General features: G+C 46.3%; 1 protein-coding gene across 10 annotated transcripts; it reads left to right on the top strand.

The window, feature by feature from the left end:
• The first annotated feature begins 60,796 nt into the window (after positions 1-60,796).
• Positions 60,797-163,538, top strand: FGFR2 (fibroblast growth factor receptor 2). Of its 10 annotated transcripts, none has more exons than XM_068548675.1 (18): positions 60,797-61,210; positions 65,046-65,340; positions 87,650-87,916; positions 88,793-88,870; positions 99,611-99,780; positions 110,778-110,901; positions 126,663-126,853; positions 129,352-129,496; positions 131,560-131,756; positions 140,413-140,564; positions 143,444-143,565; positions 145,908-146,018; positions 147,911-148,101; positions 154,475-154,597; positions 155,162-155,232; positions 156,910-157,047; positions 158,736-158,841; positions 161,871-163,538. In XM_068548675.1, the coding sequence occupies exons 2-18, from the start codon at positions 65,175-65,177 to the stop codon at positions 162,033-162,035; spliced, it is 2,517 nt and encodes an 838-aa protein (XP_068404776.1). In that variant the 5' UTR covers positions 60,797-61,210; positions 65,046-65,174; the 3' UTR covers positions 162,036-163,538. The 10 variants fall into 10 exon arrangements, with proteins under 10 accessions (XP_068404776.1, XP_068404775.1, XP_068404778.1 ...); XM_068548674.1 differs by lacking the exon at positions 129,352-129,496 and adding an exon at positions 127,952-128,099; XM_068548677.1 differs by having other exon boundaries at positions 161,779-161,994.
• Positions 163,539-288,358: the final 124,820 nt, after the last annotated feature.

The following is a 288,358-nucleotide window of genomic DNA, read 5'->3' as shown; positions in this document are numbered from 1 at the left end:
CTGAAGGACGGGGCAGGAACAGGCCCGCTGCCTGGCTCTGTCTTTGATTTCCCCTCATCTCCCTGGCTTCTAGGGAAATTGAGGGAGAGAGGGAGGGACCATTGTCTCCACCTACCCTAGGAGGCTTTTGTCAGGAAAGGATGGCAGAGGGCAGATGAGAGTTTTCAGAACAACCATGGCGCTGGTACCATCAACTTGAGTGTCAAATCATTTTTCGGAGCAGCGCTGAAATTCCTGGTAATACAGTATTTGAGAGCCACTTCAAGAGGTGACTACAATACCATTGTTTTAGATCTGAATCAGGGCTGGGGGTTGTCCCCGTGCTGGTTTCCTGGTTTGGATGTTGTACTTTAGTGATGCAAGATGTTATCATGGGGGAAGTGAGGTGAAGGATACTTGGGCCCTCTCTGCGCTGTTTTTGCAACTTCCTGTGTGTCTATAATTATTTCAAAATACAAAGGTTTTTTAAATGCCATTGTTTAAGAAGCCAGGGAACTGTAGCTACTTCTCCAGCCGCACTGTGTGTTTCCCTGTGCCCTGAGCTCATAACCAGCTGACCTCTATGATGGACTTGTCAGTCTCAGGGCAGAGCTCACCTCTTTCAGAGGCTGGCACCCGTCCCCCTTTTCCCTAGACAGGGGTTCTCCTCTCTGCACTGGAGCCAGGACGTTGGAAAACGGCTTCCTCGGGCGCCGCCAGGAGGCTGCAGCACCTTCCCCTAAATCTCAGGCACATTCAGCCCTGAGACCGCCCCCCTCCCCTGCCCCACGCAGAGCCTGCTGCCCCTCCCACCCCCAGGTTCTTGCGAATCTGCCCTACAGTCCCCTGTGGGGCAGCCGACATATGCTGTTTCATTCATTTCTCTCAGCCCCAAGGAAGGAGTTTGGGAAGTGTGGGTGTCTGTGGGAGTCCCAGGAGGTGGGACCGTGGGGACTGGAGTGAAACAGATCTTCTACAGACCAGCACAGGGAATTCTCTCCCGGGGGCCACTGCAGTCGGACCGTCATGCGCAGGGTGGTGTTACAGTAAGTGTTCTGGGGCCGGAGTCGCGAGCCTCACAGTAAATATGGAAACAAAATTCTCAGGCAGCAGTAAAACCGCCTGCCGTCCTTCTCCGTGCTCCAAGCACAAGGGGCTGTCATCTTCTGCGGGTTCTGAGAATCCTGTGAAATATTCCTAGTTCTGGGGCCAGGCTGCAGGAGGTGTATTTACAGACCTCGCCTTACAAACTTTAACTACCCAAGACTCTGGATCCTAACTTATTTCTCTCCCCAAAGCCTGGCATTTGGAGGTGGACCTCTTCAGGGGCAGCAAAACACAAGGGCACATTATGACACCAATAATGAAATCCCTAAACCTGCAGCGTGGAGATTGCACGTGGATTAGATCTGGCTAGAGCGCCTGGGAATTAGAGGCGATTTGTCACAGGCCTTTCTGGATTAGGCCCCCAGGGGTCGAGAAGATGAGCCTAGGAATTCCAAAGCGGGGCTGTGGGTGTTGGGGGCTGTGGAGGGTTGGGTGGGCAGGGATCGGGAGGTGCTGTGTCACCTCCCGGGGTCCCTTCTCTCCATCGCACTTCAGCGTTTAGGGTCTGCTATTGCTTCGGAAAACCTGACACCCCAAATTCCCGAGGCTTCGTCCCCTGTTGTCCTGAGGGGCCAGGATGACTTTCTCCCCAAAGGAACACTGGGGTCCCTCCCAGCAGCCCCACCTTCTACCCTGGAGCCCGTTTCCCTGTCTTTGTCTTCTCTCTGTCCTTTGATCAGCTGATGACGAGAATCCTCCCTCCAGCCCAGCCTATAGTCTGTGTGATTCCTTCCCCACAGATGGCCAGGCAGCTTTCACAGGCTGTGGTTCTGAATTTTGGCCTCCAGTTTGAGCTTTGTTCTCATGTAGTGTGGCTGCCTTAGGGACTAAGATGGGTGCTGTAATTTTCCCCCTGAGAGGCTCCTGTCTTAGACCATAAGCTCCCTGAGCACAGAGAGGGCAGAACCTACCGATAGGAGCTAAGACACACCCTCTCTGGGTCTTGATGGAGTGGGGTGACCCCACGCTTCATTAGGGAGCGGCAGCACGACCCTGGTCCGGAGCTTGTCCTGGGTGCTCCCGAGCCCTTGCCTTTTATTTTTGAGGGTCCATCATGTGCCAGACAGTATGCTAAACCTGTTAAATGCCTTCTTTCCTTTGACCCACTTAATATACTACCGGGCCAGAACTATTGCTCCTGTTTTACACGTAAGGAAATCAAGGCACAGAGAGGTGAAGTAAGTAGTCTGGGGTCACACAGCAACTGTCAGTATTTACCCAGGCTGTAACTTTCATGCTGAACAGCCTCCCACATGGGTAGGCAAATGCATCTCAGGCTGGTGAGCATGTGAGTAGCCTTGATGCTGGAATACGGGCATTTGAAGAACCCAGCCAGGAAGAACATCCTGACTTCTCCATGGTTAAGGTCATCCTTGCCAGTGATGTTCTTCAAGGAACAGTTTCGTCTTGCTCAGTGACTGCAAAGCCTATCACATTAATGATGGTGAGAAGCCCCTTTGCTAGGGGCTCAGATCTGCCTCCACTCCCTTAGATCTGTTTTTGCAGCAGCAGGCTGTTCTATAAAAGTCAAAGCAATACCCATAAAGGGAGGGTTGTTTTCCTTTTCTGCCCCTCTGGCGCCCTGGTGTCCTTCCAAAGCAGCGCCTGAGTTCCTAGCTGCTCGGAACAGCCAGCTTGGGAAGGGAAGCTCCCCGGCCCCTCCCTGGAGGAGCCTGACTCACAACATCTGGGGGGTGGGGGGGCGGATGGGGAGAGGAGGGAGCCCTCTGCACCTGCCTCTGCCTTTGGCCGCATCCTGGGAAAATTTCCGACCCCACCCAAGTTGCTTGACGACTCAAGGCTATACTCAGCCCAGCTAGGGGCATGGACCAGGGGCTGTTTCCGCTGTGGGCTCCAGGCACCATGGGACAACCTAGGAGCCTGAGGACAGGTGGCCTCAAGTGTGTGCCTCTAGCTCAGATCTGTCTGTTTCCGGCATCAATCCTCTGCTTTTCCAGTGGGTGTCCTACCTCACCAGCTCACCTCAGGCTGGGGTCCGCCTCAGGGAGATTGCCAGGAGCTTTCATCTCGCTCCCTCCTGATGCACCCACCTGGCTCTGGCCCACCCCTGAGCTGGGATGGGGAAACGGCGTCAGGAGTCTGTCCCCCACTGATGTGGGCAGTGCCCCATTCCTGCCCTCCCCCGCCGCTGTGTTATGTGTCTATCTTAACTTCCAATAATTCCTGCCATAAATTACTGCTGAGGGCTCAGCTCCAAGTAAGCTGGCAGGAGTGGGCAGTCGGTCTGCATGGAGGCCAGTAAAGTCATCTTCTGCACTCAGAGTCATCAAAAGTGCACACGTGTATGTGTGTGTGTGTGTGTGTGTGTGTGTGTGGAGAGAGAGAGACGGGGGAAGGGTGGAGTGTAATAAACTCCATAGAGACCATTCGCATGGAATATTCCCTCTCTTTCTCCCAAATATGCACCTTCAGGACTTTTACAGAGAACAAGAGCAGGTTGTCCCCTACCCAGGATGCACAGGGAAGAGCTAAGAGACTGAACAAGTTGTCAGGCTCAGTCCTGTGGCAGAAGGTGGTTCTTTGGCGAACAGTGGAATCAGAATTCAGGTTGTGCTGGCCCTGGAAGTGCCCAGGTGGGCATCTCTCTACTGGTGAATTAGGCTACAGAAGGGCCAGGGCCTTCCTGGTTTGTCCTGACCTTCTATCTCACTACCCTGTGCTGGAACCATATCGAAACCTTCACCAGGTCCTCTCCCTGACCCTTTCTTTCCCACCTCCGTGCCTTTGCTCATGCTGTTCCCTCCACCAGATGTCCTTCCTTTCCGATGTTTCCTCCTTATCCTTGCCTCACGTCCCAGCCACAGGCCACCTCCTCCTCCAGGCAGGCTCCCACATTGCTCAGGGAATGAGCAGATGTAAATGGGAAACAGACAGGGGACCAATCAGACACCACAGACCTGGAGAGCCGTGGTGCACACGGACAATTGTCTGTTGTTTTGTCTAGGGAAGTAATGAACCCAGCAGAAAAAACTACAGCCCCAGGCTCCCCTGCAGCTGGGGAAGCCGCGTGTCCCACTTCTCACCAGTAAGATGGAGACAAAAGCTTGGGTGGGGCTTTGGGGGAAACTGTTTAAATGGGAACAGAATCACGGTGTGCAACCCTAATGATCATAGTCATATACTAGGGATGGATGGGGAAGAGCTGGACGGAGCCTGGGCCCCTGAGGGCTCTGTGAAGCAGCCCTGCCCATCCTGGACTCGTTTTGTGGGACAGATCCACGTTTTACGAGGCCTGAGGGTTTTGCAGTGTAGGAGACCTTCTCTGAGAAAAGGAATACAAAATAAAATGGCTGGAACTTGGGAGAGGTCTGGAGGTTTAACTGTTCCTCTGCAGGATTCCTGTCTCTGCACTTCTTTAACATGGAAAAGCCCATGTTAAGCCCAGGACCCAGAGTCCTGTTACTCGGAGCTGAACATGATTCCGAGCCAACACCCCACTGCCTTGTCAGGAGTGTCCCCCAAGTGCCCACTATCCTGTCAGCTTCGATCCAAGTCCTAAACCTGCTGCAGGTGACCAGCACCTGAGAAGCGTTTACAGCCCTGTTGTGGGTTGAATCGTGTCCCCCCCCTAAAATTCACGTATTGAAGTCCTAACCCCAGTACCTCGGAATATGACCTGTTTGGAGTCAAAAGTCTTTAGAAAGGTAATCAGTTTAAAGTGAGGTCCTGAGGCTGTCCAAACTCAGTACAACCGGTGTCCTTATAAAAGGGGGAAATGTGGACAGAGAGGTTGGCATAGAGGGAAGATAATGTGAAGAGCCACAGAGAGAAGATGGTCATCTATGAAGGCTTCAGGGAAAACCAACCCTGCCAGCACCTTGATCTCGGACTTCCAGTCTCCAGAATTGTGAGAAAATAAATTTCTGTTGTTTAAGCCACGCAGTTTGTGGCATTTTGTTACCACAGCCCTGACAGACTAATACAGCCCTGAGACCCAGGTCCCACCCAGAGTCTGACTAAGCGGTCTGGGGGGAGCTCAGATCTGAGAGTGTTGTAAAAGCCCCTGAGGTGATCTAATGTGTGACTTAGAGGATTTAAGAAAGATTCAGAGGGTAGGTTAAGTTCAAATGGGCCTTGACGAATGAATAGGAGTCTAGTGGACAAAGAAGCAGGGAAGGTGTTCAGGCGGGGTAACCAGCCCAAATGTGATGGAGTTAAAGTGCAAGACCGGGTCGAGGGCACTAGGCAGGAGACCGGAGGAGAGGGCAAAAGCGTGGTCTGCACGGGGTTAGTAGGGTCTCACGGAGCACACGGGGAGATTTTCAGGGCAGCAGGGAGTAGTGAAGTCTGCAGACCGAGGCCTGCTGCCATCAGAGCTGCTCTTAGAAAGGCAACGCTCACTGCTTTCCCTCTGGAGTCCGAGTTATCAGGTGTGTGCTGCGTCCGCTCCGGTGTGGCACTGACCTTCAGCGGGTCTGGTCCTGAGCTTGGTGACAGTGGCATCCACAAGCTGGGCACCTTGGAAGGTGACACCAGTGAATAATCGCGAGCTGGAATCAGCTGCCTTTCCTTGAATGAATCTAGTGGACTTTCTCTTGCTTTCCTCTTGCTGAATGCCCTTCCCCCCTTGCCCTGAGGGCAAACTCCTACAGCACCCTCACCACCCAGCTCCCATCACCTCCTCTGGACAGCTACCTGTCTTCCCTTGGAGGCTGCCGCTATCACATCACCCGCTCTGGCACTTTCCATGCTGCATTACTATGGTTTGTTTATACGCCCCTCCTCACTGGTCTGCGGATCCCTGCAGATTAATGACTCTTCTCTCGCATTCATTCAAAAATGTTTATTGAGCAGCTATTGTCTGCCAGACACTGCATCCTGTAGCAGTGAGCATAATTGATGCTCTCAGATACTGACTGAACTGATGGAGCAGGAAAAAAGACATGTGAGGGAACTGAAACTAAAGGAACAATTTTGCATCATGTCAGCTTGCAAGTATGTGTGGATTTGGATGGCCAGGGGTCTGTCTGTATTGCGGGAATTCAGTTAACCACTTAAAACTCTCCAAGCTAGTTCCCCATTTATAAAGTGAGAACAGGAATCAGCTGTGTATGTAAATCTCTTCAAGGAAAATCCACTAAATTAACTATATTCTATCAGCATTTAAATTCCTTCCCTGGGGCAAGTGGGACAGGAATCTGGCACTTGATTGGTCATTTATCTTGTTGTATCTTGGGCCCTGGGACAGCCTGGCTGGCTCCTTCTACCTCTAGGTTTCTGGCGCTGGTAGAATGTGGACACGTGGAATCTCAGATCACACCTGCCCTTGTAACTGACCATCCCAGCCTTCCCCACTGATGCCTTTACTCTTTCCCACGACTTAGTGGGTTAAAGTTCAATTTCTCCCCTGCAGCCCTGATACGTTGGCTACAGCAGCCAGTGCATTAAAAGGATAGAGAAGAAGAAAGAAAAGCCAGAGGCCTGGCTGGCAGAGACCAAGAGAGGCAAGTAGTCTTAGCGTCCTCAGCAAGGAATCCATTCTTTAGGGCGCGTCTTATTAACGTCCCCCAGGACTTAAGTCCTGAGCTGGTTTCTGCTCAGGTCCTGGAGACCCGGGGATGCAGATGACAGCTTTGCAGAGGGACCAGCGTGGGAGGGAAAGCCTCAGCCTTCTTCTGAAAGAAAACCAGGTGTTCTCAGAGGAATCCTGCCGTTCAAGAAATGATAAATGCCTCCTTGGCATAAAGCCTGTTGCAAAGGGGAGTGGTTGCTTTAGCGAAAAATTCACAATTAATAGATATTTCTTTGAACCCAGCCCTTCAGTTACAGCAACAAGCTTTCATTAAAGATCATGTTGACCCTAATATTTGGCATTTGCTTACTCGGGCCAGCCCAGAGCCAGCAGGCTGCGGGACACTGAGGCAGCCCAAGCAGCCCACTCTCTTATCTGTAATGGTCCTCTCCCCAAGGTGCAGAGACAGCAACGCTTAGAGACCCATTAGATGCAATTCTAAGTATTTCCACAACTTGAAGCAGAGAGGTGCCTTCAGCTGCTTCATGCCTCGACTACCTAAAAGTCACGCACAAAAGACTCTAATGGGCTATTTTTGTGGCAGCATGTGCTATCGTTACACGTCAGTAAGCAAGGACTCACAAAGTTGGGAGAGGGAGTTGGGGGAGAGGGTGGGGTGACCGGGCCCAGGCCTGCCGCCTGTGGGGACCAGCAGGGAATCCTTGGAAAATGGAAACTTAGGTGCTCCAGCCCGGCTGAATGCAGCAAGTGGGGACCACCGTGTGGAGGGCAAGGGGGCCATTGTAAGGCCTGCTCTGCAGACCCACCTGAACCCTTCACTGACCCCTGCAGATCCCTGTGTGGAAGCCCCAGTGTCTTCAAGGGCTGCTTCCTGGAGGGAGAAGGTGGAGAACTGGGGCACACTGAAGGGCAGCCCGTACCTTCCTCGCTCCTCCTGGCGGCCAGGTTGGGGCAGACTATTAGCAGGCTTGGAAACTCTGGCCAAACGCTTGCTGTGGACCTGTTTAGACCTGGGCCCGGGCAGGGCCACCCACAAGGGGTGGCCGTCTAGTTGGAGAGCCAGGCCGGCCGAGCCTCGGCAGGTGCAGCAGAGGAGCAGAGGTCGGTTGTGGCCCTTCCATCCCTCTCCTCTTCCCGCCAAATATGTTGCTTAAATCGCGGTTTAAGCCCGTGACTCGCCCACCTGGAGCCTGTCCTGGGCTCCCCGCTCCTGAATCCTGGGCCTCTCCAACTTGCATCCTCACCTCCTCCCAGAGCTCCTGACGGCCCGGCAATTCTCCACCCTTCCCGCTCTTCTCCCGTCCTTGGGTCCTCGACCGCCCTGGCATTTGGCCGCGGCACCTCGTCCGCCTGAAAACCCGCCCACGCCCTCGGTCCACCTCAACCGTCGAGCCCCCAAGTCAAGGTCACCTCTCCGTGTCCCGCTCCGCCCCGACTCTGCAGCTGTGTCCTCCACTCCTCCCCCCCCCCTCCCCGGCCCTGGTGTGTCCTGCACTGACTAATTATCCCAGACAGCTTCCCGCAATAGCGCTTCAGATCCCTCTGTCCCACTTAATATTGATGCCCAAAGAGCAGTGGCCATATAAAATAAGCCCCTGGTTCTCAATCTGACTGCACATTGGAGCCCCCAGGGGGCTTTAAAAGAACACTGATGCCTGGGGTCCCATGCCCAGAGATTCTGACATAATTGGTTTCCGTGCAGCCAAGGGGGGGCAGTTGTTTTAAACTTCATTTTTTTTAATTGAAGTACAGCTGAGGTACCATATTATATAAGTTACAGGTGTACAATATAGTGATTCAAAATTTTGAAAGGTTGTACTCCATTTATAGTTATTATAAAATACTGGCTGTATTCCCCGTGTTGGACAACATATCCTTGTAGCTTATTTATTTTATATGTAGTAGTCTGTACCTTTTACTCCCCTACCCCTGTATTGCCCCTCCCCCCCTTCCTTCTCCCCACCGGTAACCACTAGTTTGTTCCCTGTATCTGTGAGTCTGCTTCTTTTTTGTTTTATTCACTAGTTCCTTGTATTTTTAGATTCCGCATATAAGTGATATCATACAGGGTTTGTCTTTTTCTGTCTGAATAATTTCACTCAGCATAATGCCAAGAGGGGGGATTTTAAGAGCTTGACAGGTGATTCTAAATGCAGGCACGTTCTGAGAACATCTTTTTATTCTCGGTGGTATCCTGCACCTCAGGTATTTATTGAGTTGAACAGAATCATTGAAACTTGGGGATAGAGGTGGTGAACAGGCTATAGACCAGTACAGACCAGTGGAAATATATGAGCCACATATGTAATTTCCAATTTTTAGTAACCATGTATAAGAAAGTAAAAAGAAACAACGAAATTAATGTTTATATCTTTTATTTAATCCATACATGCAAATTGTATCATTTTAATATATAATCAATACAAAATTATTAATGAGGTATTGTACTTTTTTTTATATTAGCTCTTCAGAGTCTGGTGTGTATTTCTCACTTACGGTTCACCTCCGTTTGGATGAGCCACATTTCAGGGGCTCAGTAGCCACGTGCTGCTGTATTGGACGGGGCAGTTATAGGCCAGAGGCCAATCGAATCATGATGTTCTGAGCGGAGCTGGCCTGGAGAGCACATGCACGCCGTCCTGGAAGAAGGAAAGGTGGCTTCTGTAGCTGCGAGGAGAGAGATCTAACACTTTTAGCCCCAAACACCCCCTCCCTCCCTCCCTTTCCAGTTAAATCACAGCACCTTCTTATCTTGCCTCACTCCCCGCTCCTCCCACCACCACCACCCCCCATCTGGGTCCCAGATCCAAAACAAGTTTCCTCCCACCCTCAGCCTCCTGTGGGCCAGCTTTCCAACACCCAGCTGTGGACCTGCTGTGTTTCCTGTCCTGGTTGCTCTGTGGAGAGCTGGCTGCCAGCCCCTGCAGGAGGTGAGGTGTGGGAGTGCACCTGGCCCAGAGATGGGGGAGAGATCCGGGAGAGTGTGGAGTGCCTTCGCTTTCTCTCTCACTCTCCTTTGCTTTCTCTTGCTCTCTCTCCAGGTCAAACGCTAAGCCCCTGGCCACCCCTCCCCGCCAGGCCCTACGGCCCTCCCCCAACCCTTAAGAAACTCCATAAACTGAGCGGCTCTCCAGGTGACAGTCACCTGGCTATTTGCCCACCTCCCCGGGGGCAACCCGTAGTGGGCACATGTTGATGTTAAAATGTGCAGAGCTCGCAAGAACAAGACTATTATGAGGCCTTCCCCCACCACCCCAGTCACCAGCCACATGACTTGGCCCTTTGATGTCACATTGGGGGCTTCGGCCCAGCTCTCTGTGACAGCTAGTATGGTATTTCTGCAAATGCTTTCCCACTGGCACGTACTATCATTGTGCTCTCAGTGATTATCTTTTATTTCCAAAGGCAATTAATCTCCTTTGCCATCTTTTTTTTTTTTTTTTCCTTGCATGTGGCCAGTTCCCAGACTTTGTTGCTGTTTCGAATCTGTGAATTGTTTGGGAGCATGTGGTACATTGGCTTTTATGCTCTAAGTTTCTGCTGAAAGCTGAGATGGCGGGGATGGCTAATGAGAAATAAACTTTTTTTAAAAGTGCTGTAATTCTTAGGCATGTAGCAGGCGGTTTCACATGAAAACTTGGAGAGATTAACTGTAGATGACCCAATTTCATGGCATTGTAAAGTGCTTCAACATGACTGGTTCTGCAGCTCAATCATCAAAGATTTACTGAGGGGCAGCTCTGCCCAGGGCACGAGATCAGTTCCTGGGAGGTGCTACAGGGACCGACAACACAGCCCCTCCCTGTTTAATCGAGGATATAAGACATAGGGTGCAGGTAGGTAGAGGGAATAAAGGTGACAAGGTCGCATGTGTTAAGTGGAAGTTCAGAAAGGCAATGCGACACACCTAAATGCTGCTATGGGTGTCCAGGAAGGGGTGGGGTGATCAGAAATGATCCCAGAGGAAGTGGGTGCTTGGGCTGAACAAGAGGGCTACGCTTGTCATAGTACGGCAGTCAGGGGGGACATCCAGTAACTCTGGCAAGAGGCTCTGTACAAGTCCAGAGGGAGCGGCAGGCTTTCTCCATCTCATGGCAAAGGTGGTGATTCTAGGAGTCAAGACCATTAGGTTCTCTTTCCAGCTCTGCTGCTGACATCCTCCGATGACTCTGGCCAGTCCCATAACCACCTCAGGACTCCTCCTAGGATCGACAGTACTTGTCGCATTGATGTGCTGTTCAAGAAAGATCAGAGATTGACCGTTCATCCGTCATCCATCCATCCAAACATCCATCCATCCACCCGTCTGCGCATCCGTCTGTCCATAAATACATACAGCCGTTCATTCAGACACCTATCCATCCACTCATACCCATCCACCCACCCATCCACCCACCCATCCACCTGTGAAATCATCCACTTATCTGTAAACCAACCGATCCATCCATCTATCCATCCATCCACCCCCACCCGTCCACCCATCCATTTACCCATCCCTCCAGCAAAGCAGCCGTGCACTTGTTCACACATCCAGTCCTCGTTTTCTAAGGACCTACTCTGTGACAGCCATTGTACTAAGTGCTGAGAAATGCAGAGGGAAAAAAGCATGGTTCTTGCCATCCGGACAAGCCAAGGTTGGCAATGATACGTACACAAGCATTTAAACTCAAATGACAAAGTTGCTGCCGTAAGACAGCGGCAAGTAAAGGCTGCCAGGTTAGAGGGAAAAGAGAGCCCTGAGCAAGTGGTAACAGTGTGGACTCACCTCCACCTGAGCGCCGGCCGTACGGGATCATGATAATCCGTGTATCTTCTCCGTTAGACTCAAAGCTCTTGAACAGAGACCGTATTTTCAGTAACACCCTTAAACCCAGGCAAGAGGGGTCCCCGTTCCAGGGCCCTGCTCTGACCCTCCCTCCTTCAACCATGCCCCTCTCCACAGAGGGGAGGAGTCTCTGGGGCCAAGGGGACAAGCCCACCTGGAGCCCATGCCTCCTCCCGCTCTTTTAGGTCATGCCTCAGGTAGCCAGACCCAAATGGACATGAGGAGGCCTCTTCCCTGTGTGGACCCTCCCGAGAGGGGATCGTGTCACTGATGTGTGCATCCCTGAGCCCGTGGTCCAATGGCAGCGTTTGTGGGGTATGGATGGAACTTGGATGTGCAGGCTGGGCTGACCTCCCGTGTGCCCGCAAGGCTCTTAATAGTGTGGGATAGAGTCAGGATGGCGCAGGCTACAGACCAGAGACAGGAGTCTGCTCTCCCCAAGTCATCAATTCCAGCACAGAGCCCCAAGGTGTCTGAGAATTCTACACGGGAACACGGACCTCCCAGTTGCTCTGAAGGTATATTTGTCAAGGAAGGAAGAGAGAACATATTTTAGTTACCAATTTTTATAAGAATAACATTTAGGGACTTCCCTGGAGGTCCAGTGGTTAAGACTCCGTGCTTCCACTGCACGGGGCATAGGTCTGATCCCTGGTCAGGGAACTAAGATCCCGCATGCCGAGCCAGCACGGCCAAAAAGAAAAAAAAAAGAATAACTTTTAAATATTTAGACCTATGGGATGTGGGTCTCCTTCAGTGTCTTGCCCAGGTCCTGTAAATGTTAGGGATAGGACCCCACGCCCTGCTTGTGGCTGCATTGTAAGTTCCTAAGCACACATGACAACTAAATGTAGTGCATGATTCTGGACTGGATTCTGAGCTAGAGGAAGAAGTGCTGTAAGAGACATAATTGGAACACTGGACAAAATTAGACTATGGACGGTAGATTAGATAAAAGTATGATATCAGTGCTAAATTCCTGAATTTGAGAACAGTGCTGTGGTCGCCTAAGAGAATATCCTTGTTCTTAGAAAGTACAAGTGGCAGTACGAGGGGTAGAGGGACTGATGCCTGCGACCTTTCTCAAGTTGTTCAGAGAAAACAAAAAGACACTGATAACAAATTGTGGCCAAAATGTTAAAAACCGATGAAGGTGGGTAAAGGGTATATGGAGGCTCTCTGTATTCTTGTAACTTTCTATCAGTTGTAAGCTTGAAATCATTTCAAAATTAAAAGTTGAAAAACAAAATGGCACAATGGCTTGGGCAGAGTAGGGATTTAGTAAGTGTTGGCTGGAGTGACATTTTGAGGCCAAAGAGAAGAGTTCTGTGACTTTCTAGAGGGTGTGGATTAGAAAGCCCCTCCCCCATTCCCCTGCTGAGCTTGGCTCTGTGGGGCTTCCCAGAACCAAGACGCTGCCCACGTGGGTGGCCGTGTGTCCCATGAGTTTGGATTGCCTCTGCCTTACACAGAAAGACCTCAACTAGCACGGCCTTCAGAGGAGAGGAGAGTTTTAATGTTACCTGTTACTGAAAAAAGTCACTTCTCATTTGAATTGGACCAGCAGGTGTAGCATTTTGTACAATAAAACCACTTTTCCCTTGAAAGTAAGTTTTCCCCTGGAGAGCTAGTGATTCGTACCCGTGCTCCCTGATGTACAGCAGGACCGCAAGTGCTGAAGAGATGGCGCTGTTCTCAGGAAGGGGAGCTGGAGCCCCCATCTCTCCGCCCGCACGAGCCGTACTGCGCGTGGGCCCAGCGGATGTGGGTTTTCCCTCCCCCCTCCGGAGCCCAGCGCTCCCTTCCTGCTATCACTTCCACCAGTGTTGTCGCTGACCTGAGGCCAGGCGCCCCCGGCCAAGTGTTGATTCCGATACTCCTCTGGGTCACGCTGTCAGTGTTGCCCCTGGCACCGTGCTCCCTGGCTGCCCGAACAGTTGGAGGAGACACTTGGAGGGCTGCTTCCACACTTGGCTCTCCCCACGGAAGCTCCCGGCTGCTTCGTACCACCAAGCAGGCTGGCTGCCCGCCGGGTCTCCCCGCACAGCACCTTCTTGCCCAGGGCGCCCTCCGTTTTGGGAACTGATCCTTCACCTTTGCTTTCTCCGAGGCTGCGGTGCCGGTGGGCATCCGACCTCTCCTCCTCCAGGCCTGTAAGTCGAGTCTAAGGGCAGGAACCATCCAGAGAGTCGATGTGACCAGCTCCTGGAGACCCACCTGGCCACGCTCAGCTTGTGAAAAGCCAAGGCCAGGATAACCAAACAGACCTTTTAGAGCCTTGGACAGGATTCTGTTTATAAAGACTGGGGACTTTTTCCAGCCTCCACCAAGACCTTCTGGACACTGACCTCCACGGTGCCCGTATCCCTCACCACTCTGCCCAAGAGCCTCCCCTCGGATCCTGCACACACGGCACCCACACGCAGTAGGCACCCGATAAATAGCTGTTGAGGACATGCCTCCCCTCCAGCTGGGATGGATGCTTTCTACTCCTCCAAACCCCAAGGCTCCTTCAAAGTCCAGGTCCAGCCCTCCTCCCACGTGATAATTTCTTGAAGTTCTTCCCCCAGGAACTTCTCCCTGTTTTGACACCTAGAAGCAGATGTCTGAACCCCTGGTCTGCAGCACATACTTTTTCCTCGTTCATTATTTTCAGCAAACATGTGGTTGGCTCGTAATTACCAGAGCAACAAAGTGCAAATTTTCCTGGTTCCTGCTCTCAGAGAAGTCCCCACAACATGATTAGAGTGACACTTCTTAATGTAATGTGTTAATTTGGTTGGGCCACAGTGCCCAGATATGTGGTCAGACGTTATTCTAGATGTTTCTATGAGACTGATTTTTTTTTTTTACGAGATTTACATTTAAATTGATGGACTTTGTGTAAAGCAGATTGCCCTCCACAACATAAGTCGGTCTCAGCCAATCAGCTGAAGGCCTGAATAGAACAATGATTGACCTCCCCAGTGCAAGAGGGATTCTGCCAGCAGAGGCCTTCAGATTTGAATTGCAGTGTTGCCTCATCCTGGGTCTCCAGGCTGAGGGCCCACTGTGCAGATTTTAGACTTGCCAGTTTCTATAGTTGTGTGAGCCAATTCCTTAAAATAAAACTCTCTCTCTCTCTCTCCACACACACACACACACGGACACACACATCTTATTGTTTCTCTGGAGAACCCTAATAGGGTGAGGGAGCCAGGTCAACCAACAGAAATGCTACAATGTGAAAAGTAGGGGAAGTACAAAGTGCCTTCAGAGCAGAGGACCCTCTAACCAAGCTGGGGGTCAAGGACAGCTTCACAGAGGAGGGACCCCAAGCCAAGTCCAGAAGGACACCTTGCCATCTTGCCTAGGTACGAGCTGCTTCCAGGAAGAGAGTTTCTTTGCTCCCCTGAGGGCCCTGCATGGAGCCCCGTAATGCTGGAGGCCCATGGTCATATTTATTGACAGTTGATCACTTCTCTAGCCAAGTTATTTAGCCCATGTTATTTCCTACTCTGCTCTAGACAGACATGGAAGGCAGCCAGCCTGCCTGTGGTCGTCATTTAAATCTACTTAGTGAGGCTTCTCCTTACTGTGCAAGGGGAATCAGGAATGGCTTTGCAAGCCTTCGTGGGCTTCCTCACCGGCACCCTCAGTGAGAGGCCAAGGAACATCAAGAAGACCATTCATCCAAATGTGTCATTCTTCTCTCCTTCCCAAGCACGGCTCCGAGTCTAGGTCTCTCCTCAAGACTGCTTTGCCTCTCTCTGACCTGAATCAGGCCCGAACAAATGGGCTCAAGTGACGTCATGAAGTCAAGATCCGCTCGTTCTCCTAACTTAAATCTCCAGAGCTGACCTGGTTCTGGTCTTTTCCAAGATATGAATCTTCAGTCTTTCCTTCAGTTCTGTTAGCAACTCCATCCTTGCAGATAATCCCTTAAATCAACTGGAGCTGGTTTCTGTTGCTTGCAACCAAGGAGTTTTATCAACTTTTCTTTGTGGACAGGGACACAGAGGTGGTGAGGATGGGATGACACGGGGACAGGGGAACCCCTTGTGTACTGAATGTTCCTCCAGGCCAGGAAATGTGGCAACGCCTTGTATTCCATGGATTTGAATGTGCACATTCCCCCAACACATGCACATTTTAACCTGAAAAAAATCGGCATGATTCGATCCCGGCTGTCAGTCACGGAGTCAGCTGAAGGTGCGTGAATATCACTCCTTGCAGGGTCAGCGGCTTAGACAGAAATCCCAGAGCGAATGAGGAGCAGTCTTTTAAGAAAAGCTGCCTTCTACCAGAATGAGGACGTTAAGAAACGCTGTGTCCCCAACAGGCACAGAGGATAATGCTGTGTGGAAAAACATGGATGGACAACTCTTGATTAAAAAGATAACTGAGAAGAATAGGACCCTGAATGAGGAGGGTCAGGACTTTTCTGGCCAATTCAACTCTCTTAAATGTCTCATTTCATCAAGAACGCAATAGAGTGGTATACGATTTAAAAAATTCTCTGTCCATATAAGTCTAAGAGAGTTCTCTTAATAAGTATAAAATAAATAGTCTAAGCCAGGGATTGGCAACATTTTTCGGTAAAGGGCCAGACAGTAAATATTTTAGGCTTTGTGGGCCAGTCTCTGTCACAACTATTCTGCCATTGTAGCACAAAAGCTGCCACAGACGACGTGTAAACGAATGGGCAAACTGTGTTCCTACATAGGTATCAATATCCTATAATATTTATTTATGGATACTGAAATCTGGATTTCAAAAAACTGTTGTGTTCTTTTAGAACCATTTACAAATATAAGAGCCATTCTTAGCTCACGGGCCATACAAACATAGATGGCAGGTTGAGAGTTTGCCAGCCCCTGTCCTAAGTGATGAGAAAGCATTGTGTCATGGTCTAAATGACAGTGCTTTTCCTTAGTTCACTGATGGTTCAATAATGATGTACCTTAGAATCAACAATATAAACTTTACAGCAATCCTATGAAGTAGGTGACATTCCCGGATGGTGACAACAAGCCATAGAGAGGTTTCATTGCTCAAGATCAAGCAGAGAGTAGGTGGCTGAGTTGAGGTTCAACCCTAGGTCTGGTTAACTAAAAAAAAAAAAAAAAAAAAAAAAAAAGATGCCTCTTTAAGGATGACAAGTCAGATGTTATAACTGACACGATGTCTACAGGTAAAATCTGGAATGGATCTAGTGACTCTAGCTGCCTTTCATTCGAATCTGCTTCACCCATACAGAAGATTATAGGAATTTGGGTCTAGATTTTGGGTGACTGTGGCATGAATGGCCAGGTGATTCATTTTTCTAACTGGAAGCTGATGGTGTGGGTCCCATGACTGACACCTATTTTGGAGGGCTAAAATGTTCCTAAGACTTATCAGGCTCACTGTTCTCTCCACCTCTTGATATTAAGAAATGCATTTTTCTGCCGAGAAAAAAGTGCAGGTAAAAAGAATGGAATTAAGACTAGCTTATACTGTGTGTAATTGGCCTCAGCCGCCTCCCTGGTCTGATCACACACTCCTCTTTCTGTAACCCTGGCAGGGAGTCCGCTGCCCCACTTAGGTCCCCCGGAGGCCTGGAGGAGCGGAGGTGTGGACCGAGCAAGCCCCGTGGTGGATGGAGCAGGGGCTGGCACAGCCCGATGGCCCCAGAGCCCCAGAAGACATTAGCAAGCATTCTGCTTCATTCTTCCAGGCGCCGCGCTCCTGGACCAGCCGTCAAATGAATTCTGCAAATGGGCTTCCAAAATCAATAGTCTGCAAAAATCTATCCGGCCTGCAAACTCTTCCTTGGTCTCCTTCACATTCATCAGTGCCTCTCTCTCTCCGCATGCGCACTTCCATCCACTCCACCCCAGCCCCCAGCGCTGCTCGGCGGGCAGGACAGGCCTGGGGGGCTGGCAGGTCACTTCACAGCTGCGAACATGGGGACCTGCGAAATGATTCCAGAAGCGAGCGGCAAAAAAGACTGACCTGGTGCCTCTCGTTGGGAATAGCTCCAGGTATGCTTATTGCCTTGGCTGCCCTAATGGAGACCCTGCCTTCCCCTCTTCGGATGGGGCCCTGGAGTGTTGAACGTCTACCAATGACTGTCTGGGTCTTGCTTCATATTATTAATAGCTACCATTTACTGAGCAACTTCATGGGTCTCAGAATGCCAGCACCGTTTCTTCCTCTCCCTTTTCCTCATACCAGCCCTCAAAGTATTATCTCTTCACAAATGAGGAAACGGAGGATCAGGGAGGTAATGAACGTGCCCAAGTCAAAAAGTGGCTTCCTGCCTTAGCTGGGATTCGAAATGGATTCCATCTTCCCTGGAAGCCTGTGCTGATTTCACTTTACAGAAGCAGAGAGTTTGAAAGCCAATCAGAACTGCCGTGTTAAGTCAGAAACTTGGCCTCTGTCATGTTCCTGGGATCATTTCTCATTAGAATAGCCCTCCCCCTCTGTCAAAGACAAATTCAAATCACCAGGTGACAGCACCCCTCAGCTTACCACGATTGTGGAGCTGCTGTGACATTATCCCATCCTTCATCCTTGATTTGCATGCTGAATTTGTGTGTGCAAACTCCAAGCTTGGTGGACACTTGGGATGGAAGAGAGTTTTTATTATATAAACGGAATGTATTTTTGAACTTACAGGTTCTCTTGAAGGTATTCTAATTCTTAGGGTTGTACGTTACCCTGAAAATAGTAGTGGGTTGTTGAGAGCAAGTTGCACATGTCTAATCCGGCTGGCGACTGGAAATATCCATGCAGAGAATGCAAAGCATGTTGCATTGTTTATGGGAAACTGAGACACGCTTGTGATTACACACTGCTACACGGACCTAACTGCTGGCTGGTGTGCTGCGGTTGAGTAGAAGAAATGAAACCAACAGCTCTAGAGACGCGGAGACCCATCCATCCCGCTCCTTACCTCGAGGGAGCTGTAGACGTGCAAACGTGGCTTTAGAAGGAAACTCCCCTATTTTGTCTTGTCAATGTGACCTGAAAACGAGTTAAGAAATTCCAACCAACTTTATGTTGGTTTGGCATCCATCTGTGCTACGAGGGGACCTCAGTGGTAAGTTTTCTGATGAAAATGGCTCTGGAACATCCTTAAAAGAATTCCAGAAATTCACAGATACTTTAAAATGTCACATTTCGTAATAATTCAATTAGTCGTTTTTAACTAACTGTTCAAGTTATTAAATCTCAAGCAAAGATTTCAAAACCAATGGCTCCAGCTGTTGGCAGACCCAAGGACACTCAGAGATTAAATGTGGACACATCGAGACTAGCCCGGGAATGCTTTCTGAGAGCACCTCGTGGGGGAACCAGGACAGGGAGAGTCCGCCGCCCTGCCCCCCACTCAAGCACTGACACCACTTGGAGAGAGGATGGAAGAAACGTGACCAGCGAAGCAGGCAGGACCCGCCCAGTGGCAAACAAGGGGACCTAGAGTGTGCAGGGTTTCAGAGGAGTGAGGGGTTGCTGGGATCTGGGTCTTCACGTGGGAGCTGGAAGACTGGGGAAGTCAGGACGAGAGTGGAGGGGGACACAGGGAGCGCTTGCAAGGGGTACAGCAAGCAGACAGATTTGGCTGCGGCAGAGTATTTGCCTTAAGAGCAGATCAGGATGAGGATGGGCTTGTAGGTTGGGCTCAGGATGTGGGGAATTTAAAGCGAAGTAACAGGATTTGGGTTTTTATTCCGGGTGCACTCAGGAGCACGGCTCCAGGGACCCACCCTGCCCCCACTTGCTTCTCTCCCTGGCTTCTCTGTCTTGGTACTGTCATCCATCCAGTTGCTAAGGCCCCAAACCTGGAAGTAGCCTAAATTCCTCTCCTTCAGCCCTCTCCACCCTGCTCAACCTCCTACAGTCCATCAAAAGTCCTGTCGTCTCTGTTTTCAAAATATATTCCAAATCCAGCCACTTTTCATCCCCTCTCTGGCTCTCATGCTGGTCCAAGGCTTCATTGTGTCTTGGCTGCACAAATACAGTGGCTCCTTCACTGGCCCTGACTTCCATCTCCCTGGCTCCTTACCCAGCTTGCAGAGTCCTGTGGGACTGGCTCAGCGAACCCCCTTTCTCCACGTCTATCCCCCCCACCCCTGGCCTCCTCCAGCCAGACAGCAACATAGCCCTCTCAGACCTACCTCAGGACCTTTGCATTTGCTGTTACCTCTGCCTGGATCATTCTTCCCCCAGCTCTTTGTACCGTTCACATTTTCATTCAGGTCTCTGTTCAAATATCCTGCCCCGCAAGAGCCCTTCCTGATCGCACCACCAAGAGTCCCTCCTCCCCCAAGAAGTTATTTTCTTCACAGTAGTTGTCACGATGTGAAATTATATTATTTATTCATTTGTGATCATTCTGTCTCGCTCCCTGGAGTGTGGTTCTGTGGCAGGTTCATTTGGTCTTGTTCATTGTCAGAGACCCACATCCTAGAGGTGGGCTGACCCCAGGGAGTTCAGGGCTCCTCGGGCCATCTGGTGACCTTCTCAGAACAATGTTTTTAAAAGCATAAAATAAAACACGTAAGGGACTTCCCTGGTGGCACAGTGGATAAGAATCTGCCTGGCAATGCAGGGGACATGGGTTCGAGCCCTGGTCTGGGAAGATCTCACATGCTGCGGAGCAACTAAGCCCATGCACCACAACTACTGAGCCCAAGTGCCTAGAGCCCGGGCTCCACAACAAGAGAAGCCACTGCAATGAGAAACCCGCGCGTCGCAACGAAGAGTAGCCCCTGCTCGCCGCAACTAGAGAAAGCCCGTGCGCAGCAACGAAGACCCAACACAGCCAAAAATAAATAAAATTAAATCTTTAAAAACAAAATAAATAAAACACGTAAGATTACAAAGAAAACCAAGAATATTGGAAGTTCCCTGGCGGTTCAGTGGTTAGGACTCCCGCTTTCACTGCAGTGGCCCTGGTTCAATCCCTGGTCGGGGAGCTAAGATCCCGCAAGCTGCGTGGCCAAACAAACAAACAAACAACCAAGAATAAGAATATTAAAATATAATTGAAATAGTTATTACAATATTAAAAATGTATAGTATAATAACATATATGCTTCTTTATTAATATACTAGATAATGAAATTCTGTATGGGTGTAATAACTACTGTAATAACTGCATTTCAAGGAGATGATGAAGGTAAATGCTATTTTACAATGTCTGCAACAATTATAATCTGATATGAAACTATCTGAGCTTTCTATTGGTGACAAACGTCTAATACTACTATGTTTTACCATTCATCGTTGATGAAAATACTGAATATTACCTATAGGTTAGTAAAATTAAAGATTTCAGTTTTTTCTAGTCTAAGTTCAGACTCCCTGAATTCAGGGACCCCAGGAGTAGACACTCCGTAGTAGGTGCTAAATAATAATTTGTTGGGAAACAAATGGATGAGAGGATAAAGGTTTTGGAGCGGATGAGGCATGATGTCTACATGTAATACACAGCAGAAAAGATTTATATCGCTTTGGAGAGCCAGACTCTGTGCTAGGTACTGGGTATAACGAGATGGGAAAGACACAGCCCATGACGAGTTTCCAGTCCAGTTGGACAAAACAATTGTACACAAACAGAGAATTTCAATACAGCGTGGCACATCCTATGTCCTGTACCAAGGTACTGAGTCCACACAGGGACTGCAGAGACAGCAATCCCTGGACCTGAATGCTGGAGAATAAATTACACTTGTCCAGACAAAGGAGGGGTTGGAAGTGTGTTGTAAACCCAGGGAACAGCATGGGTGGAGCTCAGAGTTTTAAGGGGGTGCGGAGAGCAAAATGCAAGGGGAAGATTCCTTCCTTCCTTCCACAAATATTTATTGAGCACCTGGTAAGTGCCAGGCCCTGTTCCAGGGACTGGAAATTCTGTGCTGAATGAGATAAATTCTCCGTTTCCAATGAGGTTGCATTTCAGTAGAGTCAGAAAACAAACAAGTGTATACTGTAGTGTCCAACAGTGATAAGTTCTGAGGAAAACAGAACAGGGGGTAAAGCTGAGGTGCCCATAAGTGCTGTGGTGTGGGGAAAACTCTGTAGGCCATGCTTAGAAACTTTGGGAGGTGATGGGAGACACTGGTGATGCAGAGAGATGTTGTTATGACTGAACTGTCTCCCCAAAATCCCTATGTTGAAGCCCTTACCCTCAGTGTGACTGTATTTAAAGATGGTCCCTTTAGAAAGGTAATTACGATTAAATGAGGCCATAAGGAGGGGACCCTAATCCAACAGGACTGGTGTCCTCATAAGAAGAGGAAGGGACACCAAGGATAAGCTCAGGGGACACCGAGAGAAGGTGCCATCTGCAGCGCAGGAGAGACCAAACCTGCCGATGCTGTGACCTTGGACTTCAGCCTCCAGACAGTGAGTCAATTCACGTCTGTTGTTTAAGCCCAGGTCTGTGGGGCTTGTCCGGGCAGCCCTGCCTGACTGATGCTCACGTGCATTGTTAGAAAGACACCCCCCCACCTCCTTCCCCGTGGCCGCAGGTGGAGGAAGATGGGGGACTGAAGGAGGGAGAGGGACCACAATGCACGGTTGGGGGGTCGAGGAAGAGTCCAGACGGGGGATGAAGCAGGTTCAGCCAGGACCGCAGACGGGGACGTGGAGATGAGGGGACTGTTGAGGGGTCCGTTGGCGGGGCTAGGAAATGGGACAGATGCGGGGTAAGGAGGTGGGCGGGCAGGAAGGTTTCAGAGGAGGTGACCATGTGCGTGCAGTAAGAGCCTGGCCCCCCCGGGTCACTGAGCCACTGAGACCTCACAGCACTAGATCGCTTCCACCTCCACATTTCCACGCAGACTAGGAAATGGGGGAAGGGAGGTCATTGTCCGGAGACTTCCTCTCTGGTCTCTGGGGCTCTTGGGGACTCCATTGTTCCCACACAAAGGGGCAGTGATAAGTCAGTTGTTTGCAATTTCTGGTGCCAGTGGGAGAGGCTCCCTCTTCACCCTGCGTCCTGATGACTGGGGTACCAGATGATGCGAGGCCTCTGAGCTCCCCAGTGGCAGCAGAGGAGGGGCTGGGGCTTGTATCTGAATCACAGACGAGGCATTGATGGGCTGTGGGGCGGGCGGGGGGAGGCTGAGGACAGAGCTGGATAGCACTGGGCTGGCACAGGCTGCTCCTGGGTCCGTGGGCAGCATATCTGCTTCTCTGTGCTTCTGTCCCATCGTCCTTCAGTCCTTTCTCCCTCCCTCCCTCATCCCTCTCTCTTTCTCTCCTGCCATCTTCTCCCGCTTCCCTTCCACTCCTGTTATTTGCACCCTTCCAGCCTGTGCAGAGGTGTCTACTGCCCCCCATCCCCCATGCCTTCCCCCCAAGAGCCCTGAGCCCTCACGCTAGCTCCTCTCTGGCTGGTGCTCCCAGCCTAGCACCCTGCACCCCTTGTCTTCAGGTTAGTCCCTGTCTTGTCTTCTTTTCCTCTCTCCCCTTGTCAAAATGTACCTGTCCTGTGTCCCAAGGCCCTCAGAACCCTGCTAAGTAGATGGATGGCTTGGTGCTTGGCCCAAGGACTTGTTTACCGAACCAGTTATCTGGTTGATCTGAGCTCATTTGGGCTGATGCAGCCACTGGGGACCGTGACTTAATGTCTTCTCCCTCTCCTGTCACGCTGGCATCATCAAGGCTCTTCCTTGCCATGATCCTGCGGCTGCAGGAAGACGCCCCGTGGCTTTGTGCGCCCCACTCCTCTCCAGGCTGAGCGTCCTGGCTTTCCTAGGGACCCAGCAGGTGTTCTGCCCCTTTGAGCCCAGGACAGGGATGGAGATTATCCTCTGGCCCACACACCCCGCGATCTGGGCTCCCGCTCTTCTGCGTACCTCGTATGTACCTGCTTCTTACCTACCAGCACCTTTCTGCTTTCCTGGGTTAATCAATAGTCTGATAGACTAGTTCACACCAAGGCCACGGCTCCTAGTTTCATGAGCCTCTGCATTTTCAGTGACATAACCTGAGGGACACTGCTGGTCTCAAAAGAGTGGCATTTCAGCGAGGTGGGCAGGTGGATTGGGTGACTCCGCCTAAATGCCCTGTGCTCCTCCCGGCAGAGCCCTGCCTTCTTTAATTAGCATAGAGTGGTTTCTCCTGCATGTTTGCCAGTGAAGGTGCGGGTGGGAGAGTGCAAAGTGATGAAGCCACCTGTTCATACCTATCGACTGCTCATCCCTGGGATCAGAAGGTATGTTCCACGAGGGAAGATATTTCTGTCCATTGTGTTCTGTTTCTGCAGCACCTACAAGAGTGCATGGCCCAGAACTGGCACCCCAGATGCTTTCTGAACAAGTGAATGCATCAGAGTCCCATAGCCTGGCGTGGCTGTTCTTCCCAAGAGGCTGGGGGCTGGACCAAACGGCTTCTTGGCGTCCACTAGGGCTGGGGATCCACTTTGTGTAGGTTTTCTTCTACAGTCCTTAAAAGGGTTGCCGCTAGTTCTTTGCTTTACGGCAAACCTACTGTCATAATTTCATAGAGTGTTTGGATGCCTTTCACAGTCTCTGTTCCATTTGATCCTTATGACCACCTACGAAGGAGATGGAACCAACTCTATTACCCCCATTCTATAGGTGGGGAAACCGAGGCTCGGGGACATGAGGTCACACCCAGAAGCCCAGCCTGTGGCCTTTCTTCCACCCTTCCCACCTCAGGGGCGTCTGAGCATAAGGTCATAACTTACTAAGGAGGGTCTCGAGAGGCTCTTACGAGCCACAGCCAGGAAGACCTTTCCATCCAAAGAAGACAGACACCCTCTTCAATTTCTGCACATGGCCTCTAGGGCCTTTTTTTCTTTTCATTTTCTTTTTTTACCGATGAAATTCACATAACATAAAAATAACCGTTTAAAAATGTACGTTTCAATGGCATTCAATACGTTCACAATGTCGTGCTATATTAGTTCCAAAATATTTTTGTCATCCCAAAAGAAAACTCCATGCCCATGAGTGGTCTGTCCCTACTCCCCCTCCCCTGGCCCCAGACAACGGGTAATCTGCTTTCCACCTGTGTGGATTTACCTGTTCTGGGTGTGTTGTATTAATAGGGTCATTTAATTTGTGGTCTTTTGTGTCTGGCTTCTTTCACTTAGTATAACGTTTCCAAGGCTCACTGGTGTAGCAGGTGTCAGTACTTCATTCCTTTCTATGACTGAATAATGTTCCTTTGTGTGGATCACCACATTCTGATTATCCTATCTAGTGGCATTTTAAAGAGGTTGTGTGAAGAAGTTTCACTTTCGTGGGACCTCACGTTCCATGCAGATGCCTTTGGACCAGGTGCCCTGAGAGATGGCTCTTCGCCTCGGCCTGGTTAAAGCTCACTTCCGTCTGAAGGAGTGTCCGTTTGAAGGACACTGAGAAGTCCCCGAGGAGGCAAAGTGAGGGTCAGGAGTGGGGGAAGATCCCATTTTACCACGTGCCACCCAGTGAACCCAAACGAAACTGGACCTGAGAGGCCAGTGCGGGGACGACACCAGCGATGGAGCCAGGAGGCAGCTCTCCGCCCAGCCCGGCTGCACAGTCACCGGCAACTTGGGGGAGACCTTTCCTCTCTGGGCTTTGCTCCCCTCCCTGTGCAGAGGAAGTGAGGCCTGGGCCCCGAGCCCCTCCTGCCTTTCACATTTGAGGTTCTAAGCTGTTCATTCCCCTGTTCCACGGTTAGTGTCCAGCTTTGGCTCCCAGGTTGTTTTTCCCTCCTCCTGCCATGTGGAACTCTTCAATGTTCACTAGAACCTTCCTCAGGTTCTATTCACTGGACCATCTTGGGGTCATGGGTTCATGAACAAGAGTTCCTGGGGCAATTCCATGAGTTAACTGCATAAAGTTTCTGGCTCATGGTAAGTGTTCACTGACTGTAGCTGTGAATACTATAATAATAATAGCGATAATTATTAATATTATAATTTAGTGCATTGGAAAAAGCAGTACAAAAATGTGACCGGCTTGTCTCGTCTGCTGGGTAAATTTCCCAGTTTCCCTGCGTTGGTGTGAAATGGGAACCGCGCACCTGTCTTGTACGGAGTTAAGCATCACCGCCTGCGGCTGCTTGGACGTGAACCACAGCGTTCGCACCTCCTTGTCAGCCCCGGAAACGAAGGGGAGCTGGCTCTGCGTGCCAGTTTGGGGTCCATGTTTAACAAGATTCAAACCAGAGACAGCTTCCTCTGCAGCGTATCCCACCCCACATCCTACTCCCAAGTGGCTTTGAGGATGATGCCAGCTTCTCAAACGATATCATACCAGGAGCTGACTGCAACCTCGGATGGTTTGGCTGAAACCCAACAAGTGTCGTAAACTGGTGTTATTTTGAACTTTAACGCATTTACAAACCAACCTAGTCAAGATGTAGAGGTCAATTCGGCAAATCTGGGGTGGAGCCTGGGACCCTGCATTTCTAACAAGCTCCCAGGTAAAGGGGGGCTGCTGGTCCTCGGACCACTCCTGGGGTGCAAGGCCCTACATGTTTAATCCCTTGCTTAGTCTGTGTGTGTGCTGGCTAGGCCTTCACGGGAGCTTCTAGAAAATTCCTGACAGGGTTTCTCCACTGTTCTTTTGGTACGAAAGCCTCATTCCTTGATGACATTTGGAGAGGGAGTCCTGGCATCAGAGACCAGCCTGGCTGACAAGAGAAAGGGCTGTGGCCTTGCTGTGCTAATGACCAGTGACCCGGCCCAGAAGGTGCCCTTGTGGTCTGTTCAATCTGCTGGTCTGAGCCTGAGGCCAACTCTCTTGCCCACGGGCCCAGCCAGGCTGCTGGGGGCACTCAGCCCATCAGCGAGGGGTCAAGCGCAGAACTCCAGGGGATGTCCTGGGACCGTGGGAGTTTGGGCCTGTCTTACCCTGCCTTGGTCTCTGCTCTCAGTCATTTGTCAACTGTTTGTGTGACCTTGGGTGTCGTATTACTGCCACGTGGGCTGCACCGTGCTGCAGGGGGCAGGGACAGGGACCAGCTCCCCCTCCTCGGGCCACCCAGGCCAGATCCCACACCATCTGGTCCCCCAGCTGGCGCTCTAGTGTCTACTGGAGGGTGGACACGTTGCTGAGACTATGAGTGCACTGAGGCCTCTGGAATATTCTAAAAACAGAAGAGAATGCGCACCCCATCCTGAGAGAAGGTGGGACGAGAGCGCGCCACTTCCCCGCCCAGCAGTGCTGGCACCCGTTCCCTGTCACCCCACCCTTGGTACCACCAGGCCTTGGGCCTCAGTGTCTTCTCGTAATTTATGAGACAACAGTTTCCTCTAGGATACGGGCTGGAGAACCAGAAATCATATGTTTCGTTCTTTCCCTTTCTTTCAAAGGGAATGAGAACGTTCTTGGCAAAGGAGTCAAATGCGTGTCCCCATTTGGGGTTCACAAGTTTCAGGCACATCTCGTAGGGTGAGGTGTGACTGGGCCTGCACTGGAAATTTTAAAGTGTGAGTCGGGGGCTAGTGGTCCGTGGTGAGAAGACCCGCTTTGAAGCGTCTTTCAAAGCTCCTGTTCTTCAGGCTCAGGGCAGACGCGCCAGGACCAGGGGCTGCCGGGCCGTCGGAAGCGTGCTTGGATGCAGGGAGATGGCCGAGCAGAGGCGCTGCGGGGAGATGCTGGCCCTGAAGGTGCCTCCTTGGTCGGTGGGAAATAGAAAAGGAGGCACCAGAGTGAAGGCCGATGGGGGGCGCAATGAGGGGTTTCTTCTCAGAGCAAGAGAGGAAGGTGGGGAAAGGCTGAGGAGCGGAAGAAATCACCCCTGAGAAGGAACTAGCTGTCACCAAGAATCTTCCCGGGAGTGAGTGCTTTATAGGCCTGTCGACTCACTTAATCCTCAAAGGATCTCGTCGGGTATGCCCGTTTGACAGTTGCAAAAACGGAGGCTCCTTTAACGGACGCAGTCATTTAAAGCCTCGGTGTCGCCACCAGAAGATAGAGCCTCAGGACTGTGTCAGCAGTCTGTCGTGTACCAAGGCCTCCAGCTGCCTCTGGGGCACATTTAGTTAGAGCCACGTGTCTGGGGTTGTGTGGTGGTGACCGTTCTCTAGAAAGGACCATTTTGACTTTAAAAACTGAGACGTCGCAGCTATGAAAGCTCAATAGAGAAAAATAGCACGAGATGATCTTCTAGAAGCATTCTGTGGATTCTGCAGCCACCTAATTTCTGAGCATGGAGTAAGGACCAGAAGAGTTTTACAACTACTTGGAATTAGCATGTGGAGATGGTGCTTATTATCTTCTTGTTGACAGTGGGTGGTGAGTTAAAGTCCCTCTGCTTTCAAGCAGAATCAGGACAAGCTGATAGTTGCTGTATATTTGCTAATGTTCCCATAAAGACCTTTGTCTTTAAAAGATTTTATTGACTCAGGGCTTTTATTTTATTGCCTTTTCTTAGTCTGTTGCTGTGCAGGACCTGAGCTAATACATAAATATTGAATCAATGGTGGATGTTTATTGAGTGCCGACTATGTGCCAGATATTTTTGAATATACGTTACATGTTTTGCCTCCTGAATCCTCACAGCAAGCCTATGAGGCAAGTACTGTCATTATTGTTATTTTATAAATGGGGACATTGAGGCCCAGAGAGGTTCAGTAACTTTCCCTTGCTCACCCAGCCAGGGAGTGTTGGAGTCAAGATACGAGCCCAGACAGGTATATTTGTTTACTTGTTTTTTTAAAGTTTTTATTTCAGAAAATTTCAAACACATACAAAAGTAGAGAGAATTGCACAATGAATATCTCTGTGTTCCTCATCCACTTCAACAATGGTCAACATTCTGCCACCTTGTTTTATCTTTCTTCCCTGCATTTGTTGTTGTTTTCTGGAATATTTCATTCCTGGGTATCATATCATTCCACTTGTAAATACTTTAGTGAGTTTATGTAATAGATGAGGACTTCTTTTCCTTTTTATATGACTGTAGTACTATAACCCCCCCAAAATATTCCTTTATATCATCCAATACTTGACCCAAGTTCAGTTTTCCCTGATTACCTCCAAAATGCCCTTTGGCAGTTAGTATGTTTGAATCAGGGTGCGACCACCAAACATTGCATTTGGTTGATGTTTTTTGTCTTCTAACCTATAACTGTGGCCCACTTTTCCCCCCATGTCATTTACTGGTAAAATATTCTGGATTTTGCTGTTTATATCTTGGTGGTATCATTTAACATGTTCCTCTGTCCCTTATATTTCCTTTAAACTGGGAGTGAGGAGTGGGATTCCATTCAGGTTTAATTTTCTGGAAAGAATCTTTCATGGGTACCACTCCTCCTCTCTATTACACGGGCTGTCTGGCGATTCAGTTTGTAATGATGTGGAGATTGTTCTGTGGGTTCAGGTGATGTCAGCCTGGTCCCTTCACGACCCCGCTCCCGTCCCTCTTTCATCTGTCTTAGCGGCCTTCGACGAATGCTGTTAAGGTCCATTGTATCATAGGGGATGGCAACACATTGACTTCTAATCCTGTCTTTCTGATCTGTATTCATTCGCTGAGCTGCTTCTCTGAAGAGTTTTCCCACATCAACTACACGCTAACCCAGGCAGTTTGACTTAAGAGTTTGTACTCAATCTGTGCTGCTCAAACTTTCATGTTTGCACGGGTCACCTGAGGGTCTTGTTAAAATGCAGATTCTGACTCAGTAGATCTGGGGTGGGGCCTGGGATTCTGCATTTTTAATAAGCTGCCAGGTGATACAGATGCTCCTGGTCTGCAGACCACACTTTGAGTAGCAAGGCTGACGGATCAGCTGTTTTGCCTCTGACTGGTTCTTTCCTCTACAGAAGTGTTGGCTCATCTTCACATGGGCAAGCTACTCTGAAGCTAAATGGTGGTTTTGCATTTTCCCTTATAAAGACAAGGTTAGTGGGTTTTAAACTTATCTCTCCCTTCAGAGTCGCTTCCTGCTTTAACCTAAGCTGCAGAGTGTGTTATTCAGGCGATAAAATTTTATTAAAGCTTAGAATTTTCTGAGAAAAGTTGACCCATCGCATAATATCATACCAAGAGTGCAGTTTTATTGGTGTGTGTGTGCGTGTGTGTGATTTCATGAAAAGTCACATGTGTTTCTAAGGGAAAATGGCCTGCTGGTGTTGCACCAGGAGAACCATCATCTTCTGCTACTAAGTTTATAAACAGCCGAGGATTCTGCCTGCCCTGCCATCCAGGTGCCCTTCTTTTGTTAGCAGAAACTTGGTGTTGCTTTGGAGAACTACCTTCCCAGGTGCTCTTCTCTTGCTTAGTCAAGTGATGGACCCAGCAGACTCTCTCTCCGTGACCTTAAGTCTTGAGTAGAGTGACCCTGGGAATGGTTGGTGCTGATTTATTTCAACAGCAACGCTGAGAAGGGACCATCCTCTGCATCCTCCCTCTCAGGTTCCTGGAGCTGCCTTGGTCCTCTTTTCTGGGTCTGGGTACTCAGTCTTTCTTAGAATATGTGGGGTACCCCATAATTCTATGTGAATTCTTTTTCTGCTTAAGTTACCAGAGTTGTTCTGTGTTGCCCACAACCAAGAAACCTTAACTGGTAGAGCCTCCATCCTAGAATCGCAAAATGCTGAGACTTACCTGTTTGTGCTTCGGCAGGAAAGCTGACCGGGTGGTGCTTTGGTCATGTGACTTAGATCAGCAGCACTGATCATTCCTCGATAGCAGTAACTCATCAAAGGACCTGAAAGCAAGAGTGAAGACGATGGGAAAACCTCTTGGAATGAGGTTTCTTCCTCTTGACTTTTTCAATGAATTTGGTTTTACGGGAAGTACACTTTTTCCCGCTGGTCAGAGGGGCATGTGGCTTTATAGGCTAATCTCACCTTTCTGAGACAGAGGAAAAGGAACGAGAAACTACCAGTATCAGGGATTGGGTCCTGTCATAGGATTCTCACTCCTCTACCTCCCATTAACCCCTGGAGTTGCAGACACATCTAAGGAACATTCCCGATTTTGATCTCAGTGAAGTCCCTAATCATCAAAAAGCTTATGTTCAATATACAATATTTTGCTTAAGAAGGTAGGGAGGGACTTCTAGCTGAAGAAGGTAGAAGGATATACATCTTTCCCAATTCCTAATGAAATAAACAAATTAGTAAACACACAAAAATTAAAAAAGCAAAACAACAGCAAATAAAGGTAAATAGTAACCAAACAAGGAATTACCTTTGTGTCTAGAAAAGTCATGACTGTGTAAAGAACCAGAAAATTCTAATGTAGTGCAGCTCCTGAGTCCCAAACTCTCTCTCCAAGAAAAGAAAGAGGTTGGATAAAATTCAGCGTTTTTACTAATACTCTTCAATTTAGAGAGAAACAGCATCTCTAGCAGAGAAGACACGAGTAGGTAGCACTGTGAAAAGATCCCTTGAGTTTGGAAGGCCCTACATGTCACCTTCAAACCTTGGGGGAGATTAGGAGTTGCCAAGGATTGCAACTGTGCAGGAAGCCAAGAACCACAGAAGTGTGATACAGCCTTGGCTGGATGGAGTGGACCTTAATTTATGATGTGTAGTGGCATCCCAGAAGAGGGAGCAGAGCCCTGACTTCCAAGAGAAAGCTACTGGCCATGCTCCCTGCCGATGACTGGCCCCTTCCCCATCTCTGTATCCCCAGACCATAGGCGAGTGGAGAGTTTAGTAAAATCCGTCACTACACTGTAGCCTACAGGACAGTGAGACCCAGATAACATGAAAAGGGTGTAAAGGAAAATTCCCCTGGTATTCAGAGTAAACAGATGCACACAGAGCTGCAGTCATTAAACTTGAACAGTGCAGCCATCATGCAAACTCATGAGAGCAAACAACAACAACAAATGAAAGAAAGGGAACATAGTAGGAAAAAAAAAATAGATGAAGGGCCTTTCCTGGATGAAAACATATTCCAGGAACTACCTATGAACATTTTGGATAATAGAACTTAATAAGACTATTAATTCAGTAAGACAAAAACCTCAAAAGTGGGATGATGTGAAATAATAGAACGAGGTTTTAAAAGATTTCAGAGCAAAGGAAACACACTAAGTTTAAAAAACAATTTTGATGACTTAATACATTAGAAGTAAGGAATAATAAAGGCACCACTGAAAAATCAAATTACTGACAAGGAAGAATTACTGAAATTATTCATGATAAATACACAGGAAAAAGGCAAAGAGTAAAACAGGTTAGAGGAGATATAGCAATAAAGGACAAAGATGATCCAATAAAATAATTGATGTCTCTGAATTAGAGACTCAACAGATGAAATAGGGAACACACCACTCAGAGAGAGAAATCATCAGAAATAAAATACAAACGTGTAGATCAAAAGGGCACAGAAGAAAAATATGTAAGTGCTGACATTAAGCTGTATCCTGGTTAAGATATTGAACTTGGAGGATAAACAAAGACTTCTCAGACATTCAGGCAGAAGAAGCCTACAAGGGGAAAAAAGCCAGGTGTCCCAGACTCATTAAGAGAAGACAATGGAGCGATGTCTAGCGTGTTCCGGAGGAAAGAAAGCAAAATCCAAAAATATTAAACCAACACGAGCAAAAGAGCAGCAGGCAGGCACTGGAAAGAGTCTTTGCTGCAAATATTTTTTTCCCAGTCTTGTTTATATATGTTTTTATATGTGTGTATATGTTTTTATATGTGTGTATATGTTTTTATATGTGTGTATATGTTTTTATCATCAAAATAATCTTTTTTCTTTATAAAAATACATGATTATTGCAGAAAAATCAGATAATATAAACGGAGAAAAAGAAAAAAATCAGACAATTCCACCTGTTCAAAAACAACCTCCATTAACACCTTGGAGTGCACTTTTCCAGATGATTTTCTATATAGTTACAAGTTGGGATTTTTTTTTTTTTAACATAAATGTCACAATGCCACACTGTTTTGCAATATGCTTTTCTTCACTGGATTTACTGTGAACATTTTCTCATGTCACTAAATTTTTTCCTAAAGTTTAATGATTATGTACTATTGTATGATTTGGCTCTTTATTTTTAGTTAATTCACTCTTGGCCCTTTAGATGGTTTCCTGTCTTTCACTATTATAAGCCATGATGCAGTGAATGTGCTTTATAAATAAATTTTTGTACACACCCATATGTCTTTCCATGTAAAGTTGCTGGGACAAAAGCAAAAGATATTTTAAAAAGATGTTTGACATATATCAAAGGCTGCCATCTAGGAAGCTTGACCAAATTTCAGTCCCACCAGAAGTATATGGCTTTTTTTCCCCTACAACTTGCTAAAAAGCCATCCCATTGGTTTCTTAAACCTTCTGATAGGTGAAAAATTGTGTCTGAAAGTTGCTTTAATATTTTCACATTCTTTGATTACTAGGGAGGTTGAATTTTTTTTTTTTTTTTTACTATGTATGAGTCATTTCTATTTCTTCTATAAGAATTTCACCTTCATGTGTTTTGCCATTAAAAAAAATTGGGCATCTGTTTCTTCTTGTGTCGTAAAGATTGTACCCTCTATTATATATCTTATAAAACGCTTTCCTGATTTGACATTTAATTTTGATTATGATCTCTATACAGAAGTTTTATTTTTTTCTGCCACCAAATTTGTCAAAATTCTCCTTAAAAACATCAGGGAAGTATACAGTATAATATACAAAAGTTTCTGTTTAATCACAATGGAAATGGAAAAGCTCAAGCACTTGACCTCGCAAATTTGACCCTCCAGCCCTGCTCTTTCTGTTGAGGTTCCAGATCATCTGGTTCCACTGCAGTTTGCTTTCATCTCTCCCAGTGCCAGGTTGTTGATGACCTGCTATGATCCATTTCTCTTTTCTGGGGCACCTGCGGCTCACCAGGCCCTGTGGATGGAGAGATCAGAGATGAGGCCTGTGCTTTGGGTACCAGGGCTGTACGCCAGGCTGGTGGAGCTTCCAGCAGGCACCAACACGAGTCCTGCAGGGGCAGCCGTTTCTTATGGGGTGCCTGTTGACACTCCCGCACATGGAGGTGTAGGCTTGGGTCCCCGGGGATTGTGGTTCTGGATCTGGACTCCACCCCTGGGACACCCGACGGGCGGGCAAGGTGACACTCTCATCGGAGAACTTGGGGGATCAGCTGAGAGCCCTGGGCCAAGGGAATGAGCTGGGGCCCTGCAGGGACAGCAAGGTGTGAGGAAGCCTGGTCATGAGGAACAAAGCAACACCCTAGGTCCAGAAACCAGAGGTGGTCAGAGTACAGTGACTGCCAGAAAAGGGATCTGAAGACACCTGCAGGCTTTAAACTGTCTTGACTTACTCCTCCTCAGGCTTGAGGCCATATCCCCTTCCCTGAGCCCCCAGAGCACTTGACCCGCCGCTCTCCAGTACACTTGGCATTGTGTTAGGGTTATCAGTGTGCGAGCATTATCTCCCCTTGTGGATTGCAGCCCCTCTGCAGGGTAATCTCATCTTTGGATCCCATTGAGCGACCATCGCAGTGGTTGGCTTGCACAGGCGTTCCTGCAGAGTGAACGCCTTCCAGGACTGTGTGACCATGTTCATTTTATAGCTGCCAAATTAGCAGCCACTGTGCTGCTTCCCCTTCTTCTCTTCATTATGGTAATGACGGCTTCATTGATCATGTAGTTCATCCAATTTGGAAGTTGCAGTGAACTAGAATTACTGAAGAAAGAGTTCTCCCAGCCATTCGTTTTTGTCCCAAAGGTGAAGTTTGTTGTAAATAAGGATTCTTGGTTGGTTACAAATTACAAAAAACGGATCCAAAATTATATTTATCTGTAGGCTTTCCCAAGGCTCAAGCTCCAGGTAGGAGCTTCCAATAGTACTTCCTTATCAGTTTCCATAGCACCAGCCAGGCCTGTCAATCAAAAGTGATGCAATAGTTAAATGAAAATGGAAAGCTCGTGTTCTGCTTGAGCGGAGGCCTGGGGGACAGTTTGCTCCAGGGATTCACTTTATGATGTCACAGAGGGAAGGTTGCTCCGAAACCACGGAGGCCGAGCCAAGACCCCGGGAACAAGCACCCTCCAGTGAGAGATCTGCTATCTCGACACCTGGGGCGGGCAGCTGTGAAAAGGAATGAGTGAGACCACTTGGAAGACACAGCGAAAGATAGTCATGCCTCTGCCCCTGCCCTGGGGTCTCTGTTTCCAGATTTCGAAAGGCAGCTGCTGAAAATGAACCTGAACTATTTATTTTCCTGCACATAAGCTCTGCCTGCCCTTCTCACCGGCACTGACCTAGAAGTACAGGCTGTCGGACTACATTCACAGCCCAACTCAAGCAATCAGCGTGCTCTGGTCACTGCGCAGGCGTGGGTGAGGCCGACCTCCACCCTCCCACAGGGTCCCGCCAACAGGGGCTGCCTGAAGGAAAGCCCACATGTGCGAGTTCTGGCTGACTGGGGGGAAGAAAGCCAGGAGAAGGCTGGGTTTGCTGAGAACCTGGTGTTGTAAACCCCAGATCTCCTGGGCCACTAGAAAGGAACAGAGGAACATTTGTTATTCTTCAAAATGTGTCTTTTAAGCATGTGGCAAGTCACCGTATATAAAAGTAATGCATGTTCCAGTGAAAGGAGGGTTTGAGTGAATAAAGCTGACTATTCACTGTCTGGCCCAGTGTGTCTGACTTGAATGACAGTCGGAAGGATGAGTGGGTACTTGACATTTCTTCTCAAACAGAGTGTCTAATGCGTTGCCAGCCCACCTCCAGGGTGGGCGGCTGGGAAGGACCTCCTCTGTGTGTTCCCCAGCAACGATGTAACTGCTACCGAATCACTCAGCATGGAACCACTTTGGGGGGAAAGAACTCAGGGATCCGAACTTTACTTCTTTGTTCCAGTACCAAACTGGGGGTGTGGATTCCCAGCTTCCGATTTGAATCTGGCCACTTTGTAGCTGTGTTGCCACAGGCAGGTCGCTTGGACTCTCTGTGCCTTAGTTTAGGAATTGGTAAAGAGCAGACGGTCAGACTTGTGTTTGTGAAAACCTTCTTTAGATCAGGGGTTGGCAGACTGTGGCCCACGGGTCACATCTAGCTTTTGTATAGCTGGTGAGGTAAGAAAGGGTTTACATTTTTCAATCATTGAAAAAGTCCAAAGAAGAATAATATTATGTGACATGCAAAAGTTGTATGAAATTCACATTACGCTCAGTGAAATAAGCCAGACACAAAGGGATAAACGTTGTGTGATTCCACTTACATGGGGTACCTGCAGTAGTCAAACTCATAGGGACGGAGAGTAGCAGTGTCATTGCCAGGGGCTGGGGAGGGGGCGGGGCAAGTTATTGTTTAGTTGGCATGGAGTTTCAGTTGGGGTTGATGAAAAAGTTCTGGAGGTGGATGGTGGTGATGGTGGTACACAATGTGAATGTACTTAATGCCCCTGAACTGTGCCCTTAAAAATGGTCAATTTATGTTATGTCTATTTTACCACAATAAAAGTTATGTGAAATTCAAATTTCAGTGTCCATAAATCCAAGTTTTATCGGAACACAGCCACGCCCATTCACTTCAGGATCGTCTGTGGCTCCTTGTGCTACAACTGCAGGGTTGAAAAGTGGCAGCAGAGATATGGCCCACGAAGCCTAAAGTATTTCTACCTGGCCTTTTGCAGAAGAAGTTTGCTGAGCCCTGGTTTAGAGACATAAAACCTGCTGCTTTTTTCGAGGTGGGCACAACTCTATATCAGAACATTAATTCACAACCTGTATCCCCCCATATTCAGGCATCTCTGAATTCAAAGTGTCGTTTTTGGGGCAGGATGCTGAGACAGAAAGAGATGGTGACAATGGGGGTCTAGCTCCGCCACAGACGGTCTGGGTGACTTTGGACAAGTCCTTTCCTTCTCAGGGCCACAGTCTACTGAGAGTTGAGAGGGTGTGTGTGGCCCTGTGTTTGTCCCTAGTCAGAGCCACTTAGGAGCTGTGCGACATTGGACTAGTTACTGCACCACTCTCCGCCGCAGTTTCCCCATCTGTAATGGGGGATAAGGATTTAAAGAGTAGTTGTGTGTTGTTAAGGATAATGAATGAGTTCTGAAGATAGGTGATGCTTGCTCACCATTGTGAATGAACTTAACACCGAAGAGCTGTCCACTTAAAAAGGTCTAATATGATAAATTTCATGTTGTGTACATTTTACGACAATTAAAAAAAAACAGTGGATATGCATACAGTGCTTAGACTTGCACCTGGTATGCAGCAAGCACTCAACAAATGCAAGCCATCTATGTAGTGAAGTGTTGAAACAGGATGATGGTGAAAAATTACGGTAACACTTGTGATACGAATGAGTGTGTTCACTTTGGGTCCCAAATTTATCACGCACAATGAATCCCTGAAAGCAGAATCTCTCTGCCCGTGCATCCTCACAGATAGCAAGGGAAATCGGGTAGCTGTTGGGACCTTCCTCCCCATTGAAGGAAACCAACCATCGAAGGCATGTGCTTGAATTCTTTCTATCATATGACACCCAGGTGGCCCAAATATGGCTTCCATCTCCCATAGTCCCGCTCAGCGCATCCCCGGTAAGACTCAGGAAACAGCCAGGCCGAAATGACCCTGCATAATGAGCTTAGAATGCGGAGCTAAGGCAAAGTCCTTGCTTGGTTTCCTCCAGTACTGTGAGCAAATAGTATCCTTTAGAGATGGTTAAGAACATTACTGCTGCTGCGTAATTAATTGTCTTAAAACCAGCTCTTGAAACGCACTGACTTACTATTTTTAGTAAGCTTTTCCAGTCTCTTCATTTTGTTTCCAAAATAATTGAGTTACAGAGAAGTTAATAAGGAGTGATTGGTTTATCGCTTTAAGAGGCTTGCATCGTCTTATGGAAACAGGCAGGGCCCCAAACCGTCATTTCTAACAGAGTCAGAACAGCAGGGAGGACAGTGGAGTTACATAAAGACTTCTCTTCAAGGTCATCTTTATCTCTGGTTTTTAAAACCACCATAAAGAAATGTTTGTGGAGAAAGGCAGTTGAAGCCCAGCCTTGATGTTTCGTTACGCGGAGAGCCCTGGTGCTTGGAAACTGACCAAAATGCAAGGTCGTGCTGAGATGCGGGGTGGGCGATTGGAGCAGGCTTGCTAGAAATCACGGCGCGCGCTGCAGAACGGCAGCTCAGATTTCAGCCTCAGAGGTTTGCCACAGTCTGTGACCATGCGTTGAAACAGTCAGGTCGTAACTTAATTCTGTAAATCAGCGTTCCGCAGAAGGAGAGGTTTTCAGCTGCGGGGCTCTGCCCGTCCTTTCCTCGGCAGCCTCGCTTGGAAGTGGTGTGTGCCTGTCACCCTCATCAGATGCTTAAAGACGGAATTGAGAGCTGGGAAACTTTAGCCTGTTTAAAAGAAACTCAGTCCATATGTGGACCCCTGACAAGACCCAGGGCGCGCTGGAGATTACAAAATGTGATGATCAGACTTGGTGTGGGACGTGGGAGGGGGGAGTGGAGGGGAACTGGATAATTTTTTTAGCAAGTAAAGGCCTGTGTCGGGCCTGGATCTGAAAGAGATTCTATAAACACAGTTTGACAAGCAGCATGCCAAACAGACCCATCTGATTCTGTTCTAGATGATACTCGTATCTTCTGTAACCGTGGTATGTTGACTGCCCATAGTTACCAGGGAAGGGCAGAGGAATTGAGAGAGCTGGTAGAAATTTGGGAGGACTGAGTTGATAAAATGTGACGTGAGCAATCAGGCGGGGTTTGGTGCCACATACGCAGTGGTGAGCTGTAAACATTAAACCACTGGTTCTCCGAGAAAAAGAAATAAAAAAGAAGAAGAAGAAGCCCTGATTTATAGCATCTGCTGATTTCTGTGGTGCAAGTACTCCCACCATGGCCAAGTTCAAGCCATCCACGTGAACTCCCTATACACGGCCTTGGCAACAGTAGCACAAAGTTGGCTCCCGTGAGCCAGGCCGAGCCGGCTCCCTCACATGTATGAGATAGATGGTGATTCTCCCGGATTTAAAAGAGAAATGCAAATGTCCACGAGGAACAAAGACCTGGATGAGGAAACCGACGAGGTGTCAACTAGGCTCAGTGATTCAGGAGGAACTCTCACCCATCACTTTGCCCTGGAGGTAGGTCATCGCAGCAGGGATGCATGGGGCCCTTTCTGAGAATTTTCAGGTGTTGAAAATTGGGAAAGTTGGATCGCTGGTAGTTCCTGTTGGATCGTCAGCCATGTGACAGATGCTGAGAACAATGACATTCCGCACACTTCTGTGTGAGAGGTAGCGTAGTACCACTGCAGCAGCAGCCCTCTCTACAGAGTGCAGCCTTTAGAAACAGACACGGGGAACGGGTAATTATACGATGATAGAGACGTGTGTGGGAGCGAGGTGAAGGAGCAGCGAATTGTGACTGGGATGTCCGTGTCACGCACCAATAATCAGGTTGAATTGGTGAGCTCTGAAACACACCGAAAGAAGATGGGTGAACTCAAAGTACATCACTGGTACCACAGCCAACACCAGCTTGCTAACCACCACTCGTGCTGGTACAGACCATGCAGCGATGGCTTACACTTCAGTGGACGAGAGTCTGGGAGATGTCTGCAGTCCCATCACCTGCACATACTGCTGTGTAGCCTTGGGCAAGTTTCTTAACTTCTCTGAGGTTCACCGTCGTCCTTTGCAAAATGGGGTCTTGCAGAAACGCAGTGACAGTTAGAGACCAGCACCTTACAGCGTCTCTCAGCAGTGCTCGTGTTCTTGAGGGCAAGGAACTTAGCATCTGCCGTGTGACCCTGAACCTGGGGTTTGCTAGGAGGCAGTGTCACTTCAGGTCACTCTTAACCTCCCCAGGGCTCACCAGCTCACTAGCTTCACGTGTCAAAGAAGTAGGTTGGATTTGATGATCTCTAAGGATCTGCTGTATCAGACAGGAGCAGCCAGGGTGACCAGATGCCCTCGCTTGCCTGGACAGTCCTGGTTGATGCCTGCTGTTCTGGTGTAATTATGATAGCTCCCTATTCGCTGCTAAAAGTGTCCCTGTTTGGGCAATAGCGTATACGGTCACCTTTAAAAGCTAACATTTTTCAAGTACTTACTATTTGCCAGATAATGTGCTTTATAAATGTGATTTCATTTAATATTGTACTTTCATCAAATCACCTAAGTTTATGAAGACACAAGTGTAGAGAACTTAAAGTCACACCCATAATGAACGACAAACAGAACTGAGACCCAGACCCAGATCCTAGGTCTGTCTGAAGCCAGAGTCTCAATCCCTCTTAGCCACCACGCTTGACGGCCTCCATGTTGTCCGTCACTCAACAAATCTTTACAGAGTGCCTGTTATTCTCTTCTAGTCCTGTGGTTCAGAAGACAGTTCCAGAAACCAGTTCAAAAAGCCCTGCATGTGAAGTTGGTTATTGCTAATAAGTAAAAGCATCATTAATTAGGCCGTGCCCATGGCACATACTGGAGGCTTTTGTGCATGTGTGGTGCTTACAAGGCCCATCCATGCCTCAAGGAGTCTTGCAGTAAACGAGCTTTGCCTTTTCTACTTGATGCTTTGGGGAGGCCAAAATAATGTGAAATGTTAGCTTAAGTAAAGCATCAGTTAAGTAGGTGTGTTTGGTGCAGGGCATGTTCCAGGTTGATAATTGTTCTTTATCACACCCAGATGTGGGTCAGATTCCCAGAGATGCCCAACCCTGATGCCAAAGAAAATCAGGGAGACCTACCAGGGGCTTAAAGAGGCAGCACAGCTTTTCAGATACAACTGGATGGCTCAACCAGGAACACGGGGACTTTGAGACAAAGGAAAAAAATAAGGGATCCTGTAGGATCCGTAGGAGGATGAAGGTGAGAGGTGGGGAGATGTTGGTTCTCTGCTCATACACGGTCATTGAAGTAGAGCCCCATGTGTGTGTGTCAGGCACTGTTCTAGACACCCATTTTGCGTGATGTTCATACAAAGCTTCTCTATGACTCCCGATTGCTGTCTTTCTCTCTAACTGCTGCAGATTTGTTTACGCTGCACCAAGTTCCCTAGAACTACAAGCCACAGCTGAATCTCAACCACCTTCATTCAAATCCCCAACTAAGGATTCTGGTCTATTTCAAGTCTGGGTAAACCCTTCCAGGCTTCTAGCTCTGACTGCTCGTTATGTTAACGATGTCTGTTTCCTCTGATGGGAAAGCAGGGCAGGTGATGTTGGCCCCTGCACAGATGGGCCACCAGGGCCAGGAGGTTGGATGCTCATCAGTGATGTAGCCGAGACTTGAGTGCCATCGAGTCCAAACTAGTGCTCTCTGCACAGCACCCTGGGGGACCCGGGGACTGAGTACAGCTCTCCGAGTCTCAGGAATGAAAAGAGGCAGATCGAAGGAGAGTAAAATGGCTGAGGCAGAGATGTGTCTCATGGCTTCCGTCCACACAAAGCAGCCCATCACAAATCCACCTTCCATGGTTCAGCTGTCCATCCACGCCACACACCCAGCTGGAACAGAATATTTTTTCAGGCAAAGGTAAATTTAATTAAGTTTACTGATGGTCCTGGCACCTGGCGGAGACCCCTCTGAGCTCTCCCACAGCCCCTGTGTGACGGGGGGCTGCTAAGGACCAGCCGCTTGGTCAGGGTTGCAGGGAGTACTCAGTGTTCTGTGGCCCCTGGAAGCCGGGCAGACATGCAGCATCTCAGGCCCCAGCCCAGAACAACCAAATCGATTCTGCATTTTTACAAGCAGTCTCCACGTGCACACCGAAGTTTCAGAGGCTCTGCTGGGTGAGTGGAGACCCACTCCAGTGGTGACTGCCCGCCCAGAAGGCTGGGGCTTGGAGGCTGACAAGGACGAGGCCCCTCAGGTACTCTTGACTTTCATCACTTTGTTTTGTTTCCCCACCTTGTTCCAATCTGTAATTGCTGTGTTTATTTATTTACTTGCTTATTGCTTTGTCTCCTCCAGAACGTAAATTTTAGGGGGCAGCAAAGATACTGTCTTATTCGATACTGGATCCTTCGTGCCCTTAGGCAGAGCCCTGCACAAGGCAGGTGCACAAAAATTATTAGTGGGTTGGCTAGTTGGTTGGATGAATGAATGAATGAATGAATGAATATGGAGAGAGGGCACTAAGGAAGGAAAGAGGAGGTGGATTGGCTGATGTTTCCTAAAGCAGGTCTTGTCAGCCACTCTCACCTGTGAACTATTTGTCACTATTTGTCGCAAAGTTCCATTGATAGAAATGTGTGGCATTCACAGGTTAACTGTAAGGGGTGTAGACTCATCAGAAGGATCCTTCAGTCGCCCAGCGCCATGCTTGTCACATTTGTTATAGCAGGGAAACTTTGTAAATGAAGTCTGATGTGGAAACCCAACCTAGATGACACACGTAATCCGGTGTTCATTGCCCTGGGGTTCCAGATCAGGGGACGCTGACACACCAAGTCCAGGGCCCCCCACCAGGTGTCCTGCATGGGGGCAGGGTGTTCCTCCTCAGCCTCTGCTGGGGCCTGGCCTGGGCACACTCTCACCTCGAGCCTTCTTGTTCTGACCCTCGCCTTCTTTAGAACACAGCCCAAAGCTCTCCTGCTCCTCCCCTTTCATGATGGGGCTCCATGGTCAGGGCGCAGAGTGATGCAGGCAGAGCAACCTGCCCCAGCCACATAGGGTGAGGTTTTTGTCCTACTAAACAGGTAACAACAGCAGAATGGTCCCTAGGACAACAGTGTGGCTGGGGGATCAGGACCTGCTCCCCAGGGGAAAGCTCCCCTGCCTGCAGCTGCCTCCTTGTTGCTTTGAAGAACTGCTCAGTGAGAGAATGTGGTCCACCAGTCCTTCCCCCACCCAATTTGCAGATGAGAAAACTGCAGCCAGAGAAGGGCAGTGACCTGCCTTTGGCCCCCAGTGGCTGAGCTGGGACAGCTCTGCCTCTACCTCCCCAGGCTGGCCCTGTCTGTTAGCAAAAGAAAAATACGAAGCATTGGTGAGAGCTGTAGACTGAAGGTTTGTGTCCCCCCACCCCGAATTCATATGTTGAAACTTAATCCCTAAGTGATATTAGGAGGTGGAGCCTTTGGGAGGTGATTAGGTCATGAGGGTGGAGCCCTGGTGAATGAGATTAGTGCCCTTATAAAAGAGAACCCAGGGAGCTCCCTCTCTTCTTTCCCCGTGTGAGGACACAGCGGGAAGATGGCTGTCTATGAAACAGGAAGAGAGTCCTCACCAGACACCGAATCTGCTGGTGACTTGATCTTGGACTTCCAGCCTCCAGAAATAAGTGTTGTTTAAGTCACCCAGTTGGTGGTATTTTTGTTACAGCAGCCTGAGTGGACTGAGATGGGGTCATTGGAATGATGGGCTCTAGGGGTGGGTCATGGAGAGGTGGCTTGTTTTTCTCTGTGGTCAACTGTCCACTTACTGGTGTGAAATTCCAAATCTTTGTATGATATTTGGTAGCTGGGGGTCATTTCATCACGTGTGGAACTGTGTCAATCAAAACGCAGCAGCAGACAGCATTAGTTCTGGAATTATTTGTTCATAATGTATTACTTGCTCAGATAGGACTTTGGTTTATAGCTGCAGAATCAAAATTGCTGTGATTTTTAATGATACACAGGATGGATAACATGATTCAATTTTGCAGTAAGGAGCTGTTCTCAACGTGGCCCTGGGCCTTCCTTTTCTGTGGCCCTCTTCCCACTCCTAATGACTTAGTGATCACCTGCATTCCCACCTGACCACAAGCTCTGAGATGATAGGGATATCGTGCTCGTGTTTACCGCTGTCCCTAGCTCTGGCATCCCAGGTGCTGGATAAATGTTGATTGAATGACTGAATACACACAGCTACAAGTCAGTGGAACTTGTCTGCAGTTTCTTGGTTATTTACTGCATGTTGGTCCACATGGTGCCTTTTTATCAAATGCTCCAATTACCTCCCAGATATGCCTTGATGTGGAGACTGACCATCTTTTTTGTTTCATTTGGTTTGATTTGAAATTTGCTTTGGGATAACCTTGTGAAAGGAAGCAGAAGAATACGCTGAGACAGCGGATTGGCTTACCACTTGGCAATGTGGAGGGTGGAGACGTAGAGCAGGGTGGCTGTCCAGCCCCGCTGGGCCGTGGTCTACAGCTCTGCCGTCACATGCTCTGGAATTGCCTTGGGGATGAGGACGCTCTTTCTGGAAATCTGGTGTGGTTTTCACACTACTAGTTTGGGGAGCATTTCAAGCTATTTCTGACACCCATACCTATCCCCCCTGCTTTTCTAAGGAATTGATTGGACTGGCCTTCTGGGTGTGCAGGGGGCTCCTTAGGGGCTCAGCTCAGAGATCCCTGCTGGGCTGAAGGTGCCTTGCCTGCAGTCTGTGCATGTGAAATCAGGTGGAAATGGGCAAAATGAATTAAAAAACAAAAGCAAGTGTGTGGCTCTCTCTTTCCTGCGGTGTTCTCTATCTATGTAGATTTAAATTTACTACAGGTGAATTAAACCCTAGGCTTAAGCTCCACTTTCTTTAGATCCAGTGCTGTCACAGAGAAAACAGGTGTTGGAAATGTGTTTGGAGCTTGGGATTGAAAAGTGCAGAGAGGAAGGGTATTTCCTAGTCTCATCTCACCAGCAGACCTAAAGTAGGCATCCGTGTTCAACGAGGGCTTCCTGTTTGCATCAGGAACGTTCAGACTCAAAAGGAGAAAAGAAAAAGATGGCCAGGCCAATGGGCTTCAAAGCCAAGCCACGCTCCCCTTGCCATTTCTCACCCATTGAGGGAAAGATGGAGATGTTCCTCCATTTCCATGACTTTGTGCCTCCAGCCTTTGGTCTCCCTGCCAGTTCCATGTCAATCCAGGACAGGCATGTAACTGATCCTTCTTCCCAGGCTGTTGTGAGTCCGAAGGCCACACACTGGTGTCTTTTGCACCATAACGACAGGGCCAAAGTGGAGTGTCATTCTCCATCCCCATGGATTAAAGATGGGCTGAGAATTCTTTGCCACTCCTCCCATCGAGAGGTGAAGACGCCCTACACTCCCCTTGAACCTGGACTGGTCTGACTTGCTTTGACGGATAGGATGTGATGGAAGTGATGCCGTGGAACCTGCAAGCTGGGTCTTCACGGATTTGCAGCTTCTGCTTTCACTCACAGAGCCTCTGCTTGGAGCACCGTGCTGTGCTGTGAGACGCTCCAGGCCTGTGGAGCAGACACAAGCATGGGGGTGGGGGGGCGGGGAACCCAGGTGCTTCTGTGGGCAGCTCACCTGAGCACCCAATCAATGGCCAGCACAGATGGCCGGCCACATGCGCGAATGACAGCGTGGTCGTTCCAGCCCAGTTAAGCTTCCAGATGAGTGCAGCCCCTGGTGACACCAGCGCAGAGCAGACGAACCCCCCCGCTGAGCCCAGCCAGCCCACACAACGGCCAGTACATTTTGGGATGGGCTGTGATGTGACAGTGGATAACTGAGCGACCCGAAGATGGGCTTGCTGACTTCTGGAGACTTCTGAAGGCTGGGAATGTGTTTTCCCCATTTCTTATAAAGCGCAGTGTTTAGCCAAGATGTGAATTTCTAATGAAGACTCCTCTGGTTGGCGAATTCTTCAGTGTCAGAGACCAGAACAGTGTAGACCCTGTCAGCCACCTTTTACTACACGGGCAGTGATACTCCTGGTCCCAGTGTCACCTGGCAATCCCGGTCCTCACTTCGGCATCCAGAAGCCTTTCTTTCCCTCGGCCAATTTCTCAAGCGATTTTTGTAATATGGATTACCTGGTGTTTACATACCTTCCCCGCCTCGACCTCCAACCAGCCAGATGCTTCTTTAAGTCAAAACTTGGTACCTGTGGCCACAAAGTGCCAAAGGTCTTCTTTATTTGTGTTTGGCGTGAGGGAAGATCTGGCGGGGCTGGGACACCCGGAGCCTCCGTGCCGCTCCGCGCTGTCTCATGTCTGCAGGCCCATCTTAGCGACACTCCAGATGTCTTTGCCAGTCCTAGGGATGCCAGCTCAGAGCTAAATGGACTAAGAGTTTATCCACTTTTATGTCAAGTACGCCTGCATTATCGGGGCAGGAAAGGAGGCACGGAGGGAAGAATAGAAGCCTCTCGGAAGGGGAAAAGTAGGCTAGGAATCTCGCCTTCCTTCTTGCCCCCGGGAAAGCCTGGCTGTGACATCTGTGACTGCTGTCAACTAAAAAAAAAAAAAAAGCGCAACGTGAGAGTGGCGGGTGAAGTTTTATTTGGGGCCAAATGAGGACTACAGCCCGGGAGACAGCCTCTCAGAGAGCTCTGAGGAACTGCTCCGAAGAGGCGGGGGGCAAGGTCAGTGTTACATATGATGTCAGTGAAGGGGGTGCGTGCAGCCAAGCACACGTCTCAGCAGGAGGCTGCTGCTAGTCACGAGGAGCACGTGTCTCCGTTCATGATTTTAGTGCTTTTCTAGATATGAGGAGATGCAAGACATGGGGCCCGTAAAACCTCCTCCTGAAAAACGTCTCACTCTCTGAAGCCCTGTTCTGCCAGTTTTTCCCCGAGCACAGAGTGCCTCATTCCTGACCTCCGCCCTGAACTCCTTTCAGGGCGTGTTGAAGGTCGGCGACTGCAGTGGCTAGTGACCTTGTAGAGGCAGATGGCGAGTGACAATTTTCAGTTGGCACTGCCAAACCAAAATTCAACTTTTGCTATGATCTTAGGTCGGATTCCCGTGAAGCAGACTCTGAGGCACACAGGGAGCTTACTGGACGTGTCCCTGGGACCCACACCTGTGGAGGAGCGACAGAGGTGGGACGGGGCCAAAGTGAACCCCGACGCGGCCACAGCAAAGGCCTCAGCCAGCCCTTCAGGAGCCTCTGGGGCCAGGGTGGCCCTTCAGAGCCGTCTCTTGCTGGTCGAGGGGCCAGGCCTTTGGTGCCCGCCCCGTGCGACAACTATGGTGACCAACTCTCGTGGGACTGAGGGGCTCCTGGCACGTGGCCTTTCAGCCCCAAAGTTAATGGGTCACCCTTCTAATGCCCAGTCACTGGACGTGGGCTGCCTCTGGAGGTGGCATGACCTCGGGAAGGGGAGGGCGTCTGCAGTGGAGGCCAGCTCCCCACGGGGGCCCGGCTGAGAGCCATGGCTGCCGAGGCCCACGGTCCCGAGGGGGCACGAGCGCTCCCCCAGGCCCACTGCAGCCTTGCGTTTCCTCGAGGTGCTCCTGGCTGTGTGACAGGAGCCGGGGGAATGACAGGAGAGGTAGCAGGCCCAGGCATCCTTCCGGGAGCTGGAGCCTGGTGGCCTCTGCTGCCTGGGTGCGTGGATCCGGAGGGGTCAGGGTCCAAAGTTAGTGGCGAAGGTGACAGTGCAGGTGAAAGACCCTCGGAGATCCCTGGAGAAGGGCTGGAGACTGCGCCGTTTCTGTCAGTCCTCCCCCACCAGGCTGTCCCCAGGGCTGGAGCTGGTCTCTACTGCCTTGGGCACCAGAGAGTTTGCTTTTTGGAGCCACATGGTCAGGAGAAGGAGAAGGAGAAGGAGAAGGAGAAGGAGGGGGGGTTCACCTCAGGAGTGAGAGGCGCCGGCACTGTGGCGGGTGCTCAGGATCATGACGGAGGGAACGCTGTGACCTGTCTGTCACCTCAGGCCTCACGTGGTGGGGAGTGTGGCCTGAGCCATTTAACCTGTCTCCCCCTCTGCTCTTTCCCCTCTCCTCTCTTTTTCTCTCTGTTTTCTGGCCCTGTTCCCCCTCTCGACCGACTCCCCTTTCCTAACACAAAACCCTGAACTCTAAGGTAATGTGTGGATAGGATGCAACTCCACTGAATGGTAGGAAGACCCTCCATCGGGGAATCGGACCCAGACTCTGGGTCTCTTTCCGTCACCTACTAGGTGAGACCTTGGCCCAATTCCCTGACACCTCTGGGTTTCCAGTTCCTGAAACCTGGCCCCTGGGTCCTCTGGACTGTATGCCCCTCGAAGGCTCCTGTCTTGCTCAGCATTGTGTGATGGGCACCAGGACCAGTCCTGAGCAGGTTGCCAGTCACCTGATGCACCGGTGAGTGAGTGAATGAATGAAAGAACGGCCACCTTGTGGGCCTCCCGGGGGCTGCGGTGGGAACAGGCTTTGGGGACCGGCACCCTAAGAACAAACGTGCCGTCTCTGTGACGGCTCAGAGCAAGGGAGGCGGCGAGGACATCTCCAGGTGCCTTCTAGCCTGAGATGGAGAAGGAGTGAAGCCCGGAACCGAACCTTCTCCCCCCTTCTCCTGTCTGCGTGTCCCATGAAGGGATGGAGGCAGGCAGACGCCTGTCTGAGGTGCCTCAGAGTCACAATAAAGCGGGGGGCAGGGGGTCCCGGCTTAAAAGGCTTGGGTGGCTTCTCACCTTGCTTACCTGACCCCCCCTGTGTTAGGCTGAGCTGAGGCTGGCAGCAGCGATGCTGGGGGCCACCTCCTGGGCTCTGTGAAGGGTCACCTGGCTTGTGCCGTGGGCCTGCCTGGAGATGTACTAGGAGGACCTGCTACTCACACTCTCCCTCCCGCACGTCCTAACAGGGAGCATTTCCTCCGAGCAGAACTTTTACGCACAGGCCCATAGGAAGGATCCATAAACTAGGTTTATTAAGCAGCTGAAAGGCGAGTAGCTTGGGACCCAGGGCCCTGATGCTAGGAAGATTCAAACATCACCACGTCTGTTTATTTTTTTTAAGTTTCTGAGCGAATGTATATTTCTGCATGTTTAGAGATTGGCAGCCCTGGAAAATGAAGTTTATTTATCTACCAGATACACATCATATAAACAGCTGCAAACGGTTCCCTGCCCCCCGGCCGCCCCACGGGGCTGTGGCACTCGGCTCTGACCTGCGGGCCTGCAGCTGAAAGGTGGCTGTATTTCTTGCCTGCTGTGCTCTGGGCCAGGCCAGGTGATGCCCATGGGAGGTGGAGGCCTGCATCCTGGGACTCAGGTGGGCCTGAGACCCATTCTGGACTGCAAGCAGGGGCAGCTTCCAGAATCTTCTCTGGCTGCCTCGAATCCCAGGTCTTCAATTTATTTGTTTCTTCAGCCAACCCATAGTGATCTTGCCCAGGCCCCGTGCTAGATCCTCGCGATGCAAAGGTGATCCGCCTGGCCCTTGGGAGCCCCTCACCCCGCAGGTGAGAGCCTTGGGGGGCCATGTCTTGAGGGGTATGGTGACTTCCCTCTGGAGCATTTTTCAGCCCTAAGAAGACTGCCTGTCTCTTCCGTTCCTCCGGCAGCGACAGCTGTCCCTCGTCCGCCCAGCTCCGTTCCCATCTGTGCTGGGGGAAGTGAGCTTAAGGATGTTTCCGGAAACGAGGAGAGGTCAGGACGCTCAAGTGTTTGGAAGTCGTTCTAGAGAGTGAGCGCTGAGGCCTGCACTCTCCACACACTCTGCCGTGGCTGGGGACTGCTTTGCATTTGCACGTGTTCTAACTGATTAAACATGGAGGTACAAAAAAAAGAGTGAGATTCCTGCACTGCCGATGGAATCTATCAAACCTTTCCTCCTTTGCATTTTAAGTCAGGCCAACGTAATATTAACAAATGTGCAAGGGTGGTAATCAGCCAGTACGCAGTGTCTTGTATGTAGTGCAGACCCCCAAAGAATTATGGCCCTGGAACGCTAAATTGGCCAGGGTGTTTGGACGTTAATTGTTCTTCTTTCTAGGAAGAGCAGTTCGCGCTTACAAGATGGATTATTATCAGACCAGGATAGGCAGAGGGTGCAATTTCTTGCCTGAAAATTACTCTTCTTCTGACCCTTTCTGCCACTGAGTCAGCATCTTGCTTTATCTTTGTTTCTCCCTTGAGTTTTTGACCTGCATTGCCTGATAGGAAGGCTCTTCTTCCAGCCAGCTGAGCAGCGGAATTTCCGGGGTGGAATAGCCTTTCCAGTTTCCATCTTCAATTGGCCCAACCTGCCAATAGGTACAGCCACCTGGGGGGTGGCCTTCCAGAACAGGTGGGGCTTGAAGAGCGGCCAGGATGTGGATCTGGACAGGCCGGGAGAAGGGAGGGGGGCATCACCGGCGAGGGGCAGCCTGAGTAAAGGGCTGGGGGGAGGGGGTGAAGGTGAGCACAAGATTGGAAAGGAACGGTCAGGAAGGCAGGACAGAAGGAAGTGTGATCTCTAGGCTCCTGCCACACACGCACCAGCTGGCCCCGTCCATGGCCATGGTCACCCAGTGTGTCTGAGACTTCGCTTGTGCATGCCAACTGCTGCTATTGATTAAGCACCGGCCAGCGGTCAGGCCCCATGCCTGGTGTCTTTCTGGCATTACTTTGTGTTTGGGTTGAATTGCATCCCCCCAAAACAGTTGTTGAAGTCCTAGCACCGGTATCTGTGAATGTGACCTAATTTCGAAATAAGATCTTAGCAGATGGAATCAGGTTAAGACGAGGTCGTTAGGGTAGACCCTCATTCAGGATGACTAGTGTCTTTATAAGAAGAGTGAAATTTGGACACAGACATACAGGGAGAAGGCCACGTGACGAGAGAGGCAGCGATTGGAGCGACGAGCTGCAGCGCAGCGAGGAACGCCAAGGATTTCCAGCCACCGCTAGAAGCTAGGACAGAAGAGAAGGGATTCTCCTCTATGGTTTCAGAGGGAGCACGGCTCGCTGACACCTCGATTTGGGACTTCTAGACACCAGAACTGTGAGACGATAGATTCCTGTTGTTTTAAGCCATCTAGTTTGTGGCGCGTTGTCACAGCAGCCCTAGGAAACGAATGCACCTTGTTTTACCCTACAACATCACTACCCTGTCTGCGGTAGGCAGAATAATGCCTCCCCCCTCCCCTGCCCCAAAGACATCCATCCTCTAATCCCCAGAATCTGGTAAAAGGACTTTGCAGATGGAATTAAAGTTATGGACATTAAAATAAGGAGATTAACTGGGGGGACCCAATCTAATCACGTAAGCCCTTAAGAGCAGAGAACTTTCTCTGGCTTGAGCAGAAGAGATGCCGTAGGGGAAGAAGACAGAGGGATTCCCAGTGTGAATATGGGAGGGACTTGGTGTGTTGTTGCTGACTTTGCCAATGGAAGAGGGGAGTGGAGAGGGGCTCCTGGCAGCCAGGAAACAGGACCTGCAGCCATGAGGAGCCGAATTCTGCCAACAACCTGGATGAACCTGGAAGCAGGTTCTTCCCTCTGAGTCTCCAGAAAGAAACACAGCTCTGCCAACACCTTGAGTTCAACTGAGCCCACCCAGACGTCTGAACCACAGACCTGTGGCTTAGCTAAATTTGTGTCGTTTCAAGCCACTAAGTTTGTGGTAATTTGTTACAGCAGCAGTAGGAAACTAGTATGCCATCTAGAAAACAGATGTAGCAACGGACACACAGAGAACTTGTCCAAGTTCAGAGAGTGGTCCAGTGGAGGAGCTGGCCTGGGAACCCAGGTCTGACTGAAACCAACATCCATGGCTTACCTGTTGGAAGCTGAAGGCATTGGTGACAGAGGCAGATGACGGGTAAAGTGAGCCCTGATGCATGACGTGACATGACAGGGGCTGGCAGAGGGGATGGGAGGGATGGGCAGTGGAATCCATGATCTCTGGGGCTGGTGTTGGGGTGATACCCACAGCAGATGGCTGACACTGGTGGGGTCATGAGACAGTATTGGGAATTCAGCAGGCTTGAGCAGAAAATTGGCTCTGAGAAATGGAGTCAGGTAGAGTAGCAAGGGCTGGCACTGGACAGCAGCCAGAAAAATGGCCCAGGTGTGTGGGGACATATTTGTAGCAGAGGGCCTGTCTGCTGCCATCTTGGACCAAAGTTGTGTTTTGCCCATCAACTAACTCCCCGTAGGATGGCAGAGATCAGGTGAGGAAGCACAGTGGCTGAGAGGCCCGTCATCACAGGCTTTGTGACCAGCCCACTGTGGCAAGCTGCAGTGCCCAGGGACTGTCTCATACACTTGATGGCAAAACATCATGTCTTCTCCAATAGCGCAGTCAATACCGTAGTTACTACTTCATTCAAGAGGAAGCATGGTTTTACAATAGATTATTATCTTTATCTCCAAATATTCAAATAGCACTCTCAATACATAAATTAATCAGGTCCAGGATGGAAGGAGAAGGCAGTTGGTTCCCAATGACCTCTGGAAAGAATGCCCAACTCTCTTGGACTTGCCCCAATCAGGCAACTTGTGGGAGTGCCTTCTACCCAGTGTAGGGTTGCCATATAAAATATAGAACATTCACCACAATCTGAATTTCAGATAAACAATGAATACTTTTTTAATAGAAGTATGTTCCATGCAATATTTGTTCATGCAATATTAGGGAATACTTATACAAAAAAAGTATTCGTTGTTTATCTGAAATCCCAATTTAACTGAGTGTCCTGTATTTTTATTAAATAGCTAAATTTGGCACCGCTAACCCAGTGGTGTTCTGAAGTGGTGTCTTGTCTTATTTGGAGGAGGCTAACAAACGTCTTGATTCCTGTTTTGAAGCACACGGAGGATTTTTACAAAGAAGTGAATGGGTTCTTCCCTTGTTCCCAGAGCATGGGACTAAATGATGCCTCAGTTGGATAAAACGAAGAATCTGCTGTTGGTCATGATGAGCCAACACTGGAATGATTGTCTGTGTGATATTGAGAAGCCCCTTAGAAGAAAGTGAGCAATAATTTGCCCTAGACAGCTTGAGCTGCTTCTGGAATCAAGGCTATTCGGGGTGAAACTTGAACATGGTGACATCCAATACTCACCACCTATAAATAAGGACACAAGAGGCTCAGAAAGCCCAAGTAACTTGCCCATGGTAACACAGCAAAGAGAAGTAGCAGGAAACAAAGCCAGGGTTAGGACAGAGCTACAGAGAAGGAGGCCTGAATGCCTCTTCATTCAGACTGGAAATAATAACACCAGCTAACATGTATTGATCATTTGCCATGAACCAAGCACTTCACCTGAAGCCCCCCATTCAATCTGCACAAAACCTCTTTTAAGCAGGTATTAGTGTTACTTCACTTTACAGAGGAGGATGTGGAAAGAAGGTACAGATGTGAGGCCCACGGCAGGCAGAGCTAGACTTCAGGGCCCATGCTCCCAGCCACTCCAGGACAGCAGAGGGTGCAACCTGCAGGCCTACAGGCCAACTGAAAGAGGGGCCAGTCCAAAAATTGACACAACTGTCATAATCTGAATGGGATGGCCAAGCTCTCTGGAAGGATCAGAAGAATCGGCCCCACTGGCCTCCATTTCCACCCACCAGCTGAGGCTGCCCCCCACCCTGGACCTGATGTGGCCCCCACCGCCTGCTCAGGGAATCCTGGCAGCGTAAGGGGCAAGCATCTGCTCCAAAACCAGGCTCCTACCTCATGACTGTATGACTTCGGCAAACTCTCCATGTTTCCACTGCTTGATCTGTAAAACGGGGGTCAGAGTGGTACCTACCTCACAGGATCCTTGTAATCAATAGGGGGTAACCCATAAGGCCATGATCACATTTGCTTGGACCAGAGCAAGCGCCTAATAAATGTCAGCCACCAAGCACCCGCTCTGTGATGAGAGAGCAGGGTCATGGTTCTAGCAAATGGGTGAGCCGCCAAGCCTCTGAGTGATGGAAGAGCAGGGCTGTGGTCGCCACCTCCGGGTAGAGTGGGTGGCGGAGAGCAGAGGCTAGAGAGAGACGCTGCCCCAGAATCCTAAGGGACTGGGGAGGCAGGGCAGCTGCAGTGATGCTAGGAAAAAACAAACCCGAAAGGGGGGCGGGGTGTGCGTGGTTTTCAAAAGACAGCCCGGATCTGGGCTCGGCCTGGCTTCGGTGGGAGGGGAGCTGGAAATCCCCACGCTGGAGGGTGGCAGTCCCGGGGGGCCCTGGGGCCGGAAGCCCAAACAGGGGGCCGGAGGTCGAAGCTGGTGTAAGGATGAGGGTGCAGAGGTGGTTCTCAGGCTTGATCCAGGTGGAGAGATGTGGCCACAAACTGGAAATGTCGGGGAGAGGCCACGCTGTGGACAGAGGAAGCCGGAGGTAAGGACAGGCCAGGCCAGGCCCGGTGGAGGCCGCCCCGCTCGCTCCCCTTGCAGGATCCCGAACCCCAGACATCGGGGCAAAACGTTCCGTCCCAGCAGGACTCCTGCTGCAGACACGCCGCGACGTTAATCGCTCATCACCTGCCCGAACGACTTCCGGGAGAGGCCGGGCGCAGGCGGGATCGCAGGCTGCCCCCCCCCCCCCCCCCCGTTCATCCGGCCCCGCGGTGCCGGGGCGCCGCCAGCCCACCCATCCACCCTGTGCGCGCACGGGACGCGCGCGGCCACACGGGGGCGCTGGCGCCCGCCGCCTGCCTCAGCCCAGAGTCCGGAGAACAAAGGGAGCCCTGGGGACCTCGGCCTCCGTCACCTGGAGCCACCTGCTCTTGGGGCCGCGGGCCGAGCGCCACGCCGGCATCCGGCTCCCGCGAAGGAGTTAATTTTTGTTCAGCGCCGCTCTTAGAAATCTGTTAAAGAAATCGCTCCCCCCTTGATGGTCTTTCTCCCCAGCCTGGGGACAAAATACACGAGCTCTGGGACTCTAAAAGTGTTGCTGGGCTTGTGGTTTTACGATTTCTGCTCTGTGTTCTCCGTCTCCTTCCCCGACTTTACCAGGATCCTGGCCGCATCATTCTTCTCCCCTTCGGTTTATTAAAGTGAACTTCTTTTCCCGTTTGGACGAAGTAGACACACACCCTCGGGGAAATAGCGAAACCAACCAAACGCAGAAATCAAGAGAAAAGGGGGAGGAAGGCACCGTGGAAATCGGGTCTTGCGAAGAAAGGTAACTTCCACTGCACAGCTAGGTGGGCCTTGCCCTAAAACGGCTTTTATTCTCTAACTTCTAAATATACTTCAAGGACTAGGTGCAAAACCCTATGTAAATGTTCCCAGACGCCTTAATTAGGAAGCCCCAAAAGAGGCTAAGTTCAATCACCATCAATCACCAAGTACCTGTTGAGGGCCTGTAGGCACAAAGGCAGCTCATGAACTGCCCACAACCAGCCAGGCAGTGTGCCAGGCCCTGGACCGCGAGATGGGAGAGGCAGGCTGGGCTTTTCTGGGTGTTATGATTTAGTGGTCCCCAATTAACCCTTTTATCCCCAAATTGTTGTCCAAGGTCAAATTCGACCGGGCTTTCTCCCAGGGCATTGCCGTCTTGGTTCAGCCGGCCTTTCTCCCTCTGACTCACGGCCCTGGAATCAGAAGGTGACGCTACAGGCACCTCGTCACTTTCATTCAGCCAACGGTGATACTGTATTTGTCCACCAAAGAGTACCCTGGGTCTCTCTGGCACTCTTCCCATTCTGAAGAGTAGAATTCCTATCCCTAAACCCTGCTGGTAGGGACTTCCCTGGTGGTCCAGTGGTTAAGAATCCGCCTTCCAGTGCAGGGGACGCGGGTTCGATTCCTGGTCCGGGAACTAAGATCCCACATGCCGCAGGGCAACTAAGCCCACGCGCGGGAACTACTGAGCCCACCCGCCGCAACCAGAGAGAAGCCCGTGCGCCACAGTGAAAGATCCCGCTTCCTGCAACTAAGACCTGATGCAGCCAAAAATAAAATAAATAGAAATTATAAATAAATAAATAAACCCTGCTGGTAGCACAAGACGATGGAGAGCGAGTGGGAGTTGGGGGGAGAAAGGCAGGAGCAGACCCTGGGGACTCCCCTGGCTAAGGAGATCCTCTTGGAGGAGGAGGGGGAAGGCAGGGAGCCTCTCCAGGGAAGTCCATCCGATACAGCGTTCTGCCGTGATGACAATTTCCTCTAACGTCTTCACTGTCCAATGTGGTGGCCCTAGCCACATGTGGCTTTCGAGTACTTGTAATGGGGTTAGTGTTAACAGAGACCTGAACTTGAAGTCTTATTTAACTTTAATCAATTTCACTTAATCACATTGGCTGGTGGCTGCCGTATCGGACAGCACAGCTCCAGGCAGCGACAGTGGGCACGGATGGGGAGGGGGCAGAAGGGGGCAGAAGGGGGCAATAGGACACCATGGTTGATCTCGTTCTAATTTGTCCTACACCAGCTGAAACCACCTGCATGTTTTCTCTCCAGTCCGCTTGGAGGCGTTGTGGTAGAAGTGGTGGTTGAGGGCGGGGTGGGAGTGGAAGGAGAGCACGGAGTCTTGCAGCCAAGCAATGACATGCCGTAAATTGCTCTTAAGCAGCAATGGGCCGGGGATTAGAGGACTTTTCCGGGAGATACCGTTACTAGCAGACAGGGGTCAACAGCAGGGTTCCTGGACTACGGTTTCAAAATACTTTAAAGTGGACGTTGACTTCCTGTAACCAGTTCGCTCTTCAGTGATGGGTAAATGACAACCTCTCTGTTTCTCTAGAGGCAAGGAATGCTCTGAGTTGGGAGGGGCTGGAGATCATAGACAAATTTATCTTTGCAGCTAGAAGGGGAGACCTCAATTATGCAAAAGTGGGTGATGCCAAGGGTGGTGGGGCGGGCGCATTCAATGACTTTTCGGGAATCAGTTAGTCCCTGACAACGTTGGGATGAAAACCCAGGTCTTGGGTGCCCTGGCCTCGTGTTGTTTTTGCCGCTCAAGGTTGCCTGTCAAATGCCCTGTGACTCTGGGCTTCATAGAAATCACATCTGGCTGGTTTGGCCAACCAGTGAATCGATCAATCGAATTTCCTTCACGTGTTCAGGTTGGCAGACGCCAGGTAGGAACTTGCAGCTTATGGGGGTGGCACTAGGGGACAGTGTTGAGACCAGAGTAAAATTTCCCCAGTCATTCCCTCTCCCACTATCTTTTACAGCGATTTTTGCTTTTCTTGAACCAGAACACAGTCAAGGTTCCTGAATTGCCCCTCAGTTTCATTTTGAGTAACAGACCCGGTTACCCAGATGCAAATAGCAAACGTGGGGTGGATTTGTAAGCCTTCATTTTTCAAACGCAAGCCTCAGCAATTCTTCAGAATCTTCCATTTCCATTTGTTTTTATATCACTGATAAGAATCATTTTACGAACCAAAAATGTTGGCCTTTAATTCTTCCCGTTTTGAAGGCTATGCAAATTCAGCTGATGAAACTGTAAGTGTGCAAAAGAGATGTCAGACAATCTCATGCACCTGAACTTGAAGGTTCTTTGAAACATAACATAACAGCAATGATAAGCCTTACACAGATTCTTCTTGGAACACTTGAAGAAGGAGAAATGGGCTGGACCCATGGGGAGTGGGTAATTTCTCTGGAAATATTAACATTTTGGGAGGCAGTGAATTCTACTCAAAATATCTCAGTTCTATACTGAGCTGAATCGCCTGGCATAAACAGATGAAAGTGGCTGACTTGCTCTCTTGGCCACTGAAAAGAATCCCAGCCTGATCGGGAGAACGGATTTCTGGGTTTCCCTGCCATCAGCCAGCCTGGTGGCCTTGAGCCCGTCACTTCCCCTTTCTGCACCCTGATTTCCTCCCCTGTAAAATTCGGGAGTCAACAGGATGGTTTAATACACACTTCCTCACCTTCGGGCCCAGTCTCCCTAGGAAGACCTACCCATGTCGCTGAAGCCATTTGGAAATCCAGCAAACCATCAGAGCAGGACATAGTGGCAATTTTTATTCAGATGCTCCTCACGTTTTCAAAGAAGCTCTTTCTTAAGCTGTTCACCGGTGTTAAAAGTGCCTTCTGCCCAGCACCACCCCCTCTATCTTCCTCGCCACTCCCTGGGACCGCTTCTGGGCAGTGGGTACCAATGAGCGTTGTAATGCTTTCCAGTTGGATGGCCATTTGTATGAGTTGGCTGCCTTCCAGCCATTTCATCTTAGGGGGGGGTCTTGGGTAGGCACCTCCAGGCCTTTCAGCTGGGGCAGAGGAGGATTGGGGAATGCAGCAGCGTTCGCTCCAGACTCTCTTAAAACCAGGTTCAAAATAATATCCACGTGGTGCTAGTGGGTTCTCGGCTCTTCACTGAATCGCTTTAATTTTTCCAGTAGTCCCAGGAGGTGGGAATAATAATAACAGCTAATAATAATCATAGCAAACACATTGCATTTCCCATGTGCCTAAGAGTTGCTCTAGAACCATGGGGTATCTGGATAAAAAGGTCTAAATGCTTGTCACACCTTAATTCATTTAATTCTTTGAGTGACTCTATTAAATTACAGCAAATCCCCTACATACGAACGAGTTCCATTCCGAGAGTGCGTTCGTTAAGCCCGATTTGTTTGTTAAGTCCAACAAAGCTAGCCTAGGTACCCAACTAACACAATCAGCTATATAGTACTGTACTGCAATAGGTTCATAATACGTTTGCATTGTTGAAACTTCGCAACTTGAAGGTTCGGACGTAGGGGACTTACTGTACTACAAGATAGGTACCACTGTTTTCCTAATTTTGTAGCTGAGAACATGGAAGACTCAGATAACTTAAGTTTTTCTCCAGGGAAGCCTTGGCTTGGAGATTCAGGCCATGTTCTAAGTTTAGAATCATTGATGGTGATCAGTCCTGGGATTCATGATTTTGCTTCAGCTGAAATGTCACAAGCTCCCTGAAGATGGGCCCAAGCTCTCCGCTCCCCCGCCTCCACCAGCCCATCCTAGGATTAATGACTCTTACCACAGTCCTTGGACTATTGTAGATTTCTCCTTTCGAATGCTTCTTTTATGCTACGGACATTCTTGAGATGTAGCTTAAAGAATGAAATTCATAGTTTTGCAGGGCGCTCAGAACCACGTTAAAAGGGCTCATTAGCACTTAAATGTCAGTAGCCTTTTTATTCCTCTAACTTTTCTATCGGGTGAAGGCACAGCCACCCATTAAAAAACAAATTATTAAAAGAGAAATTCTAAATCTTTAAAGGAGAGAGGCCCATGGCAGCTAGGGTTCCCACCCCCTCCCCCTTTCTCTTCGCAGAACCAATGGGCGAGCAGCAGTTTGTTCCTTGAAGCTTATGGGGCATTGGAGTTCTGGTGTCCTCATTTTCCTTCCTTCCACTGATGTATCATTACTGCAGTGAAAAAAACAGAAGGGCGTCTCGAGGGCTTTTGAAAAAAAATGGGTGACTACTCAAGACATTTTGTAAAGGGGGGGAAATTGCGAGGAAAAGGGGCCTCAGTGGGGGGCGGAGGGGCTGTGAATGGGGCCTTGTCTGGCGGTTCTTCCAGCTGAAACCTGGTGCTGGCGTTCGTGGTTCAGTTCAAACTGTCACCTTTAGTTCTTTCTGGCTTTTCTGCCCTCGGCCCTGAACCTCAACAGATTGGGGCTTATTTACCTATTCACACTCGGCTGTGGAAGCTCATTAATAGGCTTATTAGCTACACCATTCACGGGAGGCCATTGACAAAAGGGGTTCCAGCCACTTGAAGAGGGAAGAGAAAAAAACTGTAAAGAGATTATTTTCTCATTCAGAAGCCTCGCTGGTGTGAAAGCTTTCCTAGACCCTCTGAGGTCACTTGAAGCCTAAATATGATGACAGGATTGGTTTTTTTTGTTTTTTGTTTTTTAAATTCCAAACATGCTTTTGCTTTTCTCAAAACCAAACGGTTGGCTGTTGTGGGCTTGCGGGCTTTACTCACTTAAAAACGGACGCTCTTAAGGGAATAAGGGGCTTTTGATGGATTGGTGTCTTTTCATCCCTATAAAGAATAAATTCTGCAAACTGCATCTGGACGTTGAAGTAGGTGTTCTTATTTGTCATTTTCAGCGGAAGGCTTCCTTTTTATTTGACGAACATAGAGCCATTGATGAATGGGGGATAGGGACGGCAGCTTCCTGCACCACTAATTTATGTGAGAATGTGTTAACAGCATTTTCAATGGCTGATGGATTCCTTGCAGGATGGGAAAGGAATCTGTCCTGAGACACTTGAGTTCCCCATTGGCGGGGAATATAAAGATGTAAGTGCCAGCCTCTGAGCAGGCAGACGCTCAGCCACGTCTCTCTCCGTGACCCCTGGTCTGAGATGTTGAAAAGGTACCGATGTGGTCACAACAACTCAGGTGTGGTGGATGGCTGAGGGTCACCTGGCTGAGGTGTCCATGAATTAAAAGGTTCTGGGACTGATCCGGGTTTGAAGACTTGACCAAAACGCATAGCCCTCCCCCAATCATATACATGAACTGATTGTTTTGCTTGAGAGTCAGACTCTTACTTTTGCTGTCACATTTCCAAAATAGAATTTCATAGCCATTTGCCTGAAGCATTGCAATGGATCTGTTACTCCTGGCTTTTAGGGAATTTTACATCAAAGTTCTCTGAGATGTATTGTGAAGAAAAATGATTTTCTAATGATGTGGCACCTTGAAAAAATATTTCCGTAAATGTTATGAAGTGTGCAGTGTCAATGACCCATGAGCAACTGCATTTCTAAATTCAGGAAAAGTCGATTTCCCAGGTCACTCTGGTAGTACTGCTCAATCCATCTTCAGGACTCAAAAGCACTTCTGGGTTTCATGATCTTTTCTAAGGAAGAAGAATGAAGGTTTTTATCTATAGTGTCTTGGACTTAAGGCACCACTGCCTAGGAGCTGGATGAGTGAGGAAGGAGAGAAAGCATATTAAAGAATAAATTATCGGGTAGATACAGCCTAGTGGAAAAGGTAAATGGAAGATACGAACTGTAACCAGTTACAGCTTGGCATTTAGCTGAAGAATCTGAAGATTCAGGGAGAGGAATTGATTTGCTCGAGGTCATACAGCTATTTACAGCAGAGCTGAGTCTTTAGAACCCTCCGAATTTATTGATTCAAATATATATTACCAAACAACACTTTTTTTTTTTCTCCAGTTTTCAACTTTTTCTAAGAGATCCCGATTCAAAGTCAGGCTCAGCTGCTGCCAGTAACCAGCTGTTTAACCCTGGACAAATAACCTCTCTCATCCTCAGTTTCCTTACCAGAAACTGGGACTATTACTCTGCAAGGTGGCGGTGTCGATTAAAAAGAAGACTCTATTCCGTGTGTCCCGCCCATAGCAGGGCCTCCATAAATATTCGTTTCTTTTCTCACTGCTCTCGTTTTGAAGGACAGAGCAGCGTAGCGTCCAGCAACCATTCCCAAGTTGCTTCCTCCCCTCTCGAAGTTTCAGTTGCATTACATTTCTCCCGCCAATACCACGCAGACGCATTTTAAAGTCTCTTTCGGGGGGTAGAGCAGGCATTCTGTCATTTGTTTTGACTTGAAATAAGACAACGTAACGCAACCGCCCGGCAAACCGTCGGTCAGGCCAACTCCCGAAGGAAGGGGGCGGGGGCGGGGGCGCGGGACCCGGCCTTATTCACCGAGGAGGCTGCTGTCTCTCTCCGTCCCGGTGCTGGCCGGGCCCCTCGCCTTCCCGGCCGGGGTCTTGGGGCCGCTCGCAGGCGTCGGGAGCCGCGCGGAGCAGGGGCGGTCGGGGCGCGCGGCGCTGATTGGCAGAGCGGGCGCCGCCGTCCAGGAAACGGCTCGGGTTTCAGCGGGGGCGTGACCCGCCGGGAGGGGGCGGCGGCGGCGGCGGCGGCGGCGGCGGCGCGGGCGGCGGCGGCGGCAGTGGAGAGCGCCGCGGAGAGCCGAGCGGGCGGGCGGGCGAGCGAGCGAGCGAGCGCGGCCGCCACAAAGCTCGGGCGCCGCGGGGTCTGCGCGCGGCGTAGCTGGCCCCGCGCGGCGACTCCTTTCCATGCTGGCTGGGCCCGGCCGCGAGCCCCGGGCGCCCCGAGGCCGCGGCTTTCCTGCGCGCTCCGAGCGTTCGCAAGTTGCGAGCAAAGTTTGCTGGAGGAAACGCCAAGCCTGAGTCCTTTCTTCCTCTCGCTCCCCAAATCCAAGCGCAGCCTGCGGGCGTCATGCCCGCGCGCCTCCGCAGCCTGGGGTGCGCGTGAAGCCTCGGAGCCTTGGCGCCGGCGAGGACCCAAGGACCACTTTTTTGGGGGAGCTCGTCGTTTGCTCCGTCCCGACCCACGCCGGGCGCGGGGACAGAGCCGATCGCCGGGGATCGTTGCCACTGAAGGTAACCGCCGTGGTGGGCCCCTCGGGGAGCCTCGCGGGACGGGAGAGTGGGCGCCGTGAAAGCCCGGGCCCCCGGGTGCACGGTCCCCCGAGCGGAGGGCTGGCACTGTGGAGGCTGCTCCCTGTCCTCCCTCTTTGGCTGCATAGGTGATGGGGGAGCTGGGTGCGTGCTGACGGCTGGCGTTAGGGAAGTTGTGCCTTTATCACCCCCATCCAGATGCTGACATCTGCCTCTGGCGCTCACACCCGCCCCCCTGTCAAACTCCGGCCGGCGCACTCCCGCCAGCCCGGCGAGATCCTCCGACCCCAGAGCTTGCGGGCGAGCGGCGGGGCTGCCTCGCTGGTGGCACAGCCGCACAGGTCCGGAGCTCGGAGGGGCATCTGCGGGGTGCCTCGTTCCGGGGCCCGGGGAGCACCCGTCCCGTCCCATCCAGGCCCCGACGGGGGTGCCCTTCCCCGGGAGGGAGCCGCTGGGGTGGGGCCGGCGACACCTCTGTAGGGTAGGAGATGCTCGGGGGTGGCACATTTGGGGAGGGGGCTGCCCCGGTTCCCCGACTGCAGTGCCGGGCGCCCCTGGCCCGCAGCCGCCGTCGGCGCTGGAGGGAGCCCGGCGCGCCTGGGGCTAGGGGGCGAACTGGACCGACTTTTTCTAGTTCGCTGCCTGCTCCGCCAGCAGCAGCTCGGAGATGTCGAAAGCGCAGGCGAGTTCTAACTTGCGCGCTCATTCTTTCGGCGGCCGGACCGCGCCGGGGAATCAGCCGGGGGCCGGGCCAGGAGCTGGCTCCGACCCTCGCGGCCAGAGGGCCAGGCGCAGAGGTCCGGCCTGGGGGCGATGAGTCTCCGCCGCTCCCCTCGCCGTCCGCTCCCTTGCAGACTTTTCTCGCGACCTTCCTTCCTCTCGCCCAATTCAATAAAACCTACCCTTAAAGGCAAACCTGCTTTCGCCCATTATGTGTTTGGTGTGAAACGCTATCAACATTTAAAACCCCATTGTCCCCTTGATCCCAAATCCCTGTAAATCTTCCACTGGCCTCGACTCATTTTCATCTGAAAAGCCTGTTTAGTTTGAATAGAAAAGCAATCGGGAGCCCCCCCCCCCTCTCTCTCTCCGTGGAATGTCAATTAAAATGCAGATTTCTCTGAGCTCTTTAGTGCCCCGAGAAGGGGGAGAAAATCAGATATTCCAAGCAAACAAATGAAAGAAGTGCCACAATGAAGCCGGGTTGGTGGTGTTCGGTTCTCCTGAAGCGGCGGCAAGTCCTCATTGGCTTGCCAGCGTTAACAGGGAAGAGAAGGTGGTCCCAGGTCAGCCTGTATTTCGTATTTTTTGAGATTTCAGTATGTTGAGGAATCCCCACACCCACCGCATTTGACCCCTCGAGAGGCCCCTGCCCTGTTAGCTGTGGGGAGAAGGGGAGTTAGGGAGGCTCTGAGCCAGGACGTGGATCTGCCCCCTGGGGGACCTGGGCGCCCCCCACCTTGCCTGGCTCTCTTGACTGTTGTGAAATATACTGGGAACAAAACACCCAAGTGCTGGTCATGGGCGGGCAGGCAGACAGACAACCTCTTAGGGGTAGAAACTCAGGTAAGGCGGGCGCTGTATGGGCTGTCTTCTTGGAGGGTTGGGGGGTGGGGTTTGGGAATGTTCTGGTAAACCGAGGAGCCCAGCATCGACCTGGCATAGGGACCACTCCCCAGCCAAGCCCTCTCGCTTGTCACTTTGCCTGTCTTTGGGGGCAGGCTTGTGCCGAGGTGAAAATGGACCAGGGGGACGGGTGGCCATGAAGAGCCATCCATCACTGGGAGGGTGACAACTCCTCCCGCGCCCAGGCGGAGAAGAGAGTTCCCTTTCAAGGGGAAAAATAAACACGCTGGGGCTTTCACTGAGGCTCAGACTCCAGGAGGGATTATGGTATTGAAGGCAGGAAGCCGGGATTGTGGCCGCCAGCGGCATGCTGGGCCTGTGTTCCCAACACCGAGCCTGGGGACCTCATTATCCTGCCTAGGAGGTCCCTCCATACTTTTGTCCAGCCTGGTGAGGAGTTGTGCAGACCTGCCGCCCTAGGCCTCCACCTTCCAGAGATTTGGGAAGGGGGTGGCCGCGGGGCCTGGACCTGGACCTGGAAATGGCTAAAAGTCAGCTTCTGGTGCGAGCTGATGGGATGAATGAATGGTTTGGGATTCAGCTGAGGTCACTCACTGTTCACCTTGCCCTGCCTAGAGCAAAGGAAGCTCCTCTAGTCTGGGACAGGTGGGCAAGGGGGCTGGGGAAGCAGCCTGGGGCCCACTCTCCTGCTAGGATTTAAGATTGTTCCTGTGAGGCAGAAAATTCCCATGCATTCTGGAAATGCTTAGTAAATCAGTGAGAATGTTTGTGTGTTTTCCTCCCACGTGTATGTAGAAATAGATATGGAATTATCTTTTGAGGCTCTTAGCTTGAAGAGGAAAGAAAAGTTGGCCCAAAAATCCTTCAAGCCCTCTGAAAACAGGGTGGGCGCACATGCTTTTCTTGCTTGTGCTGTGAATCACACCATTTCACATGTGCTTTCTTTGAAGCAGAGATTTTCTTTATTCCTCCTCTGCAAGTCGTGCAGCATCCTCTTTTCCCTCACCCACTTTAATCCTTAGTTAAGGCTAAAAGTTTTTTCTGACGTAGCTTTGGGGAGGCTCCAGCAGTATTGAAATCGTATGTCATAATTCGAAATATCAAGTCATGCAAAAAGCGTGGGGTTCAGAAAGTTCTCACCCCTACCCTCAATCCTATAAAATGTGGTTCGTTCATATGTAGTTCACAGAATCTCTGACTGTGTCGATCAAATTCTCTAAAGTTTGTGCATTTCGGTTCTATACTTAGTAATTGATACCGAACAAATTTAAAGTTATTTGGAATATCTTAAGCGTGGAAAATTTACTTTGCCTTTGGATCAAATGAGTGAACAGAATAGCAGGTTGGGCACCGCCTTGTGACTTCTGGTCTGAAATTTTAGCCAGTACGTTAGCATACTGAAAGTTATTGGCCCAATCACATACCTTGATAATAATTTAACATGTCATCAGAAGTCAGCATCATTAATAAATGCCTGTGATATTCATCAGAATTTGCATTTGCTCCATTTCTTAACCCACTCTGTCTGAAGACATTCTCCAGGCCTGGGTTGCCATTAGTCATAGTGGAACGGGATTCAGCCTTCGAATCTCTTTTTGGATCAGCTGCTTTGAATGTATTGCAGTTCCGTTCATTCTTTGTAAGTGGCTGCTTGGCGAAAGATTGAAATACATCTCTGCGTTTGAAAATGAATCTCGACAAGTGTAAACTGGTGGGAATTTTTGGTCGCCTTCCTGGGGTTCTTTTTACTTCGCTGGTCTCCCTTCTTCCTGAGGGCTCCAGTGAGGGTGGAGCAAACCACTTCGCTCCAGCCCCCAGAAGCAGATGCCTCTGAAGCCCAGTTGGCCTGAGAGAAGTTAATGAGAGGCTGGGTATGCCAGCCCGAGCATCATTAACTTGCTTTTGTAGTTGCCCTTGAAACCAAGGTCACGTTGCTTCTGCTTTTTGAGGGCGGTAGAGGTGACAGTGGGTAGGAGAAGAGAGTACACTTTGCCTAACTGAAGTGGCTGCACGTATCTGTGTCCTGTAGCTACTCTTTTTTTTTAATCTCTGTTTCTTAAGAGTAGGCTTTCTAAACGATCAGCCTAACACCTTTTGCGGACCGGTCTGGTGGAAACCCCTGGGAATCACGTGCGGAAGGAAGGCATTTGCAGATAATGAAAAGGAACTGGGTTGAAATGAATTGGCGTTGGGGAAGATTTCACTGACTTGCCGACTCTCTCTCCTCTAGAGGCTACAGCAGCAGCAGAAGTGGCTGCAGGGCCAGCAGAGGCTGTCACAGCACCTTGGTTCCCGAGCCCACCGCCGCCGGCTGAAGGCATTGCTGCGGGCAGCCCATGCTCATAGAGGAAGTGTGCAGATGGGATTAACGTCCACATGGAGATATGGAAGAGGACGGGGGATTGGCACCGTAACCATGGTCAGCTGGGGGCGCTTCGTCGGCCTGGTTGTGGTCACCATGGCAACCTTGTCCCTGGCCCGGCCCTCCTTCAATTTAGTTGAGGATACCACGGTGGAGCCGGAAGGTAAGTTGTTTAATTTCACTTTCAGGGTACCAAGTTTGTTTTGGGATTTGTCCGGGGAAGTGGCACTTAGGTCAAGGCCTGTTTGAGAATCAGCTACCCCTTGCGTTGTAAATGAGTCTTCCAAGAGCAAGGGAGAGTGGGCTGTCTGCTCCCCGCAAGCCAGAGATTACGAGAGAAGGTTCCCAGCTGTCACACTGCAGGCAGAGTGGTGTAGTTTGGTGGTTTCTTGGCATGTGCGTTTCTCTGAGCTGGGTGAGGGAGACGGCGGGCAGTGTATCCAGTGCCCAGGAGAGCCGTGGAAGGGGAGCTTGCAGCTGAATGTCATCTAGGGCTTCCTGCAGGAGCATTCTTACCGGAGAGAGTCTTGTTCACGATGTAAAGAATTGCTGTTTTCTGACAAAAGGAGTCACTAAGGGAAATTGCCAACATCTGAAATGCTGACATTTTATTTTCATTGTCTAAGGAGAAAAAGCAGCCTCTGAAGTTCAGCACAGAGATGCTTGACACATTACATTCTTTTGAGCCATTGTAATTCATAGTACTTAAGCAGTGCATCACAAAGCGGCAGATTCTATTTTAGGTCAATTTGAAGTGTACCTGGGCCTTTCCTGAATCTCTGAGAACTTCCAGATCTAACAGGGTGTGCATTGGTGTTTCAGCTTTGGAAATTACATGAAGGCAACACATTATGCATTTTGGAAAGTACAGAAAGGCATGAGGCCAGTTGTGAGCACCAAACAGGGCTGAATTATCCCGCCGGGCAGATTTGGAACCTCCTCCCCAGGTCCTTCTGAGACGTCGGTAGCCAAGCCTTGACTTGGTGCAGCACTGAAATCTGTCATCAGTAGGGAATATTGATAGCTGAGCTATTTTTCAAGTGGTAATCTGAGAATAAAACGGCAGATCCTAGCACTCATCGCCACTTAATGAACCTGTTTGCTGAGAGCCCACCTGGTGCCTGCTGAGCTCGGGGGCCTGAGTGGGCTGGGGTCAGCTCAGCTGTTCTGGAAAGGCACCCAGCACAGAAGAGGACCGCAAGCCCGTCCAGGACCACGCGGGAGGGAGGGCTGTGTCCCCATCCGAGGGGCGCTCCCGCTGAGACCCTGAGTCAGGAAGCGTAAAGGTATATCTTTTTCTAAGACGGAGGGACTTCTTCCCAGAAGCAGTCCAGCAGTCGTGAGATGAGGCTTGCGCCCTTTTTCTTACACAGAGGTACGGACGGAGGCTTTATAATGAACAGGTGCGGTGACATCGCCGAGGCTTCCAGATCTCCGGGAAGGGAATCTGGTAGGAGCTTGTGTCTGTGACTGCCTCCTTGTGACATAAGCATGGCTGTAATGTGCAGTGGTGATGCATTTTTGAAGGGCTTAACTTGAGGGAAAAGGGTCCTGGTTTCTGAAAGTCATGCCTGTACTTCTTTAATTTTGCTAATAATTAAAATGGATGTTTCTCTAATTGCCGGTTTTCCCCCGAGTGCGTGGCTCAGCCCACACCGAGGCAGCTGAGCTGGGATTTCCCAGGAATGGCCCAGGTTAGGAAGAAAATGTCATTTTTCATTTAGACTTTCAGGGCAGCATTATTGGGAGTTTATTTCAACATAAAGTGTAAAATGGTCCTGGAGGACTTCTTTTTATCATATTTAATTATTGAAGAGAGTTTAAAATATGTGTGCACATACCGGAAGAAGGAGGTGAGGCAGAGAGGGGGAAAAGCAGTGGACAGGGATGAAGTCCCCACGGTGGTTCTCTGTTAAAAATGTGCATCCAACAATGTGAGTATTGTTGGAAGCAGGTCTTCCCAACTTGGCATCTGTGGATGCACTTGCGGGTTGAGGGGAGGTGCCTGAATTCCCTGAAATGGTAGGTCATGTTTTGCAGATGTCCTTCTGTGCATATTTCGGGGTTCATAGCTCCTATGAGGTTTGCTTCCAGAGTTGTGAGAGGTTAAAAAAAAAAAAAAAAAGATTTAGTGGAAGCGGCGAAACCCTGCCAAGAGGTGACTTTGGAAAAGCACACAAACCCCTGGACCTCAGTTTCCTTCCCTTTCTGTCATCTGAGGGTTGGATAAGACGGTCTTCAGGGTCTCTTCATTCGTGCTCAATGAATATTTACATCCTCAGAAGCCTTCTGATGACCTGCCTCGAAAGCTTGCTGGGAGATTTAGGTGGGCCTGGCTGTAAAGTGCAGTTAGCACAAGCCTGGCGTCTAATGCGCACCCGGGACGTGTTGTCATAATTGTTCCCAGTGAGCTGGGCACATGCATCTTCCCAGTCCCGTGGGCTGGCTGTGTCAGTTGCCACAGTGTCAGAAAACATCTAGGCTTTTGGAGACAGCTGAGAAGAAAGTTGCTCTCTAATGGAGGAGGCCCTTCGTGTTTCCAGGCAGCTGTGTTTGCTTTCTGTAGGGTCTGTACTTCCCCTTTCAACTGATTTGAGCCCTAAGATGAGCTCTTCCAATGCCGGAGTTTTGCTTTGGTGTCAGAGGTTGTTAGGAAGGTAATCTAAATATAGATGAGGAAGAGGAGATTTTAGCAACTGGAGGCAGACTAAGTAGGGCAGCTCCAGTTTAGGCCGTGGTACCAGCGAATTGGAGGGAGACAGACAGAGAGTCCCCCATCCATGTGTGTGCATCAGTCCCTGTCTGTCCTCCATGGTGAGTTTAACTGTAGCTTTGGTTAAAATAAGTTCAACCTTGACCTTCTAGTGCACAAGGCCTTATCTTATTTTTGGTTTGCTAATTGGGAAGCTCAGTTTAGATAATGTGTATTGGGCTGGACCAGAGGAAAATTTGTCCAGAGAAAAAGGTGACTAAGTTCCAGGAAGGAGCCTGAGCCCTAATGCTAGAGGGTCCTTTTCCAATTGTCCCAGCTCTGTACGGTATCATGTCATCTATCATCACCCTATCCCATCCATCATCATATCATATATCCCATCATCTGTTATATATCATTTGTCTCTGGACACATTCTGAAGTGGTAGCAGTAGGTTTGGGTCTACTCAACTGACTTAAGAAAATAATCTCTAGAAGATTTTAGTTGTTAATATTCCAGACTAAAAATGAACATTTTCAACTGGTCATTCCTTTTTGTAGGTGACCAGCTGCGAAGGGTTTAAACTCAGTTGACTCAAAGGGGCCAGTCCTCAATGCCAAGTACTGTTCTGTTGATTAAGATTCTAATTATTTAAAGTATAGTCAAGCTTGATTACCCTGGGGTGGAGGCGACTCTTACTTTCAAGTTCTTCCTGACATTGTCACCTACTCTGGTTAATTAAGTCGTTGTTGACATTAATGACATCTTTGTTTACATCAGCCCAGTAGGAGCTAAAATAAAAGGGCTTTTCCAACCCAAAACCCTTAATTACTTTCCCACCCTCCACAAAGTGTCATTCTGAAAAGCAACAACCTGGGAAGAAAGTAGTATGCCTTTTTTTTCTTTTTTTTTCTCTTTTTTTTTTTTATCAATTTTTTGGCAACCTTCTGAGGTGGTGCTGACTGATGTTGAGTTGGTCCAAAGTTCAGTAGCAGAGAGATCGAGCAGGGGGTCCACACGGAGACCTCCCTACCTCAGATTTTTCCAGTATGGTTTAAGTCCTTTGTTAGACGTACTGTAAATGCCATGATATCAGCCATACGCATTTAATTGCAAGTTAAAAGAAAAGAAAAAAAGAATATATCCGCATACCAAGAATGAATGATTTAAAATAATCTTCTGTTTTGTATTATCTGCATCTTTGTTCCTCAACATGAGTGTTAATATTTAAGAGTTGACTGTAACTTGATAGTTAGCTTAGGAACAAGGACTTATTCTTGGTAAATTAAACCAAACGTAGGCTTATGCACTTAAATACACAATGAAGTACACATTCTTTATTAGTGTATAAAGTATTTCACAATTCACAGACAAAGAGCTGTGTTTAATATTACTTCTAGAGCAAAAATTTGGCAAGCCCAGAGAATTGGTATTTGTATACTTTCTATACTGGCTCGCTCTCATCCAAATTCCAAGTGTGTGTGTGTGTGTGTGTGTGTGTGTGTGTGTGTGTGTGTGTGTGTTTGCCTTTTTATTTTAACCAGTTAAAACACTGAGTACCTACTAGGTGACTAGTCCTTGCTAGGCCATAACTGAAGACTTGTTGCTCTCAAGTGTTTCCCACTCAGTTGAGGGTGAGAATTCAAATAACTAGAGCAATCCAATATGAGATGTCTCCAATATCAGACTTAATGAATAATTACATGGTTATGAAATAACTGGGGTAGTGTTTAAACAGGAAGAGTTTTGTTTAATGTTTGTATTCTCAATAAAATGTGTCCAGGAGCCCTCCCATTTGCAGTCTCTTGTTTGGGTATTTACTTATCCAGGGTAATTGTTAAAAGGCTACCCCGCTCTTTGATCAGAGTCTGGCTTAATTTTACATTTCCATTAAAAATGCTGTCTAATTTTAGTCTTTAAAGGAAAATGTGGGAAATGGATTTTTGGGTGCTGGCATCTTAGGCTCGGTAGGAAATACAGCTTGTGTGCTACTTTCCGCTGTGTTGATTTGATTCTTAGCAGGGTGCTTGCCTTGGTAAGCAATTCAGAAGTGATTGTTTAGAAGTTTTTCAGGCTGTCGCACAAATGATTCTGATCCAGTGGGTTTTATGAGGCTGTGCAAAAAGGCCCGTGGTCTTTATTATTATTTTGTTTTCCTGGAGGGATGACTTTAACCTTAGGTTTTGCATCCTTTTTATGCTTTTGCTATATCCAAGTGCGATTTAGAGATGGCTCTGCTTTTCCTGCTTCCCTGGCATTGCAATGCCTGATGCCACACCCCCACCCCACGTCCTTCTCTCTGCCTTGCCATCTTAGCAGTAATTTCTTTTAATTGATGGTGACAGTGCTGAAGGCCATAAGTGGCTGAATCGTGAACCTAATGTAAGGGCTGAACGTTTGGCCTTAAACCAAAGAGGTGGATTTCTGATCATTATATCCAAGATGAACAAACCCCGAAGAATTCAGCTTTGACTTCTTAGAGGCTTAGAGGCTCTTGAACTTGAGTTTTTAAAGCTATGCACAACTCGTGTTCCATTTAGCGGACAGTGTTTATCTTCATGGGAAGCCTTAAGGCTTTCTGGCAGCCCGAGAGTCTGCACAAACTGACCACTTCCTCCTGCTTACCCAGATAGACCTGGAGTGACCCAGCCAGGTTCAGGTCTGGCTTTCCTGGATCAGGGAATGTGAGGAGGTGGGGAAGGGAGCTGAGACGGAGTTCTGTAAAGAAGTCTGGTTGAACGAGCTGCTGGCCTTTTCACTATTATGGTCCCCCATGTCTTGGAGATGTTTCCTTTTGAAATTAACAAAGGCCACACTTTTCCCAAGTTTTTTTTCCCCCGTGCTCTGATTGTTACTTCCCCATTTTTGGGCATGACAGGAAATCCAAAATGGTAGCCACATCAGTGGTAGATGGTGGTTGCAGTCTTTCACTGGCCTCTGTTTGTATAACTTCAGGCTTTTACCATTTATATAATCATGCAAAAGGATATTTTTAATTATCAGGCTAGACCACTGTTGTCCATGAAGAGTGCAAATCAAGTAAAATAGGCATGCGTTAGAGTTTCAGTAATTTTGGTTTTAGGAAACTTGTACCATGATGGAGTTTTAAGATGTTGGGTGTGAGCTGTTGACATTTATTCCACTTTGGAATACCATAAGTAGTAACGTCCCATTCTGGACTTCTGCCATTTCATGTGAATATTAAAAATTTCAACTTCTTTTTGACTGTACTGAGTCAGGGAGCTAAGGTGTGGCCTACTCTTTGGTTTAACCCCTGTCCAACTAAAGCATGGTAAATTCCGAGTCGTGTCTGAATGGAATGCACATATATAGAATGTCGGGTCGTGGTGAACATGTTTTATGGGGAGGTCAAAAAAATAGCTTATAAGGAAAATACTGACAGATTCAGAATTGAGGTCAAGGGACATATATATTTTATGATTTATATACAACACTTTACTTGAAAGAAAGAACCCAGTTCTGAGCTCTGACATTAATACAGTAAACTCTGTATATATTGTCATGATTATTTTCTAACACTAGAACTCCTTCTGAGTTACTATGTGTGACCTCTTTTTAAAGGCCAGTTTACTGTTAAGTTTTGCCATACATAACCAGCTTTAATGTTTTAAAAATATCAAGACATCGAAAAGGCCAACTTTGTGTGTTGCAGGGGGCAAGGGGGTAGGAGGTGGGGAGGTGCTATAAAATGAATAGAAAGATCTTTGCAGTGGTGAGTTTAGGGTTTAAACTCTTTGAAAACCCTTACACTTCAGATTGTGAGTAGGCAGTGAGTTTGCCCCAAAGGAGTATGGCTGCCTTCAAGGCACCTCCTTCCTTTGGGAATTCCATGGTGGTCCAGTGGTTAGGACTCTGCGCTTTCATTGCCGAGGGCCCGGGTTCAGTCCCTGGTCGGGGAACTAAGATCCCCGAAAGCTAGCTGCACAGGTGGTGGCCGCCCTTAGCCCCCGCCCCAAAAAAAGGCACCTCCTTCCCATCCCGCTAAGCCTCCTGGATCTTGACCAAAACTTGTTGCCTTTTTAGCTGACCCAGGTAGGTGCACAATTAACTATACATCCTAGGGTTCAAACAGAAAATCACTCAGATCTTTAAAAGACCAGGAATCCTCTATGTAATTAGCCTAAATTCTGCATCTGACTTTTTTTTTTTTTTCCATAGAAATGAATAAAATCATTTAAAATGGTATGTAATGTGCTTTCTGGGGACAGAAGGAAGTTGGCCTTGGGAGCTAGACAAAGCAGATTTGAATCTTTCCATTATCTACTGGTGCTGTGACCTTGCATAAGTTAGATAACCTCTCTGAGCCTCTCTTTCTTTATCTAAAAATGGGTCTGATAACATCTATCTTGAAAGGGGGACCAGGAAGATCAAATGCAAGTGTATGTAAAGCCCGTACAGTAGTTCCTGGCAGATAGTAGGTGCTCAGTAAGTGCTAGTTTCCTCCCTGCCCCACCTCACTTCCTTGTAGAGGTAAAAACCTGAGATAGGATGTCAAACCAATATTTCTGGGATGTTTACCCTACGATATACAATGACAGATCTTCTGATGAGAGGCGTTTACTTTAATTAAAGTAGAAAGGGAGCCTCTCCAACCCTTTTTATTATCTTGGGCGTTTACAGGTCTGGACCTTAGAAGTGGGATTCTCTTGCTGCTTGCAGTCCAAATGGTTCAGGGTTGACATTTTTTTCCCCTGTCGAAAGAAGTCAGTTGCAGCTGTGTAATAACGGCAAGATATGCGCTTCATAAGGAGCAATATATTTTGGCAAGGAGTTCTATGCTTGGGGCTTCCAAACAAAGGATTGTCAAGAGGCCCTGTGAAGAAGGATGCAGAGGGACTTCCCTGGCGTCCAATGGTTAGGACACTGCGCTTCCACTGTAGGTAGCACGGGTTTGATCCCTGGTCGGGGAACTAAGATCCTGGATGCCAGGCGGCACGGCCAAAAAAAAAAAAAAAAAAAGAGAAGGATGGAGAGAGGTTTATGGGATTGGTTGGTGGGGAAGGGGGGTGTCACACGCTCTGCTTTTGTCCTGGCCCGTGAGGGGAGCTCCATAGCATGTTATGATAGGCTCTGCCAGGTTGGCCTGTAGTGACTTCCCCCCGGGCAGCCTGCTGGGCCTTCCTTAGTTGCATAGGTGGCTGGGCTTCCAGTCTTCGTGGAAGGGAGCTCAAGGAGATTGTTACGGTACCCATGGTACTGGGGGTGTGAGTGGGGGTGGGCAGTGTGGATGGGGTCGCATTCTATTAGCCCATTCCTTGAGAGGATGAGGATGCAGGTGATGGTAACAGTAATTCTTATTACCATTTATTAAGTGCCTGCTGTGTGTTGGACATTGTGCTAGGTACCTTGACATATTATCTCTAATCTCTTTTCCCCAGTTTTATTGAGATATAATAGACAGCGCTGTTTAAGATGTATGGCATAACCATTTGAGTTACATATATTGTGAAATGATTACCACAATGAGTTTAGCTATCATCCATCATCTCATACAGACACGAAAAAGAAAAAGAAAAAAATATTTTGGGATTAACTCTCTTAATGACATTCACATATACCAACCATAGAGCAGTGTTAACTCTAGTCATCACGCTGTACATTATATCCCTGGTACTTATTTCCCTTCTAACTGGAATTTTGTACCTTCTGAACCACCTTCCTCCAATACCTCCTCCCGCCACCATCTCTAATCTTAGTAATGCAGCTGACCCCAGCTGTTCACATTCCCATCTCATGGCTGAGACTCTTGACTGAGACTCTTGGAGATGAAATGATTCCTCCAAGGCCCCATAGTTAGTGAGTGTGTGTCCAGGCCTTGGGGTAAATTTATTGGTGCAACAAAGATTTCCCAGTGGACTCCTCTTTCCTGAGCCGGTGAGTCTTCTGTGGAATACTGTGGGGACCTCCTCATTCTTAAATCTGTCGTTTGACTCTTAAACATGTAAGGACACTGCTGGTTGATGCTGTTTCTTCTCATCTGTCCACATCTATTCCCCTAAAGCTATTTGAAGAAAAGTCGTAGGCAGTAAAACCATTCCAATAACTACCACTTTGTGATTCTTCTGGAACAGCCTCTGGTGGTATGTCGCTTATTGGTAAGGAGCTAACCCTCTCTGCTGCGCAGGAGACCAGAGGGAGACTGCGCTGAGTCCGGGTTAGTGTCATGCGGCAGGAGTCAGGACAGGAAGGGCTGCCCACAAGGCAGCAGCACGAGGCCATCCCGTTTTCCTTGTCCCAGGTGCTTCAGGCGGTCTGCCCTGGGACCTGCTCAGTGTTTTGGTTGTTTTGGTTGTCAGTTTGACATTGTGTCAAGCTTTTCTTCAGCGTTTCTGGTTTGAGATTGGGTCAAGGCCTACCTCTGCAGACTGGTATACCTGGGGCTCCTGCAACCTGTGGTCATGGACAGATACTGAGCCTTCTAATGTCAGAGGCTAGGAAAGCAAAAATAAATAAATAAAAGGGGGGGTGGGGGAAAGGGAAAAAAATTCCAAGAACGAAAGGGCAGAGGCAGCAGCACCTATATACTTCCTGTAGCCTCGGCCAGGAAGGGTGTCCCGAGGGAAAGAAGAGGCCGGGGAGCAGAGCCCATTTTCAAAGCAAACAAAGTTCAGTTTGGTGGTTTTAAAAAAAAGAAAGTGAACTCTGAGCGGTTCCAGCCCGACGTGGAAGTGAATCAAGCCTGGTTGAGTCAGTTGCACTCTGCGCCAGCCACGTGCTCGGTGACGCAGAAGACGCAGGCATTCAGAAGGGGGGCTCCGTGGGGGTGAGAGGTTGTAGGATGCTTCGCTGGAAGGTGGCACTGCCCGTTCCCTCTGAACCTCTCAGCCCTGGTGCAGCCGCAGCTTCCAGAGCCAAGGTCATTACTACGGCACACCTTTCAGATTGCAGCGTAATTGCTGTGGCTCCTTTGAGTTTGTCCCCCAATTATGTTGAGACCCTACTACGTCCTACTGTGTGCCGGGCTCTGTGGGGATAGAATGACAAGCAGAGAAGTCTCAAGTCCTGTTGAGTGGGGGGCGGGAACTGGGACTGGCATTTGTCAAATACTTGCAAAAAATGAGGGGGCACTTCCAATCTGAGGTGAAGGTAATCGGAAGTAAAAGCATGGTGTGTCTCAGAGGGATTCGGGGAACCCTGAGGAGGCCAGGCCAGGCGGGGCTGGAGGCAGCCTACGTGCCACGTTAAGGATTTTTCTGGGTCTTCCAACCGTGCACCTTCCTGAGGCTGGTCTTGAAGGCAGTGGGTGCCGCCTTGATTTGCTGGCAAGATCACCACGTTGGCCCTAGTCAGCCCCGGCCAGATCTGCCGGCTAGGTTGCTCTGTGCCCACTTTGGGAATTGTCCTGACCTCTCTGCTGTCCGGTGAGAGGTACCTACCCTTAAAGGTATGGCGAGTGAGGAGGTCACGGGCAGCCCTCAGCCGGCACTTGGGTGGGTCATTTCCTCCTGCTCCTTGACAGTCTGGAGCTGCAGTTCCTTACCAGACCTACGTGGAGGCAGGGAGACGGCCCCGGGGAGCCAGGGAGACCTAGTGAACGCGATTCTGGTCCCCTCTTGGGGGCCTCACCTGGGGACTCAGAGATTCAGACAAGGCTCCTCCTCTTCCCATGGAGAGGGGTGACACTCTAAGCTTAAGAAAGGACCTGGTACGCCCTGTCCACGTCTTGGGAAGCCAAGATGCTGGGAGCCCTGCACAGCCTTTCCAAGAGCAAATGCTCCCGAGGGTTTTGAAAGGGGCTCTATTAGGAGGTAAGGGCTCTTCAGAGTTTGTTTCCTTGAAGTTTTTACCTCTATGCAAATAGGCGGCTTAGGGTTGGGGAGAAAGGTTAACCACCACGGTGGCGCCTATCTTAATTTGGAATTTCCTGAATGAATGTGGTTTCAGTCCTCAGGCACAGGATTCCCCTAGGGAGACTTTTTCTCTTCTCTGCATATCACGGGAGAAAAGTGATCCCTGTGGCTTGTCCCGCCTTGCTGTGGGTCCTGCCGGGCCCAGCCGGCTGGGAATGGGCCCAGCCCACCCCAGAGGCTCCCCGCCCCCTCTGACTTCAGGGAGACCTCTCCCAGGGGCCATTCTGATCGAGCTGCTCGCTAAAGACCCCTCGGGCTAGGAATCTGTGCCTTCGCCTGAACAGGATTTCAGCGCTGGCCGGGCCTGAACTTGCTGAGGCCCCGGGCTGCCAGATCAAACCCATTCAAATGAGGAGGCCCATCTGTTTCCCAGTATACAGCTGCTGTCCCTTCATTTGCAAATGGCTGGGATGCTGCTGGAGGGGGGACCAGTCTGGGGACACATCTGCAGGCTCCGAACCGGTGTTGGAACTGGGGTCCTGCTGAGAGTAGAAAGGCCGAGCCCTTTAAGTAAACTTGCTGAGCAATACCCCCAAAAGGTCCTGAGTGGCAGAACCCGAGGCAGCCTTGCCCTCAAGAAGTAACTCTTCACCTCCCTCTCCTCGTCCCGCTTCCCGTGTTTTTCCTCTTTCGTTTGCCGCTGGGGCCGCTTTAAAAGTATTCATGTATTCAGAACGTACTCACTGAGGGAGGGGCTGGGGAAAATGTGCAATAGGATTTGGACATTGATCTAGGATTTGGGCATTGATCTAGGATTTGGGCATTGATCTGACCTTTACGGGACTTAGAGGGCAAATGTATCCACTGGAGTTGGCACCATTTATGTCAGTAACGGGGCCATGTGAGCCACAGGTAACACTAAGGTGGAAAGGCGACCGCCCCTGAAAACTTGCTTCTGAATGTAGTCAGACTGCTGGCTTTGGAGCATGCTCTCTGGAACGCAGGCCAACCACCCCACTCACTGGAGCCCAGGTCCTCAAGCTAGTGGCCTCTGGGTCTGGCGTTCAGGGGTTTTCATGGCCTGCTGTCGGGTTGCGGTGAGTCATCCCTGAGCCCAGCTGGGATCCTCTTTTCTAGGGGGTTCTTCGGGGGTTACCGTGCCCCCCATACAAATACCAGTTATCTCAAATTTGTTGGATGGACGAATAGTAAATGGTATTTTAATAAGTCACAGGCTACTTCCCTTACAAAAGTAATCGAACAGGTGTTGTACATGGCTGTTGATGACGACGACTCTCACAAGATCCTTGGATGTTTAGTTCCATTTGGGAACATTCCAGAAATCCCCACTTTGGTAACTTACATGTATATGATGTGGCAGATTTGTTCATTTGAAAGAAAACCCCTTTTTAAAATCAGACAAATTCAAATTGAGGTTCCCATGTGACTGGAAAAATGTAATCTGCTGATCAGTTAATATATTACTCAGCCATAAAAAGGAACAAAATTGGGTCATTTGTGGAGACGTGGACGGATCTAGAGACTGTCATACAGAGTGAAGTAAGTCAGGAAGAGAAAAACAGATACCGTATATTAACGCATACATGTGGAACCTAGAAAAATGGTACAGATGAACCGGTTTGCAGGGCAGAAATAGAGACACAGATGTAGAGAACAAACGTATGGACACCAAGGGGGAAAAGCCGCGGGGGGGTGGTGGTGGTGGTGGTGTGATGAATTGGGTGATTGGGATTGACATGTGTACACTGATGTATGTAAAACTGATGACTAATAAGGACCTGCTGTATAAAAAAATAAATAAAATAAAATTCAGAAATTCAAAAAAAAAAAAGTATCAAGCTACAGCCCACAGGCGGGGTAGGCAGGCAGGGCACCCCTGCTGGGGTGGAGGCTTCTCTTAGGTGTGCCCCCCACTTTACAAAAGCCTTCCCAGGCAGCCTCTGGTTTTGTCCCCATGGTGGCCTTGACCTAGCCTGGAGGTAGCCTATTCTACAGACCAGGACTCTGAGGCTCAGGGAGGAGAAGGGGCCGCCCAGGTTGACAGGGTTCATCACTGCCGCAGCAGGTCTCAAGCTTGTCCTTAGACACTGGAGCTGAACTTCTCACAAGGCGGCCCTTGGGCCAGCAGCATCAGCATTCCCCGGGAACTTGTGGGAAATCCAGAATCTCAGACCCCACCTCAGGCCTCCTGACCTAGGAACTTTGGAAGGGGGGCCCTGGAAGCTGTGTCTGGGTGATCTTTATGCAAAGTAAAGGCTGAGAAGCAGAGCCCCCCCCACCCCAGCTCTCAATTGGAGTGGGTGGGTGGAGGCAGACTGTATTCTGCTGGGAATATACTAGTTGGATAAACAAAGACCTGACGAATTGGAGATGGGAGCCATGCAGTCTGTCTTAATGGGAATCAGAGGAGTTTTCACAGAGGAGATGATATTTGAGCTGGGCTTTGAAGGCTGAATAGGAGTTTGCCACACAGAGTATCGGGACAGGGGATGCAGGTAGAGGGAACAGTGCCCATGTGAACAGACAAGCCTAGGGTGTGAGAGAGAGGGTAGAGCGGGATCTGGGGCCAGGAGCAACCAAGGCCTTAGTGTGGGTGATGTTCTTTGGGTTTTACCCTGTCAAAGTGTGGAGTGGTCTCTGCCTTTTTTTTTTTTTTTTTTTTTTTAAAGTAGTGGTAAGATTTGCTTTTCAGAAGATTGCTCTAGTGGCTCATGAAGGACACAGGGGGCGGCCCACGGGTGATGGGTTGGGGGCTGTTGCAGAGGTCTTTCGGAGAGATGGTAGAGGCCTGGAGTAGTGGGCCCGTGGGACCAAAAGCCGCCCTTGCTTTCTTTCCAGAGCTGTTGCAGAGACAGAGCGAATAGGGGAGGAGATGTGGGGACTGACGAGATGAGAGGCGAGAGGGAGCAGAGGTGCTTTAGGGTGGGTTTGGAGCTTGAGTTGATGTCACGTGGTGACTCCATTCAGCAAGAGGCCAGAGGAGGAAGATGAGGCTGAAGGTCATCTGCCTGTTTTAGATACAACCTCTGTAGACATCCAGGTAATGTGTTCCCTCGGGCAGGTGGAAATGTGAACCTGCAAGCAGGGACTTGAGTGGCATTGCCATGTAGGGGTGGGAAAAGCTGCAGAGATGGAGGAGATCAGAATGCAGGGAGAAGGACCAGAGGAGCCGGGGGTGGAATTCAGAGCGTATCCACAGGTATGCGGGGCGGGGAGGGGATTCCCAGAAGGGCAGGAAGGTCTCCATGCACGTTCCTGTTCTTGAGAACACATGTGCACACGCGTGCACGCACACACACACACACACACGCCAGCAGAAAACAGCATGCTGCTGTAGGTAAATAGGCACTAAACTGTGTGTTAGGGGCTCTCCCATTTCTATCATCCCCAGCCTTCCACGTTGAGAAGACCTGCAGGGGCGTTTCCTCCTGTCACGGTTAGCCAACTGCAGCCCCGGAATAAGGCTTTCAGCCACAAGTTCTTCCCCACGGCTGGTACTTTTGAGTGCTCGCTGAGTGCCGGGCATTGTGCTTGGTGCTTTCCGTGCACTGTCTCAGTTATGGTTGTTCCTGGTTTGCAGGGGAAGAACGATGAAATGATTAGAAAGCCGAGGGCCCTGTCCTGGGTCACACAATTTCTAAGTGGCAGAGTTGAGACTCAGGCCTGTTCTAAATCTGGTCTTTTAACATCCCCAGCCTGTCCTTGCCTTTTCTGAAGAGTCACCAGGGAGGGGACAGAAGTGAGGCTTAACGCTAAGGTACCACAGGGAACAGCTCCAGGAATTGAAGGAGCGTCGGATGAGGAAGGTGGCCTCCCGCTCTGTACGGTGAGGAGGGCTGCCTGGGGTCAAGGGCTGCCACGAGGACTTGGGGACAAAACTGTTTTGGGGGGCAGAGGATTCATTTTTCAGGACCGGAGATGATGACGTGTGTTCATTTCACAGGCGATGCCTCTGCAAGCCCACTCGACCTTAAAGAGGGTGCTGATAAAGCTCAGGCAGATCCCGTTCGTTCCTTCATTCCTTTACCTCCTCGTGACGCCCCCATCCCTGTTCCCCCCTTTTCCCTTCCTGGTTGTGGTGATACAGGGAGCGCAAAACCTTCTGCTGAGAAAAAGAGACAGATTTTCCAGTGGTCTCAGTCAGTCGGCAGGGCCAGCTTTTTGATGATGTGGTTTTCCCTAGAGCAGCATGCCCTAGGAAGCCTAGATTTCGAGAAGGGCCAGCCCCCTCCGCTGTGTCTAGCAAGCGTGTTTCCGGAAGGCAGGCTCAGGGCCTGGATGACCAGGTGACTGAGCACATAGGCTCACTGTATATCCGACCTGGGGCAGGGGAGCTACTGTGACACAACTCTTAGTGCCAGTTTCTGCTTCCTGGGCACTAGATACCCTGATGGCTTATCTCTCTGGGAAATGATTTTTGAACAAAGGGCTCAATTTTGAAGTTCTTGCTCAAGCAAAGCTGCCAATATCTAGGGATTTTTTGCAGATGGTTCTGTTCGATACCCTCATCCTGGTGGTCCAGTGGGAATTTTGCTCTCCCGAGCGTGAGTTCGATGCACGCGTTGTGACCAGGAGAAAACCTCTTTTGTGTCCCTCTTGCTCCCTTTTGGAGGACACTATAATTAATAGCCTAAAACCTTAGATCAAAAGAAGATGGGATGTTGACAAAATACGGGGTGAATATTTCTGCGTTTTGGGTCCGAATATTGGGCGATAATTGTGACTCACTCTTAGATGGGTACTTTCTTGGGCACTTTACTATTTCCACATTTTTATTTTCTCTTAGGTAGCAACATCATTTCTTTTCAAACTTGGAGAGCTGTTCACCATGTTTCTCAAAGACAGACCTAAATTATATGAGGGGTGTGCCTAAATATATAATTTTTAATGGTTACCATATTGGAAGCATTAGCCATTATCCCATCTGATCACAAGGAATGTGAGCCAGGCTAGAGTTTCTGGAACAGTCAAGCTACTGTGGCAGAGACAGCTATTAGTGGTTGTTCTGGCCCCCGTGATACCGCCAAGGAGAGTTTTAAGTCCTGACGTGAGTCTGCAAGACACCCCGACAAAGGGTTGGAAGAGAAAACTGCAGCCTGTTTACTTATCTGTGTTCCAGTGCTTTGAATTCTTTGAGGCCCCCATTTTTATGTTGGCAGTATTTCTTGAGGTAGAGAACTTTCATCTTTATATTGTGCAGAGTATTTGTCTCTCCCTTCCCCCCTTAAGGAACAAGTAGTACCCAGGCCTTATAAGGCCTCTGTTTGAGGTCCGGATTTTGTCTTCTGCAAGCCCGTTCTCGTAAAGGAGAAGCTTCGAGCCTGTCTGAGCTGAAAACAGCCAGCTCTGCTGCTGCCATCTGGGTGTCTGCGGAGCCCCCGTGCTAGGGCACGCGAGGGTGGTCATTTCTGACTTGATTGCAGGGACACCAGGACCTTTCAATCTTTCTACGGCTAAGTTTTGATGCCACCTAGATGGAAACTGTGCCATAGAAAAGTGTGGGCTTCGCTCTTCCAAAGCCCCTGTGCTCTAAGACATCATGGATTATGGAAAAGTAATGCGATATAGATGTCTATCTGTCCAGACTCCCTCCGTTCCGGCTGGTAGAAAGTACTTTGGCAGTGCTGTGTACATGAGGGATTCTGTATTCTGTTCCTATGGACAGGAAATGGGGGATTGGCCAGTTGAAACTTCTTACCAGGACCGGAGTGTGGCCGCTACGGGCCATCGTGAAGACCAGGAGGGCGAGTCTGAAACAGACACTTACCTGCTCTGTGCCCTGTGACATTGCGGTGACATGTGCAGCTGCCTCCTGTGTATTTCTTCTGTCAAGACAGTGGCAGCCCCACAGCAGTGATATTTATTCCTCTCGTGCAAGGTGGCAGAATGTCGGGAGGTCACCAGGAAACTAAGGCTGTTTTACTACTCTTGCCCCACATGCTGGTGTTGTAGTTCCCGGGGAGGCCTGCCACCCATACCCCCTAGCAGGATGCCCCTTTCCCTTTCTCTTCCTTCCCTCCTCTCTTGCTGAGGGGTCTGTTTAGGGATTTCTGTCTCCATTTCTTCCCCTTCCTGGAGGAATGTCTTTAGGGCTTGGATGCCCCTGACTTTCTCAGGCGGAGAGACCTCAGGGGGGATGCATCCCAGGGGTGACCCCCCTGCATCCTTGAAGCTGGGGTTCCCATTTCTTAGCTGTGATCATCTTGACCTTTGAAAAGACACTGGTCCCTAGGAAACCCCAGAAAAGGCTGAATTTGTGTAGTTAGTTGTCCCCTTGGCATATGCGGCTTTTTTCTTCCTTAACAGTTTAAATCTGTCATCGATTCTCCACGAAATGATTGGACAGGGCAAGACGTGGGTTTCCCATCTGTTCTCTGTTTGCGTTTGGGCGCCATTTCAAAAACCACACGGGAAAAGTTTATAGGCAAACGTTATAAAAAGTGACAGTCTGAAGTGCTGCTATGGCTGGTACGGCAGCATCAAGTGTTACCTGAAATAGCTCCCTGTTCCAAATTCTCTCCTGCTTCAGTTGTCTCAAGACGGCCTCCCGATGACACCAGGGAAGAATTCAGCTGGTCGTGTACAGCGAAGTCCCAGAAACCGCAGCCTTTTCTGACTTTTACAAGACTTCCCCCTCCCTGGGCTCTGCTCACCCCCAGCAAGGATTGGTTTCCCTGTGTTGATTTCCTGTGAAGTAAAGCTGGTGACATCAGCGTGATGTCACACCTCTGCCCTGATCCACTGCGGGACTTGGGGTGTCAGGCAGCCCTCGCCTCAATCTTCTCTTCCCAGTTGGAGGCCCCTCAGTTCTACATTCCAGTAGCTCCCAAGGCATCCCGGCTTCAGAGTTTCTTAGGGGTGGGAAGGAGTTGCAGCTCCGGGCAGGAATCCCGCACCAACCGTATGCAGTGGCGGCTGTTAGTCACACCATTCACTTTTTGATGAGTTGTAGAGATGCCCGTCTCTCATTTTTTAATATCAGATGAGTCCATTTATTGGAAAGCAGCTGTGTGATAAGATGCCACTGGTGCTTCTCAAGTGTTTGAAACTTGGGGGGAGAAAGTTCAGATTGATGCAACCAGAGATCTGCACAGCCGAGCTGTACCCGCCGGTCGTGTGGCCTCAGCAAGTAGAAACACGTGCCTTTTCGTCCTCCCAGAAAGTAAACTCAGCGCCTTGTTTGTTTAACACTTTTAGGTACAGAGACGAAGAATGTCCAGCACTGGTGTGTGCGCTCCAGGCTTCTTGCTTCTTTGTGGATTGTAATTTATATTATGAAAGATACGAGGCAACATTTTCTGTCCGTGGAAGCCTCTGAAAGCGCAGTTGGTGCGTAGCAAAGTGGCTTCTGGAGCCTTCTCCTCATTGTGTTTTGGTGAGAACAGATGGGGGAAGTGTTGGGCTGTGTGCTCTGCGTGGATTTCTCCACTCCTGTCTGTAAGAAAGAGTAAAAAGTATGCTGCAGTACCAGAAAAAATAAACGCAGGAAATATTAATATTGCTATAAAAGGTATCGTTTAAATCTCTCAGGGAATACTTTGCCCCATGTCAACCATCATGTTTTATAGAGCAGGCCGTGCAGCTTGGTGGACTCAAGGGGAGGCACTGACCTGTGCCATCGGGAGGTGATCACATCACGGTTAGAGGGGTGGGTAGGGTACCGCAGATGCAGCATCAGCCATGTCAGAGGGAACCGGCCCGTTGTCTCCACGGAGCAAAGTGAGGTCAGTACCACTGTGGAGGTGTCCGCAGAGCACTGGGGAGCACGTGGCAGGGAGTCACCTGGAGGATAGCAGCGCAGGAGAGAAACCAAGCCCCAGTGGCCGCGTGGGAGGGGCAGGGACAGAGCTGTCTCCACTGAGCCAGTGGTTTGGGTCTCGGGCTAAGCGTCCGTGTCCTGGGATGTCTTTGATGCAGGAACCTGCGAGCTGGGCCACGGGAGCCGCTGGGTGGCCTGGGATGGGCGTGTCGTTCTGCCCCTCACCCCCACCATGTGCCCCACTGGTCTTCCCTGACTTTTTATCCCCAACCTCTTCTCCCTTCTTCCCCCCTTTCTATTCACTCTCCCATCCTCCCTAAGTTGCGCTTGAAGTCCTAGATTACGCAGGAGTATTGCTGGGTTCTGCTGGGGTTCCCCGAAGACTCCACAGACCCCCATATGAGCCTGTTGTGAAATAATCAGCTGGGGAGGGAAGCAGCACACACTTTCAGAATTTCCCACCAGTAGTAGTTACTGGTTTCAGACCTTGAAGGTGGATGGCTTAATGTTATGAATGAACACTGTTATCTTATTGATGCATTTTGGGGAATTATTTTACAATCCTTGAAGCTTATCATCTAATTGGAAAACTGGGTGACAGTTTTGACCTGGTTTTCCTGGAAATTAAAACCACTCTTAGTACCTCAAGTCACCTTACCAGTCCTTTTGACCTGGGAGCCCATCATTAGTAACATCATTCTGTATCCATGGCGATACAAATCCAAGGAGTCTCTCTGATGATCCTCTGAAAAGAGTGGTGCTCGAGATCGTGGTAGTGTCTTCAGCCTTGAAGAACGACGGAGATAGTGACCGTCATGGGCCCAACAAGGTATAGTTGGACGGTCAGGTTCATATTGAATGGCTTGTTGGATTCTCAAGATAATATGCTGTTTTGGGGGCATTCTTGCTTCTCAGTAGATGAGGAAGCTGAGGCCGAGAGGTTAAGCAGGAGCAGAGTGGACTTGGAACTCAGGACTTCATCCTTTTCCCATGCAGGCAGCACGCATTGAACCAGCATCTCCTGTGTGTCCAGCCTGAACAGGACGTGGTCCTTACCGCCCCGTGTTACCTCCTTCTACAGCAGCAGGTGGTGGTGTCTTTTTGGTGATGTTGGTCCAGCATCTCAGATACACCTGGTTTCAGTAAGACTTTGTGGTTTACCCATTTCAGATGAAGGAAAGGCTTCTCAGTCAAAATGCTTTCCTTTAAAAATGGAGAAATCATAATTCCACCTTTGTCCAGAGAGAAATTTTTCTGCATCATGATTGCAAGTGTCTTGCTTTTTTTTTTTTTAAAAAAAAAACAGTATTAGAGCTTTCCAATGCCTCCATGAAATAGGGACAATGCTTCCCCTTATCCGAGGGCCAGGACAGAACAGGTTGGCCATACGGGTCCTGGGCTCTCCTTTAAGGGAGGAAAGTGTTGCTGCTTCTGACCAGCTGCTTCCTCGCTCAGTCATCTCTTGTTGACCAGTTCTGGCTCAGAGGAAAGCAAATTCCACAACATTCTTGGTAACTTGCTGATCATACAATGCGGTTGTAATAAATATCGATTATTTTATGACCCAGGCTAAGCCACTGTCAATTCATTCTAACATTGTGGGTGCTGTTTCTGTAATCAGTTGTTGGAGACCCAGGATCCAAATGACATCTGATCCTGGCCTTGACTAGCTGTGAAAGGGGTGGACCAGGTGGCCTTTGGGGGCCCGTCATTTCAGATATTGACTGGCCCTGACTCTAGGAGGTGGGAGGTGGGAGATGCTCTGAGATTACGGGCCAAACTGATTTCTTTGTTCTTCTCCATTTCCCCTCTTACCCGCATTGCTGCTCAGGATCCAGAGTTCAAAACATTGTTATCAGTCCCTGAATTCAGCAGCATTATGACTTAGCCTTGGGAGGCCTCATCTGAGGACCTTCCAACTAAGTTCCCAGCAACATCTTTTAAGCATTGCTTTGCCCTTCACTTCTCTCTAGAGAAGACTTCTCTGACCATCCTATACAGCAGGGGTTGGTGAACTTGCTGTAAAGGGCGAGACTGTAAATATTTTAGGTTCTGCAGGCCATTAGATCTCTGTTTCGACTACTCAGCTCTGCCAGTGTCACATCACAGCAGCCCCAGACAACATGTAAGCATGGCTGTGCGCCTATAAAACTTTGTTTACAAAAACAGACGATGGCTGGGTTTGGCCCGGGAGCTGTGGTTTGCCAGCTCCTGCTTTGGAGCCCAGAGCCTCCATCTCTGGGTGTGCCACTAACCTGCTGAATTCTTCTCCTTGACACTTAGGACCACCCTACATACTTTATAGTTTTGTAGATGTTGTATTTATTGTCTATCACCCCACTGTAATTAATATCCCATAAGTGCAAGGACTGTTTTTGTTTCCTGTTGCTTCTTGAGCATCCAGAATAAAAAAGAGCATGGCCCATAGTAGGTGTTCAATAAATAATTGTTGAATGAGAAAAACAAACTTTTGAAATGTAACCTGCTTGTCAGTTGGGGCTTTCTGCCCTTGTTTTGGGGTGTGTTTTTCCATGTTAAATATGACTTTTATTTTCTTCTCTTGGTTGTGGTTACCTCTTTATGTTCCCATCCTGTTCAACGTCTGGGCCCTTCTTGGCGTGGATGCCTCGGTGGGGTTAGGGCTGCCCCTTTGGGGGGCCCTGGCCCTCCATGTTGGCTGGCGGTGGTGTTGGGGAGAAGGATTTCTAGAACCAGATGCGTGCAGCTCCTGGGATACAGGGACTGAAACGTGAAGTAACTTTCTTTCAATCTCATGTGGGAGATTCGTCCAGACCACATTCAAAAGGACAAAACAATTGCCTTGTGACGCTGCCCAGCTTTGGAACCGTCCCAGAGCTGGGAAGCTTTGTGTTTTGCTGGGCCTGGGACTCCGGGTACCATTCATAGTTCTCACTGTGAAGGATGAAAGCCGATTCATGGACCCTCGTGGGTCCTGGCTGGCAGCTCTGGCTGTTCTTAAAGACGCATGGCTCCTTGCCGCTCCTTTCGCGGAGGCTGGGTCCTGCCAGGTCCCGTCTTGCCCTGCATGTCTGGGGACTGTGACCCTGTCGGAAGTGGTCACCTTCCATGTGTCTGCCTGGGGCAGGGGAGGGGCTCACAAAGAGCCACGAGACCTCGGCCCTCGCTTCAGGAGCTTGTCATCTCCTCTGGGGACAGGACAAGTCCATCAGGAATGTGGTCCATCCCCAGGAGCTGGTGAAGAGGGGAGACCCGCTTCAGTCTGGGCCAGGGTGGCTGGTGGCACACTCTCACCCGGGAGGGCACGAGGGATTTGGGCCTTGAAGGACAGGTTGGTGTTCGTGTGGAGGCAAGGGAGGAAGGAACAGCCCTAAAGGAGACAAAGGCAGAGGGCTGAGGAGGCTGAAACCCAGGGTGTGCGGCGGGGGCTCGTGGGCAGGGAGCGGTCCAGCTTTTCGAATGGAGCAACTGTCCTGCAGCCTTCAGCAGCTTCATTTCAGGATCCATTTAAGTGTAATGGGGACCGCCTCTTGGCTCCCTGGGGGCATTTTTCTCTTTTCTGTTTTGCCGTTAACGCCTCCAGGCTATTATCATTTTAAGAGAAAGCAGTGTGTCCCAGCTCACCCAGCACAGAATTAAGTCTCCAGACCAGCCGTGTTCTGATCTGAGCTGGAGAGTCTGAGGCACCTCTTTTTAAGAAGCTCAGATTTGTGACAACAGGCAGAGTCAGCACAAATAAACGGGGGTGTGTGTGTGTGTGCGTGCGTGTGTGTGTACACAGCCGTGCAGTCATGTGGAATGAAACCATTGGTAAAGCACACGTTCTCACAGATTAAAAACGCCACAATGATAGACTTTCCGGGGGGTTACAGTGTAAGCAGGCTTTGGATTGATAATCGACTTAAGAGTTTTCTTGGATAGTGTCTTTCCAAGTTGGGTTTGGGGTTTGTGTTTAACGCTCTACAGTTTGTGGAAACCCAGTGGGGCAGCTTTTGCCGGGTGCTTCCTCTGGTTGGTTTTGGATGCTCCTCTTCTCCTTGGCGAGGGCGGCTTCTGGGGGTGCGAGAAGAAGCAGACACCCCTGGGGCCATTTGCAAGGCATGAACTGCCTCTCCCGGGCGTCAAGGGGCCTCCACTGACCTTTGTTGGACGTTCTCGCCTTTCCCTCTTTCCCATCTGTCTCCGTCTTCTCTCTCCCACCTTTCTGCAGAGCCATCAACCAAATACCAAATCTCCCAACCAGAAGTTTACGTGGCTGCGCCCCGGGAATCGCTAGAGTTGCGCTGCCTGTTGCGAGATGCCGCCATGATCAGTTGGACTAAGGATGGGGTACACTTGGGGCCCAACAATAGGACAGTGCTAATTGGGGAGTACTTGCAGATAAAAGGTGCCACGCCTAGAGACTCCGGCCTCTATGCTTGTACTGCTGCTAGGAATGTAGACAGTGAGACTGTCTACTTCATGGTCAATGTCACAGGTGAGTTGGCCTGCCAGCCGCTGCTCTCTCTCTTCTCTGTAGCCATTTTTCTGGGTAAAGTGTTATTGGACAAGTGAAATCATAGTGGGATCTGCTAATTGGATGCCAGGCACAGAACTTCATGGTTTGTGATTGATCTGTTTTTGAAGTTCTTCTACGGGAACTGGTATATCAGAGAGGCTGGTCGTTAAAAATGACAGGATTCTCATGTGCACAGTAACATTTTTCTTTTAAGACAGCACACTTTCCTATAAGTAAAAGCACATCTTTTTTTTTACCCCCATACCACCGGCATCCTTGGCATTTAGAACATAGAATTGAAATTTGGATGCTGAAGATTTCTGCTTCCTTTAGTTAAAATTTAAGTTTCTCTCCTTGACTTTTCTTCCACGTGGTGAGGAGGGACTGCACAGGACCCCTTTTGCAGCCAAGTTTAAAGTTCCGCTTTCAGAATATTAGTAAACGGTCAGAAGGCCACACGGGGGCTAAGTTTTTCTAGCGACTAATTCCTTTCTTGAAGGAGACCCCGAGTGCTGAAAGGTTGTGTTGGAAAGAATCTTTGGATATTACACAATCAGTAAGTTCTTTGGGGACTCGAGTACCATTTGAAGCTTAAAATCCAGTTTCAGTATATCCAATTTTATAGCATGTTTAAATAATGTGAAAGCAAAAAACGTTGAGAATCATAATATAGACGAACCATCATCATGGAGTGAAAATTTAAGCCATTAAAACCATCTTAACTAAACATGGTCTCAGACTTCTTGCCTGGGTTCCTGGGTTGTTGAATCCCCTTTCCAGAGAGACTAAGCTGTAGATGATTGCAACCTTTGGCTTTGCAAAAACACAACCATGGATATGTTCTTTTGAATACAGATGCCATCTCATCTGGAGATGATGAGGACGACACAGATGGCTCGGAGGATTTTGTCAGTGAGAACGGTAACAGCAAGAGTAAGTAATTGCTGTCTCCGAAGGTCCCCGAGAGAGGAGAGCTCAGTGGGAAGTCCTGACTCTAAGCTGTCTCCCTGTCGACTCTTCGGGATGCTTGTTGCCTGCCGTCCCCACCTCTCTCCGCTGTGTCTACTCTCTTGACTTTCAAATCTGAGAATAAACCAGTGTTACTGTACACCCTTCTCTACTGTTTGTTCTTTCTTATTGTGTCAGTAGCCACTTTCTTTTGAAAGCAGTTATGACTTTTCTTGCCTTGGTTTTCCTTTTTCCTCTGGCTTCTCACTATTTGGAGATGTAAAGCCAGTAGAGCCATGTAACATCCTGGTCTTCTTCATAACCGTCGACGGTGCTTGGCTTGTCCCAGTGGTTCTCCACGGGGGGTGATTCTCCTCCTTCCCCCTCCCCAGGGGGACACTGGGCAATGTTTGGTTGTCTCAGCACAGGAAGGGGGGGATGCTAGTGCCTTTGAAGAGGCCAGGGATGCTGCTAATAAACATCTTTACAATGTACAGGGCAGCCCCGTAACAAAGAATTATCTGGTCCAAAATGTTGCTAGTGCCAAGGTTGAGAAACCATGACCTTGTGAAACATCATTGCTTGCCGAGCAGAAATAAGGGAAGTGTGTCTTACGTTGCATATAGAAAAGGGGGGCAACAAACGCTGTTTGCGTATTTAAAGGCAGTTAAAGCACTGCCATAACTGACACTAGGAGGCCTTTACATGGTGAGTGAGAATGTGGCCTCTCAGAGCTGGGCAGCCTCGGTTCAAATGCTGCTCCACCACTGCTGAGTTGGGTAACCTTGGGCAAGTAATTTAACTTTTGTGCCTCAGTTTCTTTATCTGTAAAATGGGAATAATCACAGTATCTTTTGGGGTTATGAGGATTAGTGAGTTCATATTTGTACATTGCTCAGAAGAATATTTGTGAGTGTTTATTCAATAAAGAAGATCACATATAGCAAGTTGTATTTTCCAATGACATGGTTGGAATATTTCCAAAGTGATTTTGCACTGGTCACTGGCATTCCTTGCTTAGATGTTGTAGTCTACGTTTTCTCAAAAGGATATTACTTTAATAACTTTAAACAAGGCCTAAATAATAAGATAATTCGTTATTAAAATAGACCCAGGGATTTTTCAAGGAAGAAGAGAAAATCCACGTTGTCCGGCACCTGGGATAATGTTTAGCTTTAGTGGGGAACTGCATTTGTCTCTTGAGTCTCCTGGCAGCTTAGGCAAAAAGGGAGGTATCTGGGCTTATATAGTTTTCACTCTTTGGCAAGAGAAAGCTTGCGGCCTGGACCACTCGCGTCAGCGTCACTGAAGAACTTACTAGGAATGAAAATTCTCGGGGCCCGCCCCAGACCCGCTGAATTAGAAACTTTGGGAGTGATTCTGATGCACAGTAAGCGTGAGCACCACTGGCTTAGGGACTCGCACACGCACATCTGCTTCCAGAAGGAGTTTATTGTTAGCGATCTCGTTGGTAGAACAGTGGGTAATAAGGCGAGTGAAAGTGTCTTCCGCTGTGATTTGTACCAGCCTTCTAATGAGGTTGTTATTATCATTGCGATTTAGTAATAAAACACTGGTACGTTACAACATGCCACTCACTTCTTATTAGTTCTTTGGCTCTGGCAGGAGAGGCAGTGACCCTGACAGTGATGAAAAGGGTCTGCTCTGGGCCGACTCTGGGCTGGCTGCTGGTTCGTTCAGTCAGTGCCCCCAGCGACCAGATAAGGTGGAGAAAGGAGTTGTTTGTTTGTGTTTTATTCATTGGGAATGTGTGATTCAGTGAGCCAAAAGCAGCGCTGCAGTTCAGTCAGAGGCCTGTGGCATGTCTAATCCCAGCGCCCCTCTGCCAGTACTCAGGGTGATGACGGGGGTGAAGGGAAGATGCTCGCACAGCTGTTTACAGCTCTAAAGTGGTACCCACGGGTGGGAGCCATTGCTGTTGACTGGGACACCAGATTCAGCGCTGTTCTGTGGGCATGCCTGGGAACTGCGTTGTTCTGGTGATCAGTCCCCTGCCTAATTGCATGTTACCCGGAATATGCAGGAAGTTATGAAATGTAACAGCAGGGTAGGCTAAATGAACTGAATCTCTCTCTGATGACTCTCTTTTCATCCTGAATACTAGTCCTGACTGCTCAGTGCCCAGGTAGGGCCAGGTAGTAGAGTGTTGCATTTAAGAAACGCCAGCCCACGTTGAGTGAATTGCCGTGCCTTCACCTTGCAACCTGGGTTCTTTGTAATTAGCTCTCGAATGACACCAACTCTGCCCCGAAGTGGGTGCTCTGCAGTGATTAAGGGCTGGCGTTAGCTGTACCAGGCAGATACTGCTGTCGGGAATTGCCTCTGTTTGGTGCCTGTGAAACATTAGATGCGATTTAAAGTGATAGCAGTTCTTAGCTGGCTGCTTGGCCTCTGCCATCTGTTAGTGTGATTAGGCCGGTCTGATTCACAGGTGCAGCCTGGGGCGTCTGAGATTAAGCAGCTGTGGCCTGTGTGGACAGAGGAATGCCGTGGCCGGGGTAATTGGCAAGGCGGGGAAGGGGATGTTGCCATTAAGACAATTTTTTGCCACCTCGAGTGTCAAATGCCTGACCTGATTAATAGGGAAAATTGTAGAAGCACCGAATTCTTTACATTTTCAGCCACCTGGAAACCACTCGTGTGTCCAAATTGATTCCTTCGGTGCCTTCGGATTGCCTGGAGATGCCACCGGGGTGTGCTTGGAAGTTCCCCTTCAGTGAAGTTAACAAATGATGCTTCAGCAACCCTGTGATATTTCTGAGCTTCTCTGAGAAGGTTTTTCTCTTTTAGGATTGGTCTATGTTACTTCTCCATCAAGTGACTCCAAAAATAGATGGTAGGTTACTCTCATTGCTGGTATTCTTGTTTATCTAATTTTGTCAGTTAACTCTCAGAAGGCAAGCTTATCTGCCTGGTAGAGTTCTTCTTAGGTTCTGTACAGAGCACAGGAAGTATGGTAGTCAAATATAATGGCAAAAAGAACAGTCAAAAATTGAGGCAGGATTGTTGCATTCCGGCCGTGAAACTGGTATCCGTTAACCTCCAGGTCCGATTTGATTTTTATAGGAATGTAACTGCAGTGTTCAGGTTGATCTGAACCCTTACCTCATCCTGCGAGACCCAGCTCAAAAGTGGGCTCCTCTGTAGAGGATTTCCTTGTTTACACTGGGCTATTGAGTGGCTTTGACTGTTGTTCACGGGTTCTGTCGTATCACAGGTAGTGTACATTGTATCACGTGTAGTGTCACGTAGTATCTCAGACCCGCCTTTTCCGGTAGGTTGCTTCTGGAGGGCAAGGACTGTCCTGGACGTTGAATGAATATTTTGTGGAACTACCGTCCTCACGTGTATCTTTTACAGATCCCATTAAAAAACAGAGCAGCGTTCAGGTTTGGTTTGTACGTTAAGAGAATAAGCCGGTGTTTCTCAAAGAGTATCCCTTGGAACCCTAGTTCAGCATAATTCTCTGCCAAAAATGAGTTGTATTTTGAAATGAATTTGGAAAATACCTCATACTGTGACCTTTCTTGAAGACTTACAGTGTCTATCAGCCTATTACAAGCTCTGAGAAGTTCTGTAGTAAAACATCTGTTTCTTTTTGTCCTTTCCCAGGGTTTTCCAAACTTATTGACCATAAGACCCTTTCTAAAATGTAGCATCTATTAACATCCTGCTGCACGTGCTTTGAAAATCCCTGCAATGGGCTGATTTGATTGATCTGACTCCCCCTCCCCCCCTTTAAGTCAAGTTCTTCCATCACAGATGTGAAGGGCATTCTCCGGTCATATTTTAGCAGCTGACTAGCTGACGACCTCACACTTGACCAGTGCTAGACGTTTCCCTGAGTGGAACGATCTCGTGATGTCACTACAAGCCTGGCTGCCAGAAAATAATGCTGCTACGTATGCCCTTTGGTGAAAGAGACTTTCTCCGGACAGAAAGTTGTGATTTCAAATGCTAATTTTTGAAATGCATCCAGGTTGAGGATTTTGAAAAGGTTCAAGCTTTGTGCTTTAGCTTGAAAAAGCATAACTTAACTAGTCCTTGCCTTCCCTAGGTACTAGGTATCTTAATGGGTCAGCTGGCAGCAAATAAATAGCCACGTCTGTCCGTTTTTTTCGAGGTACTTTTTATCACCTCTGGCTTGTGTTTAAGTGATTACTGTCTCTGGAGAACTTGAGACTGACTTCTTGGGAAGGGCATGAGTGACAGAAGGTTCAGGCTGGCTGCTTAACTAGAGGGAACTGATAGTAAGACAGCTGTATCAGGTGGAGTGGTTCTTTCTATTGAGTGAAGAGAGAGAAGGTAATTTTCTATTTTGGCTTTATTTTCGTTCAGACCTGCAGCTGCCCGTCCTCCATATTAGGGAGAAAGGCAATTTTTTTTTTGTTTTTTTTGTAAGCAACTGGGGAAGATGAAGGTTCTTGGCCTGAGATTCTGAACTTTCATCGATAGACCTGCCGATAGTAACAGTTCGCCGTCACCTTGGCTCTAATTGGGATTTTCCTTGGAAGAGAGCGTATCTAAGTTGGTAAATGCTGGTTTCTTAGTTGTGTTGAAGTTTCCAGGAACTGAAGAAAACAAATATTTAGAAAATGCACAAGCTGCCTAAAGGTTTTGAAACACCTTTGCGGTGAAAACCTCATTACAAGTTGGTTTGGGTGTTTTATCACAAAGGCCAGTGATGATGTCGCATCCATTCGGCCAGATTGAGTGTCTTGTCTTCCTCGGCCTCCCCTCTGGTCCAGCGGCATCATGGGCCACTAGCGGGTTCTCTTTTGAAGGCAGAGCCTGGGAACTCCCCCAAGCAACTGGTCTCCCAGTGGACTTAGGCGTGTCACACGTGGGTCACTTGCCTGGTTTGTTTTAGTGTATTTCTTATTGAATGCCTCGTTGGTCAGCAAGCTGTTGTTTTAATGAGTATTTCTCAAATAAAGCCCCCCTGAGCCCCACAGTCACACCTTCACTGACATCTCCATATTTCGTTAGATTTGTTTTCTCTTTCTCTGTGCAAAACTGAAGACAGATGAACTGCAGTCTACTGCAAGGATGGGGTAGAGCTCTCAGAGATGTGCCTCCTTCCCTCATCAGGGGTCAAAGCATTGAAATGTCCTGATTAGTGATATTTTTAAAGGCACTAATTATAGACTTAAGACAGAGGCCTTAGTGAGGCTTTAGAGAGTTTGTGAGACTTAATCTAAGAGCTGAAACAGGCTGTTGTTTTTTTTTTTTTTACATCAATAAAAATACAGTTGGCAGTCGTCAGCGGCCACAGCTCACATAAATCTTGAACTTTTGACTTAATTACCATGGGAGAGTTCAAAGGGCAGCATGGAGTGGTTGAAAGAGCACTGCTCAGGGAGCTGGAGACTTGGGTCTAGGCTCAGCCCAGCCTCTGGCCATGTGACCTTGATCAAATCACTTAACCTTTCTGGATGACATTGATCACACCAGCCGTTGGGCCAGATGGTCACTGAGGTCCCTTTTGGTACAGTGGTAATTTGAGTCCGTGTTTTTCCTTTAAACCACGAGGCCGTATTCTATTTGGTTAGAGGGAGAGAGAGAAAAGACCATAAACCTTAGATGTCAGGGTGGGGATACGTAAGAGTTTTTGTGGGAGCTGGCTCAGCAGCCCATGTTTTCTCCTTAGGTTTAGGTTGCAGGGTCAAAATAAATCCTCTAATCCTCTGATTTGTCGACAGAATCAATATCTGTGTAGAATATAGATAGATACCTGGAAAGAATGTTAGAACTGGGAGGGGCCTTATCAGAACATTCAGTTCAGCTCCCTCATTTTATAGCTCAGGCTTTTAACAGTTGTCCATCTGGTCTGTCCATCCATCCATCCATCTGTTCAATAAACACTTGAGTGCCTGCTTCATAGTCTGAAGATGGCTCCAGCTGTATGCTCCAGGTGATCTACTCTTATTGGTCGGCAGACATCGAGAGGAATATATTTCAGTCTAGAAACACCCTGGGCATGGAAACAGACATAAGTAACCGAGAAAATGGTGGACCAGAGAAGGAATGATGAATCTTTATTGTGGGATGAAGGGGGGTTAAGAAAAGCTGTGTTGAGGGAACGTTGAGGGAAGTTTCTGTGGGGTTATAAATCTGCTTAACCAGCCACAAGTTAAGAGACTTCTGTTGTATTAAATTAAAATTCTACTTACTTGGTATTATTACTAATATACAGTATCTGTTTCAGTGTAGAAAATGATAATGAGTAAATACGCTAAACCTTGATGATGGGCTTGTATTTATTTATTTATTTTGGCTAGGTCTTACTGTTCCCTTAACTTTCTCGTTATGAGTATTTAATGACTAAGAAAATGTCGTTCTTTTGCTACATACTACAGCAGAAGATTTGAGAGTGTCAGAGCAGAAGGGGCCATACCTATCATCTAGGTCAACTTATTTACTCCTGATTTAAGTATAATTCATGTTTTATGCCATCAGGGGTTTATACCACAATTCCATCTCTATTAAATATATCCCTAAGATTATGTCAGGGAAGGTATACAAAGTGGATGCCGTACACCTCTTTCAAGCAACATGATGTGGCCTTGGCCATCCGTATTGAGCATCTACTGTGTGCTAGAGTCTTCTCTGCTTTTGTAGATCATTAATTTGTTAAGTGAGTTCCTCCTCCAAATGAAAGTTGTTAATGCTGTTCACAGCCTTGGGATAGAAGAGGCCTCATTAGGTAGAGGAGCTTTTTGGGAGCCTGGTCCCTGTTTCTCTCCAGCTGCATTGTAGTTTTTGGGGTGGGGACCCTGGCATTTCCATGTGTCCAGACTGCAAACATAGCAGGAAATACTGAAGACAGGAAGAGTTCGCAGAGGACATAGGCCATTGATGATGGAAACACAGCAGGGCTATTCCTACAGTGTAATTATTTTTCTGGACCTTCCAGATTCTTCAGGTTTTCCATAAAACTAGTTTATTTCAGAAAGAGCCGTTGTAAAGTAATAAAATAACTCCTCCCCTCCAGCATTATGTTCTTAAAAAAATTCGTGAGCTTGACATCTTAAAGGAAGGCCTCATCATGATAGTACATCGTGCCTGTGTGATGTTAGCACCCAGAGTGGTGTTGGACACGGGGTTGGTGGTGACCCATCACTGCCACTCAGGGAACCTTGAAAACTTGGCCCGACAGCCCTTTTTGTTGAGCCAAGCTTTACCGTTATTCAGAGAAAGCGAATGTTGTGAATTCGGGTTTCCAGTGACAGTCATGTAGGTGATTGGCTTCTACTTTGTTGATTAGATTTCATGGCGCCTCACCCACCTGCGATCTCTGAGCCTTTAGATGAGAAACATGGTGCCCACAGACTTTATTTTTTTAAAATTTTTTTCTGGTTTCTTTTTTTTTTTTTAGCATCTTTATTGGAGTATAATTGCTTTACAATGTTGTGTTAGTTTCTACTGTATAACAAAGTGAATCAGCTATAAGTATTCATATATCCCCATATCCCCTCCCTCCTGCGTCTCCCTCCCACCCTCCCTATCCCACCCCTCTAGGTGGTCACAAAGCACCGAGCTGATCTCCCCGTGCGATGCAGCTGCTTCCCACTAGCTATCTGTTTTACATTTGGTAGTGTATATATGTCAATGCTACTCTCTCACTTCATCCCAGCCTAACCTTCCCCCTTCATTGTGTCCTCAGGTCCATTCTCTACATCTGAGTCTTTATTCCTGTCCTGCTCCTAGGTTCATCAGAACATTTTTTTTTTTTTTTTTTAGATTCCATATATATGTGTTAGCCTACGGTATTTGTTTTTCTCTTTCTGACTTACTTCACTCTGTATGACAGACTCTGGGTCCATACACCTGACTACAAATAACTCAATTTCATTTCTTTTCATGGCTGAGTAATATTCCATTGTATATATGTGCCACATCTTCTTTATCCGTTCATCTGTCGATGGACACTTAAGTTGCTTCTATGTCCTGGCTATTGTAAATAGTGCTGCAATGAACATTGTGGTACGTGACTCTTTTTGAATTAGCCCACAGACTTTAGATGAGAAGCATGGCTGTGTGTCTGTTTTGCACAAGCAGATTTTATAGGTGCAGTTCTGATGATTGAAATTTCACCCCAAGGAAGTGGCTACCTACCAGAAATTCCAACAAAATTCTTTCACCCTTGCCCTTAAATAATTCCTCAGGCTCCAAGAAAAAGGTGCTGGTTGCCAGTGTGCTACTGCCACAGGCCATGACCGTACAGGCCCATGTGGTCTGGGGATCCCCATGTGGGTTGCAGGCTCACCAGCAGCTTAGCCCAGCGAGGGAGAAGCAGCGCAACGTTCCTAGTTGCTAACGCTCAGTCCTGCTTTTCAACGTAGGGAACATGGAAATCATGCCTGTTGGTACGTAAGCACGTGTCTGTTGATTTCTTTGTATATAAAAATGAAAAGACATTCCACAGGATCAGGGCAGCTGTAATTGACGGTATCTGAAAGAGCTACTACATTAATATTTAGCTAATTCGTATGAATAGGCTATTGTGTTTACTTAAACAGATAACATGAATGCAGACACCTGACAGCATGAGGTATGCTTTTCATTTAGGTCAGATTTGTAAAAGTCTTTGTGTAGCGACAAAGCTCATTATTTATTTTGTGCTCGCAATGCTGTCTTTTTTAGTGGCTGTGGATGGATTTTTCTAAGTAGAAGCTTTTAAAATGAAAGATGATTGAAATTGTTTCAGTATATGCCAGGCCCTGGGAGACTTGTGATAAATAGGAATCGAGTACTCTCTGGGGAACCCTCAAAAGAATAGGTGTGTTTATGGGCATTTGACACCCCAAGTCAAGTGGCTACCAAGTTGCCTACTCATTACACATGCAACTGGATTCAGAGGAAAGAAGGGCAGCTCTATTTTCTCCCCCGGCTCCCCTCCCGCCCTCCCCCTGGGCTTTCTCTCTCTGGTGCACATGACCGACAAGTTTTGCCTCACTTTGCTCTGCCTTGGCATCATGTCGATACCACCTATACCCCCACCACCTTGACACTTAGATAAGCAGAAGGATAAAGAAGATACAACATGTCCCTGTTAAGAAATCCCTGTTTCACCTTTATGGCAGGTTTCAGGAGCAAGGGTGAGTCAAAGAAGGGTAGGTGTTTTGGATGCAGTTTTTCCACTTTCTGATTCCACCATGACGGCCTGGCTGTTAAGTGAAGGGCATTGTTACCTCGCCAGGAACGAGCTGTGTCATCCACAGAGCAGAGGAGGAAACTTCTAAATCTGCATCGTAGACAAAGCCCCTTCCTACGCCCATTTTTGCTTCTGCTTTGTGGAGGGTGTGTGTTGTTGCTCAGTCTAACCCTTGTTAGAAATAAGCACTTATGGATCAGTCCTCAAGAATTTTAGTGTTCTAGAATGTTCTAGGATGTTCAGGGCCCTGCTGATGGACGCTTTAGTGGGGGATACAGGGATTTTGGTTACCTGTTTGCTAAGACAGAATCACGCATGTGAAAAGTTAAATTGCTGTATAAGATTTCATTGGAAATCCTGGGCAGTAATAACGGAGGCAGTGTGCCTTCAGCCGAGGCTGTCTGTTCTGGACGCCAGTCCTGCACATCAGAGAGGTTAAAGGTATGGATTCCAATGCTTTGGAGAGTAGGTAGGGGAGACAGACAGTGGGCTCTGGAATCAAACTGCCTTGGCTCAAATCCTGCTTGCTCTTCTTCCTAGTTTTGTGGCTGTGGGCAGATTACTTCTCTGTGACTCAGTTTCCCCATCCCTAAACAGGGATTATAATTGAATTGTGTCAGGATTAATACAGTAAACACGTGAGAGCTTCTGGGGCTTTGTCTGCGAATAAGAAGCACCCAGTCAATAGTGGTCATGAGCCATTATTAGCAGGCTTGAAGAATTTATGGCAGTATTCCCAATTGATGCTGTGACTTTAATTTAGAAAAAATGTCCTTCCTGTGGTAATTGAAAAAGGTGTCTCCTCCTTTGAGTTTAAAAAATCACTAGTGTCCCTGTCTTTGAGGGCTACTTAGAGGGCACAACTTTAATGTTTAATTGGCAGCTTCCTATTAAGTTACCTGCTTAGACATGCTGGTAGAATTATGGCATTCACAACCACCATTGGAGAGGAAGGAAACCTTTGTTTTTTTTTTTTTCATTTTAAAACTTAAAACATATTTTGTAACATGGCTTGTTGACTTGTCATATAAAGTGCTGGGAAATTAATGATGCCTCCCTGAATTATTTTACCCTACTGAGATAAGTTATACTATTGATTACCCTTTGAAGCGCCAATGGATAAATTGATGTGGCTTTTGGGCACAACTTGTTTATGTGTATATGTGGTCCTTTCATAGGTGTGGTGATCTAAAATGATATATTTGAGGGGGACTCAGCTGTTGTTACGGTGTGTGCTGTCACTGTGTGTCTAAAGTAGCATTTTAAAACATGATTCATAAATTTATATTCTGGCACTAAGAACAGGGAGAGAAGGTTCCCTGTTAATAGACATAAACTATAAACTATCAAGCAGCCTACCTCCAGGGACCTTCTGGGAGGCCAGCTGGATCAGACTTCAGAAAATTCCCTAATGTAAATATTACCCAAAGATTTTGAAAGCGTCGGATCGTTCACATACAAAAGAAAATGATCTTACCTGTTAGGAGTTTAATGATGGAGATGAAGCTATCCATCTATGTACATTATAATGTCATTTTCCAAAACAGGAGCACCGTATTGGACCAACACAGAAAAGATGGAAAAACGGCTGCACGCCGTCCCAGCAGCCAACACTGTCAAGTTCCGCTGTCCAGCTGGGGGGAATCCAGCACCAACGATGAGGTGGCTGAAAAACGGGAAGGAATTTAAGCAGGAACATCGCATTGGCGGCTATAAGGTAGAATGAAGCTTTCAAAACATTCTATTTCTTAAATTTTTATTTCTTTATTTTTTTAAGTAGTCAAAAGTTAGCAGGAACTAGAAGAAATATTCTTTTTAAAAAAATCAGTAATTATCATAATTGATCGTTTCCATGTTTGATATTTTAAAAAAATTACCCTGGACTTGCATGTAATTTTAAAGTACAGTCCCCATTTGTGTTGTTCTTTATATGAAGAGAGTTTAGTCGTAGAAGGGTCGAAAGTTGAGAGTCTGTTTTCTATATGTTTTATGGTCTGTAAAACTAAAACTGGAGCAGAATTTGAGAAGTGTAAGTACAGTTGCCCTATCTGAGCAGGATTGTATGAATAGTGGATGGACTTGGATGAGAGACTGGGGTGTGAAATACTACTTATTAAGAGAGAACACTTCCCGGGACTTCCCTGGTGGCGCAGTGGTTAAGAGTCCGCCTGCCAATGCAGGGGACACTGGTTCGAACCCTGGTCCGGGAAGATCCCACATGCCGCGGAGCAACTAAGCCCGTGTGCCACAACTACTGAGCCTGCGCTCTAGAGCCCACGAGCCACAACTACCGAGCCTGCGTGCCACAACTACCGAGGCTGCGTGCCACAACTACTGAAGCCTGTGCACCTAGAGCCCGTGCTCCGCAATGAGAGAAGCCACTGCAATGAGAAGCACGTGCACCACGACGAAGAGTAGCCCCTGCTCGCCGCAACTCGAGAGAGTCCGTGCACAGCAATGAAGACCCAATGCAGCCAAAAAAATAAATAAATAAAATTAAAAAAAAAAAAAGAGAGAACACTTCCAAGATGACAGAGACAATCTCCCTGTCCTCCATCCTCAAGGATTCTGAAGAGCCCGTTACAGAATGTGGTGAAATATGGTCTCGTCACCCACTGGGGAGGTTGAAATTGACAGCCGTTTCCCTGAAGGTGCCTCTTGAGGCATTTGTTCATCCATTGAGCAAATGTCGATCGAGTGCCCTCGTAGCAGGCACCGTCCTAGGCTCTGGGCAAAGCACGGCCCTAGCTTATCGGGGCTCCTCGTCCAGCAGGAAGGCAGACAAAAGAGCTGGCAATCAAGACACTGATATGGGTGAAGTTAGAAGAGTATGTTGTGCTGTGGATGTGCAGAGAGAGGTGATGTTGGCTCCTTGGGAGACTAAGGTAAAGGAGATCAGGAAAGGATTCTAGGCTGAGTTTGAAGGAAGGCTGTCTCAGAAGAGTGATATGGAACCTCCAGATCATTTAGTGTGGAAGGGGAGAACTTTACGGATTTAGTGTATGAGGACGACTTAAGGAACCTTACTGTGAAATTCTTTGGTGCATTTGGAACATGAATGGGTGTATCAGTTACCCATTGCCTTGTAACAAATTACCCCAAGACCTGGTAGCTCTAATAACAGCATTTATTCTCTCACAGTTTCCATGGGTCAGGAATCCAGGTGTGGCTTAGGTGGCCTTCTGTCTCAGGGCCTCTCACAGGACGGTAATCATGGTTTCAGTTAAGGCTGGGGTCTCATCTGAAGGGTCAGTGGGGAAGAATCTGCTTCCAGACTCACTCATGTGGTTGTTGTCAGGATTCACTTCCTTGCAGGCTGTTGGACTGGGGGCCTCAGTTCCTCACTGGCCGTTGGCTGGAGGCCACCCTTTTGCCACATGGGCCTCTCCATAGGGCAGCTGACAGCATGGCAGCTGGCTTCCTGAGGGGGAACAGACAAGACAGAGGAGAGTATGAGGAAGACAGATGTCACAGCCTTTGTAACCTAATCACAGAAGTGCCATCCCACCACTTTTGCTGTTTTCTACCATTAAGTAAGTCACCAAGGGAGGTGATTATTGAGGGCACGAATATCAGGAGACATGGGGATCACTGGAGCATCGGAGAAACCTGCACAGTGGATGAAACAGAATATGCATCAACTCAGGCCCCAGGTCCTTAAGAACCATGTGGGAGAGGATTTCTTGGTGGCAGCAGTGTGATACCCAGGAGGACTTTCCTTGATGTACCGCTTACCTGTGTTAACACAGCAACATCACTTTAGATGGCAGGTGAGTCCCTGTCCCATCCCTGCTGCGCTCAAATGGGGCTTCCCTCCACACAAAGTGCCCTGGAGCCCTTTCCCGAAACACTCTACACAGTTACTCATCTTGAAAGGGTTAGTATTTTCGTCTGTAAGAATTTTTGACTTTTGTTTTAACATTGAAAAATTACTTTCTTGAAGCCAAAACCCAGAGGATAATTGGGAAAGCCTACGAGTAAATTTCTAAGCGCACGTGTGGGCAGTTTATGTGTGAAACAGATGTGAAACACATCTGCTGGAAGGTGGATGCCTTTGAAGCTGTGGAGTAGAAATACTTGGGTTGTCTTCTGCGACTCCTGCTCATTGGGGGAAGCAGTAGCAGGAGAACGATTTGTCTCTTTGTTCAGTCCTTAGACTGGTACAATGAGATTGGTGGTTGGCTTTTTTTTTTTTTTAAAGAATGAATAGACAGAGATTTCATTAGGTGATGCTGGTTGTAAAGGAAGAGTTAAACCATTAAAATCGGGGCCCCTGGGATTGTTCTAAGCACCAAACGTTCTCTGAAATCATAACTGATGCAGTTCCAATGATTTATTTAAATACAACTTAAGTATAAGAAGGGTGGTCAAAATCTTGGTGGTTAACTCATTTCCTTCCTTAAGACAGTCTGGGAAATGAGTGCAAAGGGTCAGTGAGCCTCCAGAAACTCCTGGTCTCAAAATAAATAGGACCAACATCATTATTATGGGTAAGGAGCTTTTTGCAAATCTGAATTAGTGATTACAAATACGCTGGAAGACTAAGGGTGCCGAATGAGGAAACGCTGCTTGATTTTTAACAGGTGCAGTTCGGTTTTGATTATTGATGACAACATTCCACTAAATGAAGAGCAGCTATGTCCTAAAAGCGAAACTAGGAACCTCTAGCCCCTTCCCGAGGAGGCACAGATGACCAAAGTATTTTTGTTGTTTGATGTTGGAGTCATTTCTGGAGTGAAAGAGGAATGGAATTCGAGTGTGTGGGGAGAAAAACCTAAACTCTGTTCTGCTTTTCAATGAAAAGGGCAAACAAAAGGGAGAGTATTACACCTTTGGAGCAGGGGTGGGGAGTGCCGGCCGGCAGGGATGAGGGTGCATCTCTTGCCCAGCTGGCCTTTCTCTCTGGAGAAAGAGGCTGGGACGGTGGGCCTGACTGGCCTGGGGGCTTGCCGCATCATTGCAAGGGTAGTCAACCTGGGTTCACAACAGTTGTGGCATTGGTCACTCGTTTTGGGAATACGGGACACCCTTAGAAATTCCATTGAGCCCAACGGGCTTCTGGGACTTGAAAGGAAAAGACAGAGATCTCTTCTCTCCTGGGAAAATATAGTTACCTAAAGCCTAAGTCTAGCTAATGACGTGTTAGACCCACCCCAGGTCCCCGGGTTCCTAGGCCATGAAGTCACTAAAGGTCACAGAGGTGGACTTCCACCTGAGGGCCACCCCCGCTGGGCTGGGCTCCGGGGCAGAGTGGGGAGCATGGTCATAATGGGGGCTTTTCCCTCTGATGTTTTCTTTGTTACCTACATATGCTTGTAAAGAACTGTGTCTCTGAACATTTGACCTGAGGGATCCGTATTGTACGGTTTGTAGTTTCCATTCCTCGGCACTTCCCCCCAAAGCCGAGACCTAATAGTTCACGTGGAGGGCCCGACTGATGTTCAAATGACCCCTCCTCTCATTCCCGTCCCTTTGCTCTTTTATTTAATGAAGAAGCAAAGTGTCAAGTTTTCCAAGATGTATTTTTGCAGAAAGCAAGACCTGAGATTTTCCACAAACAAAATTGTGATTTTTTGGTGTGCATTTCTGTGATTTTTTTTTTTTTTTCTCCTTCATAAATCTCATTCCATAAACCATGGCTGTGCTCTGGTGGCTCAGCTGTCTGTCTAGCTGTTTCTATCTGTTTATGGGCTGGGTACTTTGGCCCTGGTCTACTGTATTATGCATATGTGGCCATTGAAGGGAGAAGGAACACAAAAAACCAAAACAAAGTCAAAGAGAATTATGAAACAGGACAGAAAGCTCATTTTAATTAAAATGGCCCATAGAGCTCTTTGGTATTCTGTGTTTCAGTCTTATTTATCAAAGAACTCATGCTGAGCCATTCTTAGGTTATTAAGGGTCAAATTACTGTTTTTCTTAGTATGTGGGCAAAGGCTGGTTGGATGTTATATAATGACAAAGCATGACTTGAAGCAAAACCATATCTCCCAAATTGTGCTGATGCCTGGGCTTTTTACCATCAGTTAAAAAGTTGGCTAAGCTCTCTGGGCTTCACATCACCCATCCTTAAGATGAGAAGATGGGATAGGAAATCTCTAACGTCTGTTCCTTTCCAGCACTAAAACCTGTGTAGCATAACCATAATGCGGCATCAGCCATTTTTCATCTTAAACAACAGCACAGATTTTTTTTTTTATAAGGAGGTTGCCTTTAAGGCTAGATATTTAGTAGGGCTCTGAGCAGTGATTACAATTAAATGTAGAAAAGCAAGAAGATGACTGAGAGAATTAATAGACCACCTCAATTACTAGCTCATTCCTAGGTAATGATTTAGGCATAGAGGAGAAGAACATTCTTAAAAACCGTCTTTCAAGCCACGTACTGACTGCATAAGACCCAAGAGAGATCATGGGATAAAGCTCTCCCTCAACATGGCCATAGAACTGGCACAAGAGCCCGCGGCGTCCAAGAGGTTAGAATTCCCACGGAGCCGCCTGGCAGAGGAAAGGAAGCATTGTAGAGTATGGACGATTAGTTTCCAAGTACATTTCAGGTCCAAGAAAAGACAACTGAAAAAAAATTATTTTCTTACCACAGCTGAACTGGTTGTTTTGATGGTTAGGTTAGATTTACATTTTCTAGGTTATTAAGTGTAATGCTTAACCCCAAAGTATGTTTATTTGGAAAAATCACTACTAATGTGCTTTTTAATAAATTTCTATTGGTTGAGCGTTTTTTCAACCAAGACACTTCCGCTTTAATGTCAGATCAAGCAGACTGTGATGAGAAGCAGGTGTGCGTTGGTATCTGCTGGCGTGTGTTGTCTGCTCACCTGTGTGCTGACTGTTCCAGGTGCCTCCTTTATACATGGCACCCTGTCCCCCGCACAGCCCAGAGAGGTGGGCACTGTTCTTTTGTCCCTTTTACAGATGGGGCTCCTAGGTGGTGGAGCTGTTATTTGGACCCAGGCAATTTTTGCTCCAAAGTTCATGCTCTTATTAAACTGCTTTCTTTCAAATATGGTTCCATGTTTTGTTAAAAAAAAACCCAGAACACGGTTATGATAAATGAAAGACACGTAGATAGTAATGGCTTCCCAAGAGCATATAATTATCAGTTGATGCAAGGTATACTGTTGAGAGTAAAGTTGGCGGGGAGGGGTATCATGCTGTTCTTCTAGCTTCCATGACCTGTATGAGATTTTTTTTCTGGTGTGTGGTAAAAGTATAACATAAAACTTGTCATTGATTTCTAAAACTTTTTCATCATCCAAAATAGAAACTCTGTATCCATTAAACATTAATTCCCTATTCCTCCTTTCCCCAGGCCCTGGTAACTTGTAATCTACTTTCTATCTCTGAATTTGCCTGTCTAGGTATCTCATATAAGTGGAATCATAGGAAATTTGTCCTTTTGTATCTGGCTATTTCACTTAATACGTTCAAGGTTCATCCGTGTTGTAGCATGTATCAGAACTTCCTTCTTTTAAAAGAATGGCTGAATAGTATTCCATTATATGGCTATATCACACTTTGTTTATCCATTCATCTGTTGATGGGCACTTGGGTTGTCTCCACTTTTTGGCTCCTGTGGATGTTGCAGCTATGAACATTGGTGTACTAGTATCTGTTTGAGTCCTTGCTTTCAGTTCCTTTGGGTGTATACCTAGGAATGGAATTGCTGGATCATATGGTGATTCTGTGTTTAGCTTTTTAAAGAAGGCCATGACATTTTTAAAGAGTTAAGTTCAAAAGGCAGTGGATGCCCTTTTGGCAGTCTGTCCCCAGAGCACCTTTCTGGGCACCGTCAGAGAACAGGCATAGAAGAGAACAGCCTTGCATTTTATAATTCACTTCCCACCTCCTCTGGAGAGATCCATTGTTTACTGAGTAGAGGGAAGAGTTTCTGCCACTGGTCCTCAAAGATCAGAGCTCACCCAGCCCTGTTCTCAGCCCAAAAAGCAAACTTCTTGGCGTTTAAGCATTAAACAGGTGTTTGTCTCCAGGTCTGCGTGGTGATAGGAAGCAGCATGTACCACAGCCCTTGGCACATGTAAGCTCAGTTTGTATATACACATCCCAGAGGGATGGTTTGGAGTCCCCCAGGAACCAGCTGAAAATGGGGATCTGGCATGGGCTAGTAAGATTTTATGCATCCTCATGACACCTGGTCTATGTTGAATTGTAGTTCATGGGGCACGTTATGAAGGCCAGGGTTAAAAGGGAGTGCTGTCCTTCTCCATAATTTGAGCCCTGATACTGGTGGAAGGAAGTCTTGGGGGTATTTACCATCATGTGGACACATCATTCCTCGATTTGGCACAGAGCAAAACTTTCCATCCAGCTTCTGGCTGTTTATTCTGCTTGTTATCGAACACCTGGGTGTTTGGAAATGTTCAGAGTTTTTTGCAATGTGGAAAGCAAACATCCAGGTGACAGCTGGGTCTTTGACCTTTCACCTTTCACCTAGGTGTTTTGGTGTCCTACCAACTCAATCGACATTCCCAGTTGTCAGCTGAAGGCTAGGGCTTTTACATGCAACGTGGAGGCTTTAGGTAACTGAGGAATTCCGAGAAAACCTGTCTGGGCCACCTTTTGTCTTTGCAATGACAGGGTGTAGAATGTTTGTGGATCCAGTTTTTGGATTACAAGTAAGAAGAGAGTTTAGGCCATTAGCTTCATTCAGTCTGTTTGGTTTCAGTATTGAAATGTTATTTTTAGAAGTCTTTAGTGAACATAGTTTTGAAACCCCATGCTCTCTCATTTTGTTCCTTGGCAGATGAAAAATACTGATGAATTCCACAAAGATTTAGCCACAGGGAGGAATGAAAAGAAGGGATTGTGCATGTGTTGGTTAACGCAGGATTTCTCTTCTCCCTGGCTTTCGTGGTCTGTCTGCCGGAGAGTTACACATGCAGTGGTTCTGCCACAAAACAACTACTACCCTAGGGTTTATTTCACTTTTTTTGTTGTGTGTGTGTGTGTGAGATTTATGTTTAAATTTGAAAAGTGAAAATGAGAAAAGAGTAAACATTTTTAATCCTACTAGTTAATTATATAAAGTATATCACTAACAATTTAGTACATTTTCTTTCTGATTTTACCTTGTATACAAGTCATGCTTACAGATTCAGGCCTATATGCACCTAGAAGGTTGTGTGTGTGTGTCATGTGTGTGTCTTGTGTGTGTGTGTGTATTTTTTACAAAGTGGAATCATGAATATACATATTTGCATTCAGGCTACTTGTTTTCATTCATCAGTAACTATTAATGATATTTTACCAGGACTGAACATAAGAATACCTCATTCTTTTTAATGACTGTATGCTATTCTTTTGGAATAAACTGTTCATTATGAATGAGTCTCCTGTTGGTGGATTCCAGTTGTTTTCTGTTACAAACTGTGCTTGAAGCAACAATTTTATTATGTGCTTTGAAGTAATCCTGCTCTTCTCTGCGTAGGCAAGATTTCTAGAAGTGGAATTAACTGGGTCCAAAAAAAAAAAAAATGTGTGTTGCTAATTTTAATGGGTATGAGCAAATTATTTTACAGAAAGATTTTTCTCAACTTATGTTATCAATTTGAGTTTCTATTTCCCTCCACCCTCACCTAGTACTCAATGACATTGATCTTTCTAATTTTTGTTAATCAACTGGTGAATAACAGTGTCTCATCATTGTTTTAATTTGCATTTCCCTGCTCCTTAATGAGGTTAAGCATCTTTTCATATGTTTATTGAGTATTTACATTCCCTCTTCTGTGCAACCAAAGATGGTTTATGTTCATTTGACCTAAGTGGCAGAAACAATGGAGCATTAAAAAGCTGAGGAATTGAGAAAAACGTGTTGAAGATGACATCTTACATTTTTGTAGTTTCTTTAGGTTTACCCGGAATGTCGGTATGGAAATGGTGTGTTTAAAAAAGCACAGAAATCTTTGTGCCTCTGTTCCCCATCTTTGTAGAGTTACTGTTTGTAGTCTCTTAGCTTGTCATTAAGCAACCAGTAATTAATGGTAGGATGTCCCCTACAAAAGTGTCAAATAGTCTCCCTGTTGGAGACTTCCAAGGGCATCCATTGGAAAATGCCACAGCTCATAAAATTTGGGATTGGTGGTATGTCAAGGAATCAAATACTGGAGCCACGGTATAAGAAAATAAATATTAACAGCACTGTATGGGGCAATATTGATTGAGTACCAAGGTCTCTGGAGGGGCAGAAACACCCTGTTTGGTAAATGTGTTTCTCATTGTGAAAGCATTTTATAAATGTTAACTTATTAACATTATTGTCGTGCATCTCTAGGAAGTAAATATCCAGGGAGCACATGCCCTTGTAGATCTTACGTGGAATGCCATAGCCCCGGCGAAAGACTGGAGCTGACCATATGCCCTAGGGTTAAAAAAAGACAGTGGCATGCGGGGCTGTATATGCCAAGATTTAATGTCTTGGGCAGAGGCAGACCGTGCCCTGCCTTCACAATTCAGGTTCAGCTCCATTTGGAATCCACTCTGTGCCAAATCTGGATCCAGGCCCAAGAAAGACACTGACAGTTTGGATGGGGTCCAGAGACAGGCACTAGCCATGATTAAGGGCTTATGGGCATGACATTTGAGCAGGGGCTCAAAGAACTGAATATTTACAGCAGGGCTAAATGCTGGATTACGTGGCTTGGTGACATCAGGGCCCGAGTTACCCTCCACGTGACTGGTTCCTCAGAGGCCAAGAGGGTCCCATTCCTGATACTCCTGAGCGCTTATGGAGAGGGAGGGTCTCATTGTGGGTTCATCTGCCTCGAGTTAAATCAAGGAGCTAGCACCTGCCTTTTCCATGCTCTGAGCCTACAGCTCCAGGGTGGCCCCCAGGGGGGCAGGATTTCATTAGAGAATTCTTAAACTGGAGGTTTTAGCATGCACATTTTCTCCTCTTTCTGAACATCCCTTTTATACATTCTGCAAAGAAGGTGCTTATCCCAAGAGGAGACACAGCCTCTTGTTTTGGTTCTCCTAAAAGTCTGTGGCCCAGCCAAGAGCAGAAAGTGAGTCTTCTCCAATGTAGAGAATAGACTCTCTCCATTGTAAGTCTGATGACTTCAAGTTCATTTACTGGCAGACATCTCACCTGGGACAGTGAGACGAACACCCCATCACCAGCTCTAGGACCTTAGACTGAAACAACCTCCATGGTTTACAGGGGGAGTCGTTTTCAGGCAGCAGCTGAAGCAAAGTGACTGCTCGGAACTCAGTCTTAATTCGGGGCTTGTAGTCTGTTAAGAAGAAGAATCCAGCCTTCACCCCCATGATGCTTCCTAAGACTGTTAGTGATGACCAGCAATCTTGTTTTTGGACTCAGCGTCCGTAACTGCACTCTGCAGTGATGGCTTGTGCTGAACTGAACGGCTGACATGAAAAGAGTTGTACTATAGCGTGTTCTTCTAACCTGTTACCTCTTTTGGCTCTGCTTTTCAAAGTGGACAGCTGCTCTGCCCTCCCCTTTTTATAATGGAGCGTTCACGAGACCATCTTCTTTATTCTCTAATTTAGTTCCTTGAATCACTCATGTGCTTGCACAGGCTCTGCTGGCATTATCAGTTTTTTATGTGATTAAGGCAGAAAACACTTGCAGTGCTCAGGGAATCATTCAGAAGGTCAGTTGGAGTTCCTGAAATAAGATGAGTAGGCCCTGGCTTTTTATTTTTTCTTTCCATTTCTCCAGAATGCCTTGTCCAAAATGCCTTTAAAGAGTGATACGGATTTGGAGAGAAATATTAAAGCCATGAACCTGAAAGATGAAATCTGCATTTTGGCCTTGATAAGGAAAAATCATGCTTGCTTGAAAGCCTGAGTCTATTGAAATACTTTGAAAGCAAGGTGGAAACCTTAGAATCTAGTCTGTTTGCATGTTGACAGAACTAGGGTAAGAAGCACAATAACTTATTTTCTCATGTGCTGCTTATCTTTGAAAAGTCTCAAGGAGTTTGTAAACAGATGGATACACAACTTAAGTTTCCTGAGGATTCATTGCTCCCGTGTTTGAAATTCCGAGTGTATCTCAGGAACATGTAGCATCTATTCAGCCAGAGATGGGAGGGGCAGACCTATGTTTCCAGCTGAAACTTCTTGAGATGTCCTGACGGCATCTAAGCGCTGTGGGGAAGGATCTAAGAGGACTTCAAACCAGAAGCTTCCAGGAACAATAACAGCACCTACCTTGTGGGCTCCTTGGGAGAGTTAAGGTTATATTAGCTGAGGTGGAAAGGAGCGCTCAGGAAAGTGCCTGGTTCACAGTACGTGCTCACTGGCATTAGCTCTGCGTAGTTCCTTGGTGCCGTAGGGGTTGAGGGCTCCCCGTGGTTGAGCAGTCTGAGGCTCGCCTGCCCTGGGGCACTGATACCCTGGGTTAGTATTAGGTTCCCCGGCCACTTGGCAGCTCCTGGAGGACCCCTCAAACCCATGACAGTGACAGACCTACTGCATACACTCTTTTGTATCTTAACATCACGATGTCAGCTTGCCAGATGTTCACCATGATGATAATTATTGTTTTCCTTTGTCACCAGTCTGAGTATTTATTATGAGGAAAATTTAGAATTTAGGTGATTCTTCTCTACCTTCCTTGTCTCCCTCAACTTCTTTTTAAATCAAGAAAGCAAAGCGCCTGGTGTTCTGTACTAAGATTGTTCAATAACCACCTTTACTCTCATCTTTGCAGGTACGAAACCAGCATTGGAGCCTTATCATGGAAAGCGTGGTCCCATCCGACAAAGGAAATTATACCTGCGTGGTGGAGAACGATTACGGGTCCATCAATCACACGTACCACCTCGATGTTGTTGGTGAGTTTGCTCCTCCCCCAGTGGCAGCCACGTGCCAGCCTGCTGCAGCTTGACTCATTTGAAATTGTGAAAGTGAGTCTTGTTTCTCCCCGTGCTTTCAGGAGACTTGGTTTGTTTTCATTCTTTCTAAATACACGCTATCATTTGGGAAGGACTCTTCTGTCACTTGACAATGTTCTGTTTCCTGATTGGCTGAGTTTTGTGTGTTTTGCGTGGTCCCCTCGGCTCCCAAGCATCATGTTGTGTAATGTGGATATGGTGTGAGATGTGCTGATGTTCTGGAAGCTGAGATTTCTCTGCAAAATGTTAGCGTGTGCAGGGAAAGGTACAGTTAGGCTGTGGGAGAATGTTGTTTCTGAAAGAAGGGCAACTGTATAATGCTGGCTGAAGAGTAAAGGAAAAGGTATTATAATGACTGAGCTTATAGCTGGTTGGACGAAGGTTAACGTCAAGGGACCCTTCAGTCCCATCAGAAGAAAGTCATTAGACACTACAAGTTCAATGTCTATTCCTAGAAGCTATTTCTTCCGTGAAAAGGGAACTGGTTTTTTTTTTGTTTGTTTTTTTTTTTTTTTTTAAATTTTTTATTTATTTATTTATGGCTGTGTTGGGTCTTCGTTTCTGTGCGAGGGCTTTCTCCAGTTGTGGCAAGTGGGGGCCACTCTTCATCGCGGTGCGCGAGCCTCTCATTATCGCGGCCTCTCTTGTTGCGGAGCACAGGCTCCAGACGCGCAGGCTCAGTAATTGTGGCTCACGGGCCTAGCCGCTCCGCGGCATGTGGGATCCTCCCAGACCAGGGCTCGAACCCGTGTGCCCCACACCGGCAGGCAGACTCCCAACCACTGCGCCACCAGGGAAGCCCAAGGGAACTGTTTTAATGGGCTTATGAGTACTTTTTTTTATCAAAGTGCTTAAATAAGCTATTTTAATGATATATCTTAAGACAACATAGCTTGTTGTCCTGGAAACTCAAATTTCTTCCTAAGTCTGGTCTATTATGATGAGTTTTGTTGTAACTGATGAAGAAAGGCTGTTTCTCTGTCTTGTTGGAGGATTGATAAACTTACACCTAGGAGGTATCTCGTTTCGGGATGGTGGGCTGAGATCTTTTCTTTGTAGAAGCCACCTTTTGTCTTTGCCATCTACCCTGACTCTCAATGTGGCCACCTGTCCTTGAGTCCTTGCTGTGGGTTACCTAATCGGTTTGCACATCTCCACATGCAGGTTGCTGACTCCTGCTAAAGCCTCAGTCTCGCCTTGATTCATTTTGCCTTAGTGTGACCCTCTGTAACCCGACAAACTCATGCCCACCCACTGTGCATCCACAAACAAAGGCCTTCCCACCATCATTTCCTGTGCATGTGCCCTTAGTATTATTTCACATGTGGGCATTTCTTCTCCTTCAATAAAATATAAACTCTTTGAGGAGAGAGACCCCATAGGTATTTGAATTGCCCAAAGAGCCATTAAAGAAACTTTGCAAAAGCTTGATTAACCAAATTGCATAGACGTGGTTAATTGAAGTTTTAGGTTAACTGAAAATTAAATAGAAAACCATTTTAATTTTCTATCAGGTTAAATTAAATCCATAAGAAACTCTGCCTTAGAAAGCATGATACAGTCTTTATCTCCATTTGTAAGTGTTCAGTAAAAAAAGCAACGTTTTGTTATTCAGAAGCCTTAATGTGAAATTTGAAAGGATTTTGTATAATACAGATTCTATAGAGAGTCATAAAAGCCTGAGTTTTAAGAGCCTTCTTCTCTCACAGAGATATTTGTGGAATGTTTCTTAGTGGGAATCACTATGAACAGATATTTTACCAAACAAACACAAAGAGAAGTAACACTCAAACATGAGAAGAAAATGGTTAACATTTATTTTGGCATTGATGTGTCATAAGTCTACTGATCAAAGAGCACACGACTTGGACTTCCCTGGCGGTCCAGCAGTTAAGACTCCACGCTTCCAATGCAGGGGGCATGGGTTCAATCCCTGATTGGGGAACTACGATCCCATGTGCCGCGTGGCGCGGCCCCAAAAAATTAATTAATTAAAAAAAAAAAAAAAACCAAGAGGAGCACACCACTTGGATTTCACTTTGGGCCTCGCATATCCTGAGTTTGACATGAAAGTGTTCCTATTAAAGGAAAGAAAGTTTTGGGGCTAGAAGTTCTAAATCCTTAATTTTGAACAAAAGTCATTTATTGTGGGAATAAAATCATTGTGCTACAGCAGACTTTGGGGATCCTGGCTTTGCAGAGATCTACAAATCATTCATTAAGATTGGTTGGGGCCATTCCAGGAATCAGGAGTCATATCTCGGCCACTTCAGCCGCGGGCTCTTGCTTATAGCAGGTTTTAGGTTGAGTTGTTGTGTAAAATGTTCAAAAGCCCCTCACCCCACCTCCCCTTTCAGCTTTCTGGCAGCTCATCTCTGTGAAGCCCTGAAATCTCTCTTAGAGTTTAGGGTTGGATTTGAATTGGGCTGCTGAATAATGGAATTGTGCTGTCTAATGTTAATCCCCTGGCAATCAGTCTTGTTGAAAAGAGCGTATGATTCAGTGGTGTAATGTGGAGGGAGCGTAGTGTATGGAGTAATGCAGAGAAAGGCCTGATTATGTCACAAATTTGGGAGATCGCCCAGCTAAACGTGGGCCAATAATGACACAATGCTGGTTGGGAATATCCATTAAAGCTCAACCCCAATAATTTCCCAAGTCTTGAACCTTCGTTATAAATAGAAGCCAAAAGTCAGTGGAGTATAAGACATTTTCAGGAAAGATGGAGGTGTGAAATACTCTCCTCTTTGCTCAAAACCCTAGTAATTGCTTTGAGAAGTGGTAATAAAATAAGAATTGAGTCAGCTGAAGAGTCTCAGGCAGACTTACAGGGCTGGCAGACAGTCATCCTGAACATCTCGGCAAGTGGAAACAAAAGGGATTCAGGCTTGATCAGTGAATTTCTGGTGGCTTGTAGGTCCAAGTTTAATACATGGCTGCGTGATAGCAGCCTCTCAGCTACATCTCTGTTTGACAGAATATCACAGACTCTTTCCCAGAGAAAGTGAAGTCCTGTCCTAGTTCCCATTCTCCGAGGTTTTATTTTTGTTGCTATGATACATAGGCTTGTAGTTTGGATATGACGACGCATCAAACTGGGTGAGACCTTTTTATTGAAATTCTTCCTTGGAAAGGCATTCCCATAAGCACTTTAATGTAAAAGCTGTGTAATTTAAGTGACATTCTTGTGTTCTGGAATTAAATAGCAAGCCATTGTTGTGTGTGAGGGAAATGCTTTGGTTTATGGGAGCCCTTTTAGGAGCCTTGCTTGATCCTCATTAAAATTGACACCATTACTTTTCAGCCATTTACTTGCAAGGGAAAATTAGCGTGAAGCTCCACATCTCGGTAATTGTGGTGATAATAAAACGGGCTCTCCTTAAAATAGCGAGCTCTGGGAGGTGGTGGCAAGTGTTCACCCGTAGTTCATCAGTGAGCGAGGCTGAAGCACAGGATGCTGCCTGGGGCCCTGCCACCAAGAAGCAGCAGCCTGGCAGAGGTCGTTGTTTCGCTCTCCTCGTGTCTGAAAAGGAAGGTGCTGAGACTCACTAATGTCAGATAAAGGCAGCCTGGTGTGGTGAGCATAGCGGGTCTGTCGGCCCACACACACTGGGGACCAAGCGAACTGGGACAAGTGACAGCTCCTCTGAGCCTCTCTCAGATATGATGCTTACCTCGTTTCTGTGATGGCTGTATCAGTTTCCTAGGGGCTGCTGTAACACATCATCACAGGCTGGATGGCTTAAAACAATAGGAAATTATTCTCTTGTCAGTTCTGGAAGCCAGAAGTCTGAAGTCAGGCTGTCTGCAGGGTTGGATCCTTTTGGAGATTCCGAGGGCGAATCCGTTCATGCCTCTGTCCCAGCTTCTGGTGGCTGTCAGCAGTTCTTGGCTTGTGGACCTATCACTACGTCTCCAGCTCTGTCTTCCCGTGGCCTTCCTCTCCGTGTTGTCTCAAATCTCCCTCTGTCTTTCTCTCGTGAGGACACCTGTCATCGGATTTGGGGCCCACCTTCAATCCAGGATGACCTCATCTTGAGATCCTTAACTTAACCACAAAGACCTTATTTCCAAATAGGGTCACGTTCACAGGTGCCAGGGGTTAGGACATGGACTTATCTTTTCTGGGGCCACAGTTCAACCCACTATAGTGGTTATGAGAAATCGGTTGGGTAAACAGGTGAAAACACCCAACTGGTACCTAGGTGGCTAGAAACAAATGCTACTTTCCTCCTTTCCAAACTTGGAAACTCCTTTGAGGGTTAGAAGACATCTTAAATGGCCTTCATTGACTCAACCAGAAGTTTTATTGAACAACCTGGATGCCGTGTTGGGGCCGACAGAACCGGCCAGTGGCTGACGGTCACTTGTCCTGCTGAGGTTTCCATCTTTGGTTAATGCTGTCGTCAGGGCTTTCCCAGGACTGAGATAGTTGCTTGAACTCGCAGAAGAGGGTTGTAGAGTTTGAGAGCTTCAAGTTCATCGAGTTGGTCTCGTTACCTCCACCTCCACCTCTCACCCCATTTTACAACTGGGGACCTCCAGGTTCCGGGCGGGTAAGTGATTTTCGCCAAGGTCTCGAAGGAACTCCAGAGCTGGGTCTTCTCGAATCCTAGATTCATGCTGCGCGCACCACACACTGCTGTCAGGATTGCTGTGGAGTCAGCAGCGGCTGCAGCCAGACTCAAAGGTGAACCCCATGTGCAACTCTTTGTTGCCAAAAAGCCCCAAAAAGTGAGAGAGAGAGTGATGGAAGTATTCAGAAGACCAGTTGCTCCTTCTGACTCATAATAGACCCTTTCTTTGGCTTTGAATTATGAACTCTGTCTCCTTTTGATGTCCAGTTCTGCATTCCCAGAGACCATCAGATAACTTATGAGCTTTTCACCTGGCATCGGGTATTTTGGGGGGTAAAGGGCAGCAGAGGCGGATACGGGTCCTTTGGATTTGCAGAGGCCAGCCTTGCCTACTCCTCTACAGTCTACTTTCCAGAAATTTGTCCTCCCAGGGCAAGAGCTATAAGCAGTGCACAGTGTCTCGGTGGATGGTTGGGAACTGGTCAGGGCCAGGAGTCCCTTCTGGCTGTGAGGGGATCACCCAGGCCCCTCCGCCAGCCCTGACTTGCTCAGCGGCAGACAGGGGCGGCGCTGTCCACTGGCCCTTGACATCAATCCGCTGTAACTCGGCTTCAGACGTGATGGGACTCAGCCCGAAAGCAAGAAGGAATCCGTCCCGGTGCTGACTGCCACCCCCCAGGTGTGTGTCAGGGAGGAGTGAAGGCTGTGTTGCGGGCACTGACCCATAGGCCTGACTAAGGGGCTGACGCCTGGCGTTGAGCGCTCCGCAGCCCGTCCCGTGGGAGAGGTGGTGTCAATCGTTTATTGCTTGGGGCATCCCGTCCTGGGAAGACAAAGGACCCAGTGTGATCCCTGAGCCCTAGGAAGGGGACTGAGGCAAGTCAGAGCCCCCGAAACCACACTTCTGCAGTGCAGTGGACCTTTCTTTTTGGTGGGAGGTGTCAGGTTGGAACGAAGTGGTGTTTCAGTAAATGAAGAAATGGGGGTCTAGTTCATTAATTAACTGGTTGGTTTATTAGTGAGGATCTCAAAATTAGGACCATTCCCAGCCACTTGCTCCTTACGGAAGACCCTCCTCTGTCCTAGTTTCTGTCACGTCATGGCTCCCGGGCACTGCTTTTGTTTCTCTGAGTGAAGAGGGTGGCTATAGTGCAAGTAGCATGGAACTACACAATACCGTGTGTCTGGAGATGTGAAGGCATTGAACGCCTGACTCTCACCTTCCAACTTGTAGCTCTTGTGCATTTCCCTGGCACTCGCCAGGCCTCAGCTCCACAGAGCCCCTTGGGATTCTCAACTTGAAGCATCTTGACCTAGAAGCTTCCTGGCCAGACCTCATTTGACTTTCCATATTCATGATTTTGCTGCCAATGAATTCTTTTCTATTTCTTGCTCTGAGTTCAAGACTTGGTGTTTATCCTGATACTGGTTCTGCGTGCCAGCTTGACGTTGTGAAATCTAGCTGGAGGAAGGCAGAAAGCCCCTCAACTGAGAATGGATGGATGGAGGTGCCATGCCAGGCATAGGTCACGGCGGTGCCTTCCTCAGTGGGCTTGTTAAAGTGGACATGGAATGGTGGGGCTGTAGCGGGGGTTGTGTAGGAGGCCAAGTCCTGCTGCTTTTGTGTCTCCAGCAGCCAATACCTCCTCCTCGTCCTAACCGTTGCTGCAGCATCAACCCTCGGGGGGCACCTGAGCACCTCTGGAGGTCCTGGTGGGAATTACGTGGGTGAGTGTTTCATATTCTGTTTCCATCCTTTGCTAGCTTTGTGGCCTGGGAAGTCATGGAACTTGTGAACCTCAGTTTTCTCATCTGTAAAATGGGGGATGACATGCTTTGGTAGGAGGGCGGTGCTTTTAAATAATGGGACCCACGTGATCTCTAGTCCTGTCATTAGGGGGTCCCACACCTCCTTTCATAGCTCTAAGCCGAGACATGTTCACTCAGCTCAGCCCTGGCTAAAGGAGTGGTTGGTCCTCTCCTTTCCTTCAGGATGCAGATTTCAAAACTTCCTTTGGTAGCTACTGTTTAACGAGCTTTTTGGTTGCTACAGAGTGGCTTTTCATACCTATTTCACAACAGGTATTCTAGGGGCAAAAGCTGGCCAGTGGGTGGCTACATCAGCCCCAAATGTACTGACCAGCAGAAAGTGCTTTCCTGCAGGACTGATGCCAGCTCAAAGTAACTCCTTCTGGGCACTGAGGGCAGGTGATGCCTGTGGGTGCCAGCTCCTGGGGTTGGAGCAGGCACATGCTGGCCTGGATGGGACCATGTTAGAACTGCCGTATCAGCATATTTGCCATGTTCTCTGCAAGCCATCAGTTGCCCTCTGCTCCATACTTGAGGAAGGAAGCCTTATTGATTGTTCTAGATTCTGGCAGCGGGCCTGACTGAGGTGGCCGGGGTGAGGGCTAATATTTGATCTCTTGTCTGATCTTTGGCGTTGAGTCTATGGTGTGGGCAAAGAGGATGTAGAAGTGTTACAGACAAGTGAATGACTTACAGCATTTTGTAAGAGGGTCTCTTCCTCGTAGCTGGAAATAATTCAGGTGGGCGCAGAGGGCGGAGAGAAAGCTTGTTGCTAGTAGACTCTGGGCACGTAAGCTTGGCGTGAAGATGTAAATTCATCCATGGCAGTCAGAGCTCCCAGTCATTTGAGCTAGAACTTAGCAAGATTTTGATCAGTATGTGCTGAATTGAAATAATAGAAAAACAGCCTGAGTTACTTATATTTGGGGGCATGTGGTTCTTAACATATTGCAAATTCTAATGCAAGGAATCTTCCGAGTTCCTCTCTAAACTTACATATACAGCTTCAATTACCGGTCACCTTTCTTCACAAAAGACCCCAGTTGAGACGTATTATGCCGACTCTCATTAAGATGAGTGTAGAAATGCCAACAAATTCTTCCCCTTTTAAATAATACTTCCACCAGAGTGCTTTTGATGGATTCTCCCTCCCTTAGAACACCCTGCTGTTACATTCAGGTCTTGTGTTTGGTTGATTTTCACAGTCAGGAGAAGGTAGGGCAGAAACGACCTCTCGTAACAGGGATGTGCTCCCAAGTTCAAGAGCAGGTTTGAGTTGGAAAGGCAGCATTCAGAGTTTCACCATAGTGAGGTCAGAGGTCAGGTTGGAAGTGGGGAAGAGATGGCTGAGGGGAGGATGTTAGGGTCTGTCTGGGAAAGTTTTTCTGTTTCTCCTTCTGAGAAGAGAGAGGTGAGGAGATGAGGACATCAGTGCCTTGGTTTAGAGGGAAAAGCGAGAGCAGAGCATTCTACAGGGATTGTCTTTATTGATTGTACTGTAATGATTAATCCTCTACCTATGGGGCATCCTGTGCTTGGCCTAGAGGGTGTTTGGGACAATTGGTTGAAGGAAACACGTGCTTTGGCCTCTTGGGGTTCTCAGCTCACAGTGCAAAAGACCCCAAACTGCCACAGTGAGAAGATGATAAATAGGGATGGAGATTCCTGGATCTTGATGGAACTTCTCCTTTTACTTTCTTTCTCCTGGAGCCTCCCCCTTAGAGAATTCTCTCAAACAAGGCCTGTAGGAATTCTGTCCATCCCAAATAAATGTGCAAGTCACAGGTCAGGTGGTGCCCCAGACATATTCTGTATCATCTCAGCATGAAAGTGGTCTTTTTAAGATAAGCATTGCGTATTATTTGGGAGGAATCTTTTGGAAGTTGTGCTTTTTTTTGAAAAAGGAATTCCTCATTTTATTTGGTTCCGTATACACTCTGGACTGAGACTGAAAAATGAAGGATTTAGTCCTTTAAATTTTACATTTTGGCCAAAAGAAACAAAACCATCTTGTGTGTGAACCGTCACTGAGTGATCAGTGGGCAGTGGGCAGGGTTGCAGGCTGGCCTGAGGCCTCCCATTTGCCTTGGATGCTGAGAAGAGACGTAGAATTCATATCGGAGCCTTTTGTGATCTGGGTGATTATTTTGAAACTTCTCTTTAGATGATGCTTATAGCAAGGAATTATCTAGAATCACTTTTATTTTCAGGGTCTGCGTTTGCCTCTAAGAAAACAAATGAGGTTTTATTGTTCCACTTCTCCTATGGTTCGTTACCAAAGGGAGGCATTTCTTGTTTGCTCAGATGGGCTAAAAGCTTTTGCTTCTGCTTGACACGCCCCAGGAGCAAAGTAAGGCATCTGAGACATTAGCATGGTAGATTTTTCTGGACTTCCTCGAGAAGTAAGGTTTTTTTAATGGTGAAAGTTGATGAAACTGTCAACGTTATTACCGTGGACATCTTTCCACGTCTGTACATATCTCTTTGCTTCATTCTTCCCAGTGGCCTGTATGCTGTCTGTTGTGAACAGAGTATAATTTATTGAATCATCCCCCTTTTGCTAGGTATTTAACTTGTGTTCATCTTTTAGTTTCCAGTTACCAGAGAGGCTCCATTGACAAGCTTTGCATACACCTATTTGTTGGGCACCTGGGTGAATATTTTTCTAGGACCTATTTCTGGATCTTTTTTGATATCAACATTTTCATCCTAAACAGCTTCATTCTGATCGCTGCTGTCTTTGGGACTCCTCTATGGTTTGGTGTTTAGCTTCTTTGCAAATCATTTGAGAAAAGATATTCTAAATCAGAGTTCTGCCTGTGTAACAAGAGGGTATGTTTAATTCCTGGACCTTTTTTTTTTTTTTTCCTCTTCTTTTTTTATTGTTTCTAACATACTCTTCCCATGTAGGGAAGCCAGCTCTGCAGACACCAGCTGATAATCTTGCATTCCTGAAAGATGTTGCACCCGCTATGGCAAGTGGCGGCGTGCTGAGGCTCTGTGATGGAGCTCCCCAGCGTGACTGCTCTCAGCTGTGTTTACCCCAGCTCCTCAGGAGGGAACCTGGGGAGACTGATGTCTGAGTTTCGCATCAGCGTGAAAACCAAGCACAATACCGGGAGGGGGGGACCTTGTGCAGAGTCTTTGTGTCAGAAGAGAGAAAAGCCTTCATGTAGTCAATGGGACAAGATAAACATGCTTAACTAATTGAGAAGGCAGCTTTTCCGTGATCCTAGGACTATATCTTACTCTATGATATTGCCACCTTTGCCATGTCTCTCTCTCTCTCTCTTTTTTTTTCAATCGTGGTAAAATACACATAACATAAAATGTACCATTTTAACCACGTGTAAGTGCGCAGTTCAGGGGCATCAAGTACAGTTGTTGTGTAACCATCACCGCTCTCGCTCCCAGAACTTCTTCATCATCCCAAAGCTATGTCTCCTTTTAACAAAAAGAAGGGCATTTTTGAACCTAAAATTGGCATACCTTTGTGGCTGCCAAAGAGTCTTCAGTTCCAGTTTAACTCTTCGAAGGCACGGAGATCAGGGTATCGTAAACATTTGGGGTGTAAATAACACACGGCCCTGCTCCTGTAATTTGCCCAAGAAGACCTAAATTGACACCCAGCTGGTGGAAGCCACTCAACTCCCAGCCAAATAATACCGTCTATGGCATTAATTAAGGAAGGCACTGTGCCTCCGCCTGCTTTGGGCTCCCCTGGCCGTCCAGCCTCAGCCAGCACTTCACCCTGCGTCTCCACCTCATCGAGCAAGCACAAAGGAATTAGTGGTGTTTTGCTTCTAGCATTTCACATGGTGCAGCCTCCATAAGTCACTGAGGAACCTCAGTGCTGGAGGGAAAACACTTTGGCTTTTCCCAAACCAGCTTTTGCTCCCCAGACTTTGCTCTCTCTGCCGAGAAACATGTATGTTTTAGAGGAAGATGGATCCCCAGCCCAGTTCCTCAAGACCTTCCAGAGTCAGATGTCCAAGCCGGAGGAAGGTGAGGCTACGTGCAGGATGGAGAGAGAGCAGCAAACCAGTCACCTTCTACCAAAATGCATTCCCCGCCCGCCCCCCTTTGTTTTTTTAAAGTAATTCCAGGTACCCAGCATCCCTAGTCTGTTCTAGAAGGTGACAAGCAAAATACTGGTTACGGATACTTTGATTCTTTCTGAGAAAGAAAGAAACGTGGTACTCCTTCTGTGGTACTCCTTCGCATCCTATATCCTAACTGTCCCCTTTCCTCCAGATCACTTTTGGTTCTGACCTTTTGTGCCAGTCTCTAGAGGCTGGAGGAAGCTTAGGGAAAACAAAACTCAGAACCCAGCTAGATGTAGCCTGTCTGGTTTGAGGGCATTTGGCACAGTCTTCACAAGACAATGAACTCATTCTACTAATTGTAATTAGCATGAGGTCTTTAGCAGGTTCTTGGGCTCCTCAAACTTCAGAGGCCTTTGATCGGCTCCCCTAATAACCATGCCTCATGCTAACTGGTTTAGTGCGTTTTTTTATGCAACAAAAGCCACCCCCGCCTCCTCTTGAGAAAAAGGGGAGGCTGGGCTTTAGAAACAAGAATTCTCAGTTGTTCTCACTTGTTCTCTAAATCGCAGAATGTTCTTTCCTTATTCAGCCCCTTGGAGTTGCTAAGAAACTGCCGTTTTAGAGGAAAGGTAATTAAATTTTGATTTTAATTTAAAGACAAGGAAGGCAGGGTTCTTCACATTCCTTAAATGAATGGGTGCCCCGAGAGCAGACTTGCTGTTTCCAGATCAGTCCTGGGCAGGCGGTGTGATTGGAGTCTCTTGGGGTTTTGCTGCCAGAGAGCGGGGTTTTGAAATGGTTCTTTGCTGCAAGCGCTGCTGAACTTTGGGGAGAAATACTTAGAAGACCAGTGTGTGCTGGGAAACCAGTGACTCTGGGCTTGATTAATTTATAGGTGTAATTTAAGAAGCTGGTTCTCCATCTGATGACCGGGATGCGTGTTTACTGAGTCCGTACAGGAGGCCTCTCTGCCCGGTGGACATTTTTTATGGCCTTTGCTATGTCAGAGCAAAAGTTGTAGATCTCTTATGAGCAAACGTATTATTATGTCCAGGAGAGGATGGGCATGATATAAAGTTTCAAATGGTCAATTAACAAAGATTTATTCTTTGTCACTCAGGTATTTTCTCTCTCTCTCTTTCTCAATAATTAGCCCTTGGAATGAAGCAGGCTGTGTTCTTCCTGCTTTCCTGGTCCTAGCTTCAGAGCAGGATTTTGAGACAGGCCGTCTGATGTTTAGACTCTTAGCAGCTGGGCCTTCTGGTTCGGTAAAGTGGACTCATTTGGAGCACTTGACAAAAGGGAGTGAGAGAGAGAATGCGGGGGAGAGAATGTGTTTTTTAAAGCACTCCGGGCTGTGTTTACTACACATTTATTTGGTAGAACCTCATTCCAGCAGGGCAGCCAACTGTCCATTGGCTGCAGCCACGCCCTTTGGACTGCCTTCCATTCTGTCTTAATTTGGAGCTCACGCAGGGACCTTAGAATCTCTATTGTAAAGAGTTCTCATCCTCTTTCGGGCCCACGAACTGGCCCCTGCAACCTGCTGAACCCAGAATATGTATTTTTAAACATTTCAGTAAAAACACAGAGGTGAGGTGCTCGTCAGCTTTTCTGTATATGTATTTCACTCCCCCGGTAAAGAGAAAAATCTGTTTGCTCTAATATCTGAGAGTCGAACATGCTGTAAGAGACCCTTGCCTAAAACGAAATCCTTCCTGGCGGAGAAGATGTGACTTTTGTTATCGCAGAAGAACAAGAGATGGGCCAGCTCTGGGTTTTATTCTCTCATCCAGAGATAATTCACTGACTAATTCTTCTTTTTATATCAGCTTGCTGCCCAAAAGAGTTGCAGACCCAAGGGCTTTGGTGTGGCCCAGGGCCGAGGAGAACACGTTCGCTGTTGGAGGGTCTTCGTGCCCACCGTCACTGCCCTGTCTCCACGGTGCTTCCCAAGTGCCCGCTGGGCCGGGCCTCGGAGGGGCTGCCCGCTTCCTGGGGGCTGCCACCCAGCCTGTTCTCCTAGCTGCCATCTGCACCCTGCTTTCACCCCAGCTTTTCAGAAGTTAGAACGGGAGTCCAATCGCTGTCATCCCCTCACTAACGATGCCTGTTCTTAAGGGTCTGATGGACACAAGGAAGAGTGATCACTGAAGGATCTGAGAAAGGGGAGCGCCGTGCTCGGCAGATGCTGGCATCCAGGGACCTTTTCCAAGATGTTTCAGGCCTCGTTCTCCGACTTGTTTAAGGGCAGAGAATAAGGTTGCAAAGGAAATCAAAGCCTGATGTGGAGAAACGAAACATGAGGCCTACTGACTTTTTAAAAACATTTTAAATAACATTCTCTAAGGTTTCGTTTTATACTGAAGGCAGCTGTAATAAGTTTTGGAAGGCGGTGTAAGGTTTCGATTACAGAGCGATCCAGCTTGCAGTTTTTGTACCCAAAGTGAGAAAGGGCCGAGGGGGAGTTGGGGTGGCTAAGAGGTTATTTTGTATAAGGTGAGAAAACTTGAAAGGATGAATTCAAGACTGTAAGCGGTAACATTTGGTACGCTGTAATTTGCAAATGCAATAACATGAAACCATTGCAAAGGTGGTGGGTTTTTTTTTTTTTTTTTGGTGAACATAGTCCGGATAGCAATGGAATAACTTAATAACTAGAGCGCAGCAGCACGCTGACCACAAGTAAAACGAGACCGCAGCTCCGTCGTGGGCCCTGCCAGTGTTGCCCCAGTGACGAAGTTCTCTGCTGAAGGCTGGCGCAGGCTGGAGCTGTCGTGCCGTATGAAAGACCTCATTGTTCATGGGCATCGTTATTTGGTATTACACGCACAGTGTTTGCTTTTGAAACGATTTATGAGAAACAAGCGTGTTTAAGAAAGAGGACTTGGTTTGAAATTCAGTTGATCTGGCTTATGACATTTAAGATTTTATAGTACCTTTGTTTCTGAGAATAAATATTTAAGTCCACTGTAAATATTTATCTTTGAACATGCAAACACATGCACGCAAAACTGGAAAACTGAGCCAGAGAATGAACTGATACCTGACATTCACTTCTCTGTGGAAAGGCGTAAACTACCTCAATATTTGATAGGTGCAAAGGCGCCTATTTTGTGAGCTTGGCTGGCCGTGTCCAGCCTGGAGGGCAGTGCTCCTTGGGCTTAAGTCTCTTGGGAGGAGGCCTGGTGGGGAGAGTGTGTGTGGACTTAATTCTGTTCTTCTCACGTGGACGGGGCGAGCCGGGGTTGAACCAGAGCTCTGTCCCTGCCAGCTGCTGGCAGGTCCCTGTAGCATCCAGCTGGCCGCCAGGCTGGACCAGGAGGCTCACAGTGGCCCATCGCTGGGATGGTGTCTCAGCCAAGCAGTGAGTGTTTCTAGTGATGCTTGAAAAGATCCCAGCTTTGAGATTTTCTGCCCACAAAAACTAGGAGCCTCGACTTCTGGGCTCTTTGCTCAGCCTGTGCGGGTGATACTGTGAAAAATGAATGACTTCTTTGGGGATCTGAAATCTTTATCTTTTTAATGTAAAAATATAGGTGTCTGTGAAGTGATGGGAGATTCTGGAATGAAATGTGCTCAGAGTAATTGCCAGCACTTTTTCTTTTTTCTATTTTCCCTCCCTCCCTCCCTTCCTTCCTTCCTCCCTCCCTCCCTCCCTCCCTTCCTTCTTCCCTTCCTCCCTTCCTCCCTCCCTCCCTCCCTTCCTCCCTTCCTCCCTTCCTTCCTCCCTTCCTCCCTCCCTCCCTTCCTCCCTTCTTCCCTCCCTCCCTTCCTTCCTTCCTTCCTTCCTTCCTCCCTCCCTCCCTCGCTTCCTCCCTTCCTCCTTCCCTCCCTCCCTTCCTCCCTTTTTTTTTTTTTAAAGTTTTTACAACCAGCAACAGGCTTATTGCAGTAAAATCAATTTGCACATGGTCTGGCTCTTGTCCAACACGTTCCACTAAATGACATTTTAATCTGAAAGCCCAGATATAGAAAGGCTTAGGTAGCCATCATGCTGATTGGCTGTTTCCCGCCCCGTGCGCGGGGATACCTAGGCGCAGCACGGAGACATCCTTGCTGTGTTGGGCCTGTTGGCCTGTCCTCATCTTCCTTGGTGGTGTTCTAGGCTGGAGGGTAAAGGCAGTGGTACCCACGGTGCGGAGAGGGAAACGGGCGGTGGCCCGTGCGTACAGGTAGGTGGGGACGGGGTGATGTTTGTGAATGGACGGATGACTGGGTGTGTGACTCTTGACCGAGCTGCTGTGTAGGCAGGTTCCACTCCCGTTGTGATTACGGTGCCTTTGTAGACAGGATCACACAACAGGCTGGTCTGTTACTTGATTCTTGAGGAACCTCGTGTGTGTTTGCTCCTGCACCTTGACGTGGTTGCCTCTACAGGGTTTCTGCAGAGACCACCTCTGAACCGGAGAGTTTCCCTAGAGACTGAGGCAGGTGAGGGAGGGTGGGAAGTAACTGCTGGCTTCTTCTCTATGGGGCCTCCTTTAAGACAGCCTGAGACGTGGCCAGGGTTTGGGAACCGATGTCGCTTTTTGTTCTGTCGGTGCCACATCTGAATAAGCTGAGGAATGTCTGTCTGTGCATCTAGCATGAGATGCGCAGTGACGCTCACTGCTTATCGAGGAGGTGAATGGGGGCGTGGGACAAAGAGTGACCGAATGGACTGAATTCCACAGCAAAGAGATGAGACCATTTGTTCGTAACTTCGGGCCTTAGTTTTTAGTTTATTTTCTTTTTGAAACAATGGATGGAAGAAGTCTTCTCAGAGCATCTTAGAAATGCACGGGGAGACACTGCCTATAGGCACCATTTTGGAATTCAGGGCGACCTTAAAGTTAGTGTTGTCGCTTCCCTGGGATTGTTAAGCTGGCGACCAAGGTGAGCTCTTGATAGTGTCCCCCGTGGAACGAGAGAAGAGGCACTCTTTTCCCCGCCATTTGTCTTTTAGAGTGTCAGAATAAAATCTTATCCCTTGTTCGTCAGGTGGCCACGGACGTCCAGTGACTCATGATGTAGTAAGTTCTTCTCTCAGTTTTCTAAATAAGTACTCCTTTCACACGGGTTGCGCTCCAGCCGTCTCCTTTGAAGTCGTTTTTGTTCTGCGTCAGGCTGTGGTGTTATTTCAAAGGAGTCAGCCAGCAGGCTCGAGGCCTTTTTGGCTTGAGTTCACGGTCAGCCTTCTGGACAACACAACTTATTTGTTCGTCTCTCGCCCCCCCCCCCCGCCCCGTCCTGTCCCTGCTCCCCCTTCCACCCCTCTCTCCCCCAGAGCGATCGCCACACCGGCCCATCCTCCAGGCCGGACTCCCGGCAAACGCCTCCGCTGTGGTCGGAGGCGACGTGGAGTTTGTCTGCAAAGTGTACAGCGACGCCCAGCCCCACATCCAGTGGATCAAACACGTGGAGAAGAATGGCAGTAAATACGGGCCCGACGGGCTGCCCTACCTCAAGGTTCTGAAGGTGAGCACGTTGTGAACCCAAAGACGCCTACGGCCGGGGTCTCCCTGATGGGTTCGGCCGCAGGTTCTGTGGCTTCCCGTTGGCTTTGAGACAAGACAACTGTCTTACGCGTTCAGCACAGGGTGTGTTTAAGAATTAGCAGATCGTTAGGCTTGCTGATAACGCCTCAGAAGGGAGCCATGGGGGTAGCGGGAGGACTGCCAAAGCTGGAGTCAGAATAGTTGAGCTATTTATCGGCCCTGAGGTCTTAGATGGGACATTTAGGCTTAGCTGCACGTCTATAAAAGTGGTAATATCTCCCCTACAGGGCGTTACGCGGAGTAAATGGGATGAAGTAGTGGAAAGAGCTTTGTAAACTCTAGGCGTTGTACCAACGTTTATTGTTACACTGATGTTGTTTTCTCTTCATATGACGTTAGGATCACATTTTAGTAGCCACCTTTTAGAAACAATTTAGATTTTCCTTTTAAGAGAGACCCCTTAACCTTTGAAATTCATTCACACGTGGTTTAGGTGATAAGCTTGAGAAGGTATTCCTGCACTCATGTAATGTTGAACAAGGAAACTTTCTTTCCCCTTGTAGTTCTTATTTGGTTCCTTGCAAGACCTTGTTTTAATAGCACCAGCCTCTTTATTTTTTAGATCTGTCTTGCTCTTCAAGGTGGTGATAGCAAGCAACAGTTAAGTCTGTACAAATGCTTCTGAGTGCATTGCCTGCCACGTCTCCCACGTTGAGCTGCTCATAGAACAGTCTTCCAGTAGGACCATAGGAAGCTCAACTCAGAACATTAAACCAGTGAAGTGTTCTCTCCAGCTGAGAACACCAAGGATCCAAAAAGCTGGAAAGAGATGACCAGCCTGGGGAACTGTGGACCCGTTCTGCAAGGGGGTTGATCACACCCTTCCTCCCCTCTCCACTGGGTCACTTCTGCCGTCCACTAGTTGACTTGTTTTCTTCCTTCTAAACCCACAGCCCTTTGATGTTGCTGTTTAGATGAGATGGAGGTTGTTTTTCTGTGGTGTGTTGGTGGTGGGACCCTAGGTAGTGTGAAGTCCTTCCTGGTTGGCCATTATATTGTTCTCCTATGTCTGTTCCAGCACTCGGGGATAAATAGTTCCAATGCAGAAGTGCTGGCTCTGTTCAATGTGACTGAGGCGGACGCTGGGGAGTATATTTGTAAGGTCTCCAATTATATAGGGCAGGCCAACCAGTCTGCCTGGCTCACTGTCCTGCCAAAACAGCAAGGTAACAACGTTTTTGTTTTGTTTTTGTTTTTGTTTTTGTTTTTTGTTTTAAAGAAGGCTGGATATAGAAGCTGAAAAGACTTGGTGCTTTGGGAGACTGCAGGCAGCTTATAGGATAACTCTGTGGCCTTGGTATATTCATCATAATCTTTCTTTGGTGATGCAGCTGGTATGATGCCAGCAGCCATGGAAAAATGCCCACAATATTCAAAGTGCTTGCTCTAATTTCTTCTAAAGATTACCTTCCACCCCCACCCAGTTTTTAAGTTGTTCCTTCTGGTTTATCTCGTTCAGGCTGCACATCTCCCATCATTACTGCACGTCGGCACCATTGTAAACACACACCGGCATGCCTGTTGAACTTGTGGCATTTGCATAGCAGCAGAATTCATACCTCCTCTGCCCCACATTTTGAAAGAAATATCGGCACGATATAATTGGTTCAACAGAGCATCATTTTCTTGGTTGCGTAACTGATACTTATGGAATACTGTCCTTGACTTTGTTATCCCAAATTCAAGGCTATTCCATCTCAGAGAATAAATGTACGGCTGGCTGCTGTTGAAGACAGCAGGTTGCCTTTCTCGATTTGTCATGACTCACTTTCAAATGTTTGTATTAAGAAAAGAAAAAAAAGAGTCCAGTTTCTTTGCTACCAAGATCATGCCTTCTTCCCTTTTCTTTCAATGCAGTGTATGTCAAGATGGTTACGCCAGGAGTAAAAATAACCAGAGCCTGGTAACCAACACAAACTCCCACCCACCCTGGTGGTTCCCACAGGCCTGGAAGGCAGTGCCAGGTGTCCCCTTGGGCTTATCTGCGGTGTGCTGTCTTACGACACGACAGTTTAGACAGAACCATCCTTTTTTCGAGGTGGGAGTCTGCAGCCAACAGGACCAGAACCCAACTTGGACTTTTGGGTGCCATGTTTTTGGAAAATCACCCCTATATCCAAAGCAAAGCAAAGCAAAGGCCAAGAGACTGGATCTCTGTGGGCTGATTTTTCCATGCCTTTGATCGCATGCATGTATGTCTAGGTGGTGAAGCCAGTGTGGTGACGGGCCTGTGGAGGTGAGCTGCTCCGTGTCGCTCAGTCTCTCTCGGTTGTGGGCTTTGTGGATGGGCTGCAATCGGAATCTTCCGGTGGCCGGTACCCTCCGGAGCCCCCGGTGCGACGCCTCATGGTTCCATGGCCCCCTCCACAATCATTCCTGTGTCGTCTAGCCTTTTCTCTTGCTTTCCTTGTTTTCTAGGCCGCCGGTGTTAATACCACGGACAAAGAAATTGAGGTTCTCTATATTCGGAATGTAACTTTTGAGGATGCTGGGGAATATACGTGCTTGGCGGGTAATTCTATTGGGATATCCTTTCACTCTGCATGGTTGACAGTTCTGCCAGGTATATACTGCTCTTTCTCGCCATGGTTTTTTTCCTCTTCTTGGTTGATTGCTATAAAATTAACACAGCTTCTGTTCTCAGAAATGGCCCCTTTTCCCCTTGCATAAAGAGTTTTTTAAATGTTTAAAAATTATCCCCCAGGGATAAGAAAGTTGTCTTGGAAATTCACTCACAGTGAGATCCCACCCTCACATTTATGATCAAGTGAAATTTCACCCTTCAAACCCGAAGGGGTCTTATACTTTTAGTGAGTCATTGGGTCAATGTATAGATTTACCCATCCCCCTTTCTTTTAAGGACGAAGTTGAAATTACTTTGTAAAATCCAAAGTAATTTTTTCTCATGTCAAATTCCATTTTGCTAAAATCCCATAAGTACTTTTATTACTTTTGTTCTGCTTTCTATTTTTAACAAGATGTAAATAGATGGGTGTATGTTGAGGTGCCCGGGGAGAAGCACCCCCGTGTGTAGGGTGTACAGAAGCAGTGTGTTACCTACCTTGGGGATCGGTGGCTTGCTGCATGATGGAATGGAACGGACTCTCAATTTGCTTTTACTGCAAAGCATGCTCTTGCCATCTTGGGCTTGATGTTATTTCTACCCTACACAGAAATCAACATCACTGCAGCCCTGTTGCCTAAACATTGCTGCTGTCTGAATCTTTAACCGACATCTCTATCCTAGTCAAGCTTTCTTGATAATTACTATCTCCTTTAATGCATCTGTCTCTTCGTCATTTCCTTTGCGAAACTGCATAGACTATGGTTTGCTAGCTCATAATGTTCCACTCCAGTTATTAATTCCTTATTTTTAAAGTGCGGTGCCTACCTGCATGCTTATTTTATATCTAGTAAAAATAAATTGAGCATTTCGTTTTGTGCTGTGCTGCTGAGAGTTTTGACTATCTTGCAAATAGTTTTCTGTTTCAAATGTATAAGCTTTAAATAATGCCATTGCATTCGTTTTGCCTTTTGTTGTGAATCTGCTCTGTGAATATTTGCTCTGAGACAACGAGGCGCCCCTTGTATTGAGCTTGCTTTTACTTGCAGTACTGCATTCTGCAAGTGCCTGGCTGGCGCTTCTTAACCAATTTGCCTGACAGTACAAGCACATTAACTAAGAATGCAGTTTGAGAAAAATACTACTTGGAAATACACTGCTTGTCGATTAACCATTAAGCACTAAGGAGGGAGCAGACATTATTGGAAGTTGGTATAAGAATGTGCTAACTTAAGTAATTATATGTATCCTCACATGCGACATTATCTCTATTTTTCCTTTAAGAGACAAGTTGCAGTGACATCAGTTTAACGAGACACACAAAAATTTAAATGGTTATTGACGAAGGAATGTTACAAGCTTTTTATCGTATGGACGTAATGATTCTATATTATAAGCAATTCAGTCTTTATATTAAATGTATTTGTATTTTTAGTTGAATAATCTACTGGACTATATTAAGAAATTTGAACCTTTTTCAGTCTGGCCTGCTAGATGAATGTTTATCTCATGTCCTATGGAACTGTGTTCATCTGGGTCAATGACTTTGTTGCATCTTCCTTTGGAAGAGCTTACCCAAATAAGACTGAGGCACCGTTCCTTTAGAAATAAAAGTGGGCATCGTTCATATTTAAGAATTTTTAAATGGTTTGCCTCAGAGACCATCAAGGAAGAAGACTGTCCTTTTGTTGAGGTTGTGGTTGGCTGCCTTACTCTGCCCAAATGTCTAACAGAATGTGACCTCGTAACCTGCCCCTCGTAACTTGGTGGCAGCCAATCCACCACGATCACAAGATTGCAGAGGCCCGTTGAGGATAGAGATAGGGACCACCTGGGCCCCGGTGGTAAAGTGAGGAGCCCTTGGTTATTCACCTTCGTTTGGAAGAGGTGCACGGCCGGCCCAGAGCCCATGCCCTCCTGCAGCACTGAGTTATCGGGAAGCCCGTCTTGCCTTGGGAATGGTCGTCGCCTTTTGATTCCTGTAGTTCTGCCAGGATGCATCAGTCCAGTGTCCTAACTCTGTGGCCTGCTTATCTGTTCCTCTCCTGTGATCTGCAATCTAGCTCCAGTAAGAGAAAAGGAGATCACAGCTTCCCCAGAGTATCTGGAGATAGCCATTTACTGCATAGGGGTCTTCTTGATCGCCTGTATGGTGGTGGGGGTCATCGTGTGCCGGATGAAGAACACAACCAAGAAGCCGGACTTCAGCAGCCAGCCGGCTGTGCACAAGCTGACCAAGCGCATCCCTCTGAGGAGACAGGTAACAGAAAGTAGATAAAGAGTTTGAAGAACTTTACCCCTCCCCCATGCCCAGCCAGCTCTTCGGTCTCTTCCTCTGCCTCCGTGCCATCTTCTCCTTCTGGGAGTGTCCCTGTGCCAGTGGTTCCCATGGGCCTCTTCGTGGCCATCTGATCAGTGTCTGTAGCTTGGAGGGTCAAGTCTTGGTGCATCAGTGGGGTCGACCGAGTCTAGTTCCAAGGGCGAGAAAGCCCAATGGTGCAAGACTCTGAGCTCCTCCACATGACTGGAAATAACCCAGGAGGCAGTGCCCTGGTGCGTTTGGTGGGACTCGAGTGCAGTGGTCTCTTCAGGGCATAAGCCCCTTTTGTTCCTGTGATCTAACGCTTTTTTTGGAGACAGGCTCATGCCACTAGTTGGAAAGCAAGGGACTCTCGTTCTCTTAGACTTATTTTTTTTTTAAGTCAAGGTCAGAAGTCTGTCCCTGGAGGTGACTGAACTACTGCCCCATGAGGTCTGTCTTAACTGAATTTTGGCTCCACCTCTTTGATTCTTAAAATAGAATCGTATGCCTGTAGTATGTTGTTTGCACTAACACTGTGACTGTGGATTCGGTGGCAGAATGATTTTTATAACGAATAGGGAACAGATTGTTGTTAACCCCGCACTTGGTCTTTGGTGGTTACGTTTTCCTTGTGCGTTCCTCCCGATTGGTTTACTTTTGCTTTGGGCAGACAGGGCAAGATGCAGCCTACACCTCTGCTTTAAGCCAAAACCCTGCAGAGCTGACAGAGCAGGCAGTGCTCTGATTCTGTCTCGTGCTCACGAAGATGGAAAGGGGAAACAGGTGGGAAGGCAGTGTTTCCAGAAGTACTTGGAACTTGGTTCTGATAAAGCCATGTTTTTTGAAACAGCAAGGAAGATGGCTACCTCATGGGCCCTAACTCAGTGTGTACTTCAGTTGAATTTACAGGGCGCTTGTTAAAATTGAAGACTCCTTAGTCTCAGCCCCCGAGATTCTGGTTGAGTAGGTCTTGGATAGGACCAGGAACCTGCATTTTAAGCAAGTCCTCCAGTGATTCTGAAATGCACTCCGAGCAACTCTGGGATAATCCCAGCCCTGTCCCTCCTGGGACTTCAGGTGGTGATGACATTTTCTGGACAAGGCCCTAGCAAGGATTAGGGACCATTCGGTCAGCAGCGGTTTTAGCACAGATCCGGCTGTTCTCAGCCCACCTCCGAACTCCGGGCTGAACGGGTCCTTGCTGACTTCTTTGAAGCCACGTTTCAAGCAGGTCTTTCTAAATGGAAGCTGAGGGTAGCATTTGGAGTATGTGTCACGTGCAGGCAAGTGCTCAAATGGTGTTAAGAGTTGGGGGGGAGAAGGGTGCCCATTGGTCCCCCTGCCTCCAAGAATGCTGTTGTTCTTAAAATGGTACCACTATCATTCTTGGGGCCAGGGCAGCGATGATGAGGCCACTTGCCTGATTCTGGGAGAGTCCAGCCCTAAGGTGACTCTTACAAGATGGTACCTTTGGTGACCTTCAGGTGATGTGGCCACCCCTCCCCAACCCTTGCTCCTTACCAGTTACCTCTGGGCCATACTTACTGCCACCATCTTGAGAGCCTGGCTCTAGGGAGCTGAAAGAGGGAGTGGTGTTCCCATCTCTATTATTATTTTTTTTCTAATAGGGAAAAATGCTACCTTCTGGAGGAAACCTGTAATTTGGTGTAGCTAGACCATTGTCCTGTAATTATTTCATCATCTTTTTTTCCTGCAGCTGTTACAATGCTCTTCTCTTTATTTAATATAAAAGAGGCAGATGCCTTTAAAATCCCCTCGACTCAACTCTGTTCATTGTGTTTTTATTTCTCTCTGGCTGACTGGCCTTTCTTCATTGTCATCTGCACCTAAGTTGGCCATTTCTCCTCTACTCCCCTGTGTAACTAAAGGGAACATTCGAGCTCTTCCTCCTTTTTTATCCCTCCCTCCTTCCTTCCTTCCTTCATAATTTTCTGAGTGCTTAGTCTAACCCAGGTTCCATATAAGACATGGCCCGTCGCCTTCGCCAGTGGCTCCAAGGTCATTTGGGGGCTTTCATTTGAGATGCAATTGCCTTGTGTTTCAGTAAGGTCGAGTACTGTAAGAGAAGCAGAACAAAGTGGGCAAATACCAGTTCCCTGGAAAAATAAATCTCTGGGAGTTTATTTGGGGAAATGTTGACACATCTCAGCTGCTCATATGGGATGCACTGATTCTTCACAAAGAGCGATTCGTCCATAATAAGCACAGCCCCTTTGGTGGAGGAGACGCTTGTCAGGTAGCTGGATAAGAGGGGGTTATTGGACTGTAGCTGGAATGAAAAGCCCCAGAAAGGCCGGCAGATATGTTGATGATGGAGAGCATACCACAGGGATGCCAAGCATGCCTTTACCTGGCGACAGGTGAGCCTGTAATCAGATGTCTTAGGGATGGGTTTTTCCTAGGCATTTGCTAGGCGCTTGTCACGCTGCACGTGCCCGGCCTTCTTTATCACACGGTAGCATTTTGCGTCTTTGTGGTGAGTCTGAATTTCATCTTCTTGGCCCTGACCCTCGCCCCTCCCCGGAGGTGCACAAACCGCATCTCACTCAATCAATCATTGCTCCCTTTTTAGAACAAGAGAAGGTTAAAAAAATTTTTTTATACTACTGTGAATTTTTTTTTTAATTGACATTTACTAATCTGTACTGGACTTACCAGTGTAAGACAGACATTTGAGTTTGTTTTTGAGACAACAATACTTTTTCTCCAGTACCTAAGAAGAAATTCCTTGTGAGCATTTCCCAGTAACCATGAATTTTTTTGAGACTCTTTATGCCTTTTGATATTTGGGGAAAGAGAAACAACTTTTAGGTCGGGGGGAGGCGGGTAGCACGGGGCATCTCCTGGTTCCCCTTGACGGGGGTCCTCCCACATTCTGAGCTGGGGCTCAGGCAAGGGGACCAGCAAGAGCCAGTCCAGAGAGGGGCATCTGCGTGAGCCTGTTGGCTCTTGTACAGGTTTCCAGGGCTGCTGGTGGATGGCTTGGCCGTTGTGAAGCCTTCCTTGCACATCCGTGAATTACAGGGAGGGCTACCCTTCCCACATTTTGCACAGATTGGTTGGGTGGGGGGCAGGGAGGGGTGTGGAGGGAATTGAGGACGTCTGTTCAGGAGGCGAGCAGCCTCGCTGCGTTTGTTAAATTGGTTTTTCAGGGAGCACATCAGCCTCTTTCTCTGGAACCAGACACTTCCATAGGGCATGATGGAGATTCAAGTGTCTCCATAAACAGATAAACACAGCTCCTGGGTGGGGACATGCACATGGGCATAGCTCATGCTGTCTCACCACCACCAGCATCTCAGAAGCGGCTGCAGGTTTGTTTGTTGTTTTTTTTTTTCCAGACTTCAGTTTCACCCTCTTGGCTGCCGATACAGATAGGTTGAAAGCCAGAGAAAAATCAAGGGCTGTCAAGGTCATGTTTTATAACAATGTCTTTGAGGCAGATGGCACATTCCCAGGGGCGTCATGAACAGGACAAAGATGGCATGTGTGATTCAGGAGCCAGTTCTCGGGGCTGGGTATGAATGGTATGAAACATACCGAACTCCGTGAAGGGCAGTCCCACTTCTAGAAGCTCATTTACTACCTAGCAGCTAAACAGCGTGATCTCGGAACATTCTCTGTATTTTGGTCAATCAAGTGGTCTAATGAAACCTCGCCAGTTCCAGAAAGCATGTGGGTAATTAGATGGTCATGGATGGTTTAACTGGAATTTGCCCTTTTGTGTGGGCGCCTGGCCCTCCCAGCCCCCATTTGGCCATTCTCTCCTCTCCGCTTCCAGAAGACACAACAGTTTGGCTAAGCTCGGACCTGGGTGCGATCTTCTAGGAAGACCAGCCGGTCGGGGTCTGATAGGTTTACTCTGGAGAGTCCTGGGGGGAGGTTTGGGGAGACGGAGACTTGCTAAGGGAGAAAAGTGCGTGCCAGATCAAATACCCTGCCTCTTTACCTAAAATTTGTTATGGAAGGAAAAAAATCCCGTCCCCACACCCCTTGGACCTTTATTTCAGCTTGAGGTGGTGAAGGCATTTTGCCTGCCGTTGGGGAGTGATGGGCAGGGCTTATAGCAAACCTGTGTTAACTCCAGGACCTTGTGCTTTGGTCTGGGAATGCGGATCCGTGGACTGAGAGTCAGAGGGTTTCTCTGGCTGGTTGTGGCCCGTTTGTGAGTCCTCAGAATACGCAAGCGCACAAATATTCATCCCTCTTCCCTGTGGCATCTGTGCCTCTGTCTGCTCTGTTCTCTGTGGGCCCCCCTCTCATTGTTGAATTGAATCTAGTATTAAAAGATAACATAGTTTCTTGGTGGCCCTTTAAAAAGAAAAGAAAAAAAACCCCGCTTCCTTGCTTAATCTCCTTTATGTACCATGGAAATAGACAAAAAGCACATTTAGTTAAAGGCTTGATTTATGGCATGAGGAATTTATGGTAAAGAGATTCTGGAAAGTGAGGAAGCTGAATTGAGACTGTGAAAAAACATGCTAAAAAAGTGCCTGCCAGGATTTGGGAGTGGGGAAAAAAGAGCTTGTTTTAGACTGTTAACGTTTATTGTTGTACATAACTAAATGATCTCTATCGATGGACTATTTTAAAATTAGATAAAAAGGAAACCCAGAATTGAAGAAGCATATCTGATAGGGAAGATTATGATTTTGTGCCAAAAAAAAAAGTGATCATCTAACATTGCTGCAGAAGTAGGATTCAGAGGTGGACAGTGGATTTCCTTAAGGAGTGTGGTCCAAAGAAGAGAAGCTCCAGAAACACGGTGTTCCACGGAGGAATTCCCTGCAAGGGGTCGTGCCAGCCCTGCAAACACGTTAGCACGCGGAGTAAAACGGAGTGAAGAGAAAGCCAGTCGCATTTTACAGTCTCAGAGGGGATTTTAAAAGCATAGTAAAAATGCATGGAGGTAAAATTAAGATATACGTCCACAGACAGAGTGATTGAATTCTGTCGTTTCTTACACTTGGGGCATTTTCTTACCTTTTTTCTCTTTGTGTGTTTTACAAAAGTATTTCACAGATCTGTACGTGGAATCTAAACCTCTACACTTAATGTGAGCAAAATTTCCATAACTTTAATCATAGTGACAGCAACTAAGTTTGGAAAGCTTTTCCATTTTCAAAGCTCTCACCTTAAAACCTTGTTGGAGACAATCTGTTTAGGGGGGAAGATGTATATGGGTGTGAACTTTTGTCACGGTCTGTGGGCGAAGATTCCTTTGGGGTCACAGGTTAGCTGCAGAGCATGAACTTCCGACTGGACGTTTCGTTTTTCTTTCTGAAGCAGCCTCTAAGCCCTGTTTGTCATGAGACTTTCTTGCTCTCCAGCTTTCCTCTTGCCCTGGGACCGTCCCCTGACTCCTGGGTCCTTAATTTCTGGGGTTTGCTTTTTTGCTCGCTGGAGCCCCGGCGCATCCTGGCTGTGAGCAGAGGATCTAGTCTTTCAAACCATTAAGGCAAGTCCTGCCCTTAACGCCGGCGGGGTTTCTCTCTCCCCCATTGCACACCATGTCACAGGACCTCACACACGGAGCAGCCTTGGGCTCCAAGTCCTCGGGCTTCCCCAGGGGGAGGGGAAGCTCCCTTGGATCTGAGCAGCAAAGGACTCTAAAAAGATGCTAAGAGAAACCATTGTGGGGTTGGTAGCGAAAGTTAACTGAGTTCTCAGCAAGCGCCAGGCTCAGCACTAAATGCTTTATGGGTGTGACCTCATTTTACCGTCACGGTAATTCTGTGATGTGGGAATTGTTCCAGTCACCCTTTAACAGGTGAGGAAACTTGAGCTGAGGAACGTCAAGTGACTTGCTGAAGCTCTCACAGTCACCCCACAGCCCGCGGTGGTGCACTTGGTCAAGATGCCGCCACCGGCTCACAGTCCCACATTATAAACAGTTCGCAGGGGCAGGGCACCAGCTAGGGTTGGCTGCTTGGCTAGGGGAGGTCACTGGGTACCCACACGGAAGGACGCAGAGACGCCCCAACACCCAGCCTGTAGCCCAGGGAAGAGGCGACAGCAGTGATCTCGTCATTTTAACTCATTTTAGAAGTCAGTGTATTTTAAGCATATGCCCTGTTTTCCGCCCCCCAGTGCCATGCCTCAGTCCAGATCCTCTGTATTCTTAACAATATTTTTGTCATTAAAGAAAAGTGCTTTGTTTTCGTAGAACGTAAAAGAGATACATATGCATGGGAATGAAATTCAGATGGTTTAGGAAGTTCTGAAATAAGACATAGTACACCCCGTCCCTCAACGTCCTATAATCTCTCTCCCCAAAGGTGACCACGGCTAAGGCTCTTATATATCCTTCCTGAGGCTTGTTTTCAGTGCCTGTGTCCTCACACCTTGCCATGGGAAGGCTACTCCCTTACGTTGTGTCCTGAAGCCTCAACCATGTGTCATTTGCGAGGACATGGCAGGGAAGGCCAGACGGGCCTCTTCACCCAGAGCTGCTCCCCCCATCACCGCCCCAGGGGTTTCTCCCTCACCACGATCCCAGCACGCCATGCACAGGAGTTCTGGCCACCCTGCGGTCCAGCAAGGAGGGCTGCGCTGCTGGCCTTGGAGGGGGTGTTCGTCTGTGAAATCTGCCAGCCCTCGTCCGGTTGGGGCCTGTAACTGTCTCATTGCCAGGCTGACTTTGACTGCTGTGGCGAATCTTCTTGCCTGTCATCTTCAAGCCCGGTTCCCACTGCAATGAGTGGTGATTTTTGCTTCTTCGTGTGGGAGACCTTTTTGTCTCTGAGAACACCAGTCTTCTTTTGCATCCATAGCTCAAAACCGACGCAGGGCGTTAGGATTTGGGGAATTATTTTTAGCCCAACCTATTCCTTGAATCTTTCTGAACCCTTCTCTGCAGATGGAGCTCAAGACATATACATGTGGTCAGTGAAGGTTGTGGAGGTCTTGAGGGTGTTACTGGCGGGCCCTGCAGCTGAGGTCAGCGCACTGCGGAGGTCGTTTCCACGGGCTTTTCGTCTTTTTCTTTTCGCTTCTGCCGTTTTGCCTCTGTGGCCCAGACACTTGGGTGTGAAGCCTCAGTCTCTTAGAACCATATCTATTCATGAGGCCCCTCTCAGCTCCAAAATTAATGATTGTTCAGTTCCTTAAAAAAAAAATTATTTACCATGCTCACAGTGAATAAACATTGATCATACTGTCTGCGTAATAAAATTTAGGAATAACAACCTTTGACAAAAGACTGCTCAAAAGGCTCAGAAATGTTTTCATGTACATTTAAAAAGATAATAGAAATTCTGTGTTAACAATTGCCTACTTCTTGATATTAATACTAAAACCAACTTCCTATTCCTAAAATGATTCCCTCCGAATCCATTCTTGGACATCTTCTCAGGTTTCCTACCTGCTTTTTAAGGGCAGTCTGGGTTTAAAAAGGAGAGAATCAACGTTTTTAAGTAGGACGTTCCCAGGAAAGTACAGTCTTCTGGTTCCCTGTGGGAATGGGGAATGGTCCAGGCTCCACCTTGAAAGTTCATCCCCATTAAATATGTTCATCTTTACTTGGTCCTTGCCACCTTGATTTAAAAAGTGTTTGTAAGCACAGCTGGGAAGAAGGGTTGATGTGGGCAGTCATGCAGGGGACAGAACCACGTTTGAGGGGTCACGTCAAACCCCAGATTCCAGCTCTCTCGGGCCAGAGTCTTGTTCATGGTTTGGAATAAGGTGATGGTCAGGCAGCCCGCGATGGTGTTTTCCTTTACAGAAACCAGCACAGGGAAGATGATATATTTAAGGAGTAACCATTTTATCAAATGCAGACTATAATGGATTAGAGTAAATGAGAAAACTCAGTGAAGCCCTGCAGGCTTCCCCGGGGGGGAAAGGAGCTTTCCCACGAGATTGTGAATAAAGAGGTATTTTTCTTTCCCTTGACTCTTCGTCCACTAGTTTCTGAAACTGAAGTTGACAAGAGGCAGTTGATTTTCTCCGAATGGCCTGGGCATCAACCAGTTCCCAGAAGGACTAGGGAGAAGCAGATAGTGGTCCCCAGTGCCTGGGTCTCTGGTTACCTTGAAAAAAGGCACGTGGAGCTACTGGAATGCTTTTCACATTCAAATTCCAGAGCTAGTTCCTTGAAGTATTCTGCTTACATTTCAAAAGATAGAGCTGATTGAAGAGGCGATTATCCAGAAGTTTTTATGGAATCTCATAAGCACAGCATTGATTCACCATCCCTGCTGGTCTACGGGCAGGAGATTGATAATCTGGGGCTCCAGTACAGGCACAGGGAAAAAGGCAAGAATGAAGCCCATGGGGTCTGTCTCTATGTCCTCAAGTGATTATCTTGAGGAATTAGGACAGAAAGAAGACATTTTTTTATCAGGCACTCTCTAAACCATTGTTTGGAAACCTGGCCTTAGGACCATATTATTTGGATGAAATCTAGCACATACTGCATGGATGGGAAGACAGAGGCGTTGGAATTCCGGGTTTTGGTCCTAAATTCACGACTTTGGCCAACCCTCACCTTCCCACCTTTCTAAGAGCTGACTGGCTGGCTGGGCTCTGGCCGGCTTCCAGCCTTCTCAGGTGGAGCCAGGATTACATCTGTGTCTTTGTATTTTGTATCCAGGTTTCTGCTGAGTCCAGCTCCTCCATGAACTCCAATACCCCACTGGTGAGGATTACAACTCGCCTCTCCTCAACAGCAGACACCCCCATGCTGGCGGGGGTCTCCGAGTACGAGCTGCCAGAAGATCCAAAATGGGAGTTTCCAAGAGATAAGTGAGTACTTCTGTGGGGCACATCCCTGAATGGGGACTTAAGTGTAAAATGGGGATACTGGGCTGACATTTTCTTTTTATTACCCTTAACTGCCAAGGTCTTGCTGTGATGATGTCAGCAGGAGTGGGTAAGATTGTATCTAAATAACCAACTCTAGGGAAAACAAAGAACTAATCCTCTCTCTCTCTCTCTCTTTTTTAATAGTTCTTTTAAAACAGAGCTACTAAGCCATGGCTGATCCCCAAACAAAATGGTACCTTGTTAGCATGGTTTTTTTTTTAACTCTCTAGATAATTCAAACCCAGTCAAATGGAATAAAAGTGGGATTATCCCATTTATAAAACAGAGTTGACATTCCAACTTCTGGTTCCTAGAACATGTCTGTTCTGCAGTTCATTTCTTTAGAGAAATTAGGTCTAGCATATAAATTGCCTTAAGAATCTTCACCCAGTGTTGCTGTTTTTAATAGTTATTAATATAATATTGGGCTGGAAATCTTCAAATACGGTACCTGACATCGAATTTCTTGTGGTCCCTAGTATTTTCCTTATTGGATGATATTGATGTGTTCCCATCAGATGTTCAGTCAAAGTGTGGCCACCTAGGCTCTGCTGAAGGCACTGTTGGGAGCTGTGTGTCTCTTGGTCTGGCTTCAAGTTCAGGGACTTTGGATTCTGTTGGGCTGGATTGGAATCCTGGCTCTGCCAGCCAGTGGCTGGGCAACCTTGTGTGAGCTCCCTGATTCTCTGTGAACTTCATTTCTATGAAATGAAGGTCATGGTACAGACCTCCCAGGACTGAGCACAGTTCTTGGCTCATGGGAATTTCCCTTCCTTCCATTTCCCTTCATAACCTGAGAGATCTGAACTGCAAATCTCAGCAAGATGGCAGAGCTGGGCATCGAGTCAGTGGACAGATCTTGGACTACCCGCCCTCCATCTTCTAGCCAGGGACCAGACCCCAGACTCGCCTTCTGAAATGAATGTGATGGTCACTGAAGGGCTGTCTGCTCATTTCCAGGGTCTCTCTTGTAGTAATTAGAGTCCAAACAGCTTGAGAATAATGGAAGGTAGAAATCGCTGACTATACATCTGCATCAAATCAGCTGGAATAAGCTTTTGACTTGCTCATATATAGCAACCCTATTGGTCTTGACATTTGCACTATCTCCCTGAGATTATGTCGGAGAACTGTCTAATTACTAGAGAAGGAACTCATACACAAATTTGGAAATACAAAGATAAGCTTTTCCAGAGGCTGGGTATCATGCGCTCTCTTTGGAAGGAGAGATAGCTTACATAGCACTTGTAATTTTGATTCACACAGCTCCAACCAGCTTTGTTTTCTAATGGCTTGTTACTTTAAATAATAAACAGCTCATTTATTAATGTGCAGCATACGTTAGAACCAAATTATTGTACCGGTATCATTCTGTTAGAGTGTTGATGGAAGTGATTTCCGGTTTATTTGTGTGCTATTCATTCATTCAGCACTTGTTTACTGAACACTTACCAGTGAGGTACCAGAAAAAAACAAAGAATGATTTCTTTACCTGTAGAATGTGGAAAGGGGGTGTTTCTCGTGAGCCCTCCCAGCTCCCTGGCTTGATTGAACAAGTAGGAGGGTTAATGTGCACATTCCTATGGATATAGGACTGAGTTTGGGAGCTGTGATCATATTTTAAGAAATTGCAGCTCTCAGGTTCAATCTGTAGTTTTTGCCACCTGTGACACCACTGGCAACAGTGGAAGTCTGTCTGTTAGCTCCCACCCGGGGTACCCAGAGTGTGGAAAATCTGAGTGCAAAGCATTTCAAAATAGTGTTTAGCACAACCATAGGAGGAGCAGATTTCCAATGAATGAAGGCTATTTAGAAGCAGTTTATTAGATCGGAGGCAGACGTTATACAAAGAAAGGATTGTTATGCTTGTAGCAGCAGGGCAATAGGACATAAATTAGCCATTTTCCCAATGCAAATGTTTATTTTCTGCCAAGATATTAAATTTAATTTTAGCTCAGGATAGAAAGGGAATGACCTCAGCATAGCACACACTGCCCTCGGTCTTTGCTGTGACTTTTGCAAACCATTGCGTACTTACCAAAAATACTGCTTACTCGTGGCAGCTTGGTACTTTGCTGTGTTATGCTTAAATGAAAAAACCACATTCATAAGTATTCCAAAGTCTCTTCCATTCTGTTGGTTTCTGGAACGCCCAAGGAGTCTATATGGCTATTAGTATGATGTATGTAGAGCTTCTGAGCTTAGAAATTTAGTTTATTGTGTTCACTTTGGATTTTCTTCATTATTAATTTTGGGTAGTCATAAGGATTTCTAAACTATTATGTCAAAAAAAAAACTCCCCCTATTTCTAGCATTTCCTTTTTCCTTTAATGAAAAACTAGAGATTCCTTGAAATGGTTTAAGATTCATATCTTGTAACTTGGCCCAGAATGTGACCATAAAATCCATTGGTATTCGAATAATAGCGATTTTTAAAGACATCACAGAGACAAAAAATAACAGCTTTAATGGTTTTCTTTGAGATATTCTAAATTATGAATATTTGATAGGCTCAAGATCAAAAGCTGCTCGTTTTTAGCACTTAGGAAGGCTGACCACCTCACTTGCAAGGATACCTTCCATAAAGAAAATAAATCGAGAATACAAATGTGAAATTCAATAGCTGTTCCAGCAGTAATTGACATTCTCTAAAACGTCACTAAGAAAATACTCAAGCGCATGTGTACCCCAAGTCTCATTAGTTCCATATGATAAATGCTCCGTGCTTTTGTAAGCCGCTGAAAGATTTTTATATTGAGTTCTGGAATTTCCCTCGCTACACCAGATGCTGTTTGCTAATCCTCTCTTTACACATTTAGGCTGACGCTGGGCAAACCCCTGGGAGAAGGTTGCTTTGGGCAAGTGGTCATGGCTGAAGCAGTGGGAATTGACAAAGAAAAGCCCAAGGAAGCAGTCACTGTGGCCGTGAAGATGTTGAAAGGTGAGTGGGGCGGAGGTGGGGAGGGTGGGGGAAGGGAGGGGTGAGGGCACCTTATCAAGAATGTTCCTTTTGTGGCATGTGAACTCTATCATGGCAGGGGGTTAGAGAGCACATAGTTGACCTAGGGGTTGAGAAGTTTTCAGTATAAATCAGCATCGTGGACAGACTATTTATCTTGAGCTGTGTGCACTTATAAAAAAGAAAAGCCAGTTGTATTGGAAAGTGGCAGCCTCATTCCCTTTATATGTGTAGGTGCTTAGAAAGTATCGACTCACGTAGAATTGATTAATTTATATGAGTGTTGGTATGTCAGATTCAGGACCCAAACCTTAATTTACAAATGAAGGAAAATTGGCCTTTTTAGAGGGAGAAAGGAGGCTCAGGGAGAGGAGGACACACTTACTCCTTTGCAGGAGGAACAAAGCAGGAATGACGTTGTCTGTGGGAGTCGCTTGGGAAGCTGAAAGGGGGGGACTCACTGGACTGGTGCTGGTCCAGAGCCTTCTGGGACTTGTGAGCAGTTACCCGGGGATGTAAACGTCGAGTGGCGTTCATGGGAGCCTGAATGTCTCCGCATTAACCTTCCAACCCTGCTTCATGCCTGCGTCCAAAGAGCTTAAAGAACTTTGAACCACTAACTTCATCCTCCCACAGTGTTCTTTTGTGAGAGGAGTTGTAGGGAATGGTTGCATTGTAAATCCCATTGTAGGCATCTCAGAAAGGACACCCCAAGCTGAGTTTTTCCCACGTGTCCCGGAGGAGAGAGGTCTGTTCTCGGGACATGGGGGGGCCTCATGCACTGTGGACGCCCCGGGGGCTAGGCTCTTTCTTTCTTTCATGGGTTTTTGTGGGATAGTCACCACGTCTCTCCCTGAGGGGAGGGAGCAAGGTGGAAATAGTCAAAAAGGTGTTGGGTGTTTTTTTTCTTTTTGTTTTTTTAGCTGTGGATCTGAATGGCTCCCAAGGCACACTAGGGTGTTGTGAGCCGCTCCCCACTTTGGGGTGTGAAGCCCGGGAGGACAATATTCTCCCACCCTGCACGTCTCGGCTCCACCAACAGAGGCAGCCAGCCCTCTGCCTGCATCCTGCACGGCCTGGGCCTGCCTCCTGTGCCCTTGCCTTGCTGAGTGGCAGGTGCAGTGAGCTGTGGGCTCCCACCAGCCACCCCGACAGCCCCTGGCCATGTACCAGGGCCGAGTATGCGGAAGGCCCAGGCTCCCGGTGTCTGTGGACAGAGCTTCTGATTCGGTTTACGGAGCTCAGGGGAAGGAGGTCTGGGAGTTCTCTTTCTCTGGCTATTTCAAGGCTGGCCTTCCCTTAGGAGGGAGAAGGACGTGAGCCACAGAGCCCTTGTGACATGGCCGTTTTTACAGCCAGTGGGTGGCTCAGAGCTTAGAGGAGACCCCACAGTGTCACCGCAGTGGAGCCTCTGCATCCGAGGGGCAGGCGCTCAGTCCTCCACGTGAGGCTGCGTGGATTTGGCACTCCAGGCAATTGTGTTGCTCTTCCTTTTGTGAAGCTAAAAAGCTTTATGCAGCATGGCTTCTATCCATGCCCTTACCTCATTTTTTTTAGTAAGCCCAGATTTCCCCATATTGAATTAGCTCACAGGGGGATACCTGGAGAAGAATCTTGCCACTTTTTGGAAGCTAACTGTGAGCCTGTGTATGCAGAACCTAAGCCATTCTTGCTTGAAATTATGGAGCAGAGGTTTTTAAAACCTTAATTTTTTTAGCAGGGGAATCCCAGCCCCTTTGGAAGCCCGTAGAAGGCATGGACCTTTGCCCCCTCAAGATGCACGTGCACACATGCACTTTTGTCCTCAGTCCGGGGTGTCCTCTGAATCCATCTGTGAACGCTCTGTGGGCTACGAGGGCTCAGCTTAGCAGCACGTGGTGCAGAGAAAGTCTGAAGTGATGTGAAATGCTCCCAAACTCCTCTTCCTCCTCCTCCCCGGAAGTCCTCACGGTTGCTTTCAGGCCCCATGAAGTTTGATGTGATTTTCTCAGGTACCTTAGGTCTGCCAGAGGGTGGAATTATTTCACGATAGGGAAAAATGCCCCCACGTTTGTGAGGTTTGCTGGAAAAGATTTGGCCTTAGCATCCAAGGCCTATATATTTGTTCTGACTTTTGACCCTATTGACCCCAAATTAGCTACTCGACACAGAGCAGGGCAGTGCTGGGCCCTTCCCGCTTCACCAGTAAGATGAAGGAGATGATTTGGAAAGTTTTTCTGGTTCTGAAATTGACTTTCATGCTGTTTCAACCAAATTTTCATCAACTAACAGTAGCAACCAACGGGTTAGAGGAGACTGATCTGTAATTTACCTAATGTTCCTAGATGATGCCACAGAGAAGGACCTTTCTGATCTGGTGTCAGAGATGGAGATGATGAAGATGATTGGGAAACACAAAAATATCATAAATCTCCTCGGAGCCTGTACTCAGGATGGTGAGTAAGAGGAAAAAGAGCTTTCATCCACATAACCCAGGGTTCAATGTCAGCATCGTTTTATAAATGGATGGACTCTTAGATCTTGCTCCTAGGGCCTCTCAAGTGCATGTTTAAAGTTTTCCTTAAAACCCCCACAGGGGGAATTCCCTGGCGGTCCAGTGGTTAAGACTCTGAGCTCTCACTGCCAAGGGCCTGGGTTCAATCCCTGGTCGGGGAACTAAGATGCCACAAGCTGGGACTTCCCTGCTGGCACAGTGGTTAAGAATCCGCCTGCCAATGCAGGGGACACGGGTTCAAGCCCTGGTCCAGGAAGATCCCACATGCCGCGCGGAACAACTAAGCCCGCATGCCACAACTACTGACCCCACGCGCCAGAACTCCTGAAGCCCTCATGCCTAGAGCCCCTGCTCTGCAACAAGAGAAGCTACCGCGAGGAGAAGCCCGCGCACCGCATTGAAGAGTAGCTCCCGCTCACCACAACTAGATAAAGCCCACACAGCAACGAAGACCCAACACAGACAAAAATAAATAAATAAAAGTAAATAAGTAGAAAAATAAGTAAGATCCCACAAGCCACGTGGTGTGGCCAAAAAAACCCCAAAACCCGTCTGGAAGTGTTCCCGGCCACAAACACAAAGAAGACGTTATGAGTGTGCCTGGGTTCTGGGGGCGGGAAGGTGGGCATTGGGCGACTCTGGATGGGAAGGCCTATAGCGTCCTCCTGTTTTTAGGGCATAACCTGGAGGGTTTTCGGAAAAGGCAGCCTCCTTATGTTTTTGTTTTGTAAGTGCTAAGAGAGATTTCTCCAAAGAAGATCCTACGTTTTGGCGGACAAGTTCTTCCCTTCAAGTGGGGATTGAGGAACCCATGTCTTGCTACGGGTACCAGGTGGCTGAGCTCCCACGAGTGGCCTGAAAGAGGGGAGACAGATAGGAAGGGGCACGTGATCTTCCTCAGGGGAGCGAGACCCCCGGCTTCTCTCATGGATGGTCTATGGCACTTTGCGAATCAGTTTGATGATAATTAATAAACCTGAAAATGCCTGTCTTTGCCTCAGCAGTTTCCCTTTGAGGTCTATACCAGGAGTCAGGAGACTTTTTCTGTAAAGGGTGATTGTAAATATTCTCGGATTTGTGGCAACTCCCCATCTGTGCCGCCGCAGTGAGGAAGCTGCCATAGACAATACAGAAATGAATGGGCCACGTTGCGTGCCAGTAACATTTACACACAAAAACAGGCTGGTCTATACCGTGGGGAAGTTATTGCACACATATATACAGAGACGTGCACAGCAGTGTTCACTGCACGCTGTTTGCAATGGCCCAAACCCGGAAACAACCCATAGGGGGATGGAGAAATACAATGTGGTGTATTTATATGATAGAATCTATGTAACTGTTAAAAGGAATGATCTAGATCTATTTTTATCAGCCCGACTGGCTTCCAGAAAGATAATATGTGGGGGCGGGGGGAAAGGGTGCAAAGCTATGTCTTTATTACTCATTGATGTGATTAAAAATAATACATTGTTTATGGATACATAGGTGTCTGTAAAATAGTTAAAATGCACTACAAGGACCAAATTTATGGTAGCCGTTGCTTTCCAAGAGGGCGCAGGTGAGAGGCTGGGCGAGACAGGGAAAGGACACTCACTGTAGTACCGCTGTTTTGTTTCTTAAAGACTGTTGAGTCTGTCTCGACCGAGCGTCGGTTGTCATTTGGGGGAGATTAGAATGCAGGTGTTCTATTTTTGTGTGTGCTTTTCTGTATGTTTAAATTTTAAAAAATATGATAAAGCACTGGGTTGTAGTAAGTAAAACTCCTTTGCTGAGCTGCCCCAGGGCAGATCTGGGCTTCCCTGCCTCTCCAACTTGTGTTCTCGTCCACAGGGCCGCTCTATGTCATAGTCGAATACGCCTCAAAGGGCAACCTCCGGGAATACCTGCGTGCCCGGAGGCCGCCCGGGATGGAGTACTCGTATGACATCAACCGCGTTCCCGAGGAGCAGATGACCTTCAAGGACTTGGTGTCATGCACCTACCAGCTGGCCCGGGGCATGGAGTACTTGGCTTCCCAAAAGGTGAGTCCTTCCCATTCTCCTTGGTTGGGTGGATTCCAGTGAAAAATGTCTTTGAAGAAAACAGACCCATTGGGACGTGCTCATTTGCTGCATCAAGCCCTTGCCTGTCTTGTACAACCTGGAGACTATGTCTTGCATTATTCACATTGGGGTTTAATGAACTCTTTAAAAGCCAAAACAGCCTCATAAACCAGTAGTGACACCACAGAGACGAGCAGAAAAGATGTCTCTTTTCGCAGGCACGGCTGGCTGTGATCTGCCGGGGAGTTGGCTCTCCAGGTGGACAGCAGTTGGGTTAGGGGGCGCTGCCTTTAATTCTGATGATTTTTTGGCTTTATTTGTTTTGTGGTTATTGAGTCTTTGGACATGGACTTCGGGTGTTGTCTTCATGGTTTTGAGTTTGAAATGACGTTAAATAGTCTAAGAACAAAGATCAGATGAAGGGATATTTTGGTAACATCGAGTGCTGGGTATCCGCTGGATTTATTTTGTCTCGTTTGGCAGGGTGACCCTCTGCGGTTAGAAGTTGGCCAGGTCCCCTGAGGTGAATCGCCTGCATTCCGAGCATGCCACATGCAGTGGACTTGAAAACATCTGAGTTATTGTGAAAGCAGTTAAGACAGGTGCCCAGATATCCCCTGGGGCATTTTGGACGGCCCAAGACACCCTTCCCTGGCCCACGCTTGGGGGGAAGTACAGAGCTACCTTCTTGGGCAGTGGTGGGTCAGTTCCTAACTGCGCTGGAGCTTAATACAGCATCAGGGATTCCTCTGGTCCCCAAAGAAGTAAGAGCCTCTGGTGGGCATGGACCGTCTGTCCCCTTGTGGCCTGGGCTGGGTCCTGGCCATGCCGGTCACATGAGTGAGCGAGGCAGCCCCTGTCACATCACGCCGAGTAGGGATTTGGGGACCAGTGGCTGCACCTCAGCCCCTGCTGTCTGTAGCCACGTGGGAACACGGCCAGAGCCACCACATGTTCTGTTTTTTGTTTTTTTATTTTCAAGAGAGTCCAGAGTTGAAGATTTTTCAGAGCTTTTTTTTTTCCTGTAAGATGTCCCAAAGTATAGATTTTAGGAAACCGAAACAGGGTTGTGCGATTGTGTACACATGCGTGTGCACAGCGGACTTTGCCAGCTGACAAGTCTTTGGCAGGAAGAAACAATCAGATCTAGCATGTGGGACACATGACAAGACATTGCTTCAAAATGTCAGTGTCACAAAAGACAAAAAATGCTGGGGAGATGGTTCCAGATTAAAGGAGGCTTAAGAGACGTGACAACTGAATGTGCATGTGTGATCCCGGAAGGGATCCTGTTCTGGATGGGAGGTGGGCTGCCGCTTTTATAAAGGACATTTATGAACAATTGAAATGTGAAATTGATTGGATAGTAGATAATGTGACTGTTTCAATGTTAAATTTGGGGGTGGTGATGGAGGTCTTGTGTAAGGTGGGAGGTATGTGCTACTGAGGTCTGCAGCTCACTTTTAAGTGGTTCAGCCATAAAACGGGTGTGTGTGTGTGTGTGTGTGTACAGGGAGGCTGGGTATAGAGAGAAAGAGAGAGCAAGGAAGCACAACAAGTGACTCTGGCAAACCTGGATAGCTGCTGTTCTCTTTCGCCTTTTCTGTAGCTTGGAACTATTGCTAAATAAAACCCTGGGGAGGCGGCCAGTCCGCAGGCTGCCTGTCCTGAGCCTCTGGTCCTGGTCGCCCTCTGTCCTCCTGGTGTGGGAGAGGGAGGAAGGATTTTTTGGACTCAGCAGGGCGCTGCTACTAATCCAAAGTGGTGGGAGACTGGCCTGGTCATTTTATTAATCCTTCAACGAATATTCCTGAGCGTTCCTGATTCGGATGCCTGGTATCCTGGGTCAGGTGACCGGGATGGACACAGTTCTTGGCCTCTTGGAGCAGGAACTATGGGGGGCAGCAGGTGAAATCAACAATAAATGTGGGCATAAAATAAGTGTGCGAAAGGCTGAGAACCGTGCTGTGGAGGAAACCGACGGTGTGGGGTCAGGAACAGGGGGGACTCAGGAGGTTGCAGGGGGAGGTGAAGGGCGAGCCCTCCCGCAGAGGGACGGGCTGTGTGGAGCCTCTAGGGCCTCAGGGCCTGACAGCCCCAGGTAAGGACTCTGCCCTGTGCTCTGGGCTCTGGGGAAGCCACCGAGGGGGAGTGATTTTGATCAGGTTTGTGCTGTAAAGCTGGCTCCTGTGACCGTGGTTTGGGCTGAGGTTTATTGACCCCGATAGACACGAGGGAAGTAGGTTGCTTTGGGATATATTTTGCTATCAGGACAGTTAATGGATTGCGTAGCTATAGGAGGGAGAAGATGAGGGATCAAGGCTGACTCCTGGATTTCCAGCTTGAGAAACCAGATGGTGGTGCAGCTTACTCAGGATGAGGAAGATGGGGGCATGGGGCGGTGGCAGGAATAGACTCTGATGGGAAATCCAAGGTACGTTTTGAACATGTCTGAGGGTCATTCAAGGGCAGATGTCGACCAGGAAGCTGCGGGCTGAAGCTCAGCTCTGAAGGCTGGGCTAGACCCCGGAGCCAGCGAAGGAAGTGTAGTTTCAAGCCATGGGAATGGATGGGTTCTCCTTGGGTGGGGAGGTTGGGAAGAAACAGAGAAGAGGGGGAACAGAAGCCTGGAGTCAAACCCTGAGGAAACTCTCAAATCTAGAGATAGGCTGAAAGCACAGGAAAAGACGGAGGAGACATGGTCAGAGAGGGTCAGAGAGGGAGGAGGGAACCCAGAATGTGGTTCACAGAGGCCCCGGGAGGAGTCTCAGGAAGGTGGAATAGGAGAAAGGAGCTGGTGGAGTCTGGCTTGTGGAGCAGTGGTGGGTCGCCCCCCACCGCCTACCGCCGAGGACGAGATCCTTCCTGCTTTGGAGCTGCTTGGTGTGGTGGAGACAGAACTAAGAATCAGGTGAACTTGGCAAAGTGGGGAAAAGGATACATTTTAGAATGACAAACTGAAAATGCCCTTATTAGTAGTATTGTAATAATAATAATTATCATTATTACTAATCACTACCACTTTGTGAGAGCTTGGGTTCCTCCCCCCGCCGCTACCGCCGAGGACGAGATCCTTCCTGCTTTGGAGCTGCCTGGTGTGGTGGAGAGAGAACTAAGGATCAGGTGAACTTGGCAAAATGGGGAAAAGGATACATTTTAGAATGACAAACTGAAAATGCCCTTAGTAGTAGTATTGTAATAATAATAATAATCATTATTACTAATCACTGCCACTTTGTGAGAGCTTAATGTCTGCCAGGCATGGAGCAAGCATTTTACGTACAGTATCGTCCATAACCGCAGGACAACACAGAAACAGGTGTGTTTAGATCCCCATCTTATGGATGAGGACGCAGGGGAGTGTCTGGAAGTGCCAGGAAAGCTTCGAGCCCAGGTACGAGTGAGTCACTCTCCTCACTTCTGAGTTGGGCACTCGTCAGCCTGGAGAGTAAAGCGGCTGGTCCCAGACCTGACCTTTTTGTTCTCTACCCACCTGTCCTGCTCTCAGGTATTCCCTGCCTCCCTGGACCGAGAAGAGGACCATTGAGATGCCCTGGGTTGGGGCTTTGTTTGCTAACCCAGGGTGAGGTAGAGGGGACAGAGTCCTGTTTCCTAAGGCTTTGTAGTTATGTTTCCAAAGCTCTTTGCTGAAGGCCACCTGCAATTAAGGACCTAGAACAGGTTTGAAGCAGGTTCTAGACCAAGATCTTAAGAATGGTCCCCGCTTCCAAAAATGGAGGGCTTATTCCTGACCGTGGAAAATGAAGAAGCAGGGGACATGTCAGCCCCGTCACACCCATTCCCTCCTGGTGGATGGCGATAAGTTTGTTAGAGATCCGCCTGAGGAACTGTTGGGTGAGACATCTGGTTCATTGGTGATGGAGTGTAGTTAGGAATTCAGCTCAACGGACGTTTACTGGGTCAGGTTCTGTGCTGGGAATGTAGAGATGAACCTGCAGTCCTGCCCTTGACCTGGGGATGCTGGGGGTGGCCAAGTTAAGAAACTCCATGATGTGTACAGTAATACAATTAGGTGATGTGGGATTTGAGCCTTCTACCAGTTATGGAAGCCTTTCTATTTTCAGTGCAAAGTACACTAATTTTTCTTTTTTACAAAATCCTTAGGCCAGTTAAACCTCCAAGGTGTTAAACTTGAGCAGCTGTTTTTGCTTTTTGTTTGTTTGGCTTTTCTTTTTTTAGCAAGCTCTAACTTCCCCATCTGTAAAATGGCTATAATAATACCCATCTCATAGGTTGCTATGGGAATTTAATGTGATCAGCTGTACAGAGGCACCCAGCACGCTGTCAGAGTCATTGAGGTGTTAGTCTTCCTTCCCTTAGCGACCCGTTGACCTTTGTTTATTGAAGAAATGGAATACCAAACAGTCCGAGAGCCCTAGTTCTGTAAAATGGTCAGCTCTTTGCACTGGAGAATAACCCAGATTTCTGCAGATGATGGGAATTTGGCTTGACTTTGGTTATTTTCTTTTTCTTGGGTATTGGTTCCAAGTCTCTTCTTGTTCAGCCCAGAGGGTGGGCTTTGGTGTTTCCTAGCACCCTGGGATGCAGGAGGTTGGTGCTGAGTTCTGGCTCTCTTGGAGAAAATGGGGGTCGCCGTCGTAGTGACTCTGAGTTGAGCCCTTATGTGTGGTCAGAGCCCCACGCACAGGGAGGCAGATTCTTCTGACCACACAGCTTGCCAAACTCACAGAGTTGTGTCGGCAGGGAGCACACCACTGGGAGAGTTTGGCCCAGGGCTTGGAAGTTCAATTTGAAGAGGCCTCCAAAACCAGGAACACAGCTCCCGCCCCAGCTGGATCCCCGGGCGGCTTCTGGGAGCTCTCACATTTCCTGCTTCCATTCTGGCTGGGCACAGGCATGCCTGTGGGGCTCTCCTGCCTTCCCTTCAATGATCTTAGCCCATCCAGGGGGCCACAGAAGCGGATTAAAAACAAGGAATAGTTGGAGGGTGGGCAGAAAAAAATTATCCCTCATTTATTCTTCAGAGAGAGTTTGGTCTGCTCCTTTTTCAATGGGCCATGTCGTGGAGTATCAATCTGAAATCAGCCCCATTTCACCCACGTCAAATCGGTTGATAAGACTCTCTCCTTCATATAATAGTTAGCCTTTGCCTAGAACCTGTGTAAAAATGTTTGTTAGGGATGTTTGTTCACTTCTTTATACCTAAACTAGGAGGTGATGATTTGGGACCCTAATTACCATGTATCCTGGTAAAATCTTGGTATATTAAAGTACAGCTAAAACACTTGTAACAGCTTACAAAAACATATCATTTGTAGAAAGGAGACATAGAAGTTATAATGACTAGAGCTTTCGGAGACCAAAGAGTTAGTATCGGAACCATAAATCAGCTGCCCTGCAGCGAGCATCTCAGCATCTGGCCCCCGTGTATGTGGCAGACATAGGTTGGGCCCCGTGTGGGGACCAGGTGTTGGGTGAGAACTGGACAGAGAATAGACAGGCATTGGCCTTGATATAAGCCCGGAACAGATGTGATCAGCTCCTTCAGAAACATAATCTGAGGGAAGCAGAGAAGATGCGGTAGTGCTGAGTTTGAAGCACGGAGACCTGTTGGACGTGATGAGACCCTGGACTAAGGGCTTAGCAATGGCAACGGAGTCGGGTGGACAAATCGGAGAGGCATTTCGGAGTTGAAATCAAAAGAACTTGGGAGGCGTGTGTAAAGAATTCTGGTGTATGTATCTCAGGTGGATACGAAAAAGACCAAGAAAATAAGAATAGAGTAGAGACCTTGAATTTAAAGGTGCCAAAGGGATGTCAATGTGGAAATGTCCTGTTGAAAATGAGAATCTGGATCCCAGGAGAGAGGTCAGGTTAGAGATAGGAATTTGCAGATCTTCTGTATGTATCTAAGAATGGAAGCCATGTGGATATGTGGAAATATACAAAAGTAATGGGACAGGTCCTCTATTTTGAGGGAGAGAGAAGCTAAAGCCAAGGAATCTGAGGGATCGGGGAGAGAGAAGGAGAGTGAGCCAAGAGAAGGGACGGGTTTAGAACTCAGCGGGGGGACGGTTTCAAAAATGAGCAAGAAAGCAACAGTGTCCGGAACTGCAGAGGGGGAATAATTGTGGCGTTAAAAGAGGTCATTTGGGTGTTCATAATACGAAGGATGCCAGTCAACTGCAGATAAAAGGGCATGTGTTTTCTTATCTACCTTTGCTCTTTGAAATAGTTGGTCTTTTATTTTAATTAGAAAAGAAATACCAAGTTTTGACGTAAGATGTATTTTCTCTCTGCATTATAAGAAGTACGTACGTTACCTTTTTATTCTTGTAGCATTTTGAGATGAGTTCTTTCTCTATTTCAGTGCATTCATCGAGATTTAGCTGCCAGAAATGTTTTGGTAACAGAAAACAATGTGATGAAAATAGCTGACTTTGGACTGGCCAGAGATATCAACAATATAGACTACTACAAAAAGACCACAAATGTAAGTTGTGGCAGTGATGAAGTGGGAAGGGGTGGAGAGGTGGCACGGAATGTTCCAGGTGAAGGATGGTGCTCAGAGCTAGAAGGACCAATGCCTTTTTATTCCTGTTCTTTTGCCTTACTCTTTACAAACTTCTCAATAAGCAAATTTAGACTACATTTAAGATACTCTTGGTAAATGTGAACCAGTCTTATGTACAGAATAATCAGCAGCAAGAATCTTCGTAAGGCTCCTTGTCAAGAACTTTCCTAGCAAAGGTTAGAGCCTGGGAGTTTCTGGGTTAATTTTCACCTAGGAGTTGGTCAGGGTGTGCCTGCCTGCTAGGGAGATAGATGATAATGAGAATCCAAGGAAACGACATTTTACATTTTATTAACGTGTCCAAATCTGTGCATCTTCCACGCTCTGTGTAGTCCCAGTTGGAGCTTATTTCTGCGCTAATGACTGTCCAGCAAAAACCATTTGAGTGTCAGCTCTTAAAATAAACAGGGCACAGCCCGGTTGAACCTGCTAAAATAAATCGGTTTTAATATATTGGTTTTTACATTTCTTCTACACTTGCAGGGCCGACTTCCAGTCAAGTGGATGGCTCCCGAAGCCCTTTTCGATAGAGTGTACACCCATCAGAGTGATGTGTAAGTAATTCCCTTGTCTCTGCCTTTTCCCTCGGGCTGAGTTGTAAAAATCTCGTACATTCTTTGCCTTCCTTCATTCTTTGGTCCCTGCTGCATTTCACACATGCAGAGAAGGTGCAGGAGCTGGCCTTAGAAAGGATGGATTTTATGGTAGGCTGGTAACCAATGCTCTGTTACTAATCTGCCCGGCTTCAAAGCGCACAGGAGGTGGAACCGCTAACCTGCTCCTGCCAGAGCGGAAGTTCCCCCCCTTGAACTAATTCACGGATGTGCAAGTACAAAGCTGCTATCTAATTTGCCAAGCTGTTGGCATGTTCTTCGCGCCCCTAAACTTTTCCTACTTGAGAGTAGTTTGTCATGTTTTCCCCGTCCTAGGTTTGTCCTCATAGGGGAAAGCTGGTTGGGACACGGTCCACTAGGATGATCTTGACAGGGCCTGCTCCCTGTTTATCCTTTGAAAAAATTCTGATCTTGTCTTAGCATCCTTGATAATGTTACAGAAATAGAGTGAAAACTATACAATATTTCTATTGTGATACACTTAAAAATATTATTAGGGCCAGGCTCCAACTGGTATTTTAGAATTCCAGCTTTGGAAATGTGGTCGAAAGATGTTACCATTGTGAGAAACTGGGTGAAAGGTACAGAGGATCTCTCTCTGTTCTATTTTTGCAAGTTCCTATGAATCTATAATTATTCCAAAATTTTAAAAATCAGTTGAGCTACTCTTGTTTGTGTGGGTGGGAAGATTTCTGGGGCAGGCGTGGATCCCGTGCTATAGCCACTGGTCCTCTTCAGCAGTCCTAGAAGGAAAGGGTTATGATTCCCAGTTCTGCAGGGAGCACACTGCCTGGATTGTGCTGCGATTCTCGCTCTGCACGAAACCAAAGGCAGTTTCATTTCTGAAACTCAACAGAATCAGTGAGGGTGTATTTCCAGTGACATAGGTAAATGCGGGATTCTCAGCCTGATTAGCTCAGGAATTGTGAGTCTCTTGAACAAGGCTCCGGATCCAACTGTGGGTCTCTGCACGGTCAGGTATAAATTGTGCCCTGTGAGACGTTTTCACTTTCTGTCGTATGAAGTTTGTCTGGGGCACAGGGCTCCTCCATCCTAATCCCAGCCCGGCGCTAACTCCCTTCATGACCTTAGTAAGTCGGAAAACTTTTGTGCCCTCGGATGGTCCACTGGCCACCATGGGCAGCTGTTACGTCTCAGAATCAGCATGCTGGCCTTATTCTGTCAACTGCTCATGCTGTAGGTCACAGCCCTGGGGTCAGGCACATAGGCCGGTGGCAGAGCTGGACAGGAGCATAAAAAGCCTTGCAGTTTAGAAGTTCATGTTTATAACACTGCATTAAGACAGAGAGTTTTATTTGAGAGTGATGGAAGGAGGAAAAAAAACCCCAAATCTCCACCCTCCCCTCTGCCCCCCAAAAGAGTGATGGTTTACCATCACTTGTCTGTTGATGGAAAATTCCATCGGAATGGCCTCTCGCTGTCATCTGGGGATGCTCTTTGGGGGCAGGAAGGGGCAAGTTGGATGAACTGTAGGAGGGCCCCGGTCAGGTGTCTTTGAATGTAAGAAGTAAGTGGGCGTTTATTTTCTTAGCTGGGCGTGTTGAGGTTTCTGTGATTCAGATGGATTGCTGATGCTGTCTTCTCCCTTCTTTGCAGCTGGTCCTTCGGGGTGTTGATGTGGGAGATCTTCACTTTAGGGGGCTCGCCCTACCCAGGGATTCCCGTGGAGGAACTTTTTAAGCTGCTTAAGGAAGGACACAGAATGGATAAGCCGGCAAACTGCACCAATGAGCTGTAAGGGCCGTCGCCCCTCCCGGTGCCCCAGGAGCCCCTGCCCCCAGTGGCGCTTCTCCTGGATAGTTTGGTTTTCTAAGGCCCCTGGTTTTTTAAACCTGTCCTAAGAAGAAGAATTGCTGAAACTTTCTGGGCCCAATCCTGGAACCGAGATAGAAAGCTCCATGGACAGCCCTGACTGTCCAAAAGAAAGAACATCCTTCTGAGGTTTATGGAGCGAGCTTTAAACCACAGAGGGTGTCGGGCTGCCCGGCCGAGGGCTCCTGACTTCACACCAGCGAGCCCGGTGATCTTCCTGGGCCACTGTACTGTGCCTTGCTGTTGTCAAAGTGACAGGAAGGTACATCAGGCTTCCCACATACACAAGCTCAAAAGCCCTGGGGCTGCCCCCTTTCCTCATGGGTTGTGCCTGGCCCCTGCACAGCGAGTGGAGAATGGGTGCTTCTGCAGCCTCTTTGCGACCATTGAAAATTGCTCTTATAGACGGACCTCAACCACATTCCTCAGGGCGAATGAACTAGTGTCTGGTTACCTATATTTTACCCATATTTTAGTGCAGAGAATTAAAAACTTGTCCAGGTGCCATCCTTAGAGTACCCGATCTGACTCTAAAACCATGAGCTGGTTTCTAGCAAAACCTACCCCGCACTTTAAGTGGAATTACATTGTGTTGGTGACATGGGTCTTGTGCAGTAAAGTCAGTGCTTTGGAAAGGAGTCTCTCCTCCCAACCCCCAGAATTGACTAAGAAGAGGGATTGTCCCAGAGACCGCGGTCTCTTGGGTATCGTTTCACGGGATTTTGTTATCAGTAATCCCATGAGTGCTTTTCGGTGTACAGTGGACATCTGATGAATGACCACATTTTATAGTATGTTATATAAAGGCATTTATTTATTTATTTATTTATTTTAACGTCTTTATTGTATAATTGCTTTACAATGGTGTGTTAGTTTCTGCTGTATAACAAAGTGAATCAGCTATACATACACATATGTCCCCATATCTCTTCCCTCTTGCGTTTTATTGTGTTCCTCGTCATTCCTGGTGCTTTTGCTGCCTTAGAGGGTCTGTCGGAACCCATCATCAAGATAAGGCCTGGGAACCTAGGCCTTTCCAAGAGTTAATCAGGAAGTGAAGGTACAGCCCAGTGGCAGCAGATTAATTCATAAGAACCTTGCCTTAAAGTTGCAGTTTTCGAACTTCAGTTTTTTAAAACCGAGGAACCTTTGTTCAGAGTGTCAGGCAGATAACAGTAGAGCTGCTTTGGTCCAGGCAGGAGCGTGTGAGGAGGGAAGACCGGATTCCCGCCTGCTCCTATGGGGCTCTTCCCACAGTGTCCAAAAGTGCCGTGGAAATGTGATACCCTGTTATAAGTCACTGCCACAGGGATACCAGAAGTCAGCCGTGAAAACACATGGAAGTGTCTTTTTTGATGGCGTATATACCTTCCTAAAACATTTTTGTTAACGTGATGTCTTTGTAAATCAAAGTGCCTTTCAGAGGAACCAAGCAGTGCCTCTTTTGGCAAAGTGGATCACCACGCCCTAATTTAGGGAAGTTGCTAGGGAAGTTCTGATACGTTTTCATAATTGAGGACATCTCTCCATACTGACTATTAAAACTGGCTTATAGCCATGCCCCCTAGTACTTAGGGAATTAATTCACCGAGGAAACCCATCTCTTCCAGGTATATGATGATGAGAGACTGTTGGCATGCGGTGCCCTCACAGAGACCCACCTTCAAGCAGTTGGTAGAAGACTTGGATCGAATTCTCACACTCACAACCAATGAGGTAAGAACCTCCTTCCAGAAGCCCAGGGTCCTTGCTTGGGAGACCAGCACAGTTTTTGAAATGCACCCTCCCCTGTTGGACTCTGGGGTATAGTTTATCCTTGTTCTACAGGGGTCAGACAGAGTGAACCTATGTGTTCCTCCCAAATCCTGACTTTTCTCAGAACTACATCTTGAGAGTTCTGACTCATAAAACCAGAGACAGAGGACCCCACCCGAGGCTGCCCCTCACTGTGGCATGTGGATGGTGGGTCCAGGGTGCGTATGTATAGGAGGATGGGGAGAGGAAAGAAATGTCCGACTGCAGTGTTCGGGTTTGCGTGGGAAGGAGCTGGGGTTTCTGTGCTGGTTGGATTCCTTGCCCTGGTCATTAGGGTGAGGGCTGCTGGTCATTACTGTGAGGGCTGCTGATGGTCCGTTACTGATGAGCTTGATGGGATGCATTGAAGTTGTGCCATTCCAGCTTCTATATAACACGTTCCAGCTTCTATATAATGATGTGACCGTGCCTGGTCACAGCGTAAATGTACACAGAGTTTCCTTTAATGAGTGACTTAACAGGATCTTTAAGTGAAAATTCATACCTTTTGTTAAAATATTTATTTTCTAGAAAATATTTATAATCTATACCAACAAAAGAAACCCTCTTTTGTCACTCATTGTCCAAACTCGGCCACGTCAGTGGCTACTTCACCATGCAGAGAGAGTCATCTCTGGTTGTGGAAAGAAAGTGGTCTGAGCAGGAAAGATGATAAACCCATAAAGGCCAGAAAAACCCCACAGTAGGGAGAACTTGTTAGTGAATGAATTAGAGATATTTAATGAGGATGTAGAATAGTGTTCCTCCAAACAGCGGCGGAGGTGGGGAGAAAAACCCTACAATTGTCTTAATAACAGCAAAAAAAGGTTAAAATTGCCTAAATATTTTAGAAGGAAAAGAATACCTTTATTTTAAAATAATGCATTTAACAGTTTCAGACTGATTTTTTAAAAAAATAATCAAATGTGATTTGAAGCCTTAAGCCAGCAATGTTATCTGTGCGTCTGACTGTAGCTGATAAAGGGAGAGATTGCATTTAAATGAATACAGCTGACCTTCAGAAGTTGAAAGGAACAGTTCAAGGGGAAAAAAAAAAAAAAAAACACCAACTTTCTTCTCCTGCCAAAATTGTTGTTTCTAGTATAAGTTCCTTTAACCCTAGACTTGGAATCCACTGATATCCCTAGTTTTTCTTTTTTTTTTTTTTTTTCCCTATCAGATCTGAACATTTATGGCTTCAGCTAGAAACTGGGAAAGCGCTAAAGTTCCATTTTAATGATCCTGTGTCCGTGCTCTACGCTGTTTATTTATATATTTACATTTAAAGTGGGCCCATTTTCACCCTGATATTTACATCTAGCATCCTAAAATAAAAAAGCAGAATGCCATACTGTCTAACGGATATAAAAATCGAAGTTTCTTTCCTTCTGAAAATCATTACCATATGCTGGAGAAAATTGGTTCCATTTAGGACAAAATTTCATTTTTATCATTGTAAGCAAAAAAGTTCTCTTTTGATGTGGTGGGCGTGTTTGTTTCCAGTTGTACAGTTCCTGCTGATGTTGTTGGAACTGACACATCCCCCATTCTTGGATGGGGACTCTTTTTCTTGCCAAACCTGGTGATGAATTACAGGGGTGGCTTGGGTTTTTTTTGTCTTTTAAAATGTGTGGTCGCCAACATTCTGTGGGCTCTTTTCTGATAACACTGAGGCTGGTTGTGCTGTGGTCTGCACTTTTTGCCCCCCTTCAGCAAAACCATGTGTCATAGTATACTCCTTGGCTTTTGGGGGTGTAAGCGGAGGCACCCCAACATGCTAGCCCAGTTGAGGCAGTGGTACCCAGAAGTTCCCCAGTTTAGAAATCTTTTCATGGTTTGCAGACCTTTTCTGTCAAGGGCCAGACAGTCAACTTTCAGCTTTGTGGGCCTCTTTGTGAGTTTCTGTAGCAACAACTCAACTCTGCCATTGTAGCAGGAAAGCAGCCACGGACGATGTGTAAATGAATATGTCTGTGTTTAGATAAAACTGGATGGACCCTAAAATTTAAATTTAATATGAATTTTGTTATTTTACATAGTTTTAATACCATGAGATGTTATTCTTCTTTTGATTTTTTTCCCAACCATTTCAAAATGTTAAAAACCATTCTTAGCTCACGGACCACACAAGAGCAGGCAGTGAGCTCTCACCCTGTCTTAAGTCGGAAGCAATGTTATCTGGGGGCCATCGGGTGGGCTTTCTGACAGCAGCACCGATGGATGCTTCAGGGAGCAGAAGAGCCCTTTTTGAATTTCCAACCTTCAAAACTTTAAAACGCAACCTGCATTTTCCTAAACTGTTCTTCAACAGTCCATTGTGGGTGTAACAAACACGAGTATATCCAAGCCTTTTTTGAACCTGTTTACATTTTCAACTCAGAGAGCTTCTGAGAGTAATGAATTGCATCTGTGAAATTACCCGCTGAATGAAGACATATTCCCCTTAAATCATCCTGGAAGCTACAATAGTAAAATGTAATTCGTGAAATAAATATTCATGGTCTCAGCTATGGAAAGGGGTCCCGGGCATCCACAACATCTTACGTTTTTTCCATTTTGCTGGGTGCGGATTTGAACTGTGTGGTCTAACAAGCAGGTCCTTGGGTCTGTGCCCGTCGAGGTGACTGCTCAGCTGGGTGTTAACATTCCCTGCTTGCCAATAGTTCATTTGAGATGGGTTGAGAAGAAAAGTGAAGGGCAGCCTAGAGGAGATAAAGTTGGGGTCTCAAGGTGGTCTTTGTGGAAGCCGGGGTGGGCAGGTCTCAACCTGCTGGGGGTGCCCCCATGTTGTCCCAACTCCCATATCAACGTCTCAAGAGCCTGCGTTTGAAATAAAAGTCTTCTCTTCGCTTCTTTCAGGAATACTTGGACCTCAGTCAGCCTCTCGAACCGTATTCACCTTGTTATCCTGACCCGAGATGAAATAAAACGTCTCTCTTCCCTTCTTTCAGGAATACTTGGACCTCAGTCAGCCTCTTGAACAGTATTCACCTAGTTACCCTGACACAAGGAGTTCTTGCTCTTCGGGAGATGATTCTGTTTTCTCTCCGGACCCCATGCCTTACGAACCCTGCCTTCCTCAGTATCCACATAGAAACGGCAGTGTTAAAACATGAATGGGCTTGTCCCCCGTCCGCAAACAGGGCGGCACCAGGAACATAGCTGTACTGAGCAGGGAGGCCCTGCCTCTGGGAGCCTGTTGTCTTGGCTTGTGTGTGTACATGCATCAGAGGAGTAAATAATTGGGAAAGTAATCAGCACACGTGTAAAGAATTTGTAATCTTCACCAGGAGAAGAAGAGTGTTTCTGAGGCAGTGGACTGCCATGGGCCATCACATGTTGATGACCCACTGTGGGTACTGGCTGTGGACCAGCCAGACTCAAGGCAAACATGCATTCTGCATTTCTTGTGAATTTTGTAATAAATGGAGAAAATATATGTCAGCACATACTTATAGAGCACAATTGCAGTATATAGGTGCTGGATGTATGTAAATATATTCAAATTATGTATAAATATATATTATATATTTACAAGGAATTATTTTTTGTATTGATTTTAAATGGATGTCCCAATGCACCTAGAGAATTGGTCTCTCTCTCTCTTTTTTTTTTAAATAGCTATTTGCTAAATGCTGTTCTTACACAGAATTTCTTAATTTTCACCGAGCAGAGGTGGAAAAATACTTTTGCTTTCAGGGAAAATGGTGTAACATTAATTTATTAATGAATTGGTAATATACAAAACAATCGTTTATAGTTTTTTTTGTTTTTTTGGGGTTTTTTTGTAATTTAAGTGGCATTTCTATGCCGGCAGCGCATCAGACTAGTTAACCTCTTGCTTGGACTTAACTAGTTATCAGATCCTTTGAAAAGAGAAATATTTACAAACTATGACTAATTTGGGGAAAATGAAGTTGTGATTTATTTGTGTTTCAACTCTGCTGTCAAGATGATTGTTCTTAAACCACCTAAATGCCCATGTTAAAAAGAACTCGTTAATAAGAAGGCGTTTTGTTTTGGTGCAGCTCTGTCATTGGGCCCATAAACGTTTAACTGGGCTCCCCGAGACAAATGGTACCACCGTTCTCTTAAAAAGATGCCTTAGTCCATTCCTCAAGGAGCGCCCTTCGTTGAGGTGCTAGCAGTGTTCTGCTCTCCGGCAGCTGGCCTTCTGCCCCTCAGTTGCACGTTGATCAGATTAGCCTGTGTTCTTCGGCGAATCTTCATAATGGCTTCCAGATTCACTGGCGACAGAGAAGCCTTTTAGAATCTTCATGTCCCGTCGAAGAAAATGGAAACACCGAGTTGTTCTGCTGATAGTTTGGGGGATCCTTCCATCTTTTTAAGGGACTGCTTCCGCCTAGCAGGACCTCACCAAAAGAATCCCACGTAATGCCAACGTCAGAATACTGCCACGCTGTCCATTCTGTATGAAAGTGCTGTGTTTTGCTTTCGAAACACCTACTCACTCTGCTGTAGCCATGCAGCATGAATGGAGATGACACTGATTTTTAACGTGCTACGAAATTGGAGAAAGTATTTAATAAAGCCTGTTAATTTTTATACTGACAATAAAAATGTTTCTACAGATATTAATGTTAACAAGACAAAATAAATGTCACGCAGCTTATTTTTTTAATACTCGTGTCTTACCAAATGGTTTCCCGTGTTCGGAGGTGCCGACTCAGTGCTGTGTGGTGTGATTGTGCGGAAGGAAAGCAGAGCTGGGGAGGTCTGTTCTTTGCTACAAACGGTGACTTGTCAGAGGGGTTGTCCGGGACCAGCAGGACCTGCAACAGGTGGGTCCAATGGAAAATCAGAAGAGGCTGGTTCAAGTCCTGGCTCCGTCGCTCCCTGGGACCCCAGGGGAGTCCGTGTTCCTTTCTGGGCCCCAGCCGCTCCCAGAGGAGCACGTGAATGGCATGGGAGGGAGCTTTGCGAACGGGCAGCTGTTCTAAGGATGGGGAGGTATTGAGAGGGGAGATAGTCAGAAGGTCTGGATACTGGGCACCTTGACATCTTTTAGGCTGCCTTCCTCATGATGTAGAATTTGCTTCAAAATTTCAAAAAGACAACTTGAACAAACTTTCAAAATAATTTTACTTATTTCCATGCCACCCAGAATCTGAAGAGGGAAAGGGCTTTTTTGGCCTCTTGACAAACGTGAACCTGTGACTCTTACGGATTCATTATATTCGCTTGCCAGCCTCAACACCAGGAAAAGGAGACAAAAACAATTCGGCTTCTGCACTTCAGCCACACTCTCAGAAGCTTCTGGGGCTGTTGGTGGTTACAAAGTACTGTCCTTGGCCAGAACTCAACTTTTCAGTTCAGAATAAAACAACTATTTCTCCTGGGGAGAAAAAAAAAAAAAAGTTGCCATCCTTGGCATCTTTGTTCTGTTTGAGGCCATTAGTGGTAGAGTGAGGGTCTCACCAGCCAACTGAAGCATGGCCTCAGCCCTCGTTCTGCATTTGCCAATCTCCTGTGCTATTTATTATCAGGACAGGGTTATAATCCCACCCAAAAGAATGGGATTTAAAAAAGAAGATAACACGGGAATTCCCTGGTGGTCCAGTGGTTAGGACTCGGCACTTTCACTCACTGCCTTGACCCGGGTTCAATCCCTGGACGGGGAACTAACCCACAAGCGGCGTGGCACGGCCGGAAAAAAAAAAAAAAAGATAACATCGTAAATCAAGTATTCTTCAATTAAAAAATTAAAATTAAAAAAAAAAAAGGGAAAGCAGCCTTTAGTCACATGTGTTCAGGAAGATTATTCTGCAGCCCTCTGGCCATCTACACCAATGGGCTCCCCTTGGCCAGGCTGCGGGAAGGACTTGCTGGTGTTCCACACCACCCACGCAAATCCATGGTACATCTTCTATACTTTTGAGACTGAAGGGGCAGTTTACGGCTTTTTACAATGTAAGCTATCTTGTAAATAGACAAGGTAGATTATACTCCTAGCTGTTGGCCATTTTAGTTTTAGAATTAGATTTGTCATCAAGGGAAGGAAGGTAATGTGGTCCATGAGAAGGATGGGAGATAACTTCTTTTTTGATACCTGCCCCAAATAAACCGACACGGGCAAGGCTTGGTAAGAATCCTGGAGCATAAGGCTTCCCCCTGCCCCGCTTAGCTGAGCCCACCTCCCACCCCGAGACTTAAGGAAACAATGGGAATGAGTTGAAACACAGTGTGGTTTTCATCAAGACATGAAGAACCAAAAGTCGCAGGCGTCTTGGTGAGGAAGGAGGGGTACCTGACTCTGCTGTCTCCAGCCCGGAAGCGGGGTGATTCGAGAGGCTGCTCAAGGTCCAGCTGGTGGCGACCTTGGGCAGGATGCGCAGACGGAGAAGCACGGCGGAGAAGTCAGGCCTTCAGGGGCGTTGGGTGGATTCCCTGAGAACTGGGTACCCTTTTCTACTCTCAGCTTCTCCGTCCCTTGTTACCTCAGGGAGCTTCCCTCTACCAGATGCTTTGGGAAGTTCCTTGATACCACGCATAGGAAACTAAAACGTGCAGTTACAGTAAACCATCTGGCAGACTGGAACAGCTAAGGATTGAGGACCCAGGCCCCATTCTGGAAACAAGATGTTGGTCTGCTAGCTTGTACTGTATAATTGAGGCTCTAGGAGGGCTAGGTACAGAGACCTCCACTATTACAGATCAGGAATTTGAGGGTCTGCTTGAGGTTCCTAAGGGTCACATGGCTGGGAAACGGTCTAAGTAAACAAGGCTGCAGCCTTATGCACTCCAGGAGAAAGACAATGGATGGTGGATTGGGAGGGAACTGGATTGGTTTATTTCTTATAGCTGGGTGATGTTCGGCAAGTCATGGATTCTATCTGGACCTTCGTTTCCTCAGTTGTAAAACTGGTTATCACCAGTGTCATGGTCTTACCATGAGGGCTGCCCGTAGGAGCTTAGCTCAGCTCTGGCCGATGGTACTCTATTAATAAACAGTTTTCTCTTCCTGAGAACCTGTTTTTGTATATTTGTGATTTTTTAGTATATATTCACAAGATGGTGCAACCATTACCACCATCCAGAACATTTTCCTCACTCCAAAAAGAAGGCCTGTCCCAGTGAGCAGTCACTCCCCACTTCCCCCTTCTCCCAGCCCTGGCAACCACCCATCTGCTATTTGCCTATTCTAGCCATTTCACATAAATGGAATCATATAATGGCCTTTTGTGTCTAGCTTCTTTCACTTACCATAATGTTTTCAAGGTTCGTTCATGTTGTAGCATGTATCAGTACTTCATTCCTTTTTTATTGCCAAATCATATTCCATTGAATGGATAGGTACACATTTTGCTTATCCATTCATCAGTTGATGGATATTTGGGTTGTTTCCACTTTCTGGCTATTAGGAACAGTGCTGCTATTAACATTTGTGTACAAGTTTTGTGTAGTCGTATGTTTTCGTTTTTCTTGGTTGTATACCTAGCAGTGGAATTGCTGGGTCATATGGTCACTCTGTGTTTAACCTTTGAGGAACTGCCAGACTGTTTTCCAAAATGGTTGCACTATTTCGCATTCCCATTAGCAGTGTATGAGAGTTCCATTTTCTCTATATTCTTGCCAATACTTGTTATTGTTCATACTTTTTATTATAGCTATCCTAGTGGGTGTCAAAGGTCTTCCTAAGATTTCAATAGCTGAGGAAATAAGACTTAGATCATGGATCAAGATACAGAATAGCTACTGGGTTTTCTAGAACAAGCTATTTCAGTGAATTGGCTGGCTTTTGCACCTATAAACTGGCCAAGATAGCTAAGGGGCCTCAGTGGGGCTTCACCGAGTGGAGGGCCTGAGGAATTGATCAATTCCATCTCTTTCCTCTTGACTGAGAAAGGAAGGAAGCACTAACACGTGATGCAGAGGGACAGAGATTCTTTCTGGCTGGAATCCTTGAGTGCCTCTCTGCCCCATGTCCCCAGTTTTATGGCAAATAAAGTCTAGTGCGCTTGAGCAATCCCCTGGGGCCGATTAATGCACTATTACTTATGTATGCACATTGGAGTCGTCCGTATCCAGCCTGCATTTTGATGTTATTTATTTTTTGATGTTTTTGAAGATGAAAGCGAAGTTTATCTTCTCTCACATTTCATTCCTTGGAAGCCTTGAAATGACTTGGCTGGGCAAGGACTACAGAAGCCTTCCACGTCTTAAGTGACATTCTGGAATGGGGCCCCTCTGTGTCCTCTTTTCCTCAGGGTTTCCGGGGGTTTTGATGAAGCTGCCAAACACTGTTCCAATGCCGGCCACTGAAGCAGCCATACCAACTGTGGCAGCCCCAGCACCAATAAACTTGGCCGCTGTGTCAATGTCCCAGGGGCTTCAAAATTGCCTCCAAGGCCTGTCTCAGAGGTCACATGAGGTGCTACAGAAGACAGTGGATATGAGGACAGTCAGTGCCGATCATCTGGAAACTCCAGCAGCCCTTGCCATCCTCCCGGGACCTTTGAAATAAAAGGCAGTGGATTTCTTTCATTTGCAAAGTTGAATTCTAGGGTATGTAGTTCAGTGACGGAATTAGGCTTAAAATACATTTGCAGGTAAGTAATCTATCTCTCTTCCTGTGACTCAGAACACTGCCTTCTGTTGGGTTGTGTGTTTCTGAGCCTCTTTTTCCCTCTAATTCTTTAGTTGATGGCACTTTAACTGAATCTTGCCTGCATCGCTTACAGGTCAAAATCCTCAGCATAATGTACTTGGAAAGGGACAGATTTATGGATTTATAAATTAAGAATAAAGGAGGAAATGTTTTCTTGGTCTGTAAGTGGTGTGACAAATGATCCCTTTCTCAAGTGAGAGTTGAATTCAATGAGATTTTACTAAACACAGTGCCTGCTACATAGCACTCAAATATTAGCTGCTGTTTTATTTATCTATCGATCAAGCAATCTAGATGTAGACAGACATAGATGTAGAGACAGATATAAAGAAAAATATATGTACACGTATGTGTTTATAATTGTCATTTTTACCGAAGAAACTTATTCATGAAATTGCTAGTTAATTGTGAATTTCACTAGGACCATGTCTCCCCCACTTTTGTAAACAAACAAACAAAAAAAAGTAAGTTTTAAGTCAGTGAAAATAATGATCAAAATTTTTTTAAATCATGCAATTATGTTTACAACAGTGAACCTGTTATGTTCCCCTTTTATTTTTTTTTATTGAAGTATAGTTGATTTACAATGTTAATTATATTCTCCTTTTAAAACAAGCATTTGCTCTATAAATACTGCCAGGCAATGCCCTGGATGAGCTTTAAGGGACGATTCAATGCTTTCAGAACTGTACCAGCCAAGCTGGTGAAGGGTTTAAGTACCACAGTTAAAAAAAAAAAAAAAAAAAAAAAAAAAAAGCAAGCCAGACCAAAAATGTAAAAGTTTGGAAGGGTTTTTGCAAGGGAAGCTCCTCTCTGGCTCTGCATGTGATGTCGTTATAAGCAAATCAAAACTGGTACCGTGACAAAAGGAAATATCACATGGAAAAAATAGAGGAGGCCTGAAGCAGTGCTGTCCAAGGATTATGATTGTAAATTGTTCAGGGGCGGTCCCAATGAATCTTCGGGAGTTGTGAAGTTAGCGTAAGTTCCCACACGGGGTTGGAAATGTTGAAATAAGCTCTCTCCGTTCTGTGGGGAAGTTCATCAGGGGTTCTGGCCGACTACAGGCATCTCTCATTGCTGCTAATCCTACTGCAGAAGTTTAAATGGGAGAAGATGGCCAGAGCCTTTATTCAGAATAGGAGCTGCCTTTTTACATTGTTTTGTGACTTGACTTGCTGCCTCTTCTGGAAAAAGGCTAACTGTATCTGTGCGTATACTAACACAGCAGGAGAGGAAATCAGAAACCTAGACTCCTTCCTGGCCTGGTCTTTATTCCCCATGAGACTAGCCCTTTGGTTGCTTCTAAGTGGATTTAGATTTAACCAAAATACAGAAGTTCCTGGTTCATTTTGGCCATCACCCCGTAGTAGCCAGAGCCGGGAATGAAAAAGGCAAAGACAAAACATTAAACCAGAAACTGGCAGTGAAATTACTGGGGCTAGGGGTGTGGCTAGTGGGGGAGCTTGTCTCGCCCTTGTGTAGAACAGGGGTGGACAAACTATGGCCCACAGGCCAAATCTGGCAGCCCACCTGCTATTTTGTACTGCTTGCGAGCTAACCATTTTTAAATGGTTGAAAGAAAATAAAAAAGATGTATCTTGTGACATGTGAAAATTACATAACCCTCAAATTTCAGTACCTATAAATAAAGTTTTATTGGCACACAGCCATGCTTATTCATTTATCTATTGTATTTGGCCACTTCAGTGCATATTATATCGGAGAGTTGAGTAGTTTCGACAGAGACCAAATGGCCCACAAGTAAGAATATTTACTATCTGTTACCCTTTACAAAAAAGTTGGCGGACCCCTGGTTTAGATGATGAGGTACCAGGTGGATGCCAGGCCCATGCAAGTGGCTTGTGGTCAAGGATAGCAGCAAATAACAAGGTTCTGAAATTGGGGGATGCTTTCAGGATCAGGGTCCACTTGAAAGGCCTGGGCGGGTGGGGATGAAAGTCATGAAAAATACCCTTTGGCCAAGCGGGATGTTTTGAGATCCTTTGGAGACAGCGGCCAGTGTGATGTGTCGAGACAAGCCTTCCTGGCGCCGTTTCTCCCCTGGAGCGCTGTGTACCAGCATGCCCCGTACTCTTCCAAACAAGGTTGCCACAGAGAGCCCCAAACCAAAGCCTAAATAAATAACGTGGTTCTTCCAGAAGCGGGGAAGGAGAGAGGTTGACATTCGGATTTGAATGGTGCTTGTTTGGCAGGAAGTAAATCTGATCTCTCCCAGCAAAAGAGCACCTTCGGACCGTCACACTCTGTATTCCTCTGCAGGGCTGGAACACTGTGGTCAGGGGGCAGGGTGGCCCTCTTTACAGTCTTGTTGGCTGGACCTTATTTTCCATCACTCTTGGTGTTCTCGCATGCATTAAGATTTTCATGGATGAGATAGTAGGCACACATTCTGGTCCAAACTTCTCCCTGAACACAAAGGCCATCAGAGGACAGGTCATGTTGGTGCTGCCTGAGTTCACCTGGACCCATTACTGAGTGTGACTTCTGTTTGCTTCCCTAAAGCTGGAGTTAAAGTTATCGCTAAAGGTCAGATTGCTGAAGGCTTGAAATGACAGAGCCCCTTATCCCATAAATCAACACGCAACTCTCCCACGTACACAGATCCAGAAAAAAAAAAAAAAAAGCAAACCTACATATGCAATAAATGTATACAGGTAATGGAGACTGGTAATAAAAATGCTTGGATCTGGTTTCAGCTTTTTCCTTGTCTTCTAAATGAGGTTTAAAGCAAATCAAGCACTGAGCCCTTATTTTTCTGACCTGAAAGCAGGTGAGTTTAGTCAAGTGCAGGAGATATGACATGAAGGGGACCCCTGGGAAAGGCAGCCGGGGCGTGTGTAGCTGCTCTGGGGAAGCTGAGCCTTTGGCAGCTCCCCAGGGTGAAAGCCTAGACCGGGGCGGGTGCGAGGGAGAAGGCGAGGATGTAAGTGGTATCCCTTGAAAGGTACACGTTGTTGGCCTGACCTGATTTACATGGCACCTGTAGACCCAAAGAGAACCTGAGAAGGGGCCCCTGGGCAGTGGCCGGGCGGGGGTTTGTGGTTGCCTGTGTGTGTGCACACGCACCATTGTAGATGAGGTTTTTACAGCTTTTCAGAAAAATAAAAATATTCCGAATTCCTCTGGTCGCCCCACGACATGGGGGCTCCTGGTTATTTAAGATCTCATGGGACCCAAGCACACCTTAGGAGAGTTCAGATCAGTTCCACATCTACAGAGGAGCACACTGGCTATTAAGAAGCAAAGAGGTGGGAGGGCATAGGTGGTTCCAGAATTTCTTCACAGAATTGCTGGGGGGTCTGAAATTGGTGTGGAAGGTGGTTTGAGGATTTAGGGAGTTGGTCTGGAGCTGCTTTTGCATTGCAAGCATTCTGCTTTTATGTAAATCAAATGGTTTGGGTGTTGATGTTGCTGCATTTCAGGGCTTGGAGATCGGACAGGGGGCGTTGAAAGGTCCCTAACCACCCTCCCCCCTACTGCCCACCTCTTCTGAGAGGTCTAATTAGCCTGAGCAGTTTCATTTCTTAGGCCTTCTCCCCAGAAGTCCCCCAGACCAAGTTTCTAACCACTCCTGACCACCCCTGCTCCCCAACCCTCGCAGGCAGCGAGGAACACGGAACATCCTTTCTTGCCCCTTAAGAAGTCGTGCATGACTCCAGCTGGTGCGGGGCCCCGCTCCACGTGATGAACGCGGGGCAGTGTCTGTCCTGCACAGCTGAATCGCTATCAGAGTTTGTGCAAAGGGAGGCTCCAGTGGACTGTTTCACTTAGCTCCCATGAGACAGAACCAAGGGTCACGGTGCCTTCTAGAAATGTGTGGCCACACCCTGTTTCCAGGGGAGGAAAGGCCATTTGGGTAGAGTTGACATTGGGTGAGGAGAAAGGGGGATGGTACCTGCAGAGAAGGCCCTTTAAGACTGTCCCAAAGGACGTTTGTGAAGTTGCTTTGTCAGGGGACAACTTCTGAGACGATGTAGAGGTTCATTCTAGCACTCTCCACCAAGCCAGCCAGTCACGAACTATGTGCTGTGGGCCCAGCACTGCACCAGGGATGGAGGGTGTATTAGCCATTATTCATTGTTGAAGAGTCCTGTAGTTCCCTCTTGCTGCTGTAAGAAACTACCACAAACTTGGTGGCTTAACACAAGCAGGATTTATTCTGCCACCATTCGAGACCCAAATCAAGATATCAACAGGACTGTGCTCCTTCTAAAGGCTCCAGGGGAGAATCTGTCTTTGCTTCCTCCAGCTTCTGGTGGCTCCAGGCATTCCTTGGCTAGTGGTTGCACCACTGCCATCTCTGTCTCTGTCTTCACATGGCTTCTCCTCTTCTCCTGATGATCTCTCCTCCTTTGTGCGTCTCAGATAAGGACACTTGTCCCTGGATCTAGGGACCACCTTCATGATCCAGGTTGATCACATCTTGAAAGTCTTAATTTAATGATATCTGCAAAGACCTTGTTTCCCAAAAAGTTCGCATTCACAGGTTCCAGGGGTTAGGACATGGACATATTTGGGGGTTGGGGGGTCCTAGTCAACCTGTTACAGAGGAGGAGGGTGGGATATTTGAGACTTGGTGGCCTCTCAAATAATTTTACAATCAGGTTGGTGGATCTGGGGGCTCCCATTTTATCCGAGGGCCTTCTGGCATCCTGACTGGACAGAGCAGCAAGCCCGTTCCCTGCCTGACCCTGGCGAGAAGGGGACTCAGCGGGGGTGGGTCTTCCTAGCATCTCCTTTCATGTTCGCACCGCTCTCCAGAGACAGGTGCAGGGAGATGAGGCAGTGTAGTCACAGTCCCACGGCTGCCACGTGGGAGACCGGGATCCAAACCCGAGCTGGCCTGTTTCTAGATTTGGGAGACTTTCCTCAATATGCATACTTCTGGCAACTGCCCAGCAGTTAGTCCCTCCCCGATGGATGAGCTTTGGGTGAGGTGGTGACCCATACTTGACCTTCTTGGAGGATAGAACAGGCTGAGGAGGAACGCACATGACCCAGGTCAGAGGAAGCCTTGAGGGTCATTCTCTGGTGGACGACGGAATCAACAGTGAGAAAATCTGTCCATGTGAAGGGGAGTTTTTAAGGAAAAAATGTTTACCTGGGCTGACTGGGGTAGATCTCAGCCCAGGTCTCCGTGGAATAGGCCTCCTGGAGATGGAAGAGATTCGGGTCTAGGGGAGGGTGTCAGGCATGGAAACTGAGGGGTGAGGGTGACGTGATGCACCCTGGGTGCTGGCTGGCCACAGTGAGGTTGCTCTTTCTCCCTCTTCTTTGAGTCTGTGCTCGTCTTAGTCTTCTTGGGCAGCCATAAAAAATACCACAGACTGAGGGGCTGAAACAACAGACATTCACTTCTCACAGCTCTGGAGGCTTGAAGTCCAGGACACGGCTTCAGGCAATTTGGTTTTGGGAAGAGCTCTCTCCTTGGCTTGCAGATGGCCACCTTCCCACTGTGTCCTTACATAGCCTCTCCTCAACGCCTGTGGGGACAGAGACAGGACAGGGAGGGAGAGAGGACTCTCCTCCTCTTGGTTTAAGGCCACTAATCCTGTTGGATTAGGGCCTCACCCTTATGATATCACTCATCTTTAATTACATCCCTAAAGGCCCTCTCTCCAAATGCAGTCACATTAGGGAACAAAGGCTTCCACGTGAGTTGGGGAGGGACACAATTCAGTCCAGAGCTGTCCTTTTCCCTCTCTTCCTCCTCTCCTTTTCTTCCTGGTCTCATGTCCAGCCCTCAGCCCTTGTCCCCCAGGGATACAGGCTGCGTTTCTCCACAGACCTCAGCCAGGGGCTGTAGACACAACACCTTTCTCTCCAAGCCAGTGGGGTAGCTTCTGAGTAGCCATGGGCTTCAAAGCCAGGGCTGGCATCTCCTGCCCGCCCTCACTGGATGGACCCCAGGGAGCCCTCTCGGCCTTCACGTGGGGGTGAGAGGGGGGCAGAGTGAGGCAGGCCGCCCAGCCCAGTGGAGTTCAGGAGCTGGGCTTGAAACCCAGCTCAGCCCTCACCAGCCAGATGGCCCTGGGCAAGCCACTTAGTCCCTTGAGCTTCAGGCTTCTCATCTATAATGTAGGGGCGGTTATCACCTCTGGCCCTGCCCCCCCAACACAGCTGTTTTCAAGTAACTTTGGGAAAAGCCCTGGAAAGAGGCAAAACAGAAACAGGTCTAAAGGGTAACTGCGAGCGTGATTGTAAATAAAAAAGCCTTAAGGTCTCGGTCACGAAGAAGATACCTCTGCCCAGACCCCCAAGTTCACAGGGGAGCTTCGGGCATGAGGGAATGAGTCTTGGGTCCCGTGGGGGGTGACCCTCTGCTGCGGACAAGGCAGTGTGGATTCTGCGGTTCTTTCTGGCTGCTCGAGGCACATGGTTCCAGAGAAAGAGAGACCCAGTTCTCGCAGGGCACAGGGGAATGTCATTTCTCTGGAGAAAAAGGCATACTTGCTATGTCTCCTCTGATGTCAGGATACCCCCCAGGATGAGGGTGGCCCGGCAGTCCTGGCCCCTGCACTTGTCAGATAAACACAGTCAATATCCTGTCCTTTTCCACATCCGGGGTTCTGAAAGAAAATACCATCAAAGAGAAAGGAGAAAAGCGATTTTCTTTCCAGGTAACGAATCTGTGTTTTTTTGTTTTTGTTTAAACTGAGTTATCTAGAAGGAGGGTGGGCTACTTGGTTGATCTTTCAAAACAAGAGAAATGTGGTCCCAGGTAGAGTTGTTAAGTCGGACCTAAGGCAGAGTTACCCACGGCTGTCTCTATGTGGCCAGGAAAGTTGTAGGAGGGGCAGAGTGTGCAAAGGTGCTGAAAATCGCCCATTTTTAATTGAGACACTCTCTCTTCTTACAGTATTTGGGATTTTATTGCCTAGAAATGGGTGGGCCAGCCTTTCCTGATAGAGACCACCCTCAGTTTACTGACCTTCTCTTGGCCTTCTCCTTGCTGTGTGACCTTGGGTAAGATGATGAACGCTTCTGAGCCTCCACTGCCTCATCTTCAAAATGCAGACAAAGAAACGGACAAGGGTACCTACCTTCCAGGCTTATTGTGAGGCTGAGGCATGATGAGATTGCCTAGAGTCTCAATGCCTCAGCAAATCCCTGTGGAGCACACAGGGGTGGGAAAACAGGTCACCATATCACAGAAGCCTCACTGAGACTTCAGTTTATCAGCTCTTTTTCCTTCTGGAGGTTAGGGAGACTCCTCATGAGAAATCACCTGAAAACCAAGAGGGGAGTACAGAGGGCTGCACCCACCTGAATTCCTGAACCATTAACTCAGGGTCACCTCTGATTCCCAGAAAACACCTCTTACGCATTGAATGGTTTCCATCAGCTGAGGGCATAGCATCCCAGGCTGTAGGTGGCCAAGTGCTTGGAATTCACCTCATCCGAGCCCCTCCTTTCACGGGCCCGGAGAAGGGGGAGCTGGCAGCTGGCCCAGCGACATACCGAGGAGTTAGTCAAAGAGCTGGGACAGGAACCCAAGTCTCCCGGCTTCTAGTATCAAGATAGTGCCTAACAAACGAGTCCTCTCTTTTCTTTCCTTCTCTTGACATGTTGAAATTCTGCCTCAATCCTGATTAGCACGGGAGAGAAGAGATCTCAAATGGTGCCAGCAAGCTGGGCTGTGTTTGGCCTATGTTGTCTTTCAGTTTTTTTGGACTTGGTTCTCAGTGTTAAAATTCAGGAGATTTCACATAAACATGCATCTCTCAAGCTCCTCCTGGAAATTCAGATGTTGGTGACACTGGCATCACATGGCCACAGTGGCCAGAGCAGATTAGCATTTGTCCCCTCATGACCAGGCACATGAGCTCCACCTGTCAGCCCCTACCTGGCCAGCCTCACTTCTCAATGCACCTGCCTGGGCTCGGTGGGCCTGAGCCTGTGGCACCTGAGTAGAACTTGCTTACCTAGGAAGGGTCTGTCTTCCCAGCCCGTCAGACAACACTTCTGAACAACAGGTGGTTCCTGTTTTTCTGCCACTTTGTTCTCTCAACCAGTTAACCTGGCTTCAGGTAAAAGAGAAAGCCATAAGGCATCCCATTCCATAATGAAGTTATTTTCCTAACGTCCCATTTGAAAACTGTGAACTTTCCAGAAGAAACTCTTGTTTGCTTTCCGCGTTGACCTAGTTGCAAAGGAAAATCTCATTTTCTTAAAGAGCCGCGATCTTGCTGGTGTGGTGTGTGGACAGGCCAGTCAGCCTTTCCATTAGGAACACTTTCCTGGGCTTTAAAAACCCAGCCATAAAGCTGTGTTTTGGACCGAAATTGGTCCTCCCCCAGTGGAACCTGGGAATCTTTATTTCAAGGACTCTTTCAAAACATCTTTCACTCCTGAAGTGCAAATGTGTGTGGTTTGCGGCATCCTCGACCACGTTTGGGGTTTGGGATTTTGCTGCATGACATTTTTCCAACATTTAATTTTAAAGCCATCATCTTCTCTATTTATTTCTGTGGTTAAAATTGGTATTTTCTTTTTTTCTTTTTCTATTGGGAGAGGATTGCATGAAAGGGGACTTTGTCCATCATTCCCAGTTGGGGTACACACGGACATGGGGCCTTGGTAGAGTCCCTAGCGTGGATGTCTCTTAAGTGTGTTCATTTGTATCACCTGACAAGAGTCAGTGGACGTGATTCAATTACGAGTTAAGAGGAGGTTGCCTTCGCAGTACTGCTTTGCTTGTTATTCTTGTTTTGATCCTTGCCTGCCCTTTGCAGGTATTTTTGATGATCTTGTTGGCTTTAATGATCAGGAGATAGAGTTCCAGGCTGGAGATGATTGTTCCGGGGGGAAATTTTGAAAATCTACTCTGTATCACTTAGCCATTTCTATTTTTCAAGAATTACTTGACATGTGAAGTATGAAGAGGTGGCCTACAGAAAATGGCCCAATACGTGTCCATTTGCTCCATTCATGCCAAGCTACTCAAGTCTGCTCTTCTTCCTCACTCCCTAACTTGGTCAAGACCATTCATCAGCCTCCCAAACCGGAGACTCTGGATGTGGCCTTGACTCCTCCCTCTTGTCCTCTCCCACGTCCAGTAGCCACCACTTCCTGTCCGTTGTCCTGTCCTGGCTCTGTCCCTCTCATTCCCATCTCCATAACCATGGCCTTCCCTCTGTCCTCCCATCCCTTTGCCTCCTGACTAGCCTGGCTGTCTCCTGGCCTCTCCTTGGCCAGGCCACCCTCCACCCTGCCACCAGTTTTAGCCCTAAAAATGTCACGTCTCATCCCATTCCATTCTCTTGCTTAAAAAAACTTTTGTTGGCCCCTGCCATCTCAGGATAAAATCCAAGCTCTGCAGCATGACGTACTGACCAACTTTCCAGGCTTGTCATTCACCACTCCCCGCTGTGGGACCTTATGTTCCTGTCACTCTGAACCCATCATGCCATGGACAACCTCTCCACCAATCAAGATTCTGTTCTCTATATCTAGAACGGCTTTCCCCAGATGCCTTTCTTTTGCAAACTCTTTCAAGGCCCAGGTCAAACATCACAGCCCTTGGAAGTCTTTCTTGGTCTCTTGCACGTGGAGTTAGAATTTTATTCAAAGCTCAGCAGTAGTGTTTGTCATCATGTACTGTGGTTTCTCTTTCTTTGGGTCTTATCTTCCCCTAGACTATGAATACTTTGAAGATATTATTCCAGATTTTTATTGATCTCTGAATTTCTGTCACCTAATGCAGTGTCTGACCCATAGGAGGTGTGTCTTCAATGCCAGGTGAATTGAATAATCATAGCTAATATTTATAAAGTGCTTGGCATGCACCAGGGACCATTTCGAGGGCTTTGTACATTTTAACTGTCAAAACCACCTTTGAGGTGTAAGCACTCTTAGAATTCCATTCGCTGATGAGAAGACTGGGGCATGGAGAGGTTATGTGAGTTACCCAAGGTCACACAGCCTGGATTGCATTCAGCCTGCCTGAGCACAGAGCCTGTCTGCTGGCTGAATCCTGACATTATTCTGTTTTCCAGTAAATGAGTCCCAAGTCAAGTGCCCTGACCAACCTCTGGATAGATTTGAGGTAAAGGTCATAGTAGGGGCTCAAACCCAGGATCCATTTCTGGTCCTAAGATTTTCATCTCAGACTGGAGACCCAAAGCTCCATCTCTGTGCTCTTTTCTTCCTCAGCTACTAGACACAGGTGAGCCATGGGAGGCTTGGGTAGGAAGGCTGATAAATGGCTGGCTCACTTTTGGGAACAAATCATCTACAACCTGAAATCCTGATCTGAACAGATACCTCCTGGGGAGTATCAAACCTCAGGGACAAAGGCAGAGACACACTGGTCCCTTCATTATCGTCTTCATCGTCACCCTCGTCCTTTGGGAGTGTCTCTGAGGTCAGCAAATAGACACTGTGCAAGTCTGCAAGCCCAAGTGTGATTGAGAGTTTTCTGTATGTTTGTCCAGGACACAGGTTTATACACGAATGACCCAGCGTGACTCCTGCGTGTGGCTGAAGTTTCCCTGGGGGACACCTGTCAGGAGAGCCAAGGTAATTACGTCCTTCCTGGAAGGATGTGGATGGGTTCATCTGTCTGGGATGTTTAGGTACAGTCTTCCCGGAAGGTGGGGACCTGAACTAGGACTCCTCCCAGATCTAGTCCACTTTGGAGGCAGGTGGGCTGGAAAGAACAGAGGCTGAGGGGTGCGCCTCCCTGGGGTTCCAGTGCCAGCTCTGACACCAAGGGAGGTGTTTGCTGCTTGTCTCTCCAGCATGATTCCCTCTTTTTTTTTTTTTTTTTAAATTAATTAATTAATTAATTAATTTATATTTGGCTGTGTTGGGTCTTCGTTTCTGTGCGAGGGCTTTCTCTAGTTGCGGCAAGCAGGGGCCGCTCTTCATCGTGGTGCGCGGGCCTCTCACTATCGTGGCCTCTCTTGTTGCGGAGTGTAGGCTCCAGACGCGCGGGCTCAGTAGTTGTGGCTCACGGGCCCAGTTGCTCCGCAGCATCTGGGATCTTCCCAGACCAGGGCTCGAACCCGTGTCCCCTGCATTGGCAGACAGATTCTCAACCACGGCGCCACCAGGGAAGCCTCCCTCTTTTGACCCTTCCCAATTATCGGCAGTCTCTGTTCTGCTGATCTGAGTGGTTTGGGGGAATGGATTCACCTGCTGGCTCCAGGGATGGAGCCGTGAGAAGGCCAGGACAGTCAGCACATCCAGGAGTGGACAGGAGACCACAGCCGGTCCCATCAGAGGACCTTTGCTGGGAATCCAGGGCAAGGAGACTTTGTTTTTCCCCTGAATATATGCCTGAGCAATTCTGTAATCCTAGGGGCTTGTTAGAAATGCAAATTCTTAGGCCCTACCCCAGACCTATTGAGTCCGAATCTCTGAGCCCAAGCCCAGGAAACAAGCCCTCCAGGTAATTCTGATGAGCACTCCAGTTTGAGAAGCACTTCTCTACTTCACTCAATTTATAGATGATTAAATATATATATAGGCACAAGAAAGCAAGGCGATTTGCCCAAAGTCACACAGCTAGTGAGGAGCTAAGCCAGGTCTAAAAGTCGGCTGTGCTTCCACCCACGCCATTTAAAGGCATCTCTTTTTGTTTGTCTATTTGTTTTTGTTTTTTTTAAACTTTTTATTTTATACTGGAGTACAGTTGATTAACAACGTTGTGTTAGTTTCAGGCATACAGCAAAGTGATTCAGTTATACATGTACAGGTATCTCTTCTTAAGGAAAAAAAAAAAGAGGCACCTCTGTGTTTTCATTAAACTGTTAAAACTATCAGCAACAGAAATCACTTCTCGCCTTTGAAGGTCCTCCCCTACCCGGTCTTTTTCTCCAGGGATGAAGATAAATTTCACTTGCTCTGAGGTTATGTGGAGTGAAGCCTCACTATTACTCACATGTTTATGTGCCCTATCACAGACTTGATCAACGTCGGCTGCCCTCAGGAGAACTTGGAGTCAGCGAGGACCACGTCCTGCCTGAAGAGACAGGTCCACCTTTGGCCCAAGCCCCAGGGCGTGCTGGGAGAAAGGTGGGTGCCATCCTTTCTGGGGTCAAGGTCCTGGTCTCTTGGCTGGCTCCTCCCAAGTTGATCTGGGCTCCCAGCTTTGGTTCGCCACCCAAGGCTCTGCTCCCTGTGTATGTGAGGGTAGGTGGGGCTGGAGGGGTACGGCTGGGTCCTGGCCAGAGTCGTGGCTCCAGTCTGGAAGTCCAGGCATACCTAAGTCGTCTCTCGTGGCTCCCCAATGCCATATTAGGCTGCCCCCTCTGAAGGGTGGAATCTCTGACTCATCCTCCCCCTCCCCCCACACCCTCACACTCCTGCCAGTTTCGGCCAAGATTAGAATTCACTCAAATCTGTGGGTTCTAAGGTTTCTGTGCTATTTCAGTTTGGCAAATGACTCCTTGTTTCAAGTTAGAAAAAGAAGTCCTTTCCCAAAAGGGGCTTGGGAAGGCTTTTCTTGGTGACCCAATGGTTTGGGCAACTGAGAAGGTGATGATTTCAGTGCATGTTAATCAGAAAGAAGCTGACTCTGTTTCTCAAATACATCCTGGGGTTAACAGATGAGAAGCAATGAGACTTTCTCATCAGAATGACAATCTAATCTACCCTCCTGGAATGTCCTGTAGATTTCCAGCCCCTTGCTAGGTCCTCTCTGGGCATTTTATTAAGCCACACCCCAGTCCCACCAGGTAGGCAAACGTTCCCATTTTAGAGGTGAGAAAACTGAGGTTCAGAGTAGTCAAGTCCAAAGCCTGAGGCCATACAGCTGAGAGGTGGCATCGGGACAGGGGCTCTGGTCTCACCTGTGGTTTTGCCACCCTGATGGTCCTGATTCTTGGGAAGAGGCAGGGGTCTCGCTCTGCTACCCCAAGATGACCGGCTGTGCAGTCTCTATGCCTCTGCCTTTGGATCTGAAAGGTGAATCAGATAGGGCTTTGGGGATGTGGGCAACAGAACAGGCAATTGAAAATGAGGGACAGAATCAGGGAAAAGTAGACCAGCCAGGGCCAAAGGATCGGAACGCGGCTGCTCTGAGAGTCTTGGCAGAAGCAGATGGAAGGTCTCTCTGTGGTGCTGCCACTGGAACAAGGCCACCAACCATTTCCTGCTTTTTGGCCCTCTGCTCATGATTCAGATTCCAAGGAAAACCTGCGTAGTGGCCTCTGTCGGGCTCAGGTGCCATCTCTTGTCTTGGGGAGAGTGGGGCATCTTGAATGACGGTCTCATCAGACAGCTTGCAAGTTTCCAAAAGGAAATCAGGATGCCATTACTGAGAGAGAAAGCGAGGAGAGTGGGTGTTGGATTGGGTGCCAGAAAGCCAGAAACACAACACTGGGTGTTGATGGGGAGCCCAGACAGCCCCTGGTCCTCTGGCTGTGGGGTGAGTCTTTTTTCCTCCTCTCACTAACACCTCTGAGGCCTGGATGCGTTTTTAAGTCTGGTAGACCTGAAGACATTTTCGGGTCCAGGCTGACCTGTCATCCTGAAATGTGGCTTCGAGAGATGGCCCAGCTGTGATAATGGGGCTGGGAGATGCCAGCCTCACGCAGCTCAGGCCCCTCCTTCAGAGCACGGCCCCCTACCGGCTAAGCAACGCCCCAGGGGTGTGCAGTAGGGGGGCAGGTCATGCATGCCAACTATGAGAACTCCCTGTTGTTCTGCAAACTTTGAAGCTCTGGGGCAAAAAGGGCCAGGAGATAATGAGTGGGGGCTGAACAAAACTACTCCCCTGCCCGCCTGCCAAGAAATGCTCCTGGGATGGAGAGAGAGGAAGACAGTCCAAGGAGTCTTAGAGATGTGACCCATGCCAAGCCTTTTACTCTAAGAGGGAGACTGAGGCTGGAGAGGGGAAGGCAGCGGCCAAGGTGGTACCACTGATGACTCAGGTTCCAGCCTCTGCTCTGGCCATGCCCCTCCCATTCAGCCTCCCAGCCACCACTGATCAAGCACCGACTGTGGGCAGCTCGGTGGGCACACTGGGTCTCATGAAACTACTCTTTACCCCAAGGGAGTTTATAGCCAAGAGGGAGGAAACAAGGAAATGAAAAACCACAACAAGAGGCTGGAGGTGAAGGGTTTTACCTCAGGGACTCAGGGGGGCACCTTTTTTGGCCTCTGATGACCCCCAAAACTTGTACCTTTGTCATGAGAAACCTTGGGGGCTCTTGTCCAGAAGCTCAGTTTCCTTCCTCTATGCCTGTTCTACCTTCATCCTGGTCTTCTAAGTCCCAGCTCGAAGGCCTGCCCACACCTCTCCCTTGGGGGAAAGACACCTTTTCTGCATGCCGGTCCCGGGAGCCCTCTCTCTGTAGATCCTGAGTGAAGTGCCCAGGGCCCGCTTGTGGTTGGCTCTTCAGTAGGGCCACCTGCATACAATGAGGATAAATGATGAATTGTACCCTCTCTCGGTTGGACCCCCCAGTGTTTGCCTACCCACTTGTCCTTTCTAGGCTCACTCCCAAATAACACTTGCCCAGAAATGCTTTATACACTTGCTGAATAAACATCTTGGTTCCATTCTGGGGCCACAAAAGCATCAAAAGTGGAAATTATGCTTCACTGAAGTGGAATTTGGCAAGCATGTAGTGGCCATGGCCTCATGGTAGGTTTAAACTAGAAGTTCAAGCTCCAGCTCACCCACTTAAAGGCCGTGTGACATTGGGCCAGCTTCTGAACTTCACTAAGCCTTAGTTTACTGATCTGTAAAATGGACAGAATTCTGATGCCTATCTCACTGGAAGTACGTGAGAATCAAATAAAAGAGTATAAATATAAAAGTGCTAGGTAAACCTCAAAGTACTGAGCAAGTACTAGGTATTATGGTTACATGGCCCCTTGATATGGTCCATTTGAGAAAAGATAGAATAATTCAAATCTTAGTGCCTGGGCCTAATCTTTATGATAAAAAGGAAAAAGAAAAAGAAAGAAATTTAGTAACCTGTGGTGCTTGGCTGTTTTCTCTTAAAAATGAAGTTAAAATCCAACAAGAAAGGCCTGGGAAACTAGAACCGATTAGATAATTCTCCGAGGGCGTCCCCAATCCTTTTCCAGGAGGGCAGGCGAACATTATCACAGGGCTCAAACAAAACATGTGTTGACTTTTCAAAGTGGGTATTCCCCCACCCACAGAAAAACCCGGCCGGAGGGGTGGCCTGGCTGATGTTATCTTCAGGGAGTGCCTGGTACAAAGGAAAGAAGTGGGGACATGATGGCATCCAGAACAACAGAGGCAGCCCCGGGGAGGAGGCCAGGCTGGGAAACGCTGGGAACTTTGCCTTTCTTTAAAGAAACTCACTCGTTCCAGGAGCAGGATGGGGCATTTAAAACATTGTTCTTATCTGATTCTTATCCAGAGACCGATGTGGTAACGCTTTCCAGTATGTGACAGGGGGATGCCACAAGGAAGGGGGTTACTGCAGTTCCCCCTGGCCTCAGGATGGGGAGACCCGAGGGCTCAATGCTGTGAAGGAGTTGTAAGCTGAGCTGTCCCCAGAGACAGAGGTGTTGACACAGAGGCTGTAAGGCCCCAGGGAAGAGGAGGGGGTGATGCAGAGAGAATCCCCATTAAATGGGATGAAGATGAGATAGAGGGTCATTTCGACTCGGGTTCTTCAGTTTTTTCCAGCTTTGAGACTTGGGGTTAAAATCCTAACAAGCACCTTCTAAAGATGAAATCCGGCAGAATGCATGGTCCTCTGCACTGTAGATCCACCAGTGCAAAGACATGGACTCTGGATCTCCACTGGGTCCTCAGTCCCTCCCATACAGGCCCTGCACAGATAATTATTAGTTGGATAATCAATAAATGATCAGAGTCTGGTGGTTAAGTGTGCTGGACTGCTTGGATTCAATCATGGCCCTATTTCCTGCTACCTGTGTGACCTTAGCAAATTATTTAACCTCTCTGTGCCTTGCAGCCCTGGTTGGTGAAGTGGGGCTATAAATACACGCGGCCTCACAGGTGGTCGTGGAGTTCAAATGGGATGATACGTGCAAGCTGCTTAGCACAATGCCTGGCACGTAGTTAAGAGCCCAGGGGGGTTAGCATGGAGGTCGTTAGGACACAGCATGGGGAGGACGGTACTTCCCACCCCTGTGAACTTCGGTGGGGCCATAGCACTTGCTCTGGCCAATAAAATACGTGTAAAGTGACGTGTGGGACTTTGTGGGTGAGAACTCTTTACTACATTCCCTCCCCCTCCCACAGCCACTGTGGAAGCACATGCTGAGATGGACCCCCGGGTCCCCCAGTGACTACAAGGAACAGAGCCCCCTGCCTCCCTGCACCAGGCAGTGATGGGAGCCAGAAATGAACTTCTGGGTGGTTAAGCCTCTCAGATATGTGGTATGTTTGTTATTGCATCATAGCCTAAATTCTCCTGACTAATACAATCCCTTATTTCAGTTTTAGGATGCAGGTACCCATGGAGAATTCTCCTCACACACTTTATTTTCTGGAAAGAAGCAGCGTGATAGGATGGCCAGAGCTCAAGCTCTTGTGCGATAGACCTGGGTTTGAATCTTGCCTGGTTCCTGTCTAGCTCTCGCTTTTCTGGCAGGTTCTTTGACTCCTCAGAGCCTCAGTGCCCACGTATAACCAGCCCTGCTGTGTTGGGTTGTAGGGGCCCCAGGTGCTGGAGGAGTGCCTGGCACAGGCGGGCAAGCCTCCCGTGTTTAGCACTGATGATGGGCTGTGGCCAGGGCTGCTCATGAGAACGTCTAGGGTGGCCGCACACCACCTCCTCCTGGGCTAGTGAGACACATTAGATAATTCTCCGAGGGCGTCCCCAATCCTTTTCCAGCAGGGCAGGCGAACATTATCACAGGGCTCAAACCAAACATGTGTTGACTTTTCAAAGTGGGTATTCCCACTTTGAAATGGCGTGTAGTAATTGCTCAGAATCCTTCTCTGGCCATCTGAGCTGGGCTGACATCTTCGCTTTGCCCCTGTGGAATCACTCTCTACTGTCCCCACCTTCTCTGCCCCAGAGGCTGACACATATGGACACACAAGCAGGCCACTGGCCTCCACTGGGTTTGGGATGTTTATTCCTTCCATATCTATCCCCAGCTACCTGCCTGTGAAGCCACCTCAGGCTGGCATTGCCACTTGACTCCAGGGCCCTGCTTCTCTCGAGCTGGCCTCACCACACAAGGTTCCCTGGGGGTAGCTATACCTGAAGGTGGTAAAGGCTGTGCTGCTGCCATGTTTCTGCACTGTGGGGTTCCTCTCGCTCCACCCACAACCTTTCTAGAATGATCCTATCTTCAGTGTGCCCCCCAGTCCCTGCCGAGGTCCTGATGATGTCTCAGCCCTCAGCGCTCTCTCTCTCCCTCTCTCACCTCCTGTGATCTCTCTTGCCGGCCTTGCTTGCCCTGGACAGGGCCTTGTCTTCCCATAGCAGACTGGCTTAGCCCCTTCTCTATACCTCACCTTTCCAGTTATGTTACAGGCACGCACTTTAAAGGCAGAACCTCTCAGGTCTTTCTTGGGCACCTGCCCAGAGTGGACTGAAGGACTCTCCTCTCGTTGCACATGTGGAGCTTGTATAAAAATACGGATGCCTGGGTTCTACCCAGACCTGTTGCATCCAGATCTCTGGATGGGGCCTGGGATTTGGATAAGCAGACAAGGGTTGAAAAGCAACAGAGGATGAGAGTTCCCTGGTGTCCTAGTGGTTAGGATTCTGGGCTTTCACTGCCACAGCCTGGGTTCAGTCCCTGCTGGTGGGGGAACTGAGATCCCACAAGCTGCGTGGTGTGGTCAAAAAAAAAGCAACAGAGGAGATGGTTGGTAACTGTGATACACCAAGGCCCTGTTAATTATATTATGATTGTGCAAGAAGCTTGATTATGTGTACTCATTCCATGTGGACACAGGTGCCTGGTGTGTGTGAGTGTACGCAGGAACAGGCTGGCTAATCTGCTCAATGTCCCACAGGAGGGCTCTGCTCACGGCTCCTCCTGAGCCTTCGTTCCTGCTACGCTCCTGTAAGAACAGAAGAGAAATACCCTTCCTTCTCCTCATGTAAATTCCCCCATCTTTCAAGGCCCACCAGCTTCGGCCGACCATTGCTTGCAGCACACAAGTGAGGGAGAAGGTCCCCTTTGATATTTACTGTGGTTTCATGCCCAGTTGTATTGATACATGAACGATCTCATGCTGTATATTCATTTGGAGAACGGGAACTCAGTTTTAAACTTTCTCTTTCCTCCTTCTCCTCTGCACTGTCGATTGACTGCCTCGTCTATGCCAGTGACCATGGGTGCGTTTTTATATGTCAGGTCATTAATCGTTGCAACCATCCCATGAAGTAAACATTATTATCACCATTTGACAGATAAAGAAGCCAAGGTTCTGGGTGGGTGGCTGGACAGGTTGGGGGTAAATAACTCGCCCAAATGGCAGAATTGGGTTTTCATCCCAGGTCTGTCTGGCTCCAAGTCATTTGCTATAAATCAGACCAAGCTCTTTGGTCTCAGGACTCCTTTACATTCTTAAAAATTATTGAAGATTCCCAAAAAAACTTTGTTAACCTGGGTTATATCTATCCATATACCATATTAGAAAATAAAGCCAGAAAAAACACAAGTATTTATTTCACATAAATTAACAATAATAAACCCATTATATATTACATGTATAACTTTTTAAATGAAAATTAACGATATTGTCCAAAAGAAAAAAGAGTGAAAAGTGGCGTTATTTTACATTTTGCAAAACTATTGCCTGCCTTAATGGAAGACATCTGGATTCTTGTACTGGCTTGTGCAGTCAATCTATTGTGATACAAACCATGTAGTCCCTGGGAAACTCCACTGTACACTTTGGAGACAATGAGCGTGAAAAGGGCAGACAGTTTTTAGTATTGTTACGGAAATCATTTTGAACCCATGTAACCCTGAGAAGGTCTTGGGGACCCCCGGGGATGCCTGGGCTGTACTTTGAGAATCACAGCTCTAAGCTGATAAGCTCTTTGCATTCTCACCGTTTCTGGGTACTTGTCTATCTACAGCACAGTCTGGACTTCATGCATATCCAACCATCACTGGGTAACGTGAAGGTAGGAAGAAGATGACTAGGCAGTCTGCATCCATCCTTTACCACCAGAAAAGGGCACCCACTGAGCTTGGCTCTGACCCTGGGCTCCTGGAGAGAGGTTGCTATGGTCCAGTGAGTGGCCCAGGTTCTCCAGGCTGTACAGGGCACACGGGAGGTACGGTGTGTTCTTGACCAGGCTTCGTGAGAGTTCGCAAGCTCAGCTTGATGATGAGCCTATGACCTGAATGAATCACCGCCATTTATTTTCAAGGGAAAAAAGAGAAAAAGATACAAATGTCTCTAGCACTTTGGGGATCAAAACACATTCCTGTCGGTTTTGGGGGGAGGGAGGGATAGGTGGAGCCCAGGGGATTTTTAGGGCGGTAAAATTATTCTGTATGATTCTATGATGGTGGATACAGGTCATTATACATTTGCCAAAACCCATAGCGTGTACAACACCAAGAGTGAGTCCTAACGTGAACTATGATTTTAGTTAACAATAATGTACCAATATCAGTGCATCAGTTTTAACAAATGAACTACGCTAATGCAAGACGTTCATAATACGTGGGAATGAGGAGAGAGTGAGAGGTTATATGGGAACTCTCTGTACTTTCCGATCATTTTTCTGTAACCGTAAAACTACTCTTAACAAAATAAATCAAAACAAAACATCCCTGCCAATCTGGGTCTTAGCAGAGGATCTTTGTGGTTTGGGGGCTGGAATGGCCCAGAGGAAACCCCTGAACCGCTGTCTTGACTGTGCCACCACCCTGGGAAACTGTACCCTCTCACACATCATGACCCCAGACGAGACGTTCTCTTGGGATCTTTCTCCCATCGTCTGTGTCTGTAGCTCCCAAAAGTCTACGGTAGCATCAGCTAGGATTTGGAAGGTATAATTCTGGTGGTGAGACTAGTAATTAGAGGATTGTTTAAAGACTCCTGGCGTTGTTTAATTACTTGAGAACTATCAGCCCATCATCCCTGGGATAATAGCCCCACTAAAGCACAGTGAAGCCAGTGCACTGCGCATCTGTGGCTGGGGAATCTCCTGTAGTGTGACCTGGGAGGGAGCCCCAGCTCTTCTGCCCAGGCTGCTTGGGACTCGAGCCAGGAATTCAACAGGAAGATGTTTGGTGACTTGGGGAGGAATCAGAAGATGTGTCTGGCTGAGGTGTACGCACTGTGAGTTGATCACCAGCTCAGGCAGCCATGCTTTGGCTTGCTATAAGAAACACCCCTCCTCCCCGCCACTAAGTCTTCTTTTAAGCAAGCCGAGCTGGGAGAACGGAACCTGTATTGCCATCCTTGGGGATGTGTGGACCATAAAGTTGGGATGGAGGAGGCAAGGGAGGCACCTAGGGCACCAGTTTTTAGGAGGTACAGTAAGTGCAGACTTGGCACCTGAGAGCCTGTTGCATCCCAGGTACCTGGCTCTCGGCTCCCTAGTCATGGCCCTGTCCTACAGTGTGCCTTACCTTGATAGCTGGCTGAATCTTCAGAAGTGTTACCGGTCTTCGCCACACCTGAGTCCTATGCACTATAAATAGCTCTCAGTGTGGGCTCCCCAACTTCTTTCTCCAGTGGGCATCTCCTTCCCCAGCTCCTTCAGGGCTGGCGGTCCCAGGAAATGAGCTTGACTCTGGAAGGTGTGTTCCACAGTCCAATGAACACACAGGCTCTTAGATAAAAATTATGCTTAGGAGACAATAAGTGGTTGTTTTGAGATTGAAAGCGGAGACCCTAGTGACAAGGCATGGGGGAGGCTTTCTTAAGACGTTCTACTTTCAGGGTGAGGAGTGATGGGGGGGGATGGTTTGTGAGGACAGGTATGGAGGTGACCCCTCAAGGAATTTGTTTGGGTTTTTCTTTTTTTTTTTTTGGTTTTCTATTTGCTTAAACTTAATTAGTAATATTATAACTTTCCATTTAATCATTGACCTAAATGAGTTGTATTTTTATCTCAGCAGGAGTCTGGCTGGGGCTGAAAGAAGCAGCTGTAGCAGCTGAGTGAGAGGCAAAACTCTTACTAGAATATTTGGGCTGGCAAGTGACACCACTTCTGCTCTGAGATAAGATGGAGACTTTTCCAAGCTATGTTTTAAAATCATAAAAAACAGAGTCTCCTGCTGGAGATAAGATGTATGTTGGTTTGGAGCATCTGGGAGCTGTAAAAGAGGAGGGTTATACCAGCATTACTGAGATTATTGCTGAAACCAAGATTATAAGTAATTAAGGTTTTGAAAGTTTTCTCCAGGTACACAATAGACTACTCAGTATCTTGGATTCTTGAGCTGGGGTCAGGTTAACTATTAAAAGAGGAAAAAAAAAGTATTTCTAACAAACCTGAAGTTTATTTAAAGCCTACGCCATTCCTGTTGCTTCAGCAGATCTCGCTTGAAGCTGTAGCTCTTTTCCTGGCTCTCAGGACATCTAATGTTGATTCAGTTCCATGCCTAGATTCACGGTGTTTAAACTCATTGCCAAGTTCAGTTAGCCTCATTTTTACCCTGGGATGGATGTCCTTCACCACACTGTCCCCTGGGATCCAACGGACTCACAGCCCTAGGAGAAATGAGGACCAACAATCATTGCATTTCTTCTCCAACTTTAACTCCCTTTGCTAGAACCAAATGTTGGGCTTGCACGGGAGATTCTTACTCCCTTTCTTTCTCAGAAGGAACAGATTGCATTTTTCATTGCAGAAGCACATGAGCCCTAACTTTCATGTGCCTAAAATGTTCTTTTATAGGCATCCTTTTTCAGTATCTTTGATCTGCAGGATGTAATCACATTTTCCTTGAAGATATAAATCAACTAGAAAAACATAGAAGAGGAGAAAATACCCTTAAATAACTTCTCAAACTGAATTAAAAACATAAGTTAATTATTCTGAATTATTTCATAATTCTCCCATCTCTGTCTCCTGTTCTCATCTTGTCTTAGCATCATCTGTGATGGCCACCCTGGATCTTAGACGAGACACTTCGTTCACAAAGGAAAACTTTTAATTTGCTTAAATTGGCATGGAACGACTTTTGCAGGATCAGAGGATTTAACTTTGATTTTTAAATGTCCGTTTTTAATTTTTAAATGTTTTTTATTTTTTTAATGCCCACTGATAAATGGATAAAGAAATTGTGATATATATCTACATAACAGAATGTTATTCAGCCTTAAAAAAAAAATAGGAAATTTCGCCATTCGTGACAACACAGATGAATCTGAAGGAGGTTATGCTAAGTGAAATAAGCCAGCCACAGAAAGACAGATGCTGCCTGACCTCACTCATGTGTGGAATCTAAAATGGTCCAACACTTAGAAGCACTGAGTAGAGTGGTGGCTGCCAGGAGCTGAGGGTGGAGGAAACGGGGAGATGTTGGTCAAAGGGTATAAACTTTCAGTTACGCAAGATGAGCTAGTGCTGAAAATCTAACATACAGCATGCTGACCGTAGTGAACAATACTTTATTGTATAGTTGTGTTTGCTAAGACGGTAGATCTTAAGTGTTCTCACTACACACACACACACACACACACACACACACACGTGTAATTATGTGAGGTCATGGGTATGCTGATTAGCTTGATTGTGGTGATCATTTCACGATGCATACACAAATCATACATCAAGTTGTACATCTTAAATATATACAACTTTCATTTGTCTATTATACCTCACAATTACCAAAGCTAAAATTAAAAAAAAAAAAAAAATGAGAAATTAAAACAAAACAAGAAATTTTAGCAATCATTTAACCAAAAGTGTGCCATAGTGTTCAGGACTTTTTGTGTTGCAGATACCAGGAACCTGCTCAAGAAATAAAGAGACGCTATGGAAAAGATAGAGGGGTAACTCTCAGGACGGAAGGGGGGCCCCAGGGCCAGGCAGCTCCAGGGTCTCAGGAGCAGGTGCTGGGGCCCCTCCGGGCAATCGCAGAAGCTTCTCCGCCCTGGATGACCTGTGCTGCCCATACCTTGGGGGTTGCATCTTTGGAGCTTGGTGCCCAAAAAAAAGGAGGATGTTTCCAGTCTGTAGAGTTAAAAAAATATATCCAAGAGAAGGGCTCAGTTTTGCTGAACTTGGGTCATGTGCTCACGTACACCAGCCACAGCACTCTCTTACAGGGGATACATTCCAGGTTCCAAAGAAAGTTCAAGTGACTCTGATTGTCCCTCAGAGGAGTTGCAGAGTTGCACCAGGAGATACACTTGCCCTACCACACAGGATGACTTCATCCCCTACATGCCAAAATGCTCCCCCCCACCATTCTTTCTCTGAGGAAAAAATGAGCAAAGAGTAAAATGCAGTGTTGCCATGACCAACTGGAACCTTTGATTAACCAGAAATCGGTTTTTCGTTCAACTTCAGGGGAAAATAGAAGAAAGTCTTGGGGGCTTACTTCACAATCTCACTCTTAGGGTATGTTCCAGGAGGCTCTCATTCTTCCAGATATCTTTTGCATGCTTTTTAAATTGTGATAAAATACACATAACCTAAAATTTACCATTTTAAGTGTACAGTTCAATAGCATTAGGTACATTCACAATGTTGTGTAATTATCACCACAATCCCTTTTACCATCCTAAACAGAAACTCTGCACCCATTAAATAATAACCTCCCCCCTCCCCCTGCCCCAGCCCCTGGTAACCTCTAGTCTACTTTCTGTCTCTATGAATTTGCCTATTCTAGATACCTCCTAGAGGTGGAATCATGTAATATTTGTACTTTTGTGTCTGACTCTTTCACTTAGCATAATGTTTTCAAGGCTGGTTCACCCATGTTGTAGCATGTGTCAGAACTTTATTCCTTTTAATCGCTGAATTATACATATATATAAATATAGATATATTTATATATATATTCCATTCATCTGCTGATGGACATTGGGTTGTTTCCACATTTTGGCTATTGGGAATAATGCAGCTATGAACATTAGCGTACATTAAATGTCTTTTGGCAGTGCTGAAAAAGTATCTATTTTCATTAAAATGATGCTGCAGTATCTTCAGTTACAACAACAAAAAACTATTTCCCATCAAAATGGAGGCTCTGTGGGCTCGTGGAGAAAGGATGGGCTCCAGAATCCCACAGACTCATCTTTAATGCTGGGTTTATGATTTCCTAGTCTGTGACACGGAGCAAATTATTTAATCTCTCTGAGCCTTTTTTTTCCCCCTCATCCAACCAATGATGGACAAAAAAGTCTGAAATGGACATTACTGGGTTGCTTTGAGAATTTGATGCTTCCCAAAATCACTTAGTAACCACAAGAGTGCCTGGTAGCACTTTTGAAAAACACGGATTCCTGAGCCCCACCCCAAAACTACTCGGAGTGAGGTCAGTATGTCTGCATCTTGACCAAAATCTTCAGATGAGGTTGATGAAGCCAGATTTAAAACTCGTCACTGAAATCAAGCCTATGAAGCCAAACCCTAACTCAGGACTTGATACAAAGTAGGAGTTTAATAAATGCAAATCTTCCCTTTTCCCCCTTTCACTTCTGTATACTGTACCTATGAACAGCGGACGATTGCATTTTAAGGGACATTTGCAACAATGACCATTCCACGTAACAACAACAGAAATTCTACTGATGGGTTGTTTTCTAGTTTGAATGACCAACCAGTCACCTCTGACTACAAGTGATGTTGGCAGTTCAGGCTATAAAGCCATTCCCTTTATTCATTTACATCTTTGGTTATGCATTTGGGTACCATTGCACTCCGTGCAATTCTGATTGGCTAATGAGGGTGCTGGGGTGAAGGGAAGCTGGAGGAAGGCACCAAGTCATGTTATGTGGAAGAGAGGACTCCTTAGAGATAGTCATGCAAACCCGAGGCTCCAATGCAGAGAGAGAACCCGTGAATTTCTATCAAACAAGCCAGGTTGATGTTATTATGTATTTATTTATTTGGGGGTGCTCTTCAAATTATAAAAGGAGTGGACAGAGGGAATGTAGTAGACGTAATTTGTTCCAGGTTCCAAAAAAGCATATTTGTGTCTTATGAAATCTTACAAGAAAAACGTAATTCAAATTGGCTTAGAGATGAGAGCTGTCAAAGAGATTGAAAGCTGAATTATGAACCAAGACTAATGAGAGCCTGCAATGTGCACCAAGTTAGGGATGGAGTCCAAGAGAATCACTGCAAGGTCTTACAGGGGCGGTAAACAGCCTATTAATTAAGGTAGCAGATGGTAGTAAATTGGGAGATATTTCAGATTCCAAGGACAGAAAAAGGAATGAAAGTGTGAGATCTGTATTGGGGAGTTAGTTAGAAATCCCAACACGAAATCAATGACAGGAAAATAATAATAGCCACGGGTAGTCTTGGAAGCGAGCAGTATTCGGAATAGTATGGGGTTCAAAAGAGACTGTAAATATTAGTGGAAAGGCTGGGAAGCTACTGGAGAAAGCCATCCACCATGCAATTGCTTAGTTTCAGGGACCCAGCAAGTCAGCTTGGGTATGTGTGCCTGGGCTGTAGGTTTAGGTTAACACATTTCTGGGTAAGTGTAGTCTTAAATCTCCCCATGAGCATTTGCAGACAAGGAAGTTGCCTGATTAGAAGGGACTAAATTGCATGTAAATTGAAGAAGTAAATTAGCATAGGGAGATAAAAGCAGATGAGCTGAGATAATCAGTGTGATTTGACCAGAGTAAGAAGGCAAAGTGGTGAAGCAGCTAGAATGTGAGCTTTGGATCTCCCAGATTGGGGGGCCTACATCATCTCTGCCACTTGCCTTCAGTTCATTATTTAGCCTTTTTGAGCCTCAGTTTCCCCACGAATGAAATGAGGACAAGATTTCTTACCTTCTATTGATAATGTAATTTCAGTGAGATTTCTGTGTAGATCACCAGGAACACGGTAAGTTTTGAACACATGCAGTCTCCTCCCTGTGCTACCTGCATAATGAATGTGACCAGTACTTACTTGTAGGAGGGGATGGTGGGAGATGTTGGGGGAAACTTTGGGTAGCATTTATACAACTGTGTCTGTTTCTCAGTTCTTATTTTCTACAAGCAGAAACCGGTTGTGCTCTGTTATTAGAGTGAAGTCATATCCAACTCAGGGGTTAGGTTCTATAGCCATCACGTGAAGTGAGAATCGCATGTGAGCAAAATTATCCTTGAAGATACCTGAAAGTGCCCATAAAATACAGTACTGTGCTATCTTTCAAAAAGTTCTTTTTAGCCAGTTTTTCTTCCAGTGTTGGAACTGATCACAATTTTTTTCCCCAATTGAGCACCCGTAGTTGGCTAGCACTTTTGAGCCATGCTATATAAAAAATCTTTTAACACTAAAATGGCACCTGGCATGGTGAGACGCTCGCACCAGAGGGGCCCCCAGGAACCGAGGGCAGGGCTAGGGCTCCCAGTTCATGCTGTCTCCACACCTGTGCAGGCCATGTGGAACGTGGCATCTTTTGTTCTCTCTCTGAGCCACTCTTAGAGTCTGTCCTCATCCATTCTGGCTGCTATAACAAGATACCATAGACTGGGTGGCTTAAACAACAGAAGTTTATTTCTTTTCTTCTGGAAGCTGGGAAGTCCAAGATCAAGGTGCTGGCAGATTCTGTGTTTGCTGAGGGCCTGCTTCCTGGTTTGCAGAGAGCTGTCTTCTCGCTGTGTCCTCACATGGCACGAGAGACACCCTTAGTTTCTTTCTCTTCTCATAAGGACACTAATCCCATCATGGGCCCCACCCTCAAGAACCCACCTAAATCTAATCACCCACCAAAGGTCCTACCTCCTAATACCATCCCACTGGGGGTTAGGGTTTCAGAGTATGAATTTGTGGGGGACACAAACATGCAATTCATAACAAAGCTGAACTTGGCAATTCTTCTGAGCTGAAGCAACTGAGGAGGATCAGACTGGCTGTCTGAGGGGTTGGCTTTGACTGTGGAGTAAATGTACACAACAGGGCTCCATACTGGTCACCTTGCCAGGTTCCCCTCCTTGGCTGGTTATGATGGGATCTCTGGGGCTGTGTCAAAGGGAGTGAGCCCCAGACAGTGGCTGCCTGCTCTGGACCCAGCATGAGTGTGGGTGAGTGGGGGCAGCCTGACTGAGTTTGCACTCTGGGTAAACAAGTCTGATCAGCCTTGGCAAGGGCTCAGTCGGCAGCTACATCCTCCTTGGAGGAGGGTGTGTTCCTGCCCTGAGCCTGGAGATAGCCCAGGTGTGGGTCTCTTCCTCTGCTTCTGCTCCCAGGGAGGTAAGTTATATTAAAACTTGGTCAATTAATGCATTGAGAAGAAAGCAAATGATAGCATGTACATTCACTGTTCTCCAGTGGTAAACTTCCTTTTTTAAATTTAAAAATACATCTTGGACATTATTTCTATTGATACGTAAAGGACTTATCCTTTTTTTATTGAGGTAAAATTTATATAACATAAAATTCACCATTTTAACCATTTTGAAGTGTACAGTTCCGTGGATTCCAGTATATTCACAGCGTTTTGCGATCATCACCACTATCTAACTCTAGAATATCTTCATCACCTCAAAAAGAAACTCCATACCCATTACGCACTGATTCCCCATCCCCATCTGTCCAGCCCCTAACAGCCATTGATCTTCTTTCTCTCTTTATGGATTTGCCTTTTCTGGACGTTTCATATACATGGAAAATCATATAATATGTGGCCCTTTGTGTCTGGCTTCTTTCACTTACATGATGTTTTTAAGGTCCATCCATGTTGTGGCATGTATCAATATTTAATTTCTTTTTAATGCCAAGTTATAGTCCATTGTATGGGTATACCACAGTTTTTTTTCTCTGTTCATCCATTGATGAACATTTGGGTTGTTTTCACTTCTTGCCTATTATGAATAACATGCTGCTATGAACATTCATGTGCAAAACTTTACTTGAACACCTGTTTTCAACTCTCCCAGGTGTGTGCCTAGGAGTGGAATTGCTGGATCATCTGGTAATCCTATGCTTTACTTTTTGACAAACCATCAAACTGTTTTCCAGACCAGCTGTACCATTTCACAGTCCCACTAGCAATGTGTGAGGGTTCCAAACTTTCTACATCCTTGCTAAATACTTGTTATTTTCCATTTTTACTTATTATTATGATATCCTAGTGTGTATGAAGTGGATTCTTATTGTGGTTTTAATTTTTACTTCTTTAATGATTAAGGATGCTGAGCATCTTTTCCTGTGCTTATTTGCCATCTGTGTCTCTTCTTTGGAGAAATGTTTATTCAGATTCTTGCCCATTTTTTAATTGGATTGTTGTTTTGTTGTTGTTGAGTTAGAAGAGTTCTTTATATGTATGTTCTTCATACTGAACGCCTATCAGATATATGATTTGCAAGTATTTTCTCCCATTCTGTGGGCTGTCTTTTCACTTTCTTGATAATATCTTTTGATACACAGAAGTTTTTTATGTTGGTGAAGTCCAATTTACCTATCTTTTTCTTTTGTTATTTGTGTTTTTGGTGTCATATCTAAGAATCCATTCCCAAATCCAAGATCATGAAATTTTACCCTGATGTTTTCTTTTAAGATTAATTGTTTTAGCTCTTACATTTAGTTCTTTGATCCATGTGGAGATAATTTTTGTATACAGTGTGAGGTAAGGATCCAATTTCATTCTTTTGCATCCTTTTAAATATCTGCATAGCATTCTGTTCCATAGTTTATTTAACCAGTTTTCTACTCAGATATTTGGGTTACTTCCAGCCTTTTACTACTAAAAACAATAATACAATAAATATTCTCGTATATAATCACTTCCTACACATCTGGAATATTTGTAGGCTCTGTTCCTAAAAGTGGAATTGTAGGATCAAAGATTGATTGGCTAATTGCTCTCCCTGGGGGCTGAGTGGATGTGCTTGTCTTCCAGCACTGAGTGAGGATGTGTTTCCCCACATTCTTGCCGATCCTTGTAGATCTTTGCCAACCAGATGGGTAGTTTTAATTTGGAATGTTCTTATTATGAGCAAGGTTGTACACTTTTAATGTATTTAAGAGCCTTTTGTAATGTCTTTGTTATGAACTTTTCTGAACTTTTGCTTATACTTTCCATTGGATTATTGGTGTTTGTTTTGTTTTGTAGGAGACAGTCATAAAACAAATGAGGCCTCTGTCTGTAATAAACTTGTCATCTACCTTTCAGCTTTATTAATGATGTTTTTCTTCTCTAGAAAAAATGCTGTATTCTTTCTTTAAGATAGTTTGGTTAAGTGGCTACTTATAAAAGCTTTTTCCATTCCAATATTATAATATTGTTTTATGTTTTTTTAATTGTATTTTTATGATTTCAATATATTACTTAATCTTTGGTACAGCTACAATTTATTTGGTTATGTGGTGTGAGGTAGGGATTCTTCTTTTTTTTTTTTTCTCTACATAATTTAGGTAGTTGCTTTTGAGGTCAGATATCCTCAGTTCCCTACTGCAAATAAAGCAGTAAAAGTTCAGTCCTGACCTGAGAGAGGCCCCAACCCCCTTCAGTGTTTGGTCCAGGCTAGGAAGGGCATCCCTATGCACTGGGACCAGAGGATGGCCCATTCTTGGCTTTGCCTTCTTGAGGAAGCATCGAGTAGTGGTTAAGAGCAAGACAGGTTAAAAATGCTGCTCTCTCAATGCCTGGATGTATGACCTTGCTCAAATTTGTAACCTCTCTATTGTGTTTTTTCCTTATCAGCAAAATAGGGATAATAACACCACCATAGAATGGTGATGAGAAGGAAACAAAGCCCTGTATGGAAACTGTTCAGCACAGGGCCTCACAAGTAGTAAATACAGGAGAGCTGCTGCCATCATCGTTGTCCCTGTCATCACTATCATCTGGGTACTTTGTAATGGCTCCAACCTCAGGTCTGCCCTTTCCAACACAGAGGGCGCTGACCTTGGGCCCCTCCACCTGGACTGGCTCCATTATTTGTCCAGTCTTCTTCCAGGGGAGCAAGTGGTGACCCTCAAGTGTCTGGCTGAGGCCACCCTAGGGGGTTGTTCTGGGTTTTTTTATGCCACCACCATTTATCAATCTTTTTAATGAGATGAAATCAGATAAAAATACAAAACGTAGCTCTGAAGGGAAACAAGACCTCACAAAGGGTTAGAACCAAAGCTTGGTGATTTGTAGGTGGTAAACTGAGGTTCAGAGTGAGAAAGTGAGTCAATAACCCCAAATGAATGATTCCCTGGTAGACCAGGACCCAGGGCCCTGACTCCCTAATTAGGGCTTGGTTCACACAGGCATAGTTCCTGGCGCCCTACCCTCTCATCAGCTTGTGGTAGCAAGGAGACAGGGACTCTTAGATTTTTTTTTTTCTTTTTTAATATGGATAATAAAGCTAGCCTTTTACTTGGGGAGGTAGCATCATTCTCCAGGAGGGTCCCTGCTGCAATGTCACTTGACATCACTCTTGGCACTCCTCTGTCTGAGAAGTGCCTGGGCAGTGACCTTTAAGTTTCTGAAAGCCTGGAGCTACGTTGTTTCCTGGGTATCAGGGCAGTAATTGGATGAATTAACCCTGGTGGGGTTTTGGTAACCATTACTTTCTGTGATTTTGTGACCTTTGATAAGGCAGCTACTGCTTTCTCTTCCCAGCCTCCGAGAAGGGAGACGCAATTCAGAGAACAAAAGAGGTAAATTCTTGCCTTTTGAGCTTTTCTACAAGACGAAAGCCTGTAGTTCTCAGGACTGGGGAGAGACCCCAGGAAAGGAAGGGAGATTAGTTTCTGATGGGTCCTTCAGAAGAGACTCCAGCCTCCCAGTGCCCTGGGGGAAGGAGTAGCAAAACCAGAAACCCCAGGCAGGTGAGGGATCTGAGTTCCAGGGGATCTTTGCCTCCCCTCACCCAGTGGATCTGGTTCTGGAAATGGCTGCCCTGCGGACGGCTGGCCCAAGATTGCTTTGCAAAAGGTCTCTTAATACAGGAATGGATTTAATTTTTATGGGGCTTGAGGCTTAAACAGTTCGAGACCCTCTTTAGAAAACAGAATTTGATATTAGGTATAGCTGGGGTTTCTTTTGGAGGTGATGAAATATTCTGGAATTGGATAGTAGTGATGGTTGCAGAACTGAGACAGGAAGTGGGCAGGCCACAACCTTTGAAAGAATGACATAGCTGTTGAGGACACGACATAAACTGGTTAGAACCAACTGGGTCCAAGATGGTGGACGAGTCGACCTCCACTAGACCTTGAGCCTCATTACATGCTCACTGTAATACATTAGTATATGCTAAATGACACACCCACAGGCACCATGACAATTCTGAGGCCGACCATAAAAGGCCAAAAAGTGGGTGGTGACCCAATTCCTGGAAATCTCCGCCCCTTCCCCAAAATAGTTGGAATAATCCTCCCACTCATTAGCCTATGAAATTACCCAGCCTATAAAAACTAACCACGCCATATCTCGGGGCCTCTTGCCTTCTGAGATGGCCCACACTCTGTCTATGGAGTCTGTATCTCCCTGAATAAACCTTCTTTCACTTTACTACGGCTCGCTCTTGCTTTCCTGTGCAAAGCCAAGAACCCACACTTGGCGGCCATCCCAGGGATTCACGTGAGACCTGGGACGTGACCATCCTCTTGTGCCCCACCTTTTCCCTACAACAGAACTCTGCAAATATACTGAAAAACCACTGAATTGTACCCTTTAAGAGGGTGATTTTATGGTATGTGAATTAGATCCCAATTTAAAAAATACATTGTTGAAAAATATCAGGCACAAGGTTCTACAGCAGCGGTCCCCAACCTTTTTGGCACCAGGGACCAGTTTCGTGGAAGACAGTTTTTCCATGGATGGGGGTGGGGGGGATGGTTCAGGCGGTAATGCGAGCGATGGGGAGCAATGGGGAGCCGCAGGTGAAGCTTCACTGGATCACCCGCCGCTCACCTCCTGCTGTGCGGCCCAGTACCAGCCCGCAGCCCCGGGGTTGGGGACCTCTGTTCTAGAGGGCCTGAAGCAAAGCTGCGTTTGCCTTAGTCTCTCTGATCCCAGCCAGAGCAGTCCTGCTAGGAGCTGTGGTCCTGGAGAGATGGCCCCTTGAGGACTAGGTCCTCCCTTCTCCTTGGCCGTCCTCCCATACCCAGGCCTGAGTGTGCCTCCAGGAAATTCCGTGCAATCCCAAAGGAAGAGTGGGAATTAACGGTGACGAAGCTTCAGCTCTGTGGGATGGCACTAGGAAAATAATGCAGTCTCATTTCTTGTACTCCTGACTCCTGTACTCGGGAACTGAGACCTGAACCTGCTATGTGTGTACAAGCCCTGGTGTACAGGAGCTTGGTGACTAGGTTTCCCTTGGACACCGCAGGTGATGGGGGAGCGGGGCGGGCTTATAAACTACGCCTTCTGTGCTGGGGGTGGCTGGCCAGAGGGGACCTCGATTCTACCCTCGGTGCAGTTTTGGATGGAGAAAATGTCTGCAATCTGGGCAAACAGATGAGGCTCTTTGGAGGCCAGGGATATGCCACTGTCATATTTAGAATCAAATCCTTGTTTATCTTGAATCAGACCCGGCTCTCTGCATAACTTCTGTTCCTCACATTTTGAAGATTCGGGCCCAAAGGGCCCAAAACCCGTTTCAGGGAATAAGGAGAAAGCTCGTGTTTGAAAATGAACCAGCAAAATAAATCATTGTGTTTCTGACATGATGTCCATTGAATACTTTTCAATTCTGAGCTTTGGCAGCAGCGTTTTAAAAAAGCACACACACACAAAACCTATCACATAATTCTTTCTGAAAGGCTCATTCAGCAGGCCTACCCTTCTTGGTTCCCAGCCCCACTCTTTCCCTTTTCTTCTCTTTCTTTTTTTTTTTCTTTTAAACCAGCCCTTCTGGTGAGAGGGCAAGTGTACATACAGTCTTCCTTTGTGTTTGTAAAACAGAGCCATATCAGTTGAGCAGTAATGATAACATTTGTAGTTATGCAAGCGGAGATAACAGTAATCAGATCTCATGCGCTCAGCAAAAACCAATGGCCAAAATCTAACAACTGGCTGGCTCAAGGTTGGGGGGTTATGCTGAAAGGTGAGTGGAATGTGTTTGTGTGTTTTTGTTTTATCAAAGCGCCCAGCACTTTTTTCTGCCAGAGGATCTCCTGGTTGTAAAGTCAGAAGTTGTCCGGTTAAGGGGACCCTACTTTAAACCGAGATCTGAAGTTCCCCTCTGTGCTCAGGTTCTCTTGGCTGTTTTTTCTTGCATCAAATGATTTAGGGCTTCCTTTGCTTTCCAGCAGGTAATCTGACCTCTCTATACTGGAAGGAGCGAAGGCTAATGTATTCACTCAAGCAGAGGCCAGTTAAATGATGGCATCAGTTTGCAATGCTATTTGGATTTTTTAAAAGAAAGGTGTTGTTCTGGAGTTGCCCTTATTCTCTCCAAATCTGATTTCCCTGAGGGGGTTTCTGTTGCACTGTTACCCAAACAACATGCAAATATATTGATACCTGGGAATTTAGACAGTGGCAAGGACGGGAAATTGCAACTGTATGACAAGGCCAAAAGCAGAGCCCAGGCATGTATGGGACTTGATGTAATCGAGGCTAGGATCCTCAAAATGTGATGGATGTTTAGAGATCACCGAGTTAACTCCTTATTAGGTGTTGGGTGTCTGAGTTTCTCTGCTGGTTGGTTTCTCCGCTTTCCTTTTGGGGTTGTAGTTCAGTGATTTTGGGGGCAAGGAAGTAGTGTTGAGTTCTCCAGGTGTAGTCAACAGTGGCTTCACATAGACCAAATGCCTCATTATGGGCAGTTGTCAAGAGACAGATTCTGATTCTTATCTGACTTGGGAGGAAACTTGGATCCACGGTAACCATAATTTTCAGCAAAATGGAGACCAAACTATTTTTCTCTTCTATTAAGAAGTGTTCGTGATTATGTTTAAAATAAAGTGCATCTTTTTCTACTTCTCTTCTGGGTACCTGAAGAGCTGTCCCACTTTATCCCCCCTTTCTACTCATGTCTACCCAAAAAAGATACTGGAAATAGGAATGCAGAGTATAGGAGTTGTGGAAAGCAGCAACCTAAACCAGGAAGTGCTAGAGGGGAGGGGGTGGGAGGGTGGAGAATTGTATAAAGAAATACATTTTGTTGTATTTTTTAAAGATACACCTTCTTCCCTGTCTCCAGACATATGTGTGTGAATTAAAAATTGTACTTTGAATGCTGTACAGATGTTGGCATTTTAAAACCAAATACTGTTGGCCTGCGGGTTGCTGAGCAACCTGTGCAAACTGTTCCAAGAGACAAAATGCAGCACCCAGGGCTCTGTCTGGTGTTCTGGGCCGGCAGGACAGACTCCCTACGTGCTGGCTCTAGTTAGAAGTTCAGCTTTCCTGGCTGTCTTTGCCTGAACACACATTTTAATTTCACCATGTCAGTTCTCATTATCTGTCTACATGGAATTCCCTGTTTGGTTTTCAGAAATAATTAAGTAAAAAGCCCTTTCACTCACTGCATTTTTGGCATTGATAAAGACATTTGAGGCATTTCAGACAAGGCGGGGGCCAGTATCAGAGCAGTCTTTGAAGATGTTCTTTAAAGACAGTTCTGACAAACAGTGGCAAACAGACCAATTAACCCCAGAATCGAAGTCCTGGTCGCTTTAAACTCCCTTCAAAAGAAATTAGCCCTAATGTTAATAAAGTGGGTGTTAGACCATTTCAGAATAGCAACTTCCGCGGACTGAGTCCATTGGAATTATTACATTGTTTTGCCAAAAGAGGAGCCTCGTGCTGGTATGAATTTTTGTTATGGTTGCTGTTTGAAAGTTAGAAAAAAATGTCCAAACCACAGTTGGGGCAAAAATTCCAAGTGGAACAGTGCACGTTTCTTAAAACAAAACAAAACAAAACAAAAACTAGTTTTGAAAAGGGAAAAGGACCCAGAAAAGGTAGTAAAGGAAGCGCCCAGAAGTGTATCCTCTGACGCTGGGATTTGTGGTTTGCATCAGGATTGCGTTCAAGGCTCCGGCTCCCAGGTGATAAGCCCCACTAATGCTTCTCCACTCACCGAGGAAGGCTTGTAGCTCAGCTGTTGATTCCTCATTGAGTTTTCAGATCACAGGGAGACAGATCCAGAGCTTCAGGTTCTGCAGGTAGTGCTAATGAATTGCCGAGGCCCGGGGTATATATTGGTGTTGCCTTGATGCTTTCTTATAAGAGAAAAAGGAAATTCCTTGCTGGGGGGATTGTTTTCATATGCTGGGACCGTACAGGTCGATTCTGTATGATTTTGGTTAAAAGTCCATTTTGGTGCTTGAGTCTCACCCCTGGTTTATTTCTTAGAAGAGAGAAATAGACCTTTTGATCAATGCATTCTCTGTGAAAAGATAATATTTTTAGTGTTTGCCCTGCCAGCATAACTGTTTGACAACGAGGGGTAAGAAGGAAAGAAAATGGCCTCCCCAACGCCTGGGTGGCTGCGGGGAGTGGACAAGGGGGCAGCTTCCTGGGAGCACGCAGCTCTGAGCGCTGACATGAATCTCAGACACGGGAGGAGAGGTGTGTCTGGGAGAACACGCGACAATCTCCTCTTCAGATGTGGGGTGGAAGCGGCCGAGGCCTGGGTTGACGTGTCTGAAATGGAATCAGAACTTGAAATCTAAGGAACTGCATTGATAACCTATGTCTGTCCTTGCTGGTCTCTCTCCCCACCAACCCCAGCTGTTTCCAGAGAGGAAACTGAGGCTAGGAATAGAAGTCACCTGACCAGAGTCACAGGACCACCAGTGCTGAGCCCCAGATCTCTGCCTTAAGCAGCCCGAATTCTTCTTGCTGCGCCTGAGGTTCAGCCTGCTTAGGACTCAGGATTGATTTGAGCTTGGCCATGGGAAGGCCGGGGCTGCTGCATTTGTGACTGGTGCTTTTTGCTCACCCCGTGCACGCCACTCTGCTCTTGGATGGGCTCTGGGTTAAGGAGGGCTGGGATCCCTCCTGGCCAGGGTCCCTGAGCTCGGGGTGAGACTCTTCCCACTGTGGCCGAGGCCAGGGCAGAACTCAGAGGCCAACTCCCTGCTCACTGTGCCCAGCTCCCATTCTATCTACACTTTCTCAGGCTCTGCCTTATCTCTCCCAGATAATGCACTCCACTCCCTGCCATCCACATTCTCTGACACCCAGTAAGTATGAAGCTTGACTTGGTAGGAAAAAGAACCCTCAGTGCTAAGCCTTGACTCTCTTTGTTGCTTTCAAAGGCTCTTATGTCATTTCTCTCTGTTACTGTAGGAAAAAGAAAATTCCCAGCTTTGGTTTACGTGGGAGAGCTGGAATATTCAGCTTCCTTTCAGGCTCGTTGCCCTTTGCCTAGCCTGTGGGTGATGCCCCAGTTCTCCGGATAGTGGTTCATCAACTCAAGTGTACGAAGGGTGAATTCCTCTATTTAGCTAAATTCTCCACTTAATGCCAATTTTGAACCTCAGGGTGGCAGAAATCGAATCTCCATCAATTCAAGAAAACTTTCCTCTTTTCCTAGGGTTGGTGCCTAGGGACTTATGAGGCACCAAGGTTATGAGGTTGTGGAGGCCCGGCCCCTACTAGCCTTCTTTCATGCTAGAGTCTGCGAAATGGCCGTTGTCACCAGTGTTCGCTGCTGCTGGGTCATCCTTATTCATCTCCCTGAGACACCCCCAGGTCTGATGTTCTCCGTGGCACTTCTGGGCACTCTGGAAACATCTGCTCCTCTCACACCACACTCGGGTAAGAGGAGCTTTCTGAAGGCCAAGACAAATGCAGTCGTGTTTTGGCTAGAGTTTGGCTACATTCTTGGTGGCTCCATCAGGATCTGGGGCATAGGTTACTCCGCTCCAGGTTTCCAAAAATCATTCTTGGATTTTCTCATCTTCCTGCCTCACTTAGATCTTGGCGTGCAGGTGGGGGATTTGGGCTCCCTCTTAGAAACCCACTGTTATCTAAGTTACCTTCCCTTCAGACTCTCCCTTTCTCTCAACTTGAGAATCTTTATCCAGTATGAAAGGCAGGACTCAAATTGCTGTCACACAAACTCCCTGCTTATGCTTCAGCCTGGTCCTCCCAGACCTGAGCTTTTTTTTGTTTTTTGGCTTGTGGGATCTTAGTTCCGGACCAAGGATTGAACCTGGGCCCTTGGCAGTGAAAGCGCTGAGACCTAACCACTAGACCACCAGGGAATTCCCAGACCTGAGCTTTTGAGGTTTCTTTTCCCTTTTCCTTCCAAGTGAAAAAATTGTACACACACACACACACACACACACACACAGCTTTACTGAGGCATAATTGACATCATAGAAGCCAACCATTTTAAGTATACAGTTGGATGAGCGTTTGTCAATTTATGTAGTTCTGCGACCATCACCACAATCCAGGTTTAGAACATTTCCATCACCCCCAAACGTTTCCTTGTGCCCATTCCCAGTCAAACCCCACTCACCCATGGCCCCAGGGAACCACTGATCTGCTTTCTGTCTTTACAGTTTTGCCTTGTCCAGAAATTCCAAATAAGTGGAATCGTACACTGTGTAGTTTTTGGTTTCTAGCTTCTTTTTCTTCTGCTGTATATTTTTTAAAGCTTCCTGGATAATTATGATTCAGGTGGTCTGAAGATGAGGGCTGGGGAACATGAGTTCTCCTTTAAGAAGTGTGGTCATGAATGGAGGCTGCAGGTACGGTGGTGGCTTGGCAGGGACAAGGGGAGGAGGGAAGGGCTTGTTTGTTTTAAGATATAAGAGGCTTGAGAAGCTTAAATGCTGCAAGAAGAGTCATCAGCGGAAGAGAAGTCGAGGATGCAGAGCAGGTGCAGGGTGAGAAGCTGAGCTGACAGCGTGGGGAAGAGGCTGGTACCTAGCACTTAGATAGGAGGAGGGAAGACGGGAAGGACAGGCAGGTGGGCATTGAGGACCCCCTCCTCTTACTAAGGCTTCTTGTTTCTCTGTCATCTGCTGAGAGTAAGGAGGGTGAAGAGTTAAGTGAGAAATCTGAGTAGAATGCAAGTTTGAAATAATTGTCGTGGGGAAGGGAAGGCTGAACCGATCAAGGAGACACAGTTGGATGGCCAGGCAGAATGAAAGGCCCAGGCAGTGCTGGTGAGCATGACTTCATGATGGCAGCCGTCTGTTTGGACATCCCATTGTCTCCAACAAGGCTTAGTCTTCTGGTTGCATGTGGGAAGAAGTCAGCCTTGAGAGGATTTGGTGTTTAAGTTTCACCTGGTGACAGAGATGGAAGAATGGGCAGGGAATTTAGGGTTTTGGTAGGGGAAAGTTTGAATCAGTCATTGAACCCAAGTTGAATATGGAGGGATGTAAAGGGATGAAGAAAGGTGGGGGCGGGGGAGTCAAATGGGCAAATAAATGTGGTATTGGGAATTACTGAAAGAGCAAGCTAAAGGGAAAGGAAGCCAGGATCTCAGAGAGGAATGTCTGACTTTGTGGTTTCAGAGGTGGAGCATTCTGTAGAGAAGACCACCAGGTGGCTGAATGGGAGTGGAGAATAAAGTTGATGGACATAAGAGGTCAAGGATTTGAGAAGGCAGGTGTAGGAAGGCTGTTCCCATGCCCTCCTGTGAAGCTTCTTCCAGGGTAACAGTGGGGTTGGGCTGGAGTGGGAGAGCGACGGAATGACCACGTGGGCTGTTCATGGTGGGAACAGGCAAGAGGGGTGAAAGAAACCTATTTACCTAAGGATGGTGGTCTGGAAACCTATAGCGGGTTAAGGAGGGCTCCAAGAAAGCTGCATTGGGTGTGGAAGCTGACCAGAACTCATTTGAGATGAGGCTGTAGGGAGCAACGGTCTCAATGGAGAACAGGTTTCCAATGGGGCCAGCGGATCAGAGCTGGGGATGGGTAGGAACACACTGTCACCTCCTTCCCACCTGTTCAGATATAACGGGATGAAGAGCAAAAGCCAGTCCCAAGTCTAAATTGCCCTCACAAGTTTCTGTAAAATCAGCAGCTCGTCCCTGTTTGAAATAGCTTGGGGAATTGCCTGATTTCCCAGCTGCAGTAAGGAAAGGAATTAAAATTGTTGGTGACGCTTTTCTGTTCAAATCTGCATTCCGCTATTTAAGCTTCTTTTGTTGCCCTGAATATCTGCTGTGTGTGCTGCTGCCTGAAGGACTGTTTGGATAGGAATGAATGATGTGCCTTCAACCAGGCAAGATGGGCTTTCTCCACTGTCTCTGTCTGTATAGGGTGTTGGCTGTGGTGACTTTTTCTGATGAATAATATAAAATCGCCATTGGAAATTCTTCTTCATGAGAAGACAAAAAAAAAAAAAAAAATTTCTTTATTTTGTGGAGGATAAATGCTCCATTTTATCCAACTAAACGATTTTTATTTCTGAAGGCTGAGTGCTATTTAACTCTTCTGTTTGCTCCTCTCGGGTCAAAGAGCCTTAATCTTTTAAGTGTATTTCATAACCTTCCAACATCTGAAACCACCATGTTGCCTGCCACTTCTGGGCAAAGGAGGAATAGCCATTTCGATTGTGCAGGCCTGTCCACCACTTTTATCCAGTGAGTCCGTGTCCTGAAGTGACTTTGCAATGGGTGGTGAGAATCTACTGTTCCTCCCCTGGCTCTAGTTCCTGCTCACCTCGCCGAAGTGAGCATCTCATTGTGCTGAGTGAGACGACAAGGCTGAGAGGTAGGGAGCTGTTTTTGGCTCTATGTGATTTTTTACCTTTGCTCTGACCTTGAAACCCAAATCCATTGCATTTTTCTGGGGTCAAGATTGCATTGAGTTCCTTAGCGTTGTCTTATAGAGATACACGAAGGAGGCCGTGGTAATGCACGTCAAATACATGAAAGAATGCAGGATCTTTCTTTGAGTCTCCACTCTGGACGTTTATAGGATTCTCTGTGTGGTGTCTCCCCCTCCCTTATTATCTGGGGACATCTTGTCCCCTGAATTCACATGGCTCTTGCAGGAACTATCATGTTCTAGTATGACCTGCCCTGCTGGCCACTGTCAGTGGGTATTAGGTAGACCCTGACCCAAGCTGGGCCCATCAGTCCCTTTCCTTTGGATGTGAGAATGGAGGAGGGTGACCAACTTGTCCCAGTTTGCCCAGGACTCTCCCAGTGTTAGCCCTAAAAGTTCCATGTCCTGGGAAACCCTTCAGTCCCCAGCAAAGCAAGGCAGTTGGCTACTCTGGGCCAGAGAGGGCATTAGAGCCAGTTCCTCTGTGTGATTGAAGCTCTAAGCTAGTCTGGAGCAGGAAAACGTGCTGATGCGGAAACTCTGGCAGAGAAGGGAGATGGAGAGAGAGATACCCGCTTCATCTCTGCATTTCCCGTGCTCGCTGCATGAACCCGCCTCAAAGCCCACCAGCCACTGTATTGCCCTTTTTGCTGGTGTATATTACAGGGAGCTTCGCCACCTCAACCACAAGCAGCCTGCTGACTAGAGTGCTCTGTCTACATCTGTGCTAGGTCCCGCCTTCTCATTTAATCTGGGAACAACCTGTGGGCCAGGCAGGACCGTGAACTTTTACAAATAAAGAAACGAAGGCGCAAAGATTTTAAGAGACGGAAGGTCAATGTCACCAAAGTAGGAAGATACAGAACTGGGAGTGACATGTAGGCCCAGAGTCTCCAAGTTTAGGGTCCTATTGTCACCCTGCTGCTGCCTCTGTAGCTGATATCTGAACCTGTCGATATTGGCAAGGTATTGGTCAGTCTGACATCTCATTTGAATGTTAGCAAGTCTGGAAAGGGTCAGTAGACCAGCTTACGCTCACTTTTTTTTTTTTTTTCCGGCTGTGCGTGGCTTGTGGGATCTTAGTTCCCCAACCAGGGATTGAACCTGGGCCCTCGGCAGTGAAAGCGTGGCATCCTGACCACTGGACCACCAGGAAATTCCCTATGCTTACTTCTTTTTATTTTTTTTATTTTTTTTTATTTTTGGCTGTGTTGGGTCTTCGGTTCGCGCGAGGGCTTTCTCTAGTTGCGGCAAGCGGGGGCCACTCTTCATCGCGGTGCGCGGGCCTTTCGCTATCGCGGCCCCTCCCGTTGCGGGGCACAGGCTCCAGACGCGCAGGCTCAGTAGCTGTGGCTCACGGGCCCAGCTGCTCCGTGGCATGTGGGATCTTCCCAGACCAGGGCTCGAACCCGTGTCCCCCGCATTAGCAGGCAGATTCTCAACCACTGCGCCACCAGGGAAGCCCCCTATGCTTACTTCTTAAAGTCCAGCTTCCCACTTTGGATGGGGGACATCTTTAGTGCTTTCCCTTGTTTTCCCCCAAAGTATTAAATGGCTTACAGAATTTTTGAGAAGGTTGAAGAAACAGACTCTAGGTTGACTATTCAAGAACAAGCCCCAAATTGACAGCGCAGAACTGACTGCCAAGATGATATGGGCCCTTCTATGAAAAGGAAGCCATTGGCTCCTGCAATCCAGAAGCTGCCCTAAGCAGGAGGCCACCACTGCTCCCACCAGCCCCAGAACCAGGCCGCATCTGCTATGATGCACGTCAGCGAAGTGGATGCCGCCATACCCTGCTTCCTGACACCTGTGAAGCTAGCGCTCTGAGCGCTGCTGCGGAGAAGCCAAACGGCTCCAAGGCTAAGCTTACCAGTAGGGAGAGTCAACAGAGTGTCAGCTCCATCTACTTCTCTCTTCCTAATCATACATGCTTGCATCTGATTGGCTGAGACTAAGCCTGGCGTCCTAGTTGCAGGGGAGTCTGGGAAATGTAGTTTTTAGCTTTCTGGCCTCTGCAACTCAAGTAGGCAACTAAGAAGGAGGGCAGAATGGGTGTTGGGTACCAATGGATATTGGGGATTTATACACCACACTAGGGTTTCCCCATAGGCAGGGCTCTCTGCAGGATGCTGAACGGAGCTTCTGGGTAGAACCGCTGATGTTCTCTGTGAAATTGATTGCTGGGCGCTTGGATGAGGAACAGGGTGTGCACATGCTGGATGGCAAACTCCCTGGTCCTCCACAGTGTTGCACTGTGAGCGTGACAGCTGTGCAACACACCCTCTGGGAAATACCTTTCTCTGCATTTTATGTGCTAGGTGGAGTGGGCCATGTGGCGGGGCATGAGGGACTCTGGACAGAGGTTCTGGTCGCCCTTTGCTAGTGACAAGGTGTGACGTTGAGCATGTGTCCTCTTTTGTAAATGAAGGGGCTGGCTGAGGCCTCCTCTTACACTGAGCAACCTCTAAATTTACAAGAAACAGACTCACATGTGGTCACTTCATTCCAGAGCAACAATGGAGAAATAACATATTTCTTTTCAATATCAATGTTGTCAAAACCACAATATCTGGGTCTGCATGGTTTCTGGTAAAACAGAGGCTCTTAAAACTATGTCAACACAAATGTGGACATAAATAGATAATAAATCTTGGTAGGTATATAGGACTGCTATATTTGGACTCAAACCTGTTAACCCTCACAAGATAAAGTTCAGTTTGATGGCTCAGCTTCTCAAACTGGGCAAAGGTTCAGAAATGGAAGGTTTGTGGATTTCATTGCTAAGAAAACAGAGAGAAGTAGCAATCTAGAATGTCAACATTATTGCTGAATTTCACTGTTGGAACCCAGGCCAAAATCCTGCCCATGGTCTTTTGGCTTGGTGGAGCTTAGGCGTGAATTCCTGGATTCTATTAACCTGACATTTCAAGGGACTAGAGCCACTTTAAAAAGCTGAATATGCATACAAAGATCGATGTGTAAGGGCCAACATTTAGATTCTGTTTAAGAGCTCCTAGCAGCCGAGGTGACCTTCCTAAGTATAGGCAAGCCCTCGTGGAAGAAAGCCCAAATTTACAAATGTTTGATCAGCGGGTTTATACGAGAGTATTTACATGGAAAAATCCCAAGTATCATAGTAGTTAGCTTTTTTCTGCATTTTACACGAATAAGTCTTTCTTGGCTCTTCAGTAATCCATCCTTTATGGGGCATGAAGTCCCCCAGACCAGGCAAAGCTCTTCCCTAGGAATGTACATTTTCTTGGTTGCTAATGGTATTCACTGTTTGTTTTATTTTTTGTTGTTGTTGGGATAAGAAGCTCCTGAGAGCAGTTGGGAATGAAGTCAAAGTAGGAAAACTTTAGAGGAGAGGGTTCCCCCCGCACCCCACCCTTAGCCAAGAGTGCGTTCAGCTCACCTCCTGGACGTCGATGCTCTGCGGCTCAGTTCCTCCCCCCACTCCCATTCCATCCCCTGTTTTTTTTTTTTTTTCCTTTCTTTCTTAAGGAATCTGTGTTGTGTTTCCTGAAAAGGCTTTCCCAGTGCTTCAGCATCTCGGACACTTAACTAGCTTTGAAGCTATCCAGCTTAGCTTAGCTTCTGAGTCAGATCAGTTCCTAATTATTGATCCATCGCTTGACTGAAACCCCTCTCTTTCCCCTCTACCCCCATCCACACCCACTCATGGAAATGGATAGGTCTTGGCTGGACCAGGGGTGGGGGGGGACCTGGACCAACGTGAGCAGTTTCTCATCCAGGGCAGTGAGGATGCCCACAGGAACCAGTGGAGAGGGGACAAAGCAGGAACCTGCAAGTCCTGTAGGTCTCCAAACCAAAGGAGCCACTGGCGGATGTTGAAGCCGGGAGACTAGCCAAGAAGAGAACAACCTCAGGGGCAGGCCCTGGGGGGCTTGGCTAGAGCAGGATTGCTCCTTCATGTTAACCAGAGCGAGTGGGGAATGCTCAGTTTGGTATATAGGCCAGGATGAAATAATAGCATCTACTGTGATCTCAGCACAGTGTGTGTGTGTGTGTGTGTGTGTGTGTGTGTGTGTGTGTGTAGGGACCTATGTGCAACATGAAGCTTAAGACACAGTCCTTAGTGATGGTTTCTAATCCATTTAGAAACATGTCACAAACCCATATAACACAGCCAGCCATGTATTACATGGTAAATTACGGTGGACAGAGAACTATACCAGTAATGGAGTTGCCCCATTCTAATGGGCCACCTGCTCCTGAACTTGGCTGTGTGGGCCTCAGTTTGCTCTTCTGCAATGTGGAGGGATGGAACTAAACAATTTAAGGAAAAACAAAAAAAAATTAGAGAAAAAGATAATGTAGATACAGGAATACACACAGAACATGTGAATTTCCACAAAGTAAACACTGGAGTTTATGGTGTCAGTATCACCCAGGTCAAGTCTTAGAAAAAGGCCTGCACCCAGAGGCCACTTTTGATCCTCCCCTCCTTAATTCTCCCCTTTTCTCTCCAGATGCACCTGCTACAGTCTTCATAGTTTTGAACTCCCTTTCAGCTCTAGATACCACCACCATGGACAGAAGGTCTCCACAGCCCTGGCCAAAACTGTTAAAAACTAGAACTCTGTGTATCTAAGTTCTTTTAAATAGTTTTGCCATAGTGAGTATTTAGGGCCTGGATTGTTCTTTTGGCCATCAGGGCTCTAGTTTTTTTTTTAACAACAGAGGATGATCAACCAATTTGCTATATCTGCTCTTTCTCCTGTGTACTTGGCACCATGGTTCTGAGGTTGTTCTGTGGGTCAGAAAATTCCTGCTTTCATCCCAAAGCCCAGGACCGAGTACAGAGCTATTTTTTTCTGGTGGTTCAGAATTGAGCTGGGTGGGTCCATCATGGTGCTAAGCTGTTCCTCGGGGCTGCCAAACTGTGACTTGGCTTGTGTACTTACGCCCGTAAAAGGTTGTTTCAAGCACAGAAAGAGGGCAAGCATCGTGATTAAACACACACACACACACACACACATACACATGCACACCCAGAAAGCATGACCACCAATATAATATCTACAGTATGCACCCATTCAAACGATGTTTGCAAAAGGAAATGATTTGAAAGTTCTTTGAATGGAAAAAATGGGGCTGGATAGTGTTCAGAGACAAATGAGTACATGAGGTTTTACTGAAAAGCTGGTTTCCAGCAAGGCTTAGGATAATTTTGCTGTGGCTTTCGCCGTATTAGAGGTTTCTACCCTCTTTCAGTTGGTGACGCAGTTGGGACTCCTGATGCTTCACGGGGGAGTGAGTGACCGTCTGTCTGTCTTCATCCACCCATCAGCTTAACCCCTGTCGGACCATGCCTGCCCACGTGCTCCCTGCCTCAGCTCCTGAGCACATCAGCTGCACACTCACACACATCTCCACATCTACGCGTGTGCACGCACGTACCCCACCTCTCCTTTTCAGCTCCCGCTACTTCTGCCTACCCATCAGAAGCGAGGTCAAGGCTGGCCTGACCCTCAACTTGCTGGTCGGGAAAATGTCAAAGAAGCCAGTCCTAGGGGTTCTCTTCTGACCCCAAAGCATGGAGAAATGTGGCCTCTGGTGAGCTGAAGTGCACACTCCATTCCCTGCCTGCTGGGATTTAAATAATTCTCACCACATGGAGTCTTCCACAGGGGTGGGTCACACGTGGAGCTGGAGAAGGTTGTTACTTACGCTGCATGATTTGAGGAGTGGCGAGGGCTCCATCGCCTCCATCTATCCCCTTTTCTCCATCCCACCAGCCTGTCACAGTGACCAAAGTCCACCTGCTTATCTCCACTCCTACGGGCTGTGAAAGATTTTTGGTCATCAGGAGTTTCTCATTAAGAGGCAGGTGCTCAAGCCGTTATAAGCTGACACCTAGTAGCAATCAGACAGCACAAGTGAGGGGCTGTGGAGAGGGGCTGCTGGGGGCTGAGGACAACTTTGCTTCCTAGTAGCCAGGCGGATTGCTGAAGTTCATTGCAACAGGCAGAAGGGGATGTCCAGCTTCCAGGTAAGCACTGGTTACAGGTGGAACCGCTCTACCAACAGGCTGAGAACTCACGGGTGGTGGGACTGAGGCTTTCTGGAAGGCGTGTTCAAGGTGCTAATGACAGTCAGCTTAGCGTTCATCGGGCTGGCTTCCTGTCTGTTTACTACTTGGTGCTTTTCTTTCTCTGCGGCGAGGAAGAAGGCACATTCTCCTGGCACAGTCCCAGGGATAGACCATGACCTTTAGGGACACAGCAGAGCTTGTTCAGTGTCCTTGACTTGCACAAATCAGTGGCACTGATTTGCAGAGAGTGCCTCCCTGCTACCCAAAAGGCGCTGCAGAGTCGGGGAACCCATCAAGCAGGGTAACCTCCCGGTGGGCCCGAGGCAAGCCCGTCCAACTACTTGAGGATTTTTAGCAGAAGGAAAGCAAAGTAGTTCTTGAATGGGAGTCCATGCAAGACTGCAAATGAAAATATAAAGTGAAACTTGATCAAACCTGGCGCTCCTCTCCCAGGCTTCCTCGGGGCGGAGGAGATTGCTATAGACTGGAAAATGTAATTTCAAGAGGGCCTGGAGAGAGACAGCAATAAAGACCAGTTTGTTTTATTGCACATTTTGAGGGGAAAGGCTTAGGAAATGCCTTAATGGGTGAAATGAGAGATGGTTCTAGAGGACAGAGCTTGATAAAAGGAAGGCGGTCCGAGCTCTCAACAGGAGAGGTCATGCTTCTTTAATTTGGTGGAATTCATGGAGGTTTTACTGTAACTGCAGCACAGCAGAAATCAGGGGCTGTTCGAGCTTCTCGTTATCAGTGCTGATGAAGCAGAGATGAAAAAGGGCTGTGGCTAGTTGTCAAATAAACAGTGGTGTGCTGGTAAATGTTTAACCAGTGGCTCTGGGGGAGGGGCAGAGGCAAGTTCTGGTCTGTAGTGTTTGCTGATTTCCTTGGTGTAAATACTCCCACTGTATTCAAGCTTCCAATGTGATGTCCCCGAACACAGATTTGGGAAGAGATATGCAGAATGGCTTCTCATGAGCCTTTATAAGCCAGCTCCAGCCCAGCTCTGCTTAAACAACCCAGGCAGTCATTTCTGTGGCTTTGATGTGGGGTGAAAGGGGAGGGAGGGCGGCTGATCTGGTTGTCCTTCCTCGGATGAGAGTTGACAGCTTGCTTCAGGATGGCAGGCCAAGCTGTTCTAGGTGGCACGAGACTAGGGCCAGGGAGGAGAGCCGGATACAGGCCACTCTCTCCCGAAGCTGTGATTGAAAATTCTAATGTTTTAAAATGATTCCTGAGGCATCGGAAATGTTTCAGGGAAATTCCAGTAAGCCCAGAGGATTCTGAACAACACACAATAGGAATGGCAAAAGAATATTGGGTCTTTAGGGAAAAGTGCCCATTATTTGAAATGGACTCTTTTTTAATGAGGTGCGTGCTGACCCCGGGTAACAGGATCAACAGGGGTCACGGGGTCATCCCTCTTGTAGCTGGTGAAGATTGCTTAGAAAGGAATGGCTGTTTCTTCCCTTGGAGCTCCTTGTCCTTACTCCATATGTCTTGCATTTTTTTAAAAGACCAGACCTGAATTAAAATGTTCTGTCCTCTTACCCCGAAAAGTACAGTCATACTTGTCAGACCAAGAACGCTATGTTTGGTCCACTTATGCGGCACCTTTCCTTTGAGTGCAGGGTTTCACCTCTTTGGGGCCTCGAGTACCAAAGAGCAGCCCTCTCCCCTCCCAGCAGCCATGGGAAAGGGGACGCCCTGGGTGGGTCCCTTGATCCTTCCATGGAGCAGCCCTGCATTTGGGGTGTTTGAGGCAGATTCTGATTAGACAAAGTTTTCTGTAGCTAATGAATAGATAAATGGTCAAAACCCTCAAATACAAACACCCACACCTCCACTTCCCCCCCCAAAAAAATCTTTAAAGAAACAATAAAAAGGAAAATCTGCTGTTTAATAGCTTATTCCTGCTTGTTATTTTCCTCTAATATATCCCATGCTTAGCGGACATTTACGTCTTTCAAATCTGAAGACTGGAAAGCTGGGAAGCCCCTTAGGCAGTTTCTTCTATGTGTATTTCTAAGTGCAGGAAAAATAGATAAGACCTGGTTTCAAGATACTCATTATTTAATAAGGAATGTCGTGTCCGGAAGGAGTTGGGACTTATACCAGGAGGCAGTGGGGAGGCATGGGCAGTTTTTCATCAGGGGCAGACACCGAGCTGTGCTCTTGAAAAGAGAGACCATGATAAATGTACAGGTTTCAGAAGAGAGGTCACAGCGGTCCACGCAGGTGGAGATAGTGGGAAGGGAGGAGATAGAGGGTGAGTGGTCTCACCATCAAGAGAAACATAAATGTTAAGAGGGACTATTTTGAGGGCAGGATGACGAGTTCAACTGAATTGTCAAGCTTGAGGGGAGGTAGGAAGAAACTGATACATTCTCCACGGGTTTCTGCTGTTTCTGCACGTTTGGTGAGCAGAGGCTCTGAGGGCTTTTGTCCCAGACTCCCTTTTCAAGGATGTTTGTCTGGCGAACAGACTTGGAAGATAGAGATAATGTGTTCCTCTGGAGCAGAAGGTAAGTTTGTTTATCATTTTAAAATAAAGATAATGTCTACCTCAAAGTTCGGGCAGAGTTGCTCGTCGTACTTTACGAAAATGAAGCTCATACCGCCTGCCGCGCTGTGAGCAATAATGTCCTCGGTCTCTGACCTGGGAGTCTTGTGTCTTCCTCCAACATTCATGACACTGCGGCAGGCTCATGGGTTAGCTTGCAAGTAGGGCAAAAATCTCAGACCCTCCGCAGTTCTGGACACATGGGAGTAGACGTTTAGGTCTAGGTAGACTTTTCATATCATTTATTTCAATTTTCTTGGATTAGAGATGAGGAAACTGAAGGCCAAGGTGACTTGTTCCAGGACACAGGGCAAGCCGGTGGCCAAGATAAAACTTTGTCCCAGGTGCCCCCCAACTCCTTCTCTAGAACCTTCTCTCCATCGCATGTTGTACTTGCCTTGACTGTAGGAGATGCTTCTGTGGATAATAGTAGCAGGAGCTCTATGGGGCACCCTGCTGCTCCAGCCAGGGGTGCTTCCAAGAGCTTTACAAGCACTTGCCATCCCATTTAAACTTCTTCTAGCATTGTCTCTAGTTGAGAGATGAGGAAGCTGAGGCACGCAGCGGGTAAGTGCTGGATCTGCGCCCAGCAGTCTGGTTCCAGCATCTGTGGCCTTTACCACCATCCTGTACGGCCTCAGGCTGGTCAGAGTGGAAAGCCACTTCCTGGAAGGGGGCACAGGTGAACTTTCAAAGTGTATATTTTTATTGGATGGGTCATGAAAAGAGAGGAAGGCCTACAATGTGTTTTTTTTGTTTTGTTTTTGTTTTGTTTTGTTTTTTTAATTAATTAATTTATGGCTGTGTTGGGTCTTCGTTTCTGTGCGAGGGCTTTCTCTAGTTGCGGCGAGTGGGGGCCACTCCTCATCGCGGTGCGCGGGCCTCTCACTATCGCGGCCTCTCTTGCTGCGGAGCACAGGCTCCAGACGCGCAGGCTCAGTAATTGTGGCTCACGGGCCCAGTTACTCCGCGGCATGTGGGATCCTCCCAGACCAGGGCTCGAACCCGCGTCCCCTGCGTTGGCAGGCAGACTCTCAACCACTGCGCCACCAGGGAAGCCCCCCTACAATGTGTTTTGATCATGAGAGTCTTGATGATTCCTTTGGGATTATTTTTATTTATAACTATACATTTCCTTTCCTTTTTTTTTTTGTGATAAGTCTAGTTACAATCTGTCACCATAAAAGATATTAATTATTGATTATATTCCCCACACTGTGGGGAATTTAATTGTATTTCATACTGTGACTCATTTATTTTGCAACTGAAAGTTTGTACATTTCATTTCTGATTTACTTATGAGTTGAGAAAACCTCACGTTCAATAAGATGACAAAGATATCATCTGTTGAGAGAGAGAAGGGAAGAGGAGAGGGTCAGGAGCACAAGCCAGCAGTGACAATTCCCTCGAGTGAGAAGGAACAGGAATTTGCTTTTGCCTTTTGTTTTCAGTAATACTCAACGTGTCCTGGCCTCTTTCTATGTGCCAGCGACTACGCGAAGCATTTTACATGTATTATCTCGTAGGAACCCCCCAGTGACTCTGTGGGGGAGGTATTTTCATCACGTCCGTGTTACAGATGAGGAAACTGAAGGCCAGAGAGGTAAAGTCATTGAGCAGGTATGTGTTAGAACCCAGGATTAATTCCAGGCAGTCTTCCTTCAGGCCCTGTACTCTCAGCACTGACTTGGCTGTGGGATCATGGAAGGCTCCATGGAAGAGGTGGCATCTGAAGGCTAGGCAGGCTTCTGATGTGGGAGTGGGGAGGGCACCCTGGTTAACGGACATGATACCAGCAAAGGCACAGTTAGCTCTCTGGTTGATGTGGGTAGTGGGAGATGGAGTTGGAGAGATGGGATTGGATCAGATTGTGGAGAGTCTTGAATGAGAAACTAAGGGAGTCTGAGAAGGCTTTCAAGGAGGAAGAGGAGCAAATAATGAATGCTGCTGTTACAGACATATGAAATGGCAAGAAGAAGAGGGCTTCAGCTGGATTCTGGGATAGTAACGGGAGGATGGAAGAGAAGGGGCTGGCTTCCTGCTGCCTTTCTCCCTGTTCATGTGCTGGCTGTTTCATCATCTAGTAATTCTCCTTGTTTGTGGTCTTAACACAGTTCAAAATACGTCAGCCTAGACTATTAGACATGAATGTGTGGATTAGGTAGTTACTACCCACACTCTAGGAGCAATCAGTCGTTCTACTTGGGAAGAGACACCCAGAGGTGATCCGTATTTGAAACATTATTCCCAAGGGCGCTCTCTGCAGGTAGGTACTGCAGGCTTTAGTTATCTTTACGTACAAACCCAGGGGCTTTTGTTAATAGCATAACAGATGAGGGAAATTGCTTTCCATTGGTGAGTTATGTGTGAGACTGGCCTGCAGTATGAAACCAGCACTTCGCTACGGTGCAGGCAGGTAGAGAAATGTACCGGGGGTCCAACAAACAGTCTACGCCCTTTGGAATGATGACCCAAGCTTGATTCTGAGCCGGCCCAGTCCGGCTAGTGCTTTGGAGGAGTCTTACTGCCCGCATCTAAGGATTGGCCTTGGACATTGACCTTGAGTGACATTGACCTTTCATGCAAGTGCGATTGAAGTACCTGAAAAGAAGACAGCTGAGACTTCCTCAAGTTTTCAGAAGAGCCGTGTGACTGTTTTTGTGCCACTTTGCTATGTTTATATCTGGGGCACAATCAGTCTGAAACTAACTTTCATTGTAACCTAGAAGGGAGGTTATGGGGAGGAGGCCCTAGCCCCATTTACATCTAATTGTTGGAGACTACTGATATTTGCCCAAAAGAAGCTCATGATTGGGAATGACCAAATTGCCTGTCGGTTTGCAACTCTCCCGTATGAGGTAGCTGTTATTAATACCTTTGTAGTCCAGGTGAGAAAACTGAGGCATGGAGAAGGGGACCAGCTTGCCCAAGGCCACGCAGCTAGGAAACATGAGCTCCAAGATTCAAAATGTCACCTTCACTTGTTCTGCTAAAGCAAAATATATCTGTCATTCCTTCCTCATCATGAAAATTTAATTTGTAGCAAGGAAGGAGTGGAGATTATATATGTGGAGTTTGCTAGTTAAAATACATGACTGTCAAAGGTCTATATTTTTAGAATTCATTGCCAGGGGGCAGATGAAGTTGTGCACAGGACAGGCCCAGCCCTCCGGCTTTCACTCATCTCTTCCAGCCCTAGGGGATCCAAATACAGATTTTAACATTGGTGCCTTTCCCTCCGGCTTATTCTGATCTTATTTTAAGGGCAAAGAAGAACGCTGACCTTGGCTTGGGTAAAATTGGAATTTTACCTGCCTGGTGTTTTTTCTTCTCATAAGTTAATGTTAGTCTTGGTTCTGTGAAGGTAGATTAATGAGTCCTTGGTGGTAGATGCCTCCCAAGAGCTAATCTCCCTTCTTCCTTGATAAGCTTGGTCTAAGCCAGCCATGGAAATTCCATCCTCCTTTACTGGTGAGTGGTTTATGGGGAAACAGGTAACCCAGTCCTGGACAACAGTGGGGATTTTGTGAGTGATTTTGGGAAATATTTGCCTTCCTGATAAAAGGCAGAGAGCATTATGAGGAGAAAGCCCTTTTCTCCTGCCTTCTTCCTTCTTGCATGGATGGGACACTGTCATGTGAGGATATGATGTCTGGTGCTGCAGCAGTCATCTTGTGACCATGAGGGGAGACTCACCAACATGTGAGGATGGCAGGCAGAGGAAGGACAGAAAGATCTGGGGTCTCTGGTGGCATTACTGAGTTACCTAACCATCCCTGGGAGGCTAACCTGCAGCCCAGTTGTTGTGAGAGACTAATAGTTTAAACCACTCTCAGTTGGATATTCTGTTACTTGTGGTTGGAAGCATTCATAACTGAATAATTGTTAATTAGTAAAGAACACATCAAGGGAACAGTGACTAATTCTCTGAAAGAATAGTCAGCTCCGATGTTCATGAAAGATATGTCCTGAGACCTTGATTAATCCCATATTCATAAATCAATGATAGGCCCATAAAAAGCGATAAAGCATTACTAAAAAACTGAAGGGAATTTTTGTCCTACTAAGGGATCTTTTGGTGGCAAATGGCTGTGAAAAATCAACGAAAAGAATCTATTGGCCCAGTAAGTAAAAGATGGGAAATGTAAGCTTCAGATATGGCTTGATCCAGGGCTCAGCGATGTTACTAAGTCCTAGTCCCTCTCCATCACTCAGTTCTGCTCTTCTTAGAGTTGACGTCAGGCTCCAAGTGGCAGCAAAAATGCTGCCATCAGTTTCAGGTCCACAGACTCCATTATTCAAGTCCAGCACTAAAAGTGTAAGTTCCCTTAAAGGTCCCAGCAAGACCCACTGTTTCCATTGGCTCTAATTGGGCTGTGTGATCCCCAAGGAATGTGGTGCTTTGATTTAGGCCTTAGTCACCTGCCCAGGCTTGGTGCATGGGTAGAGGCAACCTCACCTGAAAGTGCATAGGCTGAGAGTGGGGAAAGGCTGCTTTTCCTGAAGAAACCGGGACTGTTGCCAGAAAGTGAATGGGAGGTGAATGGCAAAAACTGGAGTGGTCCACTCTGCCCCTTCAGATCCTTTAGAAAGTCTGTTTTCTGCTATTTCTTCAATATTCTCGTTTTTTACACACATACACTGTTAAAAACTCCATCACAAGCATTCCTTTTCAGTGTCATTTTTCTTGAAGTTTTTAATGTGATGAGCAGAAAACAGGCCACAGATATGAATGCAGAGAGGTCTGCTAAGACCCTCGCCAGCCTGAAGGTGTACAAATTAAAATTCACGCCTTGGAAAGTTACAAATTAGTGCAGGGCACACAGCTTCTGGTTTTGCTCTCAAGTCGTCAGATAAGTTTGTAAAGTGACAAAGAACTGCAGTGATGAACATTCTACTGTGGGTGACAAAAAACTTGGAAGGACGGACAGATGGTGGAGTGACCCGATTTGTGATTCCATTTGTCACAATTTAGCAGAAAACAATGAATGCCTCTTTCCCTGACAGCCGTGACAAGGCCTGGGTTGTGCCTGGGGGAGGCCACTGAAGACCCTCCCAGGAGCTGCTAAAGGCAGCGGTGTTAACCTATAGTGCCGTGTCTTCTGGAATATGGGGCTCACACCAGGGGGGAAATACGCTGTGACATTAGGGGTAACACAAGTAAGCTCTTCCTCACTTTAAAAGCTATTAAAGTATAAATAGCAGGTTAAAAAACCCCACACAGCTAGCACACCAGGTTTTGATTTTCTGGATTTTGCTGCAGAAAAGGAGACTGTAGCAAGCAGCTCTCAGGTGTTCATCATATGCAGACCTTGTCGATCACGGGTGCAGCCCCCGGGGGAAGGTGCACGTGGTGGGTGTTGGGAAGATAGACTGCAAAAGCTGAGGTTTGGGAAACAGGACTCCTCAGAGTCCTCTAACGTTAAAAATGTTGTTTGCCATTGTCTTCATTTTCTATTGCTGCGTAACAAATCACCATAAATTTAGCCGTTAAAACAGCACCCATCTTGCAGTTGCTGTGGGTCAGGATACTGGGCATGGCTTAACTGAGTCCTCTGCTCAGGGTCTCCCAAGGCTGCAGTCAAGGTGTCCACTGGGCTCCTTCTCTTCCTGAGCTCAGGGTTCTCTCCCAAGCTCATGGGGTTGTTGGTAGAATTCAGCTCCTTGTGGTTGCAGGACTAAGGTCTCTGCTTTCTTGCTGGTTGTCAGATAAAGGCCACCTGCAGTGAGTGCCTTGCCATGCAGCCTCCTCATAGACCCACCTAAAACATGGCAGCTCACTTCTTCTAGGCCAGTATTCAGCAAAAGAAAGTCTCTTCCTCCAGTCTGCTAAGACAGAGTCTTATATAGAGCAATTTAATTATAGGAGTGACTCCTTTGCTATCTAACATAATTGAATCAAGAGAGTGACAGCTCTTCATATTCTCTGGTCCCACCACTTCCAGGGGAGGGATTTTGCTGGGTGTGTATACCAGGGTGCAGGAATCTGGGGCAATCTTGGAATTCTGCCTTGATTTCTCCCTGTGGATTGTTAATTTTATGTTGTCAACTTGATTATGCCAGGGGTGTCCAGATATTTGGCTAAATATTATTCTGGGTGTGTCTGTTTCTGGATGATATAAACCTACAGATAGCTCTCTACATAGAAGCACCCCTATTGGTGCTCATGTGATTATGGAGGCTGAGAAATTAAGACTCAGAAGAACTGATGCTATAAGTTCCAGTCAGAGTCTGAGACCGAAGGCAGGAGAAGACAGATGTCCCAGCTCGAAGACAGTCCAGCAGAAAGAAAGAAGTCTTTCTCACTCGGCCTTTTATTCTATTCAGGCCTTACTGGATTGGATGAAGTCCACCCTCATTGGCTTCTGCTGCTCTTGGCCCTGGGATTCTGGTTGAATATGAGCAGCCAGTGAAGGCTGTTTGTCCCTTGGTCTCTTTTACTGCTGCCTTTGTACCTGACCGTGTTTTCATTTATCCAATAGAATTTGAAACTGTTGACCAAAATGTTTGGTTTCTCCATTTACGATGACCCTCAAACACTAAGTGCTCATTCACTGTGAACCCCTGGATAGAGAGAGATTCCCTAATGGTCCACAGGATGCTGGAACAGCCAGGTCCCAGATGTTTCTTTGTGAAACCCTAGGGGTAGAGGCAGGAGGCTGAATCTTGCAGGTATTGGGTGAAGGACACACCAGATGCCCAGGTGGGCAGAACTGAGGAAGCGTGGAATCAGGCTAGCTTTGTGACCTTGTGACCCGTGCAGCTGCCCCATGCTTAGAAGAGGCCCACACTTAGTTTAAGTCTCTGCTCTTGTCATCTTGAAATTCTTGACCATTTTTGAACAAGCGACCCTGCATTTTCATTTAGCACCGGGATATGTATATTATACAGTCTATCTTGCATAGATTTGTATTGGGTAGCTTGTAGGATTCAGGTAAAACAGCATGAGAAAAATGAGGGAAATATGTAAAATAGGATGAGTACTTTTATGACCTGAAAGCTAGACTCGTGTCTGTAATTACAGAGACACCTGGGGTGTTTTTGTGGGCCTGGGGACAAGCCATTGAGATTTCCTGCCCAGGATTGCTGGTTTGGGGTGAAGCAAAGGGAACTCACAAAGAGCCCGTGGTTTGATGGGGAATAAAGACCCCCAAAGAGGAGTATAATAGAGAACCATGTGGTGAGCACAGGGGTTGTGGGAAAGTGGAGGAGCAATCCCTACCCGCTGGGTAAGGGGGATGGGAGAGTGAAGCTGGGACGACTCCCTGGAGGAACCAAGCCTAAAAGGATGAACAGAAGGTAGCCCAGGGACTTCCCTGGTTGTGCAGTGGTGAAGAAGCTGCCTGCCAATGCAGGGGACACGGGTTCGACCGGTGGTCTGGAGATCCCACATGCCACGGAGAAACTAAGCCCGTGCGCCACGACTTCTGAAGCCTGTGCACTCTAGGGCCTGCGGCCACAACTACTGAGCCCACGTGCTATAACTACTGAAGCCCGCACCACACCTAGACCCCGTGCTCCACAACAAGAGAAGCCACCGCAATGAGTAGCCCACGCACTGCAATGAAGAGTAGCCCCGCTTGCTGCAGCTAGAGAAAGCCCGCGCTCAGCAACGAAGACCCAACACAGCCAAAAAAAAAAAAAAGATAGCCCAGCAAAGGGTGGGAATGTAGTGGGATGTATGGGTGTGTGTGTGTGTGTGCGTATGCATGCACTGGGGCAGGGGAACGATTCTAGGCAAAGTAACCCCATGAACAAAAACACAGAAGTAAGAGAACCATAAGCATCTTGTAAATGTCAAACTATAAAGTATGGACAGTAAGGGATGCAGCTGGAAGGACTGATTGTGGGGCCCCTGGCAGCCCTGTTGTGATGATTGGGGCATCACGCTGTAGGTGGTGAAGAATCATCCACATTATACAGCAAAGGCGGCTGACTCTAGAGAGGCAGCTACCCTGCTCAAGTCTGTATAGCTAATTAGCAGCAGAACTGGCATGCAAATCCAGGTCTGGCTGATCCCCAACTAGGGCTGTCAGATTTAGTAAATAAAAATAGAGGATGCCCAGTTAAATATGAATTTCAGACAGACAAGAAACAACTTTTTTAGGCATAAGTAAGTCCCTTGCATTATTTTGCATGTACTTATACTTAAAATTATTTGTTGTTTATACTAAATTCAAATTTAAGTGGCAACCGAAATCTGGCAAGCCTCCTCCCCAAACCCTGTTCTTTCTCCTGTTGCATGATGGTCCACCGCTGTTAATGCTCCTCCATCCAAGGAAAGTTCCATGAAAGACATGGGAGATGGCATAAAACATGAGATGAGGAGAAAGAAATGTCCGGAATATGCAGAGTTGCAATTTAAATAGATATTTATTTATTTTAAAAATCATTTATTTATTTATTAATTTTTGGCTGCGTTGGGTCTTCGTTGCTGCGCGCGGGCTTCCTCTAGTTGCGGCGAGTGGGGGCTACTCCTTGCTGCGGTGCGTGGGCTTCTCATTGCAGTGGCCTCTCCCGTTGCGGAGCATGGGCTCTAGGCGCGCAGGCTTCAGTAGTTGTGGTGCATGGGCTCTGTAGTTGTGGCTAGTGGGCTCTAGAGCGCAGGCTCAGTAGATGTGGCACATGGGGTTAATTGCTCCGCGGCATGTGGGATCTTCCTGGGCCAGAGATCAAACCCGAGTCCCCAGCATTGGCAGGCAGACTCTTAACCACTGCACCACCAGGGAAGTCCCTAAATAGATATTTAAAAATAAAAGTCTTTTCCGGTTGCCTATGTCAGGGAGCTGGGATTTAAATTAACCACTGCTACGGTCCACCATTCCATTATCCTGAATGCTAAACAGGGGATTCTCCAATTTCATGTGCATGTGGGGAGACAGAGAAGCAAGTTCTTTGACACTGGGATTATTTTGTCTTTTTTTCACCCATTATATTTCAGGGGCTTTACAATCTTTAAAGACAACCTCGGGGGCAAGTACAGATGTCACTTATAGTTTTAAGCATTTTCTATTGTGTAAAAGAAAAAGAGGAATTCCAAATATGGAAGACCATATTTTCCAGTGTTCCAAGCCACTTTAGATACTCTTCAAAGGAAGTGCCAAGAAGAATGAGAATGTAGAAAAGTTTTTTTTTTTTTTAATGTCTCCCTTATTATGTTCTTGCCTTCTTAAGATCTTAACATGCCTGTGTCAGATGCAAGTAGCTTTTTACTATTATCTTGAAACAGAATCATGAGACATTGACTCTCGAAAAATGTAGATGATTTTTTCTTCTTCTCTAAGTAGAAATAGCACATTATGGTTAGCATATGTGTCTCTCCCTTTCATGTGCTCCTTTTGATTACGTGTTCTGTCTCGCTAGGTCTTTGTAGTTGAAAAGGTGAGGCTTTCCCTTATAAACACTGCAGTCCTGTGGAAATGCCTTGGCCAGCATTACCCTGAGAAGTGTCTGCCTGGTTTATAATTGTCAGTGCTGCGCGTTTCTGATGGGTGTCTAGAGAGCTCCCATCTCTAGGCTGTATTCCATCCACGCGCCTTGCTGCGTTGCAGGGTTCTTTTTCCCCTTGTTTGGCATTGTTTTTGACTGGGCAGGAAAGCGATGACTCTTTGATTCCTGTTCCTGGCCATGTCGACTTGAGTGACACTCACTACTTGGAATCCTCCTTCGCTCACCTGTAAGTCAGGAGTGGGAATATCCCCCTCTCAGCATTGTTGTAAGCACTAAACTCCACCGGCACGTACAGCTTGCATTAGTTTCTCGAGGCCGCCTCAACAAATTGCTACCAGCTTGGTAGCTTCACACAACAAAAATTTGTTCTCTCACAGTTCTGGAAACTAGAAGTCTGAAATTAAGGTGTCAGCAGGGCCATGCTTCCTTGGAAGATTCTAGGGGAGGATCCTTCCCTGTCTCTCCCAGCTTCTGATGGCATCGCTGCCATATCTGCATTGTTTTGATGTGGGCTTCTCTCTGTGTCTCTGGTGGTCCTTTTCTGTCTCTTCTAAAGACACCTTCATTGGGTTAGCGCCCACTCTAATCCAGTATGACCTCATCCTTACCTTTTTCATCTGCCAAGACCCTATTTCCAAATAGGTTCCCATTCTGAGGTTCCTGGAGGACACGAATTTCTGGAGGACACTATTTAACCCACTACACAGCTTCTAGGGCAGTGCTGGGCTTCAGAGAATGGAAGTTCCCTGTTCCACCTCTGCCATCTGGGCACATGTTAACTTAGCCAGGATTTTATGTAACCTTCTCAGTCCCTCTAAAGAATAGGCTATTTACACATGGCCTCAGAAGATGTCTTGTAGAGCCACTGTCTGAGTGGCTCCTCTGCCAGCTGGCCTGTGCCAAATGCTGGGAGCCAGGGGCTAGGTGACGGCCGTCCCAGCCCTTCAGGAACCCACGGTCTAGCAGAGAAGAGTGACATGTAAACAAGCAATTACAATACTCCTATTTATTAGGCTGGTGCTTGCCCGGGACTCTGTCCAGAACAATGCTTCCAGAGCTGTTGGCTTCACACGTGGTTCAAGAAGCCAGCCCTAGCCTGGCTCTCCCTGCCGGCTCCTCGGGCCTTACCCTCCTGCCCCCGCGGCTGGGGATGGCAGGTTACTTACAGGTTAATCTCAATCATCACACTCATCCAGATCCTTGTCTACCCTCTGGTTTTGGCCTTTATCTTTATTGGAAGCATCTCAGCTGGCTTACTGCTGTTTCACTTTTTTTCCTTGGTGATGGATTTCTACACCCCTTTTCAAAAGACAAAACAAATTGTTTGTTTAACCTCCCCAGGAATAAGTGGGCCAGGGGTGGCGTGGGAAGGGAAGTGTACTTATTATTCTTGTGGGCAGGCCTTCCTGGGTATTTCCAAAGAGATTCTTAACTGTCTCACCTTATTTCATTTTCCCCATTGTATTAAAGAAAAAAAGTCACCTCTCTGATTCTTCCTTATCCATCCCCCCTTCTTCTCTTTTTTTCCCCCAACCCCATGATCTTCCATTATAAAATGTGGCTAACGTGTACTTTCGTATGGCTTACTTTTAAATTTTTTAGAGATCAGTGCATGGGGCACAGAAGTCACTCCAAATGTCATTTGATGACGGATAAATGACTGTGATGTTGGTTGAATGGGGTCGGGGGCTATGTTAAAAGTGTATGTCTGTGGCAGAGCTCAGAAGAACCAATCTTTTGGGCAAATTCCCAAGGTAATGCTTCTCAAAACCAGTGACTACATCAGAATCACATGGGTGGAAGGTGCTTGTTAGAAATGATCAGTCCACCCTGGAGATTCTGATTCCTTAAGTCCAGGGGGAAGGCCCAGCCCTGACATGTTTTAGAAGCTTCTCGGGTACCTGACACATAGCCAGGCTTGAAATTCTGATGCCCGGGGTGTATCCCAGACCCATCAAATTGGACTATCTGGTGTGAGACCCAGGCATCACTTTGCTGGGCTTTAAATCTACCCAGGTGATTGCAGTGTGTGGCCAAGGCTGGGAAGGCCCGCCCACGCTCAGACTTGAGCTGGAGGGCAGGTTGAAAACATGGTGGGCACCGTCCTGGGCTCTGATGCAGTCGGGCTGCGGTGGGGCCTGAGAACTGACATTTCTAACATGGTTCCAGGTACTGCTGCTGCCGCCTGTCTGAGACCACACTCTGGGGACCACGGCTGTAAAGCGAAGTCGCTTTGCCCTAGGTCACATGTTATTCTCATTTTCTGCATCTCCCCTTCATCCTCACCATCTCCTCCCTTCCCTTCAGTCCATCCTCATCAACTCAGAGACCCTGGTATTTCTTCTGAGCCCACCCGCCCAGGGTTTGTCCTCTGGCCACTCTGCTGGTATCACAAATATAGGGCAATTGCAGAGTGGATTTGCAGAGGAAGAGAGACCTGCTTTTTTTTTGGTTTTCCTTCTCGGGCCATCACTCTGGGTGCAGGTACAATGAGTCCTCAGGGAGCCAGATTCCCTGACATCTGCTCCCCTTCCCTGGAGGAGGCTGGGCTGTGTCCCCAGGGCTGGTGAGGACCCCTCTTAGCACAGCTAAGAGATCTAGTCTACACTGGGTGCCACAGGGCACCTGAGCCTGTGGCAGGTGTGGGCAGCTGACGGGGAATCCGGGGGACGGTGCGGGGGTCGGGGGAGGGTGGGATGCTCTGGGCTGCAAAGGCTACAAACCTGGAACTTCAGGAAACCAGGAGCCCAGGAGCCCCGTATTCATGGGTGTTCTGCGGGGTTTAAGGCAGGTGTACAGCAATGCAATCTGGAAAGGAGCTTGGGACAAGGTGAGCGCAGGCCTGGCTGCTGCAGGAAGGAGTTGTCTCTCTTTGTCTCTCTCCTCCCCGGAGCAGAGAATTTGCCGTCCAGATCTGTGGCCCAGGAGCCACTTAATTTAAAGGACATGATCCCGTAGTAATCATAGAGGCTTCTAGTATCCTCCCCACTCTTACCCTGTGGGACAAAAGCAGCAAATGTCAAAAGCGGCACTCCCCGTGGAATAGAAGGCCGTCTTTGTTGAGTGCCAGGCTTCTCTGAGAGCTCTTCACAAACTTCAGGCAACACACCCACTCCTGTTTCCCTTGGGCCAGGTAAGCCTGAGTCCTGAAACCCTTGTGAAGTTATCTCTTGAGGGGGTGGGCTCTGTTTGAGGCGGGGAGGGATGCTTGGCAGGGGGGACGACAAGGAGGCCAGCTGCTCCCCCACAGGGGACAAGTGAGGACACTGGGGTGTCTCTGGGCTCCCAGGACAGGGGTGTTCTACTCAGATTTCTTTCCTTTTGGGACCTCAGTGTCCCGTAAAGCTGCCGTGACCAGCTTGTGGCAGCTCGTGTTGACCTGGGCACGAGATCTGGGTTTACTGTAGGAGAGTCTGTTCATCCTGAGCGAGCAGTAAGGAGAACGTTCCAGAAATCAGGCCCAAGAAGGCTGGAACTCGGGGGAAATGGCTTCAAAGAGCATCTCTTCTTTACTGTAAGAGGAGATAGGGTTCCATGCTTTTCAAACCCATTTCCCCAGCAAAGTCAGTGAAGGAAAGAGAATGATGAGACAGCTGCTGGAGAGACCCATCTCGGCACTCTGCACACATCCGTCGGGCGCCCCCCATGGTCCCAGGGTTGTTGTGGGTGCTGGCGATGCTGAGAAGGATGAAGGCAGGATCTCTGTCCCCTAGGAGAGCAGTTCTCAAATTTTTGAGTCTAAGGACCTTTTATAGGCTTAAAAATCGAGGACCTGCAAGAATTTTTCTTTGAGGGTTATATCTGTCAGTATTTATCATGTCAGAAATACAGAGAAATGTTTAACATATTTATTTTTTAATTCATTAGAAAATAAGTCCAATAGATGTTAGCATAAAGAAACATCTTAATGAGAAAACTGTATTGTCTTTATTCTAAACAGGTTTATTGAATTATAATTGATATCCAGTAATTTGTGCATATTTAACGTGTATAAGTTGATGTGTGACATACGTGTACACCCTTGAAACCATCGCAGAGCATCCCTCACCCCGAGAAGTTTCCTTGTGCTGCTTTGTGCTTTTCCTTCAGTCCCTACCTCCCCCTTTCCCAGCAACCATTGATCTGCTTTCTGTCACTGTACATTAGTTTGCATTTTATAGGGTTCGTATAAATGGAATCCGACAGCCTGTAGTCTTTTTTCCTAGCTTCTTTCACGCAGTGTAATTATTTTGAGATTCATCCAAGCTGTTATATGTAGCAATAATTCATTCCTTTTTTATTGCTGAGAAGTATTCCATTCTACGAATTTACCACAATTTGTTTATTCACTCATCTGTTGATGAACATTGAGGCTGCTCCCAATTTTGGGCTCTTAGAAATAAAGCTGCTATAGATATCCATGCACAAGTATTTATATGGACGTATGCTTCCCTTTCTGTTGTGTAAATATGTAGGACTGGAATAGCTGATCATACAGTAGGCGTGTGTTTAACGTTTTAGGAAACGACCAGACTGTCTTCCGAAGCAGTTGTACCATTTTACATTTCCACCAGTAGAGAATGAGAATGCTAGTTCTCCCACATTCTTGTCAATACTTGGCATGATCAGTCTTTTAAATTTTAGCCATTCTAATAGGTAATGGTATCTAATTGTGTGTTTAACTTGCAATTCTCTAATAACTAGTGATAACTGTGCATCTTTTACGTGAATTTCGCGTTTTATCATTTTTGATGAATTTCTATTTAAATACTTTAGTCGTTTAAAAAATTGGACTGTGTTTTACTGTTGAGTTTTGAGAGTTAAAAAAAAAATATATATATATATATATATATATATATATATATTCTGGATACAAGTCCTTTATTAGAAAATGCTTTGCAAAGTGTTCTCCCAGCCCATGACTTGTCTTTTCATTCTATTAAAAATGTCTTGAAGAGAACCTAGGGGCAAGATGGGAATAAAGACGCAGACCTACTAGAGAATGAACTTGAGGATATGGGGAAGGGTAAGGGTAAGCTGGGACAAAGTGAGAGAGTGGCATGGACATATATGCACTGCCAAATGTAAAATAGATAGCTAGTGGGAAGCAGTCGCATAGCACAGGGAGATCAGCTCGTGCTTTGTGACCACCTAGAGGGGTAGGATAGGGAGGGTGGGAGGGAGGGAGATGCAAGAGGGAAGAGATATGGGGACATATGTATATGTGTGACTGATTCACTTTGTTATAAAGCAGAAACTAACACACCATTGTAAAGCAATTATACTCTAATAAAGATGTTAAAAAAATAATAAAATAAAATAAAATAACTAGTGATAGTAATATTGCATTGTCTGTTCGTTGGGCACTAATTTTTGACCCACAGTTATTTATATTTGCTCTTTGGAGGAAATGTGATTAAAATTCATTTCACTAAAAAAATAAAAATAAAAAAAGTGTCTTGAAGGGTTGCAATTTTATTTTCTGTGAAGTCCATTTTATCAGTTTGTTCTTTCATGGATTGTGCTTTTGCTGTCTAATCTCACAAATATTTGCCTAGTTCAAGGTTACAAAGATTTTCTCCTACATTTTCTTCTAGAAGTTTTATAGTTTTAGGTCTTAGATTTACATGACCCACTTACATTTAATTTTTTAATTAAATTTTTAATTTTGATATAATTGCATGCTCACATGCAATTCTAAGAAATAATACAGAGAAACATCATACACCATTTACCCAATTTTCTTCAGTAGTAGCATCTTGCAAAACTATAGGAGAATGTTACATCAAGGATGTTGGCATTGATACAGTCAAAATACAGAACATCTCCATCACCTCAAAGAGCCCTCCTATTGCTCTTTTATAACCACACCCACCGACTTTTCTCTGCCCCCTCCTCCATAAAACCACTACTCTCCTCTCGGTCTGTATAATTTTGTCGTTTCAAGGTTGTTATATAAATGGACTTCAACAGCGTGTAACCTTTGGGGACTAGCTTGTTTTCATGCAGCCTAATTCCCTGGAGATTCATATAAGTCATTGAGTGTACGAATAGTTTGTTTCTTTTTATTGCTGAGTGGTAATCCATGGTATGGATGTACCATGATTCATTTAACCATTCACTCATTGAAGAACATCTGAGTTGTTCCAGCTTTTATGGAAAAACTTTATTATAAATAATACTATTTGTATTTGTACTACTTGTGTGCCAGATTTTATGTGAATGTAAGTTTTTATTCTTCTGGGATAAATGCCCAAGGGTGCAATTGCAGGGCTGTATGGCAGTTACATGTTTCGTTTTGTAAAAACTGCCAAACTGTTTCCCAGAGTGGCTCTACCATTTTGCATTCCCAGCAACAGTGTATGAATGATCCATTTTCTCTACATTCTGCCCAGCGTTTGGTGGTGTCACTACTTTTTCTTCTAGCCATTCTGATAGGTATGTAGTGATATCTCATTCTGATTTAATTTGTTATAGATCCCGAAGATTTTCTCCTACATTGTTTTCTAAAAGTTCTATCGTTTTATGTTTTATCTTTAAGTTTGTGATCCATTTTGAGTTAACTGTTGTAAAATGTGTGAGGTTTAGCTGAAAGTTCAATTTTTGGCCTGTGGATATCCAATTGCTCCAACACAGTTTATTGCAAAGTCTGTCCTTCCACCATTGAATTGCTTTACATTTTTGTCAAAAATCAAGTGGGCACATTTGTATGGATTATTTCTGAGTTCTCTATTCTGCTCCACTGATATATGTCTGTCCCCCCATCAGTCCCACACTGTCTTGATTACTGTAGCTGTATAGTAAGCCTTAATATGAGATAGAGTGATTCTTTCTCACAACTTTATTTTTCTTTTTCAAGATTGTTTTAGCTATTCTAGGATCTGTGGCTCTCCATATAAATTTTAGTGTAAGTTTGTCTATACCTACAAAAATCTCGCTGGGATTTTGATAGGAATTACATTAAACCTATAGATCAATTTGGGGAGAATTGTCATCTTTACTAGGTCGAGTCTTGCACTCCATGAACATATGATACATCTCTCCATTTATTCTTTGATTTTTAAAATCAGCATGTTGCAATTTCCAGAACACATGTACTGTACATGTTTTGTTAAGTTTATACTTAATATTACATTTTATTTGGAGTGATTTATTTGTAGTGGTATTTATTGTGTCTTTAATTTGGTTTCCACACATTCACTGTTACCATATAGAAATGCGACTGATTTTTTTCCTGTGTGTTGAACTTGTTTCCTCCAATCTTGCTAAACTCCCTTATCAGTTCCAGGAGTGTTTTCAATCATGTCATCTGCAAAGAGAGATATTTTTATGTGTTCCTTTCTAGTCTGTAAGTTTTCTATTTATTTATTTATTTTCTTGCTTTCTTGCTGTGGCTAGAACTATGTTGAATAAAAATAAGAGCTGATGTCCTTGCCTTGTTTCCAGTCTTAGAGAGAAGGCATTCAGTCTTTCACCATTAAGCTGTTTTATAGATGCTATTTTTCAGGTTGAGGAAGTTCCCCTCTGTTTTTAGTTTGCTGACAATTTTCATGAATTATCACAAATGTATGTTGAATTTTGTCAAATGCTTTTTTTATTGTGTCAATTGACACAATGTTTTTGGCTGGGTTGGGTCTTCCTTGCTGCGCTCGGGTTTTCTCTAGTGGCGAGCCGGGGCTACTCGTCGTTGCGGTGCACAGGCTTCTCATTGCGGTGGCTTCTCTTGTTGCGGAGCATGGGCTCGAGGTGCGCGGGCTTCAGCAGTTGTGGCTCGCGGGCTCTAGAGCGCAGGCTCAGTAGTTGCGGCGCACAGGCTTAGTTGCTCCGCGGCATGTGGGATCTTCCCAGACCAGGGCTCGAACCCGTGTCCCCTGCATTGGCAGGTGGATTCTCAACCACTGCACCACCACGGAAGCCCATAATTTTTATTCTTTAGCACATCTATATGGTGAAATATAGTGATTGATATTTGTTTTTTAAATGCTGAACCAACTTTGTATACTTGGAATAAACCCCATTTGGTCATGGTGTATAATTATTTTTTTATGTTGCCAGATTTGATTTGCTAACAGTTTGTTGAGGATATTTGCTTCGAAGTTCATGAGAAAATTGGTCTATCATTTTCTTTTTTTGTACTCTCTTTGTCTGATTTTGGTATGAGGATAATACTGGTCTCATAGAATGAGTTGAGAAATATTCCTTCTATTTTTTTTTGGAAGAATTAAATTGTTTTACATTGGTGTTAATTCTTTTAAAATTGCTTGGTAGAATTCTCCAGTGAAATCATCTGGGCTTGGAGATTTCTTTTGGGGGAGCTTTTAAAATTACAAATTCTATTTTTTAAATGGTTATAGGACTATTCAGGTTGTCTGTTTCATCTTGATTGAGTTGTTGTAGTTTGTGATTTTCGATGAATTGTTCTATTTCTTCTAACTTGTCAAAGTTATGAGCATAATTGTCTGTAGTATTCCCTTATTTTCATATTAAGGGATATGCAATAATATCCTGTTTCATTCCTGATATTATTGATTGTACTTTCTCTCTTCTTATCTCTGTCAGTCTTGCTAGAGATTTATCAATTTTATTAATTTATATTTTTTAAGAATCAGCTTTTTATATCATTGACTTTCTCTATGGTTTTCCTGTATTCAATTTTATCAGTTTTCTGTATTTATCTTTGTTATTTCCTTTTGCTTGCTTTGGGCTTGTTTTGTTCTTCATTTTCTAAATGTCATTATGTCCAGAGTTTTTTAGTTTTAAGAAGGAGGACCAGGGAGGAATGGGGCTGCTCCGTATCAGTGGAACTGAAAGTCAATTATCTTTTAAAAAGATTTAAAAAATAAGAAAAAAATCTTACATGGTTTCACATTTAGTAACTGTTTCCAATGGTCCAAATTTCTTCGTGTACATTCAGATTTTCATATGAGGTCATTTTCCTTCTGCCTGAAAGGACATCTTTTAACATTACTTATAGAGTAGAGCTGTTGATAATAAATCCGTTCAACTTTTGAATATCTGACAATGTATTTTGCTTTCATTTTATTTTTAATAAATTTTAATGTTAGAATAGTTTAGACTTACAGAAAAGTTACAAAGATAGTAAAAAGAGTCCCCAAATACCCCAGACCCAGTTTCCCCTACTGTTAACATCTTTCATTACTGTGGTAAATTTGCCACAAGTAATGAACCAATATTATTAAAGTCCATATTTTTTTTGTGTATCCTCGACTCGTTTTTACCTAATGTCCTTCTCTTCCAGGATGTCACATTACTTTTAATCATGTCTCTTAGGTTCCTCTTGCCTGTGACAGTTTCTCAGACTTTCCTTGTTCTTTACGACCTTGAAAATTTTGAGATATACTGGTCAGATTTTTTTAGAATGCCTCATAATATGGTATTTTTCAATGTTTTCCTCATGATTAGACTGGAGTTATGGGGTTTGGGGAGGAAGATCACAGAGGTAAAGTGCCATTTTCATCACATCATATCAAGGCTACATACTGTCAACATGACTTATCACTGTTGATGTTTGGTGTTTATCGGGTTTTTCCACTGTAAAGTTGTCCCCTTCCCTTCCATACTGTACTCTTTGGAAGGAAGTTGCTATGTGCAGTCCACACTTATGGAGTCCAGAGTTATATTTTACCTCTCTGAGTAGGTGGTCTCCTCAAAAATTATTCCCCACTTATTTATTTGTCCAATCATTTTATTATATCACATGGATTCATAGATATTTATTTTATTCTTTGGGTTATAATCTAATACCATGTTTTTTTTTATTTTGTTGCTGCCTTCATTTTGAGAGATATTTTTGCCAGATACAGAATCCTAGGTTGACAGGTATTTTCTTTTAGTGCTTTAAAGATGTCACATCATTGTCTTCTTGCTTACATTTTTCCAATGATAAATCTGCTGTCATTTTTTTTTGTTCCTCTGTACATAGCGTGTTTTTCTCTGGCTGCTTTTAAGATTTTCTCTTTATCATTGGTTTTAAGCTATTTGACTATGATGTGCCTTGGTGTAGTTTTTTCCATGTTTCTTCTGCTTGGGATTTGTTGAGTTTCTTGGAGTGTAGGTTTATAATTTTCATTACATTAGGAAAGTTTTAGCTATTACTTCTTTAAATATATATATATTTTTTGTCATCAACTCTGTATCTTCTCCTTTAGGAACTCCAATTATCCATATATTAGGTGGCTTGAAATTGTCCCACAACATATTGATGTGCTGCCTATTTATTTTGATTTTTAAAAAAATGTGTTTCACTTTTGATAGTTTCTTTTTTATCTATGCCTTCAAGTTTACTATTTTTTTCTTCTGCAGCATCTAGTCTTCCACGAAGCTCATCCAGTGTATTTTCCATTTATAGACATTCAGTTTGGGACTTTAAAAAATATCTTCCCTGTCTCTAGCTAACTGAATTTCTTATGTTCAAAAGTTATAATAACAGACTTAGTATCCTTCTTTGCTAATTCTAACATCAGCGTCATTTCTGGGTCCCTTTCAATTGACTGATTATTCTCTTCATTGTGGGTCATGCTTTTCTGCCTCTTTGCCTGATAATCTTTGATCAGATGCCAGACATTGTGATTTTTACCTTGTTAGGTGCTGAACATTTTTATTTTACTATACATAGTTTTGAGCTTTATACTGGGATGCAGTTATGTGAGTTGGAAGCAGTTGAATTCTTTGAGTCTCACATTTATGTTTTGCTAGGTTGACCCATAGCAGCACTCATTCTAGGGTTAATAATTCCTCTTCACTGAGGGAAGACCTTCCTGAGTACACAACAAATACTCCATGAATTATGAGCTTTGCCAGTCTGGCTGGTGAGAACTAGTGCTATACCTGGCCCTGTGTGAACACTAGGCATTCTTTCTTCTAATCCTTTTGAGTGAGTTCTTTCCTTGCCCTTGGGTAATTTTCTTTTACCCATGCACTGATTATTTCTCAGCTGAATCTTTGAAGAGGACCTTCTACAGATCTCTGGAGTTTTCTTACGGTGCAGTTTATTCCTCTTTGTCCTATGAACTCTAGCTGCCTTGGTCTTTCTGGACTCTTAGCTCTGTATCCTCAACTCAGAGGATCTCTGAAGCTGTGCCTCAGTTTCCCCTCCTGTGTAACATCCTGCAAACTCTCTCAAGACAATTGTATGGCTCACCTTGTTTGTTTCCTGTTTTTCAGGGATCACATTTCTTCATTGCTTGACGCCTAGTGTCATGATAACTGCATTATATACCCTGTCTGGGTTTTTGGTTGTTTCAGATGAGAGAGTAAATCCAATTCCTGTTATTCCATTTTGATGGGAAAATCTATAGAGTTTTAAAAAACTGTACATGGTCAGATCCTAGACATGGGGATTCTGATTCACTGTTAGGTCTGAGGTGAGCACTGGGCATTCAAGTTGCCGAGTTGAGAAAACAAAAATCATAACAATAGCGACATTAGCAACAAACTAGCATTGGTGATTCTTATGTACCACCTCCTCCCGCCCGACTGAGAACTCTACTGTAGCATGAGAATAAGAGTTATTTATTATACTTTTCCCATGAAGTATGCACCATGTTAGCTGTTTTACATGCTTTGTATAATTTCATTTTTGTAATAAACCATCGATCAAGGTGTTCTTAGCAGTGCATCTCAGAAGAGGAAACTGAAATTTAAGAAAGGATAGAAGGATAAGAAAGGAGAACAAGGAAGAAAGATCCTGGCCCTTAGTCACTTCAGGCCAGTTTTCTAATCCTGCTGAAGTGTTGCCCTGCAGTCCACATCCTCTCCCATCTACAAAGTGCTCGCTCTGATATTTGAACAAAGCAGGCAGATGCTTTCAGAATCATTTTTATTCATTATGACGATTTACTGGGTTTTACTAACTCTGTCCTTGTGCAATTACTTTGCCATTTAGAGATATCTTTTCCTTTCTTAGTTATGATATTTTTGTTGTTGTCCTTTCAGTCCTTTTAAAGAAAAATTGAACAGTTATTAAACACAAACAAAAGAACATTTACAAAATGTGTAAGACATAAAGAATGTCTGTGTACCCACCAGTCAGCTCAAGGAAAAGTTGAATGGTTCTCTGCAGATATTTCAGGTGAGACTAAGGAGCTTTGACTGAGTGCGTAGGCCTCAAACTGCACCCCTCTGCCTCAACCCCTCCCACCTCTGTTTGCTCTAATCTTTATTCTGAGCAAGCTCTCCAACATGTTTTATTTAATAAGGTTCAGGGATCAGGGCCCCTTGTGAATGGGGCACGCTACCTCACATATCCCGGGGAATAGATGCTCTCAAAGGCATCATTTGGCTGTTTGCAAAAGAAGAAGCACTTTTGGCAATCATGTAGCAAATTGCATAGTTAATAAAAAAGGAAATACCTCAGAGGGAAGAGTGGAGCATATGTTACAGTCTCAGGGAAGCAATATCTCATTTTCTGTGCCAAAAATCAGAAACTGTTTAGGAATTGCATCAGGTAACTTCTCTACGCTGGAGTTCTGGCCAAAACCAAAACTGCCCTTGACCACCACCTCTTTCACAGAAGATAAAACATGGCATCTGTTTTCTTTATTTTTCTCTCCAAAGAAAGTTACCTATAGGCATCATAAGTGGAACTGCAGATGTGTTGCTTTGTGGATTACACCTCCTCTCCCAAGCTGGCTGAGTGAATTGTGTTGATTCACACCATGAAGATCTGTGGTTCCCGTGTGTGGCAGCTGTGACATCCGGGAGATGGTGCCAGGTGGGGATGGGGGATGTCTCAGAGTAAAAATTCATATGCACACCAAAGCTTGTGCACACATATACTACTGGTTGTCAGATATAGGTAGATGCTTTGGGAATTAAAGATGTGAATCAATTCAGTTTCTGAATTAATGGTAAGTTTTTACTGTATATATATTTTTTCAATCAAGAGACAAAATACTGGGCTTCCCTGGTGGCGCAGTGGTTGAGAATCTGCCTGCCAGTGCAGAGGACACGGGTTCGAGCCCTGGTCTGGGAAGATCCCACATGCCACGGAGCAACTAGGCCCGTGAGCCACAATTACTGAGCCTGCGCGTCTGGAGCCTGTGCTCTGCAACAAGAGAGGCCGCGACAGCGAGAGGCCCGCGCACCGCGATGAAGAGTGGCCCCCGCTCGCTGCAACTAGAGAAAGCCCTCGCACAGAAACGAAGACCCAACACAGTCAAAAATGAATAAATAAATAAATAAATTTATTAAAAAAAAAAAAAAAGAGACAAAATACTACTATGAAGGGATTTGTGTAGTTTTCTGACTTTAAAAGTAGGCTCATTACTGAAAGTTGAAAATTGTTGGACTAGATCATGTCTAACTTTTCTTCTTGTCTAAAATCCCGTGATTCTGTAACCTTGGGTATGTCCTTGGATATATTCTGGGCTTTTCACGTTTTTCACCTCCTAGGATTCTATCTCATGTGCCAGAACGTGTGTCTTGATTTTACATTTTGAGCAGGGTATTTCCATGGACTGCAGCTGAAGAGCTCCCCAAAGTTCACTGTGGGTCTTTTGCTCCCCGCTAAGTCTGTACTTTCCATGCCATTTTTACACCCCTTGGGTATTTCTGTGTTTTTTCACTCATTGCTTTCATAATCTCCTAATTACCTGACTGTAGCATTTAATCCATCCTTCCCTAGTCCCCCAAGTGATCTCTGAACTAAAATTACTGCAACTACTTCTTCTCCCATCACATAGTAACACTCCAATTCCCATAGTGCCAATGATCTCAATTAGCTAGGGGTTAGGAGGAATGCGATCTGATTTAACGTATTCATACAAGTATGACTGAGAGCCCCATAGAGACTAACTCCCCTCATGCATTTACCTTTGCAAAAGAAAATGCTTATTAATCTCAATTATCCCTTAATTGGTAACTTTCAACAGTGAGGGGGAAAAAGATGTGAAAAAGTACGCATACCTAGGAAGAGGAAATAATTTTTTGGGCACGAGCCCACCAGACAGGTGGGCCAGTCTGGGCTAGAGTCTCTTCACCAAGTCAGCACCCCTCCTTCCCTTCTGCCTTCCTCCCCTCCCCCCTCCTTCCCTTCTCCCTTCCTCCCCTCCCCCCTCCTTCCCTTCTCCCCCTTCCCTCCCTCCCTCTCTTCATTCTTCTACTTCAAAACACTGCACATTTTCACAAGTGCCAATATTTTTCACTGTGGCTTACCTATCAGGGAGGGCAGAGGAAGGAGAGAAAACCTGTAGGTTGTTGACAGTGGCAGATTTTTTATTTTTTTATATAATTTGCCAGTGTGAGTCTAGTACTTTCTTACTGGGAGTGGGGAGTAGAGCAATCATAATGGTGAAGAATTAATATGAAAGCATGGCTGAAGATGTGAGTGTTTTGCAGCACTTATATCCTGACTGTATTCATTTAGAAGTTTTGTGCATTCTAGGGTTTTTTCCTACTCTGTCAGAAATAGTGAGTCAACGGACTTGGTAACAAAGCCTGATTTCTAGAGAGCGTTTATCCCAGAAGAGTGGGGGTGAGGGGCTTGGGAAAGCAGGGGTGGGGAAGTGCGGGGATGGGGAGGGGCGCTGTTCAGCAGGGGCTGATCCAGAGAGGTGAAGGGGACCTGGACATCATGAATCCTTCTCTGTAAGAAAACAGGGCTGCAGTTTCCACTGGAGGCTTGGGGCCAGATTCTAGTTCCTGGTGGTCGATGGGGCATGGCATACCAGAGTCCCTGTGTTATTGGAATAAAGACTTGGAAAACTGGAATGGCTTGTGCTGAGGGGAAAGCAAAGTCTCCATGGTCAGGATGGAGAAGCCGTGAAGGGGGCTGGGACAGGGATGTTGGAAGCCCGAGCATTATCCCTGGACTCCGTATCCCAGGTCAGCCTAATGGTGAATTTGGCCCAGTGCTAAGACCTTGTGCATGAGGGGCTGGAGAACAGAGGTCTTACCTGTCACAACTCAGGTTTGGTTTGCTAAAGTTTCCTGATCTCTGCAGAGCTTAGCCAACCTGGGGATCCAGCAGAGCAAGAGGACATTTAGAATACAATTTGGTCAAGTGGTACAAAATCAGTATGAACAAGTTCTGGGAGAATTGTGGGAGACCAGGGAAAGATAAAACTAACTCTGTCTTACGGTAGGTGTTGGGGAAGGCTTTTCGGGAGGAAAACCTCTGCCAGGCATTGAGACATTGAAGCTCTAAGCATTTCATAGTAACTTGAATGAATGATGTGGCCAAGCTCTATTCATTTTTAACTTTTTTAACCCGCTAAACTTTTAAAAATTTTGGGCCAATTTTAGGCTCACAGAGAAGTTTCAATAATAGTACAGAGAGTCCTCAGATGCCACTCACCCAGTTTCCCTTAATATTAACATCTTATATAACCATAGTATAATGATCAAAACCAGGAAATTAGCATTGGAATCATGCAATGAGCCAAACTGCAGACGTCGTTAGAATTCTACTAGATTTTCCACAAATGTCCTTTTCTCTTCCAGGGTCCTATTCAAGATCCCACAATATATCTAGTTGTTATTTCTCTTCAATTTCCTCCAATCTGAGTGATAGCTCGGCTTTTCCTTTCTCTCACGCCCTTGACACTTTGGAATAGTACTGATCAGTTATTTTATAGAATGTCCCTCAGTTTGGGTTTGTTTGGTGCTTTCTAATGATTAGAATGTTGTGCATTTTCAGAACAAAAATTATGTTGTGTCCTTTTTGCTGCCTGCTATCGAGGGGTTTCTGATGTCAATGTGTATTGTCACTGGCGATAATCACCTTGATTACTTGGCTCAGGTGGTGTCTGCAGGGGTACTTGCTGTAAAGCTCTGATCTTCCCTTTTGTAATTAATAAATAACTTGGGTAAGATGCTTTGAGATGATGGAAATATACTGTTTCTTCTCAAAGTTTCATTCACTGATTTTAGCATCGGTCAGAGATCTTGTCTATGATAATCATGACTGTGTTATTTGCCTAATGGTGATTTTCTATTTCCTTCTTTCCTTCTACATTTATTAATTACAATTCTTCTGTAAGAAAGAGCTGTCCCTTCTCCCCAATTTATTTATGCACTTGATTTTTTATGTTAATACAGACACTGTTTTAGTCAGCTCTGTGGCCATACAAATACCATAGACTGGGTGGCTTGAACAACAGAAATCTATTTATCACGGTTCTGGAGGCTGGAATGTCCAACATCAAAGTGCCAGCTGATTCAGTTCCCAGTGAGACCTCTCTTCCTGCCTTACAGATGGCTGTGGGGAGAGAGAGAAGAGCTCTTTCCTTCTTCTTATAAGACCACCAATCCTGTTGATTAAGACCCCACCCCCCCATGATCTCACTTAACCTTAAAAGGCCTATCTCCAAATACAATAGCATCGGGGGTCGGGGCTTCGACATTATGAATTCTGAAGGGACACAATTCAGCCTAGAGCAGACACATATATATTTTATTTTGTGGGTTAAAATCCAATACTATTATTTTTCATTTTGCTGCTCAAGTTGTTCTAGTTTGGGACATTAGAAGCTCTTTCAGGGTGTCTCCTGTGCTTTTTGACAGGCCTCCATTTCATTCATTCATTCATTCATTCATTCACACTTTCTTCCTTTCTGGCACCACAAGATATTCTAGGCTCATCTTGTATTTCCCCTGCCCCAACCATGGAATCAATCATTTCTCCAATGAGCTCTTATTTTTTTATTGGAGAATAACATTTAGAAACCAGTATTTGAGTGTTAAGTCTGCTTATTGCTACTCGAGTGTCTGCATCTAGGCCCTCTCAATGGACAGAGCCAGGAAATATATGTGTGTGTACTAACCCAGGCGTATACATGCCTCTATACTTCTGTACCTATCTGTGTCTTTGTATATACAAAATACCATGAGTTCCATGATCTGTTTTTAATTCACTACGCTTCTTACACAAAATGTGTGAGATTCGCCCCCCTCCCCAATACCAACCAATTCTCTAACCCTCTGGACACCACTAGTCAATTCAATTCAATTCTGGCACTCCCTGTCTGGAGGTAGCACAGCCCCTTCAGGTTAAGGGCTCAGTCCCATAAGACTGCCCCCCTTCAGACACCAATTACAAGTCTAGGCCTCTGTCATTTCTGACAGACCAGCTATAACTTGGGGGTTCCCACAATCCTCTCTTCAGGTTTTATGTGGTTGTACCATAGTTTATTCAACTACTCTCCTATGTATAAGCATTTAGGTCATTTCCAATGTTTTGCAATTACAAATGATGCTGCAACAAAGGGCCTTGTGCATAAGTTTTGTTATATTGTTGGAAGTGTATCTGCAAAGTAGACTTCTAGAAGTCGGATTGCTGGGTGTAAAGGTAAGTGCATATACAGTTTTGTGAGGTTTTGCCAACTTTCCCTCCAGAAGGGTCATACCAATTTGAATTCCCAGCAGAAATGTACAGGGTGCCTATTTTCCCACAGCCCCAACTATAGAATTTGTTGTCATATTTTGAAAATGTTGCCAGTCTGGTAGGTGAGAAATGGTATCTCAGGAATGTTTTAATTTGGATTTTTCTAAGTATGAGGGAGTTGGAGCACTTTTTCATTTGTTTAAGGGTCATCGTTAGATCTTTTTTGTAAATTGTCTGTTCTGTCTGTTTCCTTTTTTTTCTATTGGGTTTTGTTCCTTGGTGCCACATTTATGAAGTCTTTATATATTAAGGATATTAGCTCCTTGTCTATGGTATACATTGTGAATATTTTCGCCCAGTTTGTCAGTTGACTTCACATAACAAATGACACCATAAATAATTTTTTAAAATGTTTATGTATTCAAATCTGTCGAGCTTTTCTTTTATTGCCTCTAGGTTTGGATCACAGGTAAAAAGCCTTTTCCTTCACCAAGATTAACCCTGTTTAATTTCCACGTCTGGAAATCAACAGTCTGGATTAGGCCATTGATTAGGAAGTGGGTTGCACCACTCCCCATTTTGTAGGATTCATGCAATAGTCTAGCCAGCTAGGTGAGTCACACACCTATTATTGATAACTAATCTTTATAACCATCTCATACTTGCATATCCCGTGAGCACCGCCGCATAATCTACAGATATCCATTTACCCAGAGGCTCCGAGGCCTGGCATTAAAGCCCTGAGAGATCACAGTCGCTTGAATCAGAAGGCACATTAAGCTTTTGATATTAAGACTTGTTCCTAGAGAGTAGATAGATGTGTTTTCTTCTGCGCAGGTGAGAAACTGAGACAAAGGGAAGATTAGTTGTCTTCAGACAGGGAGAACTAAAAAAAAAACTTTTTTAAAATTTCAGTTTCTAAGTCTGGGGTTATAATTATGTCTAAGAATATAAGTTGAACTTTTCTTTGTTTAAAAAGAAAAGAAAATTTGATCTCAGTACTTGAAAGCCGCTGTCCTTTAAAGCCCTTCTCAATTGTCTAATCATTTTCTGTTTCCTCCTTCATCCAATTAGGGAACCCAGGCAGCGGCAGAGCTTTGGTGACTGAGTGAGTGCATTGTTCAATTAGGTCATTCGTGCAGCTCATTCAGCAAATATTTGTCTGGACTTATCATCTTCCAGGCAATTTTGTGTTAAAAAAAAATTTTTTTTTAAACTGATACCTGTACCTTAACCCAAGTCTAGTTAGAATCTCTGCCATTGGACCCTAGACATCAATATTACACAGTTGCCACCAAAACTTTCCAGGTGATTCTCATATGCAGTTATGGTAGAAAAACTGGACTGTATCATATTTCTCAAATTCTAATGTGTCTGTAAATTATGCAGGAATCTTGTCAACATGCAGACTGTGACTCAGTAGGTCTGGGAGGGGGAAGGCCTGAGATTCTGCATTTCTAACTGGCTCCCCATTGAGGCTGACGCTGCTCATTCATGGACCGTACTTTGAGGAGTAAGGCTAGACCATCCCAGAGAGTAAGTTTGTGGAGGTGTTTGTTGGGTACTTTCAGCTGTTAGGACTGACTGAATGGTTATCCTGAGGCTGGAGGACCCTTCCCTAGAGCCATACCTTTTTTTCTGTTTTTTTATTTTAATCCCAAAAGCTGAGGGAGGCTTTGCCCATGAGGCCTGGGGCTACTACTCCAGTCCCCGAAATCCAGCTCCATAGCAAGGTGTAACTCAGCTGTGTAATCCATACTGTTGCATCCAGCAAGGTCTTTTCAGGAATGATATTCATCCTGTTCCCTCTTGTTCTTTCTCTCTGCGGAGTCTGCACTATGTACTCTGTGTAATTGCAGGTTGGAAGGGAGCTCTCCAGCCCACCATAGGGAGGGTGGCTAGGACCTCTGCAAGACTCTCCATCCCCCTAACCAGCAACCAAAACAATGGCGGTTTCATCAACATGAAACAAACCCGGGATAGACCGCCCCATTTCGTTTTCAGGATGAGACCAATGGCAGCCCCTTCAAACAGCTGGGAGCTGCTCTGCTAGTTTTGATCCAGGATGTGATTAGTGGTTAATGGGCCTTGAAAGACATCTTTATTTATTACCATTGCAGATCACTGTTGCCTTGATATTGATCTTTTCCAATTTTCTATTTTGTCCTTTGAAATGCTCAGAACACAGCAGGGGCAACTCGTTGCCTGCAGCATTCACGTAGTTTAAAGCTCATTTCCTCTTGCAATTAATGTAGTGATATTTCATTGTAATTATTGTTTGGTTCGCTTTGCTTTTAGACCAGAGGCTTGAAAGAAATGAGGACCCATTGTCTTAAAGGCAAGTGGCAGGTAGATGAGAACCTAGTTTGAAAATAAGTTCAAAACTTCTAATGGGGCATCGATGGTGGCTTAATCAATATATTTACCAAGAGGTTGTAATTCTTGATATCATAACACAGGAAAAAAATGCAACGTCAGATTTGGAAATTTTAGAAAATTGATCATTTTGTTGATCAGAACGTATGTTATCCAAAGTATTTTTAGGAGGTCTATATTTATGTTCAGAGAAGATGACAAATAATATTACAGTTTATGAGAGCTGGGCTAGTGTTTATAGCTTTGGTCCCTTTGCTCAGTTGGAAGCACCCAATGTTACATACTTTCAAGGTGCTGAGTCCCATCGGGGACATAGAGATGGATGGCACATCCCTGTGCTCTAGAGGCCCAAAGCCTAGGGGAGGAGGGCAAATAGGTAACAGAGAGAGCCATATCTCAGACATAAGTGAGGTTCTAAAGTCAGTCCACAGACAGAAACTCTATAGAGTCAAAACACCATAGAACCAGCGTCATTTCAACAAATCCAACTCAGCCCACGTGTCCTCTGCCCCGGGATAGAGCACTGCTCTTTCATTTACGCTCCAGATGGAGAAGTTGGCTTGTGTCTGGGTCTTGCGGTTCTAAAAGTATGGGTCTTTAAATGCTAGAATGATTCCCAGAGAAAGAAGATGTCCGTAGGACAAGAGGCATGCAGGGACAGCGGATGTGTGTGTCTCCCCCTAGTTCCCTCTGAGACTAGCAGCCGGAATTCCCTGCCCCATCTCGTTGCCCTTTGTCTCGTGAATTCACACATGCACTTTTTGTTTGAGGCAAGGAGCGGGCAGAAGGTATTCGACCTGTGATTCTGCTGGATGAAACCAGGTAGACTTTCCAGGTGCTGGAAGGAAGGTATGCCCAAAGGGTTAGGGGAATTTGGGGGAAGAAGAGATTAATTTCAACCGAGGAGGTGGGGGAAATCTTTTTGGAACAATGAGGATGGGAGTCAGACCTTGGAGGACAGGTGTGACTTTGATAGGTAGTGTGTGCGGACCTCGAGACCCAGGTGGAAAAGGCACAGAGGATGCTGTATCAGGTGTCTGGGATGCAGATGTGTGAAAGTGTGGGAACGGGCAGTGGGTGACACTGTGTGCCTTTCACAGTGTGCCTTCCTGGGCCGTCTCTACTTTATTCTGGAGGCAGCAGTAGAGTGAGGGCACAGAATGGTGAGATCTTTGATGGAAGAGGGCGGGAGCTATGAGGTTCCTGTGGTGGTCGTCTCAGCGGGCCTTCAGTGGAGGCAGGATAAAGATGATTCAGGCAGGGAGTGTTTATGACACAGAAGAGGCAGTGTGATGCCCGGTGGGGTGGCGGTGGAGAGGTGGGAGGATGGGGATACTGAGTTTGGAAGGACCTGAATTGAGTGGGGAGCAGAGAGCTGTAACAGAATCTCTGGGGGGGGCGTAACAGTGGCCATGAATGTTTTGTAAAAAGCACATGCAATGTTATGATATCATTTTGTATTTGGAACACAAAAAAAAAGTTAGATTGTCTTGATGATGTAAACTATAGGAAGCAAAATACTAGAGTCATTTTGGGGTCAGGGGATGGGGAGGGAGGAGGACGTGTTTTTCTGGCTGGGCAAGGGGGTTCCTCAGAGGGACGGGGCAAGTCTGAGAGCAAGGGAGTGGGCCAGAGAGAAGTGCTGTGTGACTCTCCCAGAGTCCAGAGAGGCTGAAGAGAAGGGCCAAGACATACGTGATCTCTGCGTGGCTGAGGTTGGGCCGAGGATCTGTTTGGTAAGGGGGTCCTTAACCTATTTTTGTGCCATGGACCCCCTTGGCAGCCTCAGAATAATGGCGTTAAATGCATGAAACAGTACATAGGCTCATAAGGGAAACAGATTAGACCAAATTAAAATTGTCAAAAAAAGGTTAAAAATCACTCTATATATATACACACACACACACATATATATATATGTGTGTGTGTGTGTGTGTGTGTGTGTGTACACTTTTAATTAAGACAGTGAATCAAAAGAACTAGAGGCAGGTTTACTCATGAATGTAATTTTGGAACAGTGATGAGTGGAAATGAAATTTTGAGATTTGCAACAAATTTGATGGGATAGGAAACATTTTTTTAACATCTAATCCTGCTAAGGTGACCATGGTTTGTTGCTACCTTCATAATTACAGAAAATGCCAAATCTCAGATAGAGGTCGGTGTCGTTACAGAGGTACTGTTTTTCATCCTAGTGTGCGCACCGTGTGAATTCAGGTTAAGATCCCCTGGAATCCCACAGTCAGCTTATGCCTTTCTCTTGACTTTGAGCGCAGGAATGGGGACAGAGGAGCAAAGTGGTCACCATCACTGCTCACAGCATTCCGCAGAGAAACCACGAGCAATTACCATCCCCTTTTGGTTGTTCCTAGATGGTGGGAAGATGGGTTCAGCAAAGGTTTGTGTGGGTATGAGAGCGGGCCCTGTAGGAGAGGGCGCTGGGCTGTAAATAGAATTGGTTTGGACAACTCCATGCGCCCCTAATGTCTGGGAGACAAGGAGGATCTCTAGGTGTGTCCTAATGCATGTAGAGCTTCCTATAAGGATATATATGTTTAATATAAGGATTCCTATAACACTTGAAGTAGAGGAATTAGTTTTAGTGAAGCAGAGTTTCAGAGCAAAGCGTCGCATCTCTGGGACGCCAGTTAAATATCGTTCAGTAACGATGTCCTCATTTAGGAACCTCACCCGAAGGCTCTTTTGGGTGCAAAAACAGTGTCCACATCTTGAACGTCCTTAAGAGTTCCCTCACTTAATAACCCAGCACCTCATCAAGGGTATGAGAAAATGTCAAGAAGATGCTAATTTTAAAAGTGTTTTAGACGATGAAAACGTAATCTCTGCTGTTATGACAAGTGACCACAGTCACCGCTGAGCCCATTTCTGTTGACGTTTCTGTGCAGGCTGGTCCCACGAGGCCCTTATCCCACGTGAGGATGACAATCGTCATTGTGGCGCTAACCCAGGCCCCAACAGAAGTAGAGCTTGGGGTGACTTGAACTGTTTTCATAGGAGTGAATTCTAAGTGGGTCAAGTGGTCTGACCATGGAAATCAGACTCATCTTGCATTTTCTTTTTCTTGACCACTTAAAGCTCAGCACAAAGCAGTGATGTTTAGCTATGTGGATTTGATGGAAGTCAAAGGGCATCTGAAAGTATTGCAAATATGACTGAAGATTTTGTTTTATTTATTTATTTATTCAGCGTTTTGGTTCAATTTTATTTTATTTATTCCTGTGTGTGTTTACATATTTATTTATTTATTTTAAATATCTTTATTGGAGTATAATTGCTTTACAATGTTGTGTTAGTTTCTGCTTTATAACAAAGTGAATCAGCTATACATATACATATACCCCCATAAGTCCTTCCTCTTGCGTCTCCCCCGCACCCTCCTCGAAGATTTTAGAATGGGGCGTGAGGAAAATGTGTCACAATGCTTACAAATAATTGTATCTTTCCCCCTCTTTTGGTCTGGAGAGGAGATGTCATGAGACATCTGGATGTGTTGGTGATACACCTTAGCAGACGGCTTCAGAAATCAGACTCTCCCCACCTCCGTTGTCTGGCCCTTCAAAACAGAGCCCCAAACAATACCAAATTGTAAATCTCTTATGCAGAAATTACAAGCTGTTTGTGAAAGGCACACTTTCTATTGTGTTCTCACTAGCCTTTGAGATTCTCCAGAGCAAAATTACTGGCATTCTTGTTAAGAGCCAGCTGGGACTTCAACTCTTGAGCCGTGTGCCTCTTCCAACTGTTGTCTGTAGGAGTTCGTGATGAAACTTACAAAGTTCCCGTGCCCAGCTGAGGATGAGTTTCCTAGGGCTGCCACAGCACAGCACCACAAATCTGGTGGCTTGAAACAACAGAAACTTATTCACTCCCAGTTCCGGAGGCCAGAAGTCTAAAGTCAAGGTGTTGGCAGGGTTGGCTCCTTCTAAATGTTCTCAGGGAAAAGCTGTTCCATGCCTCCAACCTAGCTTCCGGTGGACCAGCCGTTCCTTTGGCTTGTGGTAACTTAACCCCACTTTCTGCCTCCGTCTCCACATGACCTTCACCCCCTGCGTCTGTGCGTCAAATCTCCCTTTCCTATCTCTTACAGGGACACTAATCCAGGATAATCTCATCTGGAGGTCCTCAGTTATATCCGCAAAGACTGTTTCCAAATAGGGTCATATTCACAGGTAGCAGGGGTTAAGACTTGAATATATCTTTTTGTACGATTACAGGAGATGAGGGAAGGCATGTATGTACCTAGTACAGTGCCGGGGACATAGCAGGGACCCAATTAACAGTAGCTATTCCTATTGTACTTAAGGCCAGACAAAGTGTCGGGCAGCCTGGGTTTGGTCTGCTTCCCTGTCCTACTGTGGAGCCACGGTATGCGAACGTAATCTGACTACTATTTGGGCAATGCCAGTGGGTTATGTATCCGACAGTTTGGCATCATCTGGATTAAAAGTTGGGCCTCCTTCCCATGCTGTGACTTCTCTCCTGGTGCTTAGGGGTGGAGCCGACCTCCATCCTGCCCTGGACAGAGCTACCACTGGTGTTGATCCAGACCCAAGTCTGTACCTAGTCACGAGGAAAATGAACCTGTGCTCGAAACACCGCAGGGCAGACAGGTCAGGGGTAGTGTGTCAGAACTCAAATCCTTGGTATCGGCCAACTGTCTATAGTAGCCTGATAGATAAAACACTAAAGGACCCAGTCAACAGTTTAACTTAGGGAATTCCCTGGCGGTCCAGTGGTTAGGACTTGGCATTTTCACTACCGTGGCCCGGGTTGGATCCCTGGTCGGGGAACTAAGATCCTGAAAGCTGTGCGGTGCCACTGGAAAAAAAAAAATTAAAAAATGAAACAAAACAGTTTAACCTATTGAGTCATAGCTCAGGATGAATGGAAGGGCAGAGAGATTCTGTGGCTTATCTCCTGATAGAATCATCAGTAGGATTTTTGCCACCATTACCAGCTGTGGACCCTGGACAAGTGACTTAACCTTTCTGTACCTCAGTTTCCCCATCAGTTAAAGAAGGATAATTAGAGGATATTCCCCATCTGGTGTGTGGCTCACAAATTTAATGAAGGCAAAACACATGGGCCAAGGCCTGGCACATAACAAGCCTGGCATTGAGGCAGAGGTTGTCACTAATATTGTTATCAGGATCACCATTCCCCACGGTGTCAGGACCACAGTTCTATATCTTTGGAGGGACTTTTGCTCACTCTGGTTTTAAAAAGACTAAAGGAAATCCAGGTTTTGCTTCTCAGAGGCTTCTCCCACGAATCACTTATTTTGTAGGCTGAGCATCTTTTGAACAGATAACTGGGCTTTCTAGATTAGCTTTCAGGTAGAAGTGATCGGCTGGGGTAAATATGATCACTTATGGAGTCAGGGGCTGAGGTGCCTAGGGAAGTAGAAATTACAATCAGCAGAGATATTCTCTTTGCTGCCGGATGGAAAAACAGCAGCATTTAACTTTTAAAACTTGGCTTTGAGTTTGAGCTTTAAAACACTTGCAAGCATTATTATTCCTTTGAAAAGATATGTAAGCACAGAAAACAACAAAATAGTTACTCTTATACCAACATCAAAAGGAAACATTATCCAACTAGCTTCAGATCACATTAAAAAGAAAGAACATAGTATAGACTTTATACATCCACCCTCTCACGGTCCACACATTATGTAAATGCTGCTTGTTTTTAGTATTAATATTGTTGTTACTATTATTCAGTGCCTCCAGATCACAGTTCTACCCCTTGGGTTTGATGTATATCATTCTTGTATCTGTTTGTGTGTGTTTTTAACCATGTGTGTATATACCTACAAGAAGTAGATATTCATGCGTTTTTAAATTTTATCTGAATGCTGTTGATACGTAAATCGAGTTAGTTCATTTTAATTGCTAAATGGAATTCTGTTATATGACTAAAACATAGTTAATTTATCCACGCGCTTGTACCCTGCACATGGCATGTGTGTGAGACTGTCTATGCAAGTGGAATTCTTGGACTCTGGAATGTGTAAGGAAGCACATCTTCAACTTTATTAGGTATTGACCAATCATTCTCCAAAATAGATTCGCCACAGTTTGCACCTTTGGATTGGGAGTGTGGTAGCGTTCAAAAACCACCTTAAATATTTTTGTCAAATGGATAAAATGAGTTGAGGACACATGGCATTTAACAGAATTTAAACCAAAACATTACAAATCCTGCATTTTTGACTTTCAGATAGCCTCTTCATTTATTGTCTTATGCACTGTACAGACGCCCCTATTTTTACACCATAGCTTCAATTTTGCTGGATCCATAATCCAAATCTCCAATTGCTATGACTTCTGAATATGTTTTTCATTTATTGCTCAGATGCTAAATACCCCACGCACTTTAGTAAATTCTTGCAGTGTTTTACTTCAAAGAGAGAAATACGTCATATTATTAAAACAAATCTGAAATGTAGAAAGCATTTAACCCTTGCATAGCAAAACTAGAAGAAAGGGGATGTTACAGAGCACAGCTAGATGGAAAACATCAAAGAGGGCCAGATATTGTTTCTCCTTTTAAGGAATTTATAATCTAGTTGTGGGTGATAGATTCAGCATAAAATGATTGAGCAACAGTTTCATAGCAACGTATTAGCAAGTACATGGAGGACATGTTTTCCATATTTTATGATGGAGGAAATAAGAATAGCTTGGAAGGATCTGATAGCAAATTAATAGCCGTAGAAGGAAACTCACGTAGCTTGATATGCCATTTATTATCTTCACCTCAGTTGATTAATAGGTCCTGGTGATGTTGAAAGGTTCTAAATCTGTACATTCTCGAAGAAAGGAAATGGAACCTTGCTGGTGTTGACCACATTTCAGAGTGACTCTTGCCTTCTTTTTTACTAAGTGGAAGCAATGGGCTGGCCTTGGCCAGAATTTTTAGCTCACCTTTCAACTCTGGGGACAGACTTCCTGCTTGTGAATTTTGCTTGGACATCTGAGTCCAGCCCCAGAACCAAGTTGTAAACCTAGAAGACTGTCCTGCCGTTTACACTTTCATCAGTTTGAGACAACCTGTGCAGAGCTCAAATGTCACTTAGAATTGAGAAGCAAAGCCACTTTTGCCAGAGGAACATGGCCAGTGGGCCCAAGGAATGAAGTGAGGCCAAGCTGGCTGTGGCTGCAGGAAGTTTGTTCTTTGGTGGTGTCTGTACTTGGGGAATTTGGGGGAGTGGGAATGTGTCACCAACATGTCACAAGTTGTCTTCTGGAAGGAGAACAAATGTCCTCTTCGGAAAGTTAACATTTCAGGGTGATGGGTGATGAGTTTCATCTCATCTTTTGCTTTCCAGAATTTTCTTCTTGCAGCATCACGCCACTTCTCTCATTGACTCTTTCCATCGTCTTCCTACTGTACTTATAACGGGATTTCTGAATGTCATTACTACTGACATTCGGGGCCAGATAATTTTTTCGTAGCGGTGGCTGTCCGGTGCACTGCAGGCTGTTTAGCGGTATTCTTGATCCTCACCTACTGGACGGCGGTGGCACCAACCTCTCTTGCTCCACCCCATGACAATCAAAAATGTCTCCAGTCGTTGCTGAATGTCCCCTGGGGGACAAAACTGCTTCCTGTTGAGAACCACTGACTTAGAGTAACATCTAACTCCTTTGCGTGGTCAGCAACGCCTTGGTTCCTCTTCGACGTCTCCTCCAGCTGTCTCTCCTGGCTCAGTACGTCCCTCGGTTCTTTAAACCAAGCTCATTCCCTCCTAAGGGGCATCATTCAGGGCCAACAGCTCAGCCTGGAAGGCGCTTTGCTCAGATCTCTGCACGGCTGTCTGGCTTCTTCTTATCCTTTAGGTCTGAGTCAGAGGCCTTCCCAATCTTACCACCTTAATCACTCTCTCTCTGTTAACATCCCTCTGTTTATTTCCTTCATCACGCTTATTCCTACTGGAAGGATCTAGATAGTCCTTTGCTTTCTGGTTGATTATCTGTCTCCTACTAGACTGTGAGCTTCCAGGAACAGAAACCATGTCTATCTTGCTTATTACTATATCCTGGAGTCTAACACCTAGTTGGACTCAATAAATTTTAGTTGAATGGAATTATGAGAAAAGGTTGGCTAACGAGGTAGACCAGATGACCACTTCCATACCAGCTGGAGACTTCACGGAGGATGTTGCTGAAAATAGGTTGAATGGGGCCAGACTTGCCTGAATGATTTTTGGGAAGTGACTTTAAGTTTTTCAAACCTCTGAATTCTAGCAGACCTCCTTTTTGTTTGTTGTTTTTTTTTTTCCTGGTTATATCGCATCAGTTTTTGTGGTCATGCCAGCAACTCCCTAACAGATTGTTGTCTTGCTGAAGGTCAGAGGTCACCCACAAGGTCTAACTCATAAACTCCACTGGTGAAAGACTGGTGTGGGGACAGGTTCCAATTCCTTCCTAAGCTCACCTCTCACACTGGTTCTTTTCTGCAGATAATTCCCTAAATGAGCTGGAAGCTTATAGTGCAAAGACCAATGGGGTCATTGTAGTCGGCTTTGAAGTCTTAGCAGTTCCAACACAGTCAGCATTTGGAGGCCGTGCAGCAGGCTCTCCTTGTCAGACGGAGAATGCTCATCAGTTTCAGGCTGAGGTGTAGAAGTAGGGCAAGGAGAGTCACATTAATAAAAGCAGTGAAAATGAAACTTCAGCACGGGGCGGTGAAAGAGCTCAATTTTATTTTGTTTTCACACATTAGGTTCTGCTTATAGCAGACAAGTACCAGTGAAAATGTTCTGAAAAGAGGCTTTGTGTAGGAGCTGGACGTGGCTCCATCAGATTTGTCATTTCAGGAATGTCGCCAGATGTATTGACTTACTAGCAATTGCTTTGGTGCCATCTGGCCTCATGGAGGCTGTGCTTGGGATGGAAAAAGCTGAACAGAAGAAATGAAATTTGTTAATCATGCCATTACCCTTGCTGCTTATTTAAAGAAGGGAAAAAAATGTAACTTCTTGGCAGGGGGTATGCCATTTGAAAATAAAATATAAGGTTTTTGGGAGCAAGAGTTCCAGAATTCCAAAGTCAGCCGTGATGTTTACACAGAGACTTGAAAGCTGACCCCCCTTGCTGTCATATTGTGTGTGTGTGTGTATTTTTTGTTGTTGTTGTTCAATGTAAAACTTCTTTGAGACTCTGCTGTTCCGTATGTAAAAAAGTTAACCCCTTAGATCCTGGTCATTTGGGTGAGCTGCCTTGTAATACTTCTTGGAATGTCACCAAATAGCTAACCCTTTGGCTTTTACCTCATGACAGAGATTTCTGCTTTATCCCAGCTTATAATAAATAGCTGAGATTGTTGTCACCTAGTACAGACTCTTTTCCTGCATCAAGGGGATGCTCCAGGAGAATCAGATCAAATTTGCTTTCCATACCCTTGTTCATAATCCTTCTTCCCTTTGTAGTTGTGGCTTCATTTCTGAGTATAACTTCAATCAGTTTACTCAATCTGGGGGTGACAAGGCTGTATAAATATCTCAGACATTGGAATTTATATGTTTTTCTGGGGTAAGTGGTAAAAACACTGTTGTATATTCAGAACCAACTACATAATCTGCTGGGTCCAATGTGAAATGACAGCATGGGACTCTCTGTTCAAAAATTATGCAGACTTTCCAGATGGTGACAGCAGAGTGTTTAACCAAGCTGGGGGCCTTCTGAGCGCGAGGCCCTGTGTAGATCACACTTTCATGAAGCCCACCCTGTATATGTTTTCATTACCCACGCTTACCCCTGTATGAAGAAGTTTCTGGGATCCATCCTTACCCCCTGCCATCTGCCCCAACATCCTACTGGCTCACTTAGCCTTCAAAACTCAGCTAAATTGCCTCTTCCCTGGGTCTGTCTCTCTCCCCACTAACCCTATATTCCCTTTTTGTATTGTACATGTAACTTTCAGTTTTTATTCAGTTGACATAAGAAACATTTATTAAGTACTACTGGGTGCCAGGCACCCGGGATACAGTTGACTTTTTTTCATGAATTTATTACCTCCTTCATTTTTTTCCTTTACTTCCCTCTTGCCTGCCCATCCTCCTTACGTGCAGACTCAGGTAGGGCTACCTGCCTCAGGAGGAGACAACCTGAGGGCAGGCTGAACCAGAATTACAAGGAGATAGCCGAGAAAATAAAGGCAACCCTCAGCATCCTGGTGTGACTTGTGTGTGGGCTGTTAATTAAGTGGGAAAATAGTCCACTGAAGGAAATTACAGTGTATTTTCCAGGAATTTTGGACTTGCTAGTTTAATTCTTAAAAACAACCATTATTATCCCCATATTATAAATGAGGAAACCAAGTCTCAGAGGAGTAATTTACTCTTGGTCATATAACTACTAAAATGTAGAGCTAAGATTTGAGTCCCTGTCAAATTGACTCCAAGAGTGCTGTGGCATTTGATCTCAATCCTATGATCTGTCTGATTTGTGAAAAAGGATGGAGTGGAAGAGGCTGTTTCAGGTGCAAGGACAGAGTGGGAAAAGCAACTGGGCAGTCAGGTACGGGAAATGTTTCCTGCTTCACGTTTTATCTCACATTTTCTTATATGTATTATCTCCTGTACTTCTTGTACCAATCCTTTGAACTATGTAGGGAAGGTATAGTTTATTGTCTTCACCTACAGCGTGAGTGCACGGCTCAGTTTATTTGGAAGAGTTCCAGTGTCAAATTATTCTGCATCGTCTCCCCAGGCTCACTCATATTTGTCAACATATCCCTGCTTTTGTTTGAGGAAATATGGTCATCACAGGTATATAGGAAAATTCCATACCTGATGTCATAGAAAATTCTGGACCAATGCCATTTTTATTGATGAGAAGGCAACACGAGATACAGAACGAGCCTAGGGCCTGGGAGACAAGAGACTTGGATTTTGTTCCCATCTTTGCTGACTCCTGAGTGTGTGACTTTGGGTAGGACATTTGGCGTCTTTGCCTCAATTTCCTCTCCCTGTAAAATGGGCTCTACGATATCTCCTTCTAGCTCTAACGTTCTAACTTCTAAGGAATACATTGATTGGCTAAAGAAGAACCAGCTAGAAACATGAGAAGATAAAAACACCTTATCAAGTCTTTTGGTATTCTGGATTCTGTAGGAGTAAAGGGTGAGTGATTTGTGGTAGGTAAGTGAGTGGTTTTCCTTCCTCAGTATTTATTTATAAAACTGTCCCTCAGGACTTTCCTGGTGGCGCAGTGGTTAAGAATCCACCTTCCAATGCAGCGGATGCAGGTTCGATCCCTGGTCAGGGAACTAAGATCCCACATGCCTCAGGCAACTAAGCCACGCACTGCAACTACTGAGCCCGCGTGCTCTAAAGCCTGCACGCCACAACTAGAGAGGCTGTGTGCTGCAACTACCGAGACTGTGAGCTCTGGAGCCCACGTGCCACAACTAGAGAGCCTGCGCACCACAACTACTGAGCCCGTGAGCTCTGGAGCCCGCGTGCCACAACTAGAGAGAAGCCCACGTGCTGCAACTAGAGAAGCCCGCACGCCGCAATGAAAAGACCCCACGTGCCACAATGAAGATCCCGCGTGCCACAACTAAGACCCCACGTGTTGCAACTAAGACCCGACGCAGCCAAAAAAAAAAAAAAACTCTTATTAAAAAACTGTCCCTCTGTCTGATTTGAACCACAGATGTCTTCTGAACCCAGACAGAAATGAAGAGCCATCATCCTGACAGAAGAACCAAACTTTTTTTTTACTATGGTGCCAGGGGGTGAGGGAGGAACACAGGATATGTGGGTGGAAGCCAGAGGAAGACTGATTCCAACTCAGTAAAAGATGAGATGCCTCCCAGGCAGCAGCCTCTGATAGTGGGAGTCACCCACCACTACCAAACCCTTCACTATTCAGTGGAATTGAAACTGCAACTCAGATTGGGACTCGAACCCACGGTCTTTTAACTGAGATCACACACCTGGTCTCAGGACTTAATGAAGCTCAGGTTCTTGATGTCTCATCTCAGAGAGAATTCAGTGAGAGACAAGTGGTAAGAAGTGGATTTATTAAGAGAGACACACACTCCACAGACAGAGTGTGGGCCATCTCAGAAGGCAAGAGGCCCTAACATATGGCATGGTTAGTTTTTATGGGCTGGGTAATTTCATAGGCTAATGAGTGGGAAGATTATTCCAATTATTTCCAGGAAGGGGTGGGGATTTCCAGGAACTGGGCCACCATCCACTTTCTGACCTTTTCTGGTTGGCTTCAGAACTGTCATGGCGCCTGTAGGTGTGTCATTTAACTAATATATTACAGTGAGCATATGAGGCTCAAGGTCCACTGGAAGTCGAATCTTCTGCCATCTTGGACCTAGTTGGTTCTAACCAGTTTTTGTCATGTCCTATGGCTGTGCCATTCTTTTAAAGGTTGTGCCCTGCCCCCTTCCCTCCAGTTTCAGAAGCAGATGCCCACTTATTGTGGCCTGTGTGTGTTTGTAAGGGGGATGAATGTGTGTGCATGTGCTCTAAGCATCAGATAAAGAACTATTTTTAAGGACTCGAGAAGGTTTGGGAATTGTTTTTAGAGCTTCGAGAAAGCCCTAGAGACAGGAAGTAACCCCCCTCCCCCCCCCACTAGGATCTCTAACAATCTCCACATGTATAAAGGCTCCCAAATATTACAAACTCCAATAAGCAAAGAGCTCCAAATAAGCCCTTCACAACATAAACACCAACAATAAAGACAAATGCGAAAAAAGTCAGATGCCCGAAGATTCCAGGTAGACTGAAAAACCCCATTCTGTCCAATCGTTCTAGATGTATGATCCTTTCTCTCTCGCTATGTGCTGCAGCCCAGCTTGTGCTCTCAGTTCCGTGGTGAGAACAGTACGGGAGGGGAGGACAGAGGTCTGACCGCTTCAAATCTCTGCACGCCCCACAGCTTATGGATTCCATGGTTTTTGTCTCTCAGTACTCTGTAGCCGTTTTGGGTATGTCATTCCACTGGGCAGAGGTTCAGCCTCCTGACTTCCCAGCATGGTTCCTCCCAGTGACGCCGGGACATGGCACCCTGGATCGTAGGGAAAAACATGATGGCCTGGGAAATCTGGGCCTTATATTTCAGGTCCAATAAAACAGAAAATCCTCCTTATGTGTTTACACTCTGAGTAATTACATTTCAGGTGCCTCTACTGGAGTGCTAATGGTTAGGAAAAAAAGTCCTCATTTGGGGCAAGAGGTCAGATGACTCTTGCTGGCTGGAGTGTGAAATTCAGTCACATGGAAATGCTCAGCGCGATGGGAAATGATTACCGTAAAGGCCTTGGGTAGAGTCAAATCTCCGTGAGTGGGAGGGCTCGGGCACGGGGACTGCCGCATGATCTGGCCTTCCGAGGGTCAACCAGGAAGCCCGCAAAACTTTCATTCCTGCTGGAAAGTTGTTTTACGATTGTCCAATCTCTTTCCTGATGGCACAGTGTAATGAACATAATGAAATTAAAAAAAAAAAAAAAGGTGACCTGCCTTTAACCTCATGGACTTCAGCTCCTGTTGTGTAAGTGCAGACAGTGTAGGACATGAACTAGAAAGACCTGGAAGTTGCTTTTATTGAATGAAACCTTGCTACCCCTCTCGTGTGGAGCTAAGTGGTCAGTCTCTGGATAAGCGACTTTGAATCCTGGCTTTTCCACTTGCTGACTGCATGTCTTTGGCAAATTATTTGCAACCTCGTTAAGCTTCAGTTTTCTCATTTGTAAAATGTCTCTAATAATCCTGCCAGCCTCATAGGGTGACGGGGAGGATTAAATCCAGGCGTGCCATTGTCTGTGCTATGTCCGGTGCTGGGCATGGGCTAAGTACTCAAAAATATTCATGTTTTTGTTACCAGCCTGGCGCGGTTTGTCAACCCCTCTTTTAAAATGAAAGCAGTATATAGGCAGAAAGTTTTGTAAATGGAGGATTTGTGTCGGTTGGGTTTAGGGCCTTATTCAAGCCCTCTTAATGCTGCTCCTCCAGACCCACGAGGTCCAGAGAAGGGCTCTGGGGATGGTACTTCACGACTTCAGATAAGTCTCCAGTATGTAAATCTGGGCTTCCGAGAAGCACCTAAAACTTGAGGACATCACATGACCTTTATCTAAATCTCTTAGGTTTGCAAATGGAGCTTTGATTTCACAAGAAGGCTTTCTGGAACTTCCTGCTCCTGGTCTGGGTAGCACCGTGAGAATAGCCTTCCCTGTGTATTTTGGCAGGGTTTGGCCGGAACAGGGAAGCAGAGTGATGTGCAGAACTCAAGAATAATATAAAAAGCGTGAAGTGATACTTTCCGAATCTCAAAATTTTTTGTTTGAGTTCATTTCAAATTTGAGCCCAGAATCATGGGGCTGGTTCTCCTTCTGTTCACAGGGAGGGCTGTGCTCCTTATAGCGGGGAGATATGCAACCCTTTTTTCCACCTGTTTCCCCTGCTCTTCCCCACAATGGTGATTTGAACTGTCCTCTCCTTTTCTCTCATTTTTTCCAAGTAAAATCCCTGTGTTTCCCAGTCCTTTTAGGACTTCAGTGAGTGTTTTTTGTTTGTTTTTGGTTTTTGTTTTTTAATTAATTAATTAATTTATTTATTTATTTTTGGCTGTGTTGGGTCTCCGTTTCTGTGCGAGGGCTTTCTCTAGTTGCGGCGAGCGGGGGCCACTCTTCGTCGCGGTGCGCGGGCCTCTCACTATCGCGGCCTCTCTTGCTGCAGAGCACAGGCTCCAGACGCGCAGGCTCAGTAGCTGTGGCTCACGGGCCCAGTTGCTCCGCGGCATGTGGGATCTTCCCGGACCAGGGATCGAACCCGTGTCCCCTGCATTGGCAGGCAGATTCTCAACCACTGCGCCACCAGGGAAGCCCCAGTGAGTGTTTTCAAGGAGACCTGTGTAGATCCCAGTTATGAAGTTGGGCTTAGGAATTGACTGACTCCATATTTTATACTTTCCTTCCATGGAACATTTGCTCAGTGAGCTAGCGTGAACCAGGGACAGCACTGACCTTTAAGATAAGTAGATTTGTGGTCCAGCAGGTTATTACTTTTTTATAAGGAAATCTGCTAGGTGAAACTAACTCTTTATTTCCTTTGGAGTGGAGCAAAGAACTACTTTGTTCTTTGATTCCTACTTGGAATGTTCCAGCATTATTCCTGATACAATGCCTTTTTCCTGATACTTAAAAAAAAAAAAAAAAAAAAAGCCATCTTCCAACTCTCCTAATCAAGTTTATTTGAAAGAAATATCTATGGGAAATCTAAAGATGTCATGTTTCATCATGTGGGCCTTATCTAAGTTTGGCTGATAGGACAGTTAGGAAATGTTCTCTGGGGTCTGAAGATATGATTTCACTGATACATATTCAGTTCAAATATATAATGAAACAATGATAAAGTGGAATCTAAATTAGATTTTCACTCCTGGTGGATAGCACCTTAAAAAGCTTTTCTGATAAAGTTTAAGTGAGTCATATTCTTTCAGATATTGATTTATCACCTTCAATGAATGTTCCGGGCTTTCTAAGCATTGGAACATTGGGTGCTTCCCTTGGTGATAAGAGAAGAGTGTGCCCTTTAACATTTATTCAGTACAGATGTCTTGAGCACCTACTGTGTGCTGTGAGAAGTGTTTCCTCTGTTTCCTCTGTCTACAATGTTCTCCTTTAACTACTTAGAATTCTTAAATTCTAAAAGCATTTCTTCCTGTCTCTTAAGGCCCAGTGTATAAACATCACTTTCTCTGAGAAAATGTCACGTTCCTTTCCTGCTTGCTTCTTTGAGATGGTTTGTACCTCAGGCTCTAGTACAGGATTCCTAGTTTGTGAGGTGTTCCCCAGAATTGCGGACTTCTTCAGAGCAGGAAACTTATCTTTTTCTCCTCCTTCTTTGTCTTCATTTTAGACTTTTTCTGTTCTCAGAAAATGTTTATTTAATGAACATTGAGTGATCTTCAAAATAGGTGTTGAATAAATGGATTGCCACCTCTTAAAAGGACGGATGATCTTAATGACTGGGAAGACAAAGGCTCACACCAGCCCGGGTGCTTCAGCTGCCTCTGGGGAGGGGCCTTTGTCCACAGAGCTCATGGGACTGGGGGGCAGCAAATCAACCACTGTGTGACTTGATGTACGTACGGCCATGGCGAGTGGTGGTCTGCCTGCCGTAACTCTTCGTGTCGTCCAGTTTGGCTGAAAGAATTAGCGGTTGAGTTTATTTTCATATTGGGTGGTCACAACACAGATCACCATGATCCATAAAGCCCCCCCATGAAATCAACAAAATCCCAGTAGTGGTGTGAATTATGGACCTAGAAGTGATTCTTACATTTGCTAAGCAGTTCCTTGCCCAGTGAACAATGCTTAAGTTAATTTGTCACCTTTCTTTCTGAATTATCCTGGATTCTTAGTGAGTAGGATCAGAAGGAATGACATTTTACCATATTTCCAAACAAGCAAATGAACAAAACCAATAGTCACGGGGTGAGGAGGAAAAAAAAAAAAAATCATGATCTTAAAAAAAAAAAAAAAGAAAAGACGAACCTCTAGATTTTTTTCTTTTTAAATTTTTTAACTTAAAATTTTATTTTGACTTTTTTCTCTGTTTACATTATATTCAAGAAAGAATGAGAAAGAAGGAATATATAGCCTCCTCAAGGTGCTGTGTTGACCACCTCTGAGATCAAAGTTCCCCCTCCACCCCAACCCCCCAGACCTATTTTTCTAAGCCTGCCAGGAAATTTCTCAGACACCCTACCTGACGGCTGCCTGGCCCTGAGACTGTCCTGTTACTGGGCTGACAGGCTGATTGAAGCCTTACCCAGACACCCTCTGTGGTCAGTTGTGGCCTTGATGGTGGGCTTTTAGAAAAGTCGTAAACTGTCCTTTCACTCTTTGCAGCAGCCATATTGGCTCATAGGCTTCAAGACAGAAGCCACATCCTCTGGTGGTGTCTGTGGGAACTCCAGAGACAATCAAGGGCATCCGGCATAGTGGTCACGTCCTTCAGGACTTTCCTGGGCTGGCCAGATGAGGGCCCCTGCATCTCTCTTCTCTGCTGAGGTCAGCCCTGCATCCTCAGCACTTTCAGGCTTGGTGGATAGTGGTCCAGGGTTTCTGCACACAGACCTCAGCCCAGAGGCTGCCCTGAGCCAACACCATAGCTGAAGGAGCTTTGCCTTCATCTGACAAAGCAGAGTGAAATCTATAGAGATCTCAGATAATACTGTACAAGCATATATAATATATCTGATTTTAATAACTGTAAAGATCTTTGTTATATACATGTATATAGTATGTATAGAGTACTTCTATATGGCTTCTGTGTAAGATTTCATTTAAAGGTATAATTCTTTACCTTTAGCAAAAATTCAAAACCACTGCTATATTTAAAAGTTCATTTTCTTTATTCAGCCAGCCAGCCAGCCAGCCAACAAACACCTGTAGCACTTCTAAGGTGCCAGGCTAGATTCTAGGGGTGTCCCAAATATAAACTCATTTTATCTTCACAATCATCCCGAATGGTAGGTACTACCATTGTCTCCATTTTGTGAACGAGGAAACTGAGGTACAGAGGACTTAGGGTGCTGCAGCCCAAGCTGTCTGGCTGGGTCTGCTCTCTCAATCCCCTAGACTTTGCAGCCCTCCCCCAAGACAGACCCTGCAGGCTACTTTCCCTCCACAGGCTTGGAGCCCTGGGACAAATGGCCCCATCCCTCCGGTCTGCTGTCAGGGGCAGTTCCACTCCATCATCTCCAAGGTCCCGTTTTGTACTGATGTCTGAGCCTCTTAAGTCAGAGGACTGACTGGTCACATGACTTACTGTGCATTTGACACTGTGGCAGCCAGCAAGAAGGTCCCAAGGGCAGGGATTCTGAGACCCGAAGCAGATGTGGGTCTCAGGCCTCAGGCTGGACTCTAAACAGCCCTGACAAAAGCCAAGCAGCTATTAGATGGTAATGAATGTGGGCCACTGTGGACCATTAGCAACCTGAACCAGGTGTGACTCAGCTCTTAGAAGCAGAAGGTCTGCATTCTATTGCCCATCAGTTGGGATGGGAGAGACAGCAACAGTTATACTTTATCTTAACTGCAGCTGAAAACAGTCATGCTTCCATTGAACTGACACTGATACTGAGCAACCCTTAGAAATCAGAAGTGATTTACTAACTGCTAAGTAGCCAGTTGTGGTCATAAGTTGCCTAAGATTTTATTTAAAATTATAAAAGATTTTATGAACATAATGAAGTAGAGAATAAGCAGAGAATCAATAAATACGTTGGCTCTTTTTATCCTATAGAAGGGATCACTTATATTGTTACAGTCAGCTGCCATACTGGGGGGAAAAAGTATCCTTTTAAGAGAGCAAAAAGGTTTTAAGTGACTATATCTTTAAAGGCTCTAGTGAAAAGAGATGTCTTAAAATGACTTCTGTGCATTAATCCAAGTTTTTGTGATGCCGCTGTAGTACAAAGTGTGGCTTTTAACGTAGAAAAGTAGTGCCATTTTCTGTGTGACTCCCAGAAAGTTCGCAAGCTGTACTCCAGTGCGATGCTGGGAAGAGGGTTGCAGGGAGAGATGGAGGGAAATTTGAGGAAGAGAGAAAGTTGATGTTTCCTCTTTGGGCTAAAATCTCCCTTGTGGCTCGGTGGTGGGCCTGGGGCCGGGCCTGCTTCCACAAGCATCTCTCAAACGGCTTTGGAGATTTTATGCAGCCCTGATCTGACTCCGGGAGGAAGGCGTGGGAGGGTGCCCTGCAGGGCTGGCCTGCAAAAAACAGCGACTGGCGGTCTTATGGATGGGGCTGGGGTGGAAGAGGTCCCCACGTGGAGAAGGCTTCACATATGGGGGATTTGTGATAATATCCCCGTTCATTTGGCAAGTGCTCCAGTGTCACTCAAGCGCTGAGCCTTGGAGCTGGATACTGGGAGCAAACCCCGCACAATTACAATAGAATATGAAACGTGCCACAGAGGGCTATGGTAACTGGAGGGCAGAGACTGGGATTTGGAGAGCCAGGAAATTGTTCACAGACGGGGGTGTGAGACATTTGAGCTGGACCTGAGGGGTGAGCAGTGGTTTGAAGGATATGGGGGTAGTTAGCAAAAGGCATTCCATCTCCAAGCCTAAGCACTGAAGGCTGATTTCTTGCAGAGAAATGGGAGCAATGGCCATTTGATCCTTCAGGATCAAAAGTTTTTAGGTGTGGCGAATGGAGTTAGACTAAGGGAACTCCGTGATTCCTCAATTATCCTCGCCCCCTCCCCCCACTTCCCTTGTTCCAAAAGAACTTATTGAGGGGCTTCTCTGAGCCAAAGCTGGTAGCCCAAATCCTCGTTCACTCCACTGTGCCTGCCTCCCAGTATTCCCTCTGTGATCCCTTTCCACACTCTGTCATGGTTGGTCTGTGTGACCAAGAGCATACGGCAGAAGCGGTAGGATGTCACTTCTGAGACTAGGTTATGAAAAGACCGGGTTCCATCATGGGTGTGTCCTCACACTCCGGGTCACTTGCTCTGGGGGAGCTAGCTGAAACCTAATGGGCATCCAGCTTAGCTGCTCCTAGATTCCTGACCCAGAGCCATCTGGTCTAATAAACGCTTATTATTTTAATCTGTAAAATTTGGGGCTAATATTTTATATGGTAATAGATAACTAGTACAAAGGCTACCTTCTTTCATCTTCATTCACTTTCCTATTCCTACTCTCTAAAGTTGACACTAGCTAATCAAGAATATGGCTGCTTGAAGTACTGGTCTTAGATTCGGGCGAGAGGTACCTTGCACCAGGCCCCATGCTTTAGTGGGCCCAGTCATGTCTCTTTCCATGGGCTAAGGATCTGCTGGGGCAGAAGGACTGCAGCCTTCACTGCCTGACTTCCACGTAGCAACTATCCAGGTACCCGGGACTCTCTGTCCAAAGGGACCCAAACCTGCTTCCAGGACCTAGGGGCATTGTCCCTGGGCTTGACCTCACAAGGGTGAACTATGCTGCTGGAAATAAATCCGGGTCTGTGGGCATCAAAGGGATAACTGATCTTGAGGATGTGGATAGATCTTGGATGTGTGGGCCACACGTCCACACATGCACATCCACGCACGTGTGCGCACACACATACGTACTCATTTTTTCTTTAAACTTTTAACTGATGTCCACGTGGGTGCTCACAGGGACCCCATGGTGTGCAATGGAGAGGGATTAAGAAGAGAAGAGCGCCAGGCTGCAGGTCTGGGTATGGTTCTTCTTCAACATTCTCACGAGAAACCCTGAGAATTCTTAATTTTTTTTTCTTTTTGAGAGTTCTAAATTTGAACCTGGCCTTTCAAGTCATTATTAGGAAGGCATATTTGTCAAGGTAGGAGGACAGAATGGACTTTTTTTTTTTTTAACAGTTTGTGATTGTAATATATAACTTTAACATATTTAGATTTATGGTGTTTATTCTTGTTCTGGGCCCTACAAATGTTAGAGTCAGTCATGGCCACTTGATCTCAAAAGGGATTTGTAGACAACAGTTCTTTGGAACTAGAGTTGGTCAACCTGCAGATAAGAAACACTTTTCTACCTCTTAGAATCTGGGATAAAATGAAAATAAATAAAATTTATGTGTTTAATCTTCAGCTCTATCTAAATATATTCTGTCTAAATAGGTAAATATCTATCTATCTATCTATCATCCATTCACCCAGTCATCCATCTACCTACCTACCTACCTACCTATCTAAAAATACCTTTTTCTTTTAGGACACTTTTTTTCCCTCTAAGAAAATTTTCTGCTCTATACAACACTTCTTATTTCCCTTGTGGCCACCTCACCTATTTCCTTTAGGGCATTCTTCTTAGGGATTACCTTTAAACACTGGGCTGGCTGACCAAGCTGTTGGATGCACAGTGGTGAATTTGTGGGATTATTGGATTTCTGAACTCAGTACCTCTGCTGTTCCCAATTAGAAGTAAACTTCTGACTTCTCCACCATTTTTCATGCTAGAAAAATGCTTCCTCCCTGACTTGCTCTTTCTTTGTGTCCTATTACATACAGCTTCTCCATTCTAGCCCAGGAGATGATGCATTTTAGTGGTAGAAGAAGTAATGGGGGTCTATATTTCTCTATCTTTTGTTGACTTGTGAAGCTCTTTGTCTCAATTATTTGTATGTGGGTATTCTAACCATTGGGGGAAAGATATAGAATCATTTTCTGTTCCAGCTGGAACTGGGACCTTAAACATAAACCGTATTGCATTTGAAAATGGCCCTCTAGTTTTATCACGCTCACAGGAATCTTATCGCATTCTTGTGTTCTAATGAAATCCAAAAGAGACTGGCTGGCCATTAGTAAAATCAGTGACTATTAAACAATGCTCAGGTTACCTGACCCATATCATTCCTTCCCTAAAGTATGCGATAGCACCATTTTAGTAAATATGATACAGGAAAGCAATTTTCAAGTTATTTCCGGATATCTAAAAGCATTTAATAATCTACAAGTTGAAGAATATTTTGGAGTTACTTTCTCAGTCAGTGTCTATGTGTGTGTGTGCGTGTGCGTGCACACATGCACGCATGCACATACGTATTAATTCTTTCTTTAAACTGATTTTTATTCTGCAGTTGTCCCACATGCCTTCTGGCCAAGTCAGAATGAGTTTGTCTGTGAGAAACGTTGGTTCCCGAAGCAGTTGCAGCATCAAACAGTCAGCATAGACAGGGTGTTCCAAGTTATCAGTGTAACTCTAAAAGACACGTTTATTTAATCCTGACTCGTAGGACTTAGGCCATCAAGACCCTCCTTCTCCTTTGCCAGCAAAGTAATTGCTACCACATTGAACTCTATGAATGTGGTGCCATTTCCCTGCAATTGTGGTTAACTAAGGAGAAATCCTGAGACACATAAACCTTGGTCTCTATGAGACATATACGTATGTCACTGAAATATGAGAGCTCGCCTTTACAATGGTATCCTTTTAGAGAGCCAGAGCTATCCAAGGCTCCTTGGAATGGTTCTTAAAAGACTTTGGCAGTGCTGTGAGCTTTTCTTTTGCTTGTCTTGTTTTTCTTGGGGGGGGTGGGGGGGCGGTGGCTACAGATTAGGGAAGGAGAGAGGCAAATGGGTGGGGGAGGGTATTTATGTTTTTTCATCAGGAATCTGGCATTATCTGGTAGAAGCCATTTAGGCCCATTTTTAGACAGGGGCCTTCGCGTCTGACCACATTTGAAACATTCACCCTGTAAATGTTCCAATTTGCGGATGGGCTTCCAAGGGGAACATCTCCAAAGCCTGGCGACTGACGACAATCACCGATGGAGATTAAAGCTTCCATCCTCTGTCTGTTGACACCTGAGCACATCATCAGAGGGAATACCGAACTGTCAGCAGATGTCAAGGAATTATTTACCGGAGATCTAGTGAAACCAAGGGGGCTAGAAACACAATCATCCATAAAAACAGATCATTTAAAAACCGGCTTCTAACCTAAGAGCTTCAGTCTGGCGGTCCCTCGGCAGCCATCTTGGATTTATAGGAGCAACCCGCGGGTCGGTCCGACTCTGTCCTCACGCGCAGGCGCAGCGTCTTCTCCAGCGGATGCCGATGGAGAGCCATTTCCACAAGTTCGCTGTTCGTTTGAGTTCGCAAAAGAACCGTGAAATTCAGGAAGTAAACAGACACCAGGGAGAGCACTTCTGCTCCAGCATACCCATGCGTGGGACATCACATCTGTGTGATCATATTTTTATTTCGGAAATTTGGAAAGCACACTAATCATAACTGAGCCCTTCTGCAACGCCTCAGAGTTTTCCAGTCAACAGGCACCAGTCCTGCAATGCCCAGCTAAGTGGGCAAAGTCTGTCATCCTTTTAAATGTGCAGGTTAGGAAATGGAAATAGTCAGGAGTTAACCTGCTGGATAAAGGGAGAGAACAGGTTTGTGAAAAGAGCAAGTCAGAGTGTCTGGGTCCAGGTGTGAGAAACTGTCCTTGACTCCTCCCTGTTTTAAATATTTACGGAGCGCCTTCTACGTGCCAGCCCCTGGGATGAGCAAAACAGGAAGACTCCTGCTTTTACAAACTTCCCATTCTAGTGGGAGTGACAGACTTCAGATAAACAATCACACAAACATATAATTACAAACTGTTGATAACTGCTACTGCAGTGACGGACAGGATGCCCTAAGGGAACGAAACTAGGGGACCTCATTTATTTATTTATTTACTTTTTATTTTATATTGGAGCATAGTTGATTAACAATGTAGTGATTGTTTCAGGTGTAGAGCAAAGTGATTCAGTTATATATGTATCTATTCTTTCTCAAATTCTTTTCCCATTTAGGTTGTCACATAATATTGAGCAGAGTTCTCTGTGCTAGGGGACCCCATTGAGATTGTCAGAGTTGGGGGGCACCAAGGGATGTCCCCCTCCCAGGAAGTGACATTTAAATTGAGAACTGAAGCCACAGTTGTCCAGGGAAGAGAGAAGGAAGAACTTTCTAGGCTTGAGGGAAGGGTATGTGCAGAGGTCATGGTATAGGAAAGAGCTTGATCTGTTGAAGGTCTTGGCTGGATCCAGATGGAGAGATGCAGAGGGAAGGTGGAGGAACCAGAGAGAGAGAGAGAGTGCGAGGGGCCAGGATAACAGGTCAGTTGGAAGCAATGAGCCTGTCTCAAGGAGAGAGCTCCGTTTCCCACCTCCACAAGGAAAAGAATGGGACCTCCTTTCGGTTCCCGTGGAGTTTCTGATTCAACTTTGAAAATAAAATATCTTTAAGGCAATTTAATAAAAGTATCCCCCTCTGTACTGCATCCAAACAGGAATTCTAAACCTATTGCTGATATAAATCACTTCCCAGAGTGTGTGGGTGGGAAACTTCTGTCTTATTGTTTCAGTAATCCTGTGTCTACTGTTTATTGTACAGAAATAAATCCCCAGAAGAACAAGGTTCATGTTAGAGTTGATCCTCTGGGAAGAGCTGCAACAGATCTATTCAGTTTCATTTTCATATACTTCCTCATGTCAATAAATCTCTGTCATGTCAATAAATCTCTATCCATATTCCTTTAGTTATTTTGAAATACACAGATTTTAGAAAAAAAATAGTTCTTCTTATTCAAGTCCTTGAGCCAAATGCTGTTCTCGAACTTTTCAGACAGAAGTCTTCATTGAGACCGTTATCAAAGAGACTCCAACTGAGAAACTAGGAATAAAATGCAGCTTCACATACATCTCTTCCACCTCTTCCCAGGTACACTGGGAGCTTGGACAGATCACCCCAGAAGAAGAAATCACTGTGAAATTAAGACTGAAGCAGCAGTCTGACCCTGAGTCTCTGAGTTTTCTACTATGTGATGGGATAAAAAACTTTTTTACTCTGCCAAACTTCCTTCCGAAATGCTTTTTAAAGGTATACAAAATTGGCTGTGAAGAACACCTTTCCATTGGTCCATTGGACGAGTGTAGTGAATGTTTGTTATGTGCCATGTACTGGATCAGATTTTCTAAGGGACTCGCCCTCCCCAAGAAAAGATTCCACCCTGTCTTTACAGAGCTTACAGTCTAATGAGGACATAAAACCCAAGTTCTTCCACCCCAAAGTAGGCATCACATTGATAGTTCCAACTGAAAAGGCAACCAGAATTCAAAGGATGTGGCAATACCTTGGGCAGGGAGATCTGGAAATGGGGGTTGCAGGGGAGGGGAGGAAGGGTCAGGTGTGGATATCAGGTGAGCAGTCACAGGGAGACAAGAAGGAGGGGATGGCCCATGGTTGGGAGAGAGGAATACAGAAGCCATAATGAAGGGTGATGCTTGGGGGAAACCACGGTCTTGTTTCATGGGGATGATCTGAGCCCATATTTTATTTGGAAAATGACTTCTTGAGATGAGGGGTTGACTCCTGTAGACGCAGTGAGTGGACTGCTATGGATGAGAAATTTGCAGATGACCAATAGATGATCCAGATGGGGGAGGGAGGGAGCGGTACCTTAGGGGCCATGTTCTTGTTGGTTTCACACACGTCTACTGACTTTTTTTTCTAACTTAAAGTCATGGATATGGCATATAGGAATGGGGAAATGCAAAAAAACTATGAAGGCCAAGAATAGTTCATAATCCTGCTGTTATGAGATGACTTCTTTTAGCATAACATTTGAGTATATTTATTTACCCATAGCTACACACATAATTTTTGGAAAGAAAGTGTTTGTAGTACTAGAAAAGTTCTTTACTTTATTTTATTTTTTTTACTTACTTGTGTATTGTAAGCATTGTTTTATAGCCCAAAATGGTCTCTGAGAGTATTATTTTAATGGCTGCAGAGCATTCTATGGAAAGGACGTGCCACAGTTTCCTTAGTCATTCTCATTTTGTTAGGCATTATATGTTACTTTCAAATTTTTGCTAAAATGAATAACTGAGTGATAAAGACTCTGGAACATAATATTTGTTGTCATCTCTTGTTATTTCCTTAGGATAAATTTCTAGATGCGTAATTACTGGCTGAAGCAGCATAAACATGTTCTAGGCGTTTGGTGCACCATATCAAATTGTCAGGGCCCACCATGGACCTCTTTGTTCTTAGATAGGAGCAAACATTTCATTTGGTGAGCTTGCGTCTGCCACTGGGATGCCATTTTTTTGTCTTTCTTCCAATTTTCCAAACCAAGAATGGATTCCCATGCCCAAAAGTGTGGGTCCCTTTGTACAGTTAACAGATCACAGAAGAGAACTACCTGGCATGATGGATAAAGTAAATGTGGTCTATTCACACATGGAATATTATTCAGCTATAAAAAGGAATGAGATTCTGATGCCTGCTACAACATGGATAAACTTGGAAATTATTCTGAGTAAAAGAAGCCAGACATAAAGGGTCACACATTTCGTGATTCCATTTATATGAAATATCCAGAATTGGCAAATCTATAGGGAGACAGAGAGTAGGTTAGTGGTTGCTAGGGGCTATGGGGATCGGGGGGGGGGGGGGTGGGCAGTGACTGCTTAATGAGTATGGAGTTTCTTTTAGGGATGGCAAACATGTTCTGGAACTAGGTGGCGGTGATGGTGGTACAGCATTGTGAATGTACTAAATGCTGCTGAATTGTATGTTTAAGAATGGTTAAGATGATAAATTTCATGTTATGTGCATTTTACCTCAATGAAAAAAAAACATGCCTGGTATGTATAATAGCTCAGTAAACCAGATAAGAGAACTTACTCAGGATCACAGGGACCCTCTTCATCTATTTCAGCAAATCTGGTTCAGGCCATCTGAGAAGCAAGGCACATTCCTTTTGGAAAGAGAAGAAACTAGATCAAAGCTTTGATTTCGGTAGATGACAATTACTTTTCTAATAACTGTCCAGGTAAATTTAGATATGGTGCATTTCTCATAGCATTTAATTTTTCTTTAGAGAGGCTTCCTGATAGGGCAAGATCTAGTTTTCACAAAATAATATAAAATGAAATTAAAAAGACAGCTGGAAGTGTCAGCATTTTAATATGGTGGTGGGTGCCTTTTAATGTAAAGATTACCCCCAGAGCCCATGTTACAGACTAGCTTGGAGAAGTTCATCTTTATAAAACCTCTCCCTGGTTCTTTAATTACTCATTTTGTGAGGGAATGGGTTATTGACTATAAAGTTGGCCAGAGAAAGTCTCTGGGAGTTAAAACCTGAATGTAAATTAATAATTAGCTCACCTGGCCTCAATTTTCAGAAGTAAAATATATTCCCATATCTAGGTAAAAGTTGCCAAATAGCTAGCTCATTGGAAATCTCCTAATTATAGGGAAATGGCATTAAATCCCTTTCTCTCACTACCTCTGAGATTTAAGATCTTTAAATGACAGTTTTGGCTTTGGTTATGCATTAGAATTAGTGTTTCTGAAAGTTTAAAGATATTGATATAAAATAAAAATAGTCTTTTGCCTGAAAAATGAAGAAGAGTACCTTTAGAAATTTCCATTAGAAGGTAGCAACACTGGAAATGAAATTTCCGTTGGTCTTATTAACAAAACCTAGGGGACTTTTGAAAGGTATTTTAATAGAAAAACCTAGCTCAAGAGACTTACAATTAAACCCTAAAGATGAGAAAAAATTAACTTCTTCATCTTTATAGTTATTAGATTTGTGATGGAGGAGAACCTGTGTCAAAGATGAGCCCTCCCCTATAGTGACTCATTAATTAACTAATGCATTCATTCATTCAATAAGCATTTACTGTGAAGTGGCTACCTGCCTTGCATCATGCTAAGCTCCATTGATACAAAGACTATATGAGACAGTTTTTGACATCAGGGTACTTATTGATAATTCAAGACACATAAGAAAGTAATACTGATACAAAGTGGATAGGAATATGCCACGTAATTAGTGCAACAAATTCTACACAAAAGGAAAATATGCTTACTTGCTGGGGAGATTTGAGATTTCACAGAGAAAATGACTGTGGCACTGGCCCTTGACAGGTAGATGGCCTTTCAACAGGCAAAATTGAGAGAGGGCATTTTGTGTGGGGTAAATAGCAAAGTATGCAGGTAGCAAGGTGAGTAGGCAGAGAGATTATGGTCTGTTTGAGGCACGATGGCTGCTCTCATTTGGCTCAAGTGAAGTTCTTGAAATAGTGGAGTGGGATCTGAGACTGGGTAGGTAGAGGTACAGTGGTACATGGGAACAGAAAGGCAGGTGGGGCTGGACCAGGGATGGTCATGAGACAGAAATTGAAATGGAGCATTGCTTTGGAAGGGGCCTCTCAGACTGGGCATTCTGGTCTTCTTCTCTTGTGGGGTCTGCTGAGGACACTTAATTGTTCCCTTGATCAAGCCACTTTGCTGTACTTGCCTCCCCTTCCCTCTCACAAAAGCCCGTACATGGAGGGAGAAATATGACATGTCCTAAGAGCCCTTAGAAATCTTGGACTTAAAAGGCACTTCTTTTATTTAAAAATAAAACAAAGCACTTCTTATTTTATTTGGGGCTGTGATGCTGTGGCGAGCTGAAAGAAGTAAACTATTCTTTGGCAGTGAGTTCCCCTCCAGTGTCTGATGATTTAAAGTCAGGCTGAGGAGAGCTACGTTGACACCCAGGAAATTTCATCTCACACACCTTTTTTGGGGGAGGGTGTTACCCATATTACTCAAACTGGCCAGGGTGGTGAAGATGTTCATTGGATCCTACAGAGGGTCTTGGGGTGGAGGGAAGAGGGCTTCTCGAGTAAGAAGGAAAGAGCAGCCAGAAGACATGCTGAAGGCCACGGTGAGCCTGGGCAGGGAGGAGGGTTGCCGCAAGTGGTGGCAGCAGGAAGACCAGGAAAGCAGGCAGCCGTCAAGACTGGGGCACTGTCCTTTGCTTCCAGAAAGGGTTTTATATGAGTCTTTAGAGGCAGCAATGTAAATATTGTCAGTAACTGCCAATGAGGGACACGTGAAGATCCAGATTTAAGTTTTAGTTTGCCTGGGCCCATATAGGATTACTAGGTAGGTCCTTTTAAAATTTCATTCAAAAATTCTCATTTGCCATCCATCCCTCCATCCTTCCTTCCATCCCTCCATCTACTCTTCCATGTATCCCTTCATCCATCCATCCACCCATCCATTTGTTCATCCATCCATCCATCCATCCACCTCTGAACACAGTATGTAGTAATGCCCTCCTCAAATCAAGGTATCACCATATGCTTGCTTATTTATTGTCCTTATCCACCTCCCACACACCCCTTAGACTAACTTCCATGGGAGTACACATTGTCTCTGTCTTGTTCACCACTGTATCCCCCATACCTAGGAAACTACCTGGCACAGAGTAAGTGCTAAATAAATATTTATAAAATAAATGTATTAACTCATTATCATTCTTTAATTCACTCATCCAACATTATGTACCTACTATGTTCTAGGCTTCATGATATATTCTGGGCATACAATGAACAAAAGACATGTTCTTTGCACCCAAGAAACTAATATTGGGAAACAGGTAAAAAGAACACAGTAAAACATATATTTGATAACAGTGATATAGATAGAAGACAGGAAACCACATTTATTAAGTAGCCTGTATGCACTCGTTACTGTGTTTGTTGTTTTCCATGTGATGTATTTTTCTTATATCACCTTTGCAAGGCATAATCTCCATCTGACTGATGAAGAAACTGAGGCTCTGTGAGATAAAGTCACTTAGTTATTGCTAATAAAAAGTGCTTTAAAATTTTTTTTTAATTTTATATTGGAGTATAGTTGATTAACAATGTTGTGTTAGTTTCAGGTGGACAGAAAAAGTGCTTTGAGGGTACAGAGAGGGTGTGGTTTATTCTGTTGCTGAAGGGATACAGAACTAGTCAAGGAAGACCCCTCAAAGTAGGTGACAACTGCGCTGAGACTTGAAGAAATAAGCAAGATTGCACCCGGTGGAGAGAGGGGAGCTGGGGGAAGAGAGGCTTTCTGGTACTTCTTCCTAGCAGAGACACGGAAGAGCAACTCCCCTTTCAAATAGGAAAGTCAGTAAAATATGGGGATCATCAATAAATATGGCCCATGAACCAGTGCACCTGGAAACGAAAAATAGGATGCCTGTTCCCTGCACACCTAACATTCTGTTTCCATGGTGTTGTCGCCCACGAAACCAAGAAAAGCTTGACTTGCTGTTTGGCTTCTTTTTAAGGACAATAGTGATCACGGGGGAGGGAAGACCCATTTGTCTTCCCAGAAACAGATTACGGTCTTAAATTTAGCAGGCTGAGTCCACATTCTCAAGTGCTGATGCCTACCATCAACAGACTCCATTTTCTTTAAAGAAATCATTATCTTTCAGAATAGGAGGATTCACAAAACATTCTTAATTCATTAGTTTCTGGTTGTTCCATCCTGCCTTAGATGGTAGCCTGTGTTTGGTATTTAGGCATAAAATATGGCATTCAAACAATCTTCTCCCTCCCCCACCATCTCTAAATTATTTGGGTCATTGCCTTGCCCTCAACTCCAATTTGACAATCCCACTCTGGTGTGAGAAGAAACTAACAGTATCAGGTTCCTTTGCCCTAAACAGTTAATTCATCTCACATGGTTGAGCGGTTCATTCCCAGGAAATGCCTGCCCAGGCTCTGAACAGGGTCAACCCCGACTGTCGCTGGGGGTGAGGGCTCGGGGTGGCAGCAGATGCCCCCTACTTCCTGCTTCTTCCCCTCCAGAGAACCCCAAATATTCTGATAATTCAAAATAAACATGTTTCATGTGTTCATCTTCCATAATTCAAATACCTGACGTGCTATACTGTATTTAATTAAAAATGTGAAGCTAATATTAAAAATCTGGAGAGGCTTGAAGAAGTTATATGTGCTGGATGATTCCCCCAAATTTAAAAGAGGTGAATCCATGTATTGATAGAATTAAAAAAAAAAAATGTGTTGTCACTGTCAGATTGAAAACCACAGTCCCCCAAACAAAACCATCTTCATGGCCCACTCTCCAGACTCCAGCTCTGTGTCTAAACGGAGGTCCTCAGATATCTCTGCGCTCCTGGCAGTGGCTCAAATTTTACAGTTGTTTTACCGAGGTGTCCATTGGTATTAGGCCCTCTTGCTTTTGATCATTCTGACTTGCTTTCTCCTTCTGAACTGTGTTTCTGTAACCAATTTACAGGACTGCGTATTCAATTTCAGCTGCCCCGTGGCAGCTGACGTGGAGAGCACAGCCCAGGCACCCGCTCTCCCCAGCCATCTAGCTGGCTTTTGTGCCATCCACTGGCATCCTGAGTCATTCATAGGCTAGCTGATTACAGGCAGCTGAAGGTCCAGATAAAATGCCCCTGGCGGTCTTTCACAAGCTCCTGTCTATTCACTTCCCAGGAAACCCCTCAGAGTCACCCCAGTGTCATTCTCTGGTTGTTTGTCCCAAACAAAGAGAAACGGGTTGGTAATACTCGAAGAATATCTGACCAAGGGAGTCGGCCAGCCTTGGATCAGTCCTACAATGAGCTCTCTCCTTGCCCATCAGTTTTCTGGGTAATTGGATAAAGGAAATTGACTATTTTTCTTTTAGAATCAGCGGGAATTTTGTAACTTGACAAGTGATAAATATATATATTTTTCTCTCTGATAAAGACTACTTTGCCAGGAGAGAAACTCCTGAGAATCAGTAATGCATTTATTCCTGGTTAACAGTGGGGGGTTAGAAATGCTTTCAGGACCCATCGACTATTTCCAACTTTAAAATTTGTAAAAACTCAACCCAACTGCCAACATCTGTGTCAAACTCAACATGAAACTGCAAAAAGCCTTTTCCAAGAAGACTCCTAAATGTGCCCTCTTTTTATGACCTGTACCCCCAAAGAAGGTTTTATGGCTTTGCAATGGTTTGTCTCCCATTCATAGGCTGGGTCTCACCCCGTTCCAGTTCCTCTCCACCTTCCTCTTATAAACCTCTGAATGGCAATAGGAGGCAAAGTAGATTTCTGCTGCCTTCTCCAGCTGTCTTTTTCTACTGTCAGGGTTTGCAGCTCTGAGCAAGAGGAGAGGGAAAGGGTATCAATGTCTGTGTCCCCTCCCTGCTTCCCTCCAAGCTGCTGCCTGGGAGAGCATAAAGGCATAATAAAGACACTACTAACGTTTAGCCCATTTGACTGAATGAGTCCAAAGGGATGCAGACACCCGAGGACTTTATTTAAAAGTCTGCCACCAGGGCGAGGGCTTCAGGCCAGGCTGGCTCTTTTCTTGTCTGATGTTTGGTCCTGCAGAGAGGGCGTTGAGCTGCCGGGACCTTTGTCTCAGTGAACCTAAATATCCCTCCCACAACATCATGCAGAGCAGATGCCTGAGCATTTCAAAGACAGAGGGGCCTGCAAAGGGCGTTGGGGGTCCCGCCACTTCAGAGAGAGAAGAGAGGGAGCTGACGCTGGGAACAATGGGAGCCCGGGGCTTTGTAACTCAGAACCCTGTGGCCCTCTCAACTCTCCTCCTCTGACCTTCCCAAACTGGACCAAACAATGGAATTGTGGGAATGCCAAAATCTAAGCAGCTTTGCCAGGGCTTTTGCATTTCTGCTTGAAGTCTTGTTTCCAGATGGAAGAAAGTCGTTGAGGCGAGGGAGGGGGCGTCTTCATGTAGATTAATCCATGTTAGGCTGCATGAAATGGGGCGATGGCTTTGTCGGGGTGGTCATGATCCTAAGAGTTTCTGATTTTCTTATAAAGACTGGGGAGATCACTGCCTATACCCGATGGCCCCAGCGGGCTAGGAAAGACATTGCTTTGAAGCTGACTTAAGTCTGCAGATCAAAAATACTTTCAGTCATCACTCAGCGTTGGCAAAATTTAAGGAGTATTGTGTAGCTCCCAAATCATTTTTATTAAAGAGCTGACACTCAAACTTCTCCCGACCAAAGTATTCGGGAGGGTAGAGGAATCCTACTGGGTTATCAGTGTTTGATTTTCAGTGAGTTTCGCTTTTCTCCCTTCACATCCATTTCTAATTTCAGAAATGTAGAGAACTGAAGCTTCAGATTAATTCCATTCATGCATTATACCGGTTCGTGAAGGACGAACTGCAGAGGTCTAATTTTATTTGGAGAAGTAGACCCCAAAACTTTAAAGGTCTCTGCCTGCATAAAAGTACCCAACCACAGGGGAAATTGGGATGAAACATATAGCCCTGCTTCTGATGTATTTCCATTGCTTTTTGGTTTGGATTGAACAGAAAACCCAGAGCAAACAGTCTTTCTAAGGATATAAACTTCCATTTTTCAATTTTTTTCTGAGCTAGAGAAATACCCAAATTTTCCAACCTCAGAAGAAGATTCTGATTTCAGATCTGCTCAAAATTTGCTTGAGGGCTATGAATTTCTTATCTTATGGGGTTTTGCAACTCCTGGTGAATATAAGTCTAGTTCAGAGATCTCCATGGGGATCACACTGATTGTGGGTTACCTATAGCAAAATGTTTAATCCCAGTTGACGTAGCGTTTCTGCTTCTGGTGGCATGTGTCAGCCAGTGTATGCCCCGAGACTCGAGAAAGAAATTTCTCTCTGCTGATAACTTGAACCTGGTGGGGATCAGAGGCTAAATCATGTAGAAATAAACCAGCGAGTACACTCTGCCCTCTCCCATCATTGATCTTTTTTGATCATCTGCTGTTCTTAATGTCTTTCTGTTCTAATTCTTTAGCTATCTTATTAAAATTTGATTTAAAATTCCAGTTGCATTTTCTGAAAGAAGGTAATTGTGTTTTGAAGGCAAATTGGAAAACAAACCCAGTTGGATCTTTGGTTGACTATATTTGCCAATGGTGAGACATAATCACCGAAAACAAAACAAACCGAAACCCAAAACCCACACTGGGAACTGTACTTGAAGACGAGCCTGGCCAAGTCGGAGTTGGTGGCAGAGAGAGCTTTCAGCTTCCTGATGTGTTTTGTTCGACCTGCAGTATGATTTCAACACTGAATGCTTGTCATGGAACGTGGACTTATAGAAGTGAATGTTCCTCCTTCTTGCCTCACACCCGGCCCTCATCACTCATTGCTGTCACTCGTCTGACTTCCGAAGGCATCTGAGATTCTGCCAGGTATGATTCCAGGCACTGGGTCTACCCACTGGGGACAGGACAGGGAAGTCCTGCCCTCATGACGCTTTTGTTCTAGGAGGGGAGACTGAAATAAAACAACCCCCAAAATACTTTCCAAGACCATTTTTGATAGTGATGTGTGTCCTGTCGAAAACGGTAGAAAGTGACATGGCAGAGGGTGACAGAGGAGGAACATTACACGGCATGGTGGGGAAGGTTACTGTGAGGGTGACATTGAGCTGGGCCCTGTGACACTTTGAGGGAGTGGCAGCCCAGGCACAGAGAATAAGAGGTGCAAAGTTAGGAGGCTGGAATGAGGTTGCAGAGGTCCAGTGTGGTGGAGCGGAAAGAGTGAGGGGTGATGGGGGGATGACAGTGGAGTAGCGGTCTCCACAGGTGGAGTCAAGTTGTGGAAGCCATTGTCGACAAAACAGAAGTAGAGGCACCGAGGTAGATGACAAACTTATGGTTACCAGGGGGCAAGGTGGGGGGGATAAACTGGGGGGTTGGGATTGACATATACACTCTACTATGTATAAAGTAGATAACTAATAAAGACCTACTGTATAGCACAGGGAACTCTACTCAATACTCTGTGATGGCCTATATGGGAAAAGAATCTAAAAAAAGTGGACATATGTATATGTATAACTGATTCACTATGCTGTACACCTGACACTAACACAGCATTGTAAATAAACTATACTCCAATGAAAAGAAAAAAAAGGAAAAAAAAAAGTTGTGGAAGCCATTGGCGGAGCCTGGAATTGGCTGTGGGTGTGGTACCCAAGCTGGACGAGGTGCCTGTTGAGATCCCTTCCAAATCTGATTCTGAAGCTCTGGTTGGCGCCTCCATGGGCTGTACGGAGACTGGTCGCCAAGCTTTGCCATCAGATGAGAGTTCAGGTCTTCTAACAGTGTTCTTATGAGATGTGCAGAAGTATCGCAGCTGCAAGCAAGCGCTCCAGCCCTATTTTGCAGAGGAAAGAGGGGATGGTGAGGTTAAATGAATTGGCCACAATGACTCAACAAGGCATGAGCAGCACCTGAAATAAAGCCCCACTGTGTTGCCTCCCTTTTGCTCTAAGCTCGGTACCACAATTTCTCCCCTGTATCACCTCATTATTATTCACTTATGTGGGTGTGATCTGAAAGGGAGCATTGTTTCAGAATCAATAGGGGCTGAGTTCGCGTAGTACAGTGAGTGTCTGAGCTTCAAGTACCTCCTTATCGCCAGCACACAGCAGAGGACAGGTCCAAATAAAACACATTATCTGGCCCTGTTGAGTGTCCAAGCCCAGCAGCTGTATTAATGGAGCTCTTTATATCCATTCCGTTTGCGAACCGAATTTTCTCACTTTCATTCCTCTGGGAACTCCTAAATAGAGCTCTTGCTGAAGAATGACAAGGGTGTTTGAGTTGGAGAGTTGAACAGAAACCATTTGCTCAATGGAGCTCAAACTTGCAAAATGGAGAAAAAAATATGTAAGGAAAGACCACCCCCATTCTAAGATGGCAGGGAGGGATTCAGTTACCTGCTTTGTGGCATTCCATATCATGTTTAAATTTCTGGTGCTAGACTGATACACTTAGCATTGACTTCGTACGTTTTTCTCTGAATCTACATGTCTGCAATTAGACACTTAAAAAAATTTTAACACGTTTTTGCACTTAGAACCCTAGTAATTCTCCATTGGGTTTAGCCTGTGCATAGATATGATACTATAGTAATTTTGAAAGATTTAGATTATCAGTATTATGCCATTATTGAAAACTTCTAGTAAAACTCTTTCTCGTTACCTTCTACCTTCTATTACTGAGTAGATTATCGTTATGACTGCTTGGTGGGCACTTGCAGGAAGAATGGTAGTTTCAAATAGTATCGATCCTATCAAATTCCAAATGAGTGTGGTATGTTTAGAATTTTTTTTTTTTTTGTATCCCATCGTAAAGACCCATAGGCCTGATCCTCCCTGTAAGTGTGTTTTGCTTGGTTTACATACTGTTTAAATATTTTCTGAGTCGATATAAAAGAAGGTTTTAAAAATAAAAATCTGTATTTCTAGCTTATCTGGAAAGGTTTTATCAACACTGGGTCTACCCAGGGCCTGGGTAGGTGCTTGCCCTGACTCCACAGTCCCCATTGCTCCCTATTACTGCCTGCCCCTGAGGCTGAATGTCAGTCTGTAATTTATCATTATACTCTTTTTTTTTTTTTTTTAAGAGTAGAGAACTATTTCTCTGTATTTGTGTCTTTATCAAAAATGGAAATATAGGGACATCCCTGGCGGTATAGTGGTTAGGACTCCACGCTTCCACTGAAGGGGGCACGGGTTCGACCCCTGATTGGGGAACTAAGAATCCACATGCTGTGTGGAGTGGCCAGGAGAGGGGGGGAGAAAAAAGAAAAAGAAAATTACCCAGGTGACTGTATGCTTCACAAAATGTGGAGTGCTTTGTGTTTCATATGTTGATAGATGCCTGATGGCCAGGCTTATTTAGGGGTTTGCTGGGCCCCTAAATTCATTTGCATTTTTCACCCTCACACTTGCATTTCCTCCACAAGGAAAAGGCAGACTTCCCTACCTTTTCCTTGAGTTCTCAGCTTAAATGTCACCTCTCCATCCCCACCTTCCCTGATTCCTGTGTTGGATTAGGTGGCCCTCCTCTGTGAGGCTGGTACTTTCCCCATCACAACGCTTGCCAGGCTTTCTTGTAATTACATTTAAACATCATCCTTTAACTCTAAGTTCTATGAGGTCTATGAGGTCATTGTCAGAACCCCAATTCTAGGACATAGTAGGTGTGCAATAAATATTTTTTAAAAAGAATGAATGATGTCACTGCAATCTGGATTTTGAATAAAAATAAAATGTAATCTCATTTCATTTGAGTCCTTGTAACAAGCTTTTAAATCTATTCATTATAGTTTCAACATAGAGCGACTGCTTCTGAGAAGAGGATTTTTTTCCTCTTTTAAATCTAGAGCAGAAATGGGTTTAAACAGTTGTTATAGAAATAACACTATTCATGCAATAAGTAGTAATTGAGCACCTACTATGTGCCTCGTGCTATTCTCATTGTTGAAGATGCATTGGTCTCTCGTGAAGCTTTTACTCTTGTAGGGCTGCGGGATGTGCCAATGATAAACATGTAAATACAGATGAGATAAGCTCAGGTATTGATAAACACTGCAAAGAAGTTAAAACAGGCAAGTGGACTCGAGAATGAATGCCTGAGGTGGGACAGGTGGAGAAAAGAGGCTTCTGTAGCTGATGTTGTCAGGGAATGCCTTTTCCTTGATCTGCTATTTAAACCGAGATTTGAATGATAAGAAAATGCCACCTTTAGGAAGACATGGGAGAAGAGTGCTCCAGTTACGGCAAGGAGCAAGTGCAAAGGCCCTGGGGTGGGAGGAAGCTTTGTGTGTTTGAGGGACAAAGACGGAGCTAATGAGGCTGGAGCTTGAGTGAGGAGCCTGGTATGAGACGAGGTCAGAAAAAAGGCAAAATCTTATAGGCCACACAAGAGCATGGATTTTTATTCCAAGGAATGCTGTGCCTTTCACAGACATACAGACTCCAGATTTCTCTTGGCAGACAGAATGGTGACCTAGAGAAATTGTGGGCTTGAGAATGAAACAGACCTTGGTTTGAATCTCCTCTCCACCTTCTACCAAGCATGACCTTCAGCAGGTCTTTCCTTTCTCTGAGCTCAGATTCCAGCTGTAAAATAGGATTTATGCTTTCAATGTGATTGATTCATGCCTTTGTCCATTCATCCCAGAAATACTTATTGTGCTTCTACTGTGTGTCAGGCCCTGGAAGTGGATCCTGTTTTGCAGATGGAAATACTGAGGTTCTGAAGAATAGTTAAGTGACTTGTCTGGGCTGAGCAGATATCAAGGGGCTGGGGCAGGACTGGAATGTGGTCTTCACGGTCTAAATCCTGAGCTTATTCTACCTACTTGATTCCTCCCAGGGTCTTTCCTACCACCAGATGCTCTCCTTCTTCCCAAACCTCTGACCCTAGGAGAATATTTGATAGTGACACGTCTTAAAAAATACAGTTTGGTTGCAGGGGTGGGAGCTAATCTCAGCAGTTGACACCACTGTTTGACTTGAATCAATGACTTACCTTTAGTAGTGATATTGGGACACTTCAAACATCATCCAGTAGGTAAGAATTTTTGTTGTTGTTCAGGAAGCTTTTCTCTAGGAATCAAATACTACTTTCACCCAAACAGGAAGGCACTTGTCTTATTCATAGCTACTATTGCTCTTGAGAGTTTTATTATTAGTATACATATTTTTAAAACTTGAAATAAATGAAGTGGATTCTTCAACGTGTGTAGTGGGGATTTGGGGAGTGGCGTTGGGTGGTGGCTTCTAGGGGAAATGTTCACGCCTCCCTCCCATCCCTAGGTCACCAGGCACCAGCTCTTTCCCATTTCCTCCTTGCCTTCTGGTTGACCCTCCCTGTCTTTTAGGAGGCTAACCTACTCCCTGGCCAGGAAATACTGGGTTTTGCAAGGTTGCACCAGAACCCCCCATTTTTTTCTTTTAGAGTGAGGCACTGATCCCAAAGGGATTTTTATTCACTTTACTTTTTTATTTTTGTTTTAAATTTTTATTGGAGTATAGTTGATTTACAACTGATTCACTTTGCTGTACACCTGAAACTAACACAACATTGTAAATCAACTATGCACCAGACCCTTTTATCTCCTTACTCTCTCTTCCTGGAGCACCTCATTCATACCCACAGCTACCATTACCACCACTGAGTAGGGGACTCACCACCTTCTTCCTATCAGACGTTGTCTTTCAGCTGAATATCTGATGGTGTACTTGCTATTTTCTCTTGGCTCTCTTGAAGGAAACTCAAACACAACATGTCCAGACAGATTTTCACTCCCCAGACCTGTTGTTTTTCTAGTGTTTTCTATCTCAGTGAGTATTACCACCATCTATTCCATTACACAAGCCAGGAAATGGGGAATTAACTCTTCGTCTCCACCCCAGATCTAGTTCAGCCCCATTTTATCTCCTAAATAGTTCTGGTAATTCTACCACTACCACACTAGTCCAGGCTGCTCTAGGAACCCTCTTCCCCTGCTACCCACTCACCACAAGGCAGCCAGACTGGTCCTTTCAAATGGCAAACCTGGTCATGTGACCCCATGGCTTAAAATTCTCCAGTGGTTTTTAAATTTAGAATAAAGATGGAATTCCTTGACTTTACCTACAGGGCCTTGTTGAGTCTGGCCCCTTCTATCCTCTGTAGTCTTACCTTAAACTAGATTTGTCCATGCTCTCTCCCCTCCAACCAAGCTGGTCTTCTTTCTGCCCATTACGCCGTAGCCTCTTTTCACACTCTTCCCTCAGTCTGGAACCCTCTTTCATTCCTTCTTTGCTTGGTTGAGTCTTATTCACCCTGCAGTTCCCAATTTCTTATCAGTGCTTAGGCACGGATTTCCTGGCTGGGTTGAATTCCTTCCTTACAGATTCTATGTTGCTGTACTGCCACTTTGCAGCCCTTTTTGTACTTACAATTTCATTTTTATTTCTCTATTTTTAATTTTTATTGGGGTATAGTTGGTATATACTTACAATTTTAAAGTTTTATTCATGTGCTTATTAATCTGTCTCCTCCACGAGCCTGTGAATTTCATGAGCACCGGGACCCTGCCTACTTTTGTCTCTACCCCAAGTATAGTAATTGACATTGTAGATTCAGTAGAGGTTTCCTTACCATGAACTGTCAGTGGATACTAATACCCACTACAGGTTTTGAGTAGTGTCAATCCCAGATAGCTGGGTTGGAGCAATTGACCTGAATTGCCATTACTACCATCACTACTACCACCATCACCATCACCACCACCACCACCACCACCACCACACCACCACCATCATCACTGTCATTATCATCATGGTACTCTTAGCCCTGGTGTCAAAGTTAGACAGTTATTATCTTCCTACTATGGGACATAACCAGTTGTTCACTGGTTTCTTGGGAACATCTAGAGTTCTGATGAAGTTGCCTCAGATATTTATATTATGTTGTTTGTTAGTTACCTTCTTAAATAATAAAAATAGTGCTTTTCCTTCAGGCTTTGGAGAGCTTAGGTCTTCAGTTTGGAAAACACACAAATTCTCCCAAAGGTAAGAATTTGGATCTCGGTGGCTGGGATCTCACAGGAAGAGTGTTGGGCACGGCTGTGGCTCTGTCTCCAGGCTGCGCGCAGAGTGGGAGGGCTCTCTTCATGCAAGCACTTCCTTGCGGAGGGGTTGGAGCTGCGGCAGACGCAGGCCTGAGAAGCCCCTTCTCTGCCACCTCCTTCTCTTCCTGAGGGCTCCCCGGTTCTCCTGCCATCTGATGCTACCCAGCCGTGTGGCTGACAGGGTCTTGGTGCTCCGGCCGGGTGTCAGGCCTGTGTCTCTGAGGTGGGAGAGCTGAGTTCAGGACATTGGTCCACCAGAGACATCCTGGCTCCACGTAATATACAGCGAAAGCTCTCCCAGAGATCTCCATCTCAACGCTAAGACCCAGCTCCACTCAATGAGCAGCAAGCTCCAGTGCTGGACACACTATGCAAAACAACTAGCAAGACAGGAACACAACCCTACCCATTAGCAGAGAGGCTGCCTAAAATCAGAATAAGGTCACAGACACCCCAAAACACACCACTGGACATGGTCCTGCCCACCAGAAGGGCAAGATCCAGCCTCATCCACCAGAACACAGGCACCAGTCCCCTCCACCAGGAAGCCTACACAACCCGCTGAACCAACCTTAGCCACTGGGGACAGACACCAAAAACAACGGGAACTACGAACCTGCAGCCTGTGAAAAGGAGACCCCAAACACAGTAAGTTAAGCAAAATGAGAAGACAGAGAAACACACAGCTGATGAAGGAACAAGGTAAAAACCCACCAGACCAAACAAATGAAGAGGAAATAGGCAGTCTACCTGAAAAAGAACTCAGAGTAATGATAGTAAAGATGATCCGAAATCTTGGAAATAGAACGGAGAAAATACAAGAAACATTTAACAAGGACCTAGAAGAACTAAAGAGCAAACAAACAATGATGAACAACACAATAAATGAAATTTAAAAATCTCTAGAAGGAATCAATAGCAGAATAACTGAGGCAGAAGAACGGATAAGTGACCTGGAAGACAAAATACTGGAAATAACTACTGCAGAGCAGAATAAAGAAAAAAGAATGAAAAGAATTGAGGACAGTCTTAGAGACCTCTGGGACAACATTAAACGCACCAACATTCGAATTATAGGGGTCCCAGAAGAAGAAGAGAGAAAGAAAGGGACTGAGAAAATATTTGAAGAGATTATAGTTGAAAACTTCCCTAACGTGGGAAAGGAAATAGTCAATCAAGTCCAGGAAGTGAGAGTCCATACAGGATAAATCCAAGGAGAAACAAGCCAAGACACATATTAATCAAACTATCAAAAATTAAATACAAAGAAAAACTATTAAAAGCAGCAAGGGAAAAACAACAAATAACATACAAGGGAATCCCCATAAGGTTAAGAGCTGATCTTTCCGCAGAAACTCTGCAAGCCAGAAGGGAGTGGCAGGACATATTTAAAGTGATGAAAGGGAAAAACCTACAACCAAGATTACTCGACCCAGCAAGGATCTCATTCAGATTCGACAGAGAAATTAAAACCTTTACAGACAAGCAAAAGCTAAGAGAATTCAGCACCACCAAACCAGCTTTACAACAAATGCTAAAGGAACTTCTCTAGGCAGTAAACACAAGAGAAGGAAAAGACCTACAGTAACAAATCCAAAACAATTAAGAAAATGGTAATAGGAACATACATATCAATAATTACCTTAAATGTAAATGGATTAAATGCTTCCACCAAAAGACACAGACTGGCTGAGTCGATACAAAAACAAGACCCGTATATATGCTGTCTACAAGAGACTCACTTCAGACCTAGGGACACATACAGACTGAAAGTGAGGGGATGGAAAAAGATATTCCATGCAAATGGAAATCAAAAGAAAGCTGGAGTAGCAATTCTCATGTCAGACAAAATCGACTTTAAAATAAAGACTGTTACAAGAGGCAAAGAAGGACACTACATATTGGTCAAGGGATCAACCCAAGAAGAAGATGTAACAATTGTAAATATTTATGCACCCAACATAGGAACAACTCAATACATAAGACAAATGCTAACAGCCATGAAAGGGGAAATTGACAGTAACACAATCATAGTAGGGGACTTTAACACCCCACTTTCACCAATGGACAGATCATCCAAAATGAAAACGAATAAGGAAACACAAGCTGTAAATGATACATTAAACAAGATGGGCTTAATTGATATTTATAGGACATTCCATCCAAAAACAACAGAATACACTTTCTTCTCAAGTGCTCATGGAACATCCTCCAAGACAGATCATATCTTGGGTCACAAATCAAGCCTTGATAAATTTAAGAAAATTGAATCATATCAAGTTATCTTTTCTGACCACAATGCTATGAGACTAGATATCAATTACAGGAAAAAATCTGTAAAAAAATACAAAGACATGGAGGCTAAACAATACACTACTAAGTAACCAAGAAATCACTAAGAAATCAAAGAGGAAATCAAAAAATACCTAGAAAAAAATGACAATGAAAACATGATGACCCAAAACCTATGGGATGCAGCAAAAGCAGTTCTAAGAGGGAAGTTTATAGCAATACAATCCTACCTCCAGAAACAAGAAACATCTCAAATAAACAACCTAAACTTACACCTAAAGCAATGAGAGAAACAAGACCAAAAAAACCCCAAAGTTAGCAGAAGGAAAGAAGTCATAAAGATCAGATCAGAAATAAATGAAAAAGAAATAAAGGAAACAATAGCAAAGATCAATAAAACTAAAAGGTGGTACTTTGAGAAGATAAACAAAATTGATAAACCATTAGCCAGACTCATCAAGAAAACAAGGGAGAAGACTCAAATCAATAGAATTAGAATTGAAAACGGAGAAGTAACAACTGACGCTGTAGAAATACAAAGGATCATGAGAGATTACAACTATAGCAACTATAGCAACTATATGCCAATAAAATGGACAATGTGGAAGAAATGGACAAATTCTTAGAAAAGCACAACCTTCTGAGACTGAACCAGGAAGAAATAGGAAATATAAACAGACCCATCACAAGCACTGAAATTGAGACTGGGATTAAAAATCTTCCAACAAACAAAAGCCCAGGACCAGATGGCTTCACAGGCAAATTTTATCAAACATTTAGAGAAGAGCTAACACCTGTCCTTCTCAAACTCTTCCAAAATATAGCAGAGGGAGGAACACTTCCAAACTCATTCAATGAGGCCACAATCACCCTGATACCAAAAGCAGACAAAGATGTCACAAAGAAAGAAATCTACAAGCCAATATCACTGATGAACATAGATGCAAAAATCCTCAACAAAATACTAGCAAACAGAATCCAACAGCACATTAAAGGGATCATACACCATGATCAAGTGGGGTTTATCCCAGAATGCAAGGATTCTTCAATATACGCAAATCAATCAATGCGATAAACCATATTAACACATTGAAGGAGAAAAACCATGTGGTCATCTCAGTAGATGCAGAAAAAGCTTTCAACAAAATTCAACACCCATTTATGATTTAAAAAAACCTCCAGAAAGTAGGCATAAAGGGAACTTACCTCAACATAATAAAGGCCATATATGACAAGCCCACAG

Source organism: Eschrichtius robustus, chromosome 7 (genome assembly GCF_028021215.1).
Source record: "Eschrichtius robustus isolate mEscRob2 chromosome 7, mEscRob2.pri, whole genome shotgun sequence".
Taxonomy (NCBI): Eukaryota; Metazoa; Chordata; class Mammalia; order Artiodactyla; family Eschrichtiidae; genus Eschrichtius; species Eschrichtius robustus.
The sequence above is the reverse complement of the archived record's forward strand: the minus strand, read 5'-3'. Positions and strand labels throughout refer to the sequence as shown.

Excerpts from the sequence above, each read along its gene's own strand:
- FGFR2 (XM_068548674.1), top strand. The coding sequence starts at position 65,175 with ATGGGATTAACGTCCACATGGAGATATGGAAGAGGACGGGGGATTGGC. Across the intron at positions 87,917-88,792 it reads CTTCATGGTCAATGTCACAG|ATGCCATCTCATCTGGAGAT; the intron begins GTGAGTTGGCCT and ends TTTTGAATACAG. Across the intron at positions 128,100-131,559 it reads TGTCCTGCCAAAACAGCAAG|CTCCAGTAAGAGAAAAGGAG; the intron begins GTAACAACGTTT and ends TCTGCAATCTAG.